Raw genomic sequence first — 288,358 nt, 5'->3', positions numbered from 1 at the left:
GCATTTTGTTCTTATATTAATGCACGCCATATATAAGCTTAAATAATCTAGCCTAATCAAATGGCCTATATAATATATATATATATATATATATATATATATATATATATATATATATATATATATATATATATATATATATATATATATATATATATATATATATATATATATATATATATATATGTCTGTGAGCAGTGGCGTCGCTAGGTCGGGTGTCACCCGGTGCGGTAACCCCCACCCCGAAAAATATCTATATATCGGCCTATAAATATATATTTACATATATATATATATATATATATATATATATATATATATATATATATATATATATATATATATAAGAAAAGTAAAGTTCCCCTTTCAAACCTGGTGGTCTATAGGGCAAGTGAAGTAGAGTTCACTTGTTTCTGTGACCTCGGCATATGAAGAGATAGTGTGGTCAGCACTATGCCCAGCCGCATTTACTCCCCTAACGTGAGTTAGGTACCCATCGGAGCTGAGCTGGGTGGACTCAGGGCGGTCTACTGACTTGAACCCGGATTCGAATTCGAGACTTACGGGTTAGCAGTCCAGCTCTCTACCGCTAGACCACTCCGTCCATATATATATATATATATATATATATATATATATATATATATATATATATATATATATATATATATATATATATATATATATATATTTGTGTGTATTTATATAGTTTTCTTAATTTTAATGTGGAATAAAGGCCTATGTTTCTAAATCATGAACCAATTCTATAAAGTGTCAATTTAAAACAAGTTTGAAAAAAACAACTACCCATACGGGATCGTACACACAATATTTAATTGAAAAGGACGTCGTAGACCCTGTGCTGTAGCATTATTGAAAACCTTCCCCTCTCCGGATAAAAACGTATACTCTATAAATATTTGTGTACTATAAAAGCAGATTTTTAAAATTGCATTAATTTCATAATTAGTGAAAAATTAAGTTGTTTCTTTAATGTAAACAGCTGTTCATGCTTAGTTTACGTTAACAAGGAATAATATAGGGCTATACAGTGGCGGTGTCACCACCCCCCCCCCCCCCCCCCCCCGAAAAAATCTATATTTATGCCTATATATGCATATACGTTTATAAAAATATTTCTTGTTTGTAGATTAATCCAAAGTTTCTACACAGTAACTCAACCAGCCACACTTGGGCATTCAGCGCCATAGCTGAACTCATTGGTACGTGTGACTATGATAGATTAGAATGTTTACTTTTATACATGAACATTGGTACGTGTGACTATGATAGAATGTTTACTTTTATACATGGAACATTGGTACGTGTGACTATGATAGAATGTTTACTTTTATACATAAACATTGGTAGGGCCTACATGTAACCGTGGATGAATGTTTACTTTTATTTAAGCACATTTAAGCACTTAGACAGCAAGAAGAATACCTTATGTGTCTTCTAGAAATGTCGATTCACTCTTGGGAGAAGGGGCACACTTTGGTGACGTGAAATAAAAAAAAAAAGCTAAAAAAAAAAAGGATTTGTCGTGTATTCTTCGTTAGAACTATAATTATAGGGGTGGATAGACATGTAACTTGTCGACATTCTTGGGGGTGGTTTTTGTTTTAGTGTGTGGACGACCCCTTTTCAAAACAGACAAAATTTGTTAAACTAAACGCTGTATGAATGCCTACATTGTGCGTCGGCAAATTTTGAAAATGTAGATAGATCTACTGGTTAATTTTTTTTTTTTTAAGTTTTCTTGGATTTGAAAGTCTAGATGTTGATTCCTTTATTTTATTTTATTTATTTTTTGGTCTACACATTATTTTTGTTTCACGAGGGGTTCTTTTTTTTAATCCCATTTTTTATTGTTTGTATGTTTTCCCAGACAATGCTTACGATCCTGATGTTAGCGCTTCCAGACTTCTCATCGATAAGGTCGACATCAATGACACCACCTGTCTTTTGTTCCTGGACAATGGGGCTGGAATGGACTATGAAAAACTTCACAAAATGCTCAGGTACTGGTAAAACCTTAGTTTAGCGTCGGTTATTATTCCGGAATGGTATAGCAGTAAAAAACAGTAAAACAATGGCAAAGTCCAGGTACTTTTAAAAACTTTTAACTGTTTGTAACACCCTCGATTAAATTTATTAATTATTAGGCCTAATTATTTTTTTTTTAGTTTTTTTTATGCCTAGTCTACTAATAATAACTAAGTACACTAGACCTACTAAATACTAGATCTACTAATTATTTTTGTAATTTAGACTCAATAGTAATATTTAATTTATTTACTAATTTACCATTCAATTTTTAAATCTCTAGTCACTAGTGTAATAAAATTAACTGATGCTAAAATTCAATAGTTGATTCTATTTTCAGCTCAGAATTATAACTTTTTATTCTCAATATCCATTTACAGTTTTGGATTCTGTGAAAAGGATATTTATGAGACCAAAGGCACTTACAAGCCTATTGGACATTATGGGAATGGCTTCAAGTCTGGCTCTATGCGTCTTGGAAAAGACGCGCTAGTTTTCACCAGATGTCACGAATCTGCCAGTGTTGGCTTTTTGTCTCAGACTTACCTAGAGCGTTCCGGAGCTGACTGTGTTGTGGTGCCAATAGTTGAGTACACTCTTCCAGACCATATCCTTTTACAGAAAGTAAAAAGATTTTGTTCCTGTCAACTTTGTTTACACTGTAAACTTTAATAGGCCTACTAATATTTAGTCTAGGTTATGCTTAGAGCAAATTCTAGGCTTTGGGTTGAGTTTATAGTTATATTTGGAGTTTAAGTATAGTTATCAGTGAAAATTATTAATAAAGCCTATAGATTGCTGATCAAGAACTCAATATTTAAACTATAACACATTTTAACATATATATTATTATATTATAAGACCAGGGCTATACTGTGAGGTGAAGATTATGATTTTTTGTGTATTTCCTTGACTCGCATGCACTAACACGCAGTGATAGTTTGGACACAAGAAACTGTCTGAAAGCAATCCTGGAGTACTCAATCTATAAAGAAGAAAAGGAGTTGTTAGATGAACTGAAGAGTTTGGGAAATTCTATTTCAGGAACTAAAATTATTATCTATAATTTAAAGTAAGTATATACAAGCTTGTATTAAAAATCATTAACTACAGTCTAAATAGGTACTATAAAAATTAAACTGAAGTTTAAAAAATGAAGTTTTAAAAAAATAATTATACACCAGATGTTCATGATTTGTGGCTTTTGTTTTATCAATGTATGATTTTTTTTTCATTTGATGTTCATTTCAGTAATACCTTAATTAACTGTCTGCTGCTTTGTTAGTTAAATTATTTACAAACCAAAAAAAAACTTCTTGGGCAAGCTCCTTTTAACAACATAAAAAAAAAAAAATTAAATGCCCACAACTTATGGCCGGAATGTAAAGAGATAAAAGAGCAAATCTGTTGGTGTAATTGTTTTGTGAAAATGCAGGTTACAAGATGGATCATTAGAGCTAGATTTTGCAAGTGACCTAAAAGATATTCGATGCCCCGAAGTTCACAGACAGGATACAGATAGTTGGGAAGATCGCACCATTGCCGCTCAAATTTCAGAGTACAGAACATCATTAAGAGTAAGCCCGAAACAAATTTCATTTCAATAAATATGCATCATTTTATAGCCCTGTGCATGATTGTGATTATTTTTTTAAGTAACTGTATTTCTGAATTCTTAGTCATGTTTACAAATTATTTTCTTTAAAGTTGGCAGATTATTCAAAACAACTACCTATTTAAACACATGGTTTTAGTTAAAATCTTTTAGTATGTTTATTATAATTGTGTCTACACACAGAAATAACAAACTTAAAAATGTATAATAAAGCTGCTATCAAAACATTTGCCCACACATTCTTACTATTACTTTAATGTTGTTGTTTTGTATAATAGGAAATGCTCAAGGTTTTATTTATACTAAGCAAATGTTTACTATTGAAAATCTAAATTTTCATTTTAAAAAGATCAATGTAATTTAAAAAATGAATTTACTACCAAAGTTTTTTTTTACACTTACCAGACATATTGTACAATTCTGTTCCTTCGTCCAAGAATGCAAATAATTTTGCGAGGTGGCGTTGTTAAATCAAGGCTTGTTGCTAAATCTTTACATAAAACAGAAACTGATACGTACAAACCTAATTGGCTGGTAACTATACAATTTCTTTTGCCAATTTTTTGTCCATTACTTTCAAAATTTTAATGTTATTATATTATTATTACTAAGTAGTGCTTGTAAAAAAAGAAAAAAAATTTAATCGCTTGACTCCCACTGCATCATTCTCTTAGCCACTCTCACTCTACTGTTGACATATAACACCCTGCTTGCAACCTTGGCGCTACTACTTAAAATTTCCTGTCTCACTTTAATGTTTGCTATATCTTGTTAATTCACATTTCTAAATCTTTTTTTACAGGACAAACCTGTAAAGATCACAATTGGTTTTTCCTGTGAAAAAGATAAAACAGAAGATTATGGCATGATGCTGTACCATAAAAATCGACTTATAAAAGCTTATGAAAAAGTTGGATATCAGAAGCAAGTAAGAACTTGGTAATAAACTTAAGCTGACAATGTGTTGATCATGAGATTATGATAAATGCTTACACTCAAATTCTTTTTGTAGCCAAATGACAAAGGTGTGGGTGTGGTGGGTGTGGCTGAAGTTGACTTCTTAACACCAACTCACAACAAACAAGATTTTATTCCTGATGATAAATTCAGGTTAGAACACCTCATTTTTTAAAAAAAACTTTGGCATTTTTAAATAAGGCATAAAGATTCCAAATACTTAAGATTGAATAGTTTTTAATAGATTGCAAGCATTAAAGGCATATGAAACTTCAGTACAAGATAATAATTTTCTGTAGGTCTGTTATGGGAGCATTTGGTACTAAACTAAATGATTACTGGAATGAAAAGATGGAAGGTGGTGACCTCTCTCAAACCTCAATGACTGAGTAAGTATTCAAATTCTTTCAGCTTCTTAAGCCTTGCATGTATTGATTTAAAATTTCAACCATAATTTAGGTAATTCTGAATTGCATAAAATCTAAATAAATTAAAATTGCAGGCCAAATAATTTATTCCCATTGATTTCTATTTTTTTGTCAGAAAGAATCCTGATTGTCTCTGGGCCCAGTGTGATCAGTGCCTCAAGTGGAGAAGACAACCTCCTGGGACTTTGAAGGAAAATCTCCCAGATAAATGGTTTTGTCGAATGAATCGCGATGCAACACACAAGTATGTAAAGATTTAACTATTTTCATCATTACTTTCTTTTGATGATTAATTAATCTTTTTTTTTCATTTTACAAATTATGCAATATGTCTATAGTTGAAAACAAAATATTATTAATAATAAAACAATATATTTGCTGTAAAATTTTTATAATTTTCTCAACAGCCGTTGTGATATTGCAGAAGAAGCTGAGGAAGAAGATGAGACTGTGGTTAGAAAAACTTATAAGAAAACTCACAAATCTAAAATGTTAGGTCTTATTTTTAACATTTGATTTCAATATTTTTGCATTCTATATCTGTAACAATAATTAGTTAATTTATTTTTATAATAATATATATTTCTGCTTGAATTCAACAAGTAACTATTACTAGCTCTGTTATGTCTTGTTGTCGCCTAATGGTTTTATTATAATTATATTGGTTCATACCTTCTTACCAAAAAGAATATAAGTCTATGATTTTTTTAAATCCAAAAGTTGTTCGCACTTTTGTTTTCATTTAAAAGTTAATTGTGACTTCTAAAGAATAATTTTTAATGAAGTATTTACTGTAATAAAGAAGATAAAAAAGATAATTAATTTTCTGGTAAATATAATTTTAGCACATGACTTATTTAACACTGAGGTATCTTTTTTTGGGATAATAATGAGGGACTATTTCTTATGAAACAAATATGAATATTTATTGTTATTATAATTATGCCATCAGTAACAAAATATTTTCAAAAATGTTTGCATCATCCTCACTCTTTACCCAAGGTCCCCAGGACACATGGGATCACCAAAGAAAGCTCTTTTCACTTTTGTCAGTTCTGGCAACTTTTTTTCAATTCCCCAAGATAGTCAGGCTCTTGTCAGTATTTTTCTGCTGTCTCCCTTGACCTTGCCTGTCTTCTTGTTTGAATATTTTTACACCCATTGAATCTTTTTATGTTCATTTTTAGGAAACAGACAAAGGAGAAACAGAAAAAGGTTATTCAAGTAGGTATAAAGTTTTAAATTTCCTCCACAAAAACGCCAAAAAATAGAAGTATCATTTCTATAAAATAATATTTATTGCTATAGTCACATACTTCTATAATACACTTTAATTACAAAAACAATTGTTTTAAATTAATTTTTCTTGCTGAAAACTGAATATTTAAAATTAAGATTTTAAGATTTTTTCACTAAGTATTTGTTAATAATTTATTTAACCAACTTACAGAATGTAGTGAAATTATTTTTACCCAACAAACAGAATGTAGTGGAATTATTTTTACCTAATTAACATAATGTGTTTCAGTCCATTCTCAAGCAAGTATCCCAAGAACATGAAAACCCAAGCTCTATAAATAACCTGTAAGAAATAATACTGCTTTAATGTTTACTTTATTCATAAAAATTCTGTTAAAAATCACTTTTGATTATAAACAGTTATTAATTATATTGTTAATTTTCTATCAATGTTAAGATTGCCTTGTTGGTAAAAAATGTTTTGTAATGTATTTTAAAATGGAGGCTATATGTTAATCTGGATGTGTATAAAATAAAAACAGATCAACAGAAGTAATTGTTTCAATGTTTTCACCTAGGAAAAGATTAAGTAACATGGAAGATGATGAATTAAAGGACCACACTCCAAACAAGAGAACACTGAGATCATCTGACACTAAACTTATCATTTCTCCTTTTTTCAACAAAAAACTGCAAGGTTCTACTCCAGCAGGGACCAGTGATTTTGATAGTTGTGAGGCGTCTAACACAACATCAGGTAAACTTTAAATTTTATCAAACTTTAATAGTGAGGAAATTAAAGTAGAGTAACTCTAATTTTTAGAAACAAACATTTAGTGGGAGCTAAAATAGTATAAAATAGACTAAATAAAATATGTATTGAGTAGTTAGATTGATTAATGGGAAAGTATGGTAGGATTTATACATTTAAAATGACCACCGCTATATCTCCAAAAACTGAAATTTAAGTTATTGTAACAGAAAATATAGTGTTTGTAAGTAGGTGGAAGGGTGTTCTAGCCTCATGTAAAAGGCTATATACATCTTGTGTTTAGTGAAGGCTGTGAGAAACATGTAAATCTGAATTATGTTTTGAAGGGGGAGCTGTTGAAACTTTATGATACAAGTGAGGGGTGGATCTGATATTTGTATGGTCAGTACATTACATTACAACATTAATCAAAACCCCATAATGAGACAGGTGACCCGTCAAAAGAGCGCACGACAAAAGAGCGCCGACAAAAGAGCGCAGACAAAAGAGCGCCGACATAAGAGCGCAGTCAATTAAAAAAAACAACACATTTTTGTACGCTAAACGAATATGACATGGTTAACACTTTTTTAATTAAAAAATCTGCGAGAGAACAACTTCTTTATTTATATATTATGGGTAATATGTTATGAATGCAGTTTGACAATATTTCTAACCCAAGAAACATGGAGAAAATCGAATCACAGAAAGGGAAGGTTATTATATTGGTCGAAGGCTACAGATGTGGAAAGGACAGAGCAAATGCTGGTGGAAGCAATATAAATGCAACTATAAAGAAACGTTTTATTCATTTGAAATATATTTTCATTTTGTTACATTTCATTTCAGTTTATATTCTAAATTTAGGCCTAACATTTAAAATCTTTGTATGTTTTATTAGATTGCGTTTTGAATAATTGGACTTCACGTTGATTTTATCACTTTTTTAGTTAAAGAAACTGAACAATTAGTTTTTTAATGAAACAATAAAGAGTTAACATCAAACGATGCCTTCTGATCTGAGTTAATTTTTATTAACCATTAACTATGGTTTTCGATCTTTAGTTTGCGCTCTAATGTCGGCGCTCTTTTGTCGGGAAATTAGTGCGCTCTTATGTCGGCGCTCTTTTGTCTGCGCTCTTATGTCGGCGCTCTTTTGTCGTGCGCTCTTTTGACGGGGTGCCAATGAGACCTATGAAGCATTTTCAAAACAAATTGTACTGATTAAAAAATTAGTAGTTTACTTAATAGGTACTGATTAAGATTCTGTTTATTTCAATCTGTACATAAAGTATTCAGTTAAGACTTATGCTTGTTGTTTTCTTTTATGTTCTAGTAACAAACTTACTGGAACGCTTAGAAGAGTCAGCCTCTGAAAGAAATCTGTTGGCTTCACCCTTGGGTTCACAGGAAAGCTTAGAAGACCTGGCAACTGAAGGGGCCAGAAAGTTAGCTAGAACTGTAGAGCCAGACGAGAGTTTGGGAGAATATCCCAACTTGACCCCAGCTTCACCAGCGGGAAGCTTGCCACACTCTGAAAGTTCATTGGAAAGTATTACAGCTATATTTAAAGATGAAATTTCTGAGAAAGAGAATACCATTGTTAAAGTGAATCTAGATGACCAACTAATTGGGGAAGATATGGAGGATGATCAGCAGAGTGATGATGCGGAAGAAGGTGGCACGGACATATCCTTGTCAAATCATTCACAAGTGCTATCACCTGCTAAAACAAGCTGTGACTCTTCACCAACTTTACTAAATTTGGGACGGGGGACTCTGTACAGGGGGCAGGCTGCAACAGCTAGCTCTTCAACATCAAGAAGTAGTGTCATGGATGTAGAGAGAAGCTTAATGGAAACAGAATCAGAGAAAATAACAGAACTAAAAACAAAGCTGGCCCTGAAGGACAGCATTATGGAACAAATGGAGAACAGGATGAGGAAATTTGCTGATAATGTACATCTTCTGTTGAGGTTAATCTGCCCTGAGAACTATGATGGTCAGGTAGATAAACTGGAAGAGACAGTTGAATATATGATCGAGGAGCTCATGCCTCCTGATGATAAAAATGACATCAAGACAATGATTAATGTAAAGCCAGTCACCAAAGCAACAACCAAAGACTCAACTGAAAACAAATGTTCTGTCAGTTAAATGTTTAGGACCGTTGTGATACAGAATTTATTTTTAGACTGTTTTACTATTTGACTTAAAACATAATTTAAATACATTGAGTCAGATGAAAAATCCCATGTTACCAAGTTATTTTTCACTCCATGGAACATCTAGATTCATTTTAATTTTACATTGCCATCCATAGATGGTGGACTTATTTTATATACTACTAATGGAAAGAAATGTTATGTAGCTTATAACCTTCAAATTTTCCAAGTATTGATTAAATACAGAATTTCATTTTTTATGGAATTTACTATTATATTAATGCTTAAGCTTCATATATTTAAGTAATCTTTATTGCATTTCTACTTTGTTTAAACTTCATATACAAGACTCGTTTTATTTAATTTTATATGGACGTAATTTGTTAATTTTGCTCAGGTTTTATTTTTAGTGATTTCTGTTACAACTTATACAAATGCTATACATTTATTCTTTTTTAATTAAAATTGGAAATAATTAAAACTTTTCTGTTTGCTTTTTTTTTGTCATAACTGCAATGATTTACATTAAAACATTATGAACAGTTTATACTAGTTTATAGAATTCTAAAAAAGTTGATTTGGTGGATATCAGAATTGAAATGGAAATAAATAATACAGGAATGAAGTTGTATTATAAAGGATGTAATTAAATAGCTCAGATTAGAAGTGTAATTCTACTCTACAACAAGGGGGCTAAGCAGATTTACTAAGAAGCTTTCAAATAAAAGGCTTGGTGAATTAGAACGGAACTAAGTATATTGTATCGATGATATCTCATGATCTTTGTGACAAGTGTATCTCGCTAGTTTGATTACGTTGAAACAATTAATGAGAACTACTTCAAACAGGAAAACAGCAAATCTTCAAACATTTATTAAAAACGAGGAATCCAATGTGTATACACTGCAAAGTTTCGAAAACAATACTTTAAAAGTAGTTTGCGATTATTTTTTTTTTTGAAGATGTAGAAGCTAGAATAGCCACTACTCTACAAAAATATAATTTTAAAGAGAATGGTTTCATTATTTTATTTTTAATTTACAAACTGACTGCTATTTTACACATCTCCCTCACTCCGATCCTCTTGCTCCGTATTTCTCCTATCCTTTTTTACCTAAGAGTGAGATGACATTAATAATAGCTTTAAAAGGGTTACTCCATTTGAGAATTATGTATTAAACAGGAAACTCACCAGATAAGGTGGTTGGGGGTCAGAGTTGAGTAGACTTAAGTACATCGTACGAACTTGTGCCCAGGATCCGAACTCGAGACTGTTGTGTTTGCAGTCGAACTCGAATAAGGGAGCGAGGGGGTTAAAAGCGAAATCTCACACGTAACAAGCTTCAATGTGGATGGATTTGTAGCACAAGATAGTTGGTGGGGTCTGTGAGCCCTCTTAGATTTGCCTAAAAGGAGGCAATCAATTGTCACTTTATAAGGCACAGATACATCATGCAACAGCTCAGCTGTGTATGTTTCGATCTTGAAACAAGTGTAGCTTACTCCACAAGAAGATGTCTGTAAATATATCACATAGATCTAACTCTCGTGTTATTTTTGTAAGTGAAGTTTTTTTACAGCTCTTCTGTATTTTTCACTGTGGTCTTCCATCAGCTTTTAAAAATCTTGACAACCCTCATACACATATGTAGACATCCCCATATCAACATCATATTAAGGTCATCAAGGGGAATGTTCGAATCTTTTAAAATCTCTGTCAATTGTTATGGCAAATTTGTGTCCATGCTCTGCCAATCCTTATTGATGACCAAGTACCAAGCAGTGTTTCTTCCAGACTTTTTTCTCCAGGAGGGGGGGGGGGGGAGAGAGAGCACTTGAAATTTACGAGGCGGGGGGGGGGGGGGCGAGGACACTGGTAAAAGTATATATTTTCAATATAAATTCTATTTCGTTCGTTTTTCTACCACCGAAGAGATGTCTGGAAGAAACTCTGATACCAAGCAATATCGCGAACACATTCTATATTTATTAAAGGGTGAACGGAAAAAAAGTCATAGGAAAAAAAACACAGAAAAGTCAGTTTTTGATAGGAAAAAAGTCATAGAAAAAAAAAGTAACAATGGAAAAATTTTATCGGAAAAAGTCACAAAAATAAAGTCACTGAAAATAAACCGGGAGTGATCTCCCCTAAACTTTCTCGAATATTCTTATATAAAATAACAGGGAATGGGAACTCGGGCTATAGACATGATTTTTAATCCATTTTAAATACTTAAAGTTTTAAAAATAGAATAAAATCTCGTAGACAAATTAATTGCACACCAAGTGAACGCGAAATAAAAAAGCGCATAATAGTGCGCAATATTATTATTACTTTTAAAATTTACATTAGTTTTTTGAGAAATCGGAAGTAGCGTAAAGTACTACTTCCAGTCAACGGAAATGACTCAAAATTTAATAGAAGGTAGAGAATTAGATCTTTTACTTACGTATGAAATTTCATTTATCTATCTGAAATAGTACTCAAGTTATAGGCTTTTGAAAAATTCAAAGTAGGAAAAATACCACTTCCGGTTATCGGAAATTGCTCAAAAGTTGCTACGGATCTACGATTTTGATTAAATACTTATATATGAAATTTCATCAACCTAGCTGTAACGGTACTCAAGTTATCGTGTTTACACACGGACACACACACACACACACACACACAGACACACAGACATACGGACAAGATTGCAAAATTATGTTTTTCCGTATCAGTGAGATGCAAAACGTCGAGATTTGCAAAAATCTCGATTTTTTTTTTTTTGCACGATTACAAGACTTTCTCTATACTTCGTATATACGAGAAAGTAAAAAAGTCACAAAAATCTTTTCAGAAATATTTTTATTTATTTTTTTGAAAATTATAAAATTGTGTATGTTTATTGTTGTGGGTTTGAATTTTTAATAGCATAAATTTTGTATAGACGTTAAAAGCATTATGGCTTATGGTTATAACAATTGTAAGTAAACATACTCTAAGATAATTTACACAACAATCTCAACTTTTGTTACGTATTTAGTTAAATACGCGGTAGAAAAGTTAATTATAAAAGAAATTTAGGCACGTCATTGTGCCGTAGGTTATTCTCTGGTCGGCCTCTCCTCAGTCCGAACTTTGTCCGAACATATTGTGTGTTGTTGACGTTTTGTGTCAATGACAGCCTTAAAGGTGGTTGAACTAAACATAGCTATTGTTGCGATGAGTTGAGGGGAGCAAGTCAAATGAACTTACCATTTCACGGTAATTTAAGGTTAGTATTTAAAAAAAAACACGATGAAAACCGAGGACGTTGGAACATTCTATTAAATGCTATTAATATTATATATACTTCATACTATATATTTTTAGATGAAATATAAAAATTACCATGCGTATACAACCTCACATTACATTACATGTTATTAATCCTAAGTTAATTTGCACTCCCTGAATATATAATTCATAACAGAATTAACAAATTCCATGCAAATATATATTTGTGACTTTTTTTCCTGTGACTTCTTTTCCTACTCTATTAAAGAGCCTATATTCAGTTACAAGCTCGTAATAAGGATTTCTTATAGGCCTTAACCTGTTTGACTCGAATGCTCATTGTATTTGTGTAACGACCCGTGATTACGAGGAACAGCAGGTGATGTAGGCCTATAGGGCTTGTAAGTCTACAGTCTCGAAATCTACTAGCTGGCAAGTACTAGAACGAGAAGTGACCTACTTACAAGTCCTATAGGTGAATTTTTTTTAGAATCTCGTGCCGTTTCTGTTTTGAGCGTAGCATTATGCCAAGATCCCATTCTACCCCATAGTGTAAGTTACGTAACGTCTTATTTGACCACAACACCTCTATATATTTTTTTGCTTTGCCCCCCCCCCCCCACCCCATACAATACACACACACACAAACCACGAACAAATTTAATACAACAAAATACAAAATATGGATTTTTTTTTTAATGTAGAGAGAGTCGCGTCTGTTTTAAAGACTGACGTTACAGTTTTAGAACTTCATCTGTTTTAAATAAAAATAAATTATAGCTGTAGTGTTTGTTAATATTCTAGATAAAAGGAGTTTAGGGAATTAATTTTCTTGTTAGAATGAGAGTGAAAAGCAAACTTTATCAAAGGCAAAAAAAACTATCTAATGGGTGTTAAAAACAAACAACCCCCACTTTGCTTTTATAGATATAATATATGGAGGCCCCCTAAAAATTTCCAACTGGGACTCAAGCTTGATCCGCCCCTGCCACTGACCCAGCATTCTCCATCCCTTTACAACATTGAATGACGTCACCGCTGTGTGACAGAGAGACGTTCCGGGCCTACTTTTCCCGCAGATTCAAAAATGTCTCCGGATAATCGTTCCGGCGTTCCTCAAAGCAAGGTAAACAGTTTAATCCAAACTTCTTATCAATATAACTATTATATAGGACTTTCAGGTGCAATACTTACAGCAATAGTATATTAAAAATTATGATACATGTAAATTAACCATATGCCCTTTAAAATGTAAATGTAGTTAAATGCAACTTATTGGTTGTATTTTGTTTTTTTCTTTATGGCGGTTGCGTGAAACTGAAAGTGAAACAACTTTTCTGCGTATTAGCTATGCGTAAGTCTGTATCTCCCGCTGCATACGGTTAAAAGCAGAAAAATGCTATGTACAAATCAGTGGCGTAGCGAGGTCGGGTGTCACCCGGTGCGGCACCTAATGGTGTCACCCCCCCCCCCCCTCGTTAGAAAAAAAATTATATATATATATATATATATATATATATATATATATATATATATATATATATATATATATATATATATATATATTCCATATACACTTGTAAGTATGTGTATACGCATGCGTATATGTATTCAACTTTTTTTCTTCTGGATGTATTTAATTTTTTTTTATCCCCCTCCATCCCGCAATTCTCAACTGAACCGTTTTCCTCAGGCAAAGTTTGCAACGTTGAGTTGATGTAACTCTTCCCCCCCCCCAGTCACCCCCAAGGTGATTGCTTTAAACTGAGCTCAGATAATACTAACGATTTTTATCTATATTTCGGTTATAAATACAGCTGGATGTAGCATGTTTTCTCAATCATTAGCAGGTTTACGTCCTTCTGTCACCCCCCCCCCCCTCGACCCGTGTCGGGATTTGTCAACTTTGCTTATAAAAGACTATTTAATTCACTCTAATTAATCCTTTAATTACGTGAAATTATCAATTTTATATATATATATATATATATATATATATATATATATATATATATATATATATATATATATATATATATATATATATATTGCTATCTTTCGCTTGGTGTCAACCCCTAAATCCAGGTCCATCCAAAGTTTCTACACAGTAACTCAACAAGTCACACCTGGGCTTTCAGTGCTATAGCTGAGTTGATTGGTAAGCTATGTTTCCATTGTTTTACTTTGAAACGATATTTTACATTTATGTGTTAATGGGGTGTTTAAAGTCGTGGTGAAGCGGCATCTTATTTTTTATAATTCACTTTAAACCTTGTATAAATGTAAAAACATAATTTCCTTCAATTTTATTAAACTAAAATATGTGTATAAGGGCGTTAGTAATCTGGTACACTCAGGTATACGTACACACCAACAAACTCGTAGAGGTTAGGTATGACAGTCAAGTTTAACCCCAGCTATTTCGCTTCTCTCTTCAGACCAATCTTCACCTTCTTGCTCCAACCATCAACTGTCCTCTCTATGCATTCCCTTTCTCCCGCTCACAACACACTTGCTGTCACTCGACCAGTCGCTTCCCTTGTTACCCTCGTTCACTCCGCACAACGACATACACGTCCTTGCGTATCTCTACAGGATATATACAAACACGCAGTGATCCTTTCTACGTATACACCCTTCATACATAATACATCACCACAATGTGTATATCATTTTAAAAATGCATTGAAATAAAACATCGCATCTTTACATTGTTCACTATGGCAAATCGCTCCCGCAGAAGTAGAAACAATTTTAGTCTTTATTTTAGTCTGCAAGCGTTTGCGATCCATTTTTAGGCAATAAGCCAAACATGTACCGATTGGTAACATATGTCGGTTTCTGAAATGTCTATTTCGTCTCCGAAATATATATCGAAGGAGATCTTCTAGGAGAGAAAAAATGTTGACGTTAGATTGCGGCAGCTTTAGTAGAAGTAAAACATATGATACTTAAATTGACGAATGTAATTCTTTCATCAGACAATGCATACGATCCTGATGTTAAAGCTTCCGCACTTCTGATAGATAAGGTCGACATTAATGACAAACCGTGTCTTGTGTTCCTGGATAATGGAACTGGTATGGATTATGACCAACTTCACAACATGCTCAGGTTGGCAAACATTTTTCTTGACAAGTTAGCAAATCAACACAGTATTATGTGCTTTTTTTCAACACGCTTGATACATATTATAACTAATTAATTAACACGTTGTGTTTCATAACAATGCCTTAGTTAGGATATTTGCTGGCCGTTTCGGCACTGAAGTTGATATTCTTTTAAATCATGTGTTGCCGCTCTATCTATAAACCCTATTCTGTCGTTGTTGTCAATTTTTTTTTAAATAATTTTATTTTCCATAAAACAAAATACAACATATTTATAGTGACATTGTTTACATAAATTTGAATGAATTTATATTCAGGAAGAAGGTGGAAATACAACATTTTTACAGTACGCTGATTTGCGTTTTTTTTTTAGTTATATATGTTACGGTCAAAGCCCGAAGTCGGCCAATGCTAGGATTGGCCGGCCAATCCGCGCATTGGCCAATATCGCCTCCCATAGGTCGGTCAAAGTCCGAAACTTTGCTTGATTTCGGCCTTTGGCCGGCCAATCCGCAGACTGGCCATTGTGGACCGGCCAAAGTCTGAAATAGCTCTTCATTTCGGCCTTTGGCCGGCCAGTCCGCGGACTGGCCATGGTGGACCGGCCAAAGTCTTAACTAGAAGATCATCTGGCTAGGGACGACCGGCCAAAGTCCGGATTAGAAGATCATGAGCGGATTTCGGTGTTTTTTAAATGCCATAAGGATCATGAAATTAAGTCTTTATTGATTATTAATTAAAGTAAATGACAGAAATATTCACATTTTTTATTGTACTATAGTCTCAATCTATCAATATCATCATTTGTTACAACAAGTTGAACTTTTATGGCATTTAGAATTATTTTTACACTAGCAGCGATTTGTTGTGCACTTAGTTGTGCAATTGCAGCGAGTGTAGCCTTGGCCCCCAGTCAATGATTGTGAAGATGCAATGGTTCGTAGAGATTTTTCCTCAGTGCCAACTGACGACATTAAGAGCAGTTTTTTCGTGAAGAATTGAAAACTCACTTCTATAATATATTTGTTTTAGAACACCACGTTCCGTTCCTAGCTTGTAGAAAGCGATGTCGACGCTCATGACAACTGCAATCACGCTTCGGGGATCACCGTGACCTATGTCAACATCTGGAAAACAGATGCGTACATTGTCACCCACTTCACCATCTTTAAATTTTGTATTTGATGTTTTAAGCATCTTAGCACCTTGAGTTTGCAAGCCAGTATGAGCTGCTGATCTGTGTTCCATGATGTCTTGTTTGTTGTGACACAATCTACAGGTAATGTTCCCTCCGTACCCTTCGTCTGCTTCATTGGGTATTCCACAAACAGCATGGACATCGTTGCCACAGGATCCAAAAGAATGAGCTGCGCTACAATGTTTTTCACAAACTATACAGAATCTGTTGGCCACATTATTGTCACGCAACTGGTCAGGGCGTTCCGCCACGGCAGCAGATGTGTTAGCTGAGGATGTCGTTGCATTTATGGCAACCTCCATTTCTTGTTCAATGTTCTCAAGATCTTCCTCAGTAACTATTTAAGCTAGAGCCCATATATGGAAACTAACATGGTTTTAAATTTTTTTCTTTTGACAGCCATCTGCTATGTCTGTCTCATGGTCTGACGGCCCATTTGATCCATGTCGCCTTGCATATAGAATGCTATACAAACAAGAGCTAAACAATACGTTACTCTCGATGAAAACGCACCCAGAATAATGAAAATGCGATCACAACTTAGTCTAGATAGAACATTGGCCAGGACATCCCGGCCAGTGCGCGCATTGGCCGGCCAATGTACAAAATACGCTGTCAAGTTTAAGCGCTTCGGACTTTGGCCAGTACGTCCCGGCCAGTGCGCGCATTGGCCGGCCAATGTACGAAATTCGATCTTAGTGCTAATTTCTTCGGGCTTTGGCCAAGAGAGCCGGCCAATGCGCGGATTGGCCGGCCAATCCGCGCTTTGGCCGCACTTCGGGCTTTGACCGTAACATATACAAGAAGTAAAAAAAAAAGAAGATACAATTTATTTACAGTGACTTCTTTAACTTTTCTTTTAGTAAATAAAAAAATGAATCATATGTGTGGGGGAAAAAAAAAGCAGCTCTGGTTTATGTAGTTAGATGGACTCGGGGTCGTTAATCTTATTTGATCCAGATTGAACTTGGGACTTACGGATTAGCAGTCCAGTTCTCTGCCACTGGACCACTTTTTCTCCATACTACGGAGGTGAGAAAAGAATAATTGTCGTAGGGACCGTTGTCTAGCTGTGTAGAGATTTGAAGAGGGGTGGGTGCGTTAGGCACGATTTCCCATATGGGATCGTTGTTGTCAATACAGTGTATTTTTTATGATATCGATATCAAATATATAAAGCTCAACTCTCTATGTAATAAGTTAGTTGTGGATACTTCAATGGATTTAAGTCTTAGATTATTATAGTGCTCACGGTCTAAATTTATGAGTTAAAAAAATTAATACTGAAAGTGTTGGGAAATAATTTTCATTTTTCAAACTGATAGTAATAATTGTCGGCATGTTCATTAAACACAATTTCAAAAAAATATCATCTTTTACAAAAATTCTAATTATGTCTGAAAATTATTTATATTTAGTCCTTTAGCATTTACTTCCCTTTGATAAATTAGGAAAACACAATTACTTCCCTTTATGAAACATTGCATTAGTGGAAAAGAATTTACTTTTTATTACTTTGTTTTGGTGTTGGGAAAAAAATAATTACATAATTAGCGGGGATTGATCAAGTGCAAATGTAGGTATTTTATGGATAAGCTTGGAGTATTTTAATTGTTCATTTGGTTTGGTTTGGCACCTACGTTCGTTTAAGTGATTGGAAAAGACTATGAATAAGTTGGGGTACTATAGTCGTTTATTAAGCTGAAACAGGCGATTCTGCCCAGGGCTAGACTGTGAGCACTTTGCGTTTATGTTCGCGTTAGTGTTTTCTTTGTGTTTAGGTTGGGTTTGCGTTAGTGGTTGCGTTTTGATTTGGTTCGTTTTTGTTCTTTCTTTTTTCGTTTGTGTTTTTTTCTTTGGGTTTGTGTTTGTATTTGTGTTTGTGGTTGGTTTTGCGTTTGGATTTGGTTTGTTTTCGTTTGCTTTTTCGTTTGTTTTTTTCTTTGTGTTCGTATTGGTGTTTGTGGTTGTGGTTGGGTTTGTTATTAGGTTTTTGTTTTCGTTTGTATTTGTAATTGTGTTAGCGTTATGTTTGCGTTTTGTTGTTTTGGTTTTGGTTCGTTGTGGTTTGGGTGGGCAGTGCCGTGTTTATGATGATTACTAAACACACAGGTAATGGTCTTTAACAGAAAGGTTTTTCACAGAAGCCAGAGCAGGGCCTGGCCGGGACGGCTAGTAAATGTATAAAATATTCTTTACACGTAAGTCGAAAATGTATGTTGTTTTGTTGTTGACGTTTTTTTTAATAAAAAATAATCGACCAGCCATGAAAAAAAACAGGTTACCGTACTCGGTTGGTTGATCGTTCTTACCCTGTAGTATCCATGTACCTCTGTCTTGCGTGGAAAGTTATATCATTAGATATTTGTTTGATTACATTGTTATTTAATAAGCTTCTCACAACACTTGGTTTTAGATCAAATATAGTAATAGTATATTAATGCAATGGTTTTAGTCTTTGCAATTATTACATTCTACAAAGTCATAAAAGATATGTGAAGTGGGTCGGAGCTGTCATCTTTTTTTATGTTGTAGGCCTACTACCACTAGACTACCCGACCCCACATTCAAAATGGCGTCACACATCAGAGACGTTTTTGTCTTTTAAAAAAAACTTATTTGGGCTGAGCATGGGTCTGACCACACCATACCTTCATATGCTGAGGTCACAAAAACAGGTCAACTCTACTTCACCTGCCCAGTGTCCCGTCAACTCAGACATGTTTTAGTCTTTTAATACACAGATTTCCACAGAGAATGGGTCTGACCACACTATCCCTTCATATGCTGACATCACAGGTGAACTCTGACCTATCCAACTCTACTTCACCTGCCCAGTGTCCCGACATGTCTCAGACAACATGTTTTTGTCTTTTAAAACACTGATTTCGGCCGAGCATGGGTCTGACCACATTCCATTCATATGCTGAGGACACAGAAACAGGTGAACTCTACTTCACCTGCCCTGTGTCCCGCGAAGTCCCAATAGGCAACTTTATCATTCACATCTAAAAAGGAAACAGATTTTTTTAAAAACTTTCTTGTGATGTGTCTCGAACCCTTACCACCCGCTTGGAAACTATTACACTATAATCTTAGCTATGTGAGCGCTTACGATTTAATCATAACTTGTTCTATAATAATTTACTGCAAAGTAAGAAACTTCAGTTGCGCGGATAGGCCCTATTATTTCAATTTAAATCATATCCCAAATTAGCAAATTCCATAGCTAAACTAACAAAGATTTATATAAAATAATTAAGACCTGAAATAGTTTAGTATATAGATTCAAGATCTAGATAGATCTAGATTCTAGATGTAGAATTTACGTTAAGTCTAGATGTAGAATTTACGTTAAGTCTAGTTTCTCCGTAACGCTAGATTTATAACTATAACCGAGCTAGATAGATAAATCCCATATATTATCAAATTAGATGATCATTGAAGCTAAAAAGCGAAGATGTATATCAAATATTTAAGGACTAACATTTATAAAGAAACTCAATAATTTATTGTGATTTTATAGGCCTAATGGTTTTTATTTTTACAAGCTTTTATTTAACTCACTTCCTCTGTCGTCAGTCTGTCGTCAGTCTGTCTAGACGGAAACGCAGGAGTGAAAATTCGGACAGTTCTATTTGACCGATACGATTCACAGTTGGCACGTGGGTCAAGACATGAAGACAATGCAATCTGAAACTAAATTTGACTTAATTGGATGCCTAATTAATTTTTTATGAATTAATTAAAATTTGGACCGAATTAGTAGGCATGTCTAGCCAACCACACCACACGCGTCATCACCTTCAATAGCTGCGCCATCACGTAATGGCTGCGTTCAAAAACCATTGCGCGCCTACTAAACGTGATGTTCAGTAGGCGCGCAATGGTTTTTAGTCATGTAACTCTATTGTAAATAAAACATGTAAAGTACTGAAAAAAAATTCATAAAAAACGTTTTAATAACAAGCTTTTATGTAATGATGCACTAAAAAGTAGAAAATAAATTATAGACTACTATTTAAATTACTATAAAGAAAAGCGTGGGTGTCTTCCTTAACATTAGTAAAGGTATCCAATAGATACTAAAGTGACCCACGCTTTTCTTTATAGTAATTTAAATAGTAGTGTATAATTTATTTTCTACTTTTTAGTGCATCATTACATAAAAGCTTGTTATTAAAACGTTTTTTATGAATTTTTTAACAAATTAATTTTGGTTTGACCTAGATTCTAGATTTTAGATCTAGGATTGACTTTCGTCCGACAGCTGATCTCTAGATCTAGAGAAATTTATTGTATACTCAAATTAGAAGAACTGTTGAAAATTGATAATAGTGTTGGAATCTAATAAAAATAGCAAACGCACGTATCGTTAAAGCTATAGCCGACAGAAAATTAGCTTTACAATGTGTTAAACGTTTAAATGGGCAACAAAATCTTCGATGAAAGCCGCCATCAATTGTTATAAAAAGTAAATAAATCATGTGACGTTACTATAAGTAAAGTCATTGTTCTTATCTTTTATAATTTAAGTGTCTAATCTACCAATGAATATACCAATAAATTAATTAACGTCTTTAAATAAATGTGTAATTAACAGTTTGGTCAAAAAGAACGTAATTCTCTACCTAAATATGTATTTTACAGCTCTACACGTAGTGCAGATTCTCTCCTGTAACCAAAAAAGACAACAATATATATATATATATATATATATATATATATATATATATATATATATATATATATATAATTATATATATATATATATATATATATATATATATATATATATATATATATATATATATATATATATATATATATATATACAAAGATGTAAACAAACTTGAGATTTAGTAGTATATAGATAGATTATCATTGTCCTCTTTTCGCTTTCGTGTCCAAAACAGGCAGTTGAAGTCAGTGGCGTAGCGAGGTCGGGTGTCACCCGGTGCGGCACTTAATGGTGTCACCCCCCCCCCCCCAGAGGCATAGAGACCCTTCCTAGGGACAAACTTTCGAATTTTCGATTTGCACCCCCCCCACCCCCTCAAGTTTTCGATTTGCACCCCCCCCCCCCCTCAAACTTTCGATTTGCACCCCCCCTCGAGTTTTTCTCTATATATTTTGCTATTTTTTGCTTTGGTGTCACCCCCCTAAATGGTGTCACCCGGTGCGGTCCGCACCCCCCGCCCCCCCCCCCTCGCTACGCCCCTGGTTGAAGTAGAGCTCATATGTTTCAGTGACCTCGGTCTATACTGGATAGTGTGGTCAGCACTGTGCCCGTCAGCCTTTGTTTCCCTGAGTCAGGTACCCATCAAACCTGGACTTAAGACTTTCAGGTAGTAGCCTCTACCCTCCCACCATGTTGTCCCATTGTGTGATATGTGCACCATATTTTGTACCTGAAAGCAAACCAAGCTACTTCATTAATGAGTCGGCCACGTTCTTTACCACCATTCTACAGCTTTGGATTCTGTGAAAAAGGTATTTATGAGAATAATGAAACGTACAAACCAATAGGGCAGTATGGGAACGGCTTTAAGTCTGGCTCCATGCGCCTAGGAAAAGACGCTCTGGTTTTTACAAGGTGTAAAGATTCCACCAGCATTGGGTTTTTGTCACAAACATTTTTGGATGCTACCAAAGCCGATACGGTGTTGGTGCCGTTAATTGAATACAAGCTTTCAGGTCATATCCTTTTCAAGTACCTTAAATTTAGTTTTGTTCATTTTATAAATTTCAACTGGGAACACATTTTGTGCTTTATTGAGAAATTATTGTATTATTGCTATTACCATTACCATTACGATTATTATTACTATTATTATTATTATTAGTAGTAGTAGTAGTAGTAGTAGTAGTAGTAGTAGTAGTAGTAGTAGTAGTAGTAGTAGTAGTAGTAGTAGTAGTAGTAATATTAGTATTATCATTATTATTAGTTCTTAGTCACCGTTAATGAAACAATAATGCGAACATTTGCAGGTTAATGTTTAGAAATTTTTTTCTTCAGCCCAACGATGATCTAAGATTATTTATTCGCCCAATAATTAATTATTAATCAGTTAATGAAGTGAAATTATCCGTTGTATGATATTTCCGTTTGTCTACCTACCAATTCTCCTTGACTAGACATTACTAAAGCGTGATAACAGCCAGGGGACACTCAACTGCCTGAAACAAATCCTGACGTATTCAATCTTCAATACCGAAGATGATCTTATTAAAGAGCTGAACACATTAGAAAATTCAAGAACTGGAACTAAAATCATTATCTACAACCTAAATACGTTAGTAGTTTCATTGATAAAACTGTATTATATTGTAAAATTGAATAAATATATGTGCATGTGTAAAAAAAAAATAACAATATGAATAAACCGATACATGCTAGCTGCTAGTGTTAAAATTCATGTTTGTTTTTTTTTTGCGTACGAAACAAAAGATTGTGGAGCACAAAAATTGATATGCATCAATAATGTTCTTATGTAAAATAATAAACTATTTATAATAAAAAAAAAATTACCTGCAATTGTGTTAAAGTAATGTGCCAGATAACAAAGTCTTAGCTTCCTGGGGAAGACTATGATGAAATACTTCTGATAAAACTTACCTCATTGGGGAGGTTGGTACATCATATACATCGATGTCGTTATCCTTATTCAAAATATCCGAGCTTATGTTTAATAATGTACATACATACATATATATATATATATATATATATATATATATATATATATATATATACATATATATATATATATATATATATATATATATATATATATATATATATATATATATATATATATATATATATATATATATATTTATTATATATATATATATATGCCCTGCTAGGAGGGTGATAACTACGCTACTATCAACCTTCCCTAGTCTTATCTAAGTAGTAAATAAACTGTCCGGTCAATGCAACCGTGGTAAAACCCACGGTGGTTAAACCCTAACCTAAGTCTAGATAAAAACACAAAAAATATTTTAACAATTTAATACAATTTATTTATCAAAAATATTGAGTCAAAACTTGTATAAAAAATAGACAAAACAAAACACTCAAGACATAAAACTCAACAAAACAAAACTCAACGGAACAAAACACCCAATTTTTGAGCACCGTCCATACACCACAGAAATACGACACAAACACTTCAACACACAGGCCTCAACATTCCCACAGAATGTCCCTCCCTGTCCACACACTACACTCACGAACTAAAAACCAATACTACGCGCAAGAAAATAGTCCCTAATACAACACTAATTAACGTTCAGGACATAAAGCAAAGTGGAGCCACACTCCAAAACAAAGTTTGCATAAATAACATCAAAATATAAACAAGACAAAGCAATAATAAACCATTTTAAAATCCTAATCATATCAGCGCCAGAATAGTGGACTACTTAACTAGAAACTACAAAAATCCTCAAAAGGAACACAAAAGTGACATTCACCTATTTGTAATAAAATAATAATTAAATAACTCCCCAGCCCCTTACACACACACACACACACACACACACACACATATATATATATATATATATATATATATATATATATATATATATATATATATATATATATATATATGTATATATATGGGTTGATATAGATTTTATATCGGTTATATTTGGAAATTTTAATTCAGGATACAAGACGTAACGTTAGAGCTTGACTTTGCCAGTGATCCGAAAGACATTCGTTGTCCTGAAACTCACCAACAAGATTCTGACAACCCGGAGGACAGGCCTGTTGCATCAGTAGCCTCTGAGTACACACGATCCTTACGGGTGAGAGAGTTTGGCTTAAACTATATATATATATATAGCGTATATATATATATATATATATTTAGATAGATAGATAGATAGATAGATAGATAGATAGATAGATAGATAGATAGATAGATAGATAGATAGATAGATAGATAGATAGATAGATAGATAGATAGATAGATAGATAGATAGATAGATAGATAGATAGATAGATAGATAGATAGATAGATAGATATAGATAGATATAGATATAGATATATATATAGATATATATATATATATATATATATATATATATATATATATATATATATATATATATATATATATATATATATATTATAGTTCACTATTTTGGTTCATCGACAATAGACAACATAAAGGTTATTATAAATAATGAATACTTTTTAAATGCTCTTTACATACTTAATGTTAATACAAAACATATGACACCGTTAAAAAATCTTCACAATAAAAAGTTTTTTTTAATGCATTAAAAATATGAAATTTAAATAAACTTACTTTCTTTAAGAAAAGCTTTGGTCGCTAAAATATGTAAAATAACTCATGATCGATCAAAACTTTTATTGAAGAAAGCAAATTTATTATTCTCCAGTGCTTTTAAACGCTTGTTAACATAAAGATTCTTACATTTGTTTTATTTTCCACTTTTTAGTTTTTCGTTCTAGATTAAGTTGACATTAGTTAGTCTACGACTTAGAATAATTGGGTTAAACCTGACGATTAGCTTGAGATCTCTAAAAGACAGTAGTCTGCTTTGTTCGTGGTCGACGCTCAGTCAAGAAATTAACCAGTGTTATTTAGTCTTGTTATCTTCCCTTAATTCCGAAATCGTGTAATTTATTTTGAATGTCAATTTCTAATTATTTTTTAAAGATATTCTTGCGTTGTCATCGAAGACCAATGTATCTGGAAAGTTGTAGTAGAACTGGGTCTCATTTAAGTAACAACATTTGCCACACCCAGAAACAAGCGAAAAACCGACCTTGTGAACTAAAAAGCTTATTTTTAAATAAAAATAACGACAACCGATATGTTACATCCACTACAAATAGCCCGAGCATTTTTAATGTTGGTGGGCATTTGTTTTGAAAATAATTGATCAGTGAGACACAACACACGTAGACATAAAAAATAAACCAAGAGTGATCTCACCTAAACCTTCTCGAATATTCTTTTGGCGACTCGGGATATAGACATAATTTTAATCCATGTTTAATTACTTAAACTTTTTAAAATAGAATAAATCTCGTAGAAAAAAAGAATTTCGCAACAAGTGAATGGCAAACAATATGTATATAATAGTGTGGAATATTATTATTAGTACTTGATAAATTCATTTTTGTTTAAGAGAAATCGGAAATAGCGTAAATTAGTACTTCCTGTCAACGGAAATTACTCAAAATTGATAGAAGACAGAAAATTAGATCTTTTACTTATATGTGAAATTTTGTTTATCTATCTAAAACAGTACTCAAGTTTTAGGCTTTTGAAAAACAAAGTAGAATAAGTTCCTTTTACGGTTACTGGAAATTGCTGAAAAGTTGATGCAGTACTACAAATTTGATATAATACTTATAGATAAAATTTCACCTAGCTGTAACGGTATGTAAGTTATCGTGTTCACACACACACACGGACAAAATTGCAAAACCATGTTTTCCCTCAATACATTGTATACGAGAAAGTAAAAAGATACCGTCTCTATTGGATCCACCCTCGTTAGTGTCCCGTTCACTAGAAAGAGCTACTGCATTTAAAACTAACATTCTCCCACAATTGTCATAAAAGTAAACTATTTTTGTTTGAATATATTTTAAAGTTTTAAATATATTTTCTACTGTTCACATTGTTTACGTATATTTCCTAGGAATATTGCAGAATTTTGTTTCAACACCCACGAATGAAAATCCAATTAAGAGGTGCAATAGTGAGGTCAAAAATTGTAGCAAGATCTTTGTACCAGACTGAAGTGTACAAATACAAACCTGCATGGCTGGTACTAGACACAATTGTTTTTAAGTTTTTAAATATGTTTTTTAAATTGAATGCTGTAAAAAAATCTAAAGCACCGAACAGATTATTTGAAAGTAATTCTTTCTCCTCAGAACAAACATATAAATATCACAGTTGGATTTTCATGTGAGAGGGAAAGGGGCGAAGATTACGGCATGATGCTGTACCACAGAAATCGTCTAATTACAGCTTATGAAAAAGTTGGATACCAAAAACAAGTAAAAAAAGTTCCTGAGCTTAAATGTAAAACAAAACATTAACGTTAAACAATAATTAAATAGCAATTTACAACCAATTATGCAAAAATAAATTGTGTATTCTGTTTAGGCAAACGAGAAAGGTGTAGGTGTCGTAGGGGTGGCTGATGTTAGTTTCTTGACTGCCACTCACAACAAGCAGGATTTCGAAAAAGATAAAAAGTTTATGTAAGTTTTATCGATCCTGTTTAATGGCGTCTTTGTATCTCATTCTTTATTAGTACTCTATAAAGTGTCAAAACAACACTGGCAGTATATATATGACTTAATCTACTTAGATCTGTTATGAAGGCGATCGCTGAAAAACTGAATGATTACTGGGATGAGAACGCGTCAGACGAAAGTAATTCAGCAGGCCAGGCAGTCACTGAGTACGTTTAAATACTATTTGGTGTAGAATTCTAGTAGCGAAACATTTCATCAAGCTAAATCACTTTACATAATTGTCTAAGCAGGTATTGGTTATTATAGATTTAAACGTATCCAGTGTTTCTTCCAGACTTTTTTCTCCGGGGGGGCACTTGAAATTTTCGGGGGGCGGTAGACTTTCTTCGGGGGGGGGGCGGACACTGTTAAAAGTATATACTTTCTATATAAATTATATAAATTTCGTTCGGGAGGGCGGTAAAAAATTTTCGGGGGTCTTTCCCCCCCCCCCCCCCCGAAGAGATGCCTGGAAGAAACTCTGGTTGTATCAACCACCAAAAAGAAACTTTTTCTATATGATGCAAGATATTTTTTATAATTAAGATATAACTTATTAGTTTTTAGAAAGTCAGCTATTTATTCTGTCTTAATAATAGGGTGTGTCCTGACTGGACCTGGGTCCAATGCGACCTGTGTCTCAAATGGAGAAGGCTACCCCTTGAAACACAAACAAAAAATCTTCCAGATAAATGGTTTTGTAGATTCAATACAGATTCTACTCATAAGTAAATGCTTTATTATACTATTAGTAAATACTAATTTATGATGAAGTTGTTATTTGTTAATTCAATACAGATTCTACTCATAAGTAAATGCTTTATTATACTATTAGTAAATACTAATTTATGATGAAGTTGTTATTTGTTTATTCAATACAGATTCTACTCATAAGTAAATGCTTTATTATACTATTAATAAATACTAATTTATAAAGTTGTTATTAAATATCTTAAACTTCGTATGTTTTTAAAACATGTTATCTCCTCCAGTCGTTGTGATGTACCTCAAGAGGAGCTTGAGGAAGATGGCGTTTACATGAAGAAAAAAAATAAACAAAAGTACGTGTCGATTCAGTTATTTTATTGGTTTATGATATCACATTTTAAATCGAGCTTATATTTAAAATGATTACAAATTTTATTGCACTCAATGTAGTTGTTAAGGAGGATTACAGCTATAATACTTAGTTTAACATGTGGTATTTTTAAATCCATTCAAAGGAGCAAGAACAAGAAAACTGCGAAAAAGGTCAAAAGCTTTACATCACCATTTAAAATAAGAAAAATTTATTTCTTTAATGTTTAATCTCTACTTGCCAATGAAGTGACAGCTTCTATTTGAATTTGCTTTCATAATAGTTTAAAGCAGAAAAATTTACATCCCATTTTTCGGTACTTTTACAGGGCAAGACTCAAAAGAGAGCTATCCCTGTCTTGCCTATACGTGAAGTTCGATACCCTGTTAAAGGATTGTAAGAAACTAAAGCAGTTTAAATAAATACTCATAGTTTATATACTCTGATTTATAATATGGATCTATGCCTATGTATGTAACACATAACCTAGATGTAAAAAAATGTAAGTATTTAAAAGTTTGTCTGTCAATGTTGCAGACCCAGTGATAAATCTAAACCGTTACCCACTAAAAGAAAAAGCGCATCAAATACCGAAAATGTGCATGATGACAGTGATGAAACCGCACACAGCTCACGGAAGAAATCTCTAAGGTCCTCAAGTTCTAAAACTGAAATCACCACAGTTTACAAGGCGAGACGGAAAACGTCTCCTTTTGATAAACATTGTGATGATGTTGACGATGAACCTGAAACAATACCTGGTAAATGCATTAATCATCTATTAATTAATGATAATTTTTATTTTATTAAAACTGACTATTTGCCAAAATGTTACTAAATTTTTAATCTCTCGAGTTTAATATCATCAAACTCTTTGACCAATTTAACTGTCACAAAAGGACTAGCATTACAAAGCTTTTTTAATTGACACGCATAGCAATATTTCTTCTATTAATTTAAATAAACCGGGAGTGGTCTCCCCTAAACTTTCTCGAATATTTTTATATAAAATAACAGGGGATGGAAACTCGGGCTATAGACATGATTTTTAATCCATTTTAAATACTTAAAGTTTTAAAAATAGAATAAAATCTCGTAGACAAAAGAATTGCACACCAAGTGAACGCTAAATAAAAAAGTGCATAATAGTGCGCAATATTATTAGTACTTTAAAAATTTACATTAGTTTTTTGAGAAATCGGAAGTAGCGTAAATTACTACTTCCGGTCAACGGAAATGACTCAAAATTTAACAGAAGGTAGAGAATTAGATCTTTTACTTACATGTGAAATTTCGTCTATCTATCTGAAATAGTACTCAAGTTATAGGCTTTTGAAAATTTCAAAGTAGGAAAAGTACCACTTCCGGTTATCAGAAATCGCTCAAAAGTTGATACGGATCCACGATTTCGATAAAATACTTATATATGAAATTTCATCAACCTAGCTGTAACGGTACTCAAGTAATCGTGTTTACACACGGACAGACAGACACACACACAGACATACGGACAAGATTGCAAAATTATGTTTTTCCGTATCAGTGAGATGTAAAAATCTCGATTATTTTTTTATTTTTTTGCACGATTACAAGACTTTCTCTATACTTCGTACATACGAGAAAGTAAAAATGATGTACATTTAATTTTAAACTGAAATTAATTAACTTTAAAGGGAACGTATGTTCGGTTTAAGCCTGTTCCGTTTAATCACTCTGTTTTTTTATGTTCGCTGACTAAAATTGAAATGTATCAAAATATATTCTAATGTGTTGGTTGCAGAAAAAACAAGTGAACTTAGAAGGTCCACCTCTGAAAGTTCATTCGAAGGTTTTCAATTTGAGCTGAACGGTAAACCAAATCACAAAGGAAGGAGCAGTGGTCCATCTTGCAATGTTGACCTCGCATTGGATCCATCAGCAGAAGATACGGATAATAATGATAATGATACAGATGGCAATGACGAAACAAACTCCATGTCAAGTTCTGAAGTGTGTTCCCGTGTGGACAAGAGCCAAATGCCCTCATCAAGTTTTGTAACAGAAAGTCTTCATCAGAATACAGACAAACGTGGCTCTGAAATAAATCAGAGGGGTTCTGATGAAATGAAAAATATGAAAATAGAACTAGCCCAGCATAAGGAAAAGATCAAACAACTAGAAGATAGGCTAAGTAAGTTCTCCTACAGTGTTCGTAAGCTATTACGACTGACCTTACCTAAAAAATATCATGACGGTACTTTGGATAACATTGAGGATGATATTGGAGATATTATTAGTAAAATTGCTGCACAAAGTGAAATGACCTTGATGCCAGACAACGTGGATGACGAGATTGAAGAAATGATTAGAACAATTGATGATTCAAATCATATCTAAATAGGAGTAAAAATGTCTGATAGAAACTCTGGTTGTTCCGATAATCTATTTAGCTGAAATCCTATTTGCAGCTTGTCGTTTAACCCAATGTATGTTAAAGTAGCCATCACAAGTAAACAGAAAAAACTGATTTAATTTCATTATCTTTTGCTGTGTAAAATACGAATGTAAAAATAGGATATAGATCATTTGTAATTATCCGTAGTAAGCATTGTATCAATAACCATTACTTCACCTGCACTTTTTTTGTATTGTTGGATTTTTTCAAAAGTAAATCTTATTTCAACTCGAAGGTTTAGCGCAATAGTTTGTGTATACTTTTATGTTTGATTATGACTGGCTTATTGTTTTGTTTTTAACATAGCCATTGATGAATCAGTATAATTGTTTTTAACATAGCCATTGATGAATCAGTATAATTGTTTTTAACATAGCCATTGATGAATCAGTATAATTGTTTTTAACATAGCCATTGATGATTCAGTATAAATAACCCAAACTTCCTGAGGAGTTCAGGTAAGACTGGAACCACATTGAGACAACAGCCTGCTACAGCACAGGACAGATAAATATTTGTTTGTACACAAAATGCGTCGTTTATTAAAGTTACTAGCCGAGTCTTCTTTTGGTGTACTACCAATAGGTCTTACTTTGAGTTTAATGCATTTTAAAACTAATAAGAGTCTTCTGACAAAATCGTGGAGTCTTTTATATCAACTTTGTAAGTACAAAAGATTAAATGGCCAGGTGAATTTTGGTTTTCTGGATGGCTTAAATTGTTTAAACTAATAAGTGGCGAATCATTTCAAGTTAGCAGCCTGCCTTTAGATCATACTTTAACATTGTCTACTTTGCCACTTTTCTGGAAATACAAGAATCTTTTTAACTCCTTAAGCAAGTATAGTAGGTCTACTTTGTTTAAAAGTAAGATTTTTTTCAATGCACAATTATAGCGGAATATAGATAGATTAGTAAACACTAATTTTTGATGAAGTTGTTAGAAAAATAAATAATTGGATACTTAAAATGTTCTGCGAGTTAATGAGGCTCAAAGCTTGCATAAAACACACAATTAAAACAAACAGGTTTTAGCGTTAACATTTATTTACATTGTGTGTGAAATTCTGAATCTTCGACCTTTATATATGATTACATATATGACGTTTGACTACTGCTATTCAGCACTAAGTTATTTGTTAGATCTTGGATTTTAAATTTCATAGTGATAGACCATTTTTTTTTCCTGACAATCTAATTTAAAAACTCAAGGAATACAATAACACTAGAAATATGTAAATTAAAAAAAATATTTCGAATATATTTTACGACATAAATAACGATGAAAATCGAAGATTTGACTTAGATTGCCAACACGCCCAAAGACTAACTATATTACACACACCGACAAATATATATATATATATATATATATATATATATATATATATATATACATATATATATATATATATATATATATATATATATATATATAAGGCTTAAAACGTGCACTTCTATAGTTATTGCCTAATTTGTACGTTTATCATTAAGATCACACACAGACTATTGAACTAGGTCACGGGTTCCCAACCTGGGGGTCTTTCTGGGGGGTCGCCAACTGGTTTACTAAACCTTAGTAATTTGAAACAAAACATAAATATTTAGAAGAATTTTTTAAATTCGACTTCATTAACATTACTGGAAATGTAATAGAGAAGAAACAAAGCACACTGTATAAAGTTGTTCTCAGTCACGAATCTATGAAATCTTCAAAACTAAAACGTCATTTGAGATGAGTCATTCGGAATACACCAAAAAATATATGGAGTTCTTTCGTCGGTAAGAAGTTAGTTGCAAACGCCAGAGACTTGATCGAACAGGAAGTTTTCACCAGCATTGGTGCAAGCATCAAATGAAGTAACGGTAGAAAATGCCAAGCAAAAAAAAACAATAGGAGAAAATCTCATCAAACGCTGCATGTACGTAAATGTTAAATAACACATTTTATTGAAATTAAGCTTTCACCATTGTTTGCTTTTCAAGTTGATAAATCAACAGACGTGAGTTCGTGTTCGCAGTTGCTGGCCTGTGTCTATATTCATGCGGATGATAACAAAGAAGAGTTGCTATTTTGTGAAGATAGCATGGAGAAAATAAATACATTTTTTGAAACTGGATGATTAAAATTGGTTAGAACGGCTGTCGGGGTTTGTACGGATCGTGCGCCATCTATGTTTAGCTCAAAATCGGGCTTTCAGAAAACAGAAAAGATTTAGCTCCCTAACCACTACCCTAACCAATCGACATCAAGAGTCTATTGCTAATATAAGTCGTAAATTATATAAAATCTGGAGCCTTCAAAGAACTGAGCAAAAATATTATATCACAAGGTTCTGCTCTTCTACACTACAGTACGCTGGCTGTCTAACGAAATGTTGTAAATTGTGTTTTCGAATTGAAATAAAAAATCAAATTGTTTTTGGAAGTGCAAAGGAAACAAGACTTTTTGGTATACTTAAAACGACATAGAGTGGTTGGAGAGAGTATCATACCTAGCAGATGTGTTCGAACATCAAGATAAGCTTAACCTGAAGCTTCAGGGAAAATGAACGAATATTATAACTTTCCATGATAATCTCGGGGCATTTTTATCAAAGCTGCAAAATCGGTAAAGAAAATAAATCTTGGAAATATTGTAAATTTGAGAAACTTTGCGGTCTGGTAGATGAATCTGATTGTGAGATAATTAAAATTTTGAAAGAAGCGATTTCTGGGCATCTTGAATCTCTTGAAAACGAACATCGCTATTTCCCTGAGCTGAAAAAGAATAATCTGCATTTACGCATTACCCATTCTCTTCTTCCCTTGATGTTGCCAGCATTCCCGATGAACTACAAGATGAATTCTTTATTTGCAGAATGATTCCGAGTAAGATGAAAAACTGCAGACACAATTTTGGTGTAGTATTCACCATTCATACACAAACGTAAAATTGATTGACTTTTCGAATATATTTTGAATGTTATTCTTCGATTAAAAACAAAATTAGGATAATTATAATGACATAGGTTGGCGTTAACAAAAAAAAATTTCTAATTAAAAACTTAACCACGAAGGTTTAGTGAATAGTATGCAATTTTACTCATGCTATTAAAACGGTTATCGAGAGTAGTTCATATTGAAAGTCTACTAGAAAATATTATTTTAGTGCTTATTAATTTCCATACTAATTTCGGCTTTTTAATTTTATGGGGGTCGCGGGTCGCTTACTTTTTATAAAAGGGGGTCGCCACTCTTAAGGGGATATGCTGTTTTTTTCTACTTTTTACAATTTAAGATAGAAAAACTTTTGAATACTATTATCATGTTTGGCACATGAAAGTAAGTATTAAACAGCAAAAAAAGGGTTGAAAACAATTTTGGTTGTCATGGAAACCCCAAAAAACCTCAGCCATTTTGAATTTTTCGGCACTATTAAAAATGCTAAGGCTTTTTTATTTATGCACTTATAGCAATCAAATTTAAACTGATTATATTTCAATATATTTTAAAACTTTTATCACGACAACTTTTTGAAATAGCTACTAGTAAAAATTTAACAAGGTTTAAAAAATCGAACCCTTTTAGTATCCAAAATTTTAAAAATTTGCATATTAATTACGAAATACTTTTTTCTTATGAAAGCCATCACGATTCCCTCGTGACAAAAGTTTTATTTTGGCATAAAGAACAATTACTGAAAATATGGTTGGTATTGTTCAATAAATAAAAAAAGTAGTAGGGTTTTTAGTGTCAAAAACCTGCGAACTGAGATAAACAGCAAAAAGTAACAAAAAGTAGGTCACAAAAATACCACATCTGCGTAAACTGCAAAGCGGATTGTAAGCTTTGGGTGTTTCCGAGATGATGGAAATTAGGATTATGAAACACATAAGAAGTCCAGCTTTCCAATGATGTCAAATATAATATGATGACGGATATAAAACACTTGTTAGAGTGCTTATTAGAATGGAAAAAATTAATTATTTTTTAATTAATAGGGTCATAAAAATGGTAATTTAAACATACAAATAATTTTTTTTTTCATTGGAGTAATTAATTTCTTAATACAAAAATGGACAAAGTATCCGAAAGTGCAAGAAACCCATCATGACGAAAAACAAGAAATTTTGTGATTTTTTGCTTAGCATATCCCCTTAATAGGTTGGGAACCACTGAACTAGGTCATATAGTGAATAAACCAACCTACAAATGGAACATAAATACAATGCAACTATATTTAGCTATGGGAAAACCCATTCACATCAAGTGGTAAGACGAGTGTCGGCAGAAGAACCGTGAACATATTTAGCAGGCTGCTCGGAACAATCATCAACTTAGCGTCTCTGAAATCTCCCGGTCAGTTTACCAATGGCTGTTTAACAAGTTTCGGGACATTGAAAAAAATCATTTTCGAGTACTCTCTACCTGTAACATCAACTATTGCTGACCTTCAACAAAAGATCACTATTAATGTTTAAAAGATAAATTATTCTTTATAAATATTAAAATGTTTCTTATACAACCGTTTGACAAAGAATACAATTATACAATTATAAACTATAAAGATGAGACAAATATCCTCATTGTAAACCCGTTTATTTAAACGAGTAAAGTAACAAAAAACGATTTTATTTTATAGTGAATTACGATAAACAGTAAATTGTCAAGTTTGTCCCAAATAGTAAATTGTCAAGTTGGTCCCGAACAGTAAACTGTCAAGTTTGTCCCGAACAGTAAACTGTCAAGTTTGTCCCGAACAGTAAACTGTCAAGTTGGTCCCTGACAGTAAATTGTCACGTTGGTCTCAAACAGTAAATTGTCAAGTTGGTCCCATACAGAAAATTGTCAAGTTGGTCTCAAACAGTAAATTGTCAAGTTGGTCCCTGACAGTAAATTGTCAAGTTGGTCCCTGACAGTAAATTGTCAAGTTGGTCCCGAACAGTAAACTGTCAAGTTTGTCTCGAACAGTAAACTGTCAAGTTTGTCCCGAACAGTAAACTGTCAAGTTGGTCCCTGACAGTAAATTGTCACGTTGGTCTCAAACAGTAAATTGTCAAGTTGGTCCCATACAGAACATTGTCAAGTTGGTCTCAAACAGTAAATTGTCAAGTTGGTCCCTGACAGTAAATTGTCAAGTTGGTCCCTGACAGTAAATTGTCAAGTTGGTCCCTGACAGTAAATTGTTGAGTTAGTTCACGTCTATCTAACAGTTCGCCTCAGCCAGCTGTTGTAACGACACAGCTGATGTACTATAACAGCCTACTTGGTACTGTCCTGAACGTATCTGGCTAATGTCTTCCCCATGACGCGTTATTATAGTATAGCTTTTAAAAAAATATTTAAAGTTATGCGGATGTGTATAATTTTGTCACGCCCAGCAGACGGTTTCCCTGCTTGCCCCGTGGATTAGTTAGCAGCCTGCTGGCAACTATGTGGTCGGTCTCTCGAGACCCCAGTCACAGTTAGTCATAGTGAGTGCCAGAGTTATTTTTGGCTGCGATTTAAGTAACACGTTGATTCTTAGACTCAAAACACTCTTTAAATTTAAGTTACGTAACATATCAGAGTAAATATTAATATACATACTTATGCATATATATGTATGTATATATATATATATATATATATATATATATATATATATATATATATATATATATATATATATATATATATATATATTATGCATATAATATGTATTATATGCATATTCTATATTATATATGTGTGTGTATATGCAGTGCATACACACATACCTTTACTTGTATCTTTATTAATACATATTATTTATAATTTATTATATCTTTTAAGCTATGTTCAACCATTATCAAAGTTCAGAGTGTCTCAAACTATATATTAGATTGTAGAATGTACATTAAACTAATGTACCATGTACATTTCTCCATTACTTTGCAACTAACCCATTTTGTTAATTTAAAAGAACGCCATCTACTCAAAGAAATATTTTTCAAAGACGAAAATATAATAAATAGGGGAACGCTCTAACTAGCATATTAATAGTTAATTTTTGTTAATTCCATCTCTCATAGATATATACACAAGATCATCTACTTGGGTGCTTGAATGTATGTGTACATATATCTCAGTAGTGGACTGTTAATATTGTTCTAAGCTTTCTATACTCCACGTTAGTCCAGCTAGTTCCATGGTTATTATACGTTTTAAATATGGTCTTCCTTTTCTTACCTTCATTATTTTTAAATAAAACTGCTATGTTCATCTATATGAGAGTCGTCCATGGTGTTAACTTAAAGGGTTATATATAGTGCTCATTGGTTTCGTGATAAGCTCGTGGATTGCAAAATATACGTAATGAGTCCTAAAACAAAGTGTATAAAAAGTTAACCATGCTTTATCGTAATTTAGTTTAGTTCGTGTGAAAGATGATTTAATTACCATGTATACACCAGTTTGCTAAACGGCCAATGTCGAGAGATAATGGTGCATGGCCCATGGGCAACCCTTTATATAGCGAATACCCTGGACCCACCCCTTGGGTTCCTATTCTCTGGGTGCACCCATCGTCTCCAGAGGAAAAATTGAGCCACATATTTACCATGTTAATGGAGCTTTATGGATTATCTCGAGAAAACAACAAGACAAAGTAGCTGTAAAGAGTCTAAGATTAATCCAAATGTCAGTGACGTCAAGCAAGCATTTAGCAGCTAATCAAGGTCAAAATCTCATGCTAAGATTAACCACAGAGCTGGTCACATACAATACACAGAAGTCAGACGTTTCTCTCGCCAGTAGATTAACGCCACACTTGGCAGCCTATCAACGCATATCCTCGTCGTATCTACATAAACATTGATCTAGAAATAAATAATAAAATATAAATGTAGATAAGTGGACCATATCTATATTTTAAAAGTATATAAAACTCCGCACCTTTTTAAAAGGAAAGTTATTATTCATTGACAGATTGTTTGTGAATATTAATTTTAATTTTTCGCAATTTGTTTTTGTGTATGAGTGGATGACTTGACATTGTGTAATGATGATACCCGATACATTAAGTACTGATTTGTTTCGTATAGTAGTCAAGACCGTAACACCAAGGTGCTTATAACCATCCTTACGTTTTTGTCCAATTAAAATTTAATAAAAACACGGATCACGCAGATGGCTCGTTATTATACAGAAAATATGTGTCACACACTTCATGCTCCACTGTATTAGCAGGCAACTAAATCCAACTTCTAGGCCAATCTAGGCCATCTGCACTCCCACTTGAGATTGATAATAAATAGAAGCGTGAAAACAAAAGTAGTTGCGTATATCCACTGCGGTTTACTACCCTGACGGCTACTAGCAGCCTGTAGTAGTCGAGAAAAACGACTCGATGAGGGAAATCACACAAATTTAAAGTGGGCCTTCGTTCTAATAGTTTGCCAATATATAAAGCGAGTCCCAGCGCACAATGTAACTCAGTGGAGTTTTGACGCTGGAGCTGATACTCACAAAATATTCTCAGAGTGTAGTTTAATAGTATCAATGTTAAAATAGAAACGCATATTTACTCGATGTTCTGTGTGAAGTTTTGCTGAATGTCTTGTTCAGCGAAATATTTTGTGATTTCTGTTGTGCTTTGATGACACTGGTAAGTTGTTTAGGCGAAGTGTAAGTTCTGTTTTGCTAAGTAATAAAAATAGATAAAGGTATTTAGATATTTACAAACGTAAAAGTTGCCTATCAGTTTTTGAATGTAAGCAACTAAAATGTGTATTTGTTTAAAATTCAAGTTGTTATTTCACGCGCGACGGTTTATGTTCTAAAAATAAAAATATGTCATTGTGTCACAGACAAGTTTGGTGACAATATACCAGCTGTAACATGGTGACAATATACCAGCTGTAACTGTCTGACAGAAATCTTACTGTAATTACTTTAAAAACAATTGACAGATTGATTACATTTCTATGTTAAAATTTGTGTCCTAAAATTGGTTCTCCAAACTGAATCTAGTAAGTTGTGTTAGATAAATATGTGGTTTTCTAAAATAGGTTATACAAACAACAGTATTTTATTAAATTAAATTAATGAATAAATTATATAGAATCTGTTCCTTGCAGAGAAACTTTTGTCTAGTCCTATTGATTATAATAGGTCCAAATTATATTTTAAAATGAACCGTCCCAGTAATTTACAATAAACGGCATTATAGGTTAGCTTTCAGTTTGCTGTTCTAGCCTTTGTATAAAAGTTAGCAGCCTACCAGTCATATGAAAATAGACAGTGCATCATAAGAGGGTGAATAAATTTTAGTTTAAAAATTGACTGAAAAGGATTGTGGTTAATAGAACTCTATTGTGGTGTTAAGCCATATCATTTGGGCCGATATAAGGATACTTTTTTGACGGTTTAATTTGTATTTTTTACATAATCCGGGTATCGAATTTTTAAATGGTATTTAATTAGGATACTAGAACTAAACGTTTTTAGTAAAGTTGTTAATCACTAAGCGACGTTTATTATTATCACTACAACCACTGACAAAATTCAGAAACATGTTGGCGACAGTCCTAAATATCCAAGTAATTCGCCACTAGAGAGATACCGGCCCAATGTTTCAGTATCCCAAGTTCGCTAACTAATGTGTCACAATAACAAGAGCTGCTAGCAGGCTGCTAAGCTGTCCCGCTGCTTCGTGTTAAGCAAAGCAGTAGTCCCGCTATATCGGGAAAATCTAAAAGTAATTACATACATTTTCAAATTGTGCTGATTTCGTCATCAGTTTGATTTTTTTTCTTCAAACTAATTAATACATAAAACTCTAAATTATGCAGTCAATAATTTTTTTTAAACTTACCAATAAAAAGTATTGTCGGCAAGTGAGTCGGAAAGTTGACAAGCATGTTTTAATAGCCTTTGTCTTCTATACTTTATTATCGAATAACTAGACCAGACCATGTTTCATTATATAAGACAGCTTGTGATTACACCTCAAGCTACCAAATGTAGTCCTTGTTTTAAGATCGTACTCACAGTGGGGTGTTATTGAAGAAAACTTACTCAACAAAAACTCACTTTTGCAGACATCCCTAAAGCTAGCAAGAGAAATGAAGAAATGATAAGGGGTGTGGTACAAAGTGATTCGTGCCCCACGGGATATTGTGGCAGTTTTCGTTTCACGTGAACGATAACGTTTATAATCTAGTTGTGAATCAGTCAGCCGTTACAAGTAAAACCACAGCTCTATTCCATAGCAGGCTGTTTACGAAAGTCGAAAACTAAAGATCAATATGAAAATGTTATTTTATTCCCTGGCCAACTGAGTGTAACTACTGTAACCACAAAGTAAAAAAAACGGCTGAATGCTTAATTTTGCCTTCCCCTTCTTCAATTAATTGAATGTTATCAAATTGTAATACATTTTATCACTTTTCAGATTTGTCCTTGTCATCTAGATCTAGATCTACATCTGTTTAGTGAAACTAATAATGGCAATGTAAGTATTCCTTTGTATGAATTTCTTTTTGAAGTGGTTTCCGTAGAAATCATTGCTCATAATGCAATGATGAACTTGTGTGCATCATTTTGTTCTGTATTTAAATGTGCATCTTTCAAGTAGTCTTAAACTCATGTATATAAATAAAGTGTGTCCTTAACGCTTTTCGTGTGTCCTTAACGCTTTTCAGCATGTAGGGCAAACGAAGTAGAGTTCATTTGATTCAGTGACCTTTGTATATAAAAGGTTTGGACACAGTGGCGTCGCTAGATCGGGTGTCACCCGGTGCGGCACCTCATGGTGTGACACGACAGACCTTTGCCAATCCGTCTTTATTTTTCCTAATATGAGTCAGGTACTCGTCAGAGCTGAATTGCTCAGATAGGTGCAACAGAGTCTAGTCCAGCATTACAACAAAGCAGTTGGTATAACCACCTGAAATGTAGGGGCTAAGAGATTCTCACCTTTGTGTTACAGACCAGAGCAGCCTGATGACTTGAGTGGAACTCCCGTCAACATCGTCGTCTGCGTGAATCTTGACACCGGAAACGTCAGCTTGCACTTTGCTTTAACAGACAATGTCCTGGACGAGAGCCTACTGCTAACTCTCGCGCTCACATTAGTTTTATTTCTTGTATACAGCACACAATCAGACATGTAGACTTATACACTTCTTTTTTAACTATGTTTTAAACAATTTAAAAGTACTGACTGTGATGAGTTCTACTGATATATGCGCATGCGCAATCACTTGAACCTCGTCGGCCAATGAGTTACTTGCTTCCTGCCCAGCTTATTGTTTGACTTTGACAGCGGGATCTTTACATCAAACTTTTTCTAATATTCTGCTACAACGGAAACCACCGACAAAAAGTTATAGAATGTTATAGTTATTTTCGGTGCTTTAATGTGTTAATTATATCATTTTGTCTTTAGGACAACAAAACTTTTCATAAAGTGCAAATTTCACAGCTTTTGTTAGAAAGCAACAAAAAAAAAGATGCGTGTAGTTACTTCATTATTTAATTTAATCAATCAAGATATGGACAACAAAGCTAATACATTTCTGAACAGAATGTTTGCATCCTTTCCGAACAAACCTGATCTGGAAAAATTTGAAACTTGACCATTACGCTTTTCAGATTAGCTTTAAAAAGAATATAAAAAGGAAATAGACATTACAATGTGTTGGTGTTACGGACTTATTTAGTTTATTTATATATCAATTGTGTGACACCAAATTAAAAACTCTGTTAAAGATTGGTAAAAAGCATCCTCGCTTTTCCAAACGAGGGGGGGGGGGGCACTTTTTCACCAACGTGAATAACTATATATAAATGTGGGGGGGGGGGGGGGAGCGCAAAATTGGTAGTTCTCACCGGGATGTGATAATTACTATTCTGTGATGACACTTTACCAGAGTTTCTTCCAGGCATCTCTTTGGGCTGCCCCCCCCCCCCCCCCGAACGAAATGAAATTTATACAGAAAATATATTTTTTAACAGTGACTAACTTGGCGATTGCTACGTTTCTTCACTCAAACACTACACTACGAGAAAGACAAGAAAGATAACTCTTCGCTATTAATTGGTGGTCTAACTTTGTTTCAAATATTGCTTTAAATGTGTGGAACCGCTATATTGCATAATTATGTCCATGTAGCCTACTTTCTAACCAGTGTTTCTTCCAGACTTTTTTCTCCGGGGGGGGGGGGGGGGCACTTGAAATTTTCAGGGGGGCGGACTAAAATTTCGGGGAAGGGGGGGAGCTGTTAAAAGTATATATCTCTTCGAAGTAGACCCCCCCCCCCCAAAGAGATGCCTGGAAGAAACACTGTTACTAACATAAGCATTTAATTTGTTAGTTTAACAATAATATAAAAAGAGAATTGAACCTTGCATTTGCATTTGCAAGTAATGGAAATTTTTAAATGGAGAAATATAAACTCGTTATTTTTTTTTATTAAATCTAAAAACTAATAGGATTATTAAAGCATCGTTACTGGGGCCAGTGTTTCTTTCAGACTTTTTCTCCGGGGATGGGGGTTTTGATATTTCCGGGGGATGGGCACTAAGTTTGTACATTGTTTGAAATATAAATAGTAAAAAGAAAATACTTAAATTATAGCCTACGTGTTGTCAGAACTTACATTCATTAAACTATTTGTTTATAAATACATAACCGTCACAATATTGTTTATCTCACACACTTCCACTTCGTTGTTATATGAGTAGTGGTTTACCCAAAAAGATATTGATACTATTGTGAAATATGTCTGCTTTGTTTCGGTTGTTTAAATAAACTATTTTAATCTAGACATCGTTTTAGTTACGCTTTGTAGAGCCTATGTTGGGTAGAAGTTTTGGAAAAAAAAAACATAATGTAGATTTAGGTATTACATACATTTTACTTGCGAGTTTCTGCAGAGCTACTATAATCTATAAAGATCAAAGAGAATATCATTGGCGTAGGCAGAGGAGCCCCTAGATAAAGGTTGTCTCGCGTGTGTCATCTTAAGTCTTAAGTGCAGCAGACAATCCCTAATGCCGAATAAATACAATTCCAATGTGGGGTTTAAATTTAAAATTATATTTCTCGATTTGCAATGAGAATTTTTTAATCGGGATTTTATTTTGACAATTCAAGTAGCAAAATCTAGAAATATTATCAATATTATAAGTCAACCTCAACCTCAATAAGTAATTAAATATACTATAGCCTAACTAAGTATCAGAGGCGTAGCGACCCTTCCCGGCGCCCGGGGACATACTTTCAATTTGGCGCCCCCTTGGGAGCAAATTTTCGATTTGCACCCCCCCCCTTGAACTTTTCATTTGCACCCCCCCCCTCAAACTTTCCATTTGCACCCCCCCCCCTCCAACTTTTCATTTGCACCCCCCATCAAACTTTCAATTTGGCGCCCCCCCCCCTAAGGTCGGCGCCCAGGGACATATGTCCCCCCCCCCGCCCCCCCCCCCCCTCGCTACGCTACTGCTAAGTATTATAAGCGGCATAAGGCCTAAACACCAACTTAATAGACAACATATATTATTATGCGGTCGCAGAATGTTCTTTAACAATAAGATTAATATGTTTGTTTTGAATATCTATACATATAATTCTATTCTTGGAGACCCTAGAAAACACCAAGCTGTAAGCGCGCCTAGCAGTCCCCTCTCTTCCTCTCTAGGCATATCTCTACCACCCCCATCCCCAGGGGCGTAGCTAGGGGAGGGCGGGGGGTGCGGACCACACCGGGTGACACCATTTAGGGGGGTGACACCAAGGCAAAAAATTGCAAAATATATAGAGAAAAACGAGGGGTGGGGGTGCAAATCGAAAGTTTTAGGGGGGCGCAAATCAAAAGCTTGAGGGGGGTGCAAATAAAAAAAATGAAAGATTGTCCCCGGGAAGGGTCACTACGCCTCTGGCGGGTGACACCATTAAGTGCCGCGCCGGGTGACACCCGACCTCGCTACGCCACTGCCCATCCCCACATGGTCTGGTGAGCTGTGGTTCACGCTAAATGGTTACAATCGTAGAGACGGGTTTAGTGACGGCTATTAGGGGCAGATAATTTAGTTTGAATCGATTTAAAACTTAGGGGAGGTAACTAAGAGGAGGCTGCTTTCACGAGGGGTGGGGGGGGGGTGGGGGAAAGGAGGGTTTTAGTGTTTTAAAGCAAATATTTTCAGTGGCAGCATTGGTACTGTCGAATTCACAAATTATGAATTACTGAAAAGTAGAAAAAACAACAACTAAATAACGGCGTATGATGCGCCGCGGGTCAGCTCGTTTTAATCTATATATATATAATTCTCTTCTGGGAGCCGTTAGAAAACAAGCTGCAAGCGCCTCCTTGCAGTCCCCTCTCTTTCTCTCTATCACTATCACTATCACCCCCACCCCACCCCCACATTGTCTGGTGAGTTGTGGTCACGCTAAATGTTTACAAAGCTAAATGTTTACAAATCGTAGAGCCGTGGAGCTGAGTTTCTATTAGGGGCAGATAATTTAGTTCGATTTTAAACTTACAGGAGGTAGGCCTAACTAAGAAATAACTAAGTGGAGGCTGCTTTCACGGGGGGGGGGGGGGGGGGTTGGTGTAGGGTCGGGGTTAGGGGAAAGGGGGGGGGGGTTAGTGTTTTAAAGCAAATATTTTCAGTGGCAGCATTGGTACTGTCGAATTCACAAATTATGAATTACTGAAAAGTAGAAAATAAAACAACTAAATAGCGGCGTATGATGCGCTGCGGGTCGGCTCGTTTTAAATAATTAGATCTTGAGACCCTTATCTGACTGCTGCTGATGGCTAATAATAGGTTTGCAAATTCCCGATAAATTCTAAGAATTGCTGCAACTAAAATGGCGGGCCCCAGAGCGCAAGATTTAATTCATGGTATTCTTCCTAGCAAAGTAAGTTTTTCGTATGCTTTTTTTTATTTTAAAGTAGCCTACTTACACAATTCTTGCACTCACATTAAAATACAATTATTTTGAAACTGAACAATACAAACTCAAATAAATCTTGAGTCTAGTTGACGTGGCAGTGGCAGTACTTCAGTACTTCAGTACTTACTCATAATTAGTAATTACTAGATCTAGATCTATACTTACTCTTATTATTAGATCTAGTACTAGATCTAGATCTATAATCTAATGACTAATGAGTACAGGCAGGTTTATGATAATCCGACCGGGGTATTAAAACTTTTGGATGATATTTAGAATCGACCCTTTGAATCCCGGACAGATCGTCCTCCCCCCCCCCCCCCCCCCCCCCCCCCCCGGCGTGGCCTCAACCAACCAAAAACAAAATTCTTCATTGATAGTGGGAGTGTCAGTAAAGTAATGCTTGGGTCAATCATAATTTGGATGGAGTGTGTCCAAAACAATGTCTGCTTGACATTGTAAGTAAGGGTTTATTAATAGAGATTTATTTTTTACTACATTTAATTTAGGTACATCCAAACTTTCTACAAGCAAATTCTACAAGTCATACATGGCCATTCAGCGCAATAGTTGAGATAATAGGTGAGACCTCCATGCATTTCTGGTATTATAGTTTTATGTTAAAAATATGAACAATTAATCAGGTATAACAGATTGAATAACATTATTCAGCTTATAGTTAATAAAAGAGAATGCTTAAAATAAGATGCATCATCATATTTTTCAGACAATGCTTACGATTCGAGTGCTGCAGATATGCGTATCGACAAAGTGGATTTAGGAAATGAAGAATCACTGATGTTTACTGACAATGGAAAAGGCATGGATACTGACCATCTTTACAGGATGCTTAGGTGCATTATTATGTTTCGAATATTAAAAATAAGATTAGTAAATTACAAGGGATTAATCTAAACTAAACAGATACAAACATGCTTCTTAACTATCTAATTGTAACTAAAAGTGGTTTTTAAAAGTTTACGTTTACTTGGCATGTAAAATTTATTCACATAAGAAAACGCTTATAAACTAAAATCTGAATTCTCAATATTTTATTTTAATGTGCTCTTCCTTGTTTGGGGGTCAGTTATCATGAAGTGATGCAAGAATTGGTTCTAGTCCAATATACACCTCCTTACGACCTACCTCCCCATCACCAGCTTAGATGAATACCTGACGTAGCTTAATGATAATCTTCTGATCATTTTAGCTAATGAAAAAATATTCACAAAAACAACTTGTTTGTACTACTCACAATGTGCCTTCTCTGTGTTTTCCCTAATTGAATTGCTAATCTCACAGTAGCATTTTTACTGCTACCATAATTATCTAAGAAATTACACAGAATTAATAAATAATTCTACATTCGCTACATGCAGCTATACCATTACACAGTACATCATTTGTGAGCCTTAAACTCTATGTGATTTATTGAGCTTGAAGTTAATATTAAATTGAATAAAAATCAACCAGTTGTATGCACTAACTTTCAGTTTTGGCTACTGTGAGAAAGATATGGAGAAAAAAAAGAGTGTTCTGAAGTCTGTTGGACAGTATGGTAATGGTTTCAAGTCTGGCTCCATGCGTTTAGGCAATGATGCCCTTGTTTTCACTATTTGCTCTCAGAGTGGAAGTGTTGGGTTTTTATCACAGACATACCTCCAGGCAATAAATGCTGACTCTGTCATTGTTCCAATATTGGAATATACACTGCCCAACTATATCCTTTTATTGAAACTAGGTTTACGTAAATTTGTTAAATTATCAGAAAATGATGTGTTTGGTCGAGGAAATAAATGTATAATAATTTGTTATTGTGTGTAAAATTTCCGGTAGTTTTATCATAATAAATTAAGTTTGCAAAGAACATGTACATTTATGTGCTTCAATTTTTTTTTTTTAAAGAATCTTAAGTGGTTTGAATTTTTAAACATTTTATTTTTCCTTAATTTGAACACTTAAAAGAGATGATACTCATCTGTCCAGGAACAACTTAAGAGCTATTTTACAGCATTCTGTCTTCAAAACTGAAGAGCAACTTGTGTTTCATCTGAATGCGGTTCACAGATCAATAACTGGCACTAGAATTGTTATCTCTAAACTGAAAAGGTTTCTGATTTACAACATTTCTAGTAGGCCTACAATGTTTACACATTTATTGTTACTTTTGGTTTCTGACAAATTTAATAAACTTTTTCTTTAAGTACAGTAATGAGACTGCCAGAACTTAAGTGTAGAAAGAACAATAGTGGCAAAAATTGAATAAAAGGCTTTAGTGAAACTTCCATTTTCAAATATAGGTTAGAGGATAAAACTTTTGAACTGGATTTTTCAAGTGATGTATCTGATATAAGATGCCCAGAACCACACAAGCCAGATGCATCAAATGTCAACAATCGTCCAATCCAGACTCAATCATCTGAATACAAGCGCTCTCTTAGAGTATGTTTTTTTATAATTACTTTTCATTTTAATATAGTTCAGATAATTTACATAAACAGTAAGGACAGTTTTGGCCAAGGAAAAACTGGAGTATTAATTTAGTAGAATATATTGTGATTAAGCAGTAGGTATAAGATGTAAATTATTTTGTGTTGAACATATTTATCTGGGGAGATACAGGTATCCAGAGTTTTTTTTATCTTTTTAATTGTTAAATAAAAACAACTATTTTTAATTCTTCAAGCAGATTAAAGAAGACAATGCTCTATTACTACCACAATAAACTATTGTAAAGTCTACCCTTTACATTTTAAAATTACATGAGTTGCCAATATTTAAAATCGCTTTGATAGTTATCCCAAATTTTGCTTAATTTATCATTAATAATGCATTATTTTATTTATATTTTCAATTTAATTTTAGGAGTATTGCAAAATTCTATACCTTCATCCAAGAATGAAAATTCACCTACGTGGTGTGAAAATAAAATCAACAAATATAGCCAGAATGCTGTATCAGACAGAAAGAGATATTTACAAACCTTTATGGCTGGTGAGTTACATTCTGTGCCAGAACAATTAATATATATACATATATACATACACACACATATACATACATGATATTTAACATTAAAATATCATTTGGACCTTTATTAGTTGGACACAAACAATTAAACATGAATTTTATTCATTTTGACAAGGGAGATAAGAACCTTGATTTCCCTAGGCTTTATTTATTCACTTAAAATGTTATTCTTCATATTTTCATGTAATAGTTAATGATTCTATTTTAGTTTTTTTAGGATTCATTCCAAATTAATGTTTGGTGAAATTAACCAGAATCTATGTAGGCCTCTATGTATATATAAATACAATAGCATGTTTAATGTTAGATTGACATACAAAGATATACTGTACATAAATTGATAGATACACAAAAGATTAATGTTTATTGATAGGATTTCTTATAATTCAGAAAAAGCCTGTCACAATAACAATTGGTTTTAGCTGTGAACAAGATGTTGCTGATGATTATGGGTTGATGATTTATCACAGAAACCGCTTGATTAAAGCCTATGAAAAAGTTGGCTACCAAAAGCAAGTAAGCATTGCAATAAATGTATTGCCTTTAACACCTGTTTTCTATGCTACTACAGTTTTCTACAAATATATTACTATTTATACCAGTATTCTATGCTACCACAGTTTGCTACCACAATATTGCTATTTATACTAAGCTGCTAATACTTCTTCAGTGTTGTTTCTCACTAAAAAAACGTAATTATACTCAAGGATATTTATTATTAAACTTAAAGACTTATTAATTATTTTAAGGCTTGATCTACTTTTTTCTGTTCAGCCAAATCAACTCGGTGTAGGGATCGTTGGTGTTGTTGAAGTTGATTTTTTACAACCTATTCACAACAAGCAGGATTTCAACAAAGATGAAAAGTTCAAGTAACTATTCTTGTTAGGATAATCATTATCTTCCTGAAATTGATTAGTTTATAAAGCACCTTGAAAATATGAATGTTTTATGTGCTTGTCTAAATATTGTAACTGTTTAGAACTGCCTGATGTGCTTTTCATTTGGAATATACTTCCCTCTCTTTCTACAGTTCAGTAATGAGTGCATTAGGACAAAAGCTAAATGACTATTGGGATGGAAAAAAGTCTGAAAAAAATGAAACTACTCAGTAGGTCCTTAAATACTTTCTTAAATAGATAGTATAGTTATGTTTAAGTTTGGTTCATTTTTAAGATACTCTCCTTTTAAAAAGTTCAATTTAATCTATTAAATCGACAATAAAAGTAGAGAGATGAATGTTCTACTTAATTAAAAACAGGAATGTTGCTTGAAATGGCTGGTTGATTTGAAACTAACAGTGTGAGGCTAGTTTAAGCACATGCTTGCATTATTGCTCCTGTTAAATTTACAAATATTATTTCACAATGATCCTCTTCACCCCATAGTTATTGGTTCCTCAGTAAGGAGCTGCTTTCTTCTGTCACAAATATTAACTCAGCATGAGGTACAAATATTTGAGCATGTTCACACAAAACCTGCATCTTCAAATGTCTCCATATTAACAATCTCACTGCCTATTGTTATTCTAAATCCCTTACAGTTTACACTTTAATTTCCTTGATCAAACCACAACAATTTCATTTGCTTCAGCGTTAGACAAATCTTACCAAAATTTAAAGTTGCTTGGGTATTAAAAGGGTTTAGGAAGTCGGGTTAATGACCCCCCACCATCATAGACCCAGACAATAAGCTGTATTATATGTTACAGCCAGTACACTCCTGCTCTTTTCACTTTCAATTCCAAAATTGTGACTGTCATATAAGCCACTGTTTTACACTTTTAAAATCATTATGGAAGAAAGATGTATGTATTTAAATATCTATATAGAGGTACCTTGATGTACAAATTTCATTACTTGGTATGTCTGATTTCTTGTAGCTCTTATCATTTTTCCCCATTAAAATTGATTGAAACACCATTAATCCATTCCAGTCATTAGAAATGCCACACCAATCCTTTTGGTCACTCAATGGAACTCAAATACTACTGTAGAATATTTTTTTTACTTTTGTTTTAATTTCATCACTGGCTCATTGTATCTTATATGTTTTTCATATTTCAAAACAAAACATTGCTCCCTTAGCAGTTCATATGCTAAAAAATCTCATGTTAGGACTATCTTATGTTAAGGTACCACTGTAAATGTGTGTTTATATATATATATATATATATATATATATACATACATAAAGACTAAGTACATGTAAAAACTCCCCAACACTCGATAAATAAATATACTTATATTTCTATATGGGCTCGAAACTTTAAACCCTGACTAACAAGATCCTGTCTATGTCAGATGATCTCCACAGCCACTCCCTCTCTGACCCATTGTTTATATTTTAATCTAATGTTTAAAATATTTTTTGTTTGCAAATTAAAATTAGCTGCAGTTTACATGAGGTAGGTTTACTTTAACTGGTATTTTGTTTTAGAACCAATTTTGTGAAAATGCATGTTGCAATTTTTAAAATTATTTTTTTGCATATTTAACTCACCACTTTGTATATTAACACTTCATTGTTTTACTAATAGAATTTGAAATGTAGAGCCCAGAAAACCATTCTACCCATAGACACATAGATTATGGAATTGGCCCACAATTTGTCATTTTAAAAATATTAACAGATTTTGCAGTTAGGGGTCCTTTATAAATGATAACACACACATTTGGTATTTTGGTCTTTTGTAAGGATGTCTGATAAAAAAGAAGGAGTTGGGAAGGGAGTGAAATGTGTGCCATTTATAGATGATCCCTATGAAAGTTTTATATATATTACCTAACAGCTTTCTTACTGAAGCTGTCTTGGCTTGTTGCACATTACCAGCACATTAATGTGGATTTACTTTCTGTCATTTCCTGTATATTAACACACTAAACTTTAAAATGTAATTTGCAGAAAAAATGGAAAGTTCTTTAACTTAATTTACTCTGAGTTAGTCCATAATTTGCAGAAAAAATGGAAAGTTCTTTAACTTAATTTACTCTGAGTTAGTCCAGTAAAATTAAAATTATTTTTTTTTATTTTCTTAAGCCCATGATTTAATTAAGTTTTGCTAAATAAACTCATGCTATAATTAGACTTTTGATAAACAAACACATGCCTTAATTAGACTTTACAATTAGACTTTTGATAAACAAACTTATGTTTTAAATAGATTTGTGGTAGTAAAATTGTTATTAAGAAATATATATACATCTAAATGACTTCAAATTACCTTTAACCAAACAGTGATAAAACTTAACTAGACCTATAAAAATGTCTCTGCTTCAAGACCTGACCATCTGTGGGCCCAGTGTGATAACTGTCTCAAGTGGAGACGTCTGCCTCCAGGTACAACTAAAGAATCCCTCCCTGATAACTGGTATTGCTTAATGAATAAGGATGGTTTGTACAAGTAGGTTTATCTCACTTTTTATAGTTAAAGCAATTAATGGTTTGGATAAAATTGAAATAACTTAATATTTTTTCTTCTTGGACTTGTAAAAATTTATTATTACTCATACTTTTTCCTGTATTTCTAAGAATGTTTGTCTCTAAATTGATACTTTATTTTACAGTTAACCATCAAACTGCAACCTATAATAAATATTTTTGAGTTTGTTTATAGTAATTTGACTTCAATCAATCAAAAATGTAACTTCTAAAATACAAAGACAGCAATTAGATGAGTTCCATTTTTTTTAAGTCGCTGTGACATTTCTGAAGAACAGGAGGAGATAGTAACTAAACCCACATACAAAAAAACAAGCAGGAAGAAAAAGTGAGTTAAATTTTCAAGAAATGCAAAATAAATGTACATTTTATACATGAAACGCCTATTAAATTGTTTTGTAAAATATTCTTTTTAATTGCTTTTGTTCAGGGAAACACCAAAGACGAATGATACAAGTGTAGAATTGGTAGGTATTGAACATTTTTTTTTATATAATCAAAAAGTATCATTTGCTTTGTAAATTAAAAAAATATTGACAGTTCTTATTACCATTTTATTCAAAATATAATTTTTAAACAAATGTGGTGTGGTTCAATGCTAATAAATCAAACGTTGCATGCTTTAAAACTCAATGGGGGGGGGATTAGTGGTCAGGAGATCGTTAATAGCTTATTCATGTCATGTCATGTTTGCCTGTCGTCCCTACTGGGACATAGGCCGCTGACAAGAGCTTTCCAGACGTCTCTGTCCAGGGCTAGTCTCTCCAACTGTCCCCAGGTGTATCCAATCTTCTTGGTGTCTTCTTCCAGGTCACGTAATGGTGGTCGACCTGGTAGTTTCCAATACATATTGGCTTTCACCACCCGGCTTCATAAATTCTCCATCGGGAGATCCATTTTTCCCCTGGTCCGAGCTGTCTTTGTTTCTCTCTGTCTGCGTTTCTGTAGCGGGTAATTTGTTTTACGAGATAAGGTTGCTGACCTTATGCTCAACCCCCAACCTGGAGGACCAGGGTGCTAGCTTTCGTCTGACCCCTACCCGCGCAGACCTTCCCAGCTTGGTTGAACCTGCCAGGAGTTAACACTCCCGCTGGTATAGCTCTGGGGGTCGTCAGGGTACGCAAGCTGCCATGCCACGACAAGGCCCTAGCACCAGATGACAGTAATAGCTTATTACTGGATCTCTATGTTAGTTATGAACCTTGTGGTAGCCTACAATTAACATAATACAGACATAGGCCATTTTATTGGGAGTGTAAGAGATCTCGTTTATATCTGTGTTCAATTTTGAGTTTTTTAACATTTAAGAATGGATGCAGAAAAACAGTACAGAGTTCAACAGAGTGAGTATTTTAAGCAAATGTTCAGTTCATTTTGTAATAAAACTGCTGTGAACATAGAAATTATAAATATTAATAGTTGAAGTAGACAAACATTAGCCATGAACTTAAAATTAAAATATCTCTTAACATAACTCTACCTTTAACTTTTATTTTAGCTATAAGTTCAGCTAAAAGTGATTCGAAATACATATTGGACCTTAACTACCTGATTAATATTTCCAAACTAATAAACTTTGACACACAGTAAAAAAAATATGTAATTTTTATAGATTGTATTAGTAAATTATATTTTTGTTTATTAACAAATGCAGGTTATCAAAGAAGAACACATCTACTGGTAGTCGAAGAAAAAGAGTTTATGATGACAACAATAAATATGATGAAGATTTTGAAAGACTGTGCAAGCATAGTACCCCAAAGAAAAAAAAAGATCAAGATAATAATAGTAATGATTCTCATCTAAATACACTATTTTCACAAGGTTTTTTTTTAACTTCATTTCTCAGCAGCTTTTGTTTTAATACTTAGTGTTTAAAATTTTTTTTACTCTATTAAAGACTACCATATAACTAATATTAATCTTTTTGAGATGTTACACAAACATTTGGTGCAAACATTTGTATCTATGCAATTTGGTTTTATTAAAATTAGAAGTATTTTTTTTAATTAAATGAAGTTTTATAATAAACTTTTATATATGCTTTAAAAAGAAGAAGGAAAAAAATACCCTTTATAAAGAAAATGATACACCACTGTTTAAATAACTATAAAGAAAAGAGCGGGTCACTATACTATGTATTGAAAACCTTTACTAAATCTTATGCGCCACCCACTCTTTTCTTTATAGTTATATAACAACTAGTTGTACATAATTATTATTATATATTTAATTAAAACTTTTTTTCCTGTTTTTTGTTTAGTGATTTATTAGAAAAGACGTAATATTGATATTTTTTTCTTGATGTTCACAACTTTATAAAGTATTCATTAACGTATCTATTTTTTTTTCTTTAATTTAGAATATTGCAGTAAAATTCATATATTCATTTTATTTTTTTGAGCCAGATAAATAATATGTGCTTACTTCTTTTACTTTTAGTAGCCTCATTTAAAAACTAAACGTATTAAAATAACTTATATTTTATCAAGAATATTTAAACTTAATTAGATTTGCAAACAAATTTTAAACAAAATATATGTGTCTCTACAGGAAAGTTACTGAGAAGCAATGAAAAATTTCCAAATTCAGCACAGAAATCATTTCCAAGCCCTCAGAAAAGTATGATCCAAACCAAATTGAAGTTTTGCATTGACTATGTGGTCAGAAAACATTCCAGTGACCAGAACAGAGAAAATGCAAGTCAGCTTTCATGCCCAGTAGACAAAGAAATAATCACTTCAGACAATGATTCACAACTTTCTGATAAATCTATGGACAGCCACTCTTGTAACACAGATCAAATCATTAATAACAGTTCAGAGTGCACTACAGCTAATTCTAATTCTCTTAACAGTTCAGAATGCACTACAGTTAATTCTATTTCCCTTAACACCTCGTCAGCTTCACTAGACACTACAGGTTTAAATGGTGTTGAAGACTCAGTGGAAGATGACACCCTTGTGTGGACGGACACTGATGACCTCAACTGTATCAGCTTAAATGATGCATGTATACCAGAAGCAGCACTGCCAGTAAATAATGAATTAACTAGTAAAATTGAAAACAACCATGCCGGTCCTCACCATTCAAGAAACAAAAGTGTGTTTGATGTAAAGCCTAGCTTTGCTTGTTCATCACCACTTAGAAACATTGAAGCTGAGAGTGAAGAATCCTCTCATTCAGAAAAGATGAAAAATCAAGCAGATAAGTTAAGTTGTGATGATGCTCAAAAGGAAATAGAAAACCTGAAATCAAAGCTCTCATTGACAGAAGAGCAGCTTTTAACAATGGAGCTGCATTATATAGACATTGAAGAGAGATTGTCAAATTTCAAAAGTAAAGTTCATCAGCTGCTAAGTCTAATGGATCCTGTGGCTAACACTGGTGATGTGAGCAATATTGATGATTTAGTTGATACAATGTTAGCAATGTATTCAGCTGAGTGTATTGATTAGCAGTTATTTCCCTTGCTGTTATCCTAAGTATAAAAAAAATCAAAGCATTTAATTGCAAGTATGATTAAGAAATAACCTCTTTTATTTATTTTTTCTTACATTAAGTTTCTAAACAGTGAATAAATGAAGATTAATGTCCATTTTTTTAAGCTGAAGGATTTATTTTTTTTTTTACTGTACCTTGGATGTGCTGTAATGAAGTGCTACTTATTTTTACTAATGCTAATACTTATTTGCTCACTCAAGTAAACTTGATATACAAGTCAAGACTCAACTACATGGAATGTGAAAAACTGTGAGACTGTTAGATTTTTAATTGATTTTTAAAAATCAATTAAAGATTGCTATGTGAAGTATTTACGTTATCATGCCATTACACACAAATGAATGTGTTCATTTGGTGTTCAAGTATTTTTAGTTATACAATTTGATTCTAGTTAAATAAAAAATGTAATATAAAATTACTATCAAGCTCCCCTTTTATTGCGGAATTTTATAAACTTTTAACTAATTCTTTTTATAATGACAAATGTAAACTCTAATTAGATTTTAGTGTTGTTTCTAGTGACCAATGCATTTAAATAATTAAAAACAAAAGTAAGTTGTTTTTAATTATTTAAATGCATTGGTCTCCAGAGACAACACAAAAATCTAATTAAATTGCGTTTACATGTCTTGAAAAAAACTTGCAAAAAGTTAGCATATATATTCCTTTGGAAAAGTGTTTTCATATAACATTAACTTTCTGCTAGTTTTTTCCTAGACTTGTATATTATACATGCTGTGATAGAAGTGGGTCAAGATTTGCTGAAACCCACAACAGTCCCTTTGACTCTTTGTGAATCCATAATCTTCCACTTTGTCCGGTGAACTAAATATAAACTTATTTTAAAATGAATAAAAGACATTAATAATCGTATGGAGTAAAGAGAAAGAAACAATGATTTTCTCTAGATATATAATAAAGAACAACTATTTAAATAACTAAAGAAAATCATGGGTTGCTATTTATAGTATACCATCATCAAAATTGTATAAGCAACCTACACTTTTCTTAATATTATTTAAATAGTCGTTAGTTATCATATATTTGGAGAAAATCATTTTCTCTTTTTTTTTGTGCATATGTTAAAGCTATTCATACATTTTGTTCTTTTTAAAATGTTTGTGTTTAATTCATTCATTAAATTTTGTATAATGTTTAACAATATATGGATGATTCATATATATTAATTTTGCTGTGATGGCTAAACAAATTTAATTGTTTATTTACAACATATGCTTATTCAGAATTGAATTCTAGAGTGTGATAATTTTTAAAGTATACTGTTATCTTTTGCTTTGTTAAGTTAAGTGTATTGAATCCAATTTTTGTGTTCACTTCAAACGTTAAACTTTTTATATTTTTTAGCAATATGTGAATAATTCTAATATTTTAATTGTTTTGCGATTTCTGATTATTTTAAATTGGAAATTATTACTTATAGTGTCTACACTGCCTAGTATCATTTATATTCCTTCACTGTTTTATATCATTTTTAAGATTTAAACTGCATGTTATACAGATCTACTGTTTAATTGCCTTTAAATAATATTAAAATATATTATTTCTCAAAGCTATTTTTCTGTTAGGGTTTTTTTTTAATAGTAGGATGACATAAAACACTTGTACTACCTTTCATTTAATCTTATGATAACAAATGTCATTCACTGGATGCAAAAAAAAAAGTGTTCAGGCTTTTAAGCAAAGTGGAGCTGACAAACTTTGATAAGTCTACAAAAATGTTAAAAATTCTCCAAACTTTGGTTCAGTGAATTTGAGATACATTGTTGAGTTTGGTCGATAAAATTATTATGTTATGATGCATGGGGTGGGAAGTGGTTGGACAAAAAATGTGTTTTATGATTGGATCAATAAACCAACATAATGAGGGGTAGCATCGCGAGGTCGGGTGTCACCCAGTGCGGCACCTCATGGTGTCACCGCATATATATATATATATATATATATATATATATATATATATATATATATATATATATTTGTCTACATAGGCCTATATATAGTTGCAATTTGTGACATATTCCCATTTTGCATACTGACGTTAATTTGTGCATACAATCCTCCTATTAACTCATGTGGACAAAGCATCGTTTTTATCGTAAGTCATTAGGTTTTGGTGTCACCCTCTCTACTGTCTTTTATTGAGTTATAAAAAAAAAACAAGCCTTTATTCCTCTCTAAATTCTTCAGTTTGTTTCACCCCCCCCCCCCACCCCGTTTAATATATTTAAAGTGTACACAACTCAGAGTAAAGAGTTATGTATAGTCAGTTATTAATACAATTTAAGAAGACTTTTGTTGTGATTCCATTTGATATTAGTTTCAGTTGTGTGTGTGTGTGTTATTTCACAGGGCAGGTACGATGGAACCCAAGTCATTCACCAACTTGTAATAATGTTGTCAGGACCACCAGTGCCAACCACAGTAACATAAAACCTCCATTATCGACGCCAGGATAGTTTTCCTTCATTTCCCTCTGATCTCCCGATACAGGAGATAAACGTAAAGATCCAATACTCCACTATAGCCCCAACTATATAATATACCACTAACATCATCACTCAGTTGTTTAGACAGAATAACAAAAAATACGGTAAAAATAATACCTACAACCTGGCAAGAGTTCTGTGAACTTTAGTCTTGGCTTTATTGCCAGATTTTTTAAACATTCAATGGCGTTTGTGGCAGGTAGTTATTTCCTAGGCATCGTGAATTTAGTCGCCAGCACATTGAAATGAGATTTTTGTTTTAAATTAAATGAGCCATTTTATTTCATTAACACGTTTTAGAAGTTCAATGTTATGATATAAAGATCAAACACAGCAGTCTGACATTGATAACAGAGAGCACCATACTAAAAAAACTGAGGCTAAAGATGTTTTAGATTTAGCGCCTACCAAAATTCAAATATGACAATGTATGGCGCTAACGGGTCTTACTATGAACTCAGAGGTACGCAAGTGTTAGAACAGTAGTTAAACTGACTTAAACTAGTGAGCAAACGAGTCTTTTACTACAGTGAACTTTTTGCCATGAAATAAATGTAAACAACGGTGGTACTTGAACAAACACATCAAGGGACTCCAAAGGTCACCGATTTTCGTGACCAAATAGTGATTACAAAATAGTCTCACCTATGTAAATAAATAAACGTGCATGAAACCAACAAGCAAGTATTAAAAATAAAATAAAAACTTCTAATAAACTATATGTAGTACAAAGGGTGTAAATAAGACAAATTTTACTACAGATATTGTAACTAACAACTGGTGTAAGACCAGGCATGAAACATGAGTCGTCCGCATCGTGGAACACAATTGACCTAATATACTACTAATGGCAAAAAGCATTTTTCTTCTATATAATTTGCAATTTTTCGACATGGTGTCACCCCCTAAATGGTGTCACCCGGTGCGATCCGCACGCGGCACCCCCTCGCAACGCCTCTAAGGGGTCGTGTCAGTTAAACTCATGGTTGCTGAATCGAAAAGTACCGAGTTCGAAGCCCTGGGCAGACGAGGCTCGATAGCTGGGGACAGTCACTCATCTAGAAGAGAGAACTCCAAAATCAAATAACTGCTGCTTTGTAGTTTGTTCTTGGTTGGACAAAGGCTATGGAAGCAAATACAAATAAACCGGGAGTGATCTCCCCTAAACTTTCTCGAATATTCTTATATAACTTGGAATATAGACGTGATTTTTAATTACTTAAACTTTTAAAAATAGAATAGAATCTCATAGAAAAAAAGAATTGCGCACTAAGCGAACGGCAAAACAAAAGGTGCATAATAGTGCGCAATATTATTAGTACTTTATAAATTTACATACGTTTTTTGAGAAATCGGAAATAGCGTAAATTAGTACTTCCGGTCAACGGAAATTACTCAAATTTTGAAAGAATGTAGAGAATTAGATCTTTTACTTACATGTGAAATTTCATTTATCTATCTGTAATAGTACTTAAGTTATATGCTTTTGAAAAATTCAAAGTAGAAAAAGTACCACTTCCGGTTATCGGAAATCGCTCAAAAGTTGATCAGGATCTACGATTTTGATAAAATACTTATATATGTAATTTCATCAACCTAGCTGTAACGGTAATCACACAGACATGACAGACATACAGACAGAATCACAGACAGACACACAGACATACGGACAAGATTGCAAAATTATGTTTTTCCGTATCAGTGAGGTGTAAAACGTCGAGATTTGTAAAAATCTCGATTTTTTTTTTTTGCACGATTACAAGACTTTCTCTATACTTCGTATATACGAGAAAGTAAAAAAGCAGGCTGAAATCTGAGTCAACGACCTCTATGACGCATAACAAATAGTAATACTAAATTGTGTTGGAGGGAATCTCTTCCAACACTAGTAAAATTAAGAACGAAGATGAAGAAACTGACCAAAAAAAAAAATAGACCATCTTTTTTACATCAGCAAATGTAATATAAATTATTTGTGTGGTCCCACTTTTAAAAATTCTGTTCTCGATATTCATTCTCAAAGTAGTTAGTCTCTATATAAGTTTTTTTTTTTTTTTTTTAATTTATTTCATTGTAAAGGGAGACACATTTTCGGCAAAACCTACTCAATTTGCTTATGCTTCTTCTGAAGAAAATATGAATAGATAGAAATTCAAATTGAGTGGGAGAAGGGTCTGACTTTGTGTAACTTACTTGTAACAGGGTTGGAGGAAAATTAAATGTATTATCGGTTGTATAAGAATATTTTGGGGACCTAATAATTGGGCACCACCCCCCTTCCACATACCAAACCCGCCACTGCTATTTGTACATGCCAATACAGCGAATATACTAATTTTTACGATTTTATTTTTCGACTCGTCTTAAATTAGACTTAGTGTGGTGGGGGGAATTGCTTGCTTTCTCTATTCTTCTTGTTATTCTTCTATTAGTTTCCACATATAGTTACTTTATTGCTTTCCTTCTTATACACGAACATATATTTACTACTGTGACGAGGACGAGAACTCTCATATCCGTACAGTAAATAAGCCAACTCGAATATCAGTTTGATTCACAATATTTTACTTATTATACATCCGATGCTTCACACAATATATATTTGTTGCCTACACCTACTGTTCACGGTTTCCTACACTATTGTCCCTACACTGTTCCCTAACTCTACACTTGAATCCGTCCTCTCACTACAATGGTCTCAACCTCGACTGCCTAGATTCCACTGCCTCCTAACCCTCATCGTCCTCACTTCTTTGTCTTCCCCATCCGGTCTAACCTAATTTGCATGTCGCCACAGTTCTGTCGTACCTGATTAAAATGTCAGACCCTGCTAATAAACTACCCCCATTCCGGTCACACAGGCTAACTAGATACGTGTCTGCTACACCTACCCCCCCACAATGATGTCGCCCGTAATTACAATCTAATTCTAACCCGTGCTTCGTCGATCGTCTCCGTCACGTACACTGTCTATCCTACACCTGCATCTACGCCACCACATATTCCTCCCCCCTTTCAAATAAAAAGCTAATTATATTAGCTTTTTTTTTTTTTCTATAGCTAGTAACTTGTATCAATAACTGTGTAACATACAACGATGAATAAAGTACATATTATATCAATACACTCATAATATAGTAATTCACATAGTAATACATTTCAACAATCAAGTAATGTCACAGTTCTTAAACATCCGTTGTTTTCATTAAGCTTTGATTGATTGATCCCTATAAATTTTTTTTTTTTTTTTTTTTTTCACTGATAAACACACTTAATTGACCGTTGCGGCCTGGTCGAAAAACTGAACGCGACCGTGCGCAAGGATTCTCAGGCTTAAAAGATATTTCACAAAGTTCTATTTCTGCTTGTCCAGTCGATGTGTTGATCTGCTGACCTGCTCCTGTCGATGTGTTGATCTGCTGACCTGCTCCTGTCGATGTGTTGATCTGGTGAACTGCTCCTGTCGATGTAATGATCTGCTGACCTGCTCCTGTCGATGTGTTGATCTGATGAACTGCTCCTGTAGATGTGTTGATCTGATGAACTGCTCCTGTAGATGTGTTGATCTGATGAACTGCTCCTGTAGATGTGTTGATCTGATGAACTGCTCCTGTCGATGTGTTGTTGTTTGCTGTAGCAAATTTAGAGACTTGGTATTTGTTGTCGACGAGTTAGTTTTACGATGACATTGGCGAGGGCGGCAGCGCAAGGATACGTCACATCAGACTGTCTCTCATGGTTGTTTCTGAGAAAATATGAATTGACACGTCGTCTTAAACATATGCCTCGTTAGCGTTGTTTGTGCCCGTCAGACAAATAACCTTCCTCTTATAAAATAGTCCCACCAAATTTTGATGTGCTGGTTATTTGTCCACGACACACTACATAACAACAACAATGGTAACTACATTATAATCATCAACAATAATACTAACTACATTATAATAATCATCAACTACATAATTGGTCTTCCAACAGAATTAGATTAGATACAAATAAAGAAAAGACATGTGTGCTTTGCGTGTCACATATCTGTAGTGCAGGAGCAGCTCTCTGCCTGTGACTGTAGACTGTGCATAATCATAAATATTCAACTTCTCATGGAAACTTAAAGACATTCTTCTCTTTATGGTTATAATGGAGCAACTCTCATTATACTATGTAATGACAACATCTTTTTTCTGTAACATCAAAAGTGACCCATCGTTTCACGCCGATATTTTCGACGACTTATATCATACTGTTTGATAACTTGAATTTACTTTACTTGTTAATCCTTGTGTAAACGTTGTTCAAAACCGTTCGTAAGGGGGTGCGCGTGGTCCAAGTTCTATCCGTCATGGGGTAAAGCACATGGGGCGCTAGGTTAAGGCTAGGGTTGAACAGGTCCGTCGTTTGTCTTGTACTCGTGTGCAGGTCATTTCTTTAGGCTCTGTAGTTTCTTGTACTTCTGACATTATCTGATTAAGTGCTGACCAGGAATAGTAGTAAGCTCTCTCACCAATTGAATTATTTAGGACATATTCTTCATTTTCATTGTTGACTTTTTTCTCTAATCTGAGCAATCTGTCATTAAGTTGATCATTCTGTTTTCTCAAACTGAGAACAACTGAGCCGATTTCTGTGATTTTTTTAGACAACTCTTCAATAACTGTGTTCATGTCTAACACCAAATTATTACTTCTTTTCTGTAGATCGTACATCGTTCTGTCTACCGGTTCGATAGAACTTTGTGTGTCGGCCTGTTTGCTTCTTACTTGTGTTGTATGGTTCATGTCATTCTCAACTTGAAATTGTTTGACACCTCTGATGTTGCCTATGATAAGATCGTGTGGACCATATCTAAACACAACAGCTTCTACTGTTCTTGTTGCTGATGGCGTGCTAATCTGGATTATAGCTGTTGGCCAAACATATGTTATGCCTCGTGAACTCTGGACATGTTGTGTTCTGCCTGTGTATTGATGTCGTCTAACAAAGCAGCTTCTAACCGCTATTGTAGAGCATCTTGTGTCTCTTATAGCTCGTGAAAATCTGTTATTAATCTTGGCTGTAAATGTGTCTTTCCTGTTGCTGGCTTCACTAAAAGATGTCATGTATGCTGATCTATAAATTGGTCTCTTGTATTGACGTCTATTCTGCTCTATATTCCGCTGGAGTCTATCATAATATAGTTTTTTACAATTTATCTTTTTATGACCTGGTCTATTACAGTAGTAGCATCGAACATTGTAGTAGTTCTTTTGTCGCAAATAGTTCATCTGCATGTTGTGGTCTGTTGTGGTATCTTCTTTAACTGAGTGTGGCGTATCAATTTTTGTAGTAGGCTTGCTCTCTGATTCACTGTATGAGTCATCTGAATCGTAGTAATATTCATAAGTAGATCTAGGTAGCTCTGCTTTTTGTTGTAGCGTTGACTCATGGTGTTTAGGTTGCTGTGACCGATTCTCTAACTTTAAATTATATTGACGTAGTTCTTCTTCTTTATCCTTCACTATTCTAGCCAATTCTAACTTTGTATTTTCTTTTTCAATCTCTAATTTTGCAACTTGAATAGCTTTGTCTGCCTCTACTTTTGCTTTCTGAATTTCTATTTGAATAGCTTTGTCTGCCTCTACTTTTGCTTTCTCAATTTCTTTGTCTGCATCTATTTTTGCTAGTCTCTCTGCATCTTCTTGAACAGCTTTATGCTTCTCATTCATCCACGCTTGTAGTTCCGCGCCGCTTTTTTCTAATGACTTGCCTACTTTGCATAGTTGGGCCCAGTCGGTCATGGTATATGCTAAGCCTAACTCGGGCTTAGTTTTATTTAGAAGTTCATTAAATGGAGGCATGTTTTAGTGTGATGTAATATAGGTGATGCGTGGAAAAAAAAGAGATATCAAAATAACTCTAACTGAACAGGACGATACACATAAATGGACGAAAGTAAAAATAAATGTAGCCTACCACAGTAGTAACACGTGACAGGTTATATAGAAGACATGAGTTACACTATAGACTATAGACACGATAATGCGAACATTACGTGATACAGCTAACTATAAATATGTACCTCTTAAATAGCAGGCCTACACCCAGAGTGTCCTATAATTAGGAAGCCTCAGCCAATTTAAGAGTAACAAACCTATAAAAGCTAATTACTGATAGACAAATACAAAACAATAAACAAAAATACTGGTATAATATCCAGCACAGGATCTAAAATCCCTGTTATTTGAATAAAATTAGAGGAAGGTACTTATCTTTGCTTCCTTGCAATAACTTGTAGCACTTCTGATAGACACAATATGTTGCAACCATCACTTCTGGTCAGATCGAATGTTCAACAACACTTCTGTACGGATTACGAACCACTGTGCTCCACCAATATGTGGTGGGGGGAATTGCTTGCTTTCTCTATTCTTCTTGTTATTCTTCTATTAGTTTCCACATATAGTTACTTTATTGCTTTCCTTCTTATACACGAACATATATTTACTACTGTGACGAGGACGAGAACTCTCATATCCGTACAGTAAATAAGCCAACTCGAATATCAGTTTGATTCACAATATTTTACTTATTATACATCCGATGCTTCACACAATATATATTTGTTGCCTACACCTACTGTTCACGGTTTCCTACACTATTGTCCCTACACTGTTCCCTAACTCTACACTTGAATCCGTCCTCTCACTACAATGGTCTCAACCTCGACTGCCTAGATTCCACTGCCTCCTAACCCTCATCGTCCTCACTTCTTTGTCTTCCCCATCCGGTCTAACCTAATTTGCATGTCGCCACAGTTCTGTCGTACCTGATTAAAATGTCAGACCCTGCTAATAAACTACCCCCATTCCGGTCACACAGGCTAACTAGATACGTGTCTGCTACACCTACCCCCCCACAATGATGTCGCCCGTAATTACAATCTAATTCTAACCCGTGCTTCGTCGATCGTCTCCGTCACGTACACTGTCTATCCTACACCTGCATCTACGCCACCACACTTAGATCTAAATGAGTCAATAAAATAAAGGCAAACCAAATGAAAATTGATATCGTTTAGTTAAAATAAATCTGAACAGGTTCTAACAACATAAGAAACAGTTAAAAGCTTTTAGGATGATTAGATCTAGATCTTGAATAGATCTTACTTATTAAATCGAGACTAGATCTAAATCTACAATGATAATATTTAATATAGATTATAGATCTAGACTCTAGATCCTAGATCTAATAGCTCGGCAGAAGATTCAGGACCATTCGGAAAAACCCGTTCATACTTATTTTAAAAAAAAATTAGTTAAAGTTCATTTTCTTTTAAACGAACATTTTCAATATTTATTAGGGATCTAATTTATATTTTTGAAACACGTTGTTTTCTATCTAAAACCAGTTATGGTGGTATTTCACACATTCATATAGAATCAAGCTATGCTCTAGGCAGAACCATTGATTTACATTGGCTAATGATATTTCGATAACGAAAGAAATGAGAAGAATGACCAAAGGTGGATAACTGTTGGTGTTTTTTTAACCAGTTGTCTTTCAAAGATGGCGTCAACTGTGGGAATCCCTTTGAGCAAGGTAAACATTTCAAGTTTGCGAGTTTAAATTGTTGTTTTAAAATTATAATTTATATCAAGATCTAATGCATTTGATTGAAAAAACGATTTAGTGACTGTTATATAATAAGATAAGTGCATCACACACGACGTACTCAAGCAATAAAAATACGGGTAATCTATCGTTTTGGGTACGTAAAATCGCCCGCGACTAGTAATGTGAAAAACAGGTGACTCCTTACATTTTAATAATTATTTCACATTTTGAGGAGGATTTATGTTTTAAAAATACAAAAATGTTTCCTTGTTTCATTTATGTACCTGTTTTTAAACAATTGAATTAAAACTTTTCAGTAATAAATGAAGACTAGCGATGTTTCCAACAGATGCAACCATGCTCATTTACTATAGCAGCCATCTTGTCTAAGTTTTATATTTATAAGCTTTTAGCGCAAGATTCAGGCGGAAGTCACTCTATTTTACAAATGGCTGCTGTTTATATAGCAAATCTTGCTTGCAGACACTTCTGTTTAAAGTTAATTTCTGGCCTATATTGATATATTTAGCCATTGATTTAGGTTTATTATCCATTTATCTATAATATTTGACATAAACATATCACAATATACTTCTTCTATTACAGCCTTGACAATGAGGTAACGTTTTCGTACATTAATAGCCGCGGGCGATTTTACGTACCCAAAGCGATAGATTACCAAAATACGCGATGCTTGGGTTTCAAATGGTGTGTTGTTTTAAATTGTTTTTTGTTTGTCTTTTTTTTTTTAGAAATTTTAGTTTTTGTTCCATTGGTTTTTGTAGGGTGGATTTCTTATTCCACTAGATTTTATATCTACCAGTATCTGAGAATGACATAGTAAAAAAAAAGGTGGTAGGTAACTGGTAGTTAACTAAATATATTAATAGGCTGTTTGATGAGAATTACAGAATGATTTTTTTATTAAAAATGTATCAATAATAGCTAGAACACTAGTAAACTAAGCTAATTTAGCATATTTTAACTTTCTGTGCAAAGTCATTATTACTGAAAAAAATTCCAAAGTCAGGTCAGCCTGTGGCACCCTCCACTGAACGTGACAGAAGGAAAAAAAAACTTCACCCGTGACCTTCATTAAAACAGAATTTGCTTTTGTTTTATTTTTATTTTTGGTAAACATGTGCTTAATCTTACCCAATAAGTGATAAAAATTTGAAAATTAATTTTAATTACTGTTGTAAAGTGAGATAAACAGCTTAATAAACACATGCTTTCTTGAGGGGGTGTGGCCCGGGTGTGGCACATCGCAATTATAACTTTATATTTCTGTGTTTTATGACTATATTTGTTCACAATTAGCATGCTATGTTTTTTAAATTGATAAAAGGTAAGTATACCAAGTTACAAAATCCGCAATCTAACTAATAATTCATACTTTCAATTTAAAAAATAATAAAAACGATCATCAACGAAGAAAGCGTAAACATTCTATTTTTAGGTATGACATAAAAAACAGTCATAAATCTAGCCAAATGATTGGATTCTTGCGCGGCACACATTTTCCCGCGCCTCGTTTTCACCAAACAAGAATATAATAAAATGGCATTATTACTTACACCCTCAAAAGCATTGTTTCCACCCTAATTATATTAAACAATTCTATTTTTATTTGATAGTAAAGATGATATACAAATTGTATATTACAATAAAGTTATTGTAGAACGCACCTGCTTTTAGTTTATTCGACTTGAAACGCAAGCTAGGTCAGCGTGACTTTCTCTCGACTGCCTCGTTAAATACAAATAAAGAAATTAGGTCAAGCTGCCATTATTAAAATGTTAATTATTCGCCCCGTAAATACATGGGCAGTTTCGAGTGAAAATCTATCCGATTACGATACAATCCTTAGTTTTAACTATCATGTACTTCATGAGAAAGAAATGATTCGATATTTTATATGGCCGCCCAAAACACGGGTGCTTCAAAACCGCGAGAACGAGATTTCACGAATCGAAAAACCTAATATTAATTAATTCATTTAATTGCTTGCTAACTCCAACTGACCTGTCAACCGAACCACTAGCAGTTCACTAGCACTATCTCATCCCTAGCCTAGAGTGCTCTAGGGCCCAATTGATTGTAAAAAGTAATATAAAGAATGGACATTACTGAGTTTACAAAAAAAAAACTTCCATCATATTGTTTGTTGGCATGGATAAAAAAACATAGGCCTATTTTTTTTAGATTTTTGCAATCAAAGTGACTGTAAAAATAATAGAAAATAAAAAAAGCCTAAAAATAATTAAGAATTTTAATTTTTTTTTAGAAACAATGTTATTAAAGTTGCAAATCCAGAGAACTGAACTTGAAAATAACTTTTTGAGTTTAAGTAGGGTGTTGTATAAAATGTAGGCCTATAAGATTATTAACTTCATTTTTGTTCAAGATGGCTTAAACAATTAAAAACTACATTTATTTAGGCCTACCTTTAATTTGATACCAATTTTATTTATCAAATTTAGGCAGTAGCCTAGAAAATAATTTGTGAAGAAACGTGTTTGTTTTTAAATGGCTACAATATGACTGATACTCAGTGATATGGTGGGCTAGTTTTTAAGGAGTGTTGTTGTGACGCAATTGACTGTTCATTGCTTTTCAGCAGAAATGTGTCGTCTGCTAGATTTCTCCCCATTCAAATACACGGCGGGCTTAGTTAGTTGTTATTTCGATCAAGTTATTGTTTGAAGGTTTTGTTTTTACCTTGTATGATGTTCTTAAAATTAATTAAATTAGTTTAGTAGTACGTAATTTATGATTGTCTATATTTTAAAGCATTTTTTAGTAAAATCACAACAATATTAAGTACAGCGATTCACGTTTTGCTTATTTTTATTATGTTCTGCTCAATATTCTCAGTGATTAGACAAAAAAATGTACAAATCGCAAGTTTACATTAAACACTAATGCGCAAGTTTACATTAAACACTAATCGTCCATTGTTAAAACTAGATTGGTATTGTTGAATAATACCCAAAAATAACGATTTTAAGTATATATTTCTGAAATGACCATGAAACATTGTGAAAAAACTGAATCACTGTATTATCATTTTCGGCAGCCATCATTACCATGATGACGGTAAAAAAAAGTAGGTCAAGTGACAGGCTAGTTTAAGGCTACATTTCTGTTAATTCTGTTGATATTTTGAAGAACTGAGATAATTATTTACATGTTCATTCACTGGCATAGTTTTCTCATGTAATGTGCATGCTACCTTGGTTTACCACCAAACATATTTTACTTAATTTACTGTTTATGTTAGGTGAGTCCTGCCTTCTTACATGCCAACTCAACCAGTCACACGTGGGTATTCAGTGCTTTTGCTGAGTTGATAGGTATGTCACTTTCAGGCCCTTAATACACTTTTTATAGTTCTTAAGACAAATTTTCTTGTACTTTTTAAACATATCTAAATTAAATATCTTCATAGATAATGCATATGACCCGGATGTGAGCGCGTCAGAGCTTCTCATAGACCAAGTTGATATACGTGACACACCATGTCTAATATTTTTGGATAATGGAGCTGGTATGGATAGAGATCACCTTCTTAAAATGTTGAGGTAATGCTATTTTTGTTCAATGAAGAACTGAAAGAAAATAGTTGAAAGTTACTCTTGTGAGTAGGTTTTAATGTTTATCATGTAAATGTCATAGTCTAGAATTAAATGAAGATATAAGGTTTTTTTAAATAATATTTTACAGCTTTGGGTTTTGTGAAAAAGATATTTATGAAAGACAAGGATCCCACCAGCCAATAGGTCACTATGGCAACGGTTTTAAATCTGGCTCAATGCGCATTGGTAACGATGCACTAGTTTTTACAAGGAGTCAACGTAGTGCCAGCATTGGATTCCTTTCACAGACTTTCCTCAAATCTATTCAGACAGATTGTGTTGTTGTTCCGATTTTGGAGTATAGGCTTCCTAAACATATCCTTTTAAATTAATAAAGCAGGAAGACCTTTATATTTATTTTAATTATAAAAAAACGTAATTTATTTGGGTTTTGTTATATGTTTATTTATATTTAATTTAAGTTAATAATTGTACACTTGAAAGTCTTCTTGTACTTTTTAATATAAGCTTAAGATAAGTTAACTGACAAATTCTAAAACTAGCAATTAGCTATATCAACATGTTGGTGCTGTAGTGCCCTCTTTTAATTTACTTAATTTAATTCAATGCTTCGTTACTGTCTTAACTTATTTCTGCACTGGAACGTATTAAAAGTCAGGAATCGCGCAACAATTTGAATGCAATTCTTCAGTACTCTGTATTTAAACATGAGGAAGAACTAAAAGCAGAGCTTCGGGCATTAGAGGGTTCAAAGACTGGTACAAAGATTATCATTTACAATTTGAAACGGTAAGTATTGCATTTTATTTTTTGCTGTCATCAAATCTTTTGCTGTCATCAACAGCTTGTGTTTAAAACTGAAGTTTTTTTTTAAATAGAGGCTTTTGTATTAAGAAATGTACATGATGTTTTTCTTAAAATTTTCTTTTGTAGACTGCAGGATGGGACCTATGAGCTTGATTTCTCTAGTGATCCTACAGATATAAGAAGTCCAGAAGCACATGAGGTAGACATGACTTCAGTATATCATAGGCCTATTCAGCATAATTCTTCTGAATATAAGCGTTCTCTAAGAGTAAGTAAATTTTAAAATTTTGCTTGACTTCTATCAAGTAAAAAAAAAAACTATGTAAATAGTATTTTCTTATGATGAACTTTTTGTGATACAGATTTATTTCATTTATTTTTATTTGTTTTTGGTTTAAAAATTTTACATTTAAAATTATTTACCAGCAACTCAAAGAATTCTTACCAGGTACATAAAATATTTTAATTTTTAGGAATATTGTAGCATTTTGTTTCTACGGCCTCGAATGAAAATTACTATCAGAGGAATACGAGTCAAGTCAAAACTTATATCTAAGTCATTATCCAACACTGAGATTGATATGTACAAACCAACTTGGCTGGTGAGTATCTGCTTATGTTTTGTTTCATCTGAAAAGGTATTCATCATTTTACTTGTTCATGTTGTCACAAAAGTAATGTTTTAGTTTTAGTGACATGTTTCTTGAAACAATTTATAAAGCTTTTAATATTTTCAGTCACGACCAGTAAAAATTATCTTTGGATTCTCCTGTGAGAAAGATAAATCTGAGGATTATGGGATGATGCTGTATCATAGAAACAGATTAATTAAGGCATTTGAGAAAGTTGGATATCAAAAACAGGTTATGTTTTGTTTTTTACATCAGTGCAACTTTTTACATTTGGAAAATAATTAACTTACATAATTCAACACAATAATAAAAATAAGTATAGAAGATTTAGTTTCCATTCTTGAAACAGACACTTCCCTTGACTTCCCAGTTAATGTCCAGAGTAAAGTAGACTGTATAAAATGCTGGTAATCATCTAACAAAAATTCCCAGAGAAGAGCATTGGACTTTGCTGATCTATTCTATAAACTTTTTCAACAAGTATTGATAGAAAAATCAGTGCCCAAAATGCATACATATCAAAACTCCATTATCATGTATTTTATTTTTAACTTTTGTAGCCTAATGAGCTTGGTATTGGAGTGGTAGGTGTAGCCCAAGTTGATTTTCTTCAACCTATTCACAACAAGCAGGACTTTAACAAGGATGAAAAATTTAAGTATGGCTTTAGATTTTTCCTGAATTAAAAACTGCCTTTACCTTACATTTGACAGTGCCTTTTAAATTGGTGTTGATCAAAGTAATCAAAGCCATGATTTAATTTATTTAAAAGATTTGTATCTCAAACTATACTTACTCTTCAGCTCTGTAATGTCAGCTTTTGCTACTAAACTGAATGAATATTGGAATGAGAAAAGGCCTCAGCTTGCTTCACCACAACAGCAAGCTCATCAGCGGTAAGTTTGGACTGACTGCCAGTTTCAGAAATATAACTTAAAACTGTAGCCACATTAATATTCATATTTGAAGCTTTTTACAGTTTGTGACTAACTTGTTAATTTGATTAGTATTCTTATTTTGCTGTTATTTGATACATCATAATTTTAAAACTGTACCAGTCCCACTTTTCTATGTTCTTTCTAGGAATCTTCCCGATTGGTTATGGGCACAGTGTGATCAATGTCTGAAATGGCGTCGCTTGCCTGATGGTATTGATGGCAATTCTTTACCTGAACAGTGGTATTGTCGTATGAATGCTGATGCCACCCACAAGTAATTTCATTTTGTCTTTTGAAGTGATGTTTTATTGAGGCTTGACAAATACATGGTTATATTGTTTTGGAGAAATTATATTATTATTTTCCTTCAATTTTTAAATTTAACTTAGTTTTAAAAATGACATGGTTTTTAATTACAAACTTACAGTAACTTTCTTTTAATGTATTTAAAAAATAATGGCTATGTGCATTTTATTTAAAATTAAGTTCAGTAAATGGCCTCACTTTATTTCTGAATAAATGTTGTGCGTCATATTTTACTAAAAATGTCTGCTTGTATTGCACAGTCGATGTGACATCCCAGAGGAACCAGAAGATGAAGACTTGGCTGTGAGACCAACCTATGAAAAAACTCAAAAAAGAATAAAGTGAGTTCGGACTTTTTTTTTTGTAATTAAAAATTATTAGCAATTATTTCCAAAAGTTAGTGCGTCAAAATGAATACTTAAAATCAATATTTTATAACATTTGTTTCTGAGTGGAGTTTAATTTTTTTTTAATTGCTGTGTGCATTTAACAACAATATTTTGTATATTAATGTTGTGATTTTAATTTCAGGGAAGAAAGGAAAAGACAGCGCATGATAGAGTTGGAGAAAGAAGATGAGATAAAGGTTTCAATCTAAATTAATAATCATTGAGATATGTTAGAGTAGGATATAGATAATAAGGGGGATGGGGGGGGGGGGGGGAGTTGCTAGAAGAAAATGATTTTTGTCTCCCGAGACAAAAAATGTAAATAACGCATGCTTTTGTTGATCCAACCATTTAAGTTAAATAGTTAAGAATTTTATTAATTTCAAAAGATTGTCAATAACAAAAGCAAACTACAGCCCTTATTATTATAATGAATACTGAATGGCCAAATTTTTATATTTTAAGAAGATAGAAACATGAAGTTCAAATACCAAATGTCTGTTAATTTTGTGTCATACATTTTTACGTCCATCTGGCATTCCAAAACAAAAAGATGAGCTTTAAAAAAGTTTTTATTAATTTCCCTTCCTCTTTATTTACTCTAGTCAGGATCTCTGATCAAAATTTAATTCTAGTATTATACCACTCTTTAGAATTACAGGAAATACTAATTGGTTTTAGGTGAATACAATTTAATATTACTTATTTATGATTATATTTTTTTTCAGAGGAGAAGGATAATGGAAAAAGAAAGAGAACTTAAAGAAAAGGAGGCACAATTAAGAGCTATTCATCATGTCACAGCACGCTCAGTGAGTATCAGCATAATGCTGCTTTACAATGATTTTTTTATTTTACAAATTTTATATGCAAGTTATTTACATTTTTAAGTCTTAAAACTTACAAACACTAAACATGAAAAAAATGTTGAGATTTTTTTTTGTGCTGGTCAATGAAACTTGTAAAAACATTTATAATTCTCAAAACCTTAAGGATGGTTTTATATTAAATATTTTAGAATATTTTATTGTTTCCTTTGTTTTGTAAAAGTAATTCAAGAGTTCAGTTGAAATAAGTTTTCTAATTTAAAATATTAAATAAATGTGAAAATATAATGTGATTTTGTTGTTAAAAATGATTTAAGAATATAGCATGCATATGTTTGGAAATGAAACCACAACAAAAATTTTGGTAAAATCTGAATCTGTAAATTAATATCCATAAAGCAATTTTAACCTTTCAGTAAGTAAATATGCCATCTCCCTCTTTCATTTACTGTTCATAAGTTATAATATGTTTGTTGTCTATAATAACTCTAGTCAGATGCTAATGGTCAGCTATCTGAAATATTTTGAGCTTCACTTGCATATTTCTGTTGTAGGACAACATTACGTTGACCTCATTACAAAAAGAATTGGCAGCATCAAGGCAGAGAGAAGAGCAGCAAAAACGATTAATTCAACAAATACAGGAACAAAACAAAAAAATGGCAGAAAGTTTAAAAGTAATTAAAGAGAACAAAGCAGAGGTAACTAGATAAAAACTTTTTTTCTTTCCTAACTTGTATTGAAAGCTCAGCCTCTATTGTTAAATCACATATTGAATTTTTTAGGGTGTTCCTGCACTCAGTGGACCCTTCCTTTCATCAACCCCAGCAGTGTAAGTAAATATTATAAATCAATTCATCCTTTATTGAATCATATGTTTATTTAGCATTTTAACAAACCAATTAAATGCATATCATAATGTTGCTTTTTAAAATGTGATTATCCATATCATAATGTTACTTTTTAAAATTTGATTATCATAAGATGTTCTGCCTTAACATTGTCCAGGTTACTGTTGTGTCCATATAATCATTGTATTTGTACCAACTTCTTCAGTTCTGCCAACAAGCCAAAACCTCAGGCCTCCACACCTGTAGCCAACACCAGAACCACAAGACAGCAAATGAAGATCAAGACAGAATCAGGAGAAGTCTTGTCCATCACGCAGAATGATGTTGATGACGACGATGATGACCAGTACAGTGAATCCCCTCTAGTCCCCAAAACTAAGGAGGTTTTAAAAATCTCCACTAGTTTTATCCAAAACAGTAAATCAACATCAGCAGTTAATGGTACAGTTAAGAAGGTCCCTGATGGGTCAGCACCCAGCAAGTCCAGAAAGCGCAACAAAGTAGAGAATGTTGTGGCTGTGATTGACTTGACGGGGGAGAGAGAGTTTGGGGAGCTGGTGGACATCAAGCCTGACCTGGATGTTCTGCGAGTTACCCTGCAGGAGAGCTTGAGGAAAAACTTAGAAGATATCAAGCCTGACAAAGAGGCATTGGATGCTGCAATGGCCAATAAAGGTGTGGTGTTTAACATCAATAGATTTTAGGTCATTTGATTAAGTAATGTATCTTAATTAAAATATCCTTGGATTCATTCAAATCTAGTAGGGCCTACTCATCATGAATCTCATCCTGTATCTGATATGCAACAATATGTAACCATTTTTTAAGTCTTAGGGGCTTCAATTTTTATAAGTAAATTAGAGTTAGAGAATTTTTAATACAAGATTTACTTAAACTTAATTTTTTTATTTGTGTTAAAAATTACTATGTATAAAATGTAGTATTTTTATAGCAGTAACTACTAGAAACTGTTATTATAAAATTAGCTAACTAAAGGTCATTTTTAAACTTATTTTTCAGCAGATGATGTAGCAAAGAAAAAACCTCCAAACGAAAATCTTTTAGCTGAAACGAAACAGGAAATAACGGAAACACTTCAGCCGAGCAGCTCCAACAGCGATAAACCTCAGCCGTCTGTGAATGGAGATCAATCAGGGGCTGCTGACGAGGACTTTGTTCTTGACATCCCAGATAGTTTGAATGACAACATAGAGGCAGCTATGGCAGCAATCAAAGATTGTCTTGAAAAAGAGAAATCAGCAGCTGGAATTTCCGGCCAAAATCCTAAACCAGAAGTTCCTGAACAATCTGATAATCCAAGTCATCGTAAGTCAAACGGTTCTGATAGTTCTCTAGAGAGTATTTCTGGCATTTTTGAGAATCCAGAAGATGTTGGAATATCAAAGTTTGAAAATGATAACACTTTAGGAAATAATAATTCTGTGGAAGAAGACTCCCTGGCCAATGAAGAAGATGATGACAATATTGTATTTGGTGGTAGTGATGATGCTTGTGAAGATGACAGTGATTACAGAGGCAGCACTGGTGTAGATGAGAAGGGAGATAAGGCAGACAGATACTACAGGAGTACCTCAGATGGAGATGACAGGGGAGATAAGCCAGAACCTGGGGAGGAACATCCCGTGGGGGACAGGCAGGTAAACGGTGATGACTACAGCAGCACAGATAAGGCTTCAGATCTCACTGCCAGTCAAAGTTTGACTCAGGTTAGCACTGAGCAGTTGCAAGCAGCAGTTGGGTTGATTGCTAGCCAAGATGGAGACAGTGAAAATAATCCTGAGGAGGGGGAAAATAATGTCAGTGCGGGTGGACAAGATCTTAGAGTTCCTGAAAATGATTTTGACATTGGTGAAATTGATTTTGGGATGAATGGAAATGATGATGATGATGTTGAAATGTTAAGTGAGGAGAATGGCCGAGTGAGTAGTGTAAATACCTCTGACAGCGGTTCAGCCGAGAAGCCTGCTACTGTAACTGCCAACACTGATGTGGGTTTTTTGGATGTGGATTCTGAAAATTGTGAACCAGTTGAGGACAATAAGAATGTAAATGGTGATGTTAATGATGGTTCAAGCCAGAGCTGCTTAGAGGAATCGGAAAATCCTTCAGAAGATGACTCCAATGTAATGGCCAGCATGTTGACATTCAACAACTTGAATGCAGTGGACACTTCAAATGCTGACAATGTTTTGACAACAGACAATGAAGTTGCATGCTTAGAATATGACAGTGACTCTTGCAGTAATTCTGCTGCTGCACAGGATAGGACAGCCAGTCCATGCAGCCCTCCAGCCTCTCTCTGCCCCGCCTCTCCTGCATTCCCCTCCCCTGCATCTCCCTCCCACAGTGAACACTCAGCAGCCGCAGACATCAATCACAAAAACAACAAAGTTATTGTTGAGGAGAAGATGGAGATTGTGAGCAAGGAGGAAATTGAAGAAGACAGCTACAGAAGCTTAGACAATGGAAGCTCAGTGGGTGGATTAGCTGTTTGTAACATTAGAAACAAGAATGTCCAGACTGACATTGATGTGTATTTTTTACAATCAGACCTGGCACTCAGTCAATTAGGTGTACACAAACTGACCACGAACGTGTACACACAAACTGAGAGTGATCACGTTTCTCATATTGAGGAGGCGTGTCATTCACCGTGTCAGGATGACCTAAAGCAGAAATACTCTTCTGAGCCTGGAAGTCAAGATAAAAAATTGGCAGACCTTCCATCACTGGGCAAAGTGTTGGCTGAAGCCGAGGTACAAACAGATGTTGCTGACATTAAAGTTGAGGGTCCAGTGGAGGAGTCTGATCTTCACATGAAACTGTCAGAGAAAAATAAAATTATTGAGATCATGCAGGAACAACAGCTCCAATTCCAGAGAAACGTGCATCAGTTGCTAGGTTACATAGTTTCTGATGTAGATATTGGAGAAGTTTCTAACATTGAAAATCTAGTCAAAGATATGATTAAAGTGAATAAAGATTCTCAGCTACAGACTAATGCAGACAGCCAACTACCCTCTGATGCAGACAGTCAGGTACAATCTACTGAAGACTCTCATTCATTCTGCTGAAGACTTGGCTACAATATGCTGAAGACTTGCCTGCGGTTGGATGCATCTGCTGAAAGGTGCTCAGCTACAGTCTTCTGAAGACTTGGCTACTGTTGGATGCATCTGCTGAAAGATTTGGCTACAGTCTTCTGAAGACTTGGCTACAGTCTGCTGAAGATTTGGCTACAGTTGGATGTGTTTGCTGAAAGATTTGGCTACAGTCGACTACATTGGCTACAGTTTGCTGAAGACTTGGCTACTGTTAGATGCATCTGCTGAAAGATTTGGCTACAGTCGACTACATTGGCTACAGTTTGCTGAAGACTTGGCTAAAGTCTGCTACATTGAAGCGTCTGCTGAAGATTTGGCTACAGTTGGATGTGTTTGCTGAAAGATACTCAGCTACAGGACTATTAAATATGTATATACAGCTAGAATGAATGTATTTTAAATCTTGATTGTAGCATCTGCTGTAAGATGTATTGATTAACAAAATCTTGTACTGATGATACATTCTATTCCATTATTGAGTTGTTCCACAGGTTGTTATGGTAACAATTGTTTTTGCTATTTTACCTGTCTGTTTTGTTACATAAGTTTTTACAGATTATTTTAAAAACATTGGCTGTAATTTTTATGATTATTTTCCAGTAATGATACATTGTAACTAAGGACCTAATTTTAAAGTAGAGGTCCTTTCCACCAGCTCATTGCTTGAATTTCTCAATTTAATTTATTTATTGAAAAATCAAACTACTGCATTGTGTTGATCTCTAATTTATCCATGTATGCAATGTTTTTGTGTACCATTACATTGACCTTCAGTGAATTTACCACTAGGTGTAAGCCACCTACAGTCATTCTTGTATTCAAACAATGTGTACTTGCCATGAGCTACACGACCATTGTTTTATTTTACTCTGGCAGCAGTTCTCTGCTACCTGTCTAATGAAATAGTAACTTTCACAATATGTTTTTGTGTTGGGTGAGGGTTCTTTTCACAAATAGACTAACCATGTAAGTGATCACCCCTACATCACTGGCCAGAGGAGAGTGATCACCCCTACATCGTTAACCAGAGGAGATTGATCACCCCTACATTGCTGGTCAGAGGAGAGTGATCACCCCTACATCACTGGTCAGGCTTGAGAGTGATTAGGCCTACTGATCAACCCTGACAGTTTTGGGTCCAATCCATAGAAACCCATCTTATGCCAGCTACAACATAAGATCACCAATAAAATGGTGTGCACAAATAATAATTACAAAACATTAATCTCTTCTTTTTTTTTTTTTTTGTTAAAATTCAGCATTTTTACCAAAGATTAGTATTCAATAAAACATGACTGTGTTTTAAACAGAATTGATATAAATTGTTGGTAACTGTTTGAAAAAGAAAACAAAATATGTGATTTATGTAATAGGCAAGGATATTCTTAAGTTTTTTGTTTACATTCTGTAATGTAATTACTTTTTCTCTATTTTATAAGGATTTAAATCCAGTAAGTTTAAAAAATGATAGTTTTCTGTATAACTTTTCACAGAATGAGAATATGTTATACTATTTATAGCCTCAAGATCAATATCTAGTTATGGAGAATACCTTTCTTAATGGCAAAATGCTGTGTGCAATATGTATAAAAGTAGTTATGACTAGGCAGCAGTTTTTCCAGCCATTAGTTATATGATCATCACTCAGGCTTATCTCATTGCATTATTGTTTCTAATTTTATTGTCATGCTGAGTAATACTTGTGCTTCCTGTTTTATTGTTACTTTTGTTTTTTCTTATTTACCTCTTGCTTAGATTGATGCTGCGTTCATTTCCTGAGCTAATGATTATTTCATATTCTGAGCTAATGATTATTTCACTGACGTTAAATAATTATTGTTTCCCATTACTTTCACACCACATTTTTTTTATTCCTTTCAAATGTTAATCTGCTTTTAAATCCCATCACTATCAACTATGTATAACATGAAATTATGTACCAAATTTGTGTTCAAGCTGAATCTAATAAAACACTGGTTTTAAAGCATAAAAAAATGCTAAAATGTTATGAATCATTAGAAATTTCTAACATCCACTTTAGAATTGTCTGTACATAATTTCATTTCAAGTCATGTCCCAGAAAAAAGTGCACATCACTAATGTTATAAATCGACTGTTTTTAAGGTGTAAACAGTTAACTCACCTTGGAAAATGATACCCATGAGAAATCAATGCACAAAATGTGCACATTTGATATACCATTTACTCAATGCAACCATTCTGAAAAGAATTATCAGTGTGTGGTAAAAAAAATTTTTTTTTACTTTTCGTTATATGTAGGCCTGTATGTGTGTAACATTTCGGCATTCATTGAAATAATAACTTTAGACTTAATTTACATATAAACTGATGCTGGCACCATCATTATTTTTAGAGGTGTAATCTGTAGTTAATCCATTAAATATCTCCTGTTGTTTTTTTTCCTATTGGGAATTTCCTTTTCACCTCACCACCACCTGACATAATAATAAGATATCTCTGTATTAGTATAGCTTGATAAAGTGGAAGCAGTAGATGTTTGGGTGGAGGAGGTACAACACATCTTGGCTTTCTGTAACTTTTGTTTCCACAATGGGAAGCCAAGCTGTACAACAGGTTACCATTGATTAAACTACAGATTGGACCTTTTTTTTTTGGGCTTTCCTGCTTGCATGTTGGAAAAAAAGTGCACTTTTTTCTGGGTAACTTAGACTATAAAAATGCATTTATGTGCATTATTTACTTTATAAATCTTTTCATTTACATGAGCTCGTGATCATAAAAAATCATTATCTCTTGATGACATCATGAATCATTAACTGTGCAACTCTTTGGATGCTCAACTACCAAAGCCAGACAGTTATATGGCAGTCAATCAGTGTTCACAATTTCCATGATTTAAGTTATTCCCAAAGCAGATGTACACATTTTAAAATTTGGTTTGCTGAAATATTTTATTAAAACTGATTTTGGATTAGAGATTTGTATTCACCTACAGGGAGAAAATTTGTTTTGTTAGTTTTATTCAGAAAATAAAACATAATTAATTTGCTATTTTTATGTTGTCTAGTCGACAGAAAATTTAACATATTTTTTAGTTTTCTAAACCATTACATAATGTGAATATATTTTAGTGTTATGTAGTGTATATCATATGCCAGGAAATAAATTGTCCTTGGAATTCAAAGTTATTGATCTTTTATAGAACTTTTGCATCATTCACATCTAATTAGGTTCACATGTTAATTATTCAAGCCTGTCATAATGTATATTTTGTTAAGTACTGAAACTAATTCTATGTAAATGTGCTTGCAAATTTTTTTTAATTTGTAAATATTATACTTGCTTGGTCCGGGATTTTTTAAACTACATAATTAAATTTAAAATATTTTTATATTGTACAATAGTAACTTGTGAATAATCATAAAGTAATCATAGTCTAATGCATTCATTTGATTAAAAATAAATGTTTATGTAATTCAAAAATCTGTATTTTTCCCTTCTTATGGTGGGCGTGTTTTGTTGATACAAACATTGCATCAAATAGTAAAGACAGTCAAAATATACTCGGGGCTTGATCTCAAATCTGGAACCCAGTCTGGACTTGAAAGCAAGAAATTTATGGTATGCAAGTTATAAATAACATCCTGTTTTATAATAAATCTAGCTTCCTAGTTATATAGTGAGACCCTTAGAGCTGTTATGTTTTACTTCCGTGTTAGGTCTAAGGGATATTTAGTTGTTCCTGCACAAAGTAGCAAACGAACTGTTCCTGCAGCTGATGCGGTAACCAATCAGAGTAAGGATCTCGTTAACCCCAGCCACCTAAAAAAAAAAGACTATAAAAAACAGGATATCAAACGTTGAAATCAGGACATGTCATAATTAATTTGCATGAAAACGTCTGTGTTTTGGTACCTTTAACCCTTAACATAACCACAACTCTTAGCTTATAAAGGCGGAAAAGTTGTTTTTCGGCGTCCGTTTAAATATTCAAATGCCTGGACATCAGAAATAGGTCACAAGTGGCGGCGCTTAACTTTTCGTACATGCACTTTTTGCATTAGTAGCTGGGCTTATCTGGACAAGATTTGGAGAGAAAAAAAAACATAATTGCGCACCAAGCGACCGCAAAAAGTGTGTGCATTTAGAACGGAAATTTAGGATTTTTTAAAGGCAACATTAATTTTTTTTAAATAAACCAAGTCACATTTTTGTCTTAGTGCATTATCGTCGAGTCTTGACCTACGTGAAAAGTTTGAAACAAATCGGTCCGGTAGAACGGATATTTTTGTGTTGAGAAATCGGAATTAGCGTAAAGTACTTTTTTTCCGGTCAATGTAAATCCTTGAAAATAAAAGAGAATCTATAGAATAAAATCGTATATCTAGGCTTTGTATAAAATGTCATCCACCTAAATGAAACGGTACTTATGTTATCGGTTTTTAGAAATCAGAAATAAAGTACCCCTTCCATATATTGGAGGTCATTCAAAATTTGTGAGTAATCAAAATATAAAAACTGTGAAATTTTGTCTACCTAACTGAAACAGTACTTACATCAATCAAGTTATAGTGTTCCGACGGAAAGAGAGTAAAGTACCAATGCCGGAAATCATTCAAAAGTTGAAAAAACCATCGCATACTTTGTATATTTAAAACTACATCCACCAAACCGAAATGGTACTCGGCTAGCTCGGGCTGTCATGTTTACATACACACACTGCCCGAGACGGACAGGATTGCAAAAGTAAGTTTTTCTGGCTCCGGAAGGATGTGAGAACATCAAAGTTTGTCAAAATCTAAGACTCTTCGCACGATCACGATACATCCTTTATATTCCGTATATGGTATAGTAGTAGGGAGGTGTAACACAGCGAAAACTGAAAATATCCGTTAATTATTCAGAACGATTACAATACTCCATCTATAAGGTACTCTGTTAACGAGAAAGTAAAAAGCTGCGAATATTTGGCACTCACAAATAGATCTAATAGGCACTAATCAGTACCATTTTATTTTAAAAGTTTGTAGAAATGCTATATAGATCTAGTATCTGTTCACCCATTTAAAAATACGTCATATTATATTTCTGAATTGGGTTAAAAGCATATTGTTACAATATGTAAGCAAATATACTAATAGGACCTTGAACTTTGTTTAATATTTTAAATTTTGGCCTAGATTCTAGATCTAATCTATAATCTTGTACATAAGCTTATGTTTTAATTCTTTTGTTATTTCCCTTTAAGCTATCTTCCGGGTGTTACAGATAACTCTCTGTTGTTAGCAACGAAAGCGTGGTTAGCTACCCTAAACATTATGATTGCTCTACTGCGTTCTAATTTTAGCTTATGATCTAGATCTATCTTTATTCGTCGGTTGTATGGTTATCGAGCGTTTTTTCGTTTACACGATTCTTCTGCTGACATATTCGGAATATTAAAATGCTGCATTGTAGATTTCGCGGTTCAACTCCATTGTTTCTTTGTAAACTCTGAGCCTGTTGCTGCAGGTAGTTGTTGGTTGTGTGTACCTGTGGTGCATGAGATTGCATTGTTATAAATATATTAATGATGTTTTTTTTTTGTTAGTGTCCGTGTGTCTGATGTGAATAGATTATAGAACGTCGTGGGCTTATGAAATTTAAATACAAAATAGATCTATATTGAATCTGTTCTGTACACACACATTTTTTTTTTTAAATATATTAAAGTTAATTAATAATTTATCTAATCCTGCTAAACTAAATCACTAGATCTAGATTTTCATGAATGATGATCTTTTTTATTAGGCCATGTGTACGTCACATGTGAGATTGATAGACAAAAAATGAATATTTTTTTTTCAGAATCAGTTTGTCAGCTTGGCTTAATTATTTTACTTAAATAAAAATCACATGTAAACATTTGAAATTTATAATATTATCAATTATTTACTATTTACTATAGGCCTATATGTATATAGATCTATATATAAATTTGATAGAATTCTTCCAGAGCATGTATTATTAAATATATTTAAATTATATATATATATATATATATATATATATATATATATATATATATATATATATATATATATATATATATATATATATATATATATATATATATATAGGGGCCAATTATTTTTATATTAGGGGCCTATTATTTTTTATTACTAATGTTATATCAATTCAAATTACTGCATATTTCATGGACTGTTTGAGCAGTTTGAAGTTTTATACCTGGCCTCAAGAGTAGCTAACTTCTTTAAATCTATCCTGAGAAAATGGGTTTTTGTATTTGTGAAACATAGAGCCTGAGCAAGATGCACAATCCATTTTAATGCCACAAAGTTTAAATCCATCTGTCCTATTAACAATTGTCCAACAAAGTGATTTATTTTTATTGCAATTTCACATAATATAGATGTATCTTTGTATGTTTAAATGTTGATAGTTTCTAAAAAAAAATATTATACAGATTTAACTGCAAAGACAAAACACATAACAATGACAAGATTTCGTTGTACGGGTGACATAATATTTGATGTTGTAAATGACGGAATCTGTGATGTCAAACTCAAGCAATATTCAGAGACTTGCAATTTTCTTCAGTATGAGCAACCACTCACACCAGAAAAACCTTACTTTTATGCTCAAATAAAAACCTTAGGTAAGTTTACTAAAGTAACAATTTTTGGTTTTTGTTTGCTATGCCATCATCAATGGTGAGTCAATCTTAGTTTCAAAGTGGCATGTGCTAACGAATAAGATTCTGATTGCACAAATTTTATAGTAATTAATATATTTTTAATACTTCATTAAAATTATTTGAATGTATTTTATAAATATTATCATGAGAAATTACCACAAAATAGAGCTGTAGAATTATTTATTTTACTAACTTAATGATAGATATTTCTAACAGGTTTCGATTTACAAACATATGAACATACCTTTTCATTATATATTTTGATAAAAGTTTTTCCAAAAAAGTTAAACTTAATCATTAAGGTATACATTTCAGCACCGTCCAGCAAAATCACATTAGGCATTGCTGGTCCAAATATATCACCAGACGCTCAACCTGGTAGGTGGTTAAATTCAGTGGGCTACCAAAGTGACACAGGACAATGCTATACATCACATCAATGTGTAGCTAACACAGAGGGAGAAAAGTTTGATAAAGGTGATCTTCTTATGCATTAGTTTAGTATGATTTAGGATCATATTTAATTAGTAACCGTATTATTAAATAGCTTATTTTTTATATTTTGAAGGAGATGTGTTTGGGGTCTTAGTTTCTTATTTTGGAGAAAAAAAATCAACAGTAATCTTTTTAAAAAATGGATACCCAGTAACCACACGGTAACTATTCACAAAAGATATTTTCATTTTAAAAATATAAGCTACTAAATATTTTATTTTATTTTTTTAAAGACAACTACAATATTTTCTAAAACCTGAATAGGTTCCTTTTTGAGCCAGATCATAAGAAATACCTACCAACTGTATCACTAGAAAATGGTCCCATTGAACTGGGACTAATGTTGCCTGAAGCAATATTAAATATACCAAGTTATAGCGATGTAAGTCACAAAACTCACAATAATTTTTTTTTTAAATATATTTATCTTTACATATATATATATATGTATATATATATATATATATATATATATATATATATATATATATATATATATATATATATATATATATATATATATATATATATATATATATATATATATATAGATACATTTATATATATATATAGATCTATATATTTTTTTTACATACATAGAAAAATATGATGCATTGGATTCATCAAACTTCAGTAGTTTATGATGCTTTATCAAATATGTTTGTCTACACTGGAGCCACATCAATCAATGGTGAAATTACTATACAGAGTCCACATCCATTGACTCAAGGTATTATTACTCTTCTATAAATAAATGATTTATTTTAAAAGCTTTTTTACTCAACTAAATTTAAAAATATTCAACAACCAAATGCTATTCAGATTCATTCTTATAAAATAAGTGTCATTTTTAAAAAAAATTGATTTAATGAAAATCAATCATCATGTTTTAATACACATGTTTAACTAGAACATTTTTAATTTATCAGAAACTCAACATTATGAAGTTATTATTCAAGAGGCTGAAGAAGGCTCAACTGGTCCTTCAATATCTTTAGCAACATGTAGTCCTGTGGTGCCCTCCCCTTCTTCTGTTTTGTCTATGGATTACATCAGATTTGACTTAGATGATGGTGAAATTTTGTTTTTCATTATAGATTCATTCTAAAACAAACACTGGCAACACACATAGACAACTAAATCTAACAATAAGGAAATGAAATAAACAAAAACACAATTTATTTATTATGGTATAGGTCTATTACTAATTTAAATAAAACATCTTTAACTTAACATCTTTCAAAAAGTGCATCGACAGATGGTTGGTCACAGAATTGGTTGGGGAGTTCATTACAATCCAGAAACCCGACTACGAAGTGACTTCAACCCTAAAGCAGAGCAGCTTGTTTACTGTTTTGTCACAGCAGATATGGAAATTACCTCAGGCAGGATGATGCTACAGCCAGAAGGAGGCTTCTATCCTGTGGTATTGCTAAGTGATGGTGGTAAGTCTATTACATTGCTTGTATTTTTATCTGTATAAGAAATTAGCAGCAGTTATAAGATATTTCACTTAAAGCAAGCAATTAAATATTTATCCATGTAAAATACTGTCATATTATTTATTAATAACCACCAAGAGACAACAGCAATGCTAAGAATTAAGACATTCAGTTTCAACAAATCCACAAAAAATGTACAAAATATTATTTCTCCAATTGCAAGCTTTTGATTATTACTATATAGGCCTGCATCTATTTATTTGTAAGAGAGTGCTAAAATAAGACTACATAAAAAATGATTACATTATGTATGTTATTTCAGCCACAAAAATAACAATTGATATAGAAACGAATGCTAAACCAACAAAACTGATACAAAAACTTGATGAGAGATTTAGAAAAGAAGCTAGTAAAGCAAATACAATTTTATTAGATGATAAAAGAAATAGGGGTGAGTATTAGTCTTAATTAATCTAAATAATTGTTGATTGAAGTAAACAATAGCACAGAAACATTTAAAAACAAAGTTATTTCAAATTAATACAAATATTCTTCTAATGATCAAGCCTACTTAATATTTTGATGAATTTTTCCTTTAAAATCATGATCCAATTTTAAAACTTTTTTACCTTATAGCCTTATAAGCTATTATTACTATTAATTAATATAGGATTAGCTTACTTAGTTAAGATAATGTTGTCTACTTTTACAGCTATCTATAATAGGAAGACAGTTATTTAACATTAGAAAATGTCAAAACTTATCAGATATAAAAATGCTGAAGCACATTTTTAACAACCTGAAAACCTCTGCTAACAGAAGTGTTAAAGACAACCTACTATCCCAGCCACTTAAAACCAATGATTTGTTTATGTTAACAACAAAATCTTTTATAAAACCAGATGTAAAAGAATCGATGTTAAGGAAGTCCCCTGACCTGGAGGTTACTATCACAGATGATTTTTGCAAAGTTCATTTGCCTAAAACTGTACCAGGGGTGCATGTGATTCAATTTTTGAAGCCACTTTCTGAAGAAAGCAATTTTTATTTAATTCAGATTAGTACCTTAGGTAAGCTTTAGGTATAGAATATTTCTTAAGACAGGGTTTTTAGTGCTCAGTCAGTTTAAAGTTTATTTAATTCATTGAGCTACTAAGCTAAGATTGATTATTCTATTAGTTAACTTCAGAATGTAGGATGACTAAAAATTAAAACTTCTTTCAGAGGAAGATTCTAGCATATGTATAGGAGTTGCAGGCCATGATTTCCCTCTTGATAAGTTTCCTGGAAAATTAAGACCTTCAGTTGGGTGGTCCTCAAAAGATGGTAAAATTTACCACAATTCTAGGAGTGATGGAAATCTGGTGGGAGCAAGATACAAGGAAGGTAGGCTGCTGTCTCACAGTGTTACGCTATAAGTACAGGTATAATGTACACTATTAGTACATTATTTTAATAAATATATTATTAAGACATCTTTAAAGAGTTTAATTTAAGAAAAAAAATTGATAATGATGATTGAATCAGTATAGCTTCAATTAACCCCATTACTCATGCTTAAACTTAATGACTTAAAAATCAACTTTTCTTTATTCTCACCTGTAATGTGTTTTTGTCCTTTTTAAGGTGACATGGTTGGACTTGAGATGGAAGCTTTTGCCAAAGATATGTCAGTGGCTTTGTTTACAAAAAATCTCAAACCAGTAGGAACAGCTTACTACACCCAGCCAGAACGTTCAGAATTTCTTCCCACCATTGCCCTCTGTGCTAACAGACAAGACGTGACTGTGAAAATATTCTGGCAAAATATGATGAGGGGACCACCCATTTTTAGTGTGGTAAAAACTTAAGTCAATATATTGAATAAAATAAAAATAAAAACCTTTATAATAATATACTTTTAATTGTACTGAAAGCTAATTTATTTGCTGCACTAGAATAGGGTTAAAGTTGAGTTATTAAATTTGAAAACAATTTTGTAACCACACACTTTGTGATCAAAGTAATAGGTTATAAAAAGCAATGTATTCACAGGATGCATATTATTGATCAAGAATACTCAACTTTGTCAATCTCTTTTCCCCTAGGTGAATATTGACCACTGGTGTCTCCCTCCAGGTTCTCAGGTAGATAACAAAACAAATACAGTTTATGTGAAGGATCATAGCACACCTGTATCAATTCAAGCACCGTACAGTTTACACAAAGGTAAATTTCTTACGCATCATTTCCTCTTAAAATTTAGTACTTTTTAAATGGGAACCACATAAATAGACAACCTTACTTCCACTATTTTATTTTCCAATTGAAAACTTAGGATACAACCACTTTGAAGTAGTACTGACAGAGGACTTTGGACCCAACAAGCCTCCACCAGCTGTAGTTCTCTCTACAGCCACTCCTCTGGATCCACCACCAAACTCGTGCCTTAAACTCGACTTCCTCAGATTTTGGGCAGTCAATGAGGGTACGTTATTGTTGGCTTTTCAACTTAGGTTTTAAAAAAGTAATTTTAATTGAGGTCAGGCCTTTCTATTGATATAAACCAATCTATGTGTTGTTAGACCTCAGTATATTAATATATTCACAACATTAAGTAAGTGTTTTTGATTGACTCTGCCCTAATTGGGTACCTTTTATAAAGGTACCTAGTTATAATGAACATAATGTAATATCAACCATTTTAATAATAATAGCTACACATTTAATATAGAACTCTTAATCACTATCTGTTACATAAGAACAATGTTTAAAATAAATGTAATGATTTACAGCAAGCTCAATAGTCAAAGTTGGGGACCTAGTCGGCTGGGGGTTGCTATATGTTGATGAATCTCTTCACCATGATGAGGAGCAGCTAGTTATATGCTACCTTACAGTCAACAGAAAAATTCTGCTTGTTAGAGTTGTCTTTCAACCACCTGGTGGATTTTACCCCCTTGTTGTTCTACCGCCAGAATGTAAGCAAATCTTGTTTGTGTTGGCCAAGTGGTTTGAAAAGATATCGATCATTTAGGTTTAAAACACTGTTCAATTAATAGTCAAATTTAAAAAAAAAACTTTCAGCAAAATTCTTTAAACAAAATCTTATACTTATAAAAAATTATTTGTAGTAAATATTTTACTTCAACAGTAAACCAAGTGACCTTAGAATTCTCAGCAACAATCATCAAACAACATCCTATAACACACGAGGATGTTTCCATCCTTGTGAGGGAGGCCATGGAGTTGATGGAGAGAGAAAAACTCATCATGAAAAATGGGGGAGATCCCATGAGTGAACTAGCTGAGGAGGCACTTTTTCGGTCATTGCCGAGTGCTAAGCTGTCTGAACTTAATGGAAATATCAACTTTTCCTCGATTTCTGCCAAAGAGACTGTTCAAGACTCTGCAGTTGAAAAAAATGCCAAGAAAAATAAAATGGCAACAACAATTAACACCAAAGATAGAAAAACAAAACGGACTCCCTCTAAACGCTCATATAACGGTGATCACAAACAATCAAAAAGTTGTGTCATATTGTGACAGTTATTAAAGTTATTAATGCAGTACAAAATTTAGAATATATTGGCACCAGTGATAAATTATTTATACACACAATATATTATGCAATATCAGAAAACAGTTCTTAAAATTTAGTGCAGGTTTTAAAGCAATATTTACCCAATATTTTAAACTTTCAATATATTTTTTAAGTTAACAGATATGGATAATAAATAGGCCATATCAAAATTGGCTGCAAAGAGCCACTTTTTATTTCTCTACCCCAGCAATCAGTACTCTACCTCTTCCTGTGTAAGTTGTGCAATAAAACAAATCAGGCCTTGCAGAAACATTTACAGTTGATAATTAGAGCTGGTATCCAATCAATGTCTTCCAGTCATGGCTGACATTGTGATCACCATGAGCTAGAAGACATGTAAGCTTTCTCTTTCAGGAGCTTATAGATCTAGGCATTCAGTCAAAGAACACACAACTTACATATGGATACAAATAAAAGGTGATGTTACAAAAACTCGATTTCCATGTGTCACTGAATCTCTGAGATGGCATGGTAGTTGTTTTTTTAAAAAGATCTTTACTGTGATTCTTATTAAGGTCTGGCTAATGCAAACAGACATCTTTTTTAACTGCATATAGTCTGTTGATATTGTAAATAGTAAATAATAATAGTGCTTTACGGTAAAGATTAAAAGCACTAAACTAAAAGAAAATGTGTTACTTTAATTTTTATTTAAAACATCAAATAAAAATTGACAATTTTAATAAAACCTCAACTGCCTTAAATTAAAAGGCACCTATTTTTTAAAAGCATACATCATAAATATTTGTTTTTATGGCTATGATAATAAATATTAAATAAACTTTTTTAACTTATGGAGAAAATGTGTTCATATTAAAATTTGTATAAATTAAAAATAAATAAATGTCTGTAGTCTGATAGACATTCATGCATTGGAAGTCAATGCATAAGGCATGGGCAGTAAATGTTATCAGGCCAATTATCTCCAAATAGCTGATGTACTCAAGGATGTACTCAAGGAAGAGATATCACCTATGCACTTTGGCAGCATTTGTGTCTCAGTAGAAACAAAATCAAGCAAGTTCATTTTGAGCTGCATTAATAAATTATACACAATCAAAGTTAAGAAAATAAACCCTTTCTCTGCTATTAGATACAAGCTCATGTATCTCATTTTCTACATTAACTTTAACTGCGTGACACCAACATAAAAATAGGAAAGTGACTGTTGGTGAGGGGGGAAACGCATTGAACAGCCTGGTGTTTAACGGAATCACCTTAATCTCTTAATCAGTGTGTGCATTTAAAATGGTGTGTAGACTAATTTTTTAAAACAGATATTGGTAGCCTGATATTTTAAATGTGTCAGAATTTTAGCTTGTCACTAATATTGCTCATGTAGTGAAGCAGTGTTTCAACCAACAACTATTATTTTTTCCAAATAAGTATAACAATAGTAAAAATATAAACAGAAATGGCCTAGAGCAGTGGTTCCTAACCTTTTTCGAGTGGCGACCCCCAATTTATAAAAAGTAAGTGACCCGCGACCCCCATAGAATTAAAAAGCCGAAATTAGTATGGAAATTAACAAGCATTAAAATAAGATTTTCTTGTAGACTTTCAATATGAACTACTCTTGATAACTGTTTTAATAGCATGAGTAAAATTGCATACTATTCACTCAACCTTCGTGGTTAAGTTTTTAACTTAAAAAAATTTTTGTTAACGCCAACCTATGTCATTATAATTATCTTAATTTTGTTTTTAATCGAAGAATAGTGTTGAAAATATATTCTCGAAAAGTCAATCAATTTAACGAGTGGGTATGAATGGTGAATACTACACCAAAATTGTGTCTGCAGCTTTTCATCTTACTCGGAATCTTTCTGCAAATCAAAGAATTCATTTTGTAATTCATCGGGAATGCTGGCAGTCAAGGGAAGAAGAGAATGGGTAATGCGTAAATGCAGATTCTTCTTTTTTCAGCTCAGAGAAATAGCGATGCAGTTCGTTTTCAAGAGATTCAAGATGCCCAGAAACCGCTTCTTTCAAAATTTTAATTATCTCACAATTAGATTCATCTACCACACCGCAGAGTTTCTCAAATTTACAATATTCTCTAGATTTATCTTCTTTCCGATTTTGCAGCTTTGATAAAAATGCCCCCAGATTATCATCGAAAGTTATAATATTCGTTCGTTTTCCCTGAAGCTTCAGGTTAAGCTTATCTTGATGTTCGAACATATCTGCTAGGTACGATACCCTCTCCAACCACTCTAGATCTATGTCGTTTTAATTATACCAAAAAGTCTTGTTTCCTTTGCACTCCCAAGAACAATTTGATTTCAGATTTCAATTCAAAAACACAATTTACAACATTTCGTTTGACAGCCAGCGTATTGTAGTGTAGAAGATGTCGATTGGTTAGGGCAATGGTTAGGGAGCTAAATCTTTTCTGTTTTCTGAAAGCCCGATTTTGAGCTAAACAGAGATGGCGCACCATCCGTAAAAACCCACACAGCCGTTTTAATCATCCCGTTTCAAAAAAGGTATTTATTTTCTCCATGCTATCTTCATAAAAAGAGCAACTCTTCTTTGCTATCATCCGCATGAATATAGACACAGACTAGTAACTACGAACACGAACTCACGTCTGTTGATTTATCAACTTGAAAAGCAAACAATGGTGAAAGATTAATTTCAATAAAAATGTGTTATTTAACATTTACGTACATGCAGCGTTTGATGAGATTTTCTCCTATTTTTTTTTTTTTTTGCTTGGCATTTTCTATCGCGACTTCATTTGACGCTTGCACTAATGCTAGTAAAAACTTCCTGTTCGATCAAGTCTCTGGCGTTTGCAACTAGCTTCTTACCGACGAAAGAACTCCATATATTTCTTGTTGTGTTCCGAATGACTCGTCTCAAATGACGTTTTAGTTGTTTTTTTTAGATTTAATAGATTCGTGACTGAGAACAGCTTTGTACAGTGCGCTTTGTTTCTTCTCTTTTGCATTTCCAGTGATGTTAATGAAGCCGAATTAAAAAAAATTCTTCTAAATATTTATGTTTTGTTTCAAATTACTAAGGTTTAGTATACCAGTTGGCGACCCCCCAGAAAGACCTTCGCGACCCCCAGGTTGGGAACCCGTGGCCTAGAGGGTACCCATGGCTACTTAATTATAATCTACTAGATAAATGGCCCGTTGAGGAAGGGTACAACGGGCGCTAGGCTGATAGTGCTGTCTCTTTTCTCTAAACTAAAACCAACCCACCCCCCACCCCCACCCCACCCAACCCCTCACCCCCACACACCACCCCCTCCACACACCGCCCCCCCACCCCCCCAAAAAAAACATGTCTACCGTCCCATTCAACGAAATATAATTATATACTTTTTCCAGTGTCCGCCCCCTCCCAGAATATTCTACCCCCGCCCCCGAAAATTTCAAGTACCCCCACCCCTCTCCGGGGAGGAAAAAGTCTGAAAGAAACACTGAAACCAACCCACCCCCCACCCCTACACACCACCCCCCCCCCCCCAACCCCCCCAAAAAAAAAAACATGTCTACCTTCCCATTGCAAGAAAACCACTTTTTAGATTAGACACATTAATTAGGCTGTAATTTTATTATAGAGTATCGATGAGGAAATTTCTTTTGAGTTGGGGAGGGGGGGGGGGGGGCTCAGACGTTCTTACGCGGGGGGTGGGGCTAAGCCCCTACCCGAAGAATTGTATGCAAGAAACTCTTCACGCAAACCATTTAGATTAGACAACATTTCCTTTTTTTCAATGTTTACGCGATAATCAATGACGTCATATTACTGTGTGCACTCTCTGGTTTGAGATTATGTTCTACTCTACGCTAAATGTGTCGACGTCATATTTCGTTTTTCGAATTACTGTGCATGTTTTTATTTTGCTTGTGTTTTCTCTAGAGCGTTCTTGTCAGACAGAGCGTTCTTGACAGACAGCGAAACTATTAATACTAACGAGAAAAATGGCCCGTTGAGGAAGGGTACAACGGGCGCTAGGCTGATAGTGCTGTCTCTTTTCTCTAAACTAAAACCAACCCACCCTCCCACACACCACCCCCACCCCACCCCCACACACCAACCCCACCCCCACCCCCCACCACACACCACCCCCACCCCTCACCCCCACACACCACCCCCTCCACACACCGCCCCCACCCCCCACCCCCCAAAAAAAAACATGTCTACCGTCCCATTCAACGAAATATAATTATATACTTTTTCCAGTGTCCGCCCCCTCCCAGAAAATTCTACCCCCGCCCCCGAAAATTTCAAGTACCCCCACCCCTCTCCGGGGAGGAAAAAGTCTGAAAGAAACACTGAAACCAACCCACCCCCCCACACCCCACCCCCACCCCCCCCACACACACCACCCCCCACACCACCCCTCCCACCCCTCCACCACCCCCCACCCCCAAAAAAAACATGTCTACCGTCCCATTCAACGAAATATAATTATAAACTTTTTCCAGTGTCCGCCCCCTCCCAGAAAATTCTACCCCCGCCCCCGAAAATTTCAAGTACCCCCACCCCTCTCCGGGGAGGAAAAAGTCTGAAAGAAACACTGAAACCAACCCACCCCCCACCCCCCCCCCCACCACCCCCCCCCCCCCCAAAAAAAAAAAACATGTCTACCGTCCCATTGCAAGAAAACCACTTTTTAGATTAGACACATTAATTAGGCGGTAATTTTATTATAGAGTATCGATGAGGAAATTTCTTTTGAGTTGGGGAGGGGGGGGGGGGCTCAGACGTTCTTACGCGGGGGGTGGGGCTTCGCCCCTACCCGAAGAATTGTATGCAAGAAACTCTTCACGCAAACCATTTAGATTAGACAACATTTCCTTTTTTTCAATGTTTACTTACGCGAGAATCAATGACGTCATTACAATACTGTGTGCACTCTCTGGTTTGAGATTATGTCCTACTCTACGCTAAATGTGTCGACGTCATATTTCGTTTTTCGAATTACTGTGCATGTTTTTAAATTGCTTGTGTTTTCTCTAGAGCGTTCTTGTCAGACAGAGCGTTCTTGTCAGACAGAGCGTTCTTGTCAGATAGACAGACAGCGAAACTATTAGTATTAATGTGAAGTTCGTTTTGTGCATAGTATGAGAACACCATCTATCCTACGTTGAAAGGATTAATACAAATGGTAGCTGCAGTGAGGTTAATAAGTAATAGAACATAGTGTTAGTTACCTCACAAGTTAAAGACAGTTACAATTGTGTTACTGGTCTTTTCTGTCTAATCTGAAACCACAAGTGTTATGACCAAGACCTTGGGTCAAAACGTCCTTAGTATTTGTAACTGTCTTTAAATTGTGAGGTAACTAACACCATCTGATTTATTATTAATCCAAGGTTGAAAGTAACCTTCTAGCGAAAAAATAAATTATAAAGGTCTGTACTATGATGGACTATCTAATGTACAAATGTTTTGAAGTAACTCAAATATTTCTATACTATTGTACTGAAAATATTCAAGTCTCTAAAAATATAATTCATATGTATTACATAACAGGCTTTATCCCAAGCAATTGTATTAGGAGGCCACTGTGCATAAAATCCTGCTACACACTAACATACCAAAAAAACTAAAAAAAAGGCAAAAAGAAATGGCAAATCTTTATTTCATTATCTATCGTTTTCCACCAACTCTAGGTGCTTTGGCCATAGGTTGTTTAGGAGCCTTGGCTTGTTTAGGTTGCTTGGTAGGTACAGGCTGAAAATTTAAAGACACAAAGTCAATACAACTGTTGCACTAACAAAGCATCAGTAACAAAACCCCTACTTCAAAACCTAACAATCACAAATCAAACTGATTGATCACATAAAACGAGAAGGACAAAACACTACAATTTGAAAGTAATTACCTTTACAGTCTTTTTCTGGGCCTCCTTTACTTTAACTTTCTCTTTGTATGCTCTAGAGAACACAAATAATACTTAAATTAATACTTGTGCCTGGCAAAGTCAAATGTATTAAAAGATATATTGAGTTACCTAAGAGGAAAGGCATTAAAAATTATTCATGCCAGACATTTTAACAGTAACATGGAAGACTTCAAATTACTTTAAAAAATAGACAACTGGACATTTATACTGGAGATTTGCACATGTATAGGATTTAGCAAGAATTAATAGTAATACTAATTGTGACATACACATGCAGCATTAATAATTACAAAGACATTAAAAAATGAATAATACCAGTAATAATACAGAGTATGTACTGGTGATAAGAAAACAAAGCCACCTGATTATGCAAGATAGTGACCATAATATCAAAGAATTGCACCTACTGGGAAGCAAAAAGCTGGCTTACACAGGTAAGATTCCAGTTTAACCATTAATGTCCCGTAACGCCCGCTGCCGCCCGCTTAAAATACGCATAGAAAAATTAAATTTGTTTCATTAAAATTTGGCCTACAAATCCTAATTTTTAACTAAACAGGAAGTCGGATAGTTTCACCATCCTTTTCCGGTCTTATAATTTCAATGGCGCTTTTGAAAGATAAAAAATAATATCTTCTTTCGATCTCGAAATTTTAGACTCATCTGTCCTTTTTTTAGTAGATTTAATGTTAAAAATAAAATAAAATAATGCCTCTAAACTAGGGACTTGGATGACGTAGATTTTGAGGCACTAAAAACGAGAGTTTTCTGTCCATACCGAGTTTCGTCGATTTAGCCGTGCGGTCGCGGGCGATGATCGAAAAAAATTTTTTTTATTATAAATCGCCGATGCTACTAATAATTTGATGACTGATTCTGAAAAACAAATGGATTTCATATGTTACGGTATTTTTGTTTTGAGATTTTGTTGAAGGTGAAAATGGATTTTTGGAGCCAAACTTTGGCTACGTAAAACTCTTTGTACCATAAAAACTTACTAACAAAGAAGGCCAATAAAAAGCCCTCCGACCATAATCACCATTTTTCTTTATGTGTGTAAATTTTCATAATGTTAATCGATAGCAAAGTATTTTTTTATAAATAGTTTAGAAAGTATAGGCTTAAGCCATTTTACGACTACCGGGAAAGACAGAGGTTTAAACCGGAAGTGTACTTGTGTTGTTAATGACGCCATTGCTCTCAATTGAATTGATTTGTAAATCCAGCAACATCCACACGAATCTGACTTTAAAATCATTTTAAATTATAGAATTATATTTTATATTGATAAAACTATGATTTTTTGTTGACTTTGTGCGCATATTTTCTATTTAGATTCATTTTTTTTGTAATTTTGAGTTAGATCTAAAAATAGATTTCTGCGAAATTTTTCAAGTTGAATTATTGTTTCATTTTAATTGTATGGCCTAGATATAGATCTATATTGTTCTTGAATGAGTTCTGTATTTTATATTAGCTATCATTATAGTAACTTGTGTACTTTCCACATTTTTCTTAAATTTTAAAGCTTGATATAGCAGATATAAGCCTAGATCTAGAATCTAATATAAAATTCCATTTGCCTATCATTTGGTCTATAAAATATAGGCCAATAGGGTAATTCTATATTAAACATATAGCCTTTTGATTGCTTTTCAAGCGAATTTTTATTACCAATATTACTAATATTCAAACATTTTAGGAGTCCTATATTTTCTTTATAGCTCTAGGACTTTGTTCGTTTTAGATTTATTACTAAATTACTACAATCCTTGTACAATGTTCTGTCTTCATCTGTAGGCCTATTTGAAGTACATATGATACTACTGTATTTTTGCTGTAGTATACATCTCAGTTGCTTTTTTACTAGTCTTGGCCCTAGATAAAATGTACCAGTTCACAAGGGGATAGAGAATCAAAAGATGTGGATCTACTCATAAGCAACTTCAATGAAGGAGAAATAGGTCCACTTAAGAATGGATGTTGCTGGTTTTTATTAGTTCTAAAAGCTATCAGCCAGAGGAGACACAGCTTCAGTAGATGTTTAATCAGATTTCATTTTTAAATCATTGATGGTGTTATTTTTTAAAGTAAAAAAGTGATACAAGCTAACAGACTTAAACATGTTATCCACACAGCATGAGATGTCACTTAAATATATGACAGATGTTTCTAAATTATAAAACTTACCTTTAACATTAAATGGTGATCATTACTCCACCAATATAAAATCATTTCAATTATTAAATTATTTGTTCAACAATAATTGTAAATTAAATTATATCAATTCTATGTAACATACACATAACATGGATGAAATATCAAGCATATTGACAACATTTAGATACCATTTTAGTTATCTAAAATCAGTTTAGCATTGTACTTCTTTCTTGCAAAAAAGTAGTTGCGCAGAACAAAAATGACTTTTTAAATTTGACCAACATTGTAACAAAACCACATAAGCTAAGTGAAATATTTTTACTTTGTGTGGATGTATACAATGTTGGCACCAATTAGGCAAATTTTCATTAAGATATTCCATATAATAAAAATTTGGCAACAGATTATGTGTTGCCTATAGCAGAATTTATTGTTTAAAATTAAGGGGGGTATATGAGTTTAAACCCCTTTTTCATTAAATAAAATATTTTTAAAATCAAATTTGAACAAAGGAAATATCAAAGTATATAATAATGTTCATGTTTACAATATCTCTTGCATATAAGCAAAGTAATCTAAAATCAGCTCAACATTGTACTTCTTTCTTGCAAAAAAAGTAGTTGCGCAGAATAAAAATGACTTTTTTATTTTGTCCAACATTGTAATAAAACCACATAAGCTAAGTAAAATATTTTGACTTTCTGTTAATGTATACAGTGTTGGCACTATTCAGGCCAATTTTCAGTAAGATATTCCATAAGATATTCCAACAGATTGTGTGTAGCCTATCAAAGACGCTTATTAAAAATTTTTAGGGGGGTGACCCTCTTTGTTAACATTATTTTTTATGATCATTCTCATCCAATTCAATTATTTTTATCTTACTCTTTTACTGATATCATAAGCTTGATCTTAGTGAATTTTCTTTAAAAAATACCTGCTATTTAAAAAGTTACACAGATTTTAGTTCGCATCCAAAAAAGTAGGGAAGCAAAAAATTGAGAAAACCCCATATTAAAAAAACCCGAAAATTAAATACATTAAAAATTCATAACTTCGTAACCGTTTGAGCTAAAATTAAAATAAAAGTATCTTTGTTCTTGTCTAAATGAGCTCTATAAACTGGTGCTACTACATTTTTTATTTTTTTTAAAATGAAATTTCATCCAAGTCCCTACTCTAAACGTATCTAGGCATGTATTTTATGAATTATTTATCTTAAACATAACCAAATTGATATTTAACTGTTAAATTCGATGCTTAGTTGTTTAGACAAAAATAAATAAAGTTGACTACCGAAAATGACCTGTTTTGAATTTTCTCCGACATTTTTTATTTTTTTACTGTACTTTTACCGAATATAATATATTCTATTTAATACTGTTGGAAAGCCAGGTTTATTCCCAACATTAAGCAGTAGTTTTTATCTTAATTTTCAATTTCATTTAGACAAAAACAAATATTTTGTGAAACTATTCACTTGATCATACAGAGTTATGCTCCTTACATTGGGCCGTCATGGGTGGAGTTTTGGTAGAATGAATGGGACATTAATGGTTAAGGAAGATTGTAGATACTGATAATAGACTCGCCCAACAAAAATAGGTGTGTTTGTTGTGATTAGAAATCAGGGTTAGGCATATGGTCGGACTAGGATTGGGGTTAGCATTGACATAAGCAACGCCATGTGTATTTAAGTACCAGCAATTGAAGACTAGGAACAGAAAATAAAGGAAAAAAAACTAAATGAATTCACACAAACTAAAGTTGCAAGGAATAATAGCAAACAGGCGACTCTGAATGGGGATGACATTTTAACAGCAACCTACCTGATGGCCTGCTCACGCTGAGCTTTGCGCACTTCAGGTTTTTGGTTCCTCTTTGCCAAAATATCATTAAGAGTAGCACCAGTAATAGCTCTTTGGAACTTTTGAGTGCGACGTGACCTTCTCTTGGAAATCTCTTCAACTTGACCCTTCTTGTGTTTCCTACGGTACAGCACAGTCCAGTTGATATTACGAGGGTTGCGTTTCATTGCATGTGAGCGCTCACATTTGTGGCTCAAAAAGTGAAAAGTCTGGGAAAGAAAGTTATTGCAGAATTGAATAATGCATGGGTGAAAAGAAAATACAGGCTAAAAAAGTTCGTCGTGCTAAGAATCAAAACAGTTAATGACTTACTTAATGAAGTGGGTTATTAGGCTCTTAGACTTACGAGCAATAGCACAACTCCCTATACATTTAATCTCTTGGTAGGATACATTACAAACATCTACTATTCATGATTATATGCAATGGATTATACAACTGTCCCAAAACTAAAATTCCATTCAAAACATTTTCTCAATTAGCAGTACTTTCATCCATCTCAGGGAAGACCGCCTTTACAGACCGTGATAATGTTGACACTTGAAACGTTTTAGCTATAGGCCTAATATCAACCCATAACTGACCAAGATTTAGGCCTAATCATGTTACACCCATGACAGTCTCTGGTCAGTACTACAACTTTGGAAAGCGTAACAACAAAATACTAGCTATGCAAAAGTTGCCCAAATCATCCCAATATATTACAAATTCCAAGTTTATTATCATTCCTTGAACTGAGAGACCTAATACCCCTAGCTAGATCTAGATTCTCCTTTAAAATAGAAAAATCAAGTCTAGATTTAGACTTTGACAAGTTTCAACTCAAGAACTTTGATCACTTTGCATCCATGACATCTGAACCAACATCATTTCAAGGGTTTTAAACTTTAATTGAAAATTTTAACTAGATTCTGTATCTAGTATCTATGCTTTCAATACATACCCTGCCATCTGCCTTGACCAAGCGTTTGCCATGGCCTGGGTAGATTTTGAGGCCACTGTATGAACAAAGTTCGATCCTGAAACGGATAATAGCATTTAGAATCTAGTTTAGACCTGCGATACTCTAAGCATAAAATACGTTAAACTATTATAATTTTTGTTATAATACATATAAAAATAAATGATATAATTCGTAGACAATGCAGACGGTAATAAAAAAGTAAAAAGTATTAAAAATTTAATAAGATGGATTAAGATAGAAAAAAAAGGTAATTTTCTAAGATGCTCTTCCCGTACTTCATTGTAGACGACCGGAAACCAGAAAGGACAACACAAGTCACGCAGCAGAAAATGTTTTATAAAAATAATTATGGTCATTAAATTTTAAAACTTCATAAATTATATCTTTATATATTACTATGCACTATTTCTAAATTATGTATTAAAATTATTCATAAATTTTAATACTTTAGAATATTTCTAATTTAGAAATATTAGGACCGTGACTATAGGAACCGCGAAATAAAAACAATTCAATATGGCCGATCGCGAAGGTAAACAACCAAGTAGAAAATTTTTTAGTGTAAAAAGATATCACAGCTGAAGCCTATTATAAAAGCTACCACCATAAGTAATAGTAATTTAATATGGTAAAACTCCATTTCAGCGTATTTTATTCTCCGTTGCTTGTTTACCTCCAGTTGAGCGTATTTTATTATAACAACCGAAACACACCAAAACATTAGGAAAACACGATTTATTTTTTGTAGGCCTATTGTATTTCTGTTTTCACAAATGAATAAAATGAATGTTTAAAAAACACGACTTATTTATTTGTATTGTATTTTTGTTTTAACAAATGAATAAAAAACAACAAAGGGACTGACTGAAGTGCTTTGTTTGTTGGTTACAAAAATAGAGATGCACACTCTGTACAATTAAGTGTTCCAATTTCAACTAAACTGAATAAAAGTATTAAAAGGCACAATGATGCTGCTGCCGAAAGTGGGCCGAGGGGGGGGGTGGAATTTGGTGAGGGGTGGCTTGGAGTGTTAGAGAAAGTGTGACAACTCACGTTGTCATTTTAAAAAAAAATAATGTTAGAGGTCGTCCATAAATGACGTCACACTCGTAGGGGGAGGGGGGGGGGGTAATTTTGTGACGGTGTGTGATGAGGGGGGGGGGGTTCAGATGGTGCTACGTCATTTGGGGGGGGGGGTCTTGCTTTTTGTGACGACACGCTTTTTTACGATTTTTACCTCTCCCCTCCCCTCCGTTACACGTCGTCACAAAAAGTCAGACCCCCCCCCCTAAAATGACGTCACACCTCAGCCTACAACCCCCCCCCCCTCAAAATTTCTGTTGAATTTTTCTTAAAACATCGATAATTTTTCCAAAATCTTGTCAGAACTCTGTCAACATAGAGTATTTTGATCAATTCATATTACAATTTATTAAAACCGTTTTCTAAAACGCGAAATAACGGCTAAAACTTGTTTTTCTAACATTGCTTTTTTATAATGCAAAAAAAGGGACGTCACACCATCTGAAACCCCACCCCCTCCCCCTCATCACACATCGTCACAAAATTGCTGACCCCCCTCTCCCTTACGAGTGTGACGTCATTTATGGACGACCCCACATCAATTTTTTTTTAAAAGTCAGAAATTTACTCATACAAAAAAGGGAAGGATGGTAGATTTACTATGAATTTAAATAACATACAACTCTATAGTAAATTTTTTTTTCAGTTTTAGCAAAACTGTCAAATTAAAAAACACAGAGTTTGTACATTTATTGCATAAATACAAAAATATAAAACAGAATGATTAACAGTGTATCAGTTTCACCATGAGACAAATGCCTTTTTTTAAAAAAATACAATACAAATAAACAAGTCGTGTTTTTTAAACATTCATTTTATTCATTTGTGAAAACAGAAATACAATACAAAAAATAAATCGTGTTTTCCTAATGTTTTGGTGTGTTTCGGTTGTTATAATAAAATACGCTCAACTGGAGGTAAACAAGCAACGGGGAATAAAATACGCTGAAATGGAGTTTTACCTTTAATATTACTATTAAAAGACAATGGTCCCAAATTTATTTTATCTTAACACAGAATCTAGAATAGAAAAAATATATTCCTGATTAAATTTTTATTTTTACGTCGACGGTCGTCGAGTACGAGCCGACCCGCGGCATATCATACGCCGCTATTTTGTTGTTTTATTTTCTACTTTCCAGTAATTTATAATTTGTGAATTCGACAGTACCAACGCTGCCACTGAAAATATTTGCTTTAAAACACTATCAGTAGGTCGTTAAGGATGATACCCCCCCCCCGCTACTTTCCCCACCCCCTCCCCTAAGTTTAAAATAGTTTCAAACTAAATTATCTGCCCCTAATAGCCGTCACTAAACCCGGCTCTACAATTGTAAACATTTATCGTGAACCACAGCTCACCAGACCATGTGGGGGTGGTAGGGAGCACGCTTACAGCTTGGTGATTTCTGTCGTCTCCAAGAAGAGAATTATATATAGGCTATAGATTATAACATAAGAATTAATAATGATTGAAATGAAAGTCCACTAAGAAGTTAGGCATTTTGATGAAAATTTCAAAAAATTTTTTTAATAAAAATGTACCAATAATAATAGCTAACACGCTAGTAAACTAAGCCAACTTAGCATATATTATTATTGAGTGGTGATCATTTACATTTAACACATCTTATAAATACAAAATTTATTACGGGTTTACTGTAATGTGTGTTAAATTAATGTTTTCAAGTTTAGTATTCACATAGGCTTGTTTGGTATCGAAGCAGTATTTTAGAGTTATTTGATTTGAAAGACAAGAATACATAGAGCTACTTTCACTAAGGCACTGCTTGTGAGACAAACAAAGAAATTATGTCAAAAGTACACCTGACAATTCTTAAATAACAGACTTAGTTCAGATATTCCGCTTTCTAAAATTGACAATGGCTTCATAATCATTAGTTCTATCCCTCTACCGCGTAGTGAAAGCAAAACTGGTTGCCATTTTAGTAATGGGCCGTGAGGTGGCATCAAAACAAACAAACCAGGAAGCTGTGAATTGAAGGGCTTAACTGAGGAGTCAATTTACAGTTTAAAAAAATTTTTAATACTGAAATCTTAGACTAAATTAATAATTTTAGGCCTATCAATTAAACTTATAAAAGTAATTTTAAATAATAAATAGACCTATTTTAAAAGTATTCTATTTTGAATGGGAAAAGGCCAGGTTACTGAGGTATACTTATTTAATATATTAAATTATCTAGCTAGGCCTATTCCCAGTTGGAACCTTATCACATTATCAATAATCACTATTATCACAGATTTAATTATTATTAATTATGCTTAATGATAGGCCTATTAAAATAGATGAGTAATAATAATCCATTCCCAGTTTAAACTGTTATCAGCCCAATATTAAAAATAGAGAAAGCGACATGGTGCAAAGTGGCTAAATGTTTTAGGGACAACTGTCAATCTGTAAGTAGAGTGTCACCTTAGATTTTAAACTTCATTTTTGGTCAACTTAAACAGGAAAAACTATTTACATACTTTTAATTTGATTCTAATTTTAATCATCCAAATTTATCGGTAGACTAGAAAAATACTTGAAAAAATGCATTTGTTTTTAAATGACCATAATGTTATGACTGATATGATAGGTTATTTTTAACGAGTGTTGTGATACGATTGACTATTCAGCATTAATGTGTCATCTGTCGGATTTCTTCCAATTCAAATACATGGCGATCAAGTTTTATTTTTATTGAATATATTTTTCTCCTGATGATTTTTTAAAATTTATGAAATAATTTTAGTTAGACATATAATTTGTCACAAGTTTTAGTGTTGTCAAAAAAGCATTAAATACCTTATGTTCTGCTTAATATTCTCAATTATTGGTCCTAAAAAATGTGCTAAAGGCAAGTTTACATCAAATACTAAGTGTCCATTTTTAAACAGAGATCAGTCTTGCTTGGTTCATCCATTTACAATTAGTTGAATTTTAAAAGATAGAGCTACCTTTAAATTTTCCACTTGTGATGCCACCACTAAAATAATCAATTTACCAATACCAGAAGGGGCCAAAGAGCAAGGATAGCCATAATTGGGCAATGAGATTATTCATCATACTTTTTTTATAGGTTTTAATCAATCCTGGTAATTTTTAGCCAGATCTATAAACAAGATGCTTCTGTCAAATTTAAACCAAAAAAAAATATTTTTAAAAAATAAATAACAAAATTAATAATGAAATCTGGTCACATGCCAATTAATTCTTTTACAGTCATTATAAAGCTAGGCTAAGCTTGACCTTTTTTTCCCTTTAAATAGTACATCAGACAGAAAGTTAATATATGCCAAATTGACAATGCCTTCTAAACAGTTATCTGTTTAGATAATTTTATCATCACCAAAAGAATTGGTAAATTTTGGAGGTGGTAGGGGGTAATATATTTTCCCTTATAATATTAATATCTGTTTCTAGTTGAATTTTTATTTTGTTTAGAAAATAAAATAGAGATGACGGACATTGAAGACAGTGAACCAGAGGAAGGCGATGCCGAGGTGCTGGATCTTGGAGGCCAAAACTTAACATCTATTCAATTGCCAGAAGGGGCTGTGCCAAAAACTTTGATTTTGGACAACAACAACTTAAGTAAACTTGATGGCTTAGAACAGTGTTGTGGACTTACTCAGGTAAATCTAGTTTATCTAACTTTTACCTAGATACAAATAGACCCTGTTCTTTAAATAATTGAAATTTGTTTTTGAACTATACATAATTTAAAAAAAATAATATGACCATGGCACATTTCTAAGCTCAACACATTTTTTACTTGAACCTAATTAACCTTTTGATTTAAACTTGCACTTTTGTTTCTTAGCTTTCTGCAGTGAACAATCACATTGTGAGGATGTCAGGCCTCCATAAACTCCAGTCACTTACTGTCTTGAGTCTGTCTGGTAACAGTATTGTGGCCATTGAAGATTTACAGACACTGACTGAGCTAATGTGGCTTGACTTATCCTCTAATTCTATTAAGGTACATTTTTTTCCTACATAGGCACACCAACTTTTTAATATTTGTTTATTCTTAGAATACAAACTCATTTAGTGATTACCTTATAGAACTGATTGTGTGTGTGTAGTGAGTGTATTGCTTGTTCTAAATTTCTGTGTTTACAAAAGATTGAAAGCTGCCAATAAATAAATTATTAAATAATTATATTTTGTCAATACTTTCTTTTTAACTCAGTCTGTTGTATGGACTTGAAGAGGGACACTGGTTATATTTTGAAACAAAGAATGAATGTGATTAAACTGCTTTGAAATAAAAATAAATATATTTGTCACCAGATGATCGAACATTTACCCAAGGGAGGGAAGCTTCACTACTTAGATTTATCTGGTAATGACATCAATCACATATCAGATCTCAGCAGCTTTGCTCAGCTAAAGGTTAGTTTCGTACACTGTGTGGTTGACTGTGAGATTAAAAATATCACCATTTTGTTTTTTGCTTTGAGTTTTTAAATAATAACCAAAGTTAAATGACCCTTTCTATTGGCCATCAGATCAAAAAGGGATAACTTTCTTACTTTGTTTGTGAGCTATAAGCCACTAAGCCATTCTTATTTCTGTAGACCTTACTGTTGCATGGCAATGACATCTCATCGCTGAAGCCAGCAGCCACTTGTCTCCCTCCCAGTCTGACAATACTTTCCCTAGCAGGAAACAGCATTTATGATTTAAATGAGGTACTTTCATATTAGATTAATTTTTAAATTTTGTTATGGTATTTTAAACAATCTTAAATTATCATAATTTTAAACAATAACCTAATAATAAAATAATTAACTAAAATTTTTAAGTGCCTATTTATTTATTTCCTTAACCAGATTAGTTACCTGACTGGCTTATCACACCTGCAACAACTGTCCATTGCTGATAATCCATGTGTGCTAATGACAGAAAATAACAAATATCCTTGTATTTAATTGTTTACCTGACTTTTAGGACAGACAAAAAATAACAAATATCCATTTCTCTAATTGTTAAACCAAAATTATTTATTATTATTATTTATTATATATTTTTTTTTGGTTTAACTAATGTTAAATAGTAGCCTATCCTACTATTATTAGTATTGATTTCCACCTCATTAAAGGATTAGCTAATCATAATTAGCCTCCAATACACTTTATTGAGAAAAACTGAAAAAATACCTCACTTTTCTTTATTTTACTCATATCTTTTTTGTCTGTTTTACTTTCTTTATATGTTCTCAATATTTGGTCATTAATTATCAGAAGATGTGCTAGTTAAGTTTCTTACTTAATATTTGAGCAATTTTTTTTATCAACTTTGACTACAAAATTTGGTCATTATCCATTTATTTGAAGAATATTTTTACTTAACTGTGACTACAAAATTTGATTATTATCCATTTATTTGGAACTGGTGTCCTGCAGTGGAGATTGTTGATGGCTTTATTTTGACAGAGAAAGAAAAGTAAGATTTACTTTAATTTTAATTAGTAGTTTGCAATTTGTAGCATCACCTTGTTAGTGTTCAGAAAAAAATTAACAATTGAGTCTATGTAGGTTTTTAACAATATTCAAATAAAAGCCATAAAAACAATGCTTGTGAACCACTAACTTACAATAAAAATTTAACAAAAAGTTAAACTATGCTAGTGTGAAATGATGCATTGAAGTGTGTTGAATGAATTGTGGTGTTCTATGTAATGTACTGTTTGGTGTGAAATACAGTAATAATGTGATACTTTATATGTTGTATACTTTTTATGTAGTATACTTTATCTGTAGATTGTTGGGAGAATGGCTGTACAGTCAGGGCAAAGGTCGTCACTTCCACCCTGGTGAGCACTCACAGCTGGTGGAATATCTGGTCAGCATTTGTCCACTGACAGAGACAGAAGAGGTAAGCGCATTCCTCAGCATGGGGGGGGGGGGGCACACAGTGCCACAGCCTAACTCCTAACTAACAGGGGACTGTAAGCTGCATTTAAGTGATTTCTTGGGTAAAACATTTAGTATGCAATAAATACGTTGTGTGCTAATACAAATTCTGAGTTTATAGACTCATGAAATGACGGAAATATTTCATCAAATTTACATGATACTATGTAAACAATGATTCCCTAATATATCTCTATGTGCAAATGAATGTATTAGAGTTTCACCATTTAAGAATACATTTCCTTTCCATGTTTATTAAACAAATTAAAGTCTATAATTTTACTCAAATGCTATTGGTAAAAAATAGTGCATGTGCTGGGGAGTTCTAGTTTCAGATTTTTTTTTTCAGATTTCTTTCCTTCTACACAGACTTGTGTTTCTTTTTCTGCCTCTTTTTTGTCTAAGGTTTTTCAAAGTTCAAGATTGTTTGTTATTAAATGAATAAGCTGTTGAAAACCTAGAAAAACTTTAGCAAAAACCCACTTTTTACTTGAAATAAGATGGAATATTTAATTATTTTCTGAACTCTTTTTACATTGCTGAATAGTGTAAAATTTTTATTGTATAATATTTTAGTTAATTTACATAGATTTTTCATTGGGAAGTAATCAGAATCACACCAACTAGGTTAGATAACCCAGTACAAGTATTTATTTCTTTGGTTACTTCCCTTTAATCTCTGTATAGCTGACGAAATATTTGATAACGTTTAGCGCTAGATGGAATACATGCCACCCATTCTGACCAGTGGTGTAGCGAGGGGGGGGGTGCGGACCGCACCGGGTGACACCATTTAGGGGGGTGACACCAAGGCAAAAAGTAGCAAAATATAAAGAGACTTTTGTTGTTGATTAAAGCATGGACTCAGGTACTTTTGTCGTGTATTGTTGCACCCCCCCCCTTCTGTGCCGGATATAGTACACCCAAGTTCCTGTTGTGGAACCTATTTTTCTCCCTTGTTGCCACTAAACGTGATAACCAAAGCCTGTGGGGTTAAAGTAATGGTTGATTCTCGCAATGCTTTGAGTCTGCAATTTACCAGCGTGACGTCATCGACTGGATTTATGATAAGCTGGAAAAGGCTCCCGCGGTGTTTATATACTTTTTTTTTAAAGACAGATATACTGATTTTTTTTTATACACAATAAATATATGAGATAATTTCAAGAAAATGGAGGGTGAATCATGTAACAAATCAACACAGACGTTTTGCACTGAAGAAAGGGCAACTAGTAGACTAAAAGCAGCTGCCATTGTGTTGTAATGAAGGGGGGGGGGGGGGAACTTGAAGAGTGGGCTTCTAATATTCAACCACGCAACGTCTGGCTTTTCAGAAGGCTCCCGAAGAAAATTATGTTCCCAAAAAATTATCGTTTTGGAGTATAAATTCATCATAATTGAAATAATTGGTGTCTCGGGCAGGACCAGAGCTTAAATGTAGTTATTTTATTGCCATTGTCAATTCGTTCATTGAATTAGGAACTTTTAATTTTTAAACCCATTCAAACCTCACTAAAACCCACCGTTAAAAACCTACCATTTACAATCGGTGTATCTTCCAGACTTTTTTTCTCCGGGGGTGGGGGTGGCGGACAATGGTAAAAGTATATGTTTTCTATATAAAATTCTATTTCGTTGGGGTGGGGGGGGGGGGGCGGTAGACTTTCTTCGGGGGGGGGGGGGGGGGCTCCCCAAGCGATGCATGGAAGAAACTCAGTTTACAATTCCCCCCCCCCCCCCCCAAATAAAAAAAAGTACCTCATCGATGAAACAAACCTAAAAACCTACCACGCACTATTAATACAAACCCTAAAAATCAGTCATCGGTGAGACAAACCTATATAAAAACCTACCCCTATCTCTGAGACAAGCCTATATAAAAACCTGCCCCTATCTCTGAGACAAGCCTATATAAAAACCTGCCCCTATCTCTGAGACAAGCCTATATAAAAAACCTGCCCCTATCTCTGAGACAAACCTAAATAAAAACCCACCCCTATATTTGAGACAAGCCTATATAAAAACCCACCCCTCACCGTTAAGACAAAACAACCCTACCCTACCGATGAACGACTGGTGGAAATCCCACTGCCCTGCATGTACCAACCTGTCTCGATCGTTACGCCTCAATAAAATTTCTATACCGGAACTTTTTTTTTCCTCTCTCAAGGCCAGGCTTTGACTTTTTATCACATTAATGCTTTTGTTGCAGACGGCAAAATGGGGCGGGTGTTGGGTGGAGCTGTTGGGGGGGGGGGGGGGGGGGGAGTGGGGTTGGACGTGACTAGGCAAGTTTAAAAAATCAGAGCGATCATTTTCTAGGAATTATTTAATCAATTACCTGTTTGATCGAGTTCTTCACACAGCCATTCCCAAACAAAACACGACATACATCTAAAGGTGAACTAACACAGGTTCTCTATGTGGATGGACAGGCACAAACTGGCTCTAATTAAGTACACCAGGCTACACGTAGCAGTTAACTAGTAGAATCTTTGGATAGCGGTAATAGGGCAACTTTTGACTCTCATTAAGTACAAAAGGGCTACATGTAGCAGTGAACTAACAAGAGGCTACATGTAGCAGTGAACTAACAAGAGGCTACATGTAGCAGTGAACTTACAGAATCTTTGTGTAGCGGTGTTAAGGCACTGATGGCTCTCATAATGCAATCATCCCAGCCAGTTTTCACCTGGAACTGATGCTAATGACCAATGACATGTCACCTGTGGTCCGTAGATCTCTCGTCTCATGTAAACCTCACTGCACACATTTACAGACGTAACTAGACATACGATACTCTGGTAATTAGACATACGATACTCTGGTAACTAGACATACGATACTCTGGTAGCTAGACATACGATACTCTGGTAACTAGGCATACGATACTCTGGTAACTAGACATACGATACTCTGGTAATTAGACATACGATACTCTGGTAGCTAGACATACGATACTCTGGTAACTAGACATACGATACTCTGGTAATTTGACATACGATACTCTGGTAATTAGACATACGATACTCTAGTAACTAGACATACGATACTCTGGTAATTAGATATACAATACTCTGGTAACTAGACATACGATACTCTGGTAACTAGACATACGATACTCTGGTAACTAGACATACGATACTCTGGTAACTAGACATACGATACTCTGGTAACTAGACATACGATACTCTGGTAACTAGACATACGATACTCTGGTAATTAGACATACATACGATACTCTGGTAACTAGACATACGATACTCTGGTAACTAGACATACGATACTCTGGTAATTAGACATACATACGATACTCTGGTAACTAGACATACGATACTCTGGTAACTAGACATACGATACTCTGGTAACTAGATGTGCATTAGTTTTCCACATATCTGAACCGTCTTTGTTAGGTATAGTTAGTCAGTAGTCACTCGCGGCCAGCCTTATGTTAGAAATACAATTATAGCCAGTATTGACCGCCCCCCCCCCCCCCTTCCTCCATTTAAACCGACTACAGAAGTGAAAATGGTCATATTTTACGTTCCCTCATACTTCCGCGATGTGGCGTGATTTATTGCTTTTCTGATGCTAATTCGGTAACTAGGCGGTATCCAAGGACGCGGGATGACTAGACTTTCCAGAATAGATCTAATCGTGTCATAGAATCAACTCCAGGCGTCCGACAAGTGAGTCACACGCAAGCCGGAGCCAGACTGACATGCGAACTTAACGCTGCAGTTAAAGATGCGTTAGATTTGTATTGAGTTGTCGTTTTCAGGAGGGGTAATCTTATTTTGTAGTCACCTTTCCAGAAATGTGTGCGGCTCCGATGTTTTAAAACGTGTAATGAATTTTTTTAATATTATTATTACAAAATATGCAACTTCTTGTTTCTTATATAAAGGGAAAATATCGCGCAGGTCGAGCCGCATCTCATAACCCACCACCACATCCCCTCCCCCAAGCTACACCCTGTAATATTTTCCCCTATATTTTAAAAATCGAACACATTTTTTTTTGTCTATTGTTATTTTGGTTTTTTCATCCCACTAAATCGATCGTTGAAACATTGGTTGCGAAATACTGTTTGTATTGATTGTACTTGAATGCGCTGTATGATTAAAATCTGGATTGGTATCATAATGAATGATTTGTTCAAACTTTTGTGAAAGGTTGGTTCCGTGTTTATTTTTCCCCCAACAGCCGACCAGCGTCCAATAGAGTCCTGGTAAGATCCAATGCCCTCCGGTTTTCCATTTCCTTTTCTCAAACCTGGTTTTAGCCTCTATTGTTGAAGACCCCGCACAGCTCAATAAAACGTTTCTTTTTAAATTTTAAACGAAAGTCGAAATAAAAACGCTGAGTTCTAACGTTTGCGCATGTCCAATGAGTCGTTAGTAACATTTGTTCCGTTGAAACTTGAACACGCTTGATTTTTTATCCATTGTGATCGATAATAAAATAATTATAAGATCTATGTACTGTCGATCTCCCCAACTTTTCTTGTCGTTCCGTTTTTTTTTCTGCATACGCTTTGTTTATTGTGTACTTAGACAAATCTCTTTTGTTACTCATATATAACTGTACAGTTCTTTATGTCAGTACTAGACAGTTCACGCGTGTAATTCTTTATTTACAAGTTATCGGCTGTGTTGTTCACTCAAAGCCAGGCGTCAGCACAGGATTGGGGTTGTGGCTCTGTCACATCACCTGAGACTGTAGTTCTCTTGATGGAGGGGGGGGGGGGGGGTGGCACAGGATTGGGGTTGTGGGTCTGTCACATCACCTGAGGCTGTAGTTCTCTTTACCTACTCTATCGTGTACTCAAGTAAAACGGACTGATCAGCCTAAACATTAACCGCTCTTTACCTACTCTATCGTGTACTCAAGTAAAACGGACTGATCAGCCTAAACATTAACCGCTCTTTACCTACTCTATCGTGTACTCAAGTAAAACGGACTGATCAGCCTAAACATTAACCGCTCTTTACCTACTCTATCATGTACTCAAGTAAAACGGCCTGATCAGCCTAAACATTAACCGCTCTTTACCTACTCTATCGTGTACTCAAGTAAAACGGACTGATCAGCCTAAACATTAACCGCTCTTTACCTACTCTATCGTGTACTCAAGTAAAACGGACTGATCAGCACTAAACATTATCCGCTCTTTACCTACTCTATCGTGTACTCAAGTAAAACGGACTGACTAAACATTATCCGCTCTTTACCTACTCTATCGTGTACTCAAGTAAAACGGCCTGACTAAACATTAACCGCTCTTTACCTACTCTATCGTGTACTCAAGTAAAACGGCCTGATCAGCCTAAACATTATCCGCTCTTTACCTACTCTATCGTGTACTCAAGTAAAACGGACTGATCAGCCTAAACATTATCCGCTCTTTACCTACTCTATCGTGTACTCAAGTAAAACGGACTGATCAGCCTAAACATTAACCGCTCTTTACCTACTCTATCGTGTACTCAAGTAAAACGGCCTGACTAAACATTATCCGCTCTTTACCTACTCTATCGTGTACTCAAGTAAAACGGACTGATCAGCCTAAACATTATCCGCTCTTTACCTACTCTATCGTGTACTCAAGTAAAACGGATTGATCAGCCTAAACATTATCCGCTCTTTACCTACTCTATCGTGTACTCAAGTAAAACGGACTGATCAGCCTAAACATTATCCGCTCTTTACCTACTCTATCGTGTACTCAAGTAAAACGGACTGATCAGCCTAAACATTATCCGCTCTTTACCTACTCTATCGTGTACTCAAGTAAAACGGACTGATCAGCCTAAACATTATCCGCTCTTTACCTACTCTATCGTGTACTCAAGTAAAACGGACTGATCAGCCTAAACATTATCCGCTCTTTACCTACTCTATCGTGTACTCAAGTAAAACGGCCTGATCAGCCTAAACATTAACCGCTCTTTACCTACTCTATCGTGTACTCAAGTAAAACGGACTGATCAGCCTAAACATTATCCGCTCTTTACCTACTCTATCGTGTACTCAAGTAAAACGGACTGATCAGCCTAAACATTATCCGCTCTTTACCTACTCTATCGTGTACTCAAGTAAAACGGACTGATCAGCCTAAACATTATCCGCTCTTTACCTACTCTATCGTGTACTCAAGTAAAACGGCCTGACCAGCACTAAACATTATCCGCTCTTTACCTACTCTATCATGTACTCAAGTAAAACGGCCTGATCAGCCTAAACATTAACCGCTCTTTACCTACTCTATCGTGTACTCAAGTAAAACGGACTGATCAGCCTAAACATTAACCGCTCTTTACCTACTCTATCGTGTACTCAAGTAAAACGGACTGATCAGCACTAAACATTATCCGCTCTTTACCTACTCTATCGTGTACTCAAGTAAAACGGACTGACTAAACATTATCCGCTCTTTACCTACTCTATCGTGTACTCAAGTAAAACGGCCTGACTAAACATTAACCGCTCTTTACCTACTCTATCGTGTACTCAAGTAAAACGGACTGATCAGCCTAAACATTATCCGCTCTTTACCTACTCTATCGTGTACTCAAGTAAAACGGACTGATCAGCCTAAACATTATCCGCTCTTTACCTACTCTATCGTGTACTCAAGTAAAACGGACTGATCAGCCTAAACATTATCCGCTCTTTACCTACTCTATCGTGTACTCAAGTAAAACGGCCTGACCAGCACTAAACATTATCCGCTCTTTACCTACTCTATCGTGTACTCAAGTAAAACGGACTGGGCCGTCTGACAATGGCACAACAGGGCGTCCATTGTTCCACATAAACAACAAAAACATGAGGGGAAAAAATGCTGACTTGCTAATCTTTGGCTTGTATTGTCGCTAATCGAAGGTATGTAAACACAAAGTTACCGTTGTGTGGTAACAAAGGTTAGATGGAGCAAGACCTGCTCGCCGGCTGTTGGCCCGTCTGCTGACCTGTCTGTTTACCTGTCTGTTCACCTGTCTGTCAGTCAGGGTTCTGGCAGAGGGAAGTAGGACGTCTGGACGTCATGTCCATTAGAAAGGTGAGATGGTTTGTGGTAATGTTCCAGTGTGTTTTGGTTGGTGTGGTTGGTGGTAATGTTCCAGTGTGGTGTGGTTGGTGCTTTCTGAGTGAGAAGCTTTGTGTCATGTGGTTTAGCGTGATGTGGTTAGTGTTTTCTGAGTGGGAAGTTTTTTGTCATGTGGTTTAGCGTGGTGTGGTTGGTGCTTTCTGAGTGAGAAGCTTTCTATCATGTGGTTTAGTTTGTGTGGTTAGTGTTGCAAACACGCGGCGTTTGTTATATAAAATATTTCATGGCGGTTGTCATTCGACTTAATGCTTTGTTTAGCTTGGTTAGGTGCTTATTGTCATGTGACTCAGCAACAGATGTCACTTTGCGTTGGGTGCTTAGTTAACGCATAGGTTGCAATCTCTTGGTAGGTCGACACCTACCACGTGCTATGCACACCCTTCGACACTTGGTAGGTGTCGGTTCGACACCTACCACGGTGCTATGTACACCGACACTTGGTAGGTGTTGGTTCGACACCTACCACGGTGCTATGTACACCGACACTTGGTAGGTGTTGGTTCGACACCTACCACGGTGCTATGTACACCGACACTTGGTAGATGTTGGTTCGACACCAAGCATGGCTTTTTGTTTGCTACATCTTTCTCACCGCTTTTAGGTGTAAATCGTGAAGCTCAGACGCAATCATTTCATGTTCAGTACCAATTATCTCATGTCCCGTTAAAGTGATAACACAGTAAAAAGTGGAACACCCGGCCCAGCATACCTTAGTACCGCCCGTAGGTTCAGTTAACACCACAAGTTTACAATTTTTTAGCCTTAAGTTTCCGCTCTAAGCCTGCACCGTGGGAGTCGCTTGAGTGGAAATGTGTAAACACGCACACCAACAAACACACACACCAACAAACACGCACACCCACAAACATGTTTTTTTTAGTGTTAGCCCCTGGATTCACTTCGATGTTGTCAAATTATCGATCAACAAATCTACACGTTGTAGAATGACTTGTTTATCCCCCACTATTCAACCCCCCCCCCCCCCTAGATATTTCTTTTTATTTGACCCCGTCGGTATACCATACTTTTTAATCACGTTCATAACACCAGCACGGTTAGCAATACATTTATTCACCTCGGTACTTTCAAAATGGCTGCCCCCTGTTGTTTACTGGTTGTCATGGAGGCAATGGTGGGTCGATGTTGCTAAAATCGTCTCATCCTGCGTGTTACGAGGAAATGTGTGTTAATATTCATAATATCCAGGTCAATACTTCCGTCAGCTAGCACTGGAGGAAGGAAGTGAACAGTCTGTGGGGTCCAAACGATAAAAATAAACAAAAAGTCGTTCGTCTGCCAGTGTTGAAATCCCCCGTCTGACAACGGCCATCATTGGTGGCAGACTGGAGGGGCGTGGCGGCTAATCGAGTGAGTCAGTTAACTTCTGTACTTGTGATTGTTTCGTTAGTCACTAGACCGACCACAGCGGCGTCATGTCTGGGCAAACGGCAGACGCACAAGACGCCGAAAATAGACTGGAATCTTCCCTTGTACCTGTTGTAGATCTAGTGTAGTTAAATGACGTATGGCAATATATTCAGTGGTTATTTTTAGACCCCCACACATTGTCATCAAAATATGATTTGTCATGTTATTGAAAACTATTGTAGTAGGTTATGTTTTTAGAGTACTGTTCTTTATGACCCCCCCCCCCCCCTCATTCCACATCCATCCATCCCAATAACTCCACAGCCATGGAGGGCTTTGGTCTACTCAACCACCATCTTCCACCCAGACTTGAATGCTGTCTTCTACTTCCATGTCTGCCAGTCTGTCGTAGGTCGCTCTCCACATCAGCTGTTCATCTGGGCCACGGTCTGTTTTTTTTCCGGCCGTTTCACTTTCGATCTTTTGTTATACACATACCTCCTCTGTGATTTGACTTTCCCCACCCCAACACATGAATAACTAATGCCTGTACTTGCTTGCTGGGCCTAAAAAGTGTTGTCAACGTATTAGTAGCATGCCTTGACACAATTTACCCTGACTCCTGCAGTCAATGTTTATGTAGTGTTAGTGTGTTCAGTTGATCTTAGCCTATGCCATTCCACAATTTAGTGCTGTATTACAGGGAATTCTGCAGTCAATGTTTATGTAGTGTTAGTGTGTTCAATAGATCTTAGCCTATGCCATTCCACAATTTAGTACAGTATTACCCTGACTCCTGCAGTCAGTGTTTATGTAGTGTTAGTGTGTTCAATTGATCTTAGCCTATGCCATTCCACAATTTAGTGCTGTATTACAGGGAATTCTGCAGCCAGTGTTTATGTAGTGTTAGTGTGTTCAATTGATCTTAGCCTAAGCCATTCCACAATTTAGTACAATATTACCCCGATTCCTGCAGTCAGTGTTTATGAAGTGTTAGTGTGTTCAGTTGATCTTAGCCTATGCCATTCCACAATTTAGTACAGTGTTACAGGGAATTCTGCAGTCAGTGTTTATGAAGTGTTAGTGTGTTCAATTGATCTAAGTATGGCTGTAAATGTTGGCCATGTCAGGTACGGTGGGCCTGAGTGTGATCTATGTCGTAAACTTACCCGAAATAGCTCAGGAAACTTCCGAATGGGATCGCACTGTTGATTTATCAGCGCAGTTTATCGCTACCATCTCACCCCCTGTTCCATGGCTTTATATTTTAATCACGTGTCAAGGTTTTATTTGCTGTTTGCCAATTTTTAAAACTCGAATAAATCAAGTTTTACCGTCGAGTGGAGAAAATTGTCAGCTTTCGGCTTTTTTTAGGGAATTTTTTTTAAGACACCTTCGATCTTAAAAATTATTCGCGTCAAGTTGAGAATTTATTAGGAACGTCTTAGTTTAGTTATTTCAATTTATTCTCTCAACCTGCCCATTAAAGTAAAAAAAAAAGTTTATTAAAAAAATGGTTAAAATCACAATTAATGAATTGGCAACAAGATTTAAATGAATAAAAAAACGAAGCGCTTAGGGCAAGAATATTTTATTTCGCTTACTTTTGCTTATTAATTCTGTTATCCGGAGTTTTTGTAACAAAAGCCTGTACGAAACAAAATAAATAAACCAAAATCATTAAATGGATTTTTAAAATAGCTTCTTCCGTGTTTCATAAGAAACCTCTGATCATTTAAGTTGACATGCACTAAAAAAAATATTTTTGTCAATATTGTGAGACAGAGTGGCCGTAGTGAATATCAATAAAAAAAAAAATAAAGCCCGAAAAAAAAAAGAAATTAAATATTTTAAGAATCAATGTTATAAAGTTCGCGAATGTAGAAAACTTAAAATTATTTTTTTGTAATTAATGCTACATTTCTTTTCTTTTTTTAACTTTCTAGCAATACGTTTTTAAATGCACAGAAATTAAGAAAATAAAACTCATTTGCATTCTTGAATAAAAGCAAATGTCACCAAAACGTGTACGAGATTTCACGAGCGCCTAATGGCCAGCCTTACATGTGTTGAGCCTCCTGATAAAACTGGGTTTGCCAGGTTGAAAAGCTACCCCTCACTACTGTAACAGCGGTATCAAAAATCTGGCCACTTCCGGTTGCTAGAGACGAGAGGTGAGATAAAGGTTAACGACCGGGTCTCTCTATATTGTTGTCCCCCAGATGTGGGACTTTACGAGGTCTGATGACCTAATAAGGTCCAATGTCCTACCAAGGTTCAATGTCCTACCAAGGTCCGATGTCCTACCAAGGTCCGATGTCCTACCAAGGTTCAATGTCCTACCGAGGTTCAATGTCCTACCAAGGTCCAATGTCCTACCAAGGTTCAATGTCCTACCAAGGTCCGATGTCCTACCAAGGTCCAATGTCCTACCAAGGTCCGATGTCCTACCAAGGTCCAATGTCCTACCAAGGTCCGATGTCCTACCAAGGTCCAATGTCCTACCAAGGTCCAATGTCCTACCAAGGTCCGATGTCCTACTAAGGTCCAATGTCCTACCAAGGTCCAATGTCCTACCAAGGTCCGATGTCCTACCAAGGTCCAATGTCCTACCAAGGTCCAATGTCCTACCAAGGTCCGATGTCCTACCAAGGTCCGATGTCCTACCAAGGTCCAATGTCCTACCAAGGTCGTGTAGTTTACGAGCCACTTAAATAGAAAAAACCCAGCTCAATTCAGATTTAACTTAAAGTGGCGCATTCTCTACACTCTACTCAATATGTATTGCTAATGAAATGTTAAAGTATGGTATATGTTTGGGTGACTTTAAACATTTTTCTTATTATCTGTATGTGCTAACTTCGCTGGCTGCTATAGCTTCGACTCCAACTCAAACTAGTTATAATGTACTGAATAGGAATTACTTTTCATTAAAAAAAGAAACTTTAACCTGACTAGCATTTGACGATAACAACAGTACTGGCAGTAAACATGGAGGGTGGAGGGGGGGGTGGTGTGTGTGTGTGTATGGGGGGTGGGGGTTGAGGGTATTGATTACCAGCAGTGATCCGACAAGCGGTTACAAGTGCATGTCTGACACGTTATTGATACAATAATTGTACGGCTCGAGGCTATCCACCTCCCCTCTACCCGCTACTGCAAGACAATATCTAGTTGTAATATGGCTTGTAAGTAGGACGTTAACTTCTCGTTCTCGTACTTGCCAGCTAGTATTTTTCAAACCAAATGTGAATATTTTTATTAAATTTAAAAAAAAAATTAAACAGAAAAAGTTTCATTCACTATTGTTAATTTATTTAAAATCGTAAACAATGATAATTACAGACTACAAGGTGTAGGCTAGCTTAAAGAGAAATGTAGCCTATGGTTGTGATTTCTTAAAAGAAGCGAACAGTTTATTATTCATTCAAGTCGGTAACGAGTTGTCCTAAATGTAGTAACAATATTATTACAATATTATTAATAGCTTAGGTCTAACGGTACTTTATTTGATTCTATTATTAATCAAAGCTTTACAATTGTTGCATTTTGGGTACGATTGGTATTTTTAAATGTTGAAGCGAGGCCTAGAAACTTTTAGGCTCCATATTTTAAAAAAAATTAATGAGAATTATATTCAAAACAAATAATTTACTTCGAAAATGTTTCTCTCTCTCTGGGTAACGAGATTTTGAATTTTAAGTGGGAGTGACCGAGGCTTACAAGCCCTATAGCACATAGCACTTACACTGATGCAACTATTGGTGACAGGGCTAACTGGAATCTTTGCAACTTACTTCGCATTTTTACATTCATAACAAGGTCTTTATTTATTATTGTCCAAGATATTCTCTAGTTCTGACATGGCGCCCACCAACTATTGGAAACAGTTTAATTGTTTAATACAACAGCTAAAGGGTGTTAAGCTTGCTCGAACGTCGAGTTGATTTGGTAAGGTCTCTCTGTGAACCGCTGCAACTTTGTGGTCATTTGTTGACTGTACTCGGTGCAACAAAATAGATCTGGTTCATCAAAAACAGCAATAATTAAACCAGGGTTTTTAGAAATTTGTGTTTTTGGTTAAATCAATTAATTAAATAAATCAGCCACTGATTTTTACGCTAGTCGAAACAATCTAATTGTGTAGTCAGCACTATGTTCAGCCATATTGGCTTTCCCTGACTCAGCTAGATTTAGAGACTCGAACTGTAAAATAAACTCATATTGTTTTTTTTTTGTTTAGAAATCGCGCACTTAACCACTCGACCATGCGGTTCAGTGTAAAAATTACATCGTTGGGAAAATTTCTGTAGATTGTGCAAGAGTTAGTACAAATTTACTGAGTGCAAAAAAGCGATCGTTTATTCGGCCCATTACATTTATCCTTGTGTGTCCTTTGTATGAGTGGAACAACAAGTCTAATGAATGAGGACAATAGAAATTATGCTGGAGAAAAATCTCTGTGGTTGCAAAAATTCGCCATGCCGCTATCTGCTATTGATACCCTCATTCTCCTTATCAAATATGAATATTCATGGGGCGTCAAGACATGGGGTAGATGTTCGCTCGGTGTAGCTCAAGCGTCGTTTTGTTGTGGTCCAAATATTGGCCAACTCTAATGAATTATTATATTTTTTTTTATATATAGGATGGTGAAATGTTGGACAGTTGTGTGGGGGAATCGATAAATCAATCACCAATTAACACATCAATCAGCCGCCATCTTAGAGACGATAACTAATCGATTCTGTCCACAGGGCCAGCCGTCTAGGCTTGAACAACTGTAAATATGTCAGGCTTTTGCCGAATATAATCGGCGTTTTGTGGGAATCGATTCCCTACGGCTTGTCTTAGTGCCAGGTGGTATAGGGTTAACTTGCTCAAACAGAGCCAGGTGGTATAGGGTTAACTTCCTGGAATAGAACCAGATGTTATAGGGTTAATTTACTCAGAGTCAGGTGGTATAGGGTTAACTTCTTGAAATAGAACCAGATGTTATAGGGTTAATTTGCTCAAACAGAGTCAGATGATCTAGACTTAACTTTCTCAAACAGGGCCAGGTGGTATAGGGTTAACTTCCTGGAAAAGAACCAGATGTTATAGGGTTAATTTGCTCAAACAGAACCAGGTGGTCTAGACTTAACTTTCTCAAACAGAACGAGATGGTATAGGGTTAACTTGTTTGAATACTCTTGGTGGTCTAGGGTTAATATGTTGAAAAATAAAATAACTCACGATTCCTTAGACCTCAAATCCTTTCAGAAGACCTGATCTTTCTTTCTAATCATGTTTTATGCTTTGATCTTGTTTTCTTTGTTGTCCTATTTGGTGTATGTGTCTCTAATCTTTTTTTTTGGTCCATCTGCTGTATACATCTTGCTATTTATTTTTGTTGAATTTGGTTTTGTATTTTCTTATCGGCATCAACTAATTAACCTAAACATTCCATTTACCCGTGCATGTATTAAAATATTTCTGTTGTTTAGAATCTGCGTATTATCACTCCGTAAAACAACGTTAATTAAGGTCGTCCTTGAATACTTGTTTGAACTCCTTATAAACACCCTCTGATATATTTTTATGATTAGTTTTTTTTTTCATTTCATCGATTTTTATTTCTTTTTAATATCCCCCCCCCCTCTTTCTTGTAGAGTGTCTAGAGTTGTATATGTTGTACCACGGTACAACATAACATGTTGTACCTCGGTACAACATAAGACTGAGTATTGCATGCTTGGTACAGCTGTCTGGGTGTGTGGGGGGGGGGGGGGGTCGTACTAAAACAATGGCTGGAACCACATGAAAAATAGGAAGAAAAATGTAAGGTTATTATGTAAAAAATCGTTTTTTCAGACTGTTTTTTTTCTTGTTCTTTATTAAAGCACCGTGTCACTGTGTCCTAGTTTTATTGAAATGTCCCCCAGTGCGTTTACATTTTTAGCTCGAGGTGAGTAATTTTCCTATCGATATTCTCATATTCCTATGATAAAGTGCGGCGCAAGTGTTAGCGAATAATGGCCAACACATTAGTGCAAATGGCGTTACTTGCCTCAAGCAAGAGATGACGGGTCTTCTCTAGAATTCTGTGTTCAAATGTGTGTTTGTGTGGTTACCAATCGATGGTTGAACATGTACCCTGTGCAGGTTTTTGTACCTACCTTGGTGTCGGTAAATTAAACATTACTTGGTGTCGGTAAATTAAACATTACTTGGTGTCGGTAAATTAAACATTACTTTGTGCAGGTTTTTGTACCTACCTTGGTGTCAGTCAGAGGCGTAGCGACCCTTCCCGGCGCCCGGAGACAAACTTTTCGATTTCCACCCCCCCCCCCTCGAGATTTCGATTTGCATCCCCCCTCAAACTTTCAATTTGCACCCCCTCGAGATTTCGATTTGCACCCCCCCCCCCTCAAAGTTTCGATTTGCACCCTCCCTCGAGATTTCGATTTGCACCCCCCCCCTCAAACTTTCGATTTGCACCCCCCTCAACCTTTCAATTTATTTTTCAACCCATTTTGGCGCCCCCTAAGGTCGGCGCCCGGAGACATATGCCCCCCCCCCTCGCTACGCTACTGGTGTCAGTTAGCTGAACATTACCTTACCTTGTGCACGTTACTAGTTACTCGGGTTTTATTGCTCTTTTCACTAGTACTTTAAACACTTTGACGTACTACACTGACGTCTATCGCTGTGATATTAGCATGCATCATTTTCTGCTCGCCTAGACAACAAGGCAAACGAGACTTTTCATGCAAGTCACATATTTGTGACAAATATCCGATCTTGTCACAATTACGTCTTATATAAATATCCAAAGTCGAAATTAGCGCCACATTCACTTCTAGCTTGTAGTTAAGATAGGCATGTAATCAAGATAGACATGTAATCAAGATAGACATTTAATCAATCAAGTTAGACATGTAATCAAGATAGACATGTAATCAAGATACACATTTAATTAAGATAGACATGTATTCAAGATAGACATGTAATCAAGATAGACATGTAATCAAGATAGACATGTCATCAAGATAGACATGTAATCAAGATAGACATGTAATCAAGATAGACATCAAGATAGACATGTAATCAAGATAGACATGTAATCAAGATACACATGTATTCAAGATAGACATGTAATCAAGATACACATGTAATCAAGATAGATATTTAATCAAGATAGATATTTGGCCAGCAGCTTCTATTGATGACCCGTGCTTACCCTCGAGTATCTTAAATCATTCACCCGCTTACAACATACTAAACAGAAATCAAGCACTGTATGTTGTGAGATGGGAGATAATTCGATCTTCCACTCAGCCCCTATCTCAAGCTGATCTCACTGCTCCTGGGTTCAAGTCAGACTGTGGTGGAGCTCCATTGTTCCTTGTCTGCCGGGGAATCTAAAAGGGCCTTTTTATCCGACAAGATGGGGCGATTTTAGCAGTAGAATGGAAGAATCAATTCTATATCACTGAGTGTAGCAGTCTAATGGGATAATCAATTTTCTCTTCGTCTGAATGCTACAGGCTGATTAAAGAATCAATTCTCCTCACTCTATATAACAACAGCCCGATAGAAGAATCGAATTAAGAATCAATTCTCTATCCCTGAATGTAGCAATTTGATGGAATAATCAATTATCTGTTGTCTGAAAGTAGCAGTTTGATGGAAAAATCAGTTATCTATCTGTTTGAAAGTCGCAGTTTTATAGAATAATCAGTTCTCTATGAGTGTTGAGTCCGTTAAAATAAATTAATCCTCTATGACTATGTAACAGCCAGACGGTATAATCAATTCTCTGTTTGTCTGTCTGAATGTAGCAGTCCAATGCAGACATCAATTATTTATCTCTGCCTGAATTGTCCGTGTACTGTAAACATTAATTCTCTATCACGGACTGTGGCTGTCTGATAAATAAATCAACTCTCATTAAATTTGGAAGTCTAATGAAGATCAATTTTTTTCGCTGTCAGAATGTATCAGTTTAATGTAGAAATCAAGGTTTGATCACAGACAATGCTTTCTTTCGTTGACCGAACTTTCTTTGTCTCGACTGATTATTTGAGGGTTGGAGATTTGATCTCTTTTGGTCTGTCTTTGAGGGTTGGAGATTTGATCTTCGTCATTCTCTGAGTTAAGGGTTGGAGATTTGATCTCTCTTGGTCTGTCAGTCTCTGAGTTGAGGGTTGGAGATTTGATCTCTCTTGGTCTGTCTGAGTTGAGGGTTGGAGATTTCACCTCTCTTGGTCTGTCTGAGTTGAGGATTGGAGATTTGATCTCTCTTGGTCTGTCAGTCTCTGAGTTGAGGGTTGGAGATTTGACCTCTCTTGGTCTGTCAGTCTCTGAGTTGAGGGTTGGAGATTTGATCTCTGTCAGTCTCTGCGTTGAGGGTTGGAGATTTGATCTCTCTTGGTCTGTCTGAGTTGAGGGTTGGAGATTTGATCTCTCTTGGTCTGTCAGTCTCTGAGTTGAGGGTTGGAGATTTGATCTCTCTTGGTCTGTCTGAGTTGAGGGTTGGAGATTTGATCTCTCTTGGTCAGAGTTGAGCGTTGGAGATTTGATCTCTCTTGGTCTGTCTGAGTAGATGGTTGGAGATTTGATCTCTGTCAGTCTCTGGGTTGAGGGTTGGAGATTTGATTTCTCTTGGTCTGTCTGAGTTGAGGGTTGGAGATTTGATCTCTCTTGGTCTGTCTGAGTAGATGGTTGGAGATTTGATCTCTTTTGGTCTGTCAGTCTCTGAGTTGAGGGTTGGAGATTTGATCTCTCTTGGTCTGTCTGAGTTAAGGGTTGGAGATTTGATCTCTCTTGGTCTGTCTGAGTAGATGGTTGGAGATTTGATCTCTGTCAGTCTCTGGGTTGAGGGTTGGAGATTTGATTTCTCTTGGTCTGTCTGAGTTAAGGGTTGGAGATTTGATCTCTCTTGGTCAGAGTTAAGCGTTGGAGATTTGATCTCTCTTGGTCTGTCTGAGTAGATGGTTGGAGATTTGATCTCTGTCAGTCTCTGGGTTGAGGGTTGGAGATTTGATTTCTCTTGGTCTGTCTGAGTTGAGGGTTGGAGATTTGATCTCTCTTGGTCTGTCTGAGTAGATGGTTGGAGATTTGATCTCTGTCAGTCTCTGGGTTGAGGGTTGGAGATTTGATCTCTCTTGGTCTGTCTGAGTTGAGGGTTGGAGATTTGTTCTCTCTTGGTCTGTCAGTCTCTGAGTTGATGGTTGGAGATTTGATCTCTCTTGGTCTGTCTGAGTTGAGGGTTGGAGATTTGATCTCTCTTGGTCTGTCAGTCTCTGAGTTGAGGGTTGGAGATTTGATCTCTCTTGGACTGTCTGAGTTGAGGGTTGGAAATTTGATCTCTCTTGGACTGTCTGAGTTGAGGGTTGGAGATTTGATCTCACTTGGTCTGTCTGAGTTGAGGGTTGGAGATTTGATCTCTCTTGGTCTGAGTTGAGGGTTGGAGATTTGATCTCTCTTGGTCTGTCAGTCTCTGAGTTGAGTCTATGACTGGTAAGTTGGTTTCAGCAATCCAACGTCACTTCCCGTCCTTGTACCTGTATTGTTCAAGTATTATACGGCGTCAATAACATTGATAGCAAATAAAGGTAATCCCCGTGAAAATTGCAACTTGTGCCAGTTTTTTTAGATAATATAATAATTTTAGTCCACGGCTTAAGGCCTGAAATGTTTAACTTACATGCACGAGAGTTCAAATAACTGATATGTTTTGTTTTGTATAATTTGGTTCTAGCAGAAGTAGAAAAAGATTGAGGGTTTGTTTTTCAAGTTTATAACCAATAGCATTCGACTAAAAAACGCAACAAAACTATAGTCCGTCAGTCAGAAATCACAACTAAAGAATGAAAGTCAGGTGCAAGCTCTACTAAATCATTATGCATACACTCGGTGATGGTATTTCTAATGTTTGTACATGTTTGTCGATCAATATTTCTTTTCTGTTCATGTGTAGGCTAATTATATGAGATATGGTTACTATTTCCTTAATGGGGGGGGGGGGGGGTAACATATTTTATTTGAACATTTACTTAAGTAAACTTATGGCCTTTTCACATGGAACAAACGAATGTAGGTAAAAGTTCTGTCCCTTATTCACAACTCTGTCTAATGTTTACCATGTGGTCTATATTACGTAACGCATATACTTCTACTAAAGATATTTTAACACTAATAATTGCATAACATTGTAGCTAAAAGAACCCAGTGGTGTAGCGAGGGAACACGGTGTTGTTGTAGCTGCGAGGGAATACGGTGTTGTTGTAGCTGCGAGGGAATACGGTGTGGTGTAGCGAGGGAATACGGTGTTGTTGTAGCTGCGAGGGAATACGGTGTGGTGTAGCGAGGGAATACGGTGTGGTGTAGCGAGGGAATACGGTGTTGTTGTAGCTGCGAGGGAATACGGTGTGGTGTAGCGAGGGAATACGGTGTGGTGTAGCGAGGGAACACGGTGTTGTTGTAGCTGCGAGGGAACACGGTGTTGTTGTAGCTGCGAGGGAACACGGTGTTGTTGTAGCTGAGTCGGATAACTCGGGCTTGCTGTTCTTTCAAATTTCCCATGTCGCAATACAAACCATATACATACTTAAAACATTGATTTTTTAATTACCAACTCTTTCAAAAAAAAATTCCGTCAACCGGTTTCAGCGCGGCAAATCAACAAACCCATGAACGAGGCTTTTAACTGTTCAATATTTCTCAAATGTGGGCCTTGTGTCTCCACAAGCACTCGCTTCCCAGTTTTATCTCGCTACAATCGTCTCAGTGCAAGAAAATCCTTATGGAAATTATTTTAGGATCTCAAGATCTCATCGTGTTAATTGGATTTCTTTTCATCATCATCTTTTTCCAGTTAGTGCCCAAGAATTATTGGGGCAGATAAATTAGAGTTCTGCTTTTTTTTTCAATGACCGAGGTGTGGTCAGCACTATGCCCAGCCGCCTTTATTTCCCTACCATGAATTAGACAACCATCGGGATCCGAACTCGAGACTTTCGGGTTAACAGTCGTTAGCGGATTTCTTTTATCACCTTTTAATCTTCCAGGTCCAATCCTAAAATCATCTTCAGACAAATCTCAGTTGCTTACCTGTAGGTCAACTTATAAGTACACATTGTCCACCCTTTCCCTTAGACGGAGCCTCACTTTCCCTTAGACGGAGCCACACTTTCCCCTAGACGGAGCCTCACTTTCCCCTAGGCGGAGCCTCACTTTCCCCTAGACGGAGCCTCACTTTCCCCTAGACGGAACCTCACTTTCCCCTAGGCGGAGCCTCACTTTCCCCTAGACGGAGCCTCACTTTCCCCTAGGCGGAGCCTCACTTTCCCCTAGACGGAGCCTCACTTTCCCCTAGACGGAGCCTCACTTTCCCCTAGACGGAGCCTCACTTTCCCCTAGACGGAGCCTCACTTTCCCCTAGACGGAGCCTCACTTTCCCCTAGACGGAGCCTCACTTTCCCCTAGACCATGGGTAGGCAACCTGCGGCTCTTTTGATGTCAAGATGCGGCTCTCCAGCTCCTTGCACAAATATTAATAGTTATATAATTTAATTTTCAAAAACTCATAAACAATCTTATACTGTAAAAAAACAAGTTCAAACATGATTTAAAAACTGATAAGAGAACAGTGAGAATAGGCGGAGTAGATCGTATACAGACAGCTGACAGCCGCTTGGGCACCAGGCTCAGCCCAATAGCTGTGCTGTGGACAGCCTCGTGGCGACTACTTTATGCTTGCTACTGCTCAAGTGCCGACTTTTTCAAATATCGTTAAATTGGATAAATGTTATTCAGAAAGCATTCCTCTGCCAGTCAGTATGCATTAATTTGACCTGAGAAACGAAGTAATTTATTTACTAGCCTCCTACGTTTGAGCCAGGTACTGCACTGTGGGGTATGAGTAGGGTGGAAGATAAGCCCTGTGAGAACCGGAGCGACCAATACAGTAATCAAACCGATATCCAAAACAGTTGTTTAGTCGGAGTTTGCCGTGTTGAGGCCTGCCTGGCTAATGGGAGACACTTCCTGAGCCAGAGATGTCCGTAAAGAATAAAAAAAAATTATTGGCTTTAAAGTGGATTGGGATTGTCCTATAGTTATAATATTTGATAACTAACTTAATCATAGCAGAGCTAGCTAAAACACTTTTTGTGATAAACATGTTTTTATATTAATCAATATTAGTTCATATTTAAAGCTATTTATTTCAAATAAAAATTCAAGTTTATTTCCCTAATCGTTATTAAATACCCCATCATTGGAAAAAATAATGTAAGTGGCTCTTTAAAAACTGGGGAATTGTGTAAACTGGATTGCCGACCCTTGGTATAAACAAACTAAACAAATTAAAATGCAAGGGAATTAACTTTTATAGTAAAATAAACCAACTAAGCAAACACATTGTCTAATAAGAAATATTAACTAATTAATAATATATATTGATAATTTTTTTAAATTTTTTACATGTAGTTTAAAATTAAACTAGAATAGGATATTCAAAAACAAAATAATTAATCTTAACTTATATTTAATACATATAAATCATATAATTACGTTTTGTTATTTGGTATAAGTAAGATCTCTTCATCAAACTAACGCTTGGTGTAGACGATGTTTTTGAAATTTTGGATCCCATTCAGGGACAGGAAATAAAACAGCATAGGCTCTAGACCAGGGGTCGGCAACCTGCGGCTCGCGAGCCGCATGCGGTCTTTTGATATCAAGATGCGGCTCTCCAGCTCCTTGAACAAATACTAATAATCTTAATAAAAAATAAAATATTTGAAATGAAAAAAAATCTTAGTGGCTCTTTAAAACCAGGGAAATTTTGAAAATTGTAACTTTTGGCTCTTCCGCTTCAAAAGGTTGCCGATCCCTGCCCTAGACGGACCCTCACTTTCCCCTTGACGAACCCTCAGTTTACCCAAGTCGGAGCCTCACTTTTCGTAGACCGGACGCTCATTTTCCCCTACCCCCACGTTCGACCCAGTGTCTTTGGCCCCGTTATTATCCTATTCCAGAGAGAAATCTGACGGACCTGGAAGTAAGTTTCTCCATTGAACCCCCCCCCTCCTCAACCCCCCCCCCCCCCCCCCCCCACACCCCTCCCCCCTCCCCGTTTCACCCGTCAACAGTTCCAGTGGCCTGCCCTTGTCTGTTTGCTTTAGGTTTGTGTTCCCGTTCAAGGCTGGCATACCTTGGTTGACTGGGTGTCCGTGGGCTTCGGGGCTTTGAGTACGTTTATCGATACCAGTACGGTAATCGGTGACCTTGATTATTTCCCTCAATACCAGTATTGACCTTTATTAGTGCTACTGATTTACCGATACCTGTACGGCCGGTAATCGTTCACCTTTATTGTTCCGCCAGATTTGTCGATACCATAATGGTGACCGTTCGCCTTTATTAGTGGCTACTGATTTATCGATATTACTAAAGTAATTAGTTTTCCTTTTGCTAGTCGCTCCTGATTTAACGATACTAGTACGGTAATCGTTCGCTTCGTTATTCGCTCCTGGTTATGCCTAAGTAACTACTGTATCGTTTAGATGACCAATCCTGTACGCGCTTGTTATTAATTATTCGGTGCGCTTATAGAATACCTGGGCACAAAAGCTGAGGTATTTTTTATTTGATCTCTGGGCAACATCCTTTTTCGTTCATGCCGGCACTATATCAATTTTTGTTTGATGCCGGCACAATATTAACTTTTATTTGATGCCGGCACAATATCAACTTTTTTGTTGTTGCCGGCACCATATCAACTCTTATTTGTTGCCAGTACATCAGTTTTTGACATCAGTTTTTTTGTTGGATGAGTCACAGCATCAGAGTCCTTGAGTTTCCCATTTCTACAGCGCATCAGGTTTCCGTGTAAAATAGGATATCAGCAGACTTAAAAGATTATCTTTACCGTGGGGAGATTTGAATATCGACTTGATGATTTAAGCTTTGATCCTCGCCAGCAGGGGCATTAACTCTGCTGGGTTTTAGAAGCGTCGCCCCGCTCTCTGAGATTACTTTGTCGCTAGTTCATTTTCGTTTAATGTGAGTTTAAACAAAAGTTAAAAGTAGTTTCTCCCTTTGATCAGAATATATTTAGAATTGTATTGTTTGATGAACTCGGGACATTGGAATTATTGAGCTTCATTTTGTACTGGAGGGCGTATGTTTCCTCTGAAAATGGGTGTTACATTGGTCTTGCTGCGGTCAGATTTGATGGCATTTAGAGAGGGGAAAAGGGGGAGCATGTGTATAACAGTGAAACATTGTTGGATCGTATCTTGGGAGTGTGTTTTGAGATTGCATCAGAAAAAGACAGTAGCTGTGCGCATGCGTGAGAGGAAGGGAGAAGAAGGCAAGAACATGGCGTAGCTTGGCTGAACACGCCGTCTATGTGAAGACAAAATAAATGTATATAGAACGTAAAAGAAGGCTTGTCTTGTGATTTCGTATGTGATAGATAAAGGTAGGAGAAAGGCCTGTGGCAAGTTTATATCGTGAACCCAGTCACACAAAAAGGGTGTGACAATGTGGCACGGATAATCAAGTCTTCCTACAACGTAACATCGGAGGCTTGAAATAAAATGAAGAATTGGAAGTTGGTGAGGTCTGGCAACTTACTCGACATCCAGATGAATGCTAGGGGAGTTTTTATATGCGTAATATGTATATGAGCTAATTAATTTCCATCTAGTGCCAAAGTAGAGCTCGTCAGTATCTATTGTCGTGATATAAACAGGGCATCAAGTAGCCAGTGCAGTACGCAGCCTGTCCCAACTAATGCTTGGTACCAGTGAGAACTGAGCTGGCTCTGGTATGTGCAGGTGATCACTCGTGTTTCAGTTTTTATTGCACCTGGTGTTTAAACACACGATTAATGTCGATGTTTAAACACACGATTGATGTCATGTTCGATAACCCGCCATTAGGTTAATGTTAGAGTTACCTCGCCTGTTGTCATGACTGCTCGTGAATAATCCAAACATAATGGTCAGAAATGATGGAATCGACGGGAGGCTAATGTTGCCTGATTTACATTCGCTCTAGGGGGGGGGGGGGGGGAGTTGATGTCCGCTCTAGGGGAGGCGTTGATGTCCGTCCGGTGACGTCAGTTGTCGGTTGTTGTTTTTTTCATCGTCTGCCCACGATTGCTGGCCATCGTCTGGATGTCAGTTGGCTGTCATTCGGATATCAGTTGACTGTCATTCGGATGTCAGTTGACTGTCATTCGGATGTCAGTTGACTGTCATTCGGATGTCAGTCACTTGTCTTCAGGTGTCAGTCTGTCAGTTGTAGAACGAGCGTCAGTCAGACATCTACCAGTAGTTCAGATGTCTTATCAATGATTGACGGCATTCATGGTTGACTGAATTCATGGCTGACTGAATTTATTGCTGAATGAATCAATGGACGAACTGATGATTGACTGAATTAATGGCTGACTGAATCGATGACTGAATACATTAACAGCCTATTAATTAAAAAATCGAATTGATGAAATATTGTCACTCACAATAAGCGGTACATTTAAGCATGAATTCTCCGCATGAGTTTTATTTTCCAATTGTTGAAGGATGGATTATCGACGACAATCCGAAGCCTCAAGTACTTCGTTATTCGCGATTATAGATTTTTTAGAGAGCACAGTATAAGGTAGACATTGTTCGGTCTTCTCTTCCCTCGTCGCTTTCTTTTCTTACCGTTCAACTAAAAACTGTTCGTGTTCGATTTATCGCTGTTTTGTCATAAAGAAATCGATATCCTGATGTCATTCGTGTTATAAATATAGATGTCACTCTTTTATTAAACCGTATGTTCTCAGTGGTAACTTATCGGGGATTCAGTGTTCTAAAAATAGCGCTGGGTATCAAGTATCAGCTTTGACTAGAACAGTAGCTATAAATATTAGAGTATGTTCTTAATGGGTCCACTGGAGCGTTTATCATTGTAATAGAATATCTATAGATCTTACCACGCCATGTATCTGGTGCTTAAATAAAGAAATGTGTTGTTGGAAACCTTTGTTTACACTGTAGTAAGGTGGTCAGTTGTTGGTCATCTTGTACACTCAGATGACATAGGCCATAATGACAGATGTCACGATGACAGAGGCCATGAGGCCATGATGACAGAGGTCATAATGACAGAGGTCATGATGAGAGGTCATAAGGCCATGACGAGAGGTCATAAGGCATGATGACAGAGGTCATGAGGCCATAATGACAGATACCATGACAGACCTTACTGACAGAGGTCACTATCCGAATGTCATCATATGTTGTATGATTACTGAAGTAACGTACGTCAGTCGTGTGGGGTACCAGTCCTCGAGTGGCGTATGAGCCAGGTATGTGACCTGTATTGATATGCTAATGTGCCTGGAATGGGCCCTCGAATATCTCTTACGTCGTGACGCCGTAGTCCGCGCCACAACCGCCGACCTATGTTTGTACCATCTCTATGGTTGCTAGCCTTAGACCGTCGCAGTTTGTTTTCATCATGCGCTCCAGGGGGCCGCTTAAGTCGGGGCTTTATATCCAACCTAGTTTAGTGGTCCTGGGCGGATCTGGTGGGCTGTAGGTGGTTCTCTGACACTCGGGTCACGGGTCATGTGACGTCACGAGGAGTGGAGGCCTCACCTTGTACCTGTAACTGCCGGTGTCCGTATCAGTAGTTCAGTCACGGTCTATTTGCTGCTGATTATTAGTTTACATTGACGTGACCCAGTTTCCAATTATAATTCGGTCTTTGTTCGGTCAGTAAAAAAAAAATCGCCCCAGGTCTACAGATTGTCTATGAATGAACAGATCAAAGGGTAAACACGACAAAATCCAAAACAAAAGGGTAAACGCGACAAAGTCAAAACAAAACACGACAAAATCCAAAACAAAAGGGTAAACGCGACAAAATCCATAAACAAATGAAACACGACAAAATTCAGAACAAAGGGAAAACTACAAAATTCAGAACAAAAGGAAAACACGACAAAATCCAGAACAAATGGGAAATAACGACAAAATCCATAATCAAAAGAAAATGTGACCAGTTCATGAAATGATAAACCCCGTCTTTGTTCTGTCGATGTCAAAGTTTTTGTTGCATAAGCTTCTTTCTCGGGTGGCGATATTTCTGACGTTTCTCTGATGTTTCCGTTAACTTTCGGCTTGAAGCGGCGATGTTTTCCTGACGTTTCTCTGATGTTTCCGTTAACTTTCGGCCATGCGTGACTACTTCAAGAGTTCGACACGTGAAATAAAAGTGCGCCCACTTGTTCGTATAACAGTTCATGTCTTCAGAACAACACCTTTGTTTTGTTTTTCAAGGCCACGCCCTTCAACACTCGCAGAGGTATCAAAATATTATAGCTGTATCAAAACACAATATCTACACCCAATAGTGTTATCGAAACACAATGTCTTAAACCAATAGTGATATCAAAACACAGTATCTACACCCAATAGTTGTAATGAACATAAACAGTCGAGAGGTGGAACAGCTGTCCAGCGACTCATCCATTGCAATTAAAAAATGGCGAAACTTGCTTGCATTTTTCGCTATTTGAGTCACAATGTTTCACCCATGTCTACAACACGGCGGGCAACGGTATTTGCACACAAAACTACATTTTCAAATTGTTTTGACTTTTCTGGGCAAAGTTTCTCAGCCACCTCCAACAAACATTTTTTCCGTGGACAAAAAGATCTCCGCGGGCCGGATGCGGCCCGCGGGCAGTAGTTTGGAGACCCTTGTCTTAACCCAATAGTCGTAGGTAATGAGATATCTAAAACACCGGTAGTTTTACAACACAGTTACATCTAAACACAGTGGTGTTTCCTAGACAAGACCGGGGCTCGTTACAGTCCCATTGCCTTAAGCATTTGATTATTTCAACTATTGCTTGACTCAAACTTTTTATTATTTCGACTCAAGCTTTAAGCATTTCAATATTTCGACTTTTTTGTTTCAAGCATACGATTTTTTTTTTAAAACCACTGCGTGCATGAACCATTGTGCCGTCGATATTAAACAGGTATCTGGCTTTATATACCACAGCAGAAGCCGTTCTGTTTTGTTTTACTACATGGTCGCGTGGCTGAGATAATCTCATTGGGATTAGCTCTAGTGGTGTGTGATAATCTCAGCCGTACGTGGGGTTGTGGGGGTGATACACTCAACTTGGCCGTCCAGAGTATTGTGTGGGGTGATACACTCAACTTGGCCGTCCAGGGTATTGTGTGGGGTGATACACTCAACTTGGCCGTCCAGGGTATTGTGTGGGGTGATACACTGAACTTGGCCGTCCAGTGTATTGTGTGGGGTGATACACTCAACTTGGCCGTCCAGGGTATTGTGTGGGGTGATACACTCAACTTGGCCGTCCAGAGTATTGTGTGGGGTGATACACACAACTTGGCCGTCACGAGTATTGTGTGGGGTGATACACTCAAATTGGCCGTCCAGTGTATTGTGTGGGGTGATACACACAACTTGGCCGTCACGAGTATTGTGTGGGGTGATACACTCAAATTGGCCGTCCATGGTATTGTGTGGGGTGATACACACAACTTGGCCGTCACGAGTATTGTGTGGGGTGATACACTCAAATTGGCCGTCCAGAGTATTGTGTGGGGTGATACACACAACTTGGCCGTCACGAGTATTGTGTGGGGTGATACACTCAAATTGGCCGTCCAGAGTATTGTGTGGGGTGATACACTCAAATTGGCCGTCCAGAGTATTGTGTGGGGTGATACACACAACTTGGCCGTCACGAGTATTGTGTGGGGTGATACACTCAAATTGGCCGTCCAGAGTATTGTGTGGGGTGATACACACAACCTATGCAGGCATATTGATGGCCACGACAAACATGGATCGTTCTTCTAAACGTGGACAGCCTATGTGAACATAGATACTCATTGAAAATACTGGCGGGCAATGTTAACTAAAATGGTTTACATGTTTACAATGGCCGTCCATGTTATCACATGGACGGCCATTGTAAACATATGTGTTCATTAAAAATATGGACGGCCATGGAAACCATGGGCTGTCATTATCAACATATTATTTTAGTCACAGATTACAACCTTCAGGCTAAAGTCTCACGATGTCCTTTATGAAACCCCTTATAATGCCTTATAATATCTTTCAAACGGTGTCCTAATGTTGATTAAAAATGCACCGCTGATCCTGCCTCGCGCGCTAGTTCTAATCCGACAGCTTTGTGTTCATGCTTTGTTTTATTGTCCCCGTCGATAGAGACACTTGAGTCTCTCAATCTATGCTTTTGTCGTTTCCTTAAAATTTCTTGCACGTTATAGCGTGTCTAATTATAGAATAGATTAAAATCTGTAAATATTGATCCACTGTATGTTCATAAGGTAAATATGTTTTATTGGTGCGCATGCGTACTCGTGTCCTCGTTGCACTCTCTTGTCTCTGTGTATAGAATTTCTTATCATCGAGTTGGTGTTAGCTTACATTGGACACCAAACACGGTCGTGCTATTTTTGTTGTTGTTTGTGTATAATTAAGTTGATTCAATAAAAAATACTTTAAGTTAATATATCATATTTCTTGTGTCTTTTAACTTAATTGAATCTTACGGCTGTCTTTCAGCGGTTATGTTGTGTCTATCTTTCAACTGCCTTGTTGTGTTTTTCAACTTTCTCGTGGTGTCTTTCTACTGTCTAATTCGTTCAGCTTTATTTTTTTGTCGTGCCTTTTATCTTGGCTGACCCATGTTGGACGTCATTGGTTAACTCAAGTAAAAAATGTTGGACTTCACTGGTTAACTCGGGTTAAAAATGTTGGACTTCACTGGTTAACTGGCGTTAAAAATGTTGGACGTCACTGGTTAACTCAAGTTTAATATGTTGGACGTCACTGGTTAACTCGCGTTAAAAATGTTGGACGTCACTGGTTAACTCAAGTTTAATATGTTGGACGTCACTGGTTAACTGGCGTTAAAAATGTTGGATGTCACTGGTTAACGCAAGTTTAATATGTTGGACGTCACTGGTTAACTGGCGTTAAAAATGTTGGACGTCGCTGGTTAACTCAAGTTTAATATGTTGGACGTCACTGGTTAACTCGCGTTAAAAATGTTGGACGTCACTGGTTAACTCAAGTTTAATATGTTGGACGTCACTGGTTAACTCAAGTTTAATATGTTGGACGTCACTGGTTAACTCGCGTTAAAAATGTTTGACGTCACTGGTTAACGCGCGTTAAAAATGTTTGACGTCACTGGTTAACTCAAGTTTAATATGTTGGACGTCACTGGTTAACTCAAGTTTAATATGTTGGACGTCACTGGTTAACTCGCGTTAAAAATGTTGGACGTCACTGGTTAACTCAAGTTTAATATGTTGGACGTCACTGGTTAACTGGCGTTAAAAATATTGGACGTCACTGGTTAACTCGCGTTAAAAATGTTGGTCGTCACTGGTTAAATCAAGTTTAATATGTTGGACGTCACTGGTTAACTGGCGTTAAAAATGTTGGACGTCACTGGTTAACTCAAGTTTAATATGTTGGACGTCACTGGTTAACTCGCGTTAAAAATGTTTGACGTCATTGGTTAACTCAAGTTTAATATGTTGGACGTCACTGGTTAACTCGCGTTAAAATGTTGGACGTCACTGGTTAACTCAAGTTTAATATGTTGGACGTCACTGGTTAACTGGCGTTAAAAATGTTGGACGTCACTGGTTAACTCAAGTTTAATATGTTGGACGTCACTGGTTAACTCGCGTTAAAAATGTTGGACGTCACTGGTTAACTCAAGTTTAATATGTTGGACGTCACTGGTTAACTCGCGTTAAAAATGTTGGACGTCGCTGGTTAACTCAAGTTTAATATGTTGGACGTCACTGGTTAACTCAAGTTTAATATGTTGGACGTCACTGGTTAACTCGCGTTAAAAATGTTGGACGTCACTGGTTAACTCAAGTTTAATATGTTGGACGTCACTGGTTAACTGGCGTTAAAAATGTTGGACGTCACTGGTTAACTCAAGTTTAATATGTTGGACGTCACTGGTTAACTGGCGTTAAAAATGTTGGACGTCACTGGTTAACTCAAGTTTAATATGTTGGACGTCACTGGTTAACTGGCGTTAAAAATGTTGGACGTCACTGGTTAACTCAAGTTTAATATGTTGGGCGTCACTGGTTAACTGGAGTTAAAAATGTTGGACGTCACTGGTTAACTCAAGTTTAATATGTTGGACGTCACTGGTTAACTCGCGTTAAAAATGTTGGACGTCACTGGTTAACTCAAGTTTAATATGTTGGACGTCACTGGTTAACTCGCGTTAAAAATGTTGGACGTCACTGGTTAACTCAAGTTTAATATGTTGGACGTCACTGGTTAACTCGCGTTAAAAATGTTGGACGTCACTGGTTAACTCAAGTTTAATATGTTGGACGTCACTGGTTAACTCGCGTTAAAAATGTTGGACGTCACTGGTTAACTCAAGTTTAATATGTTGGACGTCACTGGTTAACTGGCGTTAAAAATGTTGGACGTCACTGGTTAACTCAAGTTTAATATGTTGGACGTCACTGGTTAACTCGCGTTAAAAATGTTGGACGTCACTGGTTAACTCAAGTTTAATATGTTGGACGTCACTGGTTAACTCGCGTTAAAAATGTTGGACGTCACTGGTTAACTCAAGTTTAATATGTTGGACGTCACTGGTTAACTGGAGTTAAAAATGTTGGACGTCACTGGTTAACTCAAGTTTAATATGTTGGACGTCACTGGTTAACTCGCGTTAAAAATGTTGGACGTCACTGGTTAACTCAAGTTTAATATGTTGGACGTCACTGGTTAACTGGCGTTAAAAATGTTGGACGTCACTGGTTAACTCAAGTTTAATATGTTGGACGTCACTGGTTAACTCGCGTTAAAAATGTTTGACGTCATTGGTTAACTCAAGTTTAATATGTTGGACGTCACTGGTTAACTCGCGTTAAAATGTTGGACGTCACTGGTTAACTCAAGTTTAATATGTTGGACGTCACTGGTTAACTGGCGTTAAAAATGTTGGACGTCACTGGTTAACTCAAGTTTAATATGTTGGACGTCACTGGTTAACTCGCGTTAAAAATGTTGGACGTCACTGGTTAACTCAAGTTTAATATGTTGGACGTCACTGGTTAACTCGCGTTAAAAATGTTGGACGTCGCTGGTTAACTCAAGTTTAATATGTTGGACGTCACTGGTTAACTCAAGTTTAATATGTTGGACGTCACTGGTTAACTCGCGTTAAAAATGTTGGACGTCACTGGTTAACTCAAGTTTAATATGTTGGACGTCACTGGTTAACTGGCGTTAAAAATGTTGGACGTCACTGGTTAACTCAAGTTTAATATGTTGGACGTCACTGGTTAACTCGCGTTAAAATGTTGGACGTCACTGGTTAACTCAAGTTTAATATGTTGGACGTCACTGGTTAACTGGCGTTAAAAATGTTGGACGTCACTGGTTAACTCAAGTTTAATATGTTGGGCGTCACTGGTTAACTGGAGTTAAAAATGTTGGACGTCACTGGTTAACTCAAGTTTAATATGTTGGACGTCACTGGTTAACTGGCGTTAAAAATGTTGGACGTCACTGGTTAACTCAAGTTTAATATGTTGGACGTCACTGGTTAACTCGCGTTAAAATGTTGGACGTCACTGGTTAACTCAAGTTTAATATGTTGGACGTCACTGGTTAACTGGCGTTAAAAATGTTGGACGTCACTGGTTAACTCAAGTTTAATATGTTGGACGTCACTGGTTAACTCGCGTTAAAAATGTTGGACGTCACTGGTTAACTCAAGTTTAATATGTTGGACGTCACTGGTTAACTGGCGTTAAAAATGTTGGACGTCACTGGTTAACTCAAGTTTAATATGTTGGACGTCACTGGTTAACTGGCGTTAAAAATGTTGGACGTCACTGGTTAACTCAAGTTTAATATGTTGGGCGTCACTGGTTAACTGGCGTTAAAAATGTTGGACGTCACTGGTTAACTCAAGTTTAATATGTTGGACGTCACTGGTTAACTGGCGTTAAAAATGTTGGACGTCACTGGTTAACTCAAGTTTAATATGTTGGGCGTCACTGGTTAACTGGAGTTAAAAATGTTGGACGTCACTGGTTAACTCAAGTTTAATATGTTGGACGTCACTGGTTAACTGGCGTTAAAAATGTTGGACGTCACTGGTTAACTCAAGTTTAATATGTTGGGCGTCACTGGTTAACTGGAGTTAAAAATGTTGGACGTCACTGGTTAACTCAAGTTTAATATGTTGGACGTCACTGGTTAACTGGCGTTAAAAATGTTGGACGTCACTGGTTAACTCAAGTTTAATATGTTGGACGTCACTGGTTAACTCGCGTTAAAAATGTTGGACGTCACTGGTTAACTCGCGTTAAAATGTTGGACGTCACTGGTTAACTCAAGTTTAATATGTTGGACGTCACTGGTTAACTCGCGTTAAAAATGTTGGACGTCACTGGTTAACTCAAGTTTAATATGTTGGACGTCACTGGTTAACTCGGGTTAAAAATGTTGGACTTCACTGGTTAACTGGCGTTAAAAATGTTGGACGTCACTGGTTAACTCAAGTTTAATATGTTGGACGTCACTGGTTAACTCGCGTTAAAAATGTTGGACGTCACTGGTTAACTCAAGTTTAATATGTTGGACGTCACTGGTTAACTGGCGTTAAAAATGTTGGATGTCACTGGTTAACGCAAGTTTAATATGTTGGACGTCACTGGTTAACTGGCGTTAAAAATGTTGGACGTCGCTGGTTAACTCAAGTTTAATATGTTGGACGTCACTGGTTAACTCGCGTTAAAAATGTTGGACGTCACTGGTTAACTCAAGTTTAATATGTTGGACGTCACTGGTTAACTCAAGTTTAATATGTTGGACGTCACTGGTTAACTCGCGTTAAAAATGTTTGACGTCACTGGTTAACGCGCGTTAAAAATGTTTGGCGTCACTGGTTAACTCAAGTTTAATATGTTGGACGTCACTGGTTAACTCAAGTTTAATATGTTGGACGTCACTGGTTAACTCGCGTTAAAAATGTTGGACGTCACTGGTTAACTCAAGTTTAATATGTTGGACGTCACTGGTTAACTGGCGTTAAAAATATTGGACGTCACTGGTTAACTCGCGTTAAAAATGTTGGTCGTCACTGGTTAAATCAAGTTTAATATGTTGGACGTCACTGGTTAACTGGCGTTAAAAATGTTGGACGTCACTGGTTAACTCAAGTTTAATATGTTGGACGTCACTGGTTAACTCGCGTTAAAAATGTTTGACGTCATTGGTTAACTCAAGTTTAATATGTTGGACGTCACTGGTTAACTCGCGTTAAAATGTTGGACGTCACTGGTTAACTCAAGTTTAATATGTTGGACGTCACTGGTTAACTGGCGTTAAAAATGTTGGACGTCACTGGTTAACTCAAGTTTAATATGTTGGACGTCACTGGTTAACTCGCGTTAAAAATGTTGGACGTCACTGGTTAACTCAAGTTTAATATGTTGGACGTCACTGGTTAACTCGCGTTAAAAATGTTGGACGTCGCTGGTTAACTCAAGTTTAATATGTTGGACGTCACTGGTTAACTCAAGTTTAATATGTTGGACGTCACTGGTTAACTCGCGTTAAAAATGTTGGACGTCACTGGTTAACTCAAGTTTAATATGTTGGACGTCACTGGTTAACTGGCGTTAAAAATGTTGGACGTCACTGGTTAACTCAAGTTTAATATGTTGGACGTCACTGGTTAACTGGCGTTAAAAATGTTGGACGTCACTGGTTAACTCAAGTTTAATATGTTGGACGTCACTGGTTAACTGGCGTTAAAAATGTTGGACGTCACTGGTTAACTCAAGTTTAATATGTTGGGCGTCACTGGTTAACTGGAGTTAAAAATGTTGGACGTCACTGGTTAACTCAAGTTTAATATGTTGGACGTCACTGGTTAACTCGCGTTAAAAATGTTGGACGTCACTGGTTAACTCAAGTTTAATATGTTGGACGTCACTGGTTAACTCGCGTTAAAAATGTTGGACGTCACTGGTTAACTCAAGTTTAATATGTTGGACGTCACTGGTTAACTCGCGTTAAAAATGTTGGACGTCACTGGTTAACTCAAGTTTAATATGTTGGACGTCACTGGTTAACTCGCGTTAAAAATGTTGGACGTCACTGGTTAACTCAAGTTTAATATGTTGGACGTCACTGGTTAACTGGCGTTAAAAATGTTGGACGTCACTGGTTAACTCAAGTTTAATATGTTGGACGTCACTGGTTAACTCGCGTTAAAAATGTTGGACGTCACTGGTTAACTCAAGTTTAATATGTTGGACGTCACTGGTTAACTCGCGTTAAAAATGTTGGACGCCGCTGGTTAACTCGCGTTAAAATGTTGGACGTCACTGGTTAACTCAAGTTTAATATGTTGGACGTCACTGGTTAACTCGCGTTAAAAATGTTGGACGTCACTGGTTAACTCAAGTTTAATATGTTGGACGTCACTGGTTAACTCGCGTTAAAAATGTTGGACGTCACTGGTTAACTCAAGTTTAATATGTTGGGCGTCACTGGTTAACTGGAGTTAAAAATGTTGGACGTCACTGGTTAACTCAAGTTTAATATGTTGGACGTCACTGGTTAACTGGCGTTAAAAATGTTGGACGTCACTGGTTAACTCAAGTTTAATATGTTGGACGTCACTGGTTAACTCGCGTTAAAAATGTTGGACGTCACTGGTTAACTCGCGTTAAAAATGTTGGACGTCACTGGTTAACTCAAGTTTAATATGTTGGACGTCACTGGTTAACTCGCGTTAAAAATGTTGGACGTCACTGGTTAACTCAAGTTTAATATGTTGGACGTCACTGGTTAACTGGAGTTAAAAATGTTGGACGTCACTGGTTAACTCAAGTTTAATATGTTGGACGTCACTGGTTAACTCGCGTTAAAAATGTTGGACGTCACTGGTTAACTCAAGTTTAATATGTTGGACGTCACTGGTTAACTCGCGTTAAAAATGTTGGACGTCACTGGTTAACTCAAGTTTAATATATTGGACGTCACTGGTTAACTGGAGTTAAAAATGTTGGACGTCACTGGTTAACTCAAGTTTAATATGTTGGACGTCACTGGTTAACTGGCGTTAAAAATGTTGGACGTCACTGGTTAACTCAAGTTTAATATGTTGGACGTCACTGGTTAACTCGCGTTAAAAATGTTGGACGTCACTGGTTAACTCGCGTTAAAATGTTGGACGTCACTGGTTAACTCAAGTTTAATATGTTGGACGTCACTGGTTAACTCGCGTTAAAAATGTTGGACGTCACTGGTTAACTCAAGTTTAATATGTTGGACGTCACTGGTTAACTCGCGTTAAAAATGTTGGACGTCACTGGTTAACTCAAGTTTAATATGTTGGACGTCACTGGTTAACTCGCGTTAAAAATGTTGGACGTCACTGGTTAACTCAAGTTTAATATGTTGGACGTCACTGGTTAACTCGCGTTAAAAATGTTGGACGTCACTGGTTAACTCAAGTTTAATATGTTGGACGTCACTGGTTAACTGGAGTTAAAAATGTTGGACGTCACTGGTTAACTCAAGTTTAATATGTTGGACGTCACTGGTTAACTCGCGTTAAAAATGTTGGACGTCACTGGTTAACTCAAGTTTAATATGTTGGACGTCACTGGTTAACTCGCGTTAAAAATGTTGGACGTCACTGGTTAACTCAAGTTAAAATGTTGGACGTCACTGGTTAACTGGCGTTAAACACTTGTCCGCTACATGTCTCTACACAACAGACGTGACCGCTGTTGTCAGTCTAACGTTGGCTGCACGTCTTGTTTAATTTCAAGTTTAAGCTTTGAACTGATTTTCTTTCACCAGCCCGGAATAAAACTGAATAGATAATAGGGCGGGTAGAGACTTGACAAAATAGAACTGTGGCACTTAATGCGGTTGATCAATCACATGACCTTCACTGGGTTGGACGCGGAAGTTTTTAGAGTCAAAGAATGTCTGCAAGCTGGCACTGGTTGAAGCAAAACATTTAAGTACTGAGTACATAGGCTGTGGGTTAAGTACTGAGTACATAGGCTGTGGTTTAAGTACTGAGTACATAGGCTGTGGTTTAAGTACTAGTTGTAACCATAGCATTTAGTTTAAGTACGGAGTACTTGAGATGTCATGAAAGTACTTAGTACTTGAGATGTTATGGAAGTGCTATGTACTTAAGATGACAAGGAAATACTAAGCACTTGAAGTGGCATAGATATACTGTGTACTTGAGATGACATGGAAGTAATGTGTACATGAATAATTCCTATTTAGCTGTCGTGAAAGTACTGTCTACTTGAGCTGGCCTTCAGATCAGTGACGCGGGATCTAATCCCATCAAGCACAGGATTTGTTCAGAAACCGTCAAATTCGCCCCATCGCTAAAACATCCCGACCAGTCAACACCTCTCGTGTGGTCAAAGACCTCCAGTCCTAGAATATATACATTGATTTTCTCTTATGTATGTATGGATGTCAGTGTATGGGCTCTTTGTTTACCGGCCATTGGCACCTTGTTTTATTTGTTAAAAATATATGGCCATATCTACACGGCTGGCATCTTTTGCTGGACGTTCCTTAAGTCGGCTGGAAGTGTTGTGTACTAGTTCGTATGCTTTAGAAGTTTGTCATTCAGTGTGAATTGTATGGAGTTATGGGTCAAGTCTCACACTCGAACACTCTTACACTGACACATGAAGTTGATAGAGTCAACGATTCAATCAAACACAGGGCTGAAATGGTTGGCATAACGCTAACCACTCGACTCGACTGGTTGGCATAACGCTAACCACTCGACTCGACTGGTTGGCAGAACGCTAACCTCTCGACTCCTGGGACCTCAGGTCACGCCAAGTCTCAGTGTTGTGCACTAGGCTGACTTGTCCCCAGGCTCAATGTTTACGTTTGTAGGTAGACACTGCCAGGTTGGCCTAGATAAACACTGCCAGATTGGCCTAGGTAGACACTGCCAGATTGGCCTAGATAAACACTGCCAGATGGGCCTGCTTGTCTGTCACGGCGTGTCGTCACCCTACGCCATGGAACCGTGGTTCGCCTTTGGCAACAACTTGACGGTCTCAATTCGCTATTTTTGTTATGCGGTGAACGGCGTAGTTTGGTTGTGGTAGGTGTACAGATGTTGCAATATGTGTTACTAGACGGTTGTGTTGATGGGTGTGGGGATAGCAACTGTCGCTCTGTCACGCATGAGTCTGTAGTGTGATAGTTGGGAAAAAAATTGTGTTGTTAAATCTAAATTTGGGTTAGGTGTATAACAAAAAATGAACAACAGGGATGATGTAAGACAGATGATGAGGGCATGGCGGTGTGCTGACGGGCGCTAATTATGAAATGCTCATGTCATTGAGTGTCAAATTTATGTCATGTCACCCTCAGCGAATGACGTGCCCGTGTCACCTATTACGTAGCCTGTCTTTTGTTGTTAGTTTGACGTAATTAGAACTCAATCACCGGCTGTAGATGGTCCAGCATCTCTATCAACTTTCTAGTTTTGTCAGTATCAGTTACTATAACCGGCTGCCAAAACCAGCTTCATTTATGTCGCTATTTCACCAACTTTGTTGTTGATGATGATAAATATGATGGTAATGATGTTGATGCGCCGTCCCTGAGTTGTACGTTGCGCCAGCCAAAAGTTGATTAGAGAACTGAAGAGTGACCAAACAAACCCACACTGCGGTCAGCTAGAGCTGTTTTAAACTAGGCCGGACTTTATGTTGTATGTTGACGAGTGTTGCTTGTTAAGTTGATATTTAATATTGAAGATTGTCGCTTGTTGTCAAATTGATGTTGTATTTTGATGAGTGTTGCTTGTTAAGTTGATGTTGTATTTTGAAGAGTGTTGTTTGTTGCTAGATGGACGATAAAAATGCCCGTATTGGCAGCCGACCATAGAAGTAATGGCGAGGAAACCAAACATTGTTCAGCTTCATTACAACCCGTCCATATAATCTTCAAAGTAAACCTACACGGAAATGAAACGCGACAGCTGATTGGCGGCGATATGCCGTTTTTTGTCTTAGGGATAAAACGAAAAGATAATAGAATATTCCGGAGTTATTTTTGGCTGGGACCAAAGTTTTTTTAGTGGAGTGACGTAAGGTTTATATAGAGGGGTGACCTAAGGTTTGTACGGTGGGGTGACCTAAGGTTTCTCCACTGGGGTGACCTAAGGTTTATATTGTGAGGTGACCTTTGTACCCTGAGGTGACCTAACGTATGTACATGGGGGTGAAAGTTTCTCTTCGATAGCCCTGATCTGCAGCTTTTTTTTTGTGTTGTTGTAATACTCATGCGTTTATTTCTGCTGCGATTTACTATGATTTTTTAAAATGTTCTTCCACCCCAGTCTCTACCCGTCACGTTACCGGAAGTCTGCTTATCTTTGTTTACTTTTTAAGTTGCCACTTGGCCACCAAGTGGTCAGATTTTTCAGCCATACACAGCCATATATTTGAAGGAGCCATACAAAGGATGACTGTTCCATTCCCATTCTGCTGCAAACAGTTTTACCCCCCCCCCCCCCCTCCCCCTCCCGTGTGGTCGAGTCGTGTTTGTACATTTCCTGCAGCCGATCACGCCACAACAGTCAACTATTTTTGTTGCCATCACACAGACGGCACTGGCACGTATAACAGCCCCGTAGGAAGCGCCGCCCCAACTGGGTCTAGTTCAATAGATTTATTGATCAGCGATTTCGGTGGATCTAATAGGCGGCCTAGTTTGAATCATTCATTCGCTGGCATTGGAGCGGGTACGCTAATTACTGGTGTGGTTCGTGTGCGAGAATTTGGAGAGTTGTAGGTACAGTGGCCTTGCTGGTGGTAGAGGGTTTCTTTCGTGTATAGTGTATAGGTTTCTGATGTGGAGTAGGTTTGTCATGTGGAGTAGGTTTGTCATGTGGAGTAGGTTTTTTGATGGGGAGTAGGTTTGTCATGTGGAGTAGGATTCTGATGTGGAGTAGGTTTCTGATGGGGAGTAGGTTTGCGATTGGATGTAAGTTAGTGATGTGATGTAGCTTTTTGAATTGGAGTAGTTTTGTGATGTATAGTTTTCCGATGTTTTGAAGGTTTCTGATGTGATTTAGGCTTGTGGAAGTAAGTTTGTGATGTGGAGTAGGTTTGTGATGTGATGTAGGGTTTAGTTTCTTATGTATAATAGGATTAGGTTATGGTGTGTAGGTTTCTATTGTGAGTTGGTATAGCTTTATTTTGTGATGTTGCGTAGGTTTAGTTTGTGATAATGTGTAAGTTTAGTTCGTGATATTTAGTAGGTTTTGTTTGTGATATTGTACAGGTTTAGTTCGTGATATTGTGTAGGTTTAATTTGTGATATTGTATAGGTTTAATTTGTGATATTGTGTAGGTTTAATTTGTGATATTGTGTAGGTTTAATTTGTGATATTGTGTAGGTTTAGTTTGTGATATTGTGTAGATTTAGTTTGTGATATTGTGTAGGTTTAGTTTGTGATATTGGGTAGGTTTAGTTTAAGAAGTTGTTCAGAATTAATTTCGATAATTATTTTTAATTTTTATGATAATACTCTTCTAGTTAGGTGTAAAAGATTTTAAATTCAGCGCTTACCTACATTCATCTACTGATTGGATTACCTTACTTGCATAGTGTCGGACTATTTTTCTGTTGTGTTCACTAAATTATATGCTGTCGGACTAATTTGTATGCTGCCGGACTAAATCTTATGCTGCCTGGCTAAATCGTATGCTGCGGGACTAAATCGTACAACTTCTCTTACTAATTAGTATGCTGTCTACAAGCGCGGAGGATTTATCTCTACATGTGGATTGATTGACCATGATGCTGCTTAAACAATCCAATCATTACCCCGTAAGTTGATTGTGTTAAACAATCCAATCATTACCCCGTAAGTTGATTGTGTCACACAATCATTACCCTGTAAATTGATTGTGTCATACAGTCATCACCCTTTAGGTTGATTGTTGTTAACAGTCCATGTATTACCACATAATATCTCGTCACGGTGGTAATGGTTGACTAATTTCCTTGTTCTCAACGTTGGGTATCTTTGTCACCATTGTATAAAGTAGGCCATTGGTCAAACAGACATGTTTATATAAAGTTGGCCATTGGTCAAACAGACATGTTTATATAAAGTTGGCCATTGGTCAAACAGACAAGTTTATATAAAGTTGGCCATTGGTCAAACAGACAAGTTTATATAAAGTTGGCCATTGGTCAAACAGACAAGTTTATATAAAGTTGGCCATTGGTCAAACAGACATGTTTATATAAAGTTGGCCATTGGTCAAACAGACAAGTTTATATAAAGTTGGACATTGGTCAAACAGACAAGTTTATATAAAGTTGGCCATTGGTCAAACAGACAAGTTTATATAAAGTTGGCCATTGGTCAAACAGACATGTTTATATAAAGTTGGCCATTGGTCAAACAGACATGTTTATAGAAAGTTTGCCACGGGTCAGACATGTTTATTGAAAGTTGGCCACGGGTCAGACATGTTTATATAAAGTTGGCCACTGGTCAGACATGTTTATATAAAGTTGGCGGCTGGTCAAACAGACATGTTTATATAAAGTTGGCGGCTGGTCAAACAGACATGTTTATATAAAGTTGGCCACCGGTCAGACATGTTTATATAATTGGATGCCGTAAATACGTTTGCTGTTGGCTGATCGAACCAGGACGAGGCTGAGACTGAGAGGCTGTTTAGCAGAAAACCTTGTCATGTTCTCAGGGAAACTTTGTTTGATCAGTTAGTGGTCTTCTGTCACATGATACAACTGGTCTTCTGTCACGTGATACAACTGGTCTTCTGTCACGTGATACAACTGGTCTTCTGTCACGTGATACAACTGGTCTTCTGTCACGTGATACAACTGGTCTTCTGTCACGTGACACAGCTGGTCTTCTGTCACGTGATACAACTGGTCTTCTGTCACGTGATACAACTGGTCTTCTGTCACGTGATACAACTGGTCTTCTGTCACGTGATACAACTGGTCTTCTGTCACGTGATACAGCTGGTCTTCTGTCACGTGACACAGCTGGTCTTCTGTCACGTGATACAACTGGTCTTCTGTCACGTGATACAACTGGTCTTCTGTCACGTGACACAGCTGGTCTTCTGTCACGTGACACAGCTGGTCTTCTGTCACGTGATACAACTGGTCTTCTGTCACGTGATACAACTGGTCTTCTGTCACGTGATACAACTGGTCTTCTGTCACGTGATACAACTGGTCTTCTGTCACGTGATACAACTGGTCTTCTGTCACGTGATACAACTGGTCCTGTGTCACGTGATACAGTTGACACAAGGACATGTATGTTCCTGTTATCTGAAGCAACGAGATTGGCCCGTCAGTTGTCATGTATTTTTCTTGCTATCTTAGTGTCTGTGGATGTGGTGTGTCTTGTACGATTTCCATTGATGTTTAACTCCTGTCACGTGGTCTTTCTATTAATTGTTTTTGTCACGTGGTGTCTTCGTGTGTCTCGTCGTCACCCTTTACTAATAACATTTGATGTATCATAATGCTACCTGCTACTGTGTGTATCATAAGACTACGTGCTACTGTGTGTATCATAAGACTACCTGCTACTGTGTGTATCATAAGACTACGTGCTACTGTGTGTATCATAAGGCTACATGCTGGTGTGTGTATCATAAGGCTACATGTTACTGTGTGTATCATGAGGCTACATGCTACTTATCTTGGGGCTACATGCTACTTTATAACTTGGGGCTACATGCTACTTATCTTGGGGCTACATGCTGCTTATCTTGGGGCTACGTGCTACTCTATATCTTGGGGCTACATGCTACTCTTTGTACCGTATTTACCGCTTGTCTTGTACACTAAGTTTACGACTGATCCTACTCTTGGATTACAAGCAATCATCTTGTCTTGAGAGAGATAATTACAGTCATTCTCATGACCTCCCCTGAGCGTAGAGTTATGTAACCCCGAGCGCTGTTATATAAACTACATTGTATCGGGCTCTGGGTTTACCCAAATTGTACCTACTGTGTAGGAACTCAAGTTATAAGAAAAACACAGGTACTGTTGTACAATCTGTAGGTTGGCATTTGTTGTCAATTGATTCACTGAGCTGATCTAAGTATCTGACAGAAAATATTGTTTTAAGTCAAAGAAATAAAACAACAAGTTCAGCCTCACGTCCCTGGGAGAGTTGTTTCCCTTCAACTGGGGGTTGTGCTGCGTCATTTGCGTCCCCTTACAGTACTTGAAAGTTGATGACGTTGTACAGACGGTCAGTTTTCATGTCATCTGTAAGTTATTGCCTGCAATTACCCGCGAATTATGACGTTATCCTTACTGCCTGCACTTAAACGTCCCTCTGTGTGCTATAACAATATCAAGCTATGTCGCTATAACAATATCAAGTTATAACGCTATAACAGTATCAAGCTATGACGCTATAACAATACCAAGCTATGACGCTATAACAATATCAAGCTATGACACTATAACAATATCAATCTATGACTCTATAACACTATCAAGCTATGACGCTATAACACTATCAAGCTATGACGCCATGTATGTCCGCCTCTCTGTATGTTATAACAATACCAAGCTATGACTCTATAACACTATCAAGCTATGAGTCTATAACAATACCAAGCTATGACTCTATAACACTAACAAGCTATGACGCCATGTATGTCCGTCCCCTACATGATATAAACGTTATCCAACCTGCCTACTGTATTAGCCAAGAGGGAACAACTCTAGTAGAGTTGTCCTTGACTGGAGACACTATCCACCTAACACAAAAGATAACCACTGATCGTACCGCCGTACCGCCTAATGATTATCCCCCTTTGTGTACCCTATCAAAGATAAGTGAAGAGCCTGCAACAAGTTGAGGCGAGGACGCCCCGCAGTTCTCGAGTCAATTGTCTGATTACTTTTTCTCGTGTGGGAAAATTAGATGAAACAAAAACCAGATGGTTTGAGTGATCTGTTGGATTGTAAGCCGCCATTAGTGCCTGGTGTCAATAAACCATGCAGCAGAAACACGGCAGACGTGTTCGATTCGCTGAGGATTTTTTCGTAGATGTGATTACTTTTTAAAATATCTATCCGCATGTTAACGATTGATTGGCGACACAAAAAGACGGGTTGATTTCTCCTATAAAATTGTCTGATTGTCTTTTCCTTGTGCTTACGTGTTAACAAACTATTTCTTACGTGTCTTTTTCTAATTTATACTTTTCTCCTCAACTTATTTATTGTAAGCGTTTTATTTTATTTTATTAATTTAAAAAAAAAACATGTTAGTAGGCTATTGGCCAGGCGGTTTTTACATGTAGTATTTCGCTATTTCTTATACAATACTTAGACATTATTATATTTGACATGTGATGTATGTTGAAATGTATATGTTGACGTCTGATGTATGCTGATATGTATATGCTGATGTGTTGTATGATTATATCATATTATGTGTATATTTTTGACAGCTGTGTGCCAAGGAAGACAGTAAACTGAGCCAAATCCTGAGCCAGCAGCGACTGTATCAGCAGCAAGTCCACCAGCAGCCAGCCAACAACAGACATGATGTCCACCCACACAGACACGAGGTCCACCCACACAGGCACGATGTCCAGTCTGACCACAGTCCACTGTCCAGTCCTGGTGCTGGCTGCTCACACAACAACCTACAGGATGCTGGTTAGTCTGATACTAGATGTTGGTGTATGGCCTTGTTTGTCAGATGTTGTTTGTCGTATGTTTGGCTAGTTGTATGTGTATGGTGTTAGTCAGATGTTTGGCTAGCTCACACAACAACCTACAGGATGCTGGTTAGTCTAATACTAGTTCTAGTTGTATTGTCTTGTTTGTCAGATGTTTGGCTAGTTGTAGGTATATGGTGTTAGTCAGATGTTTGGCTAGTTTACACAACAACTTACAGGATGCTGGTTAGTCTGATACTAGTACTAGGTGTATGGTTTTGTTTGTCGTATATTGGGCTAGTTGTATGTGTGTGGTCTTGTTTGTTGTATGTTGGGCTAGTTATATGTGTATGGTGTTAGTCAGATGTTTGGCTAGTTGTAGGTGTATGGTCTTGTTTGTCAGATGATTGGCTAGTTGTAGGTGTATGGTGTTAGGCAGATGTTTGGCTAGTTGTATGTGTATGGTCTTGTTTGTCAGATGTTGGGCTAGTTGTGTGTTTATGTTGTTATTAACCATAAGTTGAATAGCTGTATGTGTATGTAGTTATTACTCATATTTTGGGCAAGTTTGGTGTATGTTATACCAAACTATCTAACACATATATCCCAATGAGTGATATAACACAAACCACATAATACGTATAACCCAATGAGTGATATAACCAAACTATCTGTAACTACAGATGAGGATAGTTCAGACAAGACCTCACCTCCCAGTGACCTGCACACTGTAGACTTGAACAAGCCAGCCAGAACTGTTTGGGCCAGTATGTTTACTTCACCACCTAAAACAATTATTAAACTGTCGCTAATTATTTTTATAAATACCTCCTCTTAATTTTATTGCTTTAATCAATCGTGTTGTCCAATTAAAAATTTTAAAAAATTAAATTTAATTGTACTACACATAAGACAAAGCTTTTAATAAATTAAAATTGTAATCAGCAATTCACATTTCCTATTTCCATTTATGTAAATATTGATATTGGTTCAACACCGTAAATTATAAATCATGGATTACCTCCCCTTTAATAAACAGAGCCTGTTGACTCAAGTGTTCTCTCCCATGTCAAGAAACAGATAGCTCACACAAATGATCTCATGCTTCAAGATGTATCATCAGGTCCATACAATTATTTTAATCACCTTTTAGACATATTTTTATATTTAAAAACTAAGCTGTTTTGTAAGTTATATTTTAATCAATTGTTAAGACTTAGTGATACAATATTTTATTACCACCTACAGTTTTAATTGGATTGACAAAATATACAGTAGTATTTTTCTTTAATTAAGTTGTGTAAATGAAATATGAAAAAATAAATTGTTCACTTTATGCTATATTTATATGTGTGTGTGTATTTAAAATTTGGCAGAATATGATGCCAGAAGCAGCATAAGCCTACTGGAGTCTGATTCTGTCTACCTGCCCTTTGACTCGCCTGCTAGTCCAGTGCCTGCCCACAGACCTTTCACTGCCCCAGAGAAACTAACAGAGCAGCCGCCCAGGAAGCCAGTACCTCCCAGTGTATCCCAGTTCCCAGACACCCACCTACCCCGTCCCTTCACCGCAGCCGACGCCAGACATCGTATGTTCACCAAACACGACTCAGCAGATCAAAGACCCATTCGACCCTCTAAACAAAACTTTAAGCCCGCATTTGAAGTAGCTCGACCTTTGACCTCAAGTTCAGAGCCATCAGTTCGCACCCACAAGGACGCTGCGCCGCCAACCGCCCTGAGCCAGGACTACGAGTCCAGCAGCGAACAAACTGCCAGTGAGTCTGAGACCATTTCTTCCAAATCTGCCGGCCCTTCATTCCAGGCTGCCCCCAAAGACAAGCTCAGCCACATCAAATCAATCGCAGGCAGTAAAAAAGCTGGCATTCAACCCAATGGATACAACATTCAAGAAAAGACTTTGGCTGCTCAGAGGCTGAGGAAACCACCTGCGTCTAACCATGTGTCCGCATCTAGTCTTGCCACTAAAGCTTTAAAACAGCACAGTGCATTGAAACTGAACACAGCTAAAGAGGGCTTTAAACCTCACTCACCTGCAACAGGTAACAGGAACAATTCTCAAACCCTGGACAGGTCGAGGAAGGAGGAGCCAAGCATTATGGGCAGCCCATCTGGCTATGACAGCAAGCAGGTCAAAGGTCAGCTCAATCTCCACAGGATGGAGTTAAAAAAAGATGTCAGAACACATGAGAAGCTACAGCTGGAAAACAAGTCTTACACAGGCACCACAGAGGGCACTCATCTTAGAGGTAGGCCTGTAGTATTAGTATAGCAAGTTTTAGCATTGGTATAGCAAGTTTTAGCATTGGTATAGCAAGTTTTAGCATTGATCTAACATTAATCCATTTCCTTTTTTTTTGATAAATCAATATTAACATGGATTAAAGATTCAATCATAAATGTAACTTGATAAATCCATTTCTACCTGGATCACAACATGCCCCCAACATGATCACCCACTGTTGACTGTGAAAATCTCTGCCCCATATTTTTATATTGATTTTAGCCATTGTATGCAAACTTAAACACACATTATTTATTGAACATTTGCTGAACACTTGAGGTGGATTTCACATGTGTAGGCATGTGAAGATATTCAATGACACTTTTTACATTGAATGATTCCTATTTGGGAACTAAAGCTATGCTGAGGGACAAGCACATATTATATAACACTAATTCAGTCATGGGTGGTCTATCATTTTGTTAAACTATGTTACATGTGGTAGAATGAATGGGTGATGTAGAACAATGTAATATCAGAATTTCTTAATATTACAGAATTTCTTAATATTACAGAATTTCTGCATATTTTCAATGATTGGGTGAACATGCTAACATAGCAGGCTTAAATATTCTTTCTTTTAACACAAAATACAGTTTTATTACTTGTATTCTGCCACATGTAAAAAAAAATTATTTAGTAACCGAAGTCAACATTTCTTTTTCAAATTCCGTCTCAAAATTATTTATCTTTTAAAATTAAACGGTTAGTAGGACCTACCTATTGATTCACATGTTTATTTACCTTTAGAAACCAGAGCAGCTGTGTGCATACAGTCCTACTGGAGAGGGTACTGGGCCAGAGAACACAATGCCAATGTCATGTCCATTAGGAAGGAGATCCGGGCCCGCAGAGCAGAAGATCATATCATGTTGTTGAGGAAAGATTTGGAAAGGTACCAAAGAAAACTCTTTGACAAATTTTTAAAATATTTTGTACATTTTATGTTGTTGAGGAAAGATTTGGAAAGGTACGAAACAAAACTCTTTGACAATCTTTTTAATATTTTCTTAATTTTATGTTGTTGAGGAAAGATTTGGAAAGGTACCAAACCAAACTCTTTTTAATATTTTGTACATTTTATGTTATGGAGGAAAGATTTGGAAAGGTACCAAACCAAACTCTTTTTAATATTTTGTACATTTTATGTTATGGAGGAAAGATTTGGAAAGGTACCAAACCAAACTCTTTTTAATATTTTGTACATTTTATGTTATGGAGGAAAGATTTGGAAAGGTACCAAACAAAACTCTTTTTAATATTTTGTACATTTTATGTTATGGAGGAAAGATTTGGAAAGGTACCAAACCAAACTCTTTGACAATTTTTTAAATATTTTCTTAATTTTATGTTGTTGAGTAAAGATTTGGAAACGTATGGATTTCTTCATACCAGCATTACACCATTGGGTTGTTCAAAAAATAAAAAACTGTAAATTTCAGGAATCAAAAGCTGTATGAAGAGGAGAAAAGGCTTAGAATCCTGCAAATGGAGGCAATCAAACTTTTATATCATGAGGTATTAGATCACTCTTACCTTTATTTTACTGTATGTTTTTTACATTATGTTTTTACTGTATTTTTTAAAAATTGTTTTTTTACATTTATATTGAGGATTAAAAAAGATACCAAAAGCTACTTTATAAATAAATTCTTACTTTTTTTTTGCCATTTTAATTTTGATGAAACTGTTTGTACCACTTAAGTAACAGTCATAAGCTTGTTAGGTTTCACAACAATAGTTGTTGCTATGGTTTCAACTGTTTCACACCCCTGTTGCTATGGTTTCAATTGTTTCACACCCCTGTTGCTATGGTTTCAACTGTTTACCTTTGACCTAACACTTGTAGGTCCAGGTCCTCAAGTCTCACAGCATGACCTCCAGCAAAGAGCTGAGCAGCACAGATGGCTGCAGCAATACCTCCAGCCATGCCAACACCTTCAGCCCCATGACCACAGGTGTGTCCAGCGTCTCAGCCCCAGCACCCAGTGGCTACAGTGAACTGAACAGGACACATGAGCTAGAGAGGACTTGTCTCAGTCTCCAGGCACAGGTACGAACTTTGACCTCTTGGAGTTTCACCTAAAAAAAATTATTTTAAAATTATTTTCTTCAATATATTAATAAGAACTTCATCAGTTTTTCATGTTCTAAAATATTTTTAAAAATTAGTATCTTTTTGTATTTATAGTATGTTTGTAGGTATAAATGAAGTGTAAATTTGACTAAATTATGAGCACAGTCACATGACTTTGTTGACCAATGGTTGCAGGTGTCTCAGCTACAAGAGGCTCTATTGTCTGTGTCCTCGGCTGTCTTCAAACCAAACAGTTTGGACGGTGCCAGCTTTGATCTCACTGGTTAGTACCTACACATCTTTGAAAAATATTTTGTTTACCTTTTGTCATACCTTACAGTAGTTCACTGGTTTTTGTTTTTTTTTAATAGAGAAAGTTAATTAATAACACCTGTTGTTTTTTTAAATATTGGATATATTTAATTAATGACCTTCAGAAATTCAAAAAAAGTTTTTTTTTTTTTTTTTTTTTTTTTTTTACATTTCCACCACTTAGACCACTCAGATGCTGTGCAGGTGACTTCATATGTCAACAATGACTTGCACAGACAGAGGCATTCATCAGATGATTCCTGTCACTGGGGTCAGTCTAATTACCCACCTCATGATAAATATACAAAAAACATACAAAATAAAACTTTTCTTGTACGTTAATCTTTTAAAATTGAATAACACAAAAGTGATTCAGATGTATGTTAGTTTACTTCAGTAAAATGACCAATGTATTACCTGAACAGAGCTTTTGGTTAAAATGTCTTCCATGTCATATGTGGGATTTTTCAGGCTGCATTCCCCACTCTCTGTCCCCTTATATATCAGAAGAGGAGGAGAGCTACTATCTACGAGTCCCCACCCCAGGGGCTCCCACCCCACCACGATGTCTTCAAATGCAGCACCACAGCCCCACAGCCCTGTGGCTGACGTGGCAGGCCTCGTCTTGTATCGGCAGGACATGGGAGGAGGAGGAGGGGAACAAGCACATCATTGGTCAGTTGCTTAAGTGTACACCATTGGTCAGTTGCCTGTTTTAGTGTACATCATGGTCATTTGCCTGTTTACATCATTGGTCAGTAGCCTGTTTTAGTGTACATCATTGGTCAGTTGCCTGTTTTAGTGTACACTATTGGTCAGTTGCCTGTTTACATCATTGGTCAGTTGCCTGTTTTAGTGTACATCATGGTCATTTGCCTGTTTACATCATTGGTCAGTAGCCTGTTTTAGTGTACATCATTGGTCAGTAGCCTGTTTTAGTGTACATCATTGGTCAGTTGCCTGTTTACATCATTGGTCAGTTGCCTGTTTTAGTGTACATCATGGTCATTTGCCTGTTTACATCATTGGTCAGTAGCCTGTTTTAGTGTACATCATTGGTCAGTTGCCTGTTTTAGTGTACATCATTGGTCATTTGCCTGTTTTAGTGTACATCATTGGTCAGTTGCCTGTTTTAGTGTACATCATTGGTCAGTTGCCTGTTTTAGTGTACATCATTGGTCAGTTGCCTGTTTTAGTGTACATCATTGGTCAGTTGCCTGTTTTAGTGTACATCATTGGTCATTTGCCTGTTTTAGTGTACATCATTGGTCATTTGCCTGTTTACATCATTGGTCAGTAGCCTGTTTTAGTGTACATCATTGGTCAGTAGCCTGTTTTAGTGTACATCATTGGTCAGTTGCCTGTTTACATCATTGGTCAGTAGCCTGTTTTAGTGTACATCATTGGTCAGTTGCTCTTCCTGCTTTAGTGTTGAACCTGTTTTAAGTGTAGTTTCTCAAAAAAAAAATGTAAATATTTAGCTGATACTGTCATAGCTACGATTTTGTTAATTGATTTTTGTTTCTTCGTGTGGTACAGGTTACAGAATCTATGTCAATGATAAATTAAAAGCTTTTATAAGCCATTCAACATCTGCACTAGTTGAAGGTTTAAATCCTACAACAACTTATAAGTAGGTTTTTTTTTATTACAGTGTAAATTTGTCTTATAAAATTGTATCCAAATATGTGTAAGTCTTTTCTATAACTGCTCTGTACTTACCAGTAATTTAAATGTGTGTATATTACCTTGATACTTTTTCAATTCTTAGGCTGTATGTAAAGGCCTTGTCTGGGCTGGGAGAGTCCTATGAATCAAATATTCTGATGGCCAAACTAGCCATGGGACCAGAGAGACTGAAGGACAATGTCAGCAGTGGCACTGACGTGTCACATGACAGTGACAAAGACCTGGATTCCACTGAGCCCAAACTGACAAAACACAGAAAAATTCGCAAGTCTCCTCGCTCGGAGAAGAAGAGTGTATCTAAGTCATATAGGCAGAGAACTTCAGATATGTCAGGAGCTTCGCTAAATTTGAACAGCAACAATTCTGCTGCGGATGCCATCTTCACTCACCCAAAACTGTACAAACATCGCAAACCCAGGAGCAAAGACCTCCACCATGAGGACCACAGTGACACCAGCTTTAAAGAGACAAGTCCTACTCCAGGCATGGAGGAAAGAAAATCACCAAACTCTGCTAAGAGAGAAGCTTTGAGAAAACTGCACCAACCTGTATCATTTGAAATCCCTAAAAAGAATGAACAGGAGTGTTCTGAACTTAAACAGTCCAACAAGAAGGACTCTCCTAGGAATAAGGAATCTCCAGCCAGTGGCTCAAGTAAACCTGAGTCTCCTGCTCATAACAAAAGAAAAGAAGAAGCTGCCAGAGTTTCTCCTGGTGGCTCACCATCCTGCGGTTCTGAGGGGGAGCACACGTTGAAGTGTGAGCCCAAACTGGAACCTGAGCCCAAGCTGGAACCTGACGCAGCAACTTTAAAACTCTCCCCCAGTGCGGGCAGGAGCCAGTCGTCCAGCATGTCAGGGACATTTACTGTAGATAAAGCCAACTCGTTCCTGGAAAGTCTAAACGCCATCACAGTGTCAGCACTGGCCAGCTCCAACCTTGGGAGTCCCACAAGTGGAAGTAGAGGACATCGGAGAACACGGAGCAGGGACTACCAGACCACAGAGAAGGCTGCGGAGGTCAGCACTGAGGTGGATCTGATGACAGAAGAATCTAGAAGGTTAGGTAAGGACAAGGTTGAGGGCAGTGATGGCTCCACAGGGGAGGATTTGTTGTCTAAAATTAGAAGTCACAGGAGGAAGCGCAGCAAGGAGATGGCAGCGCAGGTTTCAGAATGGAGAAAGGAGGAAATGTTGGGGGAGGGAGGCGAGGAAAAGCTGGACAGTGTAGCAGAGAGTCAGGCCAACAGGCATGAAGACGATGCTGGCCACTTACCTGACCCTGTCCACCTGTCAAACAGGCCTGTCATTGATGGGCGTCACAGGCACTCGTCAGGCAGCCGTCCCAACAGCCCTGTTGTTGCTGTGGTGACTGGGGAGGACAAGCCTCGCCTGACTGTGGCTGAGCAGATGCTGAACAAGCTGCGAGAATCTGCTCGCAGTGAGGAGAGCTCTAAGCTGGATGTGAACCGCAGGTCCTCCAGCATTGAGTCCATCTCCAGCGCCACCCGCGGGGACACGTCCAGGAGGTCGCCCAGTGTTGACTCTCTGCCTGAAAGTATTAAAGAGGACAGTGAAGCAAATCCTGATGGCAAACAGGGCAATCTCCCATCTGGCATTCGCTTGGGCCATTCCAGAGACCCTGCTAGGGGAGGGGGCGGAGATTCTTTCCAGACTAGGTCAGCAAGGGAGACAAACTCAATGGTATCAAAACTCCTGCTCAAGCTGGAGAGCATCACCCAGCAGAAGAACCCGCCATCTAAGAAAGAGCAGCTAGTTACAAAGAAATCCAACCCTGAAGAGAGAGACCATGACACAGGTTCTAAGCCCCCCTCTGATGATGAGAGGAAGACTGGGCGCAGGTCGCGTAACTTGAGTGAGAGCGACGCAGAGGGCGGACCACAGCTGCCTCCTAGGGCACCCAGTGAGAGCTCATCAGGCAGTCACTCTGACGACAACAGGCAGTCGCGACGTACTCACAGAAGGTAGATTTAACATAAACATACAAACACAGACAATATTTTTTTTTTAAATACACTTAATTTAAAACTCTAGTTCTTGCCAATTTAACACACAATATTTAGTAAATCACCATTTTACAAAATTTAATACTACATTGTACTTGTAAAAAAAAAAAGTTTCCTCCTTTATGAGAAAAAAATTGTTTTTGTAGAACTCCATCGGACCACTGGCCAGCCCCACCTTTGGAGTGTGATCCTACCCGCCCTACACACAGCCCAATCATTATGGAAGGAAACAGCAAAAAATCTGGCTCAAGTGTGAGGAGGAACCAGTCATTTCATGGCATTCTCCCCTCCAAACACCAGGACACTAAAACCACCCCTCCATCTAATGAGGTCAGCTTTTTTTATTTTGACCTACACATAATATTTGTCAAACAAATCTAGAGTTTTAATGATATTATTTGCAATGAATATAAACTATCATTTTGCCTTTAAAAAAGCTCAGATTATATCACAACACAAAAAAAACATTGTGAGAAGTGCTGATGAATTTTTTATCTCATTATAATTTTGTCCATCAGGAATCATCATCAAAAACAGAAGAGCAGAGTGCAGTCCCATATGTAAGTGATACAACTTTATTTTCTGCGTTAACATTTGTTAGGAGCTTAAATAAATGTATATTTTCTTCCAGTTTCAAAATACAACAAAGGTTGATTTTATCCTATTATTTTTTTAAACTGATTATATTTAATTTTTTAAAAATTAACATATTCACCATAAACATTTCTAACAAAGGCATGTTTACTGTACAATCATTAAGCCTTGTGTTGAAACCAATGGCAGAAATACATGTCACATCTCATTTTTACTGAAACGTCACAATTCAGTAAAGAGAATGTTGATATTACAAGAAAAGTTGTTAGGTTTTGACTAAGCAATTTTATAGGATAATTTAATTGATTTTTAACCAATTCAGTGGTTCACACAAAACATAAGGAGAAATAATATATTACAAGCAGCATCTGATTGTATAGATACTATGACAATGTAATAATTACAGAGAAATAGCAAGACTACTGTAATCTAGATAAAATGGATTTCTTTGAATGTGCTGACTTTCATCACACTGGATCTTTCTTATTCACTTCTTTGTTACGTTCATGGTAAAATCACCATTATATCATCACTTTCTACACTATACTTTATGTCACTAACTGTATCACCACTTTCTACACTACACTTTATGCCACTAACTGTATCACCACTTTCCGCACTCTACTGTCACTATCACCAGTAGCATAACCTAAGTTAGTGACCTGTTTTATCACTGCTAAGTTAACCTGATCTCTGTACAGTTGTTGCTAACATCCTTTACTGTCTAGCATTGATAGCCGTATAGTGTAGGTTCTATAACACCACAACACATATCTGTATAGAGTAATTTCTACAACACCCCAACACATATCTGTACAGTGTAGTTTCTATAACACCACACCACCTATACAGTGTATTATTGTTTCCCCCCCCCCCCCTTCACCCATGCATGCAGTCTAATTCCTTGCTGTTTCATCATCCCTTAGGCAGTTTGTGACAAAAATTAAAGCATTGGTATGGAGTGCACTTTTATTTTTGAGTTGCTTTCATTTATTTATTTAGAATGTAGCACATTCGGTTTCTTCTTTAACATTACTTTTTGTTTTTATAGCAGTAGCTTTTAAGCATTCAAATGTTTTTGAAAAATATATTATATGTTTATATTTTACTTGATATCTTATCATTTGATAAGAATGTTTTGCTGTAATTAACAGCTAGGAAGTGTTTCCTCGTGTAGAAAATAACTATGTTCTGACTGTAGCCTCAATTAGCTGCTAGATTTGACCTTGTCATTTTGATTTGTTACACTTAATTATTGCTAGTTTTAAAATTTAACCCGTAATTTTATTTCATACAAAAATGAAGGTCTTTAAAAACTCATCAGATATAAATTACAAGTTGTTAACTTGTAAAAAAATATTTTACCCTTTGCTATTTCCCTATTTTCTAAGTTGTTTCTCAATTAAGTATTCCATTTACAATAATATTATTTCTTATTTTTCAATAGGTCATTTATGAGACTTTTGCTTACATCTTTACATCCAAAAACAAAATTAAAAATATAGAATTAAAAATATAGAACTAAAAATAAAGAACTAAAAGTTTTCAAATACATGCAGTTTAATACTTTTGTTTGTGTTAATTTATATAATACATTAACACTTTCATTGCAGAAGCAGACTGTAGATTTCCTTTCACACTATTGATTTTTAATAAGTGTGGTTAAAGATACATGAATCAATCTGTAACTTTTACTTGTTTATTATGTGTGGTTTGAACATACATGACTCAATCTGTGACTTTTACTTGTTTGCATAAAATTTACTATTCATTAAAATGTGTTGTTTTTCATATGATTAGCCTTTAACTACTTTCTTACAAAACATAATTACCTTTTATTCTGCTCTCTAAAACATGACCAAATTTAATAATTTTAAAATTTATTTGTTTCTAATTTATAATGAGATAGAGAAGATAGAAGCTTTGATAGCGGAAAAATATTATGAGAAAAGAAATCATTACAGGAAAAATTGAGAGAAAATATTTAAATTTAATTTAAATAGTTCTCACACATTTTTTATTAGATTTTTAAAGGCCTGCATACATGTTTGGCATATTTAAAATTTAGTATTGTAGGTTTAGGTGATTAACATAATGTTAGTATTGTAGACTTAGATCACACTTTAGTGGATTCTATTAATTATCACAATAATTTCCCTTTGAAAGGCTATTTACCTCCCTTGCTATTGTTGCAGGATGTGCCAGTTCGCTCCAAGTCCCACCTGAGATCCCGTACCCCCAGCCCAGTAGGGAGCAGGACCCCAGTCTTGAGTGCAGCACAGCTGAAGAAACAGTCAGACAGTGGAAAATCTCTCACAAATCATCCCAGCAAAAGTTAAACACAGATCATATTTACATTGCTCATCTGTTGTTGTTTTTTAAAAATCTTACTTTAAAAGAAAAATTCTTTGTGATTAAATTGTTTAATAAGGTATCACTGAGCTAGTTTAAAAAGGTGAAGCTTGGTTTTTATAAAGTGTAACATTGTACGCTCTGCTAGTCACCACCATTGTATTGCTATCTAATATTTATCCATTGTGGTTACAGTTTAATTTCATTTAAAAAACAATCAAAATGAATCATTTTAATTACTTCTGATGTTATAGAAAAACTTTTTCTCCAATCTACTGGCAGGCCAACACCTTTAAAATTTGTTTCTTTACAATTTTACTTAGAACATTTAGACAAGGGTATCACGGATTTTCTCCACTCATTATAGTTTTTTTTTAAATAATTATCTGCTATTACCTTCTACCTATAGTTTTCTTTCAACCAATTCTGTGTCATTATGCACCTTCATTCAACTTTAACCACCAAGAAAATTTGAACATGCAGCCGTACCTATTTTTTAATTTTCATTTTTAAATTCAGTCCGAAGAATTTTCATGTGACGTTTGATATTATTTGTTTTTCATTATTTTTCTCCACTGCCAAACATCTGCAGTATTTGAAGTTTTTATGCCTACATCATCCATGGTTATGATGTTACCATCCATGCATTTCATATTGTCTCTTCTAAAATAGCATCTTTAACCACAGTATTTCCCTCATGGCATTTGGCTTGAGTCCATCTGTAGAGTATTAACAGGTATACACCCACATTTATGAAAAACACTCACTGGAACTGTTTCATCCTTGTGTTTGATTAAAACTTTGTGTCCTGATTTTCAATTATTCTAACATGTAAATGGTTCAGTGATGATTTTAAGCATTGTATGTTGTGCTGTATGGTTCAATGATTTATATAAACATTGTATGTCATTTCAGTTCCCATGTGACAACTGGCTTTTGGCCTTGAGCCTTGGCCATACATAATAAAAATACTATATATTTAGTATCGTTGTGAGTCATACGTGTACAGTTTTAACTGTCAAACCCCCTTCCCATAACCATCATTGTAATGAAAATTAACATCAATTTAATGATCAAAACCACATAATATATGCTACATCATATTTCATACCATACCCTTACCATACCATCATTAGACACCAACACCATATCATATATGTAATACAGAGACTGTATAAACAATGTCTACAAATTATGCATGGCGTTTGTAATGTACCAGGACTACTCATGTTACAAACTGAATTGTTGAGTTCAAGACTTATCAGATTTTTGTCTGGACTAACTTAGCTTAACGTCACAATAAATTGTACTAGTGACACAAGTATCATCTTAATGTACACTAAATTAATTGTGAAAAGTTCATTAGAAAATGCCACTTTTATCTTGTTAGAAATGCATGTCGTCCGTGTTTTGATGAAGTTATTTATAGTTTAAATACTTGTTTCTATTTTTCACTCCATCAATTGTATTGTGTGCAATTTTCAAGACATCTAGCTAATATATATAGACTACTTCATTTTCATTTTGTTGGCATTATAAAAACTGCATTGATACTAGAAATTGTAGAAAATAGAGTAACTGTCCATTATTGTGTAAACTTTGTTGTGGGATTTTCTATATTTTATATAAGAAACTGTGTTATTTCTCCTTCTTTTGGTGCACTATAAATTGAGCTTTCTGTCATACTTCATACTTATTTAACAAGTAGATATTTTGTTTAATTTTCATATTGTTCTGATCCTGTTACAAAAATGCATTACCTAATGAACCCCATTTTTTGTAAATATTTTTTACTCCATTTCTCATCTTCAAAATGTCAAGTTGGTTATTTTCTTTTTTTTCTTGATCAGTATGTCTATATTGTTATGTAAATAATTGCCTGTGATGTTCAACGTTTTAACTACTGTAACTGGAAATTATTTCTATTGAAATAAATTCAAAAGAAAATGTTAAAGTCTACGAGTGAATGAAACTATTCAGGTTGTTGTCTCTAAAACTTCAACACTAGACATGTACTACAGCACTACCAATGATTACTGATCACATACCAGAGCAGATAATCTTGTCCAGATAAATACTTGCCTTACTTAATATTTGAGGAGTTATCTATTCACAGCTTTAGATATGACAATCTAACAAGTGGTGTTGTTTTAAGATAAAAGTTATTCCTATAAGAATCTAGTCCCATCAATTGACTTTCCAGTAGCAAGGTATAAATTGCCTCTATACATTTACTGTTCACATTTGGTTTGAGATACCAAAGTAGTGGCAAGACTAAAATGAATGGCAATGTTAGTTACTTAAAACAAAATTATTATGCAAAAAATCAACAATCATATATCACCTCCTCTGATTTCTTTACAGAGTATTTGTGTATTATGCTTGTATTGATTTATCATAGAACCAAACTGATGAGATAGACTTATTTGCATACAAGTTAGCATTCACACAGAAATGGACTAATCTCACTGCATTTTTAAAGCCATTTTTATTATGTTATCTGAATGCCTGGCAAATATTAAACTTTTTTTTTTTGAAATGATTTCAAGCTATAAAATATTGAACTAAATATTCATGCTAAAAATTTACCAATGAAAACTAAATTTGTTTGAAGAACTAAAAATGTAACAGTGAAACCAAACAAACAAAAATTTATTTTACAAGAACAAATCATATCTAATAAAAATAAAACTGAATGATATGTGAAGATAATAAGGTATAAATTGCAACCATCCCTTCATCTTCATTCAACAAGTAAAAGTAAAATCATTACATACTTTATTCTAATCCACAAATTGTACAAAAATAACTATACAATACACTTGTTTTGTTAGATCATTAAAGTGGATTTTTTCATTACAAGAATTTGAGGAACAACAATTATAAATATAACAAATGGAAAAATTATGCTGATAATAGAATGTAGCCATAACATCTATGTAATGGTGTGTTAAGAGTTCATTGTCACTTGATAGACAACACTGTCCACAAAATTCACAGAACGTTTTTTATTAAAATACAGACTCATAAAACAGCTAAAATAAATAGTACAGCTAAAATACATGGATGGCAAAAGTGTACATACAGGTGGAATGAACTAAGTGTGAGCATAAATTGCTGACGAAATTTTAAAGCTATGACAATTTTTAGTTTACATCAACAACACATTTTAATTGTAAGAATTTTGTAGAATATTAAACTGAAAATAAATATAACAGAAGACTTGTTACTATTTGTTGTAAAGCCATCAGCAAAAGCAAGACTAGAGCTTGAAACACGAATAAAATTTCTAGGTGTTGACTAAACTAAATCCATGTAACAGACACAATTTTGTATCAGCTGCCAGAGTATATTCAATGTGTTCAAACTTGACTCCGATGTACACTGAAAGGATTGTTAAAACTGGACTCAGATGTACAATGAAAGGATTGTTAAAACTGGACTCAGATGTACAATGAGAGGATTGTTAAATAGTGATGAGGATTACTAGGGGCAATATGCTGCTCAAAAACTTAGGCCAAACTAAAACTATCTACATTTTGAAGATTTTTTTAATATATAAAGTATGAGAAAACTTACATTTACAAATTGTTTTAAAATAAAAATTGTAAACATTTGAAAATGGTCAGTTTAGTTTATATTTTATATTTTTTTTTTTTTTAATTTTTAAAAGGATTAACATAAAATACTGAAATAATAGAATGCTGAAAATAAAAACTTCCAGCAAATAAAATTGCTTGCTGGATAAACGGGAATAAAAACAAAAATTTAAAAGGATTAAATAAAATACTAGCACCATAACATAAACAACTACAGTAACATTAAACAAATAAATTGGACATTAAAAATTCCACTATAAAAAATAGTGATTTATTTTCATGTGTAAAAGCAGTAAAATGTGGCTAAAAAAAGCTTTTTAAGTGCATTTTAAGTTTCATTTCAATCATTGCATTAAAAGCTAGATGTAATTAACAAGGGAAGTACCACGAGTGGAAATAAAACCAAAGTAAAAATTATAAAACTTGCAATTACAAATGTACAATCAGAGGTGTATACAAGGGGAAAGTCCCAGCCTTTCCCAATACAGGTACATTTTTTAATACTTAAAAGTTGGTCATGTGAAACACAGGAACAGTGGTGAGAATTAGCACACACAAACACAATGGTGTCAACACAAAGGCACACCAAGGATTAAACCTAGCACACACACAAACACAATGGTGTCAATACAATGGCACACCAAGGTTTAAACCTAGCACACATACAGTGTCAGGAGCACCTAGGTTTAAACCTAGCTCACACAAGACCTAGTAAACCAAGGTTTAAACCTAACACAGGACCAGGCAAAACAAGGTTTAAACCTAGTTCTAGCACACACACAGGACAAGGAGCACATACGGTTAAACCTAAAGCGCACAGAATCAGATACACACATAAGACAAGAAAATCTAGGATTTTCTTTTTAAAACACACACATGAAAATATGTGCTTGTTATAATAGAATTATTAGTATTATTTGCATGGTATTTATTATTTATTGTTACATGGGGGAGGGGGATGAAAAAATAAAAATTGTTTTCTATCACAATATTGAAGATAGGATTGTGTTTTATTATAATAAGGATTATCAGTAACACATTTATTTTTTAACTTAAAAAATAGTAAAACTTATAACTGCTTCATTTAATCACATGAGATAAAACTTAAATATTTATGTTCAAATATTGAATAAAAAGTTTTTAATAAGTATTTTATTATTTTCAGGCTTTTTAGATAATTTACCTTAAAACCTTACCAGAGGTACAGATCTTAAGCCAAAATTTCATTGTTTATTAAAGAGACAGTAGCAGAGAAAGAAAGACTAGAAATATTTACTAATAAATATTTTTACAACGATTATGTCAAGTAAAATAAATTGGATAAATTGTGTTAATTTTTTATATTAGTCCTTATTAAAATAAAATAAAAACCTGTACAAATTATTTAAATAAAATGCACCTATAAATCAAACTGCTGGCCTATGTATTTGAGTACAAAAAAACCCCACAACCTTTGATCTGGAATATTTTAATTTCATTCACTCCAATGACAGGATATCATTAGAAGTTTCATAAATACCCTTCCTACTGATTAAATTATTCTACATTTTTTATATGATAGATAATTCTTATTTTTTAAAAATGTTTAATTAGTAAATACAAACTTTATAATTTTTTAAACCAGGACATGCAAATAAAATTCAAATAAAAAAATAAAGCTAAATGATATTATAAAATACAGATCTATAATCAGAATTTTTAAAATAGATTATTGACAACATTTAAATTTTTAAAAAGGAATCCTTGTAATTGGAAAAGCATGATAAATTACTCTTCTTGAAATTCATTTTTCCTATCTGTCTGAAGAGTTTGTCTGAAAATTTATTAAGGAATTTTTTTTTCATCTCCAAAAGAATGTTATTTTGCAATTTTAAGCACTTTTAAAATTAGGACTATTCTTCCAAAAATTATAGGTGTATTCTTATGGAAATTACTGGACTATTCTTGGGGAAATTTTTATTGAAAATATAGACCTATTTTTATGGAAATTATAGGACTATTCTTACACAATTAGGACTATTCTTAAAGAAAATAATTATCATTAAAAAAGTTTTTAAAAACCCACGTTTTCTGATTGAACTAAAAAGTAGAAAATAAATACTATACATCACTATAATGCAAGCGATCACTCTACTATAAGCATTGAAAAACGTGGGGCGCCGAAGTAAAAGTTTTTTATCGGTCATTGTTAATATAAGATGTAAAAGTTATATTACTATTGATTAGATAATACTATTGACTTTTATTAGGGAGCTTGTAGAGAGTCAACAGTATTAGAAACTGTAAGAAAATCACGGCGCCCCACGTTTTTCATCGCTTATAGTAGAGTGATCGCTTGCATTATTGTGATGTATAGTATTTATTTTCTACTTTTAGTTCAATCAGAAAACGTGTTTTTTTAAAAACTTTTTTAATGATAATTATTTTCTACTTTTAGTCTTTGTCTGTTTGTTTGCATTCAAATCTTGCTATCGATTTTATCTTCTTGCATTCACTTTTTTTTTTGGGTAAACGAAGACAACTCGTAAAAAACACGTGCCTTTTCCAATTTGCATAGGTTTGTACACAAACACCGCGTGACCACCACTCAGTAAGCCAAAAGAGGGAGAGTACCGAACCTTGTTTTCATCAAATTACAATTACTGGGTTATGTCCCTTTTTCCCACGTTTTTTGTACAAGTATATAGGGGTGTAAAATGATCAATAAAATGTTTCCATGGGTCAATTTAGTAATAATAACAATTGAATATTCTATTGTCATCGGAAAAAAAGCTTCCCTGAAAATTTCAGCGCGCTAGCTAACTGGGAAGTGCCCGAAATTTCGATCGCAAGATTTGATTGGAGAACCAAACAAACAAACAAACAAACAGACACGAAAGCAAGTTAAAGAAAACGTGGGAAAAAGGTGGAAGGACACAACTTATATCAGACCTCTGGATATCAAGGTAGTGAATAAAACAAACTCATTATTTACTTAATGCAAAGGATACACTGAAACACTTAACTTGTGTAGCTGGAAAAAAAATTAAGCATGTATTTTATTTTCAAAATTTTAATATTTTATTATTTTAAAAAATCATACCGTTTACAAAAATAAATATTAAAAACTTCTTTGTCAAAGTAATTTATATGGGCCTTAAGATGAACTGTACTTCATCTGCCCTTTATACTACCCACTCTGAAAGGGTAACTAGAAAAATGTTATAAACACACTGCAATCAAAAATATGAAAACAACTTACTTGAGCAACCAACTCCTCCATTTTTTCATTGTTTTCTTTGCGTGACTCCTCTGTGCTTAGTCTAATTGACATCAAGCATGTAAATGAAACTATAATATTATACTGAGGTTTCAGCTCATATAATAACAAAGGTTTTTGATTTACCAAATGATTTAAGAGTTGTTTTTTTATCTTGAATCAAAATTTGTAACCTAGTTTTTAATTTACAGGAATGGTTAGGGGTCATCCATTTATGACGTTTACAAAAATTTCAGATTTTAGACCCCCCCCCCCCCATCCACACGCATACACTTTTGACAAACCCCCCCCCCCCCCCCCCCCCATGTGAACCTCCAAAACTTACTACCAATATACGGCTAGGGGTTTTTTAATACAGGAACTGTCGTCTTAGCTTCTCTTTCTACATGCAGCATACAAGTTTTATGTTTGTTTTAAAATGTAAAACAGTCCGTGTGGACTTAGAATAAATAAATGGATGACCCCTTAAGGTACTAAATAAATATTTTTTACCTGTTAGTTGCCGACCTTGGGATCAGATCCATTTCAAAATGTGTCTTGGCTAGCTGCTCTTGCTGGACTCGTATGGCGTCCATCTTGTTAAAGGTAGCAGTATTACCTGGAGGAGGTTTAAAACATTAGCTATCTACATCATACATCATGCTAGGTGTAGGTCTAAAACATTAGCTATCTACATGATACATCATGCTAGATGTAGGTCTAAAACATTAGCTTTCTACATCATACATCATGCTAGATGTAGGTCTAAAACATTAGCTGTCTACATCATACATCATGCTAGATGTAGGTCTAAAACATTAGCTATCTACATCATACATCATGCTAGATGTAGGTCTAAAACATTAACTACCAACATCATACACAGTGCAAGTCGTAGATCTAAAACTGCTATACCTATCTCAACATCCATGTTATTTGAGATAATAAAAAAAAAGACCACCAAAATGAACTGTTTAGCCATTAAAAGTGACATATTTTAAAATATTTTTTAAAAATCTGCATTCAATTTTCTGTGAAGTTAAATTAAATGTGTTAAATATTGGTATATATTGTTTGTACTAAAGCAAGAATTTAAGGTATTATTGACATTTAAACTGTTGCCATAAGTAATTTCATACTTATAAAATAAAAGGATACACTGATTAAAAATGAACATTTAAAAAAAAGACAACAATTATTTTTTTTAAATAAATTTCAGAGTTTTAATTGTATTCTTTACCAAATGCTTGGAGTTTTCCTGAGTGAAAGTCATTCAAAAGTTGCAAAAGACCATGTTCCATAGTTCTCACGTCTGCTACGTCTGTCAAGAAAGTGTGCTCTTTGACTGGACGATTAACTGAAGCTTTCCTGCCTAAATATATTTAAATAGCCATTAATTTAAAAACAGTTATTAATCTTTACAACATCACATGTGTTGAAATTTTTCAATACCAACTATCCAGAATTTATCAACACAATTTTTATACACTTCCGTTCCATGATTAAAATATATCAGTGTTAAAAACTTGGAAATATCTTTAAAATATGATGTTAAAAAAGGATGTTTGATCAGTGTAGTAGTTAAGAAAAAAGAGTGGTTTAAAACACTGTTTTTATAATATCTACAAGGTTGCAAATCATTGTTCATTGATAATACATTTGGTCTCCTTGCAACAGCCATTTATTAAAGATGTATTACACATAAGCTTCATTAGTAAAGATACAAATTGTGATTATGTGGGGAACAAAAATATACCTAAAAGAAATTTAGCTTAAAATAATTAAAATTTGATGTTAAGCTCTTGATTATGAAGTTTTTGCAACCACTGTACCCTTTTTCAAAAAGCACTGCTCTCTAATTCGTGCATAAAATTAAAAAAGCAAAGAAATTTAAATGAAAAATAATCACTGAATAACATGCCAAATCAATTCTAGCTACTTAAAAATATATTACACTGTTTGGTTTTTTTTTTAAACTCCTTAGTTTAGCAAAATTCAATACCACATTATTCTTGAGGTGTGACTTTGAAAGTCTTTTATTTCAAGCTTTGAATGGCTATGAACTAAACTCAAATACATACCCTGCTGAATTTTTTCTTTCTGTGAACTTTTTCTCCTGGTCTGGTTAGTAATGGTAGTACCAGAGTTATCTGCTCTGCGATCTGCTTCCATCTTTTTAGTTAGTTATTAATGTAATAATTCAACTAACACTAATAACTTTTTTTTTTTTTAATTTAAATCGTGTTGATAAATGTTTTAACTTTCATTTTTAAATCCTTCTCCTATAAAAGAAATAATCCTCTTTTCAAATATCTGGCTACATATTAAACAGTTGTTGGAATTTGTACTTAAGACCTGGAGAAGATAATGTACAAGGTACAATTATTTTATTTTTGCTTGGATTTCAAATACATTTTTAGTTCTATTCCCATTTAATTATATTACTTACTACATAAGTAATTAAAATCAACACTGTCAAAATTTAAAATGATTTTGAAAAAAAAAAGGGTCTTCTAATAGCTTTGAGAAGTTAATCATTACATATGAAAAAATTAACTTGGTTCCTAATCAAATAAAACAGAACACCAGTAATTAAATAGTATGCTTTGAAATGTGTATAAATATAATGAATATAAAACCATGCAAAAAGCTTAAATTACATTCAATTGATCAAAATAGGGAAGGGTGAATACATGCCAATAAATAAAAACTTCAAATTATTATAAGAAAATTATAAAAAGAGAAAAAATATTTTAAGATGTAATTAAGAGATGCAGAACACATCTGCTCCAAAAGTGCAATGGAGGACATTAGTAAAGTGTGAAAGGTCCAGGAGATCTTGAGCACTAACTAACCAACTTTAGACGATCTGTATCAATAATCAAAATTGATTTGTACTCAATGTTTTAACCACATTTTCATATCAATTTAAGTATTAGCATTAGAGTTGGGAATTAATTACACATTTTATCACAGAAAACCTGTTAAAATGTGTGTTTCAGTGAAAATTGTCACTCCAAGAACAGAATCTCTCTCTCTAAATATGTAAGTGAAATTATGTCTACTTGTTTAAGTGTCCTTTAGTCATTACTGCACCGTTCATCCTATTGAATTTGGGAGGGGGGGGGGGGTCGCACAGACAGTAGGGTGTGGTTTGACATCTTTAGTTCGTCAGAAGCTACCTTAGCACCCAGGATGTGTTAATTGGGTGTCCTGACTGCATTCAACTGCACTTTGCATATATGCCAGGGCAATATCTTCAAGAGTCTAGATCAGGGGTCTCCAAACTTTTCAGCCCGAGGGCCTTATTAACTATCAAATATCAGTTCGGGGGCCAGAGTTTCTTCCAGGCATCTTTTCGGGTTGGCAGAGCCCCTATTCCCCCCCCCCCCCCCCCCCGGCCCAAAGGATTATAATTTATATAGAAATCTATACAGATTTTCTTCAAATGGGTTTTGAAACAGTCATACTTCTTTTGTCTTTGAATCCAAGTCAGAAAACCGCTAACGAAACTGCGGCTGGAGGTCTTTGATGATCTCGCATGCAAATGACCTGGGGCACTGAGCTCTTGCTTCAGCCATGAAGACCTTTCACAGCTGAAAGTTCGTCAAGTTGTTCGTCTGTCCTTGTTCCAAAAACATATGGCCTTAAGGTGGGTGTAATTGATCAGAAACTAGATTTCCCTCTCTTGTAGTTTAAGTTCAAAATTTAAATGACTAGTTATGTCTGCAGCAGAGACCAATTTCTATTTCATCTATTCATCAAGCATTAAAGGCTGTGGCTCGCCACTCCATTACTTTCCAGGAAGTCACATACTTCCTTTCTTAACTTAAATATTCTGCTCAGAACTTTCTCACAACTTCATCTTACTGCTGTGTTATATGGGTGAATCTTGCTATTCTGTGTTTATAATCTTATTCTTTCAACATGTCTCTGAATTATCTATGATTGAGCCCATGTGACCGTATTAAATTCACCATCTTCACCACAGGATTCAGTAGACTGCTAATGTCCATATATTGAATTATATTGGCATATATTAATATTTAGCACACAAAGCTTGCTGCTGAATAATACAGTGTACTGTGTACTGAGTGTAGTGTGTAGGAACATTTACATTGGTTGTAGAATTTGTAGAATGCTTTTCTCATCTGCTTAATTTATCCAACCAAGTTTATAAAATCACTTTTTAAAATGTGTTTACTTTATGCCTTTATACTTTATGGACAACCTCTTGCTACAAGGGCCTTAATAAGATGGGAGAAAACAGAGAAGAGAAACGGTGAGAAACTCCACTTACAAGTTACAGCTTACAGTACTGTACCGAGTCTATTATTAGGCCTATTTTGAAACTATTTTCATTAATTTTTGTTACTTAGTTGAATCTAGATCTAGTCTAGTTAACGAAAGTTATTTGGCAAACAAGATAACCAGGTTGAAATGTAGATAATAATAATGAAAGTTAGACTAATAAATTGTTTTTTTTTCTATCAATGTGATTGCTGTAAAAAGGAATGATAATTAATTAGGGCCTACTGTTGCTGTTATAGAACTCGCTTTTTTGCGTGTACATTTTATTTTATAAATTTTAGACGGTCTGAGCTTTGAGAGGCCGGGGAGTGAGCACATAAAATTATTAAAATTTATTATTCTTACTCAACTTACTGTAATTAATAAAGGTTGTAAAATCGAGTATGTCAGAATGTTGTTGCAAGTCTTGTGTGTATTATAATATAAACTGCATCTCAACCATTTTGGTTCTTCTGTGTATACTACAGGTCATCCATAAACGACGACATTCTGTTTTAAACGATCTGCATATCGTCACACAGCGTCACAAAAAGCCAGAAACATCATCATCTAACGTGATGTCACACCTGAACCTACCATCACCACCGCCTAAAAATTATTGCAATTAAAAAAAAAGATTTTGCTAAAAAATTTTGCTCAGCTAGGTCAACACAGATCAAATTAATAAGTTATCATTGCAATTTATAACAAAACGTTTTTTTTTTCTGATCGGGTTTTTAAGCAAATTTTTTTTAGTCGTAAGTGGTTTTTTACTTCACTAAGAACAAATTACTAAAAAGGAAAAAAAAACATTTGAAAACTTTTATAATAATAATGCAATGAAAATAAGATAATAAAACTAGCTTACATTCTTCAAAATAAAAGCAGACGTTGCTCATGAAATCTCGTACACATTTTAGCGTCGAAAGTGGATGCGTGTGGGCGGTGGAGAATCGAAAATTCGAAATTTTTCTGGACGTCATAAATGGATGACCACCAAATTGAGGGGTAGGCTAGACCAGTGCACCGTCAAAACGGCCCGGGACAAAACAGCCCCGTCACAATAGCCTCGACATATTGGCTCCCGTCATATTGACTCGCGACATGTATATGCTCCCGACATATTGGCTCCCGACATAAGGGCTCACGACAAATGGACTCCCAACAAAATGACTCCGACATATTGGCTTAAAGAGCTCCCGACAAATGGGCTCCCGACAAAATGACTCCGACATATTGACTCCAGACAAATGAATCGTATGATCACTATTGGCATAAACGTAACCATTTTGTCAAACACAACAACCACACGCAGTTCAAACCTCCAATACCAAACCTCTTTTGTGGATATGAGTAAAACTGCCTCCCAATGATGAATGACCACACTTCAGCGACAGGAAAAAAAACTACACTTGTTTTTTTTATTATAGTTTTTTAAATGAAACAGGTAAAACTGTGAATATTGTTTTTGCTTTTATCAGTAAAGACCCGCGTGTGAGCAATACACTGATCTAACTCATACCTTATTGTTATGTTAAAAAAATAATATTTAAAGAACACTAAAAGCAGTAGCTAATACAGAAATGTAATATGAACAATAATTTAAATGAAACATTGGCCTAATTTTGCTGAAAAATAAATATGCTGTAAGCAGTTATTCAAAATACTCCATCTATTACTATTAAATTTAGTTTGCACTCCGCTTTTACAAACTTTCTTCATGCTTGAAACATAATATTATTAATATGCCGTTGAATTTGAAAATTACAATTAAATCTGTAGGCTATACATGTCTATATTGGGAGAGTGATAATGTCCCTTAAATGACGCTGGCCCTTTGACGGGGCCATTTTGTCGGTGTCATTTTGACGGGGCCGTTTTGTCATTGGGCGTTTTGACGCCGCACGGGCTAGACCTATATTATAATACAAAAAAAAAAAAAACTAAAACAAAGCGTTTGCTTTTTAAAATTCTCATTTTTGCCAAAAAACAAATACTTTGCGAGGCTATTTTCTTCAAAAGGATGTGATTCTCTCAATCTAAAAATAGTAGACAAATATTTTTATAAGGGATGGGTGGCTCTCTAGACTATATTTAAATAGGCTAAGCCTACTAGTTATTTACTACTACTAATGCTAATAAGTAATAGGTCTATGAGGGGTGGTGTGGTGGTGGGCAGAGTTTCTTCCAGGCATCTCTTCGGGGCACCGCCACCCCCCCCCCCCCCCCCCGAAGAAAGTCTACCGCCCACTGAATGGAATTTATATAGAAAATATATACTTTTGACTGTGTCCGCCCCCCCCCCCCTGGAAATTGTAATCCGCCCCTCCCCTCCCCCCCAACGAAAATTTCAAGTGCACCCCCGGAGAAAAAAGTCTGGAAGAAACACTGGTGATGGGGACAGGAGACTTGTTTCTTTCGGACATCTCTTCGGGGGGGGGGGGGGTGGAGCTAACCCCACCCCCCGCGAACGAAACAGTTTATCTAGAAAAATATAGATCTATACTTTTACCAGTGTCCTGCCCCTACCCCCCCCCCCCCCCCAAATCGGTGGAAAAAAAAGTTGAAAGAAACACTGCTGGCAATGTTGTAAGCTATAATTATATAATAACATTACGTGGGATAGGGGAAAGTCCAGACTGTCATAGTTTTGTGTTAAATAATATGACCACGACCACTAACCCGGAGTAATAATATAAAATTTAAATTCTAAGATCAAGATTGTTAATATAACACATTCAAAAAATGTTTGAATGGGGCCGGTAAAATTACAACCAAATATTGAGTTGATTCCCTTATCTTTTAAGCGGTATACGTCATCAGTATTGCAACTCACAAATGTGTGACTCATCATATTTTGTGTAGGGGTTGTTTTTCCGTTTGTTGAAGTGTATAATAAAACATGACCACCCCTACGGCTACTGCGAGGATCTCCTCAAAGAAACAAACTCTTGAAGATGCCTATTCTCCTCCAGCAAATTTTTTAGAAATTGATGTTTCAGACCCACAAACTCATGGTGTGGCCAAAAAGCGTTACACAGATTATGAAGTGCGAATGAAGGTACGTGTGTCGCGTAAAAAAAAGAAGTCATCATTCATGAATTTCATTTTCATGTGACAATGAATAGTCACATAGTGACATGTTTCATGTCTTCAACATCACATCAAGATTTAAGAATAAAGTTACACATCAACTGACACTATCAACACATCAGTTGTATAGCCTATCTAGAAACTAGATAAATATAATTTCAGGATTAGATCTAGATCTAGATTTTAAATCAGTATGGTCACATCACTCAGTATGGTCACAAATACTGAATTAGGGCAATTAGGGTTAGAAGAATCTAGATCTAGATTTCTCTAGATTCGGTTAGAATTAGATTTACGTGATTTAGAATCCAGATTCTAGAGTAGAGTAGTGTAGGTCTGGTGGCACAAATTTTTTTTGTTAGTCCTAAGTCCTAGATCTAGATCTAACCCTAACTCATAACTGCTACTGGCAGCTATGAGTTAGGGTTAGGACTAACAACAAAATTTAAAACGAAGTGACTACTCGGAAGAAGATTTTTCTCCCCAACGTCTCCACTTAGTTGGCAAAAGATAGATCTGCGCATGCGCAGTGACCTATGGCTAGGGTTAGGGCTAGAATGAGGGTTAGGGATAGGGTTAGGATTAGGGCTAGAGTTAGGAATAGGGTTAGGGAAAGGATTAGGGTTGGTGTTAGGGTTCTGCGGTTGTAAACACACACATGCGCAGTACCATCGAAAACATCGCGCGAAGGCAAGTCGTAGTTTCTCTCCATTGCGTATCCTATTTGACCCAACTTGCTTTTACTAATTTCTACTTTTACTACACTGTTCTAGATCTAGATTCTAGAGTAAAGTGCAGCAAACAGTCAACGAACATAGCTGCCAGCTGCTGCTATCCTCCTGTTTTTAGCTCAGAGCATCCGAACAATTATTATACTAAGTCAACCACTATTTGCTTTATTGCATGTAAATTTCTAAATACATCCAGGTCATATTCTTTTGTTTTCTCCTTCTGGAAGATGAGTTTTAAATTTTTTTAAATTTAAAGGTATGATATCGTACATGAGTCACGTCTCCCCAACCAATTAAAGATTTTATAACTAGGTCAACTATAACATGTGTAGGACCCTGTAAATACTATAGTTCAGGCTACTTAAGCAATCTTAGAGCAGAAATTGGGGTAACCACAACTGGGTAACGATTTGGGTGTATTACCCTCACTGCGACTTGAACTAGACTAGTCAAGATCTAGATGACTAGATCTAGATCTAAGCTTAATACTCTATATTTGAATCTAAGTCTAGAATCTATATTTTCTAAATTGTCTGTTTAAAATTATTTTTAATCATCTACTTTTTCTAGATCTAGTTTGTATCTCTACATACAAACATTCATTTCTAAGCAACCAGTAAAGAAAAATCTCGGATGGGCTATATGTAGCCCTGAAACTATTAGTGCGAAACAGTTACAATATAGCGTATAATGAAAATCTGGAGTTTGGATTTTTCTTGCTTTATGTGATCGCTTGCGGCACTTTACTCTAGGTTCTAATCAAAATAAATCATCTAGCTAGGCCTAGAATAATCTAGATCTACTAACAAATTAACATCACTGCCATTCCTCCTGGTTTTCTGAAGTATGTTATTGAGTGGTGATCACTTTTTGTTGTTGTTGGACTGGTGGACCTAGAACTAGATCTGGAACCAAAACTTGAGCACCTGTGTATTTTAATTAGGGCCTATAGATCTATTTGCTATCTAGAAATCTTCCAAAATCTAGTATTTACATCAAAATCGTGCAAAGCTAGCATATGGCACCATATGGTATTAGGCCCTATTTGGCACCCCACCCTCACAAAACCTCAAAAACTTCTTATCTACTTTAGCAACTACTGCTGTTCTTTGCCACAGACAAGCAGAAGATTCATCTTATGTTAATGTCTGGCTGCAGCCAGCAGAGCGGAAATAACCTCAACCCCCCCCCCCCCCCCCCCCCCATTAAATAGCTTGGGGTCAGCGCACAGCTTCAACTGTATATGGAGGTCCTTACTACAATTTTTGAAAACTTTGCTATTGTCACTGAATCTCTTATTTATTTCTATGCCCTACAAGCCAAATTAAAAAAAAAAGTGTAATTTGATTTTATTAAATATTGTTTCTTGTAAATGGTAATCCTTGTATTATTTATATTCAATACTGTTATTTTTAATTTATCTGTCTAGACAAATTTACCAGTATTTAAACTTAAAGAATCAAGTGTTCGCAGACGATACAGTGATTTTGAATGGCTGAGAAATGAATTGGAAAGAGACAGTAAAGTATGCCAATATTTATTTCTGTATTATTTTCACCTGTTTAAGTTTATTCTTTATTAAACTATCTGAATATTTACATTAGCAGTTATTTACATTAGCAGTGAGCCATATCCATATTTATTATTAATTGCAAAGGAACACTTTATCATCTAGGGTTAGTATTGTAGGTAGCGTTAAGATTAAATGTCACTTATCGATTTCAGGTTTAGGGGAGACTGCTCTAACTTTAATATGGTTCTACTTAAACTGTTTTTTTTTGTTACACATTTGAATTATGAGAGACTCAACTTCTACATGATTTTGCCTATATTATCTACTTTTAATTGTAATTTTATTTGATAGTATAATTAACAATTTATTTTTCATTAGAGCTAAACATAACTGAAAACACTGCTAGATGACCTACTTGTTTTTCACAAGATCAGAAGAAATTATGAACTTTTCAAAATCAGTCATACTTTTAGTTCATCACCTATTTTAGATCTTAGCTGTTGTTGTTTTTTCTTCCTTGCCTTTTTTTTTTTACTTGAAATATAATGTTTTGAAAATTATGTAAACTTAAAAAATTGCAAATAATGCAAGTGTTTCTCACCATTTTAAAATATTTTTCATTAACAATTTTTGCTAAATTATGTTTTTTTTACAAAAATGAATTATGGTAGAAATGTTCTTTGTAAAAAAAAAAAGACTAATAAAACTACACAATAAACAATTAATTTGCTAAAGCTACTTTATTTTATTCAACACTAAGTTGTTGAGTTAAGAAAATGTCATGTTAATGACATTTTCCCCCATGTTCATTAAAAAAAAACAAAGCTAATTTACTTAATATCAAATTATCACTTATTAAAAGTAATAAGTCTAAAATAAAATGATATATTAAGATCAGCTGAGAGGAATTAAAGATTTCATTCACAAGGGGGTTAGCATAATTTTTTTAGAGTGAATCTCATTATATTTGCTCTTGCATTACTTGCATATAAAAAATTCATTTTAATGTTTAAGATTGTTGTACCACCTTTGCCTGGGAAAGCCCTGAAGCGACAATTACCCTTTCGTGGAGATGATGGCATTTTTGAAGATGAATTTATAGAAGAAAGAAGGAAAGGACTGGAGCAGTTTATTAATAAGTAAGTGTGAGTTGGTACTTACTTAAATGCCAACCCAAATTTTTTTTATTTTACTTTCTTTAATTGTTGTATTAACTAGTAGTAAGTTATTACCTTGACATGTTTCAATAAAATAGACTTCATATTATTTACATCAATAATTGTGACAACTAGACACCCCCCCCCCCCCCCGTACGACATTACCCCCTCCATAGCTTAAGGTACATTTCTGCTAGGGTTTAGGTTAGGGGTAGTGTTAGGGTTGGCTTTGGGCTTTTACTTAAGGTTAAGATTAGGGTAAGATACAGACGTAGAGTTGGGGTTTGGTTTAGGGTTAGCTTTATTCATGTGGTTGGAGTTTGGGGTTAGGTTTAGCGATTCTTGAGCTAGGAGGATGGGGGTGGGGGTCATGTCCTGGTCCCAAATTAAATCATATTTTTACCACTTCAAAATGTTTTACAATCCACTTTAAATACACTAATTAAATTAGCTACTTAAGAAATGGTAATGTTAAGAAGTACTTCTTGTTTATTTTCAGAGTGGCTGGGCATCCACTAGCACAAAATGAAAAATGCTTACACATGTTTCTACAGGAGCCTATAATAGATAAAAATTATGTTCCTGGAAAAATTAGAACCACGTGAGGAAATCTTCAGTGGATAAATCTCTCACCAAAATTTTTTCACTGCTTTACAAACAAATTTTTACAAAAAAAAGTAATATTTACCATGCACCTACGATTATTTGCTTTGTTTATTTTAATTTAATCTTTTTTTAAATAATGAATAACTTTTTAATAATTGGCTCATGAAAAAAGAAATCATACTCAAAACTGTATTATACATTTTGATTTTGAGTCTAGGCACTATTTAATGAATTAAATTGTAATCCTTTACATAGGTAGGGAAACGGTTAAAGTTTAAAAAACAAATATGTACATTAAAAATAAAAGTAGCTAACTTCAACAAATAAGAGATAAAGCTATTTTTATATGTCAATATTGTATTTCTAATGTGGATTTGTGATTTTACAAACAAAATTCTGTTTGTCACCTATGTATGGATGGATGAATTTTTATCAAAAGGATGTACTGATGTATGCTTGTGAAGACTTTCATATTAGACTGGGTAAAGGTTTAGGATTTAACATTTTGTTACTTGCTTGTGAGTTATTCTTTGCACATTGATTTCCAAAATAAAATACTTGTACCTAAATTCTGAATTCTCAAATAGCTTAAATGCTGTTGCTTAGTTTTATTTGATGCTGGTCTTCGCATTCTGGTATTTGTCAAGCAGAGGTGTTTTTAATATTTTATCAGTAAAATAATGAATACCTTTTATTTTTAATTTGTAATGGAGGTGAGGAGAAATTGAATCAATAATAAACTATTTATATTATTTTACAAGTTTTCAGTATTAATGTACTAAAAATCTTTTAAATTGGGATTTATTTTGAAATAAATGGTAGGCTCATTTTTTTGTTGATAATAATGGATTGATGATTATATTTTTTTTTAAACAACTGATTGTAACATGTTGGATATTTTTCTCTGTATATTTAAACAGTCTTGGTCCTGAATGATTTTGTGTATTTTAAATATAATGGTTTCATTTTCAGTAGTAGTTTTTACAACCAGGACATCATTAAAAGTTATGTCCATTAAATTCTGTCCCTTTGTAATAAAGTTATGTTTACATTTTTGTATAAGTTTGAAATTTTGAGATTTAATTTATGCCTTGTATTATAAATATACAAATATTTGTTATAAGCATGTGTTGTCATGTCATATAAAGTTGAGATAATTACTACTAATAATAGGTTTGTTTTCATGAGTTTATCTTGCTTGTGTTGGTAAAAGTAAAAGCAGTTGTTAATGCTGTGTGCACAAAGCAATTTTTTTATTTTGTAGATAGTCCAGATTTGAGGTTTTGTGCAATGCTCATATTACAATATAAAGAAAAGGTTTTATTGGTGAGAAAAAGTGAGATAATTCCAGTTTAGAAAAATACACATTTTCTCATATACAGATTAAATGTTTATATTGAATGTGTCCAATTCTTTTAATATCTAACTGGTTTTATCAATAATTTCCCATAAAGCTAGGAGATGAACAAACTTAAAAAACATTTTGATGTTATATATCATTTTTGTCTTGCTCTGACAGTGGCTCATAGCTGCTATTTTGTGATGTGTTTAAATAAAAATTATAATGAAAGCAACCAAAATAAATCAGCTCAATCATGCTGTTTCACTGTAAAATTTGAAGTGCTATATTTAGAACATTCCCAATGTACCCTCTGATCCCTTTTTTTTTTTTTGTTTGTTTTTAACTACTGCACTCAACTTATGTTTGAAGTTGAAATTATTTTGGTTATAACCTATTTACAAACTTAATAAGCATATTACAAACAAAAATATTTACTAAAATAAAAATTATTTCAGAGCCATCTAACAGTTCTTTTTCAAAAAAGTCAAACAGCTAGAATTTTGCAATAGCTGTCTGAAAATATGTATACATGAAAAGAAATTTTTTATCTTGAGGTGGATTCAGCTCATAAGACGCTCAAACTTTTAAAAATAATATTTTGTCTAAAATTAAAAATTCGCCTTAAAATACATTCTGAAAGAAAAATATAGTGTTAATCCTAAAAATGCTGATTTGAACAATAAGCAACATCATGTTTCTATTTATTGAATGGTACAATATTAAAAGTTAAAAAGCAATAAAATAAAAATTTTCACAGGCATTTTGAAGAATGTAGAATTTTTAGAATGCTATAGTACACAGTTATGTACTCGTTTACAAATGATATATTGTAAACCTGATTAATACTATATTTGTGCACACACTGCCTGAGTTCTGCTGAACCAGATGTTATTGATTAGCTTTTGACATCTTTCCAATCTTCAAAAAAGATTTCTAACATTTATCTTCTATATTCAGCATGAACTATTATTGTATTCAGAAGTGTTATTTGCCTCTTGGCCCTGTGATCCAGCTTTAGTATATATTTGTTATGGACTATTTTACCTGGGATATTGTTCTGTCTTCATCTATCCTACCTGGTCTTAATGTAATAAATATTACTTTAATAGTCCATACATTATAAACATTATTTATGTATACTGAAGATCACAACTCCCCAATATTTTTGGCAAGACAAGTTCCAAGAATTCATACATCAACCTTGGCTATCTTGTTTTGCTAGGGTAAGTTTTGTAAATATCACATTTAAATCAAAACTTCTTCCTGCAAGTTACATTTAAAAGACGACCTTTTTTAGAAAAAAAATTATTTTGAGATGTTTTATAACTGGGTATCTTAGTTAAGTTTACCCTTAGGGGGTTAGGCTCCGGAAAAAAAACCAATAAGCCTTTGTTATTTATTTGTTATCTAAGTTAGTGTACTTAAAGAAATATTTTCTTTTTAGTGCCTTAGGTAAGCACGAATAAATAAAAAAGGCTCAGTTCTTTTTTGGAGCCTAACCCTTTATACTAAAGTGTTCTTTGCATTAATGTCAAAAAATTATCTTCTTTATTTTGTTGGATCATTTTACATTAATAGGTAGGCCTAGATTGTTTTGTCAAACCACTTTTTTTTTCAAGATAAAAAAAGTTGGTTGTAGAAAATTGTTATTGACTATTATTTAAAACTTTATCACAAGCAAAAAAAAAAACTTCAAGTTAAAGAACAACATCTATATTTTCTATAATTTGATAATTTGTTCAACTTTCTGGTCGAATTTAATGCATGTCTTCTTAATTATCATTATGTATACCTGTTAGTCCAATAAATCATGTTTATAATGAAATACACTTTCATAGTAATGTATTATTCTTTTCTCTTTTTTGTTGTTGATTGATTTGGAAGTTTGGCACACAAAATATTTTTATGACATTAAATAGTCTTTGAATGTATGAGATAAAGGATAAGATCAATCTGGAGACACACATTTTTTTGTTTTCAAGCTAAAATGTCTAATAATAATTTCTATTCCAATAATTGTTAAAGTCTTGTCCTATACTTGAACTAGTAACATACTGCAGCACAGATAGCTTTAAAGGTCTTGGGTGGGTGATGAAAACCAAACTAATCAAAACGCTTTTTTATTTACCTTTTTAACATCAAAATAACTCAAATATGATTTATCCTAATTCAATAAAAACTTGCAGGATTATAGAGATACATGTTGATAACAATTGTGATAGATAAGATTTTCAAATACTTTTGTTTTTACAAATTTTTTTTCCTGAAAATCACTTTTAAAAATCAAAATGTGTGCAAACAAATACACAATTTTAACTGTAAAAGCAAAACTATGCACATTTTCAAAAATTCGTTCTATCAGTTTTGTTGGTATATGTATACAGAATAACTAAAGAAAATTTTGATCAATTTTAATTTAAGAAAGTTATTTCAATGTTATAATCATTTTAAAAAATCCAAGAAGGCCATGGCAACGGCAGGACATTTTCTGTCATTTTTTAATGTTTAGACTTAACTCTTTGAGTCATAACTAAATATTATAGCATTATATTATAGCATTACGTTTAAAAATAAACATTTTGGTTTTCATCACCCGCCCATGGCCTTAAGGAAATGAGTATAGCCTAAGGGTTTATCTAATACAAATCAATTATGGTATAGAAGACAATGTAGATGAAGTAATTATAACTAAATAGAATTTATTAGGTTTGAAAAATAATATTCTATATTGTAATAGCTCAAGCGAAGTAATACAAAATATGTAACAACATACAACATGCATGATAATACAGCACTATTAAAAAGCACATAGTACAAAGTCCAGTTCTGTTTTACATAACAGAACAACTAACTTGAAATTGTTCTCTAAAGTATAACCATAATTATAGTTACTATAATACAAAAAAAAAGAATCAGTTGTGAATTTCTTAACTAAGTAATGTTTATACTATGATAATATACCTGTACAGTTCTATGGAAGGCCCATAAAAGCGATCTTTTCTTCATAAATACATTTTAACAACACCCTGTGGTCAAAGTTGTATTGAATGATCATCTCAAACTGTTGGCTAAAATTACCATGGCACCTAAGTTGTAAAGTAAGATTTAATGGCCTATAAAGGAAGCATTAGTTTCTATGGTGAATAGGGAGAAACTGATAATTACCATGTCTGCTTATTTTATCCAACTAAATCAGGTACCCAATAAGAGCTGGATGGTGACGATACATCCAGGCTCACATGGAAACCCATTTCCTAGATTGAATGGATTATTTATTATGAACATAATTAGCTTCTCAGTTATTATATCTATGTTCTGTTGTTTAATATTTCTGTTTAATATCACTGGAAAAGTCGTCCTTAAGTTTTACAGTAAATTTATCGGATTTCATGATTAGGGGTCATCCATAAATGACGTCACGCTTTTTTTGACGATTTTTACCTCCCCCCCCCCCCGTCACACAAAGCGAGACCCCCCCCCCCTAAAATGACGTCACACCTCAACCTACAACCCCCCTCAAAATTGCAGTTGAATTTTTTTAAAACATTGATATTTTTCCAAAATCTTGTCTAAACTATTACAATTTATTAAAACAGTTATCTAAAACGCGAAATAACGTCTAAAATTCGTTTTCTAACATTGCTTTTTTATAATGCAAAAATGTGACGTCGCAACATCTGACCCCCCCCCCCTCCCCCTCATCACACATCGTCACAAAATTACGGACCCCCCCTCCCCCCTACGAGTGTGACGTCATTTATGGATGACCCCTTAGATCTTTTCTTTTTTACACCTGAGGATATAGCTAACAGTGATTGAGATTACACCATATAATGAATTTGTACTAAATGGCAACATAAGGCACTTTATTCACTGTACTAAATTGTATCTTAAATAGAAATTATAAGTTGTCCAAAAAAAAGATCAACAGTAACCAAAAAATACTCAAAAAATACAAATAGCCAAAAACAGTAAACAATGCATATTTTAAAATTTTGATATTTTAATGGGAGTGTTTGTTCTCTAGAATAACCATAGGAGTAAATATAAATAAATAAGGTATAGAAATCACTAGCTGAGAAACAACATGACTGAACACACTTAGATTAGACCCACCCTTAAATGTCTAGCCCATTGGCATTTCAGTAATAGCAGGATAAAAACCGGTTGCATAGTGATACAACTGCCGTTCTATGTCACCTAATAAAGCACTGGCACCAAATCGAAAAAGATTGTTTTTTGTGTAATCATTTCCTAGTTCTTCCTTCATCATAGAAAGCCAAACACAGGCATCTTTGGCAGTTCTTATACCTCCAGCAGGCTTGAAACCAATCTAAGTGAAGAAAAAGCTATCATTAGCTTCTTCATCAATGTATTTTTTTAAAATCAGTAATAATATAATTATTAACATCTCTTGGGCTAACTGCAACAGTTCTGCCACTGCAGTAATTTAAAATCATCTTTTAATACAGCAAGAATAATACCTTATATCCAGTGAGCTGTTGATAATCTCGTATAGCTCGGATCATTACAAGAGCTACTACAAAAGTAGCATTCACTCCTTCTTTTCCTGTTGATGTCTTAATAAAATCAGCACCTGCAATTATATTTGAGCTCATTAGAAGAGCAAAATGTGGAATTGGCAGAACACTATTATTGTTTGGGAGTTTGGATTTATTCACTGGTCTATATTTTCAAAGAAGAAAACTACATTTCAGAAAAACAAAATTGTATTGCTAAATAAAAACACAGTAACGTCGGTATATTATTAATCAGTTTTCATATAGAACATGCAAATTAGTTAATGAAAGGAAGTGTTTTTAAAGCATATATCAGCCAATATAGAAATAGATAGAAAAAATTCCATAATTTGTGCCTAAATTGCTTGAAAGACTGATGGTGGAGGTGCTAATAGACGGAACTTTGAATATTTGCAAGGAATTGTAATATTAACATCACTATACTGTTGACCTTCACAAATTTATTACTTGACAAGCTAGATGATTATTTAGCTAAAATAAATTCACAGAAAAGGAGTTAAGTGATTTTTTCTTACCTGCCATCATACAAACCATGCTAGCTTTGTAAATATTTTTTAAGGACCCAAGTTCACCAGTTGCAAGAATTGTTTTCAAATGTGCATGGCCACATGCTTCTTTCATCTTTTTGACCTCATCATACACACCTAGTAAAATACAAGCTTGTCTGACTAAAGCCTCTCTGAGAGGTAGTTATGAATATTAGTATGAATAAATTATAATTTTTATTCAAATTATCCTAATAGAAGAATATACTGTAGTTAGCACTGCAAATTCAAATGTTATCTTTTTAAAACCAATACATACGTCAATACATTTACCAAACTTCTTTTATCATCATGTTATTAATGTACCAACCTCTCCAGTTGCCAGTTAAGGCATATGTCCTATTTATGACAATATCTATTTCAGATGCACCATCTTTCACGGCTGATGTAATTTCATCTAACCTTGCCTGCAAAGGTGTTTGTCCACATGGAAATCCAGTAGCAACTAAAATGTGTTTCATTTTTAAGCAATACATAAAAATATTTAAAAAATAATTTAACTGAAATATATGTACCCACCTATTTTAAAACATACTATTTTATTTTAACCTTTAACTATAGCTTAGACTATTAAAATCACCTGAAGCTATAGGGATATTTGGCTTTCCAGCCTGAGTTAATGCTTCTTTAGCAGCCTTTACTTGGTTGGGATATACACACACTGCACCAGTTGTTATATCTATAATAAACGTTACATATAACTCTTAAGAAAAATATCCTTCTACATGTAAAATGAATGACCTTAAAATGCAATGGAATAATTTTGTGTGTGTTGAAAATAGATAAATAATTATATTTACTTAATATGTCTTTCTTTTTTTATTTAATCTACAACATAGTTTTTACTTTATAACTTAAAATTGTACCATTCTGGAACTTGCTATTGAATCTAATAACAAATTAGAATTGTTATTTTGTAGCTATGCATGTCACATGAATTTAAACTCCCACAAAATAAGAAATTATTTAATTTTAAGATAAACATCTTAAAAAGAAAACTGTAAAATATGCATACTTGTATGGTAAAGCCTTTTAAATGTAATTTAAAGTTTAACTCAACTCATATCTCAATAAAATCATGAGTCAAAATTAAAATTTCTGAGTTGTCATTTAAAATTACCAATTTAAATTACTGATTAATATATTTAAAAGCTCAGTACCTTTTTGACTCATGTTGAGCATCTTTAGAAGATCTTGACTAATTGGGTGTGCTGCTTTAAAACACAAGCGAGATACATTTGCTGCAGTATCATCTCCTGCTAAAGTAGTCAGATCAATGCACGTCACTGCTCTCAGCTGCCATGCAGCCTAATTTTGTAAACAAAAGAAAACTTTTTAACTGAAAACTGAAAAAAATATTGTATTTATTATATAAATAAACCTGCAGCATGTTAATATAAAACCTTAAAAACAAAGCTCTGATACAAGAAGTGTATATATATATATTCTTGGTTGATTGAATTACTGACCTGCCATTGTTTTTTCACACCTCTTCTGTTGCCCAGATCTGCTGCACGCCTTGTTACAGCAGAAAGGTTAATTCTGACATCTTTAAACAGTGACTCGTCTAGTTAAATGAAGCAAAAATTATTATGACAAATTATGTATTATACTGAGTTAATTTTTTAAACCCTTCGGCTTCATAGTTATAAGCTACATGCTGATAAAAGTTTGGGGAAAAACCCTAAGCCCCAACCCCTAGTAAATCCTATACACTCCATCTTGCTTGGCAACTGTTACAGACACACAGATTACAAAATCCAGGTCCTTGTGAATTAGCCTTACGTCTAGTGGTATACTGACCAGCCCCAGAGGCACAGTGACCCATTCCAGTACTCGGGCTAACTATCAATTTGTTCCCCCCTCCCTTTCATTCATGAAGGTGAAAAAGCTCTCTCCTCCAACAGTTGATGTAGAAAACAGTTAAATCAGTGTTAAGCCTTGTAACCGTTTATTTACTTAACTGTGTATGTGTATAATTCAATACTTCAGCTTAAAATTAGCTTTTTAATTATTTTCTAACTTGTTTTGAACCCCCTTAGGGTAGGTGCCTGGGGCTAGCTACACCGCTGATCGGCCTAGCCCTGACAGGACCAGCATTTTTAGAGAAATAATGACTAAATTATAAAATAATCTTTCTGACCTCATTCTTAAGATCTTAGTCTTTATCAATATCATTTTCAATTATTGTACTGGGCAAAATAAAATAAAAAACTTAAGTTTTCATTGTTGTGGGTTTTTTTAACTCCATATTTTACTTCTTAACAAAGAAGGAGAAAGAAATAGATGAACAAAATTAAATATAAGTTTGAAACAATTTAGATTTACTCAACACAACTCAACAATACTGCCTTTTTATGTGCAGTAGTATATGAGTATAAATAGTAGCATTTGAAATATGTTCACAGATGTTATAAACCAAACAAACTAAAAAAAACTGCAATATGGTGTATAGAACTATCAAGAGTAGAAAGAGTTTGTCCATAAACAATGTAATGGATAATGCTGTTTAAACAATTTTTTTTCCTAAACTTTATATGAATCAATTTGTATTGCAATTTACAAAACAAAAATGTATTAAAAGTGCAAAATAATGGCTAAGGGTTTGGTTCCAAAATTTATTTTGAATGTTAAAGTGAGTTGTTACACTGTGTGTGTATTTTTATTCCCCCCCCCCCCTAAACCTACACTACATGTGTTCCTAAGTGAGTTGACCATACCCGCCCCCACACACAACATATATTTTATCATTATTATGATATATATATAATGTCCCACCACCCCTTTCCCCTCTAGGAGTGTGACGCACATGTTCATCACAATGTCTAAAATTCAGTTTGGGTCTTGAATTTGATTCAGGTTTTATATTGCAATTTTCATTGAAAAATAAGTTTGGCCTTCTAAAAATTAAAATAGTTTTAAAAAGGGTGTACTAAAATTCAGACCGAATTACAAATACTAGACTAATTAATTTTTAAATTCTAGATTCTAATCTCTGTTAGTACCATAATCTATTCCCGGATTTCGATGTTCAGTCATAGTATTTTTACTATTAATATAGACTATAGACTTCTAAATCTAAATCAGTATCTCTTGGTCCCACACAGAACACTGATCTACAACACGTAACATTCAACTTTCAGGTTGAATAACCTAAGGTTATAACCTAGGCGTACAACCTTTGAACTTTGTACTTAGATCTAGATCTAAATTTGGATCTAGGTTCTAGATCTCTGTAAAAATAGTATATAGGAATATTAAAGTATAAAGTGTATTGCTGTCTATAATTGTCTGGAAAACAACTGTTTAGTTTGTAATGTGAAGAAGATTCTTTTCTATTTAAAAAAAATTAAATTAACAAAATGCGAAAATGTACTAGTCGTAGCTCTGACTTGGTATTGTGCAGCCATAGCAACCGAATCTTTCATGCCATAAGCAAATGGCGTCCATATGAACAGTTTTTAATTTTTACAAGCCACTGGAATAACATGATTTTGAAAAATTAGAATGACTGAGGCAACCCAGGGTTTATTGGCTAATGCCACAAAGGGTAGACTTTCTACAATTAAAGACACCTTGTCTGAAAATGGTGAGCAGATTTTTTAAAAAAAAAGGCAGTGGCGCTCGGCAGTGGGAGCAACAAAGTTTACTTTAGTTTACATTACACATTTACAACATTAAATTTAATTAATTTAAGCCTTCGGCATTTATTTTAAATTTTATTTTTTAATTCTTATTTATTTGTCTTTTGTCCTGTGACTTGTCAATAATGATCAATTAATCTAATCATTATTTCATTACTGACATCTGTTATTTAAAATTACATATTTAGATCTATATCATTGTTACTTTATTTTATTAAACAATCACTTACTTTTATTGTTATAATAATAAATAATAATAACATTAATTAGATTGAATCTGATTGAGTTTAAAAAAAATAATTTCTAAGATAGAGTCAAGCAAGACATCTGTCATTAGTGTGGGTATTGTCACTCTTTTGTCACTAATTACTAATTTGTCAAAGTGTAGGTTAAGCTCATGGTTGCTAAACTGAAAAGTTCTAACCCTCACAATTTACCTATATCTACATTCCATTTAATATGAATTCAACATTAACTTATGTTTACTTCTACACCCATAAAAATCATGTTACAAATTATTGGAATTAAGAAGTAAGAAGGCAATTACCTTGAACTTTGAAAAATGTGCTAAAGAAGTGATATTTCAGCATAATAATCACAAAAAGTGTACTGAAGATGGAAAACAGGATGGAATTACTAAGATAATTTTTGCTGCTGAAATAGCCACTATATCTAGCCATGACCCTAACCAAACAGAGATAATGTTTTTAAAAAATATGATGTTAGTTACATGTGTTGGCTGGTACCAAATTGTTGATTCTTAAGTAAGCATGTTGGCTGGTACTATATTGTTTATTTTTAAGTAAAATGGTAACTTGGGTGCTTATTAAAGGGGTTTAGGTGACTAGGACTAGTTACAGAAACCCAAGGGGTTAATCTAAGATATTGGGGATGAGCAGGCCAGGGAAATCTAAAATTTAATTAAATGTTATCGGCTCACTCTGGTCGTTAAGGGCTGCGAGCTCTATGCAGGTGCATGAGTGACACGGAATGATGAAGACACCCGCGGTGATTTATGTCTAAAGTTGAGTCCGGGCATGCCGCTGGACGTCCCGGTAGAATCATTACTCATGATCTCTGTTGTGGTCAGTTGTTAGGTGTGAAACGCGGCTGGAGTGCTGTGTGGCCGTACGTTAGCTCGAGCGGTGTATGACACGATCGTTAGCCCTGAGACAACGGGAAGATCTATAGCGGTCAGTTATCGGGTGTTCAACGCATGGGTGCATAGTGACCGGTGTTATCTCGAACGTCGAGAGATGGTACGGAGCCCAACTCGGGTTCTATAGCTCTAGGGAGATGATAAGGGGGGTGAGACTAACCTATAAATGAGGAAGGGCGACTATGTTGAGGTCTCTTTTTCTCTGACAGACACATAGGCTAGACACGATGGTCTAGGACTCGGATGGTGGCAGCCTTATGGCTGGCCACTAAGGCTGGCTTATTGTCCCAGCCGATGTTTTGTTGCTGTACATATGTGCTTCGTTCCAGATATTTATATATGTGACATATGTTATACATGTGGCTGATGTTGTACCAGTGGCTGGAAATCTTCTTGCCCTGTAGATATGTTCTTCGTCCAGTGGCCATTATCTTTGTGGCCCGATGTCGTTCCAGTGGCCATTATCTTTGTGGCCCGATGTTTGTACTAGTGGCCAAATGTTTTATTCAAGTGGCTGGAAATCTTCCTGCCGTGTAGATATGTTCTTCGTTCCAGTGGCCATTATCTTTGTAGCCCAATGTTTGTACCAGTGGCCCAATGTTGTATTCCAGTGGCGGGAAATCTCCCTGCAGCTTGAGTGTCGAGCTAGATTGTTGTGAGTACTGATGAGTATTCATAGATGGACTTTAACCGTGTTTGATTAGTGAAATCAGAATTAGCGATGATAACATTTACCCGTGTGATCCTGGGATTACATAACAGTGCAAGTAGTAAAGTTAGAACTAGAGACGATGACATTTACGTTTTTGATTTTGAGATTACATAGCAGTACAAGTGAAATTAGGACTAGGAAGAATAACTTTGACAAGTGTGATTCTGAGAATACATAAGCAGTGCAAGTAGTTAAGTTAGGACTAGAGGAAAGGACATTCATATGTATAAATTCTGAGTTGTGTAAATGTAGGTTTGCTATCCACACTTATATATGTGTTTTCTATGAATTAATGTCAGTAACTACGGTGAATAATTCTGCATTGAAATGTAAGTTTGATTATTTTTGTCTTTTTGACTTGTATTAGAAATTCAAGTGGTGTTTTCTTGAATATAAAAGACTGGCCAGGCCTTATTTGTATTGTGTCTTTGCTTTTAACATATAAACCTTTGTGACGTCAAATGAAGATAAATAAATGCATATTATGTGTGTTTACTATGTTTTATTTTTAGTTTAATATTGGTGTTGTTTAGATTTTAATTAGTTTTGCTCAGGTCTTATTAGATCCCTTTGTCACCACGCAAAGGTGCACGGATGAGTGAATAAGATCACCTCTTTGGTTTAAACCCCCCTAACATTTGATGTCAGAAGTGGGATATAAGATACCTATTTCTCCACGAACCCCTAACATTTGGTAGCACGAGTGGGGTCCGTGCTTGAGCAAACTAAATTAAGATTTTTTAAAATTGGTTTTTAAATATGTTGAGTATATAATGGTTTACCTCAGCATAATGTTTTATGTTATTGCCTTTTTTATTTGCATTTTTAACTTTTGGAACGTGTAAAATACGTTTAATTTACTGTAAGAATTTTTGTGTGATTACTGTTATTTTTGTGTGTTCCTGATGAACACATTGTGCTAATGTAACACATTTTATTAGCACTGACAGTACTATTTTTAGACCATTTTTAAAGAATAATTTGGGTAGCCAGTTAACATGCAACCTTTGTAAGTTTTAATGGTGTTGAACGTATTATTGGCAACTATGGTATTCGTTGAATAGTAATTATTGTAGATGAAACATGCTGTTACGTAATTTTATGACTGGGAAGACTTGGCTGATATTGGTATTGGATGTACATTATCAGGCCTTGTGGTATAAAATTATGTGTGACTGACTGGTATTTATCTTTATTGATGGCCATTTATTTGTAGTCGTAAGGCGTGATTTGTCCATTTTGGTTAACTACCCTTTAAAGATAAGTACGTGTTTATACCTGATTTCAGTAGATGTTCATTTTTGAGACATTTCAGTATGCTCATTGATGTTTTTGCCTTCAGTGGCCTTTACTGTAAACTAGAGGTATGTGTTGTGTCAGTAGGGGAACAGTAAGGTAGAATGTTTATCTCAATTAGTTGCCATGGTTAAGTTGATTGCGGGGACGCAATCATTTTTGCGGGGGAAGCATGTTGGCTGGCACCAAATTGTTGATTCTTAAGTAAGCATGTTGGCTGGTACTATATTGTTTATTTTTAAGTAAAATGGTAACTTGGGTGCTTATTAAAGGGGTTTAGGTGACTAGGACTAGTTACAGAAACCCAAGGGGTTAATCTAAGATATTGGGGATGAGCAGGCCAGGGAAATCTAAAATTTAATTAAATGTTATCGGCTCACTCTGGTCGTTAAGGGCTGCGAGCTCTATGCAGGTGCATGAGTGACACGGAATGATGAAGACACCCGCGGTGATTTATGTCTAAAGTTGAGTCCGGGCATGCCGCTGGACGTCCCGGTAGAATCATTACTCATGATCTCTGTTGTGGTCAGTTGTTAGGTGTGAAACGCGGCTGGAGTGCTGTGTGGCCGTACGTTAGCTCGAGCGGTGTATGACACGATCGTTAGCCCTGAGACAACGGGAAGATCTATAGCGGTCAGTTATCGGGTGTTCAACGCATGGGTGCATAGTGACCGGTGTTATCTCGAACGTCGAGAGATGGTACGGAGCCCAACTCGGGTTCTATAGCTCTAGGGAGATGATAAGGGGGGTGAGACTAACCTATAAATGAGGAAGGGCGACTATGTTGAGGTCTCTTTTTCTCTGACAGACACATAGGCTAGACACGATGGTCTAGGACTCGGATGGTGGCAGCCTTATGGCTGGCCACTAAGGCTGGCTTATTGTCCCAGCCGATGTTTTGTTGCTGTACATATGTGCTTCGTTCCAGATATTTATATATGTGACATATGTTATACATGTGGCTGATGTTGTACCAGTGGCTGGAAATCATCTTGCCGTGTAGATATGTTCTTCGTCCAGTGGCCATTATCTTTGTGGCCCGATGTCGTTCCAGTGGCCATTATCTTTGTGGCCCGATGTTTGTACTAGTGGCCAAATGTTTTATTCAAGTGGCTGGAAATCTTCCTGCCGTGTAGATATGTTCTTCGTTCCAGTGGCCATTAACTTTGTAGCCCAATGTTTGTACCAGTGGCCCAATGTTGTATTCCAGTGGCGGGAAATCTCCCTGCAGCTTGAGTGTCGAGCTAGATTGTTGTGAGTACTGATGAGTATTCATAGATGGACTTTAACCGTGTTTGATTAGTGAAATCAGAATTAGCGATGATAACATTTACCCGTGTGATCCTGGGATTACATAACAGTGCAAGTAGTAAAGTTAGAACTAGAGACGATGACATTTACGTTTTTGATTTTGAGATTACATAGCAGTACAAGTGAAATTAGGACTAGGAAGAATAACTTTGACAAGTGTGATTCTGAGATTACATAAGCAGTGCAAGTAGTTAAGTTAGGACTAGAGGAAAGGACATTCATATGTATAAATTCTGAGTTGTGTAAATGTAGGTTTGCTATCCACACTTATATATGTGTTTTCTATGAATTAGTGTCAGTTACCACAGTGACTAATTCTGCATTGAAATGTAAGTTTGATTATTTTTGTCTTTTTGACTTGTATTAGAAATTCAAGTGATGTTTTCTTGAATATGAAAGACTGGCCAGGCCTTATTTGTATTGTGTCTTTGCTTTTAACATATAAACCTTTGTGACGTCAAATGAAGATAAATAAATGCATATTATGTGTGTTTACTATGTTTTATTTTTAGTTTAATATTGGTGTTGTTTAGATTTTAATTAGTTTTGCTCAGGTCTTATTAGATCCCTTTGTCACCACGCAAAGGTGCACGGATGAGTGAATAAGATCACCTCTTCGGTTTAAACCCCCCTAACATTTGATGTCAGAAGTGGGATATAAGATACCTATTTCTCCACGAACCCCTAACACATGTTACTTTCATGTCATCCAGTTCAACCCCTCTCTTAGTGTTAAAGAGTGTGAATTTTATTTAGGTTACATAGCAAAGTACTTCAGGGCATCATCAGTGACATATTGATTAATAATATTAAAAGAGGGAGATGAGTAACACAATATCTGGGCGATTTGGGGTGTTCATGTTCAACTTTATCTACATGTAATACATTGTTAATGCTGTGTTGTATTACCATATAGGCATACAATTAAAAATCTAAACTTAATTATCTAATTCAGCTGTTCAAAAAATGAAAATTATGAATATATTTTAAAAGTTGACAAGAATATAATTGAAATGGAGATTATTAAATATATTTTATGTATATATAATATGTTATTCAATATTTATAGAAGTATACACAATATGCCTCAGTTATTTTTATTTTTTATTGCATGTTTAGATGTTGTCAATATATGGGAGAATGTTTCCAGTTACGTTGAAAAACAAATGGCACAACACAAGGTAATGTTACTTAAAATGGCTGTATCACATCATAATGATATGTTTTGTGTGAAAAATATTGTAATTATTATCTTTCTGATTAAATTTTATATTTTGTTTATTGCTACTGTTTGAATCTGGTTGTAAACTTAAAAAAAAGGATATTTGTATACAGATTTTAATATTCCTTTAAATTAAACAGAAACATTGTATCAACAGGGTGTCCAAATTCCTGGACTTGGCATTTTTGCAATTTCTGAAAAAAAGCTAGAGGTGGGAAATAATAAATTTATTCTAACTCAGAGACCTGTATTTAATGTTTCTGAAAAGTTTGCACAAATTCATGGGCTGCAGTTCCAAAAATATCATATGCCAGGTAAGTCCTCTCGATAATATAGAGCCTTTCAGTCTTTGTTTATTGATAATTAATGTTTAAGATGCCTCATTTTGTAGGTGCTTTTATACTGCTAATGGTTTAGTGATAATAAATAATAATTTTAAAAAAACCCAGATACTAATGAAGAAAACATTGTATACACACATACACACACTATATATATATACTAGCGTACCCTTCCTTAGTGTTGCCACTGTCTCAGAAGAAAGTCTGACACAATATTTTAAGAGGGTTTAACCACTGCATTTCCAATCCTATATTTTTAGACGTGTGACCTCGTTTTCTAAAACCGAGTAACTTAAGTGTAAACAATGCCTGAACAAATATTTTTTGGATCATACAGGGTGTACTATGTGATAGCTTTGAGTGTATGCTAATCACTCTCCATAATAATGAGGTAGAAGAAACTTCGATGACTGCCCAGTTGTCAGGGATGTAGTCGGGTGCTCTCGGGAGCTCCCAATTACACCACAGCATGGGCGGTGCTTAAAACCGGAATGCCAAATCACAACCTGCCGGGGTACTGTAGAACATGCCTAATTTAATTTAGTGAACGACTATAGTAACCCATCATATTCATAGATTATCACACTCTTTAAAACAAATGTATGCACCATAGCGCTCACAGGATAGTCCGTGGCACCAAATTGCATCCTACCGGGGCGTTACCCTTGTGAAAATGAAATTTTTGTTCACATAACCCTTTCCTGGAGTATTCTCATCAACTCCTTAAAGTTTCATAGAGATTAGATGAAAGGTGTAGTAGTGCATATGGGAAAAGTCCACAAATAAACACACAATCAAACCCACCAACAAACATACTTTCCTTTATATATATATATATATATATATATATAATATATATATATATATATATATATATATATATATATAATTTGAAAAATAACATTATTTTGTAGGATCCATTCCTGTGCTGCCTCTGAACTTTTCATCAATATCATTTGAAAGCCCTTTTGATCGAGACACAGTTGAAAGATGTGTTAAGGAAATTGTCGGCTCTGTGTCCAGAGCTCTGGCAGCAAAAAGAAATATTGAACTCTGTTTCTCTGGCATTGGAAGATTAACCATTAGAGACAGCCGAGTAAAGATGAAGTTTTATAAAGAATTCATCAATCAGATGGACCATTCAGGAAAGCTAATGGACTCATTGATGAATGTATGATATTTTTATACATAGAGTTCAGTTTATTTATTTTAATTTATATCAGAGAAATATTTTTGTTAACACATTTTAAATATGTGCTATGTCAGGATAGTTATTATCTTTTTTCAGAGAATAGGAACAGCTGATTCTGTAATATCAGATAGAATGTCTAGTCGACCCTATACAAGCAACACTCTAATACTACCAAAGTAAGTAGAACTTTATAAAGCCTGAGTTTAAAATTGTATGTGCAAATGAATTCAATAATCACTCAGAGCATTAGCTAGAACTATGTTTTATTAGTTAATTGTTAGTTCCTTAAAATGTCATGGGCAAAAAAAATTTGCAGTGAAGATGATAGGGTTTATATTTTTGCAATTATTTTTCAGAATTCATTCTGGACATGATAGTGTAGCACAGAATAATCACAATGGGCATTTGTCTCCTGTTGTAGAAGAACCAGCGCTGTTTTCTAATGAAGAAGTAACATCAGATGAAATAAATTATTTACCAGAGCATCAAAGTCCTGCGTATGCTGCAGAGGTCAGATTTGCAGATCCTATGGTAGATACCCCTGAATGTGATTTCTCCACAGAGCATGCGATAGAAAACATTATGAAAGGGGAGGACCAGATAAATGTGAACTATCATCCCACTTTAGAACCTCAGTTCACTGATCAAGATAACGGCATTGCAAGTAAGTGAATCATAGCCCATGTATGTATGGTTTTTATCCTATTGTATAATTTATCATTTACACAAATACAGAAAGCAGCAAATCTAAAAGAGCTAGACGGCTATAAAAATTAGGATTAAACTTTTTTCAAAACCAATTTATTATGTTCTAAAACACTGGCATAGAATTATAATTTCCAGCTCTGTTATTTATTCCTCTGAATTATTATCATTACATTGCTAAACACAGGAAACATTTACTCCATCACTATGGTATTGAAATAAATTAGATTGACAAACTGTGTGAAAAAGTATGAATGTTTGTAGGTTTTTCAATGTAGATACAGTTCCTAATACATCAGTGTAGCTGTGCAATCAATACTCAAAATTGTTCTGACAATTTTTGCATCTGATCAAAAGCCCTCTATGAAATAGAATTTTTTTTTTCAACTACTCCATTTCTTTTTCTTTACAATTCAACACGACCAGTTCCTAAATAAACAATTAGGATTTTATTGATCTATATTGTAAACAAAAATCATCATTTCAGCATAATAGCGTATCTCATGCATCATTAAAAGCTCATCTCAAGTGCTAGCCATCAGATCAATAGATGGTTTCCATCTAGCTATGGTTAATGAACTGTGGCCATTGTTGCTGCTCCGATGTTCTAGCAATCAAACACAATAGAGGCTTTGTTTAAAAATTTGTATGAGTAAAATATTCCTTTCAAGTTTTTAAAGGAGACATTGATTGATATCAACAAGGCCAGTTTGAAGGGAAAGGCTTGTCACTTAGCAACACAGGTTGTCATGGGTAGCACAGAGAGTTCTATTGGAAGCAGTGTCATTTGTTAAGAAACATTAGTGGTAGTTTAGTTGGATGTAATTGTAGTTAACCATACATAGCTTAGAAAAAGTTTTACTGCTGTTTATAACTGCTGTGAGTAGTAAGATTTATAATGTGGTACTGCATGAATGGGGATTTACCTAACCGATATCAGCACTACAGAGGTGATATATCCTTCTCATTTCCTAGTTTGATTCATACATTTATTTTTTCATTAACATCACAGCAAAACATATTTCTCATTCTTATTTTCTGCCTAATCTTTTTTTAATAATTATCATACAAAGTCTATATAGGCCTACCAGACAAGTCATATAATTATATTTTGTATTAAATATCTTCGAAAGATTAACAAACCTTTGCATTATATTAATGTTGTTTTGTTTGGCTTGAGAGTCAAATTTTATTTTATAAGAAAAGCCACTTGTAATATATTGAAGCTTATAGTTGGAGACTGTAGTTTATAAGTACATTTTACTTTGCAGGAGATGAGAATAAACAAACAGGAGGCAGTAGAAGTTTGTCTAGGGTGTCACTCCCCATTGCTAAAGCAAGTGGTATCAGTTTAACAGATGATCTGGCTGTACCTGTAGCAAGTCGGAGAGCTGGAACTGCTGCCAGTTCAGTCAGGATGTCTGTGAGAGGGGATGAACATCATGGGTGAGTTGAGTGAGAGGGGATGAACATCATGGGTGAGTTGAGTGAGAGGGGATGAACATCATGGGTGAGTTGAGTGAGAGTGGATGAACATCATGGGTGAGTTGAGTGAGAGGGGATGAACATCATGGGTGAGTTGAGTGAGAAGAGATGAACATTATGGGTGAGTTGAGTGAGAGGGGTTGAACATCATGGGTGAGTTGAGTGAGAGGAGATGAACATCATGGGTGTGGAGTGAGAGGAGATGAACATAAAGGTGTGTTGAGTGAGAGTATGAACATCATGGGTGAGTTGAGTGAGAGGGGTAAACATCATGGGTGACTTGAGTGAGAGATTATATAAAGCAACACATCATTGAGGTGGTATAGGCAGGTGATTGTTTTCTCTGTGTTCTATTCATGCCATTCACTGGCCACAATTCAGAGTACCACACAATTTCTGGAAAACTGCCTTATAATATTTAGTGACTCCCACTTCACACACAAGTATAATTACTGTATACTTATTCCAATATATGCTAACACTAATGTTTATAAAAAATACTTTGAATTTAGTTGTTAAAAACATGACCCAGACACTTTGAAAAAAATGTATATTTCTATTTTACAGACTAAAACCACCAACACCCCCACGGTTATCTCCCCTGTCTAGATCACATAGTGCAGATAACTTCCAAGACCGCGGCAATGTTTTTAGAATCCCCACCCCACCTGGATCCTCATGTGGTCATCACTCAGCTGGCCAGGAGCTTTGCTACCTCTGTCATCAGCGTGCCAGGTTGAATGTGCCTGTCTCCTTCACTGAAGAGAAGAAAAGAAGAGAAGAAGAGGAGGAACGTCTGCTGCAACAGTACCAGGCAATGAAAGATGCAGAGGAGACTTTGAAGGATCAGGTTTGTGCAGATTTTAATTTTCTCTTTTCTGATGAACCTAGTTGACCTTGTATCTATACCGTACTGACACATCATCATCTGTTTATAATTTTGAATTTCTAATTAAAAGAAAAAAATTCATTTTATTTTACTTAAAACTGAGAGTGTGTAAATAAAATATTTTCATTCTAACATAAAAAAAACCTCAAGTAACATTGCATATATATTTTAATGAAATACAACAACTAATACTTGGAAACTAATTTAATCTTTCAGGAAAAACATTTAGCACGTAGATATGATCTTCAGAAAATTTCTGCCTTTAACCTAGGAGTAGCTGAAGCTGTTCAGGCTAAATTAAAATCAAAGGATCCTGAACCACCAGTAAATACTTGTTTCTGATAATTTAAACAAATATAATTTTGAAAACAATCACAAATAAATAAGATCTTCTAAAAGGTTTTTTGGAAAATGTTAAACTATGTTAAACTACTAATTATTGTATGATAATGTGCATAGTCATTATTTTAATAATTAGCTGCATCTCATTTACATAATTTCTTTTTTTTTCATAGAAAGCATTCTTGTTTACCAGACGACCATTGACACCTTCTAGAGTTCCTAAGCAAGAAGAATATCTAAAGGAACTTGATAAACAGGTATTTTTAAAAAATTTGTATCTATTACAGGCTCACTCAACTCAGAAAACACTCCTCCCCCATTCCGCAGCACATGATGTAAATTATGAGCAATACCTTTCTGCATTGAGAATTTTTCTTTAAAAAATATGTTGGTACTTGCCTAGGAGATTGTAAAGTTAAACCATACTTTGTTAAATTTAGGTGGATTCCAAGCTAAAAGCTGACCAAAAGAAAAAAGCTGATGATGAATTTTTGGAGAGGCTGGAACAGGTGCAATTGGCGGAGGAGTAAGTCTGTATTTCCTTTTAAAGTTGTTTTACACAGGTGTGGGTGGAGAAGTAAGTCTGTATTTCCTTTTACGGTTGTTTTACACAGGTGTGATCGTTTGAATTAATCTTCAATACATTCTCAATGTGAGTTGTCTCATTTTGTGCAAAATTTCTGTAGGCTACTCATCACTTTCTTTAGATGCTCTTTAAATGTTTTCAATTTATTTTACATTTCAGTCTAGCAGCTCAAAGAGAACAATACATAAAGAATAAGATGACATCAGTGGACACATACAAGAGAGCTCTAGACACCCAGGTAAAATTCTAACCTGTATTGTGCAGCCTTTATCCCAGTTTTATTTTAGCACAAAGTAATTATTTTATATTTTGTGAATGAAGTTTGAACCCTTATTGTATTTAAGTAAAGAAAAATCAAAATAAATAAACTTCAAGATAATAATTGATTAAAGAAATCTTTTTACAAAACAGTTGAGGTTCAAACCAGTGCAGATGCCAGATAAGGAGCCTGACAATGAAGTATTTGGAAAGAATGACATGAACAATGAGAAGCTAGAAGAGCGCCGTCGACGTGCTTACAACATTGCTCAGGAGCAGAAGGCACTCGTTGAACAAAAGAAAAGGGACGCCATTCTTGCCAAGTTGGCTGAACAACAGGTGGAAGAGGAAGTATTGGACAGAGCTAAAAATGAGTACGTCTTTCAATTTTTTCAAACCTTTCAAAATATGATTAAAAAGCTAATGAATATTCCATTATGGGAGGTTTAATTTATCATCACACTATCCTAAAGAAATGCCAATCTCTCTGTGTAATTACTTTTGTCATTTGTAAGAAACATTAAAAATGGTTAGTGTTTAATTGTAGTAATTTCAAGTTCAATAAGGAGGGTTATAATATTTATTTACAGTAATAGAAATAATTTTTACTAATGGTAGCAATATTTCTATATTAATAAGTTTAATATTTACTGAAGATCAATTTGTAAAACAATTCTATTATTTGAAACAGTTTGAAGGATGAGAGAGCCTTTAAGCACATGATTCATTTCGACTCGAGAAGGCGGCTGGAGCATGACTGGCAGAAGTTGGCTGCAGCCAAGAAGGCCAAGGAACTGGAGGATCGACTGCACTCTTTGAATCCTGGGATACTGCTGCATGAGCAGTGTGACCGCTACAACCGCTGCCGCCAGTGTAAGCGCAAGCTCAACAATTGCGGTGAGACCAATGTTTGGAGTGAGTCAAGGTATGTCCCTGGTACAAGGATCATGGTCTAAAGCAAAATCTCATCAGCATTTCAGATCTAATATTTATTTATTTTATTTTTTATGCAACTAGTTGTATTGCAAATTGACAATTGTTCTGGTAATTAAGTCGGCTGCTTGATTAACAATATTAATATGATTTTTTAAAATGGTTGTTTTACGTTATTAATTTTAAATGTTAGATTGAATAGAAATAAAAACTTATGATAAATGATTATGTAAAAAACAATGTTTTGATTCAAATATTTGTGTATTTTTAAATATTTATTGAATTTGGTTGCTTATAAAATGCTGTATTTTAAGGGAATTATTCCACTAAAACTTAAAGTCTTAGTTGAATTTAGACCGATGTTGGGGATATCTGTGATATAATCAGTATTATGTACTTAATGTTTTAATAAATCACATTTTACTTAATGCACATACCATTTCTTGTATAATGTACATATGAAAAATTTCAATGTGACCAAACTGCTGATAATATAACATTTTAATGTGTGAAAACTGACATTGATTCCTTTTAACTATAATTTTCAAAAGTAAATTTCCAGCCCTCAACAGCATTAACAATAAGGTGTTAGAAATTGTCACAAACTGCATATTGAATATATTAAAATAAAATGCAGTGGAAAAAGTAACTTAACTGTTTTCAGATCCAAAATGTAATTCATTATTTCTTGTTTATTTTTAGACTGGTTTTTTTTTAGTGTATAAAAAAATGAACATCAGCTACTCAGAAATGAGAAGCAAGAAGAATATATACATCAGCTTAGCCAATTGGATTCTTTTGATTTTTCTAATGCATTGTGAACAATTTGTTCTTTTTAAAATAGAAGCATCATTTGGCTAGGAGTATCTGTACTAACTACATTTTAAAACTTTTAAAAATAGTTTCTGTGTACAACTAACAACTTTTGGTGGCACTTTGTTGGATGTTTTGATTTTTAAATGTTGATGTGTATAAATGTCTGAAGCCTTATAATAGTTTTTTTGTTTACTTTTACAAAACTTTATGAAAGAGAAATTTATTTCTCCAGTTGATGTGCTGATCTTTATTAGAATGTTTATCTGTCAGATGCCTTACACATGTAGATCTTTTTCTAAAATAAACTTATTGAAATTTAAAAAAAAACATGTTCTTGACCTTGTTTGTACAAACAAAAACACTTAATGTTGTGATGATCAATACTGTGATTCATTGCTAACCAGCGCTGTTGTTAAAAATAATATTTTGTTCTATTCACAACTGAAATAATTCAGAATTTATGGCTTCTTAAATTCAAGACTTTTGTTTTGTACTCAAAAGTTGATAACACAAGTTAGTATTAAAATGCCTCTTACAGACAGCAGCAAGGACAATAACAGCTGAGTTGAATACAAAGCAAAGTACGACATCTCAACCTCTGAGAGTTTTATTCAAATTGCCACTTCCATTGATATATTTATTTTTACTTAAAACTACACTATGTAAATCAAACTGTAAATATACACTTTGTTATGTGAATACATCCTTCCTTGAACTGGTATGTATGTATGTAAACCCACACACATCCACTCAGTAAAGGGATACATACATTCAGTAAAAAAAAACAAAAAACAAGGCAATGGCAAATTATTTTTATTTCTTTGGTGTACAACAGCAGTATTTAAACAATACACCATCATCAATATAAAATATCCATATTAGAAGAGGTGGATAAGGGAGTCAAGAAAGGCTTTATAAGGCAAAAGATGTTAAAACATCAAGTTTTTAAAGAATATTTTGAAAGTAATTACAATTTTACTTAAAACATCTTTCATTTGAACATGAAATGTTAAAGCTGGAATTCAAGGTATGGTTTGCATAGCTCATTTTAAAAGGGGCATTTTTAAAATTTCAATATAATAAATCTGTTGCCTATAATAAAGTTCTGATATTTTTGATGAGGCGACTAACATTATTACAGGATGGGAAAAGTTAAATAATGTTATCATGTAAATAAATAATTTTACTGGGTAATGTTAGTTCAAATCCATTCCCACTTCTAAAAATAATTTTTAACTATAATAAAACAGTATTTCTTTTTTTTATAGTAAGTTTTATTAAAATCGTCTGTATATTAGCTATCAATTTAAGTATCTATATTGTATTTTGTTCAACTAGAAGAAAACAACAATAGAGTATTGCACAACAAATAAAAGCTGATTACTCAAAACATCTATACATAGCCTGTTCTTATACAACATTGAAACAACATTTGGTACACACAATGTTACTAGCCATGTCTCAGTAACCGACTTTTTAACATTTATTTTGACATTCATGGCTTGTAATAAATTACAAGAACACTATTCAAATTGTGCTTACACAGCCAACAGCTGTGGTGGAGATTGTTATAAGATCAATAATTCCTACAGTCTTCTGTGTATAAGAAAAAACTTAAAATCACATCAAATAAAGTAATTTTATTTAAAAAGCCATCACTGGATTCTCTTCTCAAACCTTTAACACCAAGTTTGGGAACCATCAGACATGTACAGAGATATGAATAGAGTACAAAACACAAATTACATGAAGTGACTAGTCAACTATTCATTAATTCAGCATAACAAAATTTATTACAAAAGTGCTGTGTGGGGAGCAGGATATTACTAACTGTTGTCAATCACCCCCCCCCCCCCACTACCTGATCAATTTCTCCCTGTATATTACCCCTATCATATATGGGATTAGGACATTACCACCCTGTTAATTACAAACCAACAGTCTAACATTAACTGTACCCTGTTAATGTAGTGTTACAGAAAGCATTATGGTTGTGGGTTAAGGTTTAGGTTAGGGAATAAACATGTTTAACACTGTCAATTAGGGAAAGAAAAAATATGATTTATTTCATATTTTTGAAGCCCATTTTTTAACACTCCATAGGCTTCTCACATTGCCTGTAGAATGCAGGCCCCTTCACTAGGTTTTCAAGAGAGAAGTGTAATGGCATGATGATAATCAACAGGGTGATAATGTCCAAAACCAAGTGTCCCCTTTCACATACATACAATAACGTTTTATGAAGACAACTGAAGAAAAAACAGCAACCTTCTTACGTTAGCACATTTCACTAAAATTCTCTTATAAAAATAAATGACAAATCTTTATGCTTTTAATTGCACATACAATTTTTAAACAATACTTATTAGTGAAGAAAAAAATAACTTCATTATTAAAACTTAAAATTAGAAAAGTCTTTTTATGACTTTATAGTCTAATACTAACCCTAAAGCTTAAATAAACCAACAAACATAATTTAAAAAATGTCTTATAAAATGAAAAAACTTTTTTTTTAACACTAGTCATTAGTAGTCATTACTCAGGGAGTCAATTAGACTAAACTTCAACTAAACAATGTAAACACTTTACAACCCGAGTAGAATTAACTCTGCTCTACAAAAAGTCTAGCAAAACATCTATTGCTGCTTGACACCAGGCTATTAAAAGTCAAGCTGAATCAGTTTTATACAATAATTATCAACAAGCTCCAAAAAACAATTTGTAAAAATAACAAGATTATGGTAAGGAAGACACATAATAATAACTTTATTATAAAATACTGGATCAGAAGAAAAACAGTTACGTTCAAATGCAGTCTAGGTTGTATGTGGCCATACAACAACAAGCAACCCAAGTCAGGTTTCACAAACCACTGGTAATTGTATCATTTTAAAAGAATGATAAATAGTGTGTAAATGTTATAAATGTTGTCCAGAATTAAATGACATGATAAATTGATTAAGAAAACAAGACCTTTTTTTCATAGATCACAATCTTTAACAATCAATATTTTTAGGTGTTGCAATTGCATTAAAACAAATTGTGTTTTAATTTTTTTTTTAAATGTATAAACAAATTGAATGCTATATTTTATATCACAAAATATTTGGAAGACATTAATATAAAAGATAAAAAATTCTTAACACTACTTGAGCAACTGACAGAACAACCACACTATGCAATTGCCTGGCCAATTTGTGTACATTATGCTGATCAACAGACCAGCTTTTTATATGTTAATCAAGTGCTGTCATGAGTAGATCTATGAATAAATTAACGAGGTCATGTTTTATTTCTCCAATGGTATTTCTTCATGCTGTGCTTGATAAATAATTTGCATACTGTTTTAGTAATCATTAAAGGTGGTCAATAACCCCAGAGAAGGTTTGATTTATTCAATGCCGAGGGTCTGCACAGCTTGGTGAACAGCCATCTGTTGCCAAAGCTGATTTATTTCCGTTAATAGAGTGAGGAATGTGATGTAACCAGATATTGTTGGCAAAGTGAACTGCTGATATGATGTTGCTGATACAGCACTAGGTTACATTAGCAAACTCTTACATTTAGAGAAATTGGCAAAGTCCAACTCTTCAGATACAATTCTAAAAGAATTGTAAAATAATTTATAAAACAACTAAATAATGTTTTTCCATATCTTAGTTACTATAGTAAAAGCTATAACATCTCCATAAAGAGAGAACTGAAAATGTGAGGGGGCAGCAAGAGGTGGTCAGTGAGTAAACACATCCAACAAGGAGAATGTCATGTTTGAGAGCAAGCCAATCAAGTTTTCTGACACACACCACTGCTATGTTGGCCCAAGCTAACCTTTTCATTGCTTGCCTTTAATTCAGACAAACAGGACCAAAAGGTCACAGTGCCAGTTACAGACTCTTTCAGAAACAGACACTCATGTACTACCACATAAATATATGCACATTATAAATTAAAGAACAGAAAACTAATTAAGATCCTTTCAGATTGTAGGATTTTAAAATCTAAATTATGTTAAAGTGGGGACAGCTCTATGTTAAAGTGGGGACAGCTGTATGTTAAAGTGGGGACAGCTGTATGTTAAAGTGGGGACAGCTGTATGTTAAAGTGCGGACAGCTCTATGTTAAAGTGGGGACAGCTGTATGTTAAAGTGGGGACAGCTGTTTGTGTGATGTAAAAGTGGGGATAGCTTTATGTTAAAGTGGGGACAGCTGTTTGTTAAAGTGGGGACAGCTTTATGTTAAAGTGGGGACAGCTGTTTGTTAAAGTGGGGACACCTGTATGTGTGATGTAAAAGTGGGGACAGCTCTATGTAAAAGTGGGGACACCTGTATGTGTGATGTAAAAGTGGGGACAGCTCTATGTAAAAGTGGGGACAGCTATATGTTAAAGTGGGGACAGCTGTTTGTGTGATGTAAAAGTGGGGACAGCTGTATGTTAAAGTGGGGCAGCTCTATGTTAAAGTGGGGACAGCTGTATGTGTGATGTTAAAGTGGGTACAGCTGTATGTGTGATGTTAAAGTGGGGACAGCTGTATGTGTGATGTAAAAGTGGGGACAGCTGTATGTGTGATGTTAAAGTGGGGACAGCTGTATGTGTGATGTTAAAGTGGGGACAGCTGTATGTGTGATGTTAAAGTGGGGACAGCTGTATGTTAAAGTGGGGACAGCTGTATGTGTGATGTTAAAGTGGGGACAGCTGTATGTTAAAGTGGGGACAGCTGTATGTGTGATGTTAAAGTGGGGACAGCTGTATGTAAAAGTGGGGACAGCTGTATGTGTGATGTTAAAGTGGGGACAGCTGTATGTGTGATGTTAAAGTGGGGACAGCTGTATGTGTGATGTTAAAGTGGGGACAGCTCTATGTAAAAGTGGGGACAGCTCTATGTTAAAGTGGGGACAGCTCTATGTGTGATGTTAAAGCGGGGACAGCTGTATGTGTTTGTGCATCACAAATTACTTCCTTCAGCTAGAATATCAATGAAGCACAGTATAGTGGAGAGAGGTAAGTTTACCAGTGAAGTAAAAAGAAATGAAAATCTAATATTAAAACTAATTATTTTAAGATTTTCTGCATGGTTACCTTGCAACCAAATACTATAAATTTAAAATATTTATAATTTGTTCATTATTTTAAAGCTATGTATCTTTTTATTTTAAGAATTTCTTGACATAGGTACAAAAATGTCCTGCTCAACTCATGTAACTCAGAACCTCAGCTTAGGCTTAATCAAGGTCCAATATCAATATAAAACTTGTGCAATGAAACTACATTTTTTTATTATGGTAGAATACCATCGTCTATATTTAGATGTTATAATATAAAGCTATTGATTAATAATTCACATATTGCAATAGGCATAATCAATCATCAATGAATATAATTCTAAAAATGTAACCTTTAGTAATCACTTAAAGTAAACAGCTGTAGAATAAAGATATTTCAATAGAAAGAGATCCAGTATTAACTAACACATGAGGAACAGATCCATTAGCTAATGTATTGCAAATAGAACAGATCTTACCTGTAACAGTAGCCAAAACACTAAACTTATTTAAGAATATCTTGACATTGCTCCAAAGCTGACTGTAGATCTACTACATCATAACTTGTAGTAGCTTCATGATGCTGTAGCCACAGTGCAATTGAGTTCAGAAGTGAGAGGCCACCTACCTCCAGGTTGAAAAACCACGGTCTTATAACGATCGTATGACGTGGACACACAGTCAAAAAAGCTCCATTTTTCTTAGATTTTGTTATACTTCCAGCTAGATTATGAATAGCATCTCTTGTTGCATAAATTGTTGGTAGATATTTTTCAGGACAGGAGTCAGCATCACATACAATTTTCAGAATATTTCTTCGTTGCCATGTGTCGTACATTGAATTGATGAAAAAAGCTGGAGTAAAGACGAATTGATTGTAAACACCAGGCAGTAGACAGGTCCACTCATTGTCTGATGTTTGCACAGTTGTGCATTCTCTAATGCTTTCTGAATCTGAAAAATTTACAAGCTCATTTGAAAAAAACAGGAGCTATTTCATCTAGACCTACTCTATATTTAAAATTTAAACAAACTTTTGAAATTTCAAAAAGAAATCCAGAAGAGTATGCAAAAAAGATACATTTTAATAATTGTTATTTTAATTAAGTCAGAGGTCTAAACTCAGGTAGTGAAGAAAAAAATTACCAGCACTTTAAATTCTCAAAAACTGATTCAATAATTTTTTTATTTAAAAAGAAAATTTCTTGTGAAAACACAAATATTTACACTTAATAATCACATTTAAATTCAAGGTATTTATACATACAAAATCTCCTGAATAGCTACATAGACAAAATTTAGTTACAATTGAAAACCTGGTTAACCACAGCAAAATTACCTTTCAAAGAGTGGAAGCTGTAGAGTTTCTGAAACATGTGTGCCAAAGTAAACCCCTCGTTAATATCTGCAGTGTTAACAAACATGGCTGCATCCACCAGAACATGAAGTGTCTTCACCGTCTGGGGGAGCCTGGTGCGAAGTCTATCAACATGGATAAAGGCACCAACACCACCAGCTGTGTATACAAAATATATTGTAAAAATTTGTTAGGCTAAAAAAATCTGTTTACATAAAATGTATATGACACAACAACTTTAAAAGTATGAAAATACAGGAACTTATAGATGGCTGAAAAAAGTAAAAGGTCTCTAGAGCTGACAAGGTAATTACCTGAAGACCCAGCAAGAAGAATCTGTTCTGCACTTCCCAAATGTGTTGTGCTGATCAAGTATTCAATTAGTGTATCAAACACAATAGCTCCCCTCAAATATAAAGGCTTTGATTCATTTCCCAGAACAAGAGACTGGTTACCTGAGGATGATAAAATAAAGAGGCTGATTTTTTAAAAAATCATCATTCTCAAACAGCATGGAGTAAATCTGAAGTATAGGAATTCAGAATTTTTTTAAAAATCAGTTTTATGTACACCTTAAAATCCTCTCAGAGTTGGCCAGTTTTTTAATGAATATATATTGCAAATAAACATTAAACATGTACCTAGAAAAGATGAGCCATCACAATATTGTAACACAACAACATTCCAATAGCAGAAGTCTGGGTTGATCTCACAGTTGTTTGATAGAAGCCCATCCAGAGGCATTGATGTTCTGGCTACATGACTAGATCCCAAATCAGTATGGCTTCTAGAATTCAAGTATAAAAGCGTCATAACAGTTATATGGCAAAGAATTCTTTTACACAGATGCAATACAGAGATAATGAAACACCAAATGGGTGCTTTACAGGAAAAATGGTGGTATCACCTTCTAAAGCATTGTGGACACCAGCGAGAAAAGTCTCAAAGGTATTTGAGAGGTGTATAAATTCATTTTAAAATCTTGCACGGCGTAGTTACAATTAATATGGTTATAAAATCCTGTCTGTCTGGTTTTTTTCGGACTTTACTAAAGATTGGATGTATTTGATGTTTTTAATATTTTCGGTAACTAAATAAAAATTAAAAAAAAAGAAAAAACAATTTGGTTTTCACGTGTAATGGCGACATAAACAATGGCCGACATAAGTTTTATTGTACACATTGTAAGCTAAAAATAGAAACAATAGGTCATGGTGTTTAAATTTGCATAGTTATTTAAAAATTTGACCTGCAAAGTTTTGTAAACAAAATAACTATAAAGTGGGGCTGTCAGAAATCGATCACGGAGTTCCTTTACAGCCAATCAATGTTTGTCTTACGAAAGTGAAACATCGGGTTATAACTTAGGCTTGATGAAAATAAATAGAAATGTAGCCTTAAACTCAACAAATTATTTTCAAGTTCTCTGGATCTGCAACTTGTATAGCATTGATTCTAAAAATATTACATTTCTGAATTAATTTTAGGCTTAAGTTTTTAATAAAATTTTATCTTTTATTAGTTTTATGGTCCTAAATCTAAAAAAGCACATTTTTATTCCATGTCAACAATATTACGGAAGGAATCTCGTCAACTCGCTGGTGTCCATTGTACAGAAGCTGATGGTTTTGAAGTGTTAAAGAGTTGGTCTTACCTTTGCAAACATTCCTCCTCAGTCAAACACCAGGAACCACCCGGAAGATAGATGATCCAGAACTTCACTGATGGTGATGGACCTGTTCAAATGTAGGCTTGTTTTTAAGTGGCATTCACTACTTATGCACAAATAAACTTATACAAAATTTAAACTTTGTTCAAGCTACTGAATCAAATATTTTTATAAAATGTGCTGCAGCATAAAAGGGAAGGCTCTATGCACATTTATATTCTTTTTATTGTATTAATTGAGTCTGTATAGTTAAATACCTACTCTAATAATGATTTTATTAAACTATTCATTTAACTAATTTTATACAAAAGAAAAACAGATCTCTCACTTAATATTATTACTTTTAACAGCCTGTAGCTTCAAAATGTATATAATTTAGCTATGCTTGTCTCACATTACTTTTTTCAAACACAACAGCATTCAAATATGGAGTTTCATAACTATTAGAATTCTTAAATAATTCAGACAATGCACAGAATACACAAAGTCTCTAATTTTAAAAGAATTTATTTTTATTTAATATTAGCATTAGTTGTTATCTATTGCCAATACTTCTTTGAATATGAATGATAGTAAACAACCTGCCAAATGTCTATTAGTTAAAAAAGCATAGTCTAATAAAAACAACAATTTTAAACCTACTATTCCTGAGGTAGAAAGCAGGAGGTGACCCATCAAGACAGTAAGCTCCCCTTGCACTAGCAAACCGTTTGGGTAAAGTAACCAGCTCAGCATCTGAATCACTTTTCAAATGGTACTCTACAAATGTAACTTTTACTTGAGACATAAGCCTAATTAGCCCCAAAATAATGATGATCACTATTAAAAAGGCTAAATGGACATATATCCTTCGTGAACAAAAAAGTGGGGGTACCAACTGAGGTCTGCTAAATTTTACTGGAACAAATGCCATGGCTGGTGGGGAGGGCGGAGGTTCAGCAATCTTTTGAATTCCACTTGACTGAAAGTTATTTGATGTATACATCTGGTTCAGCAATCTTTTGAATTCCAACGGATTTAAAATTATTTGATGTATGCATCTGATGTGCAAGACTCACTCAATTGAAACTATGTAAAACATTAAGTATGAACACTGCTGATAGGGTAGTAATAAGTAGTACATTTGTAGAATTTCCCATAGTCATAGTCTAAGTCTAATATGTGTGAGTCACACCGTTTCTTTAAAAAAAAAATTCATCCTGCCATCTTTTGTTACATGTAGTTGTAAATATCTGCAACAAAATTAGGTACATTTTAAAGGCTTTAAAAGTATATAAAACTAATATTTCTTGGGCAATAAATTAAACTTTAGAAATGTTACTACTATAAGTATACTGTATAATCTTATCGTTTACCATAAAGTTTAGATGATAATAATTTAATAATAATGGTGAAGACAACTATACAAATATGTGGACAATGCTATCCATAAGAAATTAAGAACCAATAGAATGCCCATCTTTATCATGTTTCCTGGCAGTGCAACATTTGTTTTAAAAGTAGATTCAGTGGGTGGTGCCATTCATCACATTATGAAATTTTTTTTTTCATTCTAATTTATTTAATAATAAATTAATTAAGTTGCAATTGACACTCATGTCATAAGAGACTAAGACGAGCCATAACATAAGCCAGGTATAAGAACTTAGTTAGGCCTAAGTTATATATTTATATAGGATAGCCTATATTATATATTATATATATTATATATTATATAATATTATATAAGTAGATCTATAATCTATATACTTAGGCCTATAGTTTTTATTTTTTTAATAAGTAACTTTAACTTTTACTAGATCTAGCTAGAAGTTTATAGTTTATATCTATAAGGCTAAATTACTAAATTAGTAAATACTAGATTCTAGATCTAGATCGAAAAATTTGTTTTTAAATTTATTTAATTTAGTAAGTTGAAGTTGGTCTTGTCTTATTTAAGTTATTTTATAAAATTTATTTTCTTACTTTTTTCTTTTTTCAAGTTTTGGGGGCTTTTTTTTTTATTAATTTTTTTTTTTAATTTTTCAGGCTAACCTATACTATACAATTTTAAATCTTAGGTTAGAGTTCTCAGATCTGGACTAGATCTAGGCCTACATTTTTTTTTTAAGTTACTAAAAGTATGTAGAATCTAGATTCTATAATCTTTAATACCTCATCTGAATGCCGAAGGTAAGTATGAGATCCAACGTCAACAACTAGACTAGGAAATCACTGGGTCTTTGGGTCAGCTGTGCCAGATCAAGACAGCATAAAACTTCACACAAAAAGTGTCAAAAATATAGATCTAGCACCTAGTCACTACTTCTAGATCTAGATCTAGATCTAGATCTAGTCAAGATTCTTTCTCAACGAAATGTAATGACAAAGTCACCATGTAAAAGTGGTGTGAATAAAGCTATAGTAAAACACACATAATCTAGGATACATAAAATAAGTATTAAGTAATTAGATGAAGAATCATTTCTTTTTAATAAATGTAGATCTATGTGTTGGGGAACTAGTTTCATATTTTTGTTGACTATTTTTAAAAAAAAAGTTTTGTCAACAATGTATTAACTTATATTTATTAGTTGGCTCTCGTTAAATATAGATATATGTTGACCTAAAGAATAAATTATAAAACATTGACTTGAATCGTGCTATTACAGACAGTGTCAATTTGGCAATGCATACTATTTAGGCTTTTGCGCAGAATCAGGAGGACAGCCTGTTAACTTACTGTTAGGCATATAGACTAGAAGTATAGAGCATAGAGTTGAGTCTATATTATTATTATTTTTATAAGCTTTCGCAACGTCTGTTTGTGGATTGGCAAATTTTGTAACTCAATTTTGACCCACTTCTAATGCAGCGATTTCGTTCAAACTTTCTAGAAAAGTTCCACTTCGATGACAATAGAAGTCTATCTGTTATTTAATATAATTAGATGTTTAAATAGTCCTTAAAAATAAATTAAACGGGTTTGAAACTAAAGGGGGATAACAAAATTATATTACTCTATAGATATTATATTCAATAACAGAAGGGGAGGTAACTAGCTAGACGCGATAACCCCAACAGTCTTATGAGCTGTTGTTCATGAGGATGTTAAAAATTGTTAACAATAGTAGAGCCGGTTGATCTAGTGAAAGCTATTAGGGGCAGATTTAAAAGCTTATTTAAATAATTTGAAAATAAAGGGAGGTAGCAAGATTAAGAACTATCATTTGCTTTATCAGCTTGCTGTTGTCTGATAATCGTGTCTTTCAGGTTTATCGAGCTTCTGGTGATTTGTTTTAAGCAAATATTTTAGTCGTGTCGTCTTATAAAATCAGGAAACACTAAAAAAGTAGAAAAAAAAAGAACCTTTATAGTTTATAGCAACAAGCTTTTTAAATGCAGAGAAAATAAGAAAATAAAACTAATTTGCTTTCTTTCATAAAAGCTTTGGTTGCTGAAATATGTAAAATTTCTCATGAGCGACTAAAGCTTTCATTAGAGAAAGCAGATTAGTTTTATTTTCTTATTTTCAGTACATTTAAAATTTAAAAGCTTGTTATTAAATTATAAAGGTTTTTATATTTATTTTATTTAAAATATTTGCGTTGTATATTTCAAAGCACAAAATATTTCTTTTCTTTAAAAAAAAAACCTGCCAACTATCTAGATTCTAGTGTAGCACATTTTTAGAGATTAGTTTAGCCTACAATTAGTACAATACAGAGAACTTAACACCAGCTGTAATCAGAGCCGGCGTTAGGGGGTGGCGAACGGGGCGGTCGCCATAGGCCCCGCGCTTGAAGGGGCCCCGCGCTTCAGCAATGTCATTGTTATCTGAATCAGTTTGTAAACTTAAAAAAATTGTTTCTGAATTCAATTGGGAAAAACTAAATGGTCGAATGCCGACGTTGTTGATTGTTATAACTGAGGCCACAGTTGATGTTGGTGAGTCCCACCTGAACTGGGACAGGCCGTAATTCGATACAAAAATAGTGTCACACCTACCCTTTGTGTAGGGTACGGTCGCCTGGCATTTGACCTGAGCTGACTGGAGATGGCGGTTGAGAATTAGCCCACGACGTAAAGAGATACCCTATTGTAAGCGGACCGATGAAGACGTCCTTTTAGTGAGCAGACGGGATGTCTATAGTAGACAGTTAGTGACCTGATAAACTCTAGTCCTGACTTTCTTGTTGTAGATGTCGTATAATGTCGTATATGTACAGTGTTTCTTCTAGACTTTTTTCTCCGGGGGGGGGGGGGGGGGAGGGGCACTTGAAATTTTCGGGGGGGGGGGGGGGGGAGACTTTCTTCGGGGGGGGGGGGGACACTTGTCTTGGTATAACAAAATTAACATTTAGTTGCGTGCAGAGGAGTGGGAGGAGGGCGACGAGGAGGGGGGGGGGGCTTAGGATCTATATCAGGCGGCATTAAACAGAGTGATTTATTATTATTTTTTGGAAGAAAGTTAAAACTGTTGTTATGTTGTGTCACCTTAAGGATTCACCCGTTCAATAATTAAGACAATAATGATTTTGGTTTTAAAATATTGTATGAATTCTAAACAAATTTTGAAGTCTATACTGTTTCGATACATCAGGTCGAGTTCGCTGTATTGTAAACTTTATTTTCCTAATTATTCGGCACGTGATTAAATTTTCTTAAGGGGATATGCGCGGAAAAAAATCACAAAATTTCTTGTTTTTCGTCATGATGGGTTTCTTGCACTTTTGGATACTTTGTCCATTTTTGTATAAAGAAAATTATAACTTTAAAGAGAAAAAATATTTTATGTGTTTGAATTACGATTTTTATGACCCTATTAATTAAAAAATAATAAAATTTTCCCAATCTTACAAGCGCTCTATGAAAAGTTTTTTATCCGTCATTATATTGTATTTGACATCATTGGAAAGCTGGATTTCTCATGTATCTAATAAACCTAATTTCAATCATCTCGGAAACACCCAAAGCTTACAATCGGCTTTGCAGTTTACACAGATATGGTACTTTCCTGACCTAGTTTTCGTTACTTTTTGCTGTTTTTCTCAGTTCGCCGGTTTTTAACACTAAAAAGCCTACTACTTTTTTATTTATTAAACAATGCCAACCATATTTTCAGTAAATGTTCTTGATGCGAAAATACAACTTTTGTCACGAGGGAATTGTGATTGCTTTCATAGAAAAAAAGTATTTGGTAATTAATATGCACATTTTGAAACTTTTGAATACTAAAAAGGGTACGATTTTTTAGACCTTGTAAAATTCTTACTAGTAATTTTTTCAAAAAGTTGTCGTGACAAAAGTTTTAATATATACTGAAATATAAGCAGTTTAAATTTGATTGCTATAGGTGCATAAATAAAAAAGCCTTAGTATTTTTAAAAGTACCGAAAAATTCAAAATGGCGGAGGTTTTTTGGGTTTCCATGACAACCAAAATTGTTTTCGACCCTTTTTTTTGCTGTTTAATACTTACTTTTATATGCCAAATATGATAAAAGTATTCAAAAGGCTTTAGATAGTAAACTGTAAAAAATAGAAAAAAACATAGCATATCCCCTTAAGTGATTTGGTATGAATTACATAATTGTTAAAAGTGATTTAATATCTTAGCAAAGGAAAAAAAACTACGAACATTGGGTTAATACATGGGAGAGATAAAAATCTGTTATTATAGTGGAAAGTTTGACATTTGCTTATGAACTCCAAAACATTTGTGTTATTATGTGTACATAATATACATACACTAGGCATGCTGCCCAGCTTCGCTTAGGCTTTCGAAAACATTGAGAATTTGAATGCTTAATTAATTCGCCCATATAAGGCGCCGGTCAGTCGAGGTCAGTTTAGACCCCCTCATCGTAGACTTTTCGGCCAACCGGCCCCGGTGTTCTGTCGCTCCAAGGCAAGATCCTACCAAATTTGAAGCGCCTGCGGCGCCGGGAAGTGCCCTATCGGGCAACCGACAACTTAGCTTTATATATTATAGAGATTAGCAAATTGCATAGATAAACAAAGATTTTAATAAAGTAATTAAGGCCTGAAATACTTTAGTATAGAAATGTATTATTTGAATAGATTCTAGATCTAGTTAGGGTCTACATCTCTAGATCTAGAATCCAAATAGATAAAAAAAATTTTTTTTTAAGTTTAGGCCGAGAAAATCGTATTGTATACATTTCATAGCGTACATAGCTCTAAATCATATTTGAATGAAATAGTTCATTTCTTTTTATTCTAAACTCGGAAGATGACGTCATCAGTTTCGTGGTCTTTTTTTTAGTGAAAACAATAAGCGACGTCATTGTTAAATGCGTTCTTGTCCCAAGTTTAAACACTTTTCCGGTTGCATAATTAAAATTGTTTTTCTACATTCGAATACGCCTTTATTTTTTATTTTTATTTTTTTAAATAAAATTGTGGTTATACATTTAAAACATCTAACATTTTATTTTCAACAAAAGTCCGTATAAAGGTATCCATATATCGCTGCCGATTCTGACGTGATGTCCGGCGAAATATTTTGCGGACAGAGAGAGAGAAGAGCGCACATGGCCTTTTATATATTAGGATTAGGATATATATATATATATATATATATATATATATATATATATATATATATATATATATAGGCCTATATATATAGGCCTATATATATAGGCCTATATATATATATATATATATATATATATATATATATATATATATATATATATATATATATATATATATATATATATATATATATATATATAATGGAAAGGCCCCGCGCGGATGGTTGGCCCTAGGCCCCGCGTATTCCTAACGCCGGCTCTGGCTGTAATATTGCTAGAAGAATCTATAGGCCTATAATATATTGTCTTTAAATATTTGATCGGCATGACTCGACAAGTAGCGCAACCTAAGTTAATTCTGATTCGTTATTTTACTGCTGTGTCATTTGTTAGGATTGAAAGTTCACAAAAGAGTTGTCCTTACTTTCTTGCTAGAAACCGGCAATAGGAAATAATATTAATAATTTCAATTATCTCCTGTAGTAGATTCTAGGAATCTAGAGAGTAGATCTACATATATCATTTATTAATATTTCAGAACATTTAGATTTTAACAACAAATAATGTCGGAATCAAAAAAATTATCTCGATCATCTCTTGATCAGCTGAAAGACATTACCACTGTTGTAGCAGACACAGGAGATTTTGAAGGTTTGTTGTTTTAGTTGTTTTGTTTGTTTGTTTTTGTGTTAACTTAAAATTTAAACCTTAATCTTTTGAAGTCATTCATTCATTTGATCATTATCATAATATTATTTAATTTGGCCAAAGTTGTTTTTTTCCAACTATATTTGTACACCACCAGTAGCAATATTTTGAAAAGGTGGGCAAGGCAAATGTTCAATGGACACCAGCGAGAAAAGTAGAAAAGTCTCAAAGGTATTTGAGAGGTCCCTAAATTAATTTAAAAATCTTGCACGGTGTATTTACAATTAATATGGTTATAAAATCCCGTCTGTCTGTTTTTTTTCGGACTTTACTAAAGATTCAGATTGGATGTATTTGATGTTTTTAATATTTTCGGTAACTAAATAAAAAATTTTTAAAAAGCAAAAACAATTTGGTTTTCACGTGTAATGGCGACATAAACAATGGCATCCTGCTATTCAATAGGCCGCCATAAATTTTAATGTACACATTGTAAGCTAAAAATAGAAAAACTAGGTCATGGTGTTTACATTTGCATTGTTATTTAAAAACTTGATCTGCAAAGTTTTGTAAACAAAACAACTATAAAGTGGGGCTGTCAGAAATCGATCACGGAGTACAGCCAATCAATGTTTGTCTTACGAAAGTGAAACATCGGTTTATAACTTAGGATTGATGAAAATAAATAGAAATGTAGCCTTAAACTCTACAAATTATTTTCAAGTTCTCTGGATCTGCAACTTGTATAGCATTGATTCTAAAAATATTAAATTTCTGAATTAATTTTAGGCTTAAGTTTTTAATAAAATTTTATCTTTTATTATTTGTATGGTCCTAAATCTAAAAAAGCACATTTGTATTCCATGTCAACAACATTACGGAAGGATTTTCGTCAACTCACTGGTGCCCATTGGTCATTTCATGTAGAGAGTTTAAATATAAAATAGCTTTTGATCAGCTACACTCAATATACATTGATAATTTATATATATTATTTGAGGAACTAATTAAAAAACACTTATTGTTCAACTTAAATTTTTTTCTTTCAGCAATGGAAAAATTTAAACCCACTGATGCAACTACAAATCCATCCTTAATTTTTGCTGCAGCTAATATGCCAGCTTATCAGAAACTAATTGAAGATGCTGTAGCTTATGCCAAATCACAAGGAGGGTATGAGGATTTTAGTGCTTTTTTGTCTTATACATCACATTATTAGAAGCAGTTGTGTTTAATTTAAACAAATCAACTAAAAAATTTAACCATGTTAGTGGAGTGAGGGTTGTGTATGTATTGACTGTCTAGTTTTCTTATATTTATTTTAGTAAAGAACCTCAACAACTAATTAATGCCATGGATAAAGTTTGTGTCAACTTTGGTGTGGAGATTTTGAAGATTATTCCAGGTCGTGTTTCAACTGAGGTGGATGCAAGGTGAGTCCAACATTGTTTAGTCTGTTCAGTTACTTATTAGAGTAAAATCAATACTAATTTTGATAGTTGTGGAAACATAAGTATAGTAAAATTCTGCTATTTGTTAAATACAAAAGTGTTTGTTGTTACTTGTGGTTATAGGTATACAATTTGAAACCATTTGCAGACTGTCGTTTGACACAGAGGCCATGGTTGAAAAAGCCCAGAAGCTGATCAAGCTTTATGAAGAAGCTGGTATTGGCAAGGAAAGAATTCTCATCAAACTGGCATCCACTTGGGAAGGTGTGCAAGCTGCACGGTAATTATTTTCATAGAGGCCTTGTTTTTAAAGCTGGTGATTTTTTTAAACCAATAGGTGTGTTTGTTTATTTAAATATTTTTCAAAATAAGTGCAACAAATTTATTTATTTTTTTCAGAATTTTGGAATCTCAATTTGGCATCCACTGTAACATGACCCTTATCTTTAATTTTTATCAGGTTATTACAAATTTGTCTGTGTGTTTTCCCTTTGAATTTATCTGAAACTGAAGTTAAACTTCATCACTGTATGTGAACTACATAAGTAATTTAAGGCTATTTTAAATTCCAAATCACGGAAACAATATTTGATGTCTCCATCAGGCTGTGGCATGTGCTGATGCTGGAGCTACTCTGATATCTCCATTTGTTGGGAGGATCCTAGACTGGTTTGTTAGCAACACAGACAAAAAAACATTTGAACCACTTGAAGATCCTGGTAAGCTTCATTTTAAATTATTGTTTACATATAGTTATTGTGTCAGTCAAGATGAGAGAAATAAATTATTAAAATAATTGTAGGTGTCAAGAGTGTTACGAAGATTTACAACTATTATAAGAAATTTGGCCTAAAAACTGTTGTAATGGGGGCTTCCTTCCGCAACACTGGAGAAATTATGGGACTAGCTGGATGTGATCTTCTGACCATTTCGTGAGTAGCTTGTAGAGTTTGACAAGATTATCATATTTTAATGACTTCAAATATTGTATCATCACTGATTGATCTCTCTATTTCAAGTGGTAACTTTTTTTGTGTTTAGGCCTGCTCTACTCGACAAGTTGTCACAGTCTACAGAAGTGGTTGATAAACACCTTGACGAGGAGAAAGGTAATATCACTTCAAATAATGTCATGAGTTTTTAGTAATGATTTGTTCAAGTTGTTGTTTTATTTTTAATGTTAATTAGTGCATAGTATTTGAATAATGCAAAAGTTGTGAAAATGAAATTCCAATGCTTGAGTAAAAGTGATGAAATGTTTTACAGCCAAGGCACAAGATATCTCCAAGGTGACTGTTACTGAGCCCGTGTTTAGATGGCAGATGAATGAAGATCAGATGGCCACCGACAAGCTTAGTGATGGTATCCGTAAATTTGCAGCAGATGCTAATAAACTGGAAAATGTTTTGAGAGAGAAGTTAGCTCTGTAGACCACCACAACACTGCCTTTAATAGCTGTTAACATTTTAATATATTTAAACTATTAGCAGAGATTTTAATAAGTAAATATCTATTTATTGATTGGCACACATTCATCCTTAAGAATGACAGATTTTCTTAAACAGTAAATGAATAGGCCAGTTAAATGAAGTATTGATTTTTAGTCTGTTTTTCAAGATAAAAATGTTTGTATTAGTTTGCAACAGGCTAAACTCCACACTTAAGTTTGCATCGATAATATAAACAGAAAGTGTTTATACTCAGGTTATTTTTGTTTTGTCTAAAGTGGCTTGTGTAGTTTTTTTGTTAATGCAGAACTTAGATTGTTAAATTGTTCTTCCCCCCTCCCCTCAAAGCTGTTTTGTTGTATTCATGTAAGGTTGGAGCTCTGTGGTTTTACAAAATTTCCAACAGATAAGCAAGCATTGTTAACTGCCGTTTTGTTTTATACATTTATAATACATTCATTTGGCAATCAAAATATGTGATTAAGATGTTTCAATAATGTTTAGCATCTCTAGATTAAAACAAAATGACCAAAAAGTTGACTGTATGTTGTTCCTTTTTTTTCTCAATATTTTAACTCACTTGATCACAGGTCCTCAACTATGGTTTGTGCACCCAATAGGGGTCACTATGGGTGGACACGCCAACATATACAATATTCAATATTTATTTCAATTAATATAAGTATCAAATAATACAACTGACATTTGTTTAATAACTACAAAAATAAATTATATCATCAATATTTAAAATCACAGAATTTTTTTTTCTGTGTAAAATTAAATATAGACAATACAAAGTATGTCTATTTATTCTCTCCACCGACTCAATAGCTGTGTAAATTTTTTTTTAAAATGAGACTATTTTGAAAGACTTACTTGAACAGACATTTTGATAGATGGTTACTTGAACTGAATAACGAGCTCTGAGTTGCTGTACACCACAGTTGTTGGCCTAGAGAAGTAGGGAGAAAAAACTTGCACGTTATAAATTGTTGGGAGAGGGGTAGTTTTATACAAACGGCAATCTCACAAGAATGGTCAACACTGGACCTGCTGCACATTACACACATACGGCACTCCACATAATTAACTAATGACCATTGCTGACATATGGCACACATGTAACTAACTACTGACATATGGCCTTGCACATTACTGAACTATAGCCCACCACGTAATTAACTGCTGCACATCACTACCTGGGCTACAGGTCATTACCCCCCCCCCCCCCCCGGAGCAATTACCCCAATTCTCAAGTTAGAATCCTAACTCTAACAAGAAATCTATACCTTTATACTACTTTAATCCTAACCTTAAGAAAAAGACCAAAACCTAAGCATCCACCTTAGGGGTCATCCATAAATGACGTCACGCTTTTTTGGACGAATTTTACCTCCCCCCTCCCCTTCGCCACACGTCGTCACAAAAAGCCAGACCCCCCCCCTTTAAATTGATCTCACACCTCAGACTACCACCCCCCCCCCCCCCCCCCTCAAAACTGCTGTGGAATGTTTCTTAAAACATCAATATTTTTCCAAAATCTTGTCAGAACTCTGTCAACATAGAGTATTTTGATCAATTCCTATTATAATTTATTAAAACCGTTTTCTAAAACGCGAAATAACAGCTAAAACTCGTTTTCTAACATTGATTTTTTATAATGCAAAAAAGTGACGTCACACCATCTTAACCCCCTCCCCCTCATCATACACCGTCACAAAATTACAGACCCCCTTCCCCCTACGAGTGTGACGTTATTTATGGACGACCCCTTAGTCTAAAACCGGGGGGGGGGGGGGGGAATGTCCAGGGGGTAATTGACGGGGGGAAATCTAACTGCTGCAAATCACTACCTGATATCTGAAGCACCAATAACTTGCTGCTATTCAAAAGGTCATTAAACCTAAAAAAAATCAGAGGAAATAAGATCAACCAGTTTTGTTTTAACTTCATATGTTTTACTTGGTATTGTGGAACAATGACAATATAATGATATAAGTCTTTGGTCATCCTATGTGGCTCTTGACTGACTGAAGCTACGAGTTTCACGCTCATGAAACCAAGGTATTATTTCAGCTGAAGATTAAACCAACCAGCGCTCCTTATCAATGTTTCTCTGTGTACACAGGTAAAAGGTACCGGGTACGCTACACACCTTCTCACAGCCCAGCTTGGGGTGTTTCCTAGGAGCGATCTAATGGCCTGACGACAGGCAGTCGTGGATCAAAGTGGTGTGTCAATGTGTGAAAGTGTGGTGTTGTATGTGATTTGTTCTCGGGATAGTTTGTATTGTCAAATGGAATTAATATGACGTCGCGTTGAGACCAACACCTACCTATTTAAGGACACTAAAAAAAAGTCTACTATCATTAAGTAGGGTCATAAATTATGTATTGGTATTAGTCTGGTTAGCTCAGTTTAACCTTACCTTCGCTTGAGCCAACATTCACAGTGAGGATTTGAACTTTAGATGACAGCAGATTGAAGATATAGGCTATAGCCCGGGCAAAACGCGACCTGTTGGTCAAAATAACAAGAAATTGTAATTGGGTGACATCAGACGTAGGCTTACTGTTAAAGCCATGTTTGTTTCAAAACAAATTAAATATTTCGTTTTTCATTCAACAGTCGCCGATCTTTTTAAGTTTATAAAATCCTAGTTTTCCCTTTTAAAACTTATTTATTGCGGCACACAACAGAGCATCAAAGTAAGTGCGCTTAATTTTAAACAATACACCTAGTGCGCTGGGCCTAAACATGAAAGTTGAGCGGCGAAATGTAACGGAATTGTCGCTCTTGAAAATTAAATTGATTGTCTAGGCTTGGAACCAAGACAATGCTGAAAGCTCCAGTCAGTTACCGCCCTGTCGTCCTACTTCTGTTAACTGTGATCAGCCTTCCAGCATCACCCTGGGAGCTTCCAGACAGCAGCCTGTCGCCTGGTTCCAGAGCTTTGTACCTGAACCAGTTCGCCGTTCAGCTGAGAACAGGAGGGCATGACGTCGCCCTTCTCTTGGCCAGTCAGTATGGATTCACTCTTAGAGGGGAGGTAATTTAGTAATTTATTAGGTATTCTATGTTAGAGGGGAGGTAATGTTAGTACTTAAGTATGGATCTACCGAAAGAGGGCAGGAGTTTGTGTTCTTAATCTTATACAATTAATACTCTATTTATAAATGAAAAGCAGGTAATTGTCTATTCTAAACACAGATGGTTTCAAATAATTAAGGAATCTCAATATATTTTAAAGTCTTTTCACATTTAGACCGGGGTTTTAAAAAATGAAAATTATAATTCCAACAATTAAAAGTTTTACATTATTTGCGATTTGACATTTAATTTAACAAAAGTGTTTCTCTCTGAAAACAACTGTACAATATTTTTTACAGCTCCCTAATACCAAAGTGTTTATCCTTGAACATGACAATGTACCGAGTAGATCCAAACGAAGCGCGTCATCCCAGTTACAAAATCTAAGGGGCGATACACGGGTGAGTACGCATTAATAAATCTCACAATAAAAGAAATTAGGGAAAAAGGCTTTTATCATATTCACAAATCACAATGAAAATCACAAATGAAAAATGCAGTAAAAAGTAAAACATAAATTTGGTGTAACCTTACTAAAGCTATTATTATGCTGGTATGACTAAAGCCTCGGAGCTCAATTAATTTAAGGGGAGACAACAAGAATAAATGCTAGCTATCACTGATAAATTGTTATCATCAAAACGGAAAGGGAGATAACTACATAGAAGTGATCACCCTATGAGCTGAGCTGTGGTTTACGAGGAATGTTGTTTGGTTACGACTGGTTTAAAATAAGAAAGTAAATCAACTTAGCTATATCGCTAAAATATGTAAGAGATCTTCATGAGCGACTAAAGCTTACATTAAACAAAGCAAATTAGAGTTATTTTCTTATTTTCAGTGCATTTATAAAGGTTTTTATATTTGTTTTGTTATTTTGTCACCTTCCCCTTTCTTATAGAATATGGTGATTTTTAAATTTAATTTGAATGACTTCATGTCTAACTAATTCGATTAAAATTTCGATATTCTTGCATTGTCGTCCAAAATCTACCATTGTGCCGAATTTCAGGACTCTGGCGGGGGGGGGGGGGGGGGGTGTTAAATTAAGATTCCAATATTTGCGGATCCACACACATACTGAGCAAGCTAAATAAAAACCTTTAAACTATGCATGTTCTCTCGCAAAATTTAGTGAAACATAGTTTGACGTGTTGCCTATTCTTCGATAAGCCATGCCTACACACCTCATAGGATTTGTATAAACGTTATCATAACAATATCCACGTCACTGCCACAGGTCAAGCACGTGCAACAGATGATTCCCCTCAGTCGTCACAAAAGAAACGTTCTCAGCAGAGGTGATGAAGCGTTACGTGACGTCAACTCGTCTGGCCAAGCATTTAACGGGAATAAATTCAATTTTTCTGATCCCAAATTTAAGAACATGTGGTACCTGGTATGTTACTGCCCTATTGATCTTGATGCCAAATTAATTATATCTTGATAAATAAGTTGAAAAGTGAAGTGCTGGGTGTATACTGTATAGGCAAATAGTGTGATTTTAAGTGTAAAAAATACAATTTTTCCTGGCCATTTATTCGGCTTTATAGCTAACATTCTTTCGGTGGACTTGAAATTTCTTACATTTCAATGTAAACTGATGGCCCTTGACCTAGATAACTTTCCAGATTTCGATCTCACTGATGGTGATAGAGTATCATCTGTCTTCAGATAGCACTGAATGACCCGCGTCTATAGCAAACACTTATTGATGAAGCAAGGGAAACAACCCGTAGAACTTTTGGCTAAACAGATCTAGACAAACGATTACTTCTTCTTCTTCGTTCTTACCTAGTGTTGGAAGGGATCCCCTCCAACCCAATTAAGTATACGTGTCAACTTGTTGTGCGCCATTGAGGCCACTGACTCCGATTTCAGCCTGCTTTTCTCTTTGGATTTGCTTCCATAGCCTTTGTCAACCAAGAACGAACTACAAGGCAGCAGTTGTTTGATTATGGAGTTGTCTCTCCTGGAAGAGCAACCATGAGCTAAACCGACTCGACCACGCCGACCCCTAAAATGATTACAAATTGGGGGCACATTTATTTAAAGATGACATATAAACGTATACAAATACAGTGCAGCTCACGAGTCAAAATTACGTGTCCGTCTAGATCTGATGGGTACCTGACTCACGTTATGATAAGTGAAGTCGTCTGGGCATAGTCCTGACCACACTATGTGACACTATCCCTTCATCCTATCACCCATCGGGACAGAAAGGGTAGCTTTACTTTTAATTATTATTTTTTCTTTACATCTCTCTATGTTGATTAAACGTGCAATCAATTCCTCTACAGGTTAACGAAGGACAGGGCGGGGGTGATATAGGTCTGGATTTGAATGTGGGCGTGGTTTGGCAAAATGGTTATACTGGGAAGGGCGTGGTTGTTTGTATACTGGACGACGGTATTGATCACACCCACCCTGACCTGACTAACAACTACGTGAGTAACAACATATGTTATAAGAAACCCATCGATTTAACAAGTTTACGTCAGTCCCTATTTTGGCATCGGCCTTTTAAAGATGTTAATAACCTTTTAAAAATTTAAAATAATTTAAAGTATCGCACGCGCTGAAAATAGTTTATTTAGATTTTATAAAATGTTTAATATACTTTGTGGTTATTTACACATTTAATGGAGATGAAAAAAAAGATCGAGTTGTTCTTTATTTACTATCCTAGTTTTTATTGTCCAATGCTATATTTAATTTTATTTTTTCCTATTGATGCATTCTTTTTGCTTTGTTAAAATTAACTAAATAAAAAGGATTGATGGTATTTGGTAAAAATATTAAAATGTATGCATAAATGGCAATTCTGATTGACTGATTACAGGATTCTAACGCCAGCACAGATTTGAATGACCTGACAGATTCACGGAATGACCCGATGCCAGATTTCTCAAACACGCAGAACAGGTAAATAGATCTAGAGAATCTAGATCTACGCCCGAAAACACACAGAACAGGTAAATAGATCTAGATCTACGCCCGAAAAAAACGTTTCGACATAAATATAGGCCTACATATATTTACAAATATCGATAATATGCTTGATTGATTTACCCATTTTTAATGTTCTTAAACCTGTACCAAACACTAAAACAGTTGATCTGTAAAGATTCAGGTCACGAGTGGGGGGGGGGGATTAATGAGGGGCGGGGAGAGGAGGTGGGGGGGGGGGGGGTTTAGAACGACAACATATAGCAGTTTTCCTACCAATAACCGTTAGCGTAGCCAAAAAATGTTGCAGTTAGAACAAAAAAATGTCTCCATTAAAGTTGCCAAAAATGTTTCCATAAACGTTGCCTAAAAATGTTTCCATTAAAGTTGCCAAAAATGATTCGATAAAATTTGCCAAAAAATGTTTCCCCTCTCCACAGCCACGGAACAAGGTGTGCTGGCGAAGTGGCCGCTGCAGCTAACAATGGTGTGTGTGGTGTTGGCGTCGCCTATGATGCCAGGATTGGTGGTAGGATAAAACATTTGGGGAAAATCTTCGCTAACCATAACTTTCCTTGAATAAACAACCTTTTCTTCCTGTATAACTATTTCAAGTTCTAGAGTTGTTTCCCCGTGGTTTAGGTGTTCGCGTTCTTGACGGTATCATCACGGACGCCCTAGAAGCCGAGGCACTGAGTTTCAATAAGAATTATATAGACATTTATAGCGCCTCCTGGGGGCCGAGTGACGATGGGGCAACTATGGAAGGGCCGAGACATCTCGTCCTGGAAGCTCTTGCTGATGGAGTATTGAATGTGAGTTTTTATACGCTTGATTTTAAGTTTCAGCGAATATTTTATTAGGGAGGGGTCGACCACAGTTGATCTTATTTGTCTTGGTTTATACACTGTCAAAATATATAGGTTTAAAAAACAGAACACAACACAAGGCACAGAAAGAACTGGATGTAGAAGATGCTTTTTATCATTTGAATGTTTTTTCTTTGCCACAGGGTCGGGGTGGGCGGGGTTCTATTTTTGTGTGGGCGGCTGGCAACGGCGGCGAGCTGGCAGACGACTGTGGCGCTGATGGCTACGTGTCGAGGCCAGAAACTCTGACAGTTGGGTCGGTCGACGGCTGGGGGAGAAGACCCTACTACATGGAGAGATGTGCTGCTATTCTGGCCGTGGTTCCTACTGGAGGGGGAGACTACCCCAGTCAGGGAGACAGCCATGTGAAAAATAATATAGTCAGTACTTTTGCCTAGGGGTCCACAGAATAGCGGGACCCTATCACACAACAGAATTTTAAATATTAAGTTTGTTTTCAAATATATAAAATATTCCTTCCTAACTTTCGATTTTCTAAATAGTCTATGTTTCTAATTGCTAGAAGATTGCTTGTGATTTCAAAATAAATTCTTTATCGCCCTTCTCTTCTGCTCGGTAGATCACAACAGATTTGAACGGCGGATGTAATGAACTATTTCAAGGAACTTCTGGTGCTGCCCCTTTAGCGGCTGGCTGTATTGCCAATATCTTACAGGCAAAGTAAACTGCTCATAACTTTTAACGAATAATAGTACATCTCATTGACTACATATTCACGAGATGATGCTTACAGTTCAATCAAAGTATTACTGCATCTGTAATGTTACGGAATCCTAATCTGACTAGATCTACTCAAGTTTTACTACGCACTTCAATTCACTGAATTTTCCCTATAGTGACTATAACGTGTATTGGCCTAGAATAAGTTTCTAAAACTACGTGCTGCTTAGTGTATCAAACAACAAGACCTTTACTTCTCAGTTCTACCTTAGTGTATCAAACAACCAGACCTTTACTTCTCAGTCCTACCTTAGTGTATCAAACAACTAGACCTTTACTTCTCAGTCCTACCTTAGTGTATCAAACAACCAGACCTTTACTTCTCAGTCCTACCTTAGTGTATCAAACAATCAGACCTTTATTTCTCAGTCCTACCTTAGTGTATCAAACAAGACCTTTACTTCTCAGTCCTACCTTAGTGTATCAAACAACCAGACCTTTACTTCTCAGTCCTACCTCAGTGTATCAAACAACCAGACCTTTACTTCTCAGTCCTACCTTAGTGTATCAAACAACCAGACCTTTACTTCTCAGTCCTACCTTAGTGTATCAAACAACCAGACCTTTACTTCTCAGTCCTACCTTAGTGTATCAAACAATCAGACCTTTATTTCTCAGTCCTACCTTAGTGTATCAAACAACCAGACCTTTACTTCTCAGTCCTACCTTAGTGTATCAAACAACTAGACCTTTACTTCTCAGTCCTACCTTAGTGTATCAAACAACCAGACCTTTACTTCTCAGTCCTACCTTAGTGTATCAAACAACTAGACCTTTACTTCTCAGTCCTACCTTAGTGTATCAAACAACAAGACCTTTACTTCTCAGTCCTACCCTTAGTGTATCAAACAACCAGACCTTTACTTCTCAGTCCTACCCTTAGTGTATCAAACAACCAGACCTTTACTTCTCAGTCCTACCTTAGTGTATCAAACAACCAGACCTTTACTTCTCAGTCCTACCTTAGTGTATCAAACAACCAGACCTTTACTTCTCAGTCCTACCTTAGTGTATCAAACAACCAGACCATACTTCTCAGTCCTACCTTAGTGTATCAAACAACAAGACCTTTACTTCTCAGTCCTACCTTAGTGTATCAAACAACCAGACCTTTACTTCTCAGTCCTACCTTAGTGTATCAAACAACAAGACCTTTACTTCTCAGTCCTACCTTAGTGTATCAAACAACCAGACCTTTACTTCTCAGTCCTACCTGATCAAACAACCAGACCTTTACTTCTCAGTCCTACCTTAGTGTATCAAACAACCAGACCTTTACTTCTCAGTCCTACCTTAGTGTATCAAACAACCAGACCTTTACTTCTCAGTCCTACCTTAGTATATCAAACAACCAGACCTTTACTTCTCAGTTCTACCTGATCAAACAACCAGACCTTTACTTCTCAGTCCTACCTTAGTGTATCAAACAACCAGACCTTTACTTCTCAGCCCTACCTTAGTGTATCAAACAACCAGACCTTTACTTCTCAGTCCTACCTTAGTGTATCAAACAACTAGACCTTTACTTCTCAGTCCTACCTTAGTGTATCAAACAACAAGACCTTTACTTCTCAGTCCTACCTTAGTGTATCAAACAACCAGACCTTTACTTCTCAGTCCTACCTTAGTGTATCAAACAACCAGACCTTTACTTCTCAGTCCTACCTTAGTGTATCAAACAATCAGACCTTTATTTCTCAGTCCTACCTTAGTGTATCAAACAACCAGACCTTTACTTCTCAGTCCTACCTTAGTGTATCAAACAACTAGACCTTTACTTCTCAGTCCTACCTTAGTGTATCAAACAACCAGACCTTTACTTCTCAGTCCTACCTAAGTGTATCAAACAACTAGACCTTTACTTCTCAGTCCTACCTTAGTGTATCAAACAACAAGACCTTTACTTCTCAGTCCTACCCTTAGTGTATCAAACAACCAGACCTTTACTTCTCAGTCCTACCCTTAGTGTATCAAACAACCAGACCTTTACTTCTCAGTCCTACCTTAGTGTATCAAACAACCAGACCTTTACTTCTCAGTCCTACCTTAGTGTATCAAACAACCAGACCTTTACTTCTCAGTCCTACCTTAGTGTATCAAACAACCAGACCATACTTCTCAGTCCTACCTTAGTGTATCAAACAACAAGACCTTTACTTCTCAGTCCTACCTTAGTGTATCAAACAACCAGACCTTTACTTCTCAGTCCTACCTTAGTGTATCAAACAACAAGACCTTTACTTCTCAGTCCTACCTTAGTGTATCAAACAACCAGACCTTTACTTCTCAGTCCTACCTGATCAAACAACCAGACCTTTACTTCTCAGTCCTACCTTAGTGTATCAAACAACCAGACCTTTACTTCTCAGTCCTACCTTAGTGTATCAAACAACCAGACCTTTACTTCTCAGTCCTACCTTAGTATATCAAACAACCAGACCTTTACTTCTCAGTTCTACCTGATCAAACAACCAGACCTTTACTTCTCAGTCCTACCTTAGTGTATCAAACAACCAGACCTTTACTTCTCAGCCCTACCTTAGTGTATCAAACAACCAGACCTTTACTTCTCAGTCCTACCTTAGTGTATCAAACAACTAGACCTTTACTTCTCAGTCCTACCTTAGTGTATCAAACAACAAGACCTTTACTTCTCAGTCCTACCTTAGTGTATCAAACAACCAGACCTTTACTTCTCAGTCCTACCTTAGTGTATCAAACAACCAGACCTTTACTTCTCAGTCCTACCTTAGTGTATCAAACAACAAGACCTTTACTTCTCAGTCCTACCTTAGTGTATCAAACAACCAGACCTTTACTTCTCAGTCCTACCTTAGTGTATCAAACAACCAGACCTTTACTTCTCAGTCCTACCTTAGTGTATCAAACAACCAGACCTTTACTTCTCAGTCCTACCTTAGTGTATCAAACAACAGGACCTTTACTTCTCAGTCCTACCCTTAGTGTATCAAACAACCAGACCTTTACTTCTCAGTCCTACCTTAGTGTATCAAACAACCAGACCTTTACTTCTCAGTCCTACCTTAGTGTATCAAACAACCAGATCATACTTCTCAGTCCTACCTTAGTGTATCAAACAACAGGACCTTTACTTCTCAGTCCTACCTTAGTGTATCAAACAATCAGACCTTTATTTCTCAGTCCTACCTTAGTGTATCAAACAACCAGACCTTTACTTCTCAGTCCTACCTTAGTGTATCAAACAACCAGACCTTTACTTCTCAGTCCTACCTGATCAAACAACCAGACCTTTACTTCTCAGTCCTACCTTAGTGTATCAAACAACCAGACCTTTACTTCTCAGTCCTACCTTAGTGTATCAAACAACCAGACCTTTACTTCTCAGTCCTACCTTAGTGTATCAAACAACCAGACCTTTACTTCTCAGTCCTACCTTAGTGTATCAAACAACCAGACCTTTACTTCTCAGTCCTACCTTAGTGTATCAAACAACAGGACCTTTACTTCTCAGTCCTACCCTTAGTGTATCAAACAACCAGACCTTTACTTCTCAGTCCTACCTTAGTGTATCAAACAACCAGACCTTTACTTCTCAGTCCTACCTTAGTGTATCAAACAACCAGACCATACTTCTCAGTCCTACCTTAGTGTATCAAACAACAGGACCTTTACTTCTCAGTCCTACCTTAGTGTATCAAACAACCAGACCTTTACTTCTCAGTCCTACCTTAGTGTATCAAACAACCAGACCTTTACTTCTCAGTCCTACCTGATCAAACAACCAGACCTTTACTTCTCAGTCCTACCTTAGTGTATCAAACAACCAGACCTTTACTTCTCAGTCCTACCTTAGTGTATCAAACAACAGGACCTTTACTTCTCAGTCCTACCCTTAGTGTATCAAACAACCAGACCTTTACTTCTCAGTCCTACCTTAGTGTATCAAACAACCAGACCTTTACTTCTCAGTCCTACCTTAGTGTATCAAACAACCAGACCTTTACTTCTCAGTCCTACCTTAGTGTATCAAACAACAGGACCTTTACTTCTCAGTCCTACCCTTAGTGTATCAAACAACCAGACCTTTACTTCTCAGTCCTACCTTAGTGTATCAAACAACCAGACCTTTACTTCTCAGTCCTACCTTAGTGTATCAAACAACCAGACCATACTTCTCAGTCCTACCTTAGTGTATCAAACAACAGGACCTTTACTTCTCAGTCCTACCTTAGTGTATCAAACAACCAGACCTTTACTTCTCAGTCCTACCTTAGTGTATCAAACAACCAGACCTTTACTTCTCAGTCCTACCTGATCAAACAACCAGACCTTTACTTCTCAGTCCTACCTTAGTGTATCAAACAACCAGACCTTTACTTCTCAGTCCTACCTTAGTGTATCAAACAACAGGACCTTTACTTCTCAGTCCTACCCTTAGTGTATCAAACAACCAGACCTTTACTTCTCAGTCCTACCTTAGTGTATCAAACAACCAGACCTTTACTTCTCAGTCCTACCTTAGTGTATCAAACAACCAGACCTTTACTTCTCAGTCCTACCTTAGTGTATCAAACAACCAGACCTTTACTTCTCAGTCCTACCTTAGTGTATCAAACAACCAGACCTTTACTTCTCAGTCCTACCTTAGTGTATCAAACAACAAGACCTTTACTTCTCAGTCCTACCTTAGTGTATCAAACAACCAGACCTTTACTTCTCAGTCCTACCTTAGTGTATCAAACAACAAGACCTTTACTTCTCAGTCCTACCTTAGTGTATCAAACAACCAGACCTTTACTTCTCAGTCCTACCTTAGTGTATCAAACAACCAGACCTTTACTTCTCAGTCCTACCTTAGTGTATCAAACAACCAGACCTTTACTTCTCAGTCCTACCTTAGTGTATCAAACAACCAGACCTTTACTTCTCAGTCCTACCCTTACTTGGCGAGATGTCCAGCATATCGTCGTGCGTGCTGCTCGGGTCCCTTCAGCAGACGGCAACTGGACAATCAATGGAGCGGGTCACCACGTCAGTCACAGTTTTGGGTTTGGGCTGATGGACTGTGGTAGGATGGTCCAGTTGGCCCAGTCATGGACCCGTGTTCCGGAGCGTCGAATGTACAACATTACCAGTACAAAATATCAGTAAGTTTTGTTTTCAGACAACATAACATACAAGCACATGAGTTTCGCTCTTGGGCAAGGCAACATACAAGCACAAAGTATCAGTGTTTAGTTCTTAAAAGAGACAACATAAAAGCACAAAATATCAGTGTTTAGCTCTTAGAAGAGGCAACATACAAGCACAAAATAGCAGTGTTTAGTTCTTAGAGAACGCAACATACAAACACAAAATATTAGAGTTCTGATCTTAAACCATTCTAATGACCACTAGTTTCACCAAGTTCAGATATAGATTGATTAGTTTTCATCCAACGATTACAATTAATTTCAAACTAACGATTGAAAAAAAAACCCGCTTAAATTAATAAAACGAATGTAAATGCATCAGTAATGTATAGCTTAAGGAGCTTATTGTATTAGCCTGATAGTTGATTAATTCAAACTGTAATGCAGTAATTAATGCAGGCCTTTTAAAAATTCATGCATTGAAATAGACCTCTTCTGTATAGTTCATCTCCATTGTTTGTTTGTTTTGAGTGAAAAGAGCCACTGTTTCAGCCTGCTGCCGGCATATGGCACACTCAGTGACGAGCTTGTGGTCACTACCTGTCAACCTGCTGAAACTTGTGTAGACACGGTGGAACATGTCCAGGTTTATGTGCGAATGGCGAGCAGACGGAGGGGCGACCTTGAGATATCGCTCACGTCTCCCACAGGAACCAGGTACCGTATGGAGCAGTACCTAGCCTCTCAAAGTATTGGTTGGTTTGGTCGGTGTAGATTACGTTAGAGTAACAAATAGACGAACACCACTGACATATATTTAATTAGAGTAAAATTAGACTTTAAAGATATATTGTTTTCGTGGATGCCATCGCGAGACATCTAAAATTTGCGCAAACAATATACCGGTATAAGTTTAAAATAATAAGGAAGACATCAGACACTAGTTTTAGTAAACCTCCTTAATGATGCTTTATCAATTCAAAGCAGACGACAGAGCTTGTAATGGTGTCTAGAAGTTGACCATATTCTCCAGCTAACAGACACCATGTCTGTGTATCACTAGGTCCAGGCTCCTGTCTCCACGGCCGAATGACCGTTACAGTGGTCAGTGGGAGTTCACCTTCATGACTGTCCACAACTGGGATGAAGCGCCACAAGGACGTTGGCGGTTGGAAATAAGGGAGATAAAACACGAGTCACGACCTAGGTTTGTACTTGAATACGAGTATTTTAAAATTCAGGAGATGAGGCTCTATGTTTGGCGGGGTTAAGAAAATGTAACAAAACAAATTTTGTGTCAAGTATAACAAACTTATTGAAACATTGATTTCTTTAGTTTTGGTCATTTTAGAGCGGGGGTCGGGGGTTGTTGTAAAGACGGGCTTTATAGCAAGATTTAGAGGGGGGTCTAGATTTCTGTAGGACCCGATCATGACTGGTCAACATTTGTTTGATAGGGATAGAATAAGTTACCATAGTTTCCAGAAAGGTAGGCTATAACTATAACTGGTGTGTGATGCCGTTTTCAGATCTGAATTAAACGAAGGAGTTCCACTCAGTAACCTCCAGGGGTGGAGTTTAATTTTGTTCGGCACACAGACGAACAGCACGTCTGACAAAACTGGTTCGGCTACATACCCGACAGAGCAAGACATGCGCAAAGTCAAGGACAACGAGTTCTTAGCGCTGAAAAACACGCACGTGCTAGAAGCGAACGAATCCAGTGCTTTCTACAGCAGAGGCACCACCACCAAAACATTACACGCAGCGCATCTAAAGCAGCATATCCCGTCAGGCAATGAAAAGGCGATCAAGAAAAGAAAATTAGAGCCTCTACCCGCTCATAGTTTTTCGCAATCTGTCGAAAGCCGTGAATTAGTAGAGGAATTGATACGTCTACTAGAGGAATTAAAAAATTGAATGGCTAGGAGTAAAGATGCTTTTACTTTAATTTTCTGGTACAAAAATAGCTTTATTAAAGTTTAGCACACACTGAATGTGGGAAATGAGCCCTCTATGTTTAGTTGGTCCCTCAGTAAGATTAACCCCCATTTTGTACCGGGATAACTTTACATTGTGTGACATCAAGAGTAAGGAATGTGGACCTTGTCTGTATTAATTATTGAGGCAGGTTGCTCATTTAGCAATATATCAAGTTATAATTAATATAATTCTTTTTAAAATTATGAGACTGAAAAATGTAATAATAAAAACTATTGATAAATAGTTATTGTGTTTTTTATGTGCTAGTTTAAAATTGGCCAAAAATATGATTAAGTTATTTATGTAGTGGTGGTAGAGGGGTTTCAAAGCGTTTAGAGGATATTCCCTTTATCTACACAGAACAAAAAGTCAACAAAGAACAAATGGTTTATTTGATCAAAGTTATTTTCTTTACTGAACACATTTTGGTGAAGATTTCTTTTGAAAGAAGCTACAATTCAATATATCACAATAATACAACTTATTTACATTTAATAATAATTTACATCATTTACAATTCAAAGGTGAAATAACAGTTTTCAGTTAGTTTTGATTACAATTAAATCTTATGTAAAGTTAAAAAAAATGCCCAAAGGATAAAATGTATCAACAATATGGTTAGAAATAATTTAGCAGTGAAATAGAGCATAATGAAAGTGTCCAAAAACATCACTGAAAGCATGAACTATAGTACAGATACATCAAACAAAACATAGGAGAACTTAAACAGTACTGATTCACAGTTCAGATTCACCTCCAAGTAGGCTACAACACATCAATCCAAGTACTACACATCAGAAGAATAAATGCTGATATCATTATACATAGCAACATCAATTTAGGTTGCAACACTGCAACATGGATTTTTGTTTAACAATATCGCCTTTTTCATTTAATTAAATGCTCATGGTTCTTAGACCATTTGTTAGGATCACTCGACTAGATACTACAAAAGTATGACTAAAATTCAAAAGAAAAACACCGTATATATATAATGGTACCTCTTATGGTTTCTGGACATTACTAATGCTTATTTGTGATATGTTAATTTACATATATAATAGGTATATATATACACAGCCAATGTATAACAAGAATTTAAAAAACAAATAAAGTACTTGAACAACCATGCTTTGATCACAAAATAGACCCTCATGTTAGGAATAAAAAGCATACCTGTTACCTAGAGTGTGCACAATAAAATTAACCAAAATTTTATACTTGAATTTAAAGGGTAAAATATTACATGGAACAATTTTCAGGTTAGAGAAAATTATACATAAAAATCAACTTATATTAAATCAGTTTCACTAATTTTTACAAACACATTACAAAAATACTTTAACTCCTTTGCAAGCACACTTAGCAATTTTGAACATAATCTATAGATTCAAGTATTGTAGTAAAGATCATGAAACAGAAGATTGACCTACTATTCATACTGATGAAAGGAACCAAAAAAAAAAAAAAAACAGAAAAAAGCATGGATGTGTGAGCTAGTTTTTAAAAAAAATCTATTCACTAACACGTCTGATTTTGTGAAAGAAACAGCAAAAATCATATAAAAACATTTCTCTTTCAGTTAGTTAATTTTCTCTTGTCCTAGCATCAAAATATCTTAAGTACAATACTAAAATTAAAATACTTTTAAGTAGCCTGATGTTTTCTGTTTAAATATTTTGCTGCCCCTCCAAAACACTAGTCAAACAGTCAAAAAATGATCTTTCACCTTTGTCCTCTTGCTCTTTTGGAGGTACTGGCACGCAGGGTGCAATGTTTGCAGACGTTGAACTTTCCACAACTTTGGACCTAGTTTTTATCCTTGTATTTTTAACTGGCTTGATGGGTGTACTGGAGGCTGGGCTATTTCTTAAACTTCTTCTAGGTCCCCGCCCTGCCTTCTCAGTGGATGTATTGGGTGCAGAAGCAGGGGAGGGGATACTGTCACTGGACTTACTAGGTGTATTTTCAAGGGATGAGCTGGGTTCTTTTGTCTTTTTATGCATGTTTTTGAGGAGATTGCAAAGCTTAGCTGAGTTGAATACAGGTAATGGTTTAGAACTAACACTGGGTACAGAAGTAGGGATGTTAACAGGTGAGATGGGCTGACCATTGGATGCTGCCTGGTTGCTTGTTGAAAGAGCCATGTCCGTAGGTTGGGGTGAATGATTTGCCTGGTCTAGAGAAGGTTTCTTTGAATGACATGACAACATAGGGTTTTTAAGTTTCATCTTTAATTTACTTATATCTATATTCAAGTTGAGCTTCTTTGGTGCATTGGGTACCACACTGTTGCTGGGCTGAGAGTTTATCTGAGTGCAGACAGTTCCTTCTGTCGGATCTTTAAACATATTCACATTAGAAAAGATTCCTTCATTTTTCTGATCATTCCCATGAGAGTTACAAGAAGTAACACTATCATTAGAGTGATCAGGCAAGGACACAACTGTTGTGCTGTTCTTAGATTTTTTAAACTCTTCTGTTAAAGTTGAATTGGAATCACCTTTGTTATTGCAAGGATTTTCCCCAGAAGAAATACACACCATAGCTGTATCTTCTGCCTTCGCAGATGTTGCAAGTGGAATTTTGGAAGTTCTGAGGTAAAAACTCATGTCTTGCTCAAACTGTTGATCCTGTTGACGGTTTCTTTTGACTGGTGATTTTGCTTTGACTTTCTTTTCTATTTTCTTAGTCAAGATAAATTGGGCTTTAGCTTTTTCAATTGCACATAAAGTTTCCTTATGAAGTTTAACCTTTAATTTTGGTATAGGTGGCTTAGCATCAAGACTTGATGAATCACCTCTAGCTCCATGTTCAACATCACTAAGCTGAGATTTCATTGTGACAGGTGGAGATTCTTCAGTAGGGGAGTTGCCCTCTGAAGCTGCTTCTCCAAATACATTTTTAACTTCCTTAGATAACTGTAATGATTTGATCAAGGCCCCTGATGGAAGTTTTAGTTTAAATTTCAAACTACTCAACTTGGTAGAAGGTTTAATTTCTACACTTGCCTGCTTGTTAGAAGGACTAGGCTGTACTTGATGCATCTGGTCACATATCTGTCCAAGGATATTTTTCCACACAGTTGCTGGTGGGCTTGGTTCATCCTGCTGTGTCTCTCCATTGATACTTCCATTGACAGATAATTCAACTTTCTCTGCCTGGCTATTTTTTGACTCAGCAGTACTGGTATCCTCCCTCACATTTTTTATCCTCAAAGGGTCATTGCCAGCAAACACATCTCTAGATTCTGTGGTAACTTCATCCATACAAGCATCATTATCATCCAACCCCAGCAGTTTTTCCACATCTATCTGTGGTATTATTCCAAAGTCATCGTCATCCTCGTCAGCTTCTAAAAACATATCCTCCTCATCAAGCACTTTCTGCTTATTGCTCTTATCTTCATCCAATTTGCTGGACAATAAAATATCTTTTTTGCCAAAATTTGCTTCCATTTCTTGAGCTGGACATGGTACTTGTGTAATGTCTTGATGTTTATTTATTACACAAGACATGCCTATATCCATATCTAGTAAGTTATCAGGTTTCTTACTGCCAGGTTGTACCACCTCACTGTTCTCTAACAGTTTTGTTTCATCTGTACAACTATCTTTCAGAATTTTACCAGGTAAACTGAGCCCTGTTAATAGCATATCTAATTCTTTCTCTTCTCCATTTGTGTTACATAGCAGATCATCTTCAGCCGATTGATTCAACAAATCTTCATCCATCTGCCCCAAGAACTCATCCACATTCATCTCATCTATATCTTTTACATCTTCCAATTTTTTATCACTGAATTTCTTTTCATGGACATTGTTGACTGAAGGTGATTTATTACTATAACACAAAGGAAAAAGTTCTGGGTTTTTGTTTGTGTCTGACGTCCCACCCATTTCCTCAGTGCTTTCATTTAAAACATCAGATTTCTCTGTCATTTCAACATTCTCTTCTGATTCATTTGTCTTTTCAGCACAGATATCAGAATTCATCTTTTCATTAGATTGTTTTTCAAATGCTTCTTTGGCTTTTATTTCTTCTTCCTTTTGCTTTTTACTTTCTTCTTCCTTTTGCTTTTTACTTTCTTCTTCCTTTTGCTTTTTACTTTCTTCTTCCTTTTGCTTTTTACTTTCTTCTTCCTTTTGCTTTTTACTTTCTTCTTCTAGTTGCTGTGCCTTTTTCTGTAAAGACTCCAGCATAGAAGCATAATATTCAACAATGTCCTTTTTAGGCCGGGGACCAGACTTTCTTGAAGCTCGTTTCTTTTTTCTACTATTAAATAATCTCTTAGATGATGTTTTGGTGGTGGTGGTGGTATCAGCATTCAATGGTTCCAGCTTAACTGCTGTCGTGCTGACTTCTGCTGTGCTGCTGTAGACTTCTGTAGTACTGGTGTTGACAGCTGAACTGCTGTTAACTGATGCAGCACTGTTTTTCCTGATTATGTAAGTACCTGCACTAGACCCTGGTTCTAGCTGCATGTCTTCAACTTTGTGGACAATAACACAACACCTGGGAAAACCCGACAACAGCTCTTCTGAAATTTGACCAGTTGTTTTAGATATAATAGCTTTATTTGACTCGTCATGACTTATTGTATTTCTAGCAGCAGATTTAAATAATTGTACGTTATTTTTGGTGAGCACTTTATTTCTTTTTGCTGACTGTATTACCTTAGGTTGATCACATGATACTTCAGAAAATGTATTCAAATCTGTTGGGTTTGGGGTCACTTTAGATCCCTTTTTTCTTTTGCATTTTCTGGACGTTCTCTTTTTAGCCACCTGTTTTGTACCAGTGGAAGTTCTAGAGTCTTGACCAGAGCTTGCTATGTTGTTATGCAGCTTGTACTGAGCTGCTGAAGATGTTTGAATGGCCTCAGGTTTAATGTCTATCCCAAATATCTCACTGAGGCTTGGTGTCTTGGACAATTCTTCTGTGCTAATAGGCTCAGGGACAATCAGTTTGGAGCTACCAACAGCCTCTTGTTGCTTCTGTGTTTGAGTGTTGTTGTCAGGCATGGAGTTGGTTACTGTCTCCTGCTTCTTCTGTACTGGGGTTTTGTTGGCAGACAACAATCTTGGCCCTTTGATCTTAGAATCAGAGGAGGAAAACTTTTTACTCAAGTAGCTGGTGACTGACTCTGATTCCTGAGATACAGTGGGCAGGTAGAGTTGTTGAGCTTCTTTAGCCTGTGCTCTTCTTTTATTAGATCTAGGCCGGGACAGAAATTTTCTTCTTGCTTTTGATCTACTTCTTTGATTTGCATTCCTTTTATTGAGGCACATTTGTGTATTCTGAAGTTTGGTTGGGGAGAAAGAAGAGGCAGGGCTTCCAGTACTTATTGGAGAAAATCTTGAAGAAGATTCAGAAGAATGGTTTTGGGATACTAAAATGCTATACGGTTTACTAAAGGCTCTCCACGTTATCTTACTGTTAGAAGAGGGAAGGGAGTCCAGGTTTGGAAGAAGAGACGGGCAGGACAGGTAAACATCTGGAAACTCTTCTGTACCAACTTCTATTTCAAAATCACTGGGTGTGGAGCAAGTGGAGATGCCAGCAGTCTCAGCCAGTGGTGGAGCCGTGCTGTTATCTGCTAATGTAAGGTCAGTCTCACAAAGACCTGGTGTGGAATGGGTGGATTCAATGGGCCTAAAATCACACAGTGGAACACTTTGGTGCATCTTATGGTTATTAGTTGGTGACAAGGGTTTAGGTACTACAATCTGCACAGCTTCTGCACTAGGTTCCATCCCACTACTACTTGGTGTATTCAACCCAAACACACTAGGTATAGTAGATGTATCAACACTGGTAACATTGTGAGTTGTTAGATATTCACAGGTCTTGGGACTAGCAACTGGTTGCTGTTGTGTTAAAACAATGTTTTCTACAGGTCGTATCACAGGTAGGTGCATAGACCCTGTTGATATTTCTGTTGACCTTGTGTCCAGCAAAGCAGAGGTTTCAGCATTATTTTCAACTGACGGTTCATTTTCTGGTGAGGTGGCAGATGTAGATGGTACCAGTATGGTAGAATTTGTTGTGTCAGAACAGGTAAGTGTACAGATTGAGGAAGTGTCAGACACAGGAGTTTCAACTTGAATGTGTTCAACTGGTGGTGAAATGTTGGACGGCAAACATTCATTACCACCTTCCTGTGGTAGTTGATTATCTGCTACTAACGCTACTTTAGTTGTAGATTTTTCTTTATTTCTCAATCTCTTCTTTTTTAATTTAGCTTTAATTAAGGGTGGGGGTTGGCCAGCCAACCATGGGGGGAGGTTAGGAGTTTCCTGTGTTAAACGTTGCCTGAGAGATTCAACTAAACTGGTGATTTTGCTCTGAACAGGATGCTGGCTTTCATTCATGTCTGCCAATGACCCTGTCATAGATAAATCATCTTCAAGTTCTTCACCAGAGTCTTCTATTTCACTTGATGTTGAAATCTCGCTGGATTCTGATATGGAAGAAGATGGTGGGAGGGATTCAGTTTCAACTAATTCACTATCAACAGGTGATAGAAGAGAATCCGTATCTGTTGGTGTCTTTTTTAATGACGGATCTAATTCTTGTGTTTTCTGAGAGGAAGAATCTAGAGTTGGATCTTCAAGACAAGGCCTCTTGTCTTTGCCAGCAGTTATCTCATTACTGGGCATGTCTATTGGTTCACTGCTGGAAATAGGTTTAGGTGAAACAGCTGGTGTTGGATTTGGACTTCCTTGTGTTTTGTCAATTTGGTTTTCAAAGGTTGCTTGATCAAAGTGTTGTTGATCAGCCTCAGAAGTTATATGTTCATCATTCACAGCTTCTTGTTTTATGTTAGCAGGTGTTTTTAACACAGAATCTTCAGCTGTAACAAGAAAAGGGTCTACACTGGAAGTGTATATATTGATTGCTTCTTCATAGCTATCATCAATGACTTCACTTTTGATAACTGTGTTGAGGTTACTGAGCAATACTGAACAGTATGACCCATTCTCAACTGTTTTTCCAGATAATGATTTTTGCTTATCAGGCGAAACACTTAAAGAACAAGGATTCAACACATGTATTTCTAATTCACTATCTTTCTTTGTCATAGGCGGGGTTACTGTGTGTGTACTGTCTTCTTCAAGGTTAAACAACTGATGCAATGTTACTCTTTGAGAACTTGTATTTGAAATAGGCAACTGACTAAATGGTAATTTATCTCCAGAATCCTTAGGGTGATAAAATACTGTTTCCTGAGTTAACATGTCAGCGGGTGAATCAGCACCACATGTGCTGCTGTCAACACTATACCTGCGCCTACAGTTTGACACTGGGGACGTGTGTACAGCAGCAGCTTTTTCAGTGCTCATGTTGATGAGAGATTCAAAGTTTTCTTCTATCTCATTATCCACCTCTGCTCTGTCTATTTCTATATCCACAGACTGATCAACTTTCCACTGTTCTACCACAGGTTCCACTGGTTTGGGGGCTTCCCTTTTGAAACCATCCAAAACAAAGCTACACTTCTTGTAGTTTTTTTCTGACACCTGATAAGTATGGAGATTGGTCTCTTTTCTCAGGAACACAGCCTTATTTCCTTCACGAGTGTAATATAGTAAATGACGTGCACATGATCTCTCCTCTCTTTCAAACTCTGCAACAGCTTGGTTGATATATTCCATGTCTTCCACATCAAACTGTGTACGAGAGCCACCAATGTTGAAAAAAGGCACCAGGAAACATCGGCCACTATGCATATTTTCATATGTATTAAACTTAACATACACCTTGTGGCCAGCTAGTATGTTAGAACATACAATTCTTTTACGGTAGGATATACTATTGTCTTGTTTTAATCTGGGATAATCATTAATAGACAGCCTTGGAAATTTAACTAGACCAGGTTCATCAGACAAGCGTCTCCTTTTCTTGCATTCTTTTTCCTCCAAATTTTCTTTATTGATACATGGAACATCTGAATTAACCTTCAAACCACAGTCAACAACTGATTTTTCTAGCTCATACTTTTTCTTTTTAGACTGATCCCTTTCTATAGGTTTGTCCAAAAATGCCAGGTTATGTCTTGTCGGCCGCAGGCTGCGACTAACTGAGCCTACCCCAAGTTGTGCCTTGAACACTTCCTGCATTGCCTGCTCCTGAAAGCGCTGGAACATTTCTTCTGCTGTCTCAACTCTGTCACAGGCTACAGCTTCTTTGTTTACAGTCTCAATTTTACCAGCAACTTGTTGCAACAGATGAGAACCAGTTTCCTCTCCATTCAATGAGATCTGTGAGACACCTGCTTTAGTAATCAATGGATCAATACTACATTTGTTAGGTGACTTACTGTTTTCACTTAATCTGATTTTCAACTTGATACCTTCTGACCCTGAAATAACAGTTGAAGATGTTCCATTTTGCATATCAACAACTGATTTCAGCCTTGATTTTTTAAACTGAGGATGCCTGCTTGAAAACACACCTTTCTTTAAGGAGTTAATTAAACCATTTGGCTGATTAAGGACAGGATTAAGGTTCGGAATACTCTGTGAAGCTGTTATTACAGGTTGGTGTGTACCAGCTCTTTCTGTTACCCTGTCTGCTGGAGGCTGTACAACAGGATCATCTGATTTATCATCAGGTTCATTGTGAATTAAGGGTTTAACATTTGGAGCCTGTGAAACTCTGGGAGACCTGGGAAGATCCAGCCTAGTAGCAGAGTTATCCTTTTTAGTCCATGAATTGCTGGTGTTTGGGAAATACTCTATGTCACAGTTATAAATAGAAGAATTTTCCAATTTCACATTAGTTTTACACTGATTTGATGTTGTACTATAACATCCACTGACAGCTGATTGATCTATATCACTATTCTTTTGTAAAAATTGAGCCTGATTATGATTTTGTGAAGAAAACGTTTTAGCACTGTCAACCCAGTCTTCAAGGTAAGATTTGGAAGATCCTATTGCTGGTGGTTGTGGAATGGGGTTTTCTTGGCACTTGACGCAAGCATTATTTGCTTCTGTCAATGTTGCATCAGCTCTGCTTGCTGGAGTACCAAATGGTTCCTTGTAACTAGAAACAGTTGGTAAAGCAACATTAGTGTATGTCAATGTTGCTTCAGCTCTGCTTGCTGGAGTACCAAATGGTTCCTTGTAACTAGAAACAGTTGGTAAAGCAACATTAGTGTATGTCAATGTTGCTTCAGCTCTGCTTGCTGGAGTACCAAATGGTTCCTTGTAACTAGAAACAGCTGGTAGTGTAGCAACATTAGTGTATGTCAATGTTGCTTCAGCTCTGCAGGCTGGAGTACCAAATGGTTCCTTGTAACTAGAAACAGCTGGTAGTGTAGCAACATTAGTGTATGTCAATGTTGCTTCAGCTCTGCAGGCTGGAGTACCAAATGGATCCTTGTAACTAGAAACAGCTGGTAGTGTAGCAACATTAGTGTATGTCAATGTTGCTTCAGCTCTGCAGGCTGGAGTACCAAATGGATCCTTGTAACTAGAAACAGCTGGTAGTGAAGCAACATTAGTGTATGTCAATGTTGATTCAGCTCTGCAGGCTGGAGTACCAAATGGTTCCTTGTAACTAGAAACAGCTGGTAGTGAAGCAACAGTGTATGTCAATGTTGCTTCAACTCTGCTGCCTAAGGTATTCAGGTTGTCTTTGTGGCTTGAAACTGTTGGTTGTGAAACAGCAGCAGTGTGTGTTGTTGGTTTAACTTTACCACCCATGTTTAATGTGTGGCACGGAGCAGCTGGTTTGTTTGATCCCACCACATGGGAGGAAACGCTGCCTTTATCTTCTGTAACTTCCCTGGCTTTAAAAGGTTGACCATGTAAGTGTGAACTAATAATGCCCAGCAGTGTCTGAGGTGACAGCTGAGAGGTTTTTAAATTACCCAAGGATGAAGAACTTGGTGATGACAGGCTTACTGCTGGAGTGCTTTGTGGATTTCGGAAAGATGATGAATTCAGGAGTGATTTACTGGATGTTTTATCAAATGATGCCGTAGATAAAACTGCAATTTTATTGTTTCTAGTTTGAATAATTACATGGCTGGGTGTACTAAGGTCAATTTTGTCAGCATTGTTTAAAAGTTTATTTAAATCTGATGCGCTGCATAAATTATCATTAGTATTTATGGATGATTCTGATTGGTTTATTTTTCCAGTATCATTAGTATTTATGGATGATTCTGATTGGTTTATTTTTCCAGCATTAGATGGAGAATGAGGAACTAGAGGTGAATTGAGATTTACTTCTGTTGCGTTTAATGCCACTGGATGCCTAACTGTAGAAGGTATTCCTAGAACTTGTTCACGTGACTGAGCTGTGCAGTTTGATGTAGAGAGGATAACTTCATCAGGACTAACATGTACTATCTTATAAGTAACAGAGCTAGACACAGGACTGGATAATGTAGAGTTTAAAATGGAATGTGTTGTGGGTGTAAAAGGCGAAGTGACTTGAGGAGTCACAGAAAGTGTTAATTTTGTAAGAGGAGATGTTGTACTTGCTACACGACCTAATAAACTATGACTAGTTAAACTATGACTATTATGCTTATGTGCTTCTGCAGGACCTAAAACTGATTTATTAGGTGGCAACATATAACTAGGCATTGCAACATTGCTTAAAGGTTGAGGAAAACTAGTCATCTGAGGGGGTGTTTTTAAACTATTTATTCTTAAATTGCCATTTACTATTTGGGACATTGGTGGTGGAGGTTGGATTTGATAGGATTTGATACCCAATTGGCGAAGCTGTTTCTTTTCTCCTCTACTTGAAACACAAGGTCTTTTTCTTTTTAATGAGACTTCTTCTTGAGGTTTAGGCAGTGTAACAGTTGGATCAGAGTCAAATATTCCACGACCTTTATAACACATAATACAAGTACAGCTTGTTGTGTCAGTGGAAATGGAATGATTATCTGGAAGTCTTGTACAATTCTCTGTTTTAGAATCAGGAGTTTCATTCCTTGGAAATGGACCTGACAATGTGGGAACGTTATACTTTTCAGTGTTAAATTGAGACTGGTATGTTGCAGCCCTGGATAATAAGGCACTTAGAGATGGAGAGTGAACAGTAGGCTGTGCTGGGAGGGAAGATAAGGGTTCCCCAACATGATTGTGACTATTTGAGGTAGAATTATATGGGTGAAGGGAAGCAGCTGTCGGTGGATTACTTTTTTCCAATTTGTCAGAAGAATAACCATTAATCAAACATTTTAAAAGCATCCCACAAGATTCTGTCCCTAGTTTTTTTGGTGATTTGGAAAACAATGCCTCATTGTTAGGTACTGTTGTTCTGTTATAATCTTTTTGTGAAGTTGATAAATTGAGTGGAGCAGCTGCAGTACCACTGTAATTATCCTTGTCTGTTCCACTGAAGTTATTATAACTTTTATTTCTTTGAGAATCAAGTTCATAGTTAAGAGAACTTATATCTTTAAGTGAAGCTAATGAAGCAGGGTTCTCTTTAGACCTAACTACAGTAAAATCAGAATTTGAAAATGCAGATGGAATTATTTCTGATTGTCTTTCAGCAGTGTGACCTTGAATTATTATGGAATGAGCATTCTGATTTGTAAAATTTGAGGGAGATGTAGAGTTGACAACAGTACCTTGATTTTTTGTAGCATAATGGGCTGGAAATGTGATGATTTCTGTATCCAAGCCAGAAGATTTATCAGAAGGCTCGAGAACTAACGGTTTCCTTAGAATTTGTTCATCTATTGTTGTGGTTGGTATCTGACATAAGGATGGGTTATATTGTAAAACATCTTCAGGGCTGCAGAGAAGTCCATCCTCTTCACCGTTGTCCTCAAGAGAAATGATGAACTGATTATCCTCATCATCTTCATCATCCTCTCCTAAATTTTCTTTATCGTAATAATTAGGAAGTAGCCCCTGTTTAACCTCATTTGTGTAAGCCATCATGACTTAACAAAATAATTGTTATTTTCTAAATCCTACACCCTTGCTATGGCTGAGATCTGAAAATATGAGAAATAAAATTAGTACAAATATAATTCTGTTAAGAGGAAGTAACAATAAAGCCAAAATTGTGCTTAGTATCATGTCTATCTTAAATTGAATAACAGAATAATAAAACTATGTCATTGGTTAGGATTTAAAATTATTAAGCAGAAAAAGTAACTTACAGATAATACTTTGTTGCTAGAAATGTTTGCTTGATTAACTGTTTGTTATGTCCATCCAGTAGTTAACTCATCTCTATTTTTAACAGAAATCGATCACTGTGGTAGTTCTGTTTAGCACATTGCATATCATTACAATTTAGTTCATGAAAACAATTTTATATTTATATAAGAGAAAAATAGGTTTATTATCAATTTTTTTTTTCTTAAATTAATCCAACCACCTGCATTTTTAAGGCTAAGGCATTCCCTTTAAAATTTTAATTTCAATTACTGAACTACTTTTCAACAACAGCCTTAATAAGTGTTCCCTGACCTAAGGACAAAAACAATTTCTCCAGATAAAATAACCCTTAACAGAAGTCTGTCGAATCACCGGCTACTGTGAGCTAATGAGAAATGTCAACTATTAATCCCATTATAATAAATTACAACATAAAAAAAACAACTATATTGCGTATAATCTTGCAGAAGTAATCTTAAAATTCTTTACAACTTCTAACTATTTAAGCCTGTATAGTATTAATACTTTGGGGTCATCTATAAATCACATCATAATTGCTAGACAATTTTTTCCCGATCATAATAAGCAAGTCCCCAACCCTTAAATAATGTTACACCTTAAACACCCCAATCTCAATATTGCACTTTTTGTTATAAGGTCACTGTGTGGTTGGATACTACTACTATGATTGCTAACTCTGAGGGTCAAACCCTGGGCAGTTGAGATTAGTAGCAAGGGTGGAGGGGACATATGTCCCCGGGTGCCGACCTTAGGGGCGCCAAAATGGGTTGGAAAAACAAATTTTGGGGGGGGGGGGGGGGGAGAGGGAGTGCAAATTGAAAGTTTGTCCCCTGGCACCGGAAGGGTCACTACACCTCTGCAGCAACCAATTGGGAGAGAAAACTACAAAACTAAAAACAAGCTGAAGCTGCATTGTTCTTGGATTTAAGGGTTAGCATTTGGATTTTTTTAAATAGGCCTATTTCATTTGTTCCAGTGATTATAATTAAACACAGATGGTAACTTTTGGAGAAGAATTGATTAGATAAACTATAGTAAAAAAAAGGATATCAACATAGACTACATTGATTTTATTAACCTACCTTTTAGTCTAGTCTAGTTCAAAGGCCCTACATTTGTCTAATTAGCATGCTAGTATAATTACTTTGAATATTAATAGGTTAACATAGATTTTACTAATAGTTAAAATATTTTATTAATAAAGGTGGTTTTGATATGTGTAGATTGTACATTGAGTAGATCAGAGTAGATCTAAAATCTAAAAGTAAAACTTAGTAAAAGCTATAGAAAGATCTGGAATATAATAGATCAAGATCTAGATAGATATTTAAAATTATTTTAAGATGTTAGTTAATCCAGGTTTGTTTAATGAAATTAAATCAATATTTTAAAATTTAATGGCACAAACTAATAATAACTAAAATAAAGATCTCTAGATCTAGATCAATTTTGATGATGGGGGAAGGTGACCACCTTGTTAATACGCATTTCTTTTTGGGGCGTAATGATATCTTTTCTAGATCTAGATCTACGTTAGTGCGTAGGAAAAGGCAAAAATAAAAGCCCTTCCCAATTCTTGCTCAAAATCCACATCATTTCTAAAAAGTTAAAGATTTTTGTGTCATCCAATAAAACTGCTGAAAGTATATAAGTTCACAGACGCCGGTGATTAAACAGACCTGTTAGTACAATTAGTTAATAAGTTTCGATCACAAACTCACTCTAACTTCTGTGATGACATAAGAAAGAAGACATAAGGTGAAATGCAAAATGCCAACATCCGCACTACATTCCAAATAGATCTAGTCCGATTCCCTTTTATCTTTTGAATGATAAAATCAACCCTCCATGTTTGTCAACGTGCACGTGAGAAAATAGACTAAACTTTAAAACATAGTGTTTACTCATGAAAAAGGCATGTTTACCAACAAAATGGCGTTGAGCATTTTAATAGTTTGGATGGTCTGTCTTCGGCGGTCCAATTTTGCCGGAAGTTTTTACCCATAGTCTAAATAGGCTACATGCATGCGCAAAAGAAGATAACAAGGTTCCAAACCGCACTTCCGCCTGGTTAGTTTATCAAACGAAGTTGAATGTTGTTGAAGATTGTGATGATTAGGCCTACTATTAATGTTAAGTCTGGAATTAAACCGTATATTTGATGTCTAGTAGATCCAGATCTACGTGTAAATAGTTTAACCACCCACCAGTTTTATATTGTTTGGATATTGAATCATTGATTCAGGCCGCAGCCGCAGCATCGGGGCAGAAATCATACGATGATATGATAAACCTCTCGTCCCAGGGTGAAGCTAGCGGGTCTTGAAATCAAAATCTAGATTTAGATCTAGACTCTAGACTCTACATCTTGAATCTAGATAAATCTAGATCTCAGTATATTTAGATCTTTTAGTCTAGGTCCACTGATCTAGCCTAGAATCAAGATCTAGATGTATAGAGTATAGCCTAATCTAGATTCTATTCTGATTCATAATCTAATTAATAATTAAATTAAGTTGCATTTTTCATAGTCATAGGGATTAAATTTATAAAGTATTATTTCATAATACTATTATGATTTCAGTTTCAGATTTATCATTGCGAGATTTATTTTATTCTAGATTTAGATATCTAGATCTAAATATTTTTTCATTAAATTGCAATAATGTGGTAGGACAGGAGTAGGTGAAAACATATATATTTTTACAAGGTTTTTGTGTGTTAAAAGTTACAAAAAATGTTTTAGGGCCTATATATTTAATATATACAATATATACATGACATAGGCCTAGTTTATCTGTTTTTAATACTCTTTATATTAAAACTTTTCTGTAAAAAATAAAGATTAGCTATGTTTTCATCATACGCAGCCTAGATCGAGCTCCAGCTTGTTAACTTAGTTAGAAGCATCTTTTTAAAGTTACTTTTTTGCTTATTGTTAGAATTTCAGGGGAAATCTCTCTAATTTACAGAAGCAGGTTTTATAATTTAGCAAATCATGCTCCCAAATACTGCAATTAAAAGTTTTTTTTTATGGCCTATATCTATATATTTAGACATTGCATTTGGTTTAATAAACCGTTTATTATTCAATTATCAAGGCTCTCTTATTTTTACACATACATCACAATCTTCTTCGTTCTTAATTTTAGTGTTGGAAGGGATTCCCTCCAACACAATTAAGTATGCATTGCATGTCAACTGGTTTTGCGCCATTGAGGCAATTGACGCAGATTTCAGCCTGTTTTTCATTTTGGATTTGCTTCCATAGCCTTTTTTTCAATCAAGAACAAACTACAAGGCAGCAGTTGTTTGATTTTGGAGTTGTCTCTCCCAGAAGAATGGCTGTCCTTAGCTAACAAGCTTCATCTGACCGAGAGTTCGAACTCGAGACTTTTCAGTTTAGCAACCATGAGCTTTACCGACTTGACCTTGCTATCCCCCTACATTACAATTAATATACTTGTATTAACTAGTCTTTTTTCTTTCACATTACTAGCTCCTTCAGATTTTACAGTCCTAAAACGATAGATTACCTTACCATTATTATATATGCCCTGATGACTACTAATCTTAGGCTAAGTCTTAGTAAGCTAACCTACAAAGACTCCTACATGTACTATATTTTTATCTAATGCAGTTGGGTCTATAACTTGTATTGTTCAGTATAGACTGAAGTATAGTATATATAGGATACATTTTCTAGAACTAGTAACAATAAATGAATAATTAAAAATAGCCTAGTACTAGTAGATTATACTTCATTATTATTCTAGAGATCTCTTTATTATTTTCCGTTCGTGCCCAAGACACATGGCACAGATGAAAAAGAGTTCAACTGCTTCAGAGACCTGCATATGATGGAATAGTGTGGTCAGCACTATGCCCAGCTGCCATTTTTTCCCTAATGAGAGTTAGATACCCATCAGAGCGGGGTGGACTCAGGGACGATCCACTGATTTGAACCACAATTTTTTATTCGATACTCTCGGGTTAACAGTCCAGCTCTCTACCACTAAGCCACGCCATCCCCATTCTACTATTATAGATCATTAGTTTCATTTTTCAAGCAGTTGCTCATCATTCAAGTTGTAGTTTCTCACTTAATCATGTGCTTTACTAATTGCTGACAGTTATTTTTTCAGGTAACACAATACATAACTATCAGGAAGATAAATGTGATGTGCTGGTGCAATTAGAAATGCACTCTTGGTCTTTTTAAAAATGCACTTTATTCATAAAGCTATTATTATCTGACAATTGTGTTTATCCTTGATTTTTTTAAATCCTTGATTTATTTCTGTCATGTTTATGATGGCAATTTAAATCTAGAAAAAAAGTACTGGTATCACCTTCTGACTACCAAAGTCAAAGAGGGTTTGGGGTTGTTGACGGGCCAGTGGCGAATTGTCAAGAGTTTAAAGTTAAAGTTTCATAAGCTGTGGCTTTAGAATTGAACTTTGTCAAAAAGCTTACTGAACTTATTGACTATAGATGTTCATGTCTTTAAAAAAAAGCCTGTTTTGTTTGAAAGGTTTTCTGTGAATTGCTCTCAAAGAAAAGCTGTTCTCTGTTGAACTAAATAAATGTACTTGTCACTTTACTACTGGCCTACTGCTACTGCATCTACTTGTTCAGCTAGAAGAAGGCCTATTTTGTTACTATTCATTGATTAGTATGGCTTGCTTAAAATAGTTAAAACTATTTAGATTTAGATAACTTGTACTGCTAAACGAGAATACAATTTTTTCTCATGTTGTACCAAAGTCATATTAATAATTAATAATAGCAATAATTGAATAAATACATAATTTATATTGTGGCTGTTGTTGCTGATAAGTGTGTTTCCATGGTGTAGCCTCTGCTGACATGTTGAAAGTATTAATTTGTAGGTGTACAAGTTCATGCTAAATTTTTTGCTGAATGTTTTGTAAATAACTCAAATAACTATAACTGTCCCTATTTTACCTTAGGCAGCCCAAACATCTTCATCATGTAACTTAACTTGCAGAGGTAGGCCTTTACTAATTTTAATTAATCCATATTTCACTAGTGTGATTTATAAAAACAAGTTAATAAAAAGTCTAGTGACAATTTAAGCGCAATTTCCTTATGTTATCCATAACAATTTTAAACCGAGATAAATCATATATTCAGCAAATAAATAATGCAACACAAGTAGCTTTAGTAATTCAAAACAAAATAGAAAAAATATTTATTAACGACTCAACGAGATTTTTAAAAAATATGCGTACGTGTAGGGGGTAATAAAAAATATCAACGGAAATAGTATTATTTTAACGAGTAGGCTTACACGATGCTCAATTTAAAATATCATCCTACGCCTACACGATGCTCAGTTTAAATAATTAAACAAAAATTTTGTGACCGAACAAAAGGATATTTTTGAAAACTTTCTTCGGCAATATTGTTCTAAATTATGGCAGGAATCGATTGGTAAATGTTTCAAGTCGCTAAGAAGTGGTCTGGTTGCCGAGATATGGGCCAAAAACTGCATTTTTTCCGAGGTTTTTTGGCTTTTCCGGGAAATCCAGGAAGGAATTCCGGGAATTTTTTGGCCCACAATCATCCTCGGAACTTGCTTAACATTTTTGCTTTTGGAACTAGTCCTCGATATTGCTTCGTTGAGGAGGAGATACGACTTAAGGCTGCGGACACACATCCATCCATCCAGAAATGAGTTAATAACCGCAATCCCCCAGTATGGAAATTGCGCTAAAAATAGTACCAGTAACTAATTTACTAAATGTTGACGTTTAATTTTCGGACAACATGGTTGAGTGGTGTAGTGTCTTGATAATTATTTTTCTGTATAATTTTCTCGCACAACCATCCAGTTCAGATAATTAATAACGGTAAAATAGAACTAATGCATGTTATCCAGTCTAAATCTAATAAACCGGGAGTGATTTCCCCTAAACTTTCTCGAATATTCTTATATAAAACAACGGGATGGGAACTCAGGATATAGACATGATTTTTAATCCATTTTATATACTTCAACTTTTTTTGCAATTCAGACTTCCAGCTCCAGTTTTCTGACTTGGATTCAAAGGCAGAAAAAAAGTGAGACTGTTTCAGAACCCATTTGAGGCAAATGAGGCCAGTTGCCAAGATGAACTGCAGCTGGAGGTCATTGAATTGCAAGAAAATGACTTCCTTAGAGACACGTTCAAAGAAGGGCGGACGGGTTTTCATACGTTTTTGCACAAGGAAGACTTTCCTAATATTAAAACGTTTGCATCTAATCTAAGTACCTTTCAAATTTATACGTGTGTGAACAAGCATTTTCCTCAAGTGGGGGGTGGGGGTGGACACTTGAAATTTGTATATATTTATATGTAAATTAATATTATATTTCGTTGGGGGGGGGGGGTGCCACGACCCTGAAAAGATGCCTTAACTTAAAGAAACTGGCCCTCGAACTGATATGTGATAATTAAAAAATTTAATGCTGCCCTCGGGCTGAAAAGTTTGGAGACCCCTGCTCTATAATAAGTTACGGCATTGTATTATTGTGTGTACTTTTCCGGCATTTGAATATATATTTTGTTTCGTTTGAATATTTCCTATGTTCCAATAGTTCCATGTGACGTCACGGTCGTTCACTGTGCAACTTTTAAACTTCCTTGTGTTTTCTTTAGAACGTTCCAGTTCCAGACGGAATTGAGAAACTTTATTACTTTCTCGTGTATACGAAACTTGAAGTCTAGAGAAAGTCTTGTAATCGTGCAAAAAAAAAAAAAAAACAAAAAAAAAAAAAAGATTTTACAAATCTCAATGTTTTACACCTCACGGATACGGAAAAATATAATTTTGCAATCTTGTCCGTATGTGTGTGTGTGTGTAAACACGATAACTTGAGTACCGTTACAGCTAGGTTGATGAATTTTCATAAAGTATTTAATCAAAATCGTAGATCCGTATCAACTTTTGAGCGAATTCCGATAACCGGAAGTGGTACTTTTTCTACTTTGAATTTTTCAAAAGCCTATAACTTGATTACTATTTCAGATAGATAAATGACATTTCACATGTAAGTAAAATATCTAATTCTCTACCTTCTGGCAAATTTTGAGTAATTTACGCTATTTCCGATTTCTCAAAAAACGCATGTAAATTTATATACTAACTAGCCGTCCCGGCCAGGCCCTGCTCTGGCTTCTGTGAAAAACCTTTCTGTTAAAGACCGTTACCTGTGTGTTTAGTAATCATCATAAACCCGGCATTGCCCACCCAAACCACAACCAACCAAAACCAAAACGCAAACATAACGCTAACACAAATACAAACGAAAACAAAAACCTAACAACAAACCCAACCACAAACACCAATACAAACACAAAGAAAAAAACAAACAAAAAAGCAAACTAAAACAAAAACCTAACAACAAACACAACCACAAACACCAATACGAACACAAAGAAAACAGCAAACGAAAACAAACCAAATCCAAACGCAAAACCGACCACAAACACAAACCCAAAGAAAGAAAACACAAACAAAAAAGCAAACGAAAACAAACCAAATCTAAACACAAAACCAAACACAAACCCAAAGAAAAAAAACGAAAAAAGAAAGAACAAAAACAAACCACTAACGCAAACCCAACCTAAACACAATGAAAATACAAACGCGAACATAAACGCAAAGTGTTCACAGTCTAGCCCGGGGCAGAATCGCCTGTTTCAGCTTAATAAACGACTATAGTACCCCAACTTATTCATAGTCTTTTGCACTCACTTAAACGAACGTAGGCGCCAAACCGAACACGGGAGGCCCGGGGCCCCAAATAGCACCCCGTCTGGGCGCCAGAGGACGCCCGGATTCAATTCACTTAAAGACTATAGTAACTTTTCTTATCCATACTCTATCGCACTGTTTAAAGCGAAATTAAGTACCATAGGATAGCCCAGAGCGCCAAATTGAACCCTGGTCGGGCGCCGGCGGACGCGCCTGTTTCAATTTAATGAACAATTATAATACTCCAAGCTTAACCGTAAAATACTTACAACATTTGCACTTGATCAATCCCCGCTAATTATTAGGTATTCAAAATGAAATTTTTATAATGAAATTAAATAAAATTTAACACTTCCACCTGATAGAGACTGTTTTCATCAGAACAGAAACACCAAATTTATTGATGTATGTCCATTTTTAAAAAAGTTATGAATTTTTTAAAACTAAAAAAATGCGTTCGCTTTTTGAACAGTAAAGGGTCTATTTGAGACCCCTACTAACTTCTACAATAACTAAGTTAGAACTCTCAAATTTCTTGCACACACAGCCAGTAATACAAATAGCAAACCCAATTTTTTTCAAGGTAGTCAGACAGATATAAATAGAAAATTTATTCACATAAAAATGAGCCAAAGCACAATTTTACCGAAGTACGAAAAGGGAGACAAAAAGTTAATTTACAGTCATTTTTAAAAAATCATAGAAAATCAACTAATTAAGCCACATTAATAATATAAATGTTCTAAGAAAGGAAATTCAAACCATGTTAATATAAAATAAGCAGGTAAAGAATTAATAAACAAAGTAATTAGCGAGACCAGATTCAGCAAGGTCAGTTTATAAAAATTAGAAATTTCATCCTTTTTCAAAAAATTATTTAAAAATATTTAAGTAAGGTATCTTAATAAATTTTACACCAACTTAAAGCACATGATCTTCTTAATATATAATAAACACAGAGACATAAAATAATCATTCTGCAAAACAACACAAGGCATCCTTCCTTAACGCCCAAAATCAAGAATTTTCAATACCTAAAATCTTGCAAAAAGTGTTCTTACTTTTAAGAAAGTTATATAAATTGTGTAGGAAACATGTTAGCATTACTTTGTTATAAAAAACTAAATAACTATACTACTACTTTACTTATATACTATAATAAGAAGAAATTCCATGCATTTTAAAAACTGACGAAGTAAGATAACTAATTAAACTGAAATTCTTTTTAAATTACCCTAATAGAGTTGTGATGTTCATCTAGTTTTGTTACTCTGGTTCCTAATCATGACTTGTTTAGCATAAATTTACTTGTTACCAGTATATTTATTTCTTCTAGTTACTTATTGATCAAAGTCAACTTCTGGAAATGTCTAGGTCCTAACTTATACAATTATCAGAAATCTTAGAGCAGGTTCAAAAAGACAGGTCAATATCCTGATTGGGAAAGTTCTCTATGAGGTTGGGTAGCATTGTAATTAATAGTCAATATCCTGGTTGAGTTTGTCTTCTTCAAGGTTACAGATCAAATTATGGAATCTAGTAAGGGATCCTTCCATTGGTCCAGAGTATAGAAAATGTCTGTGAATAAAAACAATTAGCATTTCAAATATACTGACTTATATAGCAGGCCTGTATATCTTTATACCAACTTAGATATCAATCATGTAACATTACATCATTATAAATAATAAGCAAAGTGCATACAATACTAACATTTGACATATGGTTTCCTTCAAAAGTATTCAGGAGTCCTGTTGTTGCTTTCACAATACAAAATTTTTGGTAGGCCAATGAGTTTCCCCTTTCTTTTATGCTAATATCTTGCTCTGTAAATAGAATAATAATAATATTAAAAGTAAGGCTGCTCAATACTTTTTAGATATTAAATGTAAGCACTATAGATAGTTCTACTACTAGATCTAAATATTAACATGAAAGCAATAGTGAATCTAAGTAGATCTAGACTAAATCTAGAAACAACTTTGGACTAAACTATTATGGAAGGGGAGCTACATTTTATTTTAAGTCGTCTTTACAATAAATCTAGAGATAAAAAATGTAAAAGATCGTAATATTCTAAAATTTAATGTAACTACTGCACATATATAGAATAGTTAACTATTAAACTAGGAAAGACAAAAAAAAACAATGCTACAATAAATTGAAAGTATGCTGTTAACCGCTGCGGTAATATAATAGTTGAACCCAACACTACCAGAAAGTAAAAAAAAAACATGGCGGACAATCGGCTTGAAATATCGACAAAATATTGATAGTTTAATCGGCCGATGTTATTAAGTAACATAATTTACTAAAACAAATTAAATTCTATCATCCTTTTAAACATCTTTTTGATTTAATTGTGCATTCCTTTTTTATTTCAGTGACCATAAATTAAATACAACTGACTTTTAAAAAAGGCTAGATAATTTTTTGGAAAAATTTTTTTTAAGCGTGGAGCAATTACCGATAAGCGGACACTAATATTCAAATGTATTAAAGCAGCAGTTAATCATAAATAAATAGAATATAGCTAGTAATATAATGTGCATTCAACTTACCTGCACGTGTTTTTAAATCCACTGTAATCAACGAATAAACACAAAATCTTGCTCTGAACCGAGGTCGGGTGTTCCGGAATTCAACAAAATCTTGACTCAAGCCGGCGAAATTTAGATGCGGGTCGTCGCGATTTGTATACATTGGTTTCATTTACTGCGGTCCGACCCCATACATGGAGTGTTCATTAAATCGTAACAGTTTTATGGCAAATTGGATGCCCTTTCGGAATATACAACTTTGGCGGCTGTAAAATTATTTTTTCATGGAAAAAAATCATTTTAAAATTTTAAATTGAACATTTTTAGCATTTAATTATATTATACAGCTGGTAAAGTTATACCATCTTACAGAGCTACCATTCTTCTTTCTAAATCAGTGGTTTCTAATTGCGTATGTGTTATGGGGTCGGACCGCCGCGCGATGCCGCAACGCGACCAAAAATTTTTAAAACCGGCTTAAATTTTTCGGCTCATTTAGAATACCTATAATTATGTAATTATTTTTTTCCCAACACCAAAACAAAGTAATTAAAAGTAAATTCTTTTCCACTAATGCAATGTTTTATAAAGGGAAGTAATTGTGTTTTCCTAATTTATCAAAGGGAAGTAATTGCCAAAGGACTAAATATAAATATTTTTCAGACATAATTTTTGTTATTTTTTTAAAATTGTGTTTAATGAACATGCCGACAATTATTACTATCAGTTTGAAAAATGAAAATTATTTCCCAACACTTTCAATAGTAATTTTTAACTCATAAATTTAGACAAATGCGCACGGTAATAGTCTAACACTTCATCGAAGTATGTCAACGACAAGCATATTTATTTTACATACAGAATTGAGCTTTATATATTAGATATATATGGGGCCCAAAAATATTTTTTTCTGAAGTAGTAAATAAGAATTACTTAAGAACACCATCTAGACTAGATCTAGTTCGAACATAAACATTTTATCTATAACTATATAATCGAAACATAATGACTAACTCTAATCTACGGGGGTAATGTAGACCATGCCCCCCACCATTTAATTAAATAAAAAATCTATCTTGTATTTGTATGTGAACGAACCGGTGACCGGACAGAAGCGCAACGGAAAAAAGCGCAAAACAAAAAGCGCAAAGAGAAAAAAGCGCTTTTTTTGTTTTGGCGCTTTTTTATCTTTGCGCTTTTTTCCGTTTGCGCTTTTTGTTTTGCGCTTTTTTCCGTTGCGCTTCTTTCCGTTGCGGTTCTTTCTGGGAACCGAACGAACCTGTCAAGTTGTTTTTAACTTAAGTAAGAAGGAAAAAAAAGATGGAATTTGTACCGATACGATTATAGGGAAAAAAGTCACAGGAAAAAAAGTTACATGTATATTTGCATGGAATTTGTTATACTTGTATGAATGTATGTCGTATACGTATACAGTGGCGTGCAGACCTATGTAGATGCCCGGGGCAAACTCAAGCGGAAGATGCCCCCATATATACTTATATATATATATATATATATATATATATATATATATATATATATATATATATATATATATATATATATATATATATATATATATATATATATATATATATATATACATATATTTATATAATTTATTTAAAAAATTGTACTTATCTTAATTGAGATGAAAACGTTGACTACAGCCAGCTAAATCCAAATGGAGTAAATGGTTGGAACTTGGGGGGGGGGGGTGGAAAGGGGGGAGACAATTGCGGGACGTGTCGTGGTGGGGAGGGGGCTGTGATGCACTACAAAAGAGTCTCATCCGGTATTGTATTACCACCCGGGACCGCAGGGACAAAAACGCAGTCCGTGTCTACAATTAGGGCGTCAGGCACGCCTTTATTTATGGGATGTTTCTCTCTTGGCCTGTTTAGGAATTTCTATAGTGTAACTAATACAGGTGAGAGTGTGCATTGAACTAGAGATGTTTCAGATTTTTTCTCTAAACCACTTGGTCAAAACGTCAACTCTTTAAAGAGATGGGTGATGCTAGATACTCTCAAAGTATCTGAACCTTGAATATAACAGAAGTGTACCTTGTTTGGCTAAAGCTGCCAGCCCAAAAAAAAAACAACACTTCTACATCGGACTGTGTTTAAAAATCCACTATGCTATGTCAGACCCTTAATTTAGCTGTTAATTAAATTGTTCTTCTGGCTGCCTCTTTAAATTAAGCCATAGGCTATTAACCTCTTTTTGAAGTTGATATTTCAATTTGGAAGGATAAGCCTTTTGATACAAATCATTTAATTTAGCATATTTCGCGGTGTTTTGACTAGCCATTATTTCGCACACTTGTAGTGGCATTGACACTGTTATATTACTGAGTCCAACGTTGATGCTAGTGTGTATTACCCCCCCCCCCCTCCTGTCCCACACCTGAACAAGGACAGAGTGCTATGCCCCCCCCCCCTCCACCCCTCTCCCGTCTCACAACTGAACTGGGATGACCTAGAGAAGTGCAGGCTAGGGGCAATGCAGGTCGCCTGGTATTTGACATGGGATGCTCATGTGGGGAAACAGGTAATTGGATCCTATTGTATTCGAGGTTAAGCCAGGGCATAGACCTAAGCTGGGAGGTGGGCCAGAGAGATAGGACAGATGAACGTTAGCTTCGCAAGGAAATATTTTTCTTTCACACTACCAAAAATAATGTTAGATTTAATGTGTGGACGTCCACATTGGGCCAACCCCCCCCCCTCCACCTCCCCCTGTCCACACGCGTCCACAAAAGTCATTTTTTTTCGGACACCCCCCCCCCCCCCCAGTGTGGACGTCATAAATGGATGACCCCTAGTTAAGAAGTGTGAGACTTAAGGACAACTTTAGAATGAAGTTAACTCGGCCCGGCCCAGTGTATCAAAACAGTACGGACTTGAAAGTTTGTATTTAACCGTACACAAAAATCCAAATGGCCATGAATAAAGAATATCATTAGAATAAAAAAAAAACCAATAGGCTGTGTGCTTAATTAGTCTACGAATGCCGTTACGTCCATCATAATAAATAAGGATGCCCTACAAACATTATGCAATGAATAGAAACATAAGAAAGATGCCCGATAAAATATAAAGCGAACAAGGGCATAATTACTGTAGGGATGCCTTTCAGACATTCAATAATGAATATAAGCATAATAAATATCCGATAATATATAAACGAATACGAGAAAAATGGCCCGTTGAGGAAGGATACACCGGGCGCTAGGTTGATAGTGCTGTCTCTTTTCTCTAAACTAAAACCAACCCACCCCCCACACACCACCCCCACCCCCCCACCCCACACACCACCCCCCACCCCCACCCCCCACACACACCACCCCCTCCACACACCGCCCCCCCACCCCTCCACACCCCCCCCCCCCCAAAAAAAACATGTCTACCGTCCAATTCAACGAAATATAATTATATACTTTTTCCAGTGTCCGCCCCCTCCCAGAAAATTCTACCCCCGCCCCCGAAAATTTCAATTACCCCCACCCCTCTCCGGGGAGGAAAAACTCTGAAAGAAACACTGAAACCAACCCACCCCCACCCCCCACCCCCCCCCACACACACCACCCCCCCCCACCCCTCCACACCCCCCCCCCCCCCAAAAAAAAAACATGTCTACCGTCCCATTCAACGAAATATAATTATATACTTTTTCCAGTGTCCGCCCCCTCCCAGAAAATTCTACCCCCGCCCCCGAAAATTTCAAGTACCCCCACCCCTCTCCGGGGAGGAAAAAGTCTGAAAGAAACACTGAAACCAACCCCCCCACCCCCCCCCCCCACACACACCACCCCCCGCCCCTCCACCCCCCCCCCCACACACACACCACCCCCCCCCCCCCACCCCTCCACCCCCCCCCCCCCCCCCCCCCCCAAAAAAAAAAACAACATGTCTACCGTCCCATTGCAAGAAAACCACTTTTAAGATTAGACACATTAATTAGGCGGTAATTTTATTATAGAGTATCGATGAGGAAATTTCTTTTGAGTTGGGGAGGGGGGGGGGCTCAGACGTTCTTACGCGGGGGTGGGGCTTCGCCCCTACCCGAAGAATTGTATGAAAGAAACTCTTCACGCAAACCACTTAGATTAGACCAAATTGCCTTTGTATTGAATATCGATAATCAATGACGTCATATCAATGTGTGCACTATCCGGCTTGAGATTATTTTCTACTCTGTGCGCTAAATGTGTCGACGTCATACTTCGTTTTTCGAATTACTATGCATGTTTTTATTTTCCTTGTGTTTTCTCTAGAGCGTTCTTGTCAGACAGATAGATAGATAGATAGATAGATAGATAGATAGATAGATAGATAGATAGATAGATAGATAGATAGATAGATAGATAGATAGATAGATAGATAGACAGACAGCGAAACTATTATTATAGATGGGCATAATTGCTGTAATTATATAAATACAAACGTGAATACAAGTAAATTACTTTAAAGATTGCCCTGATGATATATAAAATGTATGCGGGCATAATTACTGTTTGGATGCCCTTCAAAAGTATTATGATGAATATAAGCAAATTACATTAAAGATGCCCCTACAGTGTGTAAATTATAATCATGGGCTTTAATACTCTATGGATGACCACAAAGTATAAAATGATTATGGGCGTGTTCTCTAAAAGATGCCCCTACAGTGTGTAAATTATAATCATGGGCTTTAATACTCTACTAGAATACCGTCATCCGTTGGATAACTGTGGGTTTCGGGGGTCATCCATAAAAAAAAACATCACGTCTGTCACTCAGAGGCATAGCGACCCTTCCCGGCGCCCGGGGACAAACTTTTCGATTTTAACCCCCCCCCCCCCAAGATTTCGATTTTCAACCCCCCCCCCCCCCCCTCAAACTTTCGATTTGCACCCCCCTCAACCTTTCAATTTATTTTTCCAAACCATTTTGGCGCCCCAACATATGTCCCCCCCGCCCCCCCCCTCCACCTCCCCCCGCCTCCCCTTCCCCCCCCCCCCCCCCCCCGCCTCCCCCCGCCTCCCCTTCCCCCCCCCCCCCCCGCCTCCCCTCCCTCCTCGCTACGCTACTGCAGTGTCACTTATGGTCACAAAAAACAGACCCCACATTCAAAAATATGTTTTTTATCTTTTAAAAACACCGAAAACACCGATTTCGGACTATCCCTTCATATACTGACGTCACATGTGACCTACTCAACTCTACTTCACCTGCCCAGTGTCCCGCCAAGTCTCAGACAACTTGTTTTTATCGTTTAAAAAACGATTCCAGCCGAGCATGTCTCTGACCACACTATCCTTTCATATGCTTAGGACAAAGAAACAGATGAACTCTACTTCACCTGCCCTGTATCCTGCCAAGTTCAGATAGGCAACTTTATCATTCACATCTAAAAAAAAAAATATTGAAAAAAAAATATCATTGACATATTGGTCTAGAACCTGTGCCACCCACATGAGAGCGGGCTACGCTACCAACTTAGCTATTTACTCGTGACGTCACAAATGAATTTTTATACTATACTTTAGAGTCTCCGCGCATAGATCTAGTAGTAGTAACTTTCAAATTAAATTTAATCTTAAATTAGCCAAACAAAGATTTATATAAAATAATTAAGGCCTGAAATAGATTCTAGATGTATTAAGGCCTGAAATAGATTCTAGATGTAGAATTTACATTAAGTCTAGATCTAGAATTTACACTGAGTCTAGTAGTGACCTAGAATCTAGATCTAGATCTAGGCTAGATCTAGGCTAGATTCATAACTTCCCTTCGACAGCTGATCTTTAGATCTAGAGAAATTTATCGTAAAACTAAATGAAAAAGACAGTTGAAAATTGATATAAGTGTTGGAACGTAATAAATACAGCAAACGGACGTATTGTTTAAGTTATAGCCGGCAGAAAATTAGCTTTGTAACGCGTTAAACTTTTGAATGGGCCACAAAGTCTATGATGAGTCCGCCATTTTTATTGAACCAAAAAGTAAACACATCAAGGGACGTCACTATCCCCACAAAGTTTATTCAAAGTATTAACATTTTAAAAAAAATTCGGTTAATTTAACTATGAATAAATCAATAAATTAATTAACGTCTTTAAATAAATTTGTGATCAACAGTCTGTCTGCATTAAAAAATTATTCTCTACCTGCATACTATTTTACAGCTTTCCAGATAGAGTCGAACATATCACAATAGTCGATCAGGCAAACAAATAAATATTCAAACATGTAAACAAAGTTGAGTTTTAGTAGTATATAGATGGATGACCACAAGTGTATAAAATGATTATGGGCGTGTTCTCTAAAAGATGCCCCTACAGTGTGTAAATTATAATCATGGGCTTTAATACTCTATGGATGACCACAAGTGAATAAAATGGTTATGGGCGTGTTCTCTAAAAGATGCCCCTACCTACACTATACCTAAATAAGTATCAGATACTCTATTAATTGAAAGACTGCATACATTTATTCGGGGAATATCAATGACTACTACACCACTACCCCTCACCGATGCCCCTTTCTCCCTGAAGGTTGTACGACACGGACAGTACGATGACTATATCAGTGCCATGTGTTGATTGTATATACACATTTCGGTGAATTCGGCAAATTGTGATAATTTGATAATTCTGCCTAGGTAGACAAACCTTAAAAAAATTAAAATTTAAAATTAAAAAAAAAAATCATTTTATACCCCCTTTGGATGCCCTCTTGATGTGGCTGCCCGGGGCCTGGGCCTCCTCCGCCCCCCCCCCCCTCTGCACGCCACTGTACGTATAGTAATATTTATAACAACCGAAAAAAATATTTAGTATGAAGTATGTGCAATTATGTTAGACATAATATAATTAATACTAATAGTTTCGCTGTCTGTGTATCTGACAAGAACGCTCTGTCTGACAAGAACGCTCTAGAGAAAACACAAGCAATTTAAAAACATGCACAGTAATTCGAAAAACGAAATATGACGTCGACACATTTAGCGCACAGAGTAGAAAATAATCTCAAACCCAGAGAGTGCTCAAAGTTATATGACGTCATTGATTTTCGCGTTAACATTGAATAAAAAGGAAATGTTGTCTAATCTTAATGGTTTGCGTGAAGAGTTTCTTGCATACAATTCTTCGGGTAGGGGCGAAGCCCCACCCCCCGCGTAAGAACGTCTGAGCCCCCCCCCCCCCCCCTCGGGGAGGGGGCGGACACTGGAAAAAGTATATAATTATATTTCGTTGAATGGGACGGTAGACATGTTTTTTTTTGGGGGGGGTGGGGGGTGGGGGGGGGGGGGGGTGGGGGGTGGTGTGTGTGGGGGGTGGGGGGTGGTGTGTGTGGGGGGTGGGGTGGTTTTAGTTTAGACTTTTTCCTCCCCAGAGAGGGGTGGGGGTACTTGAAATTTTCGGGGGCGGGGGTAGAATTTTCGGGGAAGGGGCGGACACTGGAAAAAGTATATAATTATATTTCGTTGAATGGGACGGTAGGCATGTTTTTTTGGGGGGGGGGGGTGGAGGGGTGGGGGGGGGTGGTGTGTGTGGGGGGGGGGGCGGTGTGTGGAGGGGGTGGTGTGTGTGGGGGGGTGGGGGGTGGGGGTGGGGGGTGGTGTGTGGGGTGGGGTGGGGTGGGGGTGGTGTGTGTGGGGGGGGGTGGGTTGGTTTTAGTTTAGAGAAAAGAGACAGCACTATCAAGCTAGCGCCCGGTGTATCCTTCCTCAACGGGCCATTTTTCTCGTTAATACTAATAGTTTCGCTGTCTGTCTATCTGACAAGAACGCTCTGTCTGACAAGAACGCTTTGTCTGACAAGAACGCTCTAGAGAAAACACAAGCAAAATAAAAACATGCACAGTAATTCGAAAAACGAAATATGACGTCGACACATTTAGCGTAGAGTAGAACATAATCTCAAACCAGAGAGTGCACACAGTAAAATGACGTCATTGATTATCGCGTAAACATTGAAAAAAAGGAAATGTTGTCTAATCTAAATGGTTTGCGTGAAGAGTTTCTTGCATACAATTCTTCGGGTAGGGGCGAAGCCCCACCCCCCGCGTAAGAACGTCTGAGCCCCCCCCCCCTCTCCACAACTCAAAAGAAATTTCCTCATCGATACTCTATAATAAAATTACCGCCTAATTAATGTGTCTAATCTAAAAAGTGGTTTTCTTGCAATGGGACGGTAGACATGTTTTTTTTGGGGGGGGGGGGGGGGGGGGGGGGTGGAGGGGTGGGTGTGGGGGGTGGGGGGGGGGGGTGGGGGGGGGGGTTGGGGTGGTGTGTGGGGGGTGGGGGGGGGGTGGTGTGTGGTGTGTGGGTTGGTTTCAGTGTTTCTTTCAGACTTTTTCCTCCCCGGAGAGGGGTGGGGGTACTTGAAATTTTCGGGGGCGGGGGTAGAATTTTCTGGGAGGGGGCGGACACTGGAAAAAGTATATAATTATATTTCGTTGAATGGGACGGTAGACATGTTTTTTTTGGGGGTGGGGGGGTGGTGTGTGTGGGGGGGGGGGTGTGTGGGGGGTGTGTGTGGGGGGGGTGGGTTGGTTTCAGTGTTTCTTTCAGACTTTTTCCTCCCCGGAGAGGGGTGGGGGTACTTGAAATTTTCGGGGGCGGGGGTAGAATTTTCTGGGAGGGGGCGGACACTGGAAAAAGTATATAATTATATTTCGTTGAATGGGACGGTAGACATGTTTTTTTTTTGGGGGGGGGGGGGGTGGGGGGTGGGGGGGGCGGTGTGTGGAGGGGGTGGTGTGTGGGGGTGAGGGGTGGGGGTGGGGGTGGTGTGTGGTGGGGGTGGGGGTGGTGTGTGGGGTTGAGGGGTTGGGTTGGGGGTGGTGTGTGGTGGGGGGTGGGGGTGGGGGTGGTGTGTGGGGGGGTGGGTGGGGTGGGGGTGGTGTGTGGGGGGGGGGGGGTTGGTTTTAGTTTAGAGAAAAGAGACAGCACTATCAGCCTAGCGCCCGTTGTACCCTTCCTCAACGGGCCATTTTTCTCGTTTAACAGAATGTTACAACGTTCTCGGTTTTTATCGTGTTCTTTTAAATACTAACTTTAAATTATCATGAAATGGAATACAGACGTGTTCATCTGACTTACTCAACTGCACTCAACTCATCGCAACAATAGTTTTGATTATTTCAACCACTCTTACTACCCACATTTATCACGCTCATTAGTAAAGCATAGGATCAAAACAGAAAGCCCACAGGGTACAAAGGCATTGACGCAAAACATCAACGACACACAATATGGTCGGACTGAGGAGAAACCGGCCAAGGAATGGTCTACTCTAAGGAAACAAAAAAAAGCAAAGCACAATGATGTTCCTAAATTTATTTTGTAATTAATCTTTTCTACCGCATATTTAACTAAATAGGCCCCACGTAACAAAATTTGAGATTGCTGTGTAAATTTATTTATAGTATTTTTACTTATTACTGTTATGCTTTTAATGTTAATAAATATGCTACCAAAACAAAACACATCCCATGGCAATAAACACCATAAGTTTAACGATTATCAACAATTAAATAAAAATATTTCTTAAAATATTTTTGTGACTTTTTTTCTGTGACTTTTTCCTAGCAAAAACTGTGACTTTTTTTCTGTGTTTTTTTTTCCTGTGACTTTTTTTCCCGTTCACCACCGATACAGTGGTATTGTTCCTCAAAATACGATACATTGCAAGTAGGAGTAGTACACTGACTTTAATATTTGAGCACGAAGCTTCGAGAAAGCTGTATTGCTTTTGAATATACGAACGGTTTATTAAGTTTAGATACATGGAAACGGATTAGTGTCCAGAGGCGTAACAACCATGTAGCCAAGGTGGACATTACTTACTTACTTAATCCTCATCACTCCGCCATTCCACCCTGTCCTGGGCGAGCCACTTTAGTTCATGCCAGGTCTTGCCAGTAGCCTGTACTTCTTCCATCTCCCCCCTCCATGTTCCTAGTGGTCTTCCTCTCTTTCTCTTTCCGGGTGGGTTCCACTTCAGCGTCTTTTTTTTTTTTGCTCATGCGTAGGACATGGCCCAGCCATCTCCATCTCCTCATTCCTCATAACTCCGCCATTGTCTGGTCCCAAGTCCAGAATGGGAAAGGAGGAAGGTTTTGGGTTTGGGCTAGCAACCCACCATGTAAAAACAAAAGCGCTACGGAAACGGCAACAGATCTAAATCAATCAAAGGTGGACATACGATTAATTAAATGTAAACATTTTAGATATACGGGTCGTCCATAAATAACGTCACACTCAAAGGCAGTGTTTCATGAATTTTCAAAATTTGTGTCCGTTCAAAACACTAGTTTTAATGCCCCAAAATTCCCCAAAGTTAAGTGTTTTGAACGGACACAAATTTCGAAAATTCATAAAAAATTAGTTTGAAGATATGCACTTAAAATTTTTAGCTGATTACCCCAAAATATGGAAGAAGATTATGAATTGATTGTTTATTGGGCTTAAAATGTAATATTTTATGAATGGTGGAAAACCTACGAAGGGGTTAATTTTTCAAGATGGCCGCCTTTGTCATAGTTACCAAGATTTTTTCACCAATTTTTTTTAGTGGAAATGCATTTGCGGATGTATCTTAATAAAGCTGTATAGAAATAACTGTTTTCTAACGAGTATTGAAAAAGTTTTTTTTTTACCGGAGCCTTCCCCCTTAACGAGCTACTGATAGTGTTTTAAAGCAAATATTTTCAGTGGCAGCATTGGTACTGTCGAATTCACAAATTATGTATTACTGAAAAGTAGAAAATAAAACAACTAAATAACGGCTTATGATACGCCGCGGGTCGGCTCGTACTATATATTTAGGAAAGAGAGGAGTATGTTACTATTACAGTAATGCAGTACTTACGTTCCAGTTTCGGTAAAAATTTTTCTTTGTGGGGGGGGGGGGGGCTTTATTAGACTAATTGAGCTTATTTGTGGCAGGGGGATGTCTAAATTAGAAGACCTCACTTTGGACTTCACTTAAATCCGTCACTTAGGACACTGCGAAGTAAAAGCTACGTTAACAAAATAAATGAGTGGCAACATATCCCAGGTTTTTCTATAGCAACACAGCCGATACGCATGCGTTGATTTTAGTTTACAAATGGCTACTTTCTACTTGTTTGAAAGTAGTGGAAGGCTGTTACTATCTAGTAACTAGTTAATAACTGCTACTAGAACTAGAGGACGTTAAAGGTAAATTTAACTTGAATGTTGAAATTACTGTGGAGGGAAACTGCATGGCATAGGCATAATGCCAAAATGTTAAACAAAATATTAAATAAAGTTCCCTTTTTAAACCTTGGTCTCTACTACTACAGACTACTGACTACAGCCACTAGAGTAGAGGACTAGAATACTACTAGATCTCTAGTACTAGTTAGTTTTACTAAAAATACTAGTAGTTATAGTAGTGTGTGTAGATTATATTATAATAATTATTACTAGATCTATAAGTATAGGGCAAGTGAAGTTGAAAGAGCTCACTTGTTTTTGTGACCTCGGCATATGAAGAGAATAGAGATAGTGTGGTCAGCACTATGCCCAGCCGCCTTTACTTTCCCCAACGTAAGTTAGGTACCAATCAGAGTTGGGTGGACTCAGGGACAGTGTACGGACTTGAACCCAAATTCGAACTCACTGACTCAAGACTTACAGGTTAGTAGTCCAGCCGCTAGGCCAGTCCGTCCCCTAAAATATTAAATAATATATTATTATAGTTTAGAAAAAAGTTTAGTTTAATATTAAACTTTAATAGAGCTAGACAGAAATTCTTTTTTGTTTTGTTTTCATATAGACCCAGTGTTTCTTCCAGACTTTCTTAGGGGGGGGCGGACACTGTTAAAAGTATATATTTATTTTCTATATATAAATTATATAAATTTCATTTCGTTCGGGGGGGGGGGGGGGGGCGGTAAAATTTTTTCGGGGGGGGGGGGGCGTTGCCCACCCGAAGATATGCCTGGAAGAAACTCTGTATAGATCTAGTTGAGCTCTACAAGAATATATTATTTTTATTGTTTTATGAGATGATTAGTGTTTTTTTTACCAAAATCCCTAATATAGATAGAATATAATTTAATATAAAATATAGTTAGTAGAATATATATAGTAGCATCATATCATCATCATAGTATTTTAGTAGTAATAGTTTCTTCAAAAAGATCTAGGCTTAAATATTAAATTAAATATATTTTTTAAAGATCTATACTAATACTATAATAATATAATTAGTCTAGGTTAGATCTAGGTCTAGATCTAGAACCTAAGAAATAAAATGAAGAAAAAAAAAATGTAGGCTTATACTAGATCTACTAATAGTGAATTTCAGTTAAGTATATGAGTTTTAGTTTTCAGATCACTCTTCACCAACCCCTATGTTCAATTATTATAATCCTCTGCCCAGGTGAATAAGAGTTTTATTCTTTGGTTATATATATGGAAAATCAAACTTTTTATAAGTTCTGTTGCTCTTAAAGAGGGGTTAACAGACATTAAGGAAAATGCTATTATAAATTAATTTTATAAACTATTTATTGAAAATAAACTTAGATTATTGATATAATAAATTTAATAAACTACATATGTTACTTTTAAAGTGCTAAGTGCTATAAGTGCTAAGTCATAAAAAATCTCTTTCTGCTGTTCTGTATGCATCAAAATCTATCAAACATTTAAAGATAAAAAAATAAAAGAAAATGAAAAGAAATGAGAGGGGAAAATTTAGATTTTCTAAAGGTGATGTTTCAGTTTCCTTGTCTTTTAGTTGTTTAAGGATGGAGGTAGTCTATGGCAGCAAATCAGGAAAAATGAGCTGGCTGAAATCAGAGTCAACAGGCCATATGGCACATACAAAATACAAGTGTTGACACGTTATACTTAATTGTGTTAGAGGAAATCCCTTGCAAAATTACTATTAAGAAAGAAAAAGAAAGTTTCCTTTCTTACCTCCTTCCTCTTTTCTTCTTCGTTCTTAATTTTTAGCATTGGAAAGGATCGAGCCTCTCTGCCAGAGGGTTTGAACTCGAGACTTTTTTCAAATTTTTCAACCATGAGCTTTTGCCGACTCGCCTCCATCACAATTAAGGATACGTGTCAACTGGTTATGCACCATTGAAGCCATTGACTCCAATTTCAGCCTGCTTTTCTTTTTGGATTTACTTCCATAGCCTTTGTCCAACCAAGAACAACCTACAAGGCAGCAGTTGTTTGATTTTGGAGTTCTCTCCTAGAAGAGTGGCTGTCCCCAGCTAACGAGCTTCATATGCCTGAGGGTTCGAACTCGAGACTTTTCGGTTTAGCAACCATGAGCTTTACCCACTCAACCCCCCTTTTTTACCAATTCCATAAGGCCAATCTGGAGTAGGTCAAAAGTAGAGATTGCATTTGTAAAAAGAGCAATTAATTGCAAAACAAGCTAACATAGTGGCATTTGTAGTTGTAAATGACAGATTCAAACCATTTGGGATAATACTATTACTATGATTCATCTTTTGATAACTTTAATCTGTATTTTGCATACTTAAAAAAATGCATTAAAAACCCATATATTTTTTATTCTATTGTCCTCACTCTCCAAGGGTGTTGATTAAACAACACTTGCTGGACATATGCACCAGTACTGACTCTACAGCTGAACTGAAGCACAGCAGAAACTAAAATGGCAGCAAGTTTAAGCCCCAGAAAAAAGTCCGTAAAATTACAGACACGCTTAGCCATTACTGAAGATGATGAGAAAGTACTTGGGCGAACAACAACACTTAGAAGAGACAAAGCAGTTAATTCAGAAAAGCTTCAAACACTTAAATTAAAAACCCAGAATAGTGCATGGACACCTTTAGTGAATAAACCCTCAAATGAGCAGGTGATTAATTAATCATTCAATATTTGTGCCATAAAATTTTATTGAATTTCCTTCTGTATGAACCAATATTTCTTTTTTTAATTAACTGTAAATTGGTTTTCTGCTTAAATCTTTGGTAAATGTCCCTCCATATGAACCATTATTCTCTTACTTAACTCTATTTGATATTACTTTATGAGTTTTTATTTTTACCCCCAGATTTTTAAAGAAAGAAGAGATCTTGTATCACACTGGGTAATAACCTTTTCAACATACTAATTAAATTGTGATTTTTTTAAAACTCAAAATCCTACTTATCTATACCCAATTACATATTTTTAAGACTATTTTTATATTATACCACTAAATAAATGGTTTGATATGACTGACAGATTTACAATAGCTCAGCTTTCAAGAGATAAGAAGACATATATTAGGACAGTTGGCTATGACATTTGTTTCATTGTTGAATGTATTGAACATTGCCTATTGCTTGCTATGTACTTGCACAAGTATTTATAATTTTCTTTTTTCTCAATAAATTTAGTATGACGTTTGGACTGACTCACAAAGAAAGAGATTTTTGGATGTTATATTTAAACAGTGTAGCAGATCTCAGTACAGGTAGATAACTGATTTAAAGCATCAGAAACACATCTGTTATTTCTTTATATCATATTATAATGTCTTGTTAAAAATATGGGATTGAAATTCTTTACCTCAAGTGGAATAGGCCTACTATACAAGGTTATGTTGCTAAACTGATAGCTTTAAAAAGTTTATTGACAAATAATACATTTTTAAGATCATTTATTAACAACCCCATTATTTATCATTTTTCTGCACTGCTTGATAAAGCCTCTAATGAATAATTTACTGAGATACAAATTCTTAACAATATTACAAACTTATTCCTTTACTTCTCCCATGAAATGTTTTATGGTAGCTTTGTGCAGAGATGGTTCAGTGAGAACATGGCCTTACAACACCTGGACTTCACCACAGTCTTACCCCGCTTCCTCTCCTGTTACATCTTCTCATTTCTGGAACCAAAAAGTTTGTGCCGGTGTGCTCAGGTTTCATGGCATTGGAAATTTCTTTCAGAGCAGGTGAGTTTGAAGCTTTTCAAAGCTTTAAATTTACAATGACTTTAATATGATATTTTATACAGATTTGTTTTGCTCCCTAAATTTATCTTTACAATTAATGTTATTTTGTTATAATTACAGGAAGTTGTATGGCTCCCGAAATGTGTGAGACTTGGTTGGTTTTTGCCTTATACACCTGCTGATAATGAGTATGGTGCTTGGAAGAGACATTATATTGCATGCATTCACACACTGGACTATCATATCACTCGGAGTAGATCTGTAAGTTTTGAAGATATATCATACACCTAAAGTTACTGTTCTTTTTTTAATTAAATATATGTAGATGTGCATGATTTCATTAGTGAAAATTCTAAACATTGTAAAAATAGGTATATTTTAAATGAAATTTGTCTTTTTATGCATAGAATAGTTTGGATCGAAATATGCATAGTCGTCATTATCAAAACAAGTCACCAATCAATACAGGCCGTATGTCAAGAGTTGATAGTCGTGAGTTTCATTTTAACGATTTATACTAATGATTTGTTTTTAAAAAATAATTTGTTGATTTGGAAATGAACTATCAGAAAAATTATGTATTATTGTTTAATGAATACTATTACACTTCTAATTACCATTAATGAATTGTAATGACAGCATTAAAACTTTGTAAAAACATGTTATTTTATTCCTTAGGCCGTTTGATGGATATCAGACCTCCATGGCAAGGACCTGATTTCAAGCCAAAAGATCTAATAAAAACTAGCCTGGTCGCTATTTCTGACCAAAACCCTAATGATCCATTACGGCCCACGTAATATAGTTTTTATTATAGCCTCACATTTAACCAAAAGTTTTAGAAATTACAAAAGCAATACTTCTTATAAATTTTGGATTATCAAAAAAATAAATTTGATAAAATAAATTATTATTAAACTGAAATAAAAATTAATTATGCATTGTTTTCTTTATAATTAATATTAATTTACTATCAATAATTAATAATTCTTATATTTACAGCTCTGACTTGATTTTTCACAATAAATTTGGAATTCGCCGTACAGTTCCAGAAAATACATTAGCTACTAAATCATTAGACTTTGAAATTGGAATGGACTCATCAGGACGCAGAGAAAAACACAGGATGCTTTTGGTAAGTAAAAACACACCTTGAAGTTTTTTCTTTCTTATATTGATGATAAAAATATATTAAATAGGTTGATATTTATAGGCTAAAAAAAAACTGGTATTATGAAAAGTAAGATATTTAAAATAATTATTAGTATATTTTTTTCAAAAACTGAAGGAAAAAGGGAAATTTTGCTGGCAAAAAAATAATGTAATTTAAAAATAGTTGACTATTAGGAGGATTTGATAAGATTTTTTTTGTTACTATAAGGCTAATGTGTAGATTCTAATATTATGTTATATAAGTTTTAAAATCTGCTCCAGGCAGGGGAAGATTACCAACTGCCTCGTGCTAACAAATCAACTTTGAAAGATCACATAACAGCTGCCAATCTTGAGGAGAGAAGATTACAAGATTTGGTCAATACTGACTGGATGCCACCAACAGCTTCGGTAATGAAAAGGTTGGTGTTCATTTTATTTGCTTTTCGTTAAAATAAGTGTCTTATGAGTTTTGTTATATTTAAATATATTAACTCATTAATGAAATTTTATTATTTCATGTAATTTATCTAAATTTATAACTACTAAAAGAGTATTTTAAAATCATCCAACACACCAAACATCATAATTACTATCCAATATAATAAATACAAAAATATTATCATAATGTAATTAATTTTTTTACCTGATTGTCTTGTTAATAGTAGTATTGATTTTGTGTTGTTTTATTAGGGTTTTAATTACTTTTTTATGGCATTACAATATTTGTAATTTTGTATGACAAAACAAAATGTTTTCTCATAAAAAACCACTCTAAATTGTCAGCTTCAGGCCAAGTGCTCAGAAGAAGCACGCTCTTCAGCTGGGAGGTAACTTCACTAGCACAAACCCACGGGTTATCATCTTATCTTCCAGAATACCTGCAGCTGAGGTATGTCAAGCGAGTAGATCATTATGTGTGGATGTTTTAATTGTGATCCTTAACACTGATAATATGTGAAGCAAGTAGATCTTTTTGTGTGGGTGTTTTAATTGTGATCGTTAGCACTGCTGGCAGTTTTTTCTTCTTCCGACTTCTGTGTCAGCTTATATTCACAATTTATAGTGAGGACCTGGAAAGAAATTGCGAGAGAAGTTTTCATCTGATTTTATGCTTTTTATCAAACATTTTTGTAAACACAAACCATGTTTATTTTTGTATCCCTAGTTGTTGTTGGATGCAGTTTTGTTTGGTGTCCTGCCTGTGGTTTATGAATATGAAGGTACAACAGCCCAGTCTATAGTTCAACAAGTAGAGTCTGTGTTGGAGGGGAGAAATGCTCAGTAAGTTTAGCCAGAATTCAACCTTCAGTGAAGTGATTCCTTTTACAGTGTCAAATACACTTTGAACATAATGTTGTAAATAAAGAAAATTAAAAAGTCTTTATTTGCTACAAGGGTGCCTCCATACCAGTGAAATAATTATTGCTAGCTTGCATGATCATTATTTTGTTTTCCATAACCCCTTCAGTAACTTTCTGAACCTAGAATTAACATAAAAATAATTTATTTCTAATTCATTATAAATTTATAATGACTGATAGTGACTGATAATCTAAAGTGATAAAAAAAACTTAGAAGCATAATTATACTTTTCACACTCGTGTCTTTTACCTTAGATCTTCAAAAAACAAAAATTGAAAGAATATTTTGTTAATTTTTAACCTATATCATGCTTTTTCATTTAATCAGAATGAATTTACATCAACCATGATAAAACATTTTCTTTTAACAAATGGCAAATAGTTTATTTAAAGATACCTATTTTCCTATAGGAGTATAGGACTGTTCTGTCACTACGATGAGCCAAGCGAACTTCAGCTAGCCCATGGCTGCACAGTTTCTCTGGTATCTCTGGCTGATGAGGAAGACAGTGAGTCCAGGGATTTCTTCGAAGCTCTGGTCAACCACATTCTACCAGTAGAGATGGGTGGACAGTTTGATATATTTGTGCCATTAGCTACCTCAGGTCAGTGAGATGGGTGGACAGTTTGATATATTTGTGCCATTAGCTACCTCAGGTCAGTAAGATGGGTGGACAGTTTGATATATTTGTGCCATTAGCTACCTCAGGTCAGTGAGATGGTTGGACAGTTTGATATATTTGTGCCATTAGCTACCTCAGGTCAGTGAGATGGGTGGACAGTTTGATATATTTGTGCCATTAGCTACCTCAGGTCAGTGAGATGGGTGGACAGTTTGATATATTTGTGCCATTAGCTACCTCAGGTCAGTGAGAAAGGTGGACAGTTTGATATATTTGTGCCATTAGCTGCCTCAGGTCAGTGAGATGGGTGGACAGTTTGATATATTTGTGCCATTAGCTACCTCAGGTCAGTGAGATGGGTGGACAGTTTGATATATTTGTGCCATTAGCTACCTCAGGTCAGTGAGATGGGTGGACAGTTTGATATATTTATGCCATTAGCTACCTCAGGTCAGTGAGATGGGTGGACAGTTTGATATATTTGTGCCATTAGCTACCTCAGGTCAGTGAGATGGGTGGACAGTTTGATATATTTATGTAATTAGTCACCTCAGGTCAGTGGGTACAGTTTTCCCACAGCCAGTTCTACACAATACATTAGAAAAAAACCTATAAATATGGTGAATAATTAATAGAAAACCATTTTTTAAATATCAGAATTATATTTTCTATTCAAATATCTATGAAATAACAGTTCTATCACATTTGTATGTCAACAAAAATATATATCAATGGATGATCTTGACACTTTTGATCTTAAATAGACTGCTACTTTGTACTCTAGCACTAGTGTTTTGTTAAGTGTAATATTTCTCTTCTATGTCTCTTGGCATGAATGAACAGAAGAAGGAATGGAGATGATGGTCCAGCTCAGTGTACTGACCAGCATGCAGTTCTCTTCCCCCACTGGATTGATTGGTGTTTACAACCACAGTAAGTGTAGACCTGGCTCATCTGATCTTTTGGTCAAAATATTGCATGTTTGAGAATCTCTTTGGCTTTACTTTAAGATTGGATTAAAACATGTTTTTACCTGAAATTTTAACAAAAAAATAATTAAAATAATTTTATTAAATATGTTTTAATGTGCATTAGTTGGAGCTAATCAATACGTTTAAATTTGATATTTTAAACCTTATACTGGCTTCTGTTAGTTTTTAAGTTAATTAAATTCATTAGCATGAAATGTTCTTCCTGTAGTCAACACAGAGTGGCTGATCCCATATGAGAACAACAAACAACCACCTGGCATGTACTTCAGTCAGACCAAACTCAATGTGTGGGCCAACGTGGCAGACCAAGTGTCTGAAGCTGTTAAAGAAACCAGAGCTATGATGGACCCCTACTTTGATAAGATTCACCGTGACATTTCAGCACAAATCACAGGTCAGGTTCATGTGATTTAATAATTTGGTTGATGTAAATTCAACCAATTAAGTGCATTTATGAAAAATTCTCATGGATCTAGCTAAATGTAACGTTGAAACAATATGAAGACACTTTGATTCTCTGTCTAGGTCAGCTTGTGTTTGACGTGCTGGGACAGACAGACATTCAGGGTGTCTCAGATATCACAGATGTCTTAAGAGATGGTCTCAAAGCTTTGGGAGAAGCCAATGCTGTAAGTCATTCTGATTTTTAAAGTACTTAAGCCAATGTCACAGAAATAGTTTTTTATTTGATATCTAAGGAGAATAAAATGCAGCTAGTTAAAATGATTGTGTACGTATCTTAGCAAGTATTTGACACATTTTTATTATTTCATAGCTTTTGAAAAACACAATGTATTGATTAATTTTAAAAAAAGTGTTTTTGTGAATCACACACACATAGTAACTTTGATGTCCATTTGATTTTATCTCCAGTCACACCCTTTAAAATTTCTTGGTCGCTACTTGCTAGAGAGGGCAGGAGTGAGCACTGACAACATGGGACTTACCACGGTACATTTTTCTTTTAAGCTCGTAAATTTCTTTCTTTTAACTATGGTTAATTTCTTTCTGTCACTGGATTATCAAAACTTGGTCGTACAAACATTTTTTTCACCTTGTTCTGTTACAGAAATCTCTTGGAAGTCTAAGTCAGTTACTTTCTAATTCCTTGGAGAGTGATGAAACTAAACATGAACAACAGAATGGAGACGTGACATCCAGGACAGAAAATGGAGAGAGGGATCTACACGAGGACATAACTGAAGAGGATGATTCATCCAGAGAAAAGACAAATCATGAACATGAAGGTTATTTTGTTTTAAAATCAAAAGCCTTTATATTTCATTTTGATATTTTGAAAATGTATGCGGTGTGAGTCCCGAAACATTCCAATTTCAAACAAGGCTTTTTTTAAATTTTGTTTAGCCGAAAATTTGAAAGATTCCCTGCAAGAAAAAGATGAACAAAGTCAGGGTAAGAAAACACTGAAAACCATGACGATGGACCTGAGTATTAGATATGGAACAATGAGAGCCAGCAAGAGTCAGCGACTGGTGAGCTGATATTTTTTGTCACAAATTCAATCATAAACTGTGGTTATGTTATTTGTGTTGGATTGTACCCCACATTACATTCTAAACTAAGCGCTTCTTTTCTAGTCTAATAGTTTTAGCTCTGCTGATATAAAGCTAAATGTGGTACTGTTGTCTTGTTAAGAAAACTAATTATTTACAAGCAACGTTTTCTGTGACTACAAACATGTACTAGCTGAGTATTTGGAATGTGCAGTTGTATCATCTTGTAATTACCCAGCTCTGAATAGCTAATTAATTATCACCTTTGTGTTCAGACACCACAGCAGTATGCAGACCACCCAGAGAAAAGGACGCCAATAGCCTTTGAGATCCTGACCAGTGAGACGGAGTACATGAGAACCCTGAAGTCTGTGCAGGACGTCTATGTCAAACCTCTCAAGTCTGCCATAGCTTCCAACAGGTTGTTGCTGTCGTTTATTTTTGTTAAACTATTGCCTCAATTTTGATAAAAATTGTTTTGAATTTAAAGTTTGCTTTACTTTCCTGGTCAGTTATCTAGAACTGGACTTATGGTCCAGTTATTTGGTCTGCCATGTTAGCAATTAGACAAGGCATAAATTTTTAAGGGTTATAAAAATGTTTCAGTTGGTAATTGTGACTCCTAAAATGAGCTACACTTTTAACAGTTTAAACATTTGGTGGGGTCACATTGTATTGTTTGTTATTAGTAGACAGATGCATATTTTCTGAAATGTATGAAATAAACTACAACTTAAATGTTATTTCAGATCTATCATTAGTGGACAAAATGTGCAGATAATTTTCACAGACATTATGAACATATTCAAAATCAGCAGGTACTTTAGTTTTATTTCATATTTCATTTATAATTTTGTATATAATCAGGACTAGCTAATGTTAGCTACATTATTATTAATTATTAGGATTGTTTCTATTTGAATCAGTAGTATTGTTATAATTTTATCTGCAGAATTTTCCATAAGTTTTTTTGTAGCTTTTTTTAAGGCTCAGCTCTTTAAAAATATCTACCTATTCTTAACTGTCATACAACTTGAGAACCCACATTTTTATTTACCCAGAGAGCTGGAAGAGGACCTTAGAAACAAACTGGCAGACTGGGATGCCCAGCACACCTGTGTAGGTGATGTGTTTGTTCGATTCTGTACCAAGCTCAAAGCTTACACAAATTTTACAAACAACTATGAAGTCATCCTGCGGGCTATAGAACGATGCAAGGAGCAGACGCCAGCATTTCGTGCCTTCTTGCAGAGACATGAGAGGGTGCCAGAGACAAGAATGCTCATGTAATCTATTTTAACATTCTTTTTTTCAAGTTCATAGGGGAAAAAACAAAGTTTTGCAGCAAATAATAAAGCATAACAATTACCAAATATAAATAATTAAATAAAAAATATTTAAGTAATTTGCTTTGAATAAATTGTATAAACAATAAAAAAAAAACCTGTAATGTATATTGAACTAAGTAATTTATAGATGAAATAATCAGCTATTATTTGTACATTTTAAAATTTACATTGTTTATCTTTTGTAATAATTAAATTCTATAAAGCTTATCTTGTAGGTAAATGAAAAATTTTAATTATAGAAGTTAAAATGGTGTATACTTAAGATATGATTTGCAGTTTTTATGCCTAAATTCTTACCTAGAAAATTATCCTTATATCAAATATATAATTTACTTTTTGAAGGCTCCAAGAAATTTTCTTGCTTCCAATTCGGAGAATATCAGAATATGTTCAGCTATTGACATGGTTTGAGCTGCACACCCCACGCACACACCCAGATCGCCAGGATTTAGCCAATGTGATCAACACCCTGACGGAACTTGATAGGGGCATGAGGGAGGTAATCAAGATCACATAGAGACATGATATTCAGTCAATAAATCTCTGTAGTTTTTTTAAAGAACATTAGTATCAAAAGTACATTTTTACTTTGTCTATAACCACAAGAGTTGTCATAACTTACTTAGTGTGTGATCATTGCATAAAAATTATGAAAAAAAAAAGCAGATTTACCTGTGTTTAAGATAATAATGTGTAAACATATCTCCATAAATCTAACCTGACTTTCAGTGCAAGGTGAGAATGAGCAGAGAGAAGGAGCTTGTCTCTCTAACCAGGAAGATAATCAACTGTCCAGTAAGTGGCAAGTTTTTTACCACACATAATCAACTGTTCAGTAATTAAATATTTTATTTTACACTTTAAATTGTTCCAGTAAAAAGATTTTTTTAATAAAAATTAAATATGCTGTCTATCAATTTAGAATTATGCCTAATCAACTGCCCTGTATTAAAATTTTGTTTTTAAGTCAAATAGCTTTTATTTTCTACATAAAAAAGAATCAAACATTATTTAAAACCATATTCTCAGATTGTTTTTTTTTTTTCCTTAAAATTTACGGGAACTATTAAGAATTGTTATATATTTTCCCATTTGTGTAAGATTATTATATCCCACTTGCCAATATGGACATTGAAACAATTTAAAATGAAACATGACCTTTTCACTTAGCAATTTTATCTGAGGTTCTTTTAAAATATTTTAACCTCTACCACTTGATACACTAGGCACTGCTAGAAGCCAACAGATACCTGGTAAATCACATTGACGTAGCACATCTGAGACCCCCAACTGACTCAGAAGTTCCTGAGTTCAGGTAAGTAATTCTGTGAAAGCTCATATTTAAAATCTCTGCATAAAAATGCTTTATTACTTTTTAAAATTATTTATAATAAATAATTAATGTTTTCAAAAACTATTTTTTAAATGGCTTATTATTATTACATTTTTAATATATAATATAAAACAAATTCTAAATTTTAATACATTATTTTGTATGCTTTACACAAAACAAGCTTATATTTAAAAAAAAAATCCTTTATGAATAATTGTTTTTATAACAGAGCGTTCCAAGAAATCGCCATGCTAGGACTGTATCTTTTTAATGATGCCTTACTTATAACAAGGAGAACATCTAAACATTTCCCATTTAGTCGCGCTGTAGAATTTACATATAAATATGAAACCAGCATGTCACTGAATAGAATGAAGGTGTTAGATATTCCTGATTCCAAATGTAAGAAATTACCTCATCATTTTTCATTTTGCTTGAATTTGGTTTTTGAATGTTTAGAGAAATTAAATTTACATTTGAATGATAGATCATGTTGAAATAATAATTTTATCATTTGGCAGTTGATATAGTAAATTTTGTAAACTAATGTTTCAAAAATTGTTTTTTTTTTTGGTGTTAGATGTGAAGAATGCATTTAAAGTAGAGACACCTAAACAAGCCTGGACATGTGCCACTGAAACAGCTGAGCAAAAATTTAACTGGGTCAGCATTTTAGCCAAAACCATCAGAGGCTCCATTGAAAGGAAGTAATGAGGTCATTAAATGACTACAACCAATTTTATCTTTTATAACACCATTGTCAAAAAGAATTCCAGTATTTTTGAAAACACAAAAATATAAAATAACATAATTTTGGCCATAAGGAGGTCAAGCATATTTATCCATTCTTCACTGATTTCAAATTTTTATAAATTAAAACTGTTTTAAGTCATTGATCAAAACTTTTTAAATTCTTAGTTTTTTTCTAAACACATAAAATGATGTTTTTTAAAAGTAAAACTGTTCTCCTAGTTCTTTATTTAACATTATACAATTAACCTGAGTAACTGCTTCCTTAATGCCTGAATAGCTAAAATTTTTAAAACACCTTTTTTTCTGCATGTAAATCTGTGTGATCTCTGGCCAGTAGATTTAGAAAATTATCTCTAAATATTTTTAGTTAAAAGTCATGTCCTTAGCTGTTGTTATTTATACTATATTTTTACCAGTATTCAATATTTTAAAATATACTTAGTCTTTTTATTATGAAAAGCAGTAGTGCATTATATTTCAATTTATCAATTAATGTAATTTATACATGAGTATTATATTTTCTTTTCACACAAAAGCTTTCTTTCTACTCAATTCTACAGAAATTTATTCACACAACAATGATAATAGAGATATAAATATGAGAAGACAAAATACCACATAAAATATTTTTCTCATTTGTCCTTTTTCCCCTCAATCCCCAGCTCCAAATTAAACCCAAAATAACTGTTTAAAAGAACAGAAAGATTCTTTCATTTGTTTAAATATCAAATCTTCAGTTGACCACTAAATTATTCATCGCTCTCAAACTTTAAATTGTTTGGGGCAGAGCATCATGTTCTCATAATGATAAAATTTTGTTTATTTCAACTATTTGCTTGTCAGAAAATGTAAATCAACAATTTTCATCTAAACATTCCATAGTACCAAAAACAATTTAGCCACTATATTGTTACATTTTTATTAAAATATGTGATATATTAATTATTTTATTGAAGTAAGTTACAAATTTAAAACTTAATGCACTGGGAATGTATACAGTCCAATACATTTTGTTCTTAATTAGCATTAAAAGTATTACTACACAGTTTATCAATGTTAATCATATGTAAATAGTTTTTGAAGATTATTTAAGACATGTTATAGATTTTCTTGTTAAATGTAAAAGTACATTTAAAAATAAACTTGCCAAATTTATGTCGTTTAACAACAGTTTTTTAGATCCACATCATTAAAGCTGTTTTTAACAATCTTGTTTTGTAAAATGTCTGTTTTAAACCATTAAAGGTGTTTAATTTTTAATTTTTTTTTTTTTAAATGTATGTGTGAAAGCCAAAAACAAAAGTACATGCATATATTATGGATATTTTATAAACAGCATTGTTGTGTAAATTGTGTAGCTGCACAAAAATTTACAGTGATTATTTTTAAAATTCTTTCGTTATGATGTATACTTTATTTTTAAATATGACTTGATTATGATATAAGTTAGCTAATTATACTCTACATTATCAGATTAATGAACTATATTTAAAAATTATCTGTGATAATAGTGATGCACTTTTTCAAGCAGCAGTAGCTTTACATTTTTGTTAACATACTGTTGTTTTACCTTGTTAAGTTTTCTTTCAGAACCCACTTTACTGTGTATTTTTTGTTAAAAACATTTTTATATACCTACGGTAATTATCGTCTATTTTGTTTTACATTTAAAAAAATTATTTTTGTCAATGGGGTGATATTTTTTAGAATTTTTAAAATGTATTTTATTGTTCCTTGACACCAAAACATAATCTCTTGTCCTATTTAAATATTATTCATATTCTTTATTAAGTGCCTTTTTAATGATGTAAATGTAATTGAAATAATTATATTAAATTTCTTAAAAAGTAACAATTTAATGATAAATTACCTATTATAGAAACCTAATCTGATATTCAACATATGGTTTAACATTAATGCTGTTATAGTTTTTGGACTGGGTGCTAGTTATATAACATACACAATGTAAAGATGTTCATACTCTTGCAACAAAAGCGTAACAAGGGAGTAGGGTGATATGCTGCTCCACAATCTGAAGCCAGACAGGGGAATGTTTGAAATGTAGACAAGTCCTTTCATTTGTTTTAGCCTATGTTAAAATAATATTTGCATATAGGTCTAGTTGGTTATTTTTTTATCATGTTTTCGAATGAAACTGTTTCATGTAGTTGTAATAAATTTTATTTTAAACCTTGTACCTTAGTAACAGTAGATTTTTAATTCCGTATATTATGGTTTATTCCTCCATTTAATTTTTTTAGGTCCACTTGTGATAATTTGTTATAGAATGAATTACAAAATTACTTTGTTTTAAAAAAAATTCAGTTTACATTTTTGAAATTAGATTTATTTAAATTATTTCATTAGAGAATAAATGGTATAACATGGCCACAACATGAATGTGCTCTTGTGTTGTGAATGTGAACACTGAGAATAATAATTTAACGATTTGTTTCCTTGTGGGTAGACGACATGGGGATTGAGGGAAGTTCTCTACAAAAGACGTCACGCATATAGGACGGGAGGAGACTGCCTTGACTAGACTGACTTATCCCTTTGAAGCCCCTGTGGAGCAAAGGGCTGCAGCCACACCATCGGACAGCTCTCTTTATCTGCGCCAACGTAGGCCGGCAGCCCTTGCCTCCTTCCATAGTCCTTCTCCGGGATTGCCTTAACCGGCATACTTTCTTCTTCCATGGGGATTCAAATCTAACTTGTCTCGCGCAGTTATCCTTTTCCTTTCTTTGGGTAGTATTCCTGATCAGACTAGTAGACTAACCAAAACCAAACACCAGTTTCACACAGACACCGTTTGGAACAGAAAAGTTGAGCTAACTAAATATAAATAAAGATGACTTCAACAAAAATGGTACTCTGAAAACAGAAACGTTACGGTTATTTTTTTTAGGATCAGCTGCGAAGGCCGGTTAAGGGCTAAAACTAAAAGTGTTTTCTTCCCCGAGCGCTCGTGACTTATTTTAGCCACGTGACCGTGTATTTTTTGTTCCAAGTCTCCTTACCCCACTACAACCCATAATGCGTCAGGCACTCAAGCTGGAACACAAACGAATTGAGGCAAATATAACGCACTGCTTTTCAAACCGTAATTAACCTACATAGGCAATTGTCCTATCTTTTAATATCATGTTAGGGGTTAAAAACGAACCGTCGCTGTTTACCACAATGCGATTGGTCAAAATGGGAGGTGTGTATGGTGAAACTAGGTCATGGCCAGAGTCAAGTATACATGCGCAAAAATAAGATTATTCTGTTAGATAAATTGCGATAGTGGTTCTCAGCGCATGTTATGATCATCCATAGTATTAGCGTTACTTATGAGATATACTTGGGGGGGAGATGCTTTTTGTTTACTAAACAAAACAAGAAAAGTGACAGGAGGGAAGATACATACTATAACTATAGGCCCTAAAACGAAAAAAAGTTTTACTCGTCACTTCCCATTACATACATACATATATATATATATATATATATATATATATATATATATATATATATATATATATATATATATATATATATATATATATATATATATATATATACAGAGGCGTAGCGAGGGGCGGGGCGGGGGGGGGGGAGGGTGCGGACCGCACTGGTGACACCATTTAGGGGGGTGACACCAAGGCAAAAAAAGCAAAATATATATAGAAAAACATGAGGGGGGGGGGGGGGGGCAAATCGAAATTTTGAAAGTTTGTCCCCGGGAAGGGTCGCTACGCCACTGGGTGAAACCCGACCTCGCTACGTCACTGTATATATATATATATATATATATATATATATATATATATATATATATATATATATATATAGGCCTATATATGCCTGTGTGTATGTCTAGGCCCTGTGTGTCCTTTTTTGGTCGAGTCTCTAGTCTATCTCGAAAATGGTAGGCCTATATCATATTATTGTATTATCAGTAACAGTCGATTATCAAAGCAGTAACAGTCGTCGTGTTGTACCCTGGCCATCAGAAGTATTTGGCCTACCTCGTTTAGTGGCATAGTGGCCATAAATATATGAAAATTGCAGTATTACTTTTAGGGGATTTTCCAAGTTTTTTTTTTAAATTATAAAAGTTTATTAGGTAATTTAAAATATAGATTGCTGGCTATATTTTTCTTAAAATTTTGACCCAACAGTATCGGGGGAGGGGGGGGGGGTGCAGTGTTTATTCCAGACTTTTTTCTCCGAGGGGGGGGGGACTTGAAATTTTCGGGGGGGGGGTGCGTTTGACTTTCTTGGGGGGGCGGACACTCTTTAAAGTATATATTTTCAATATAAATTTCATTTCGTTCGGGGGGGGGGGGCGTTAGACTGGAAGAAACTCTTAGGGGGGGGGGGGGTGGGGGTGGGGGGGGGGGGGGGTGAAACCGAACGAAATGGAATTTATATAGAAAAGATATACTTTTAACAGTGTATCGTCAAAAGTCGCACCCTCCTGAGCGACTCTCATAAGAATTTTTTTTTTTTTCGTAGATACCTTCTCGGGATTATTCTCATCAACTCCCCAATGTTTTACGGCACTCGGATGGATGGGGTCGAACCGCATCCGACTCTTGTTTTTTAAATACCGTATATAGAGAAAAAAATCGCATCCACCAGAGGCGCCGCCCTTGTGAAATTTAAAAATAATAATATTTTTTTGCAGATACCTCATCTGGAGTGTTCTAATCAACTCTCCAAAGTTTCATGGCGATCGGAAGAACGGTGTAAAACTACAATCGACTTTTATTTTTATACACAGGGTGCGATTTGCCCCGGGCTATTCTCGGACTTTCTACTTTCTTCTAACCCCGGGGTAACGCGCGGGGACGGACACGATAGTATATATATATATATATATATATATATATATATATATATATATATATATATATATATATATATATAATGGAAAATAGGTGAATCTAAGTTGAAGGTCGTCACACTATGTACTATGTAAATATTGTTGGTAATCAAGAATAAACAGGATAAGAACCTTGCTTTAAAATTAGATTTAAAATTATAACTATCATTATTTTTAAAGTAGGGGACAACAACATACCAACATTAGTATTAGTTTAAACTGTCGTTGACGCTGCTGAAACACAGGTCGATACGCGTGAGTGCACACATAACAAAGTTTACAACTTCAGGAAATCTAAGCTACTGAACTTCATTCAGATGCGTTCGGCCATTAGCCCAAATAACACACAAAATATTAGAATTTTTTTTGACCCACCTCGTATAGCTCTAAATATGACATTAGGATATATAACGTCAGTGTTTCTTCCAGACTTTTTTTCTCCGGGGGGGGGGGCTCTTGAAATTTTCGTGGGGGGGGGGGGGGCGGTAAACTTTCTTCGGGGGGGGGGGGGGGGCGGACACTGTTAAAAGTATATATTTTCTATATAAATTATATACATTTCATTTCGTTTGGGGGGGGGGGCGGTAACCGAAGAAATGCCTGGAAGAAACTCTGTATAACGTTAACAATATTAGATCGATATATCACCGCCACCCATAGGCCCACAATATAGCAACACTGAAAAAAGCTAGTTCATGAAATAATAACAAATAGATCTATATACTAGGCCTACGTACATTATTATAATATTGATATAGATAGGTCTATAAACTACCTTACAAACTACTACTAACACTAACAAACTAACAGTTCCTGCAACTCACTGGAAAATATAAACAAGATCTTCAGGAACTATAAACTTACCATTACAATTTTGCCATTTCTTTTTGTGCGTAATATATTAACTTATTAATGCAGGTCTGTCATTCACATTTGAATATTAGGTTGGTCTACACTCTACAGTACAGGTAACATACACAAGAAACAATAATTAATTGAGTAATGATTCTGTTAAAACGCTGTAAAATATTTTTTTCGAAGTAAAACGTGTTTGGACTCTGAAATAAAAACATAATTGGGCTACAAAAAATAAAACTAAATGATGATTTTTTGAATATGTGAAAGAAAAAAACATAGGATGCGAAAAGCGAGAAGAAATCTAACCATTCGAAGCTCATTTCTAAAAATATTCGCATGACCTGCATGCTATCAGCTGATTGTTGCCGAAAGCCGGCATTGTGATACGTGTACTGCACATCTAACTGTGCTAGTGTGCTTGACGATTCGTACTATGATAACAGATCTTGTTATTAGATACATTTATGTTGACTTTTATAGTTGCGATTGTAGTATAAACGTTCATGTAATTTATAGTTTCAGGTAACATAAATTATCTATTTTATACAAATAATCTATTTTTGTCAAGTTGAAACAAGTGTCGGCAGTCACTCGTGAGGTGTGTACTGCTATTCATCTACACACTTCACTACACATTTTTACACACCGAAGTATATTCTGCTTGTGTTAGAGAAAAACCGCTGCATCATCTGGAGCCTGGTAGCTCAAGTTAAAGTTGCTGAACTAGGTTCTAGGAGCTTCTAATAAAAGAAGGTTAGTTGATAAAACTTAGTTTTAAATTAGCCCAGAGCACTAGAGATTGAGATTCTAAATATTGATTTTTAAAAATAATATTAAAACTTCTTAAAATCATGAGTGTGATTCTGATAG

At 35.2% G+C, this 288,358-nt stretch overlaps 18 protein-coding genes across 28 annotated transcripts in view; 12 read left to right on the top strand and 6 right to left on the bottom strand.

Annotated features, from left to right (window-relative positions):
* Positions 1–9,673, top strand: part of LOC131936958 (MORC family CW-type zinc finger protein 3) — a 49,788-nt gene extending 40,115 nt beyond the window's left edge. Inside the window, exons 2-16 of the mRNA XM_059294103.1 lie at positions 1,151–1,223; positions 1,892–2,024; positions 2,430–2,673; positions 2,979–3,121; positions 3,485–3,626; positions 4,070–4,198; positions 4,467–4,592; positions 4,677–4,774; positions 4,921–5,010; positions 5,165–5,293; positions 5,457–5,540; positions 6,237–6,273; positions 6,578–6,633; positions 6,867–7,045; positions 8,376–9,673. Coding sequence (XP_059150086.1) covers positions 1,151–1,223; positions 1,892–2,024; positions 2,430–2,673; positions 2,979–3,121; positions 3,485–3,626; positions 4,070–4,198; positions 4,467–4,592; positions 4,677–4,774; positions 4,921–5,010; positions 5,165–5,293; positions 5,457–5,540; positions 6,237–6,273; positions 6,578–6,633; positions 6,867–7,045; positions 8,376–9,196 — 2,484 coding nt within the window. The 3' untranslated portion in view covers positions 9,197–9,673. The remainder of the gene's footprint in view (positions 1–1,150; positions 1,224–1,891; positions 2,025–2,429; positions 2,674–2,978; positions 3,122–3,484; positions 3,627–4,069; positions 4,199–4,466; positions 4,593–4,676; positions 4,775–4,920; positions 5,011–5,164; positions 5,294–5,456; positions 5,541–6,236; positions 6,274–6,577; positions 6,634–6,866; positions 7,046–8,375) is intronic.
* A 3,835-nt stretch (positions 9,674–13,508) lies between these two features.
* LOC131936957 (MORC family CW-type zinc finger protein 3) lies at positions 13,509–31,383 on the top strand. The gene is made up of 17 exons (XM_059294101.1): positions 13,509–13,592; positions 14,552–14,624; positions 15,448–15,580; positions 22,248–22,570; positions 22,846–22,868; positions 22,913–23,070; positions 24,454–24,595; positions 26,472–26,600; positions 26,710–26,835; positions 26,945–27,042; positions 27,153–27,245; positions 27,678–27,806; positions 28,071–28,139; positions 28,302–28,329; positions 28,485–28,552; positions 28,694–28,917; positions 29,937–31,383. Exons 1-17 carry the CDS (start codon positions 13,554–13,556, stop codon positions 30,530–30,532), a joined length of 2,451 nt encoding a protein of 816 aa, XP_059150084.1. The 5' UTR covers positions 13,509–13,553; the 3' UTR covers positions 30,533–31,383.
* A 13,015-nt stretch (positions 31,384–44,398) lies between these two features.
* Positions 44,399–55,490, top strand: LOC131937016 (MORC family CW-type zinc finger protein 3). 2 transcript variants are annotated; one of them, XM_059294195.1, is made up of 16 exons: positions 44,399–44,462; positions 45,008–45,080; positions 45,226–45,352; positions 45,992–46,216; positions 46,455–46,607; positions 46,799–46,940; positions 47,364–47,492; positions 47,919–48,044; positions 48,303–48,400; positions 48,562–48,639; positions 50,809–50,931; positions 51,223–51,297; positions 51,400–51,436; positions 52,278–52,312; positions 52,624–52,757; positions 53,523–55,490. In XM_059294195.1, exons 1-16 carry the CDS (start codon positions 44,412–44,414, stop codon positions 54,425–54,427), a joined length of 2,511 nt encoding a protein of 836 aa, XP_059150178.1. In that variant the 5' UTR covers positions 44,399–44,411; the 3' UTR covers positions 54,428–55,490. The 2 variants fall into 2 exon arrangements, with proteins under 2 accessions (XP_059150178.1, XP_059150177.1); XM_059294194.1 differs by having other exon boundaries at positions 52,624–52,793.
* A 9,012-nt stretch (positions 55,491–64,502) lies between these two features.
* LOC131936991 (ATPase MORC2A) lies at positions 64,503–79,481 on the top strand. Of its 2 annotated transcripts, none has more exons than XM_059294165.1 (18): positions 64,503–64,555; positions 67,854–67,926; positions 68,022–68,154; positions 68,297–68,523; positions 68,808–68,958; positions 69,103–69,244; positions 69,450–69,578; positions 69,714–69,839; positions 70,169–70,266; positions 70,412–70,504; positions 70,692–70,820; positions 71,113–71,193; positions 71,384–71,438; positions 71,970–72,053; positions 72,623–72,769; positions 72,854–72,900; positions 73,125–73,594; positions 73,943–79,481. In XM_059294165.1, exons 1-18 carry the CDS (start codon positions 64,523–64,525, stop codon positions 76,012–76,014), a joined length of 4,290 nt encoding a protein of 1,429 aa, XP_059150148.1. In that variant the 5' UTR covers positions 64,503–64,522; the 3' UTR covers positions 76,015–79,481. The 2 variants fall into 2 exon arrangements, with proteins under 2 accessions (XP_059150148.1, XP_059150147.1); XM_059294164.1 differs by having other exon boundaries at positions 73,940–79,481.
* Positions 79,482–81,391: 1,910 nt separating this feature from the next.
* On the top strand, positions 81,392–88,725 carry LOC131937017 (uncharacterized). Its single transcript, XM_059294196.1, has 16 exons — positions 81,392–81,537; positions 82,493–82,684; positions 83,039–83,200; positions 83,292–83,379; positions 83,483–83,600; positions 83,819–83,948; positions 84,148–84,291; positions 84,466–84,663; positions 84,983–85,111; positions 85,563–85,730; positions 85,885–86,046; positions 86,287–86,498; positions 86,748–86,868; positions 86,978–87,127; positions 87,435–87,620; positions 87,794–88,725. The coding sequence occupies exons 2-16, from the start codon at positions 82,522–82,524 to the stop codon at positions 88,183–88,185; spliced, it is 2,523 nt and encodes an 840-aa protein (XP_059150179.1). The 5' UTR covers positions 81,392–81,537; positions 82,493–82,521; the 3' UTR covers positions 88,186–88,725.
* A 5,108-nt stretch (positions 88,726–93,833) lies between these two features.
* LOC131936990 (large ribosomal subunit protein eL24) lies at positions 93,834–99,427 on the bottom strand. Its single transcript, XM_059294162.1, has 5 exons — positions 99,383–99,427; positions 99,087–99,162; positions 98,105–98,352; positions 94,095–94,146; positions 93,834–93,943 (listed from the first exon to the last, which is right to left on the bottom strand). Exons 1-5 carry the CDS (start codon positions 99,385–99,387, stop codon positions 93,860–93,862), a joined length of 465 nt encoding a protein of 154 aa, XP_059150145.1. The 5' UTR covers positions 99,388–99,427; the 3' UTR covers positions 93,834–93,859.
* A 194-nt stretch (positions 99,428–99,621) lies between these two features.
* On the top strand, positions 99,622–163,287 carry LOC131936956 (uncharacterized). Its single transcript, XM_059294100.1, has 24 exons — positions 99,622–99,639; positions 103,642–103,832; positions 104,021–104,179; positions 104,494–104,595; positions 104,781–104,894; positions 105,036–105,126; positions 105,260–105,280; positions 105,540–105,648; positions 105,966–106,080; positions 149,235–149,445; positions 150,131–150,214; positions 150,487–150,570; positions 150,824–151,717; positions 152,503–152,647; positions 153,195–153,270; positions 153,602–153,805; positions 154,025–154,112; positions 154,326–154,412; positions 154,613–154,816; positions 155,681–155,774; positions 155,913–157,814; positions 158,003–158,186; positions 158,375–158,416; positions 160,646–163,287. Exons 1-24 carry the CDS (start codon positions 99,624–99,626, stop codon positions 160,787–160,789), a joined length of 5,361 nt encoding a protein of 1,786 aa, XP_059150083.1. The 5' UTR covers positions 99,622–99,623; the 3' UTR covers positions 160,790–163,287.
* A 267-nt stretch (positions 163,288–163,554) lies between these two features.
* LOC131936989 (coiled-coil domain-containing protein 28B) lies at positions 163,555–174,834 on the bottom strand. Of its 5 annotated transcripts, none has more exons than XM_059294161.1 (7): positions 174,766–174,834; positions 169,721–169,994; positions 168,880–169,011; positions 168,153–168,258; positions 167,643–167,703; positions 167,392–167,414; positions 163,555–166,214 (listed from the first exon to the last, which is right to left on the bottom strand). In XM_059294161.1, exons 2-7 carry the CDS (start codon positions 169,809–169,811, stop codon positions 166,169–166,171), a joined length of 459 nt encoding a protein of 152 aa, XP_059150144.1. In that variant the 5' UTR covers positions 169,812–169,994; positions 174,766–174,834; the 3' UTR covers positions 163,555–166,168. The 5 variants fall into 5 exon arrangements, with proteins under 5 accessions (XP_059150144.1, XP_059150140.1, XP_059150143.1 ...); XM_059294157.1 differs by lacking the exon at positions 174,766–174,834 and adding an exon at positions 174,547–174,663; XM_059294160.1 differs by lacking the exon at positions 174,766–174,834 and adding an exon at positions 172,305–172,385.
* LOC131936988 (sorting nexin-12) lies at positions 174,832–182,206 on the top strand. Its single transcript, XM_059294156.1, has 4 exons — positions 174,832–174,990; positions 177,183–177,278; positions 178,281–178,405; positions 178,923–182,206. The coding sequence occupies exons 1-4, from the start codon at positions 174,832–174,834 to the stop codon at positions 179,026–179,028; spliced, it is 486 nt and encodes a 161-aa protein (XP_059150139.1). The 3' UTR covers positions 179,029–182,206.
* A 1,941-nt stretch (positions 182,207–184,147) lies between these two features.
* On the bottom strand, positions 184,148–188,607 carry LOC131936951 (deoxyribose-phosphate aldolase). The gene is made up of 8 exons (XM_059294093.1): positions 188,463–188,607; positions 186,927–187,024; positions 186,618–186,765; positions 186,038–186,136; positions 185,768–185,902; positions 185,428–185,556; positions 184,856–184,968; positions 184,148–184,704 (listed from the first exon to the last, which is right to left on the bottom strand). Exons 1-8 carry the CDS (start codon positions 188,494–188,496, stop codon positions 184,498–184,500), a joined length of 963 nt encoding a protein of 320 aa, XP_059150076.1. The 5' UTR covers positions 188,497–188,607; the 3' UTR covers positions 184,148–184,497.
* Positions 188,608–188,871: 264 nt separating this feature from the next.
* Positions 188,872–202,654, top strand: LOC131937002 (coiled-coil domain-containing protein 81). The gene is made up of 14 exons (XM_059294178.1): positions 188,872–189,046; positions 194,699–194,760; positions 194,959–195,115; positions 196,057–196,313; positions 196,431–196,510; positions 196,691–196,998; positions 198,311–198,485; positions 199,092–199,374; positions 199,630–199,737; positions 199,929–200,012; positions 200,196–200,281; positions 200,501–200,579; positions 200,753–200,973; positions 201,291–202,654. Exons 1-14 carry the CDS (start codon positions 188,965–188,967, stop codon positions 201,553–201,555), a joined length of 2,247 nt encoding a protein of 748 aa, XP_059150161.1. The 5' UTR covers positions 188,872–188,964; the 3' UTR covers positions 201,556–202,654.
* Positions 202,655–203,155: 501 nt separating this feature from the next.
* On the bottom strand, positions 203,156–212,675 carry LOC131936981 (uncharacterized). The gene is made up of 7 exons (XM_059294146.1): positions 212,569–212,675; positions 211,057–211,646; positions 210,400–210,481; positions 209,387–209,532; positions 209,060–209,200; positions 208,728–208,904; positions 203,156–208,342 (listed from the first exon to the last, which is right to left on the bottom strand). The coding sequence occupies exons 2-7, from the start codon at positions 211,397–211,399 to the stop codon at positions 207,894–207,896; spliced, it is 1,338 nt and encodes a 445-aa protein (XP_059150129.1). The 5' UTR covers positions 211,400–211,646; positions 212,569–212,675; the 3' UTR covers positions 203,156–207,893.
* LOC131936982 (transaldolase) lies at positions 212,568–221,040 on the top strand. 2 transcript variants are annotated; one of them, XM_059294148.1, is made up of 10 exons: positions 212,568–212,586; positions 217,494–217,606; positions 218,653–218,776; positions 218,929–219,036; positions 219,203–219,334; positions 219,454–219,514; positions 219,659–219,773; positions 219,857–219,986; positions 220,096–220,163; positions 220,321–221,040. In XM_059294148.1, the coding sequence occupies exons 2-10, from the start codon at positions 217,519–217,521 to the stop codon at positions 220,482–220,484; spliced, it is 990 nt and encodes a 329-aa protein (XP_059150131.1). In that variant the 5' UTR covers positions 212,568–212,586; positions 217,494–217,518; the 3' UTR covers positions 220,485–221,040. The 2 variants fall into 2 exon arrangements, with proteins under 2 accessions (XP_059150131.1, XP_059150130.1); XM_059294147.1 differs by lacking the exon at positions 212,568–212,586 and having other exon boundaries at positions 217,321–217,606.
* Positions 221,041–222,710: 1,670 nt separating this feature from the next.
* On the top strand, positions 222,711–235,415 carry LOC131937029 (neuroendocrine convertase 2-like). The gene is made up of 13 exons (XM_059294208.1): positions 222,711–223,551; positions 223,892–223,993; positions 224,833–224,991; positions 225,896–226,042; positions 226,438–226,520; positions 226,985–227,073; positions 227,187–227,359; positions 227,557–227,793; positions 227,994–228,094; positions 233,068–233,283; positions 233,821–233,985; positions 234,332–234,475; positions 234,798–235,415. The coding sequence occupies exons 1-13, from the start codon at positions 223,339–223,341 to the stop codon at positions 235,186–235,188; spliced, it is 2,220 nt and encodes a 739-aa protein (XP_059150191.1). The 5' UTR covers positions 222,711–223,338; the 3' UTR covers positions 235,189–235,415.
* Positions 235,416–235,645: 230 nt separating this feature from the next.
* LOC131937010 (uncharacterized) lies at positions 235,646–247,595 on the bottom strand. The gene is made up of 2 exons (XM_059294188.1): positions 247,397–247,595; positions 235,646–247,228 (listed from the first exon to the last, which is right to left on the bottom strand). The coding sequence occupies exon 2, from the start codon at positions 247,170–247,172 to the stop codon at positions 236,922–236,924; it is 10,251 nt and encodes a 3,416-aa protein (XP_059150171.1). The 5' UTR covers positions 247,173–247,228; positions 247,397–247,595; the 3' UTR covers positions 235,646–236,921.
* Positions 247,596–255,774: 8,179 nt separating this feature from the next.
* Positions 255,775–258,216, bottom strand: LOC131937030 (uncharacterized). The gene is made up of 3 exons (XM_059294209.1): positions 257,744–258,216; positions 256,896–257,008; positions 255,775–256,760 (listed from the first exon to the last, which is right to left on the bottom strand). The coding sequence occupies exons 1-3, from the start codon at positions 257,892–257,894 to the stop codon at positions 256,719–256,721; spliced, it is 306 nt and encodes a 101-aa protein (XP_059150192.1). The 5' UTR covers positions 257,895–258,216; the 3' UTR covers positions 255,775–256,718.
* Positions 258,217–267,804: 9,588 nt separating this feature from the next.
* LOC131936997 (epithelial cell-transforming sequence 2 oncogene-like) lies at positions 267,805–282,977 on the top strand. Of its 4 annotated transcripts, none has more exons than XM_059294172.1 (27): positions 267,805–267,935; positions 271,306–271,589; positions 271,788–271,823; positions 272,116–272,192; positions 272,515–272,677; positions 272,798–272,938; positions 273,085–273,169; positions 273,356–273,473; positions 273,680–273,812; positions 274,112–274,251; positions 274,616–274,721; positions 274,998–275,113; positions 275,605–275,798; positions 276,660–276,749; positions 277,017–277,207; positions 277,339–277,437; positions 277,682–277,759; positions 277,878–278,055; positions 278,174–278,301; positions 278,598–278,743; positions 279,072–279,140; positions 279,384–279,608; positions 280,014–280,170; positions 280,401–280,466; positions 280,898–280,986; positions 281,234–281,406; positions 281,585–282,977. In XM_059294172.1, the coding sequence occupies exons 2-27, from the start codon at positions 271,386–271,388 to the stop codon at positions 281,713–281,715; spliced, it is 3,333 nt and encodes a 1,110-aa protein (XP_059150155.1). In that variant the 5' UTR covers positions 267,805–267,935; positions 271,306–271,385; the 3' UTR covers positions 281,716–282,977. The 4 variants fall into 4 exon arrangements, with proteins under 4 accessions (XP_059150155.1, XP_059150156.1, XP_059150154.1 ...); XM_059294173.1 differs by having other exon boundaries at positions 267,806–267,913; XM_059294171.1 differs by lacking the exon at positions 267,805–267,935 and adding an exon at positions 268,679–268,921.
* Positions 282,978–287,848: 4,871 nt separating this feature from the next.
* The window catches only part of LOC131936996 (uncharacterized), a gene marked incomplete at its 3' end in the record, with an annotated part of 12,106 nt that continues 11,596 nt past the window's right edge, over positions 287,849–288,358 (top strand). Inside the window, 1 exon segment of the mRNA XM_059294170.1 lies at positions 287,849–288,241.

This window comes from Physella acuta, unplaced genomic scaffold (genome assembly GCF_028476545.2).
Source record: "Physella acuta isolate Inbredline_101_S28 unplaced genomic scaffold, ASM2847654v3 ptg000197l, whole genome shotgun sequence".
In the NCBI taxonomy this organism is placed as follows: Eukaryota; Metazoa; Mollusca; class Gastropoda; family Physidae; genus Physella; species Physella acuta.
Note: the sequence above shows the minus strand (reverse complement) of the source record. Positions and strands in the feature narration are given on the sequence as shown.

What these genes read in the sequence shown, in the direction of transcription:
- LOC131936957 (XM_059294101.1), top strand. Translation starts at nt 13,554, where the DNA reads ATGTCTCCGGATAATCGTTCCGGCGTTCCTCAAAGCAAG. An exon ending in AAGTTGGATACCAAAAACAA is followed by an intron (nt 26,836 to 26,944) that starts GTAAAAAAAGTT and finishes TATTCTGTTTAG; the next exon opens with GCAAACGAGAAAGGTGTAGG. An exon ending in CGATACCCTGTTAAAGGATT is followed by an intron (nt 28,553 to 28,693) that starts GTAAGAAACTAA and finishes TCAATGTTGCAG; the next exon opens with ACCCAGTGATAAATCTAAAC.
- LOC131937016 (XM_059294194.1), top strand. Translation starts at nt 44,412, where the DNA reads ATGGCGGGCCCCAGAGCGCAAGATTTAATTCATGGTATTCTTCCTAGC. An exon ending in AAGTTGGCTACCAAAAGCAA is followed by an intron (nt 48,045 to 48,302) that starts GTAAGCATTGCA and finishes TTTTCTGTTCAG; the next exon opens with CCAAATCAACTCGGTGTAGG. An exon ending in AAATACACTATTTTCACAAG is followed by an intron (nt 52,794 to 53,522) that starts GTTTTTTTTTAA and finishes GTGTCTCTACAG; the next exon opens with GAAAGTTACTGAGAAGCAAT.
- LOC131936991 (XM_059294164.1), top strand. Translation starts at nt 64,523, where the DNA reads ATGGCGTCAACTGTGGGAATCCCTTTGAGCAAG. An exon ending in AATGCTGATGCCACCCACAA is followed by an intron (nt 70,821 to 71,112) that starts GTAATTTCATTT and finishes TGTATTGCACAG; the next exon opens with TCGATGTGACATCCCAGAGG. An exon ending in TGCTGCAATGGCCAATAAAG is followed by an intron (nt 73,595 to 73,939) that starts GTGTGGTGTTTA and finishes CTTATTTTTCAG; the next exon opens with CAGATGATGTAGCAAAGAAA.
- LOC131937017 (XM_059294196.1), top strand. Translation starts at nt 82,522, where the DNA reads ATGACAAGATTTCGTTGTACGGGTGACATAATATTTGATGTTGTAAAT. An exon ending in ATTTTGGGCAGTCAATGAGG is followed by an intron (nt 87,128 to 87,434) that starts GTACGTTATTGT and finishes AATGATTTACAG; the next exon opens with CAAGCTCAATAGTCAAAGTT. An exon ending in TGTTGTTCTACCGCCAGAAT is followed by an intron (nt 87,621 to 87,793) that starts GTAAGCAAATCT and finishes TTACTTCAACAG; the next exon opens with TAAACCAAGTGACCTTAGAA.
- LOC131936990 (XM_059294162.1), bottom strand. An exon ending in CAGCGTGAGCAGGCCATCAG is followed by an intron (nt 94,147 to 98,104) that starts GTAGGTTGCTGT and finishes TGTGTTCTCTAG; the next exon opens with AGCATACAAAGAGAAAGTTA. An exon ending in CCCAGAAAAAGACTGTAAAG is followed by an intron (nt 93,944 to 94,094) that starts GTAATTACTTTC and finishes TTAAATTTTCAG; the next exon opens with CCTGTACCTACCAAGCAACC.
- LOC131936956 (XM_059294100.1), top strand. An exon ending in AATCCTACAACAACTTATAA is followed by an intron (nt 155,775 to 155,912) that starts GTAGGTTTTTTT and finishes TTCAATTCTTAG; the next exon opens with GCTGTATGTAAAGGCCTTGT. An exon ending in TCGCGACGTACTCACAGAAG is followed by an intron (nt 157,815 to 158,002) that starts GTAGATTTAACA and finishes TTGTTTTTGTAG; the next exon opens with AACTCCATCGGACCACTGGC.
- LOC131936989 (XM_059294161.1), bottom strand. Translation starts at nt 169,811, where the DNA reads ATGGAAGCAGATCGCAGAGCAGATAACTCTGGTACTACCATTACTAAC. An exon ending in GAAAGAAAAAATTCAGCAGG is followed by an intron (nt 169,012 to 169,720) that starts GTATGTATTTGA and finishes AAATATATTTAG; the next exon opens with GCAGGAAAGCTTCAGTTAAT. An exon ending in CACAAGTTAAGTGTTTCAGT is followed by an intron (nt 166,215 to 167,391) that starts GTATCCTTTGCA and finishes ATAAATTTTCAG; the next exon opens with ACAAACTCTTCAGACAGATA.
- LOC131936988 (XM_059294156.1), top strand. Translation starts at nt 174,832, where the DNA reads ATGACCACCCCTACGGCTACTGCGAGGATCTCCTCAAAGAAACAAACT. An exon ending in AATTGGAAAGAGACAGTAAA is followed by an intron (nt 177,279 to 178,280) that starts GTATGCCAATAT and finishes TTAATGTTTAAG; the next exon opens with ATTGTTGTACCACCTTTGCC. An exon ending in CTGGAGCAGTTTATTAATAA is followed by an intron (nt 178,406 to 178,922) that starts GTAAGTGTGAGT and finishes GTTTATTTTCAG; the next exon opens with AGTGGCTGGGCATCCACTAG.
- LOC131936951 (XM_059294093.1), bottom strand. Translation starts at nt 188,496, where the DNA reads ATGACTGAACATCGAAATCCGGGAATAGATTATG. An exon ending in GTGTGAAAAAACAATGGCAG is followed by an intron (nt 186,766 to 186,926) that starts GTCAGTAATTCA and finishes TTACAAAATTAG; the next exon opens with GCTGCATGGCAGCTGAGAGC. An exon ending in GCTCAACATGAGTCAAAAAG is followed by an intron (nt 186,137 to 186,617) that starts GTACTGAGCTTT and finishes CGTTTATTATAG; the next exon opens with ATATAACAACTGGTGCAGTG.
- LOC131937002 (XM_059294178.1), top strand. Translation starts at nt 188,965, where the DNA reads ATGACTGAGGCAACCCAGGGTTTATTGGCTAATGCCACAAAGGGTAGA. An exon ending in AGACACCTTGTCTGAAAATG is followed by an intron (nt 189,047 to 194,698) that starts GTGAGCAGATTT and finishes TTGCATGTTTAG; the next exon opens with ATGTTGTCAATATATGGGAG. An exon ending in AACACTCTAATACTACCAAA is followed by an intron (nt 196,511 to 196,690) that starts GTAAGTAGAACT and finishes ATTATTTTTCAG; the next exon opens with AATTCATTCTGGACATGATA.
- LOC131936981 (XM_059294146.1), bottom strand. Translation starts at nt 211,399, where the DNA reads ATGTATACATCAAATAACTTTCAGTCAAGTGGAATTCAAAAGATTGCT. An exon ending in TGATGGCTCATCTTTTCTAG is followed by an intron (nt 209,201 to 209,386) that starts GTACATGTTTAA and finishes TATCATCCTCAG; the next exon opens with GTAACCAGTCTCTTGTTCTG. An exon ending in TCTTCTTGCTGGGTCTTCAG is followed by an intron (nt 208,905 to 209,059) that starts GTAATTACCTTG and finishes TTGTATACACAG; the next exon opens with CTGGTGGTGTTGGTGCCTTT.
- LOC131936982 (XM_059294148.1), top strand. Translation starts at nt 217,519, where the DNA reads ATGTCGGAATCAAAAAAATTATCTCGATCATCTCTTGATCAGCTGAAA. An exon ending in GAAGGTGTGCAAGCTGCACG is followed by an intron (nt 219,335 to 219,453) that starts GTAATTATTTTC and finishes TATTTTTTTCAG; the next exon opens with AATTTTGGAATCTCAATTTG. An exon ending in ACACCTTGACGAGGAGAAAG is followed by an intron (nt 220,164 to 220,320) that starts GTAATATCACTT and finishes AATGTTTTACAG; the next exon opens with CCAAGGCACAAGATATCTCC.
- LOC131937029 (XM_059294208.1), top strand. Translation starts at nt 223,339, where the DNA reads ATGCTGAAAGCTCCAGTCAGTTACCGCCCTGTCGTCCTACTTCTGTTA. An exon ending in CTATGATGCCAGGATTGGTG is followed by an intron (nt 227,074 to 227,186) that starts GTAGGATAAAAC and finishes CCCGTGGTTTAG; the next exon opens with GTGTTCGCGTTCTTGACGGT. An exon ending in AAACACGAGTCACGACCTAG is followed by an intron (nt 234,476 to 234,797) that starts GTTTGTACTTGA and finishes TGCCGTTTTCAG; the next exon opens with ATCTGAATTAAACGAAGGAG.
- LOC131937010 (XM_059294188.1), bottom strand. Translation starts at nt 247,172, where the DNA reads ATGATGGCTTACACAAATGAGGTTAAACAGGGGCTACTTCCTAATTAT.
- LOC131937030 (XM_059294209.1), bottom strand. Translation starts at nt 257,894, where the DNA reads ATGAAACCAATGTATACAAATCGCGACGACCCGCATCTAAATTTCGCC. An exon ending in GGATTTAAAAACACGTGCAG is followed by an intron (nt 257,009 to 257,743) that starts GTAAGTTGAATG and finishes TTCTATTTACAG; the next exon opens with AGCAAGATATTAGCATAAAA. An exon ending in AAGGAAACCATATGTCAAAT is followed by an intron (nt 256,761 to 256,895) that starts GTTAGTATTGTA and finishes TTTTATTCACAG; the next exon opens with ACATTTTCTATACTCTGGAC.
- LOC131936997 (XM_059294172.1), top strand. Translation starts at nt 271,386, where the DNA reads ATGGCAGCAAGTTTAAGCCCCAGAAAAAAGTCCGTAAAATTACAGACA. An exon ending in TGTAGCAGATCTCAGTACAG is followed by an intron (nt 272,193 to 272,514) that starts GTAGATAACTGA and finishes GTTTTATGGTAG; the next exon opens with CTTTGTGCAGAGATGGTTCA. An exon ending in TCAGAAGTTCCTGAGTTCAG is followed by an intron (nt 280,987 to 281,233) that starts GTAAGTAATTCT and finishes TTTTTATAACAG; the next exon opens with AGCGTTCCAAGAAATCGCCA.